The sequence below is a fragment of the Leucopleurus acutus genome (genome assembly GCF_964270905.1).
Source record: "Leucopleurus acutus genome assembly, chromosome: 3".
NCBI lineage: Eukaryota > Metazoa > Chordata > Mammalia > Artiodactyla > Delphinidae > Leucopleurus > Leucopleurus acutus.
Window position 1 is genome coordinate 12499286 of NC_139145.1, and position 263722 is coordinate 12763007.

General features: G+C 54.1%; 16 protein-coding genes and 1 pseudogene across 22 annotated transcripts; 9 read left to right on the plus strand and 8 right to left on the minus strand.

Moving 5' to 3' along the window:
* The first annotated feature begins 4732 nt into the window (after window positions 1–4732).
* Window positions 4733–6934, plus strand: BST2 (bone marrow stromal cell antigen 2). The gene is made up of 5 exons (XM_082835384.1): window positions 4733–5002; window positions 5801–5855; window positions 6135–6195; window positions 6463–6581; window positions 6832–6934. The coding sequence occupies exons 1-4, from the start codon at window positions 4736–4738 to the stop codon at window positions 6560–6562; spliced, it is 483 nt and encodes a 160-aa protein (XP_082691510.1). The 5' UTR covers window positions 4733–4735; the 3' UTR covers window positions 6563–6581; window positions 6832–6934.
* Window positions 6935–10695: 3761 nt separating this feature from the next.
* On the plus strand, window positions 10696–14055 carry CCDC194 (coiled-coil domain containing 194; the record flags this gene model as incomplete). Its single annotated transcript, XM_082835795.1, has 4 exons — window positions 10696–11019; window positions 12791–12887; window positions 13276–13408; window positions 13905–14055. 4 exons carry the CDS (start codon window positions 10696–10698, stop codon window positions 14053–14055), a joined length of 705 nt encoding a protein of 234 aa, XP_082691921.1.
* A 7320-nt stretch (window positions 14056–21375) lies between these two features.
* Window positions 21376–35095, plus strand: PLVAP (plasmalemma vesicle associated protein; the record flags this gene model as incomplete). Of its 2 annotated transcripts, XM_082836246.1 has the most annotated exons (6): window positions 21376–21744; window positions 27289–27385; window positions 27504–28216; window positions 30180–30237; window positions 30373–30454; window positions 34678–35095. In XM_082836246.1, 6 exons carry the CDS (start codon window positions 21376–21378, stop codon window positions 34682–34684), a joined length of 1326 nt encoding a protein of 441 aa, XP_082692372.1. In that variant the 3' UTR covers window positions 34685–35095. The 2 variants fall into 2 exon arrangements, with proteins under 2 accessions (XP_082692372.1, XP_082692371.1); XM_082836245.1 differs by lacking the exons at window positions 30180–30237; window positions 30373–30454; window positions 34678–35095 and having other exon boundaries at window positions 27504–28626.
* A 5071-nt stretch (window positions 35096–40166) lies between these two features.
* GTPBP3 (GTP binding protein 3, mitochondrial) lies at window positions 40167–43673 on the minus strand (the record flags this gene model as incomplete). Of its 4 annotated transcripts, none has more annotated exons than XM_082837480.1 (9): window positions 40167–40571; window positions 40745–41023; window positions 41256–41421; window positions 41815–41958; window positions 42054–42126; window positions 42298–42500; window positions 42591–42677; window positions 42787–43040; window positions 43462–43673. In XM_082837480.1, the coding sequence occupies 9 exons, from the start codon at window positions 43671–43673 to the stop codon at window positions 40346–40348; spliced, it is 1644 nt and encodes a 547-aa protein (XP_082693606.1). In that variant the 3' UTR covers window positions 40167–40345. The 4 variants fall into 4 exon arrangements, with proteins under 4 accessions (XP_082693606.1, XP_082693607.1, XP_082693609.1 ...); XM_082837481.1 differs by lacking the exon at window positions 43462–43673 and adding an exon at window positions 43379–43432; XM_082837483.1 differs by lacking the exon at window positions 43462–43673 and adding an exon at window positions 43379–43431 and having other exon boundaries at window positions 40745–40960; window positions 42787–43034.
* A 1408-nt stretch (window positions 43674–45081) lies between these two features.
* ANO8 (anoctamin 8) lies at window positions 45082–54840 on the plus strand (the record flags this gene model as incomplete). Its single annotated transcript, XM_082834862.1, has 18 exons — window positions 45082–45335; window positions 46104–46214; window positions 46341–46473; window positions 46656–46794; window positions 46875–46971; window positions 47965–48081; window positions 48165–48292; window positions 48390–48551; window positions 48878–49030; window positions 49145–49271; window positions 49397–49452; window positions 49556–49630; window positions 50362–51174; window positions 51422–51613; window positions 51715–51846; window positions 51928–52038; window positions 52927–53602; window positions 54437–54840. The coding sequence occupies exons 1-18, from the start codon at window positions 45230–45232 to the stop codon at window positions 54838–54840; spliced, it is 3732 nt and encodes a 1243-aa protein (XP_082690988.1). The 5' UTR covers window positions 45082–45229.
* Window positions 54841–57106: 2266 nt separating this feature from the next.
* On the minus strand, window positions 57107–64761 carry DDA1 (DET1 and DDB1 associated 1). Its single transcript, XM_082835330.1, has 5 exons — window positions 64630–64761; window positions 59978–60058; window positions 59701–59752; window positions 58768–58829; window positions 57107–57799 (listed from the first exon to the last, which is right to left on the minus strand). The coding sequence occupies exons 1-5, from the start codon at window positions 64630–64632 to the stop codon at window positions 57689–57691; spliced, it is 309 nt and encodes a 102-aa protein (XP_082691456.1). The 5' UTR covers window positions 64633–64761; the 3' UTR covers window positions 57107–57688.
* A 1055-nt stretch (window positions 64762–65816) lies between these two features.
* On the minus strand, window positions 65817–66903 carry MRPL34 (mitochondrial ribosomal protein L34). Its single transcript, XM_082835578.1, has 2 exons — window positions 66789–66903; window positions 65817–66578 (listed from the first exon to the last, which is right to left on the minus strand). The coding sequence occupies exons 1-2, from the start codon at window positions 66860–66862 to the stop codon at window positions 66365–66367; spliced, it is 288 nt and encodes a 95-aa protein (XP_082691704.1). The 5' UTR covers window positions 66863–66903; the 3' UTR covers window positions 65817–66364.
* Window positions 66904–68814: 1911 nt separating this feature from the next.
* On the plus strand, window positions 68815–75268 carry ABHD8 (abhydrolase domain containing 8). Its single transcript, XM_082835952.1, has 5 exons — window positions 68815–68909; window positions 70122–70869; window positions 72654–72824; window positions 72959–73175; window positions 74651–75268. Exons 2-5 carry the CDS (start codon window positions 70130–70132, stop codon window positions 74819–74821), a joined length of 1299 nt encoding a protein of 432 aa, XP_082692078.1. The 5' UTR covers window positions 68815–68909; window positions 70122–70129; the 3' UTR covers window positions 74822–75268.
* Window positions 75269–77977: 2709 nt separating this feature from the next.
* Window positions 77978–81536, minus strand: ANKLE1 (ankyrin repeat and LEM domain containing 1; the record flags this gene model as incomplete). The annotated part of the gene is made up of 9 exons (XM_082835949.1): window positions 81433–81536; window positions 81203–81355; window positions 80653–80758; window positions 80395–80539; window positions 79408–80145; window positions 79099–79276; window positions 78652–78811; window positions 78414–78543; window positions 77978–78150 (listed from the first exon to the last, which is right to left on the minus strand). Exons 1-9 carry the CDS (start codon window positions 81492–81494, stop codon window positions 77978–77980), a joined length of 1845 nt encoding a protein of 614 aa, XP_082692075.1. The 5' UTR covers window positions 81495–81536.
* A 1171-nt stretch (window positions 81537–82707) lies between these two features.
* BABAM1 (BRISC and BRCA1 A complex member 1) lies at window positions 82708–90788 on the minus strand. Of its 2 annotated transcripts, XM_082835501.1 has the most exons (10): window positions 90717–90761; window positions 90326–90406; window positions 89485–89823; window positions 88185–88243; window positions 87470–87590; window positions 87310–87388; window positions 86554–86578; window positions 84455–84584; window positions 84173–84259; window positions 82708–83198 (listed from the first exon to the last, which is right to left on the minus strand). In XM_082835501.1, the coding sequence occupies exons 3-10, from the start codon at window positions 89770–89772 to the stop codon at window positions 82995–82997; spliced, it is 993 nt and encodes a 330-aa protein (XP_082691627.1). In that variant the 5' UTR covers window positions 89773–89823; window positions 90326–90406; window positions 90717–90761; the 3' UTR covers window positions 82708–82994. The 2 variants fall into 2 exon arrangements, with proteins under 2 accessions (XP_082691627.1, XP_082691626.1); XM_082835500.1 differs by lacking the exon at window positions 90326–90406 and having other exon boundaries at window positions 90717–90788.
* Window positions 90789–93978: 3190 nt separating this feature from the next.
* USHBP1 (USH1 protein network component harmonin binding protein 1) lies at window positions 93979–101570 on the plus strand (the record flags this gene model as incomplete). Its single annotated transcript, XM_082836941.1, has 12 exons — window positions 93979–94035; window positions 94130–94278; window positions 94509–94947; window positions 97156–97281; window positions 97457–97593; window positions 97765–97905; window positions 98184–98357; window positions 98979–99228; window positions 99779–100000; window positions 100685–100791; window positions 101004–101126; window positions 101381–101570. 12 exons carry the CDS (start codon window positions 93979–93981, stop codon window positions 101568–101570), a joined length of 2115 nt encoding a protein of 704 aa, XP_082693067.1.
* Window positions 101571–105245: 3675 nt separating this feature from the next.
* On the plus strand, window positions 105246–115802 carry NR2F6 (nuclear receptor subfamily 2 group F member 6). The gene is made up of 4 exons (XM_082835728.1): window positions 105246–106214; window positions 110074–110168; window positions 113165–113749; window positions 115085–115802. Exons 1-4 carry the CDS (start codon window positions 105928–105930, stop codon window positions 115357–115359), a joined length of 1242 nt encoding a protein of 413 aa, XP_082691854.1. The 5' UTR covers window positions 105246–105927; the 3' UTR covers window positions 115360–115802.
* Window positions 115803–117894: 2092 nt separating this feature from the next.
* Window positions 117895–121230, minus strand: OCEL1 (occludin/ELL domain containing 1; the record flags this gene model as incomplete). The annotated part of the gene is made up of 7 exons (XM_082836532.1): window positions 117895–118292; window positions 118501–118554; window positions 118800–118965; window positions 119179–119378; window positions 119501–119677; window positions 120038–120118; window positions 121222–121230. The coding sequence occupies 7 exons, from the start codon at window positions 121228–121230 to the stop codon at window positions 118170–118172; spliced, it is 810 nt and encodes a 269-aa protein (XP_082692658.1). The 3' UTR covers window positions 117895–118169.
* Window positions 121231–122356: 1126 nt separating this feature from the next.
* USE1 (unconventional SNARE in the ER 1) lies at window positions 122357–125579 on the minus strand (the record flags this gene model as incomplete). Its single annotated transcript, XM_082835279.1, has 8 exons — window positions 122357–122547; window positions 122791–122965; window positions 123397–123424; window positions 123863–123875; window positions 124615–124767; window positions 124856–124934; window positions 125078–125127; window positions 125439–125579. The coding sequence occupies 8 exons, from the start codon at window positions 125577–125579 to the stop codon at window positions 122365–122367; spliced, it is 822 nt and encodes a 273-aa protein (XP_082691405.1). The 3' UTR covers window positions 122357–122364.
* A 2244-nt stretch (window positions 125580–127823) lies between these two features.
* On the minus strand, window positions 127824–216469 carry MYO9B (myosin IXB). Its single transcript, XM_082836105.1, has 42 exons — window positions 216427–216469; window positions 198331–199238; window positions 172956–173050; window positions 167538–167600; window positions 166960–167059; window positions 166594–166694; window positions 164533–164662; window positions 161315–161404; window positions 159856–159972; window positions 159364–159498; window positions 157173–157294; window positions 155014–155155; window positions 154120–154324; window positions 153027–153105; window positions 151868–151957; window positions 150466–150579; window positions 148960–148999; window positions 147756–147878; window positions 146812–146892; window positions 144902–145012; window positions 143350–143472; window positions 142194–142343; window positions 141944–142110; window positions 140383–141264; window positions 139663–139735; window positions 139392–139513; window positions 137525–137658; window positions 137053–137243; window positions 135700–135798; window positions 135417–135590; window positions 135266–135307; window positions 134946–135057; window positions 134107–134180; window positions 133409–133601; window positions 133170–133298; window positions 132865–132970; window positions 132452–132583; window positions 130541–130664; window positions 129983–130030; window positions 129488–129634; window positions 128657–128780; window positions 127824–128536 (listed from the first exon to the last, which is right to left on the minus strand). The coding sequence occupies exons 2-42, from the start codon at window positions 199180–199182 to the stop codon at window positions 128121–128123; spliced, it is 6552 nt and encodes a 2183-aa protein (XP_082692231.1). The 5' UTR covers window positions 199183–199238; window positions 216427–216469; the 3' UTR covers window positions 127824–128120.
* Window positions 216470–216844: 375 nt separating this feature from the next.
* HAUS8 (HAUS augmin like complex subunit 8) lies at window positions 216845–238009 on the plus strand (the record flags this gene model as incomplete). Its single annotated transcript, XM_082836533.1, has 11 exons — window positions 216845–216873; window positions 219848–219912; window positions 223571–223626; window positions 228110–228191; window positions 230316–230408; window positions 231102–231196; window positions 231792–231857; window positions 231964–232122; window positions 233446–233587; window positions 236423–236564; window positions 237711–238009. The coding sequence occupies 11 exons, from the start codon at window positions 216845–216847 to the stop codon at window positions 237901–237903; spliced, it is 1122 nt and encodes a 373-aa protein (XP_082692659.1). The 3' UTR covers window positions 237904–238009.
* Window positions 238010–260325: 22316 nt separating this feature from the next.
* LOC309959764 (SHC SH2 domain-binding protein 1-like) lies at window positions 260326–262306 on the plus strand (annotated as a pseudogene). The gene has a single exon. The product of its transcript is annotated as an SHC SH2 domain-binding protein 1-like (transcript).
* Window positions 262307–263722: the final 1416 nt, after the last annotated feature.

The following is a 263722-nucleotide window of genomic DNA, read 5'->3' on the forward strand; positions in this document are numbered from 1 at the left end:
AGGGAAATGTCCAATGTGGGTGGAGGACACTCTGGAGCTTCTGTGTCTTACAGGAGAGGGAGGAGCTGCTGGAACAGGGACCATGGGAGGAGCTGGAAGGAATACAAGAATGACTGTGACATATCGAGAGACAAGAATCCACTCAGGGGCAGGCAATAGATTAAATTCTGGATTCCTCTTTAGGGAAAGCAAGAGCCAGGGAGACGTGCCTCCCCTTGGACCCAGTAACCCCATTTCTGGGAACTCAATCTAAGGAAAGAATTCAATTGAATCCAAAACTTATCAAATGGTGACAGGGATGAACTCTCACAGGGGTGTGAGAAGGCACCAGGTATTGAGCTAAACACTTTTGATATATTGATTTATTTCATCATCATAACAACTTGGGAAGGAGCTGATATCACACCCATTCGATAAGAAAGCACAATCTGGGACTTCTCTGGTGGTGCAGTGGTTAAGAGTCTGCCTGCCAGTGCAGGGGACACAGGTTCGATCCCTGGTCCCGGAAGATCCCACATGCCATGGAGCAACTAAGCCCGTGTGCCACAACTACTGAAGCCCATGCGCCTAGAGCCCGTGCTCGGCAACAGAAGCCACGGCGATGAGAAGCCCTCCCCCAGTAAGGAAGAGTAGCCCCTACTGGACGCAACTAGAGAAAGCCTGTGCGCAGCAATGAAGACCCAACGCATCCAAATAAATAAATAATTTTTTTAAAAAAGATGAGCTAATTCTATATAACCATATATTTTTTTAAAAAGAACAGAAAAGAAAAAAGAAAGCACAATCTCAGCAAGGTGAAGTAGCTGGTCCAGAGCCAAGATGGAATTTGAGGTCGAGTCTGATTCCTAAGCTGCACCTAAGACCCTCCAGGGCAATGCTTCTCACCCTCGGCACTGTTGAGACCCAGCATCCTCTGTAGTGGTGGGGTCACCGTCCTATGTATTATATAGGATGTTGAGCGCCAGCCCTGGTTCCCACTCACTAGATGCCAGCGCATTTCCTCCCCCAGTTGTGACAACCGAAACTGTCTCCAGCCATTGCCAAACGTCCCCTGGGGGCGGAATCGTCGCTGGGTCAGCGCCTTCTTATAAGCATGGCGATGTCCTCTGTCGCCCACACATGGCCATATATAACTGAAAACACCTCAATGTCCCAAAGTAAGGTGTTCTGTCAATGCAATGAAATACGTGCGTAGTTTCATGAACAGAAATAAAGCAGTTAAGTGAAGGAAGGATTGTGGATGAGCTTTTGGTCCTTTACGAAATGTGTTTCTTTAACGTCTTACATTATTCTCTTATAATTAACCACAAAAAGAAAAATCTCCTATGGGAATTCCCTGGCAGTCCAGTGGTTAGGACTCTGCACTTTCACTGCTGAGGGCCTGGGTTCCATCCCTGGTCTGGGAACTAAGATCCCACAAGCCATGAGGCATAGCCAAAAAAAGAAAAAGAAAAGGAAAGAAAAATCTCCCTTGTGTGCGCCCCCTGCTCCTAAAATAGTGTCTCTGCCCTGCCCGCCCCAGAGAATGATGGTGGCCTCCTCGTAACTGAACCCCTTATGAGCCTGTGGTTTCTACTTGCCTACAAGGAATGTTCCAGTATGTTTGGTGGAACTAAGTTTGTTAAAAGTAACAAAGAGCCAAAGTTGGAACAATTTGAGTGACAAAATAATGTCGAGTGTAAAATTAATATCCACGAGTCCACACAGATATAAGTAAATGATTGAATAAATAAATAAATGAGGGAGAAGAGACAAATCTCCCAGGCAGAAGAATCCCAAACAATGTACACAAATGTTCTGCCCTCAAGGAGGTAGAGCACGACTCCCCATCCCTTAGGTGTGGGCTGTAAATAGTGACTTCCTTCCAAAGGGCACACCACCTCCGCCAGGTGATCAAGGTCGACATCACGGGGATAAGTCACACTGACGGCGCGTGCCCTGGACACATGTGTAATGAGAAGGGCACTTCCCCTCTGTGGTTCTTCTCTCCAAAGCCCAGTCCGACCACGAGAAAAACACCAGACAAATCCCAACTGAGGGCCCTCCTACGGAACACCTGACTCCAAACTGTCAAGTTCATCAAAACCAAGAAAGTCTGAAACACTGTCTCAGCCCAGAGACATAAATGTCCTGTGAGGATCCTGGGGCAGAAAAGGGACATTAGCGACACACTGAGGAGATCTGAATAATGCATGGACTTCAGCTAATAATAATGTTATCCATCAGAATTTGTTCATTAATTGTAACAAAGGCACCATACAGCTGTAAGAGGGTCAAAGTAGGGAAAATGGGGTGTGGGGTCTATGGAATGTTTTTGTACTCTCTTCGCTATATTTCTGCAAACCAAAATAAAATGATTCTTTAAAAAATAGCAAAGCTAAGATCAGCAGAACGGTGGCATAACTATTTCCATTGGGAATTGTAGAGGGAAAACCCACAGACTTTCTGTTTGCAGCACTGGGACTAGAGTGAGGTGAATAAGGCACTTGCTTTGGTTGCAGAATGTAAGGGGGGCGCCCAAAAGTTCTATTATGATCACCCCCATTTTACAGCTATGGAAACTGGGGCTATGAGGAAATCTCTTGCTTAGGGTCCCATAGGGAGGCAGGGCTGCTCACACACTCTCTTGGCCTCTACCTGAAATCATGGTCCCAAGCTGAACCTAAAGTCTGAAGGCCAGCACAGCGGAGCTCCAATAAGTCAGCTTTCCCAAGGGTCGTGTCTTTGCACTTGGAGTCCTGGCCTGGAACGGAGGACCCTACTCATGGGACACACAAGCTCCCCCTGGGCCTCCTCAGCAAGATCATCACTGATCCCTTGTCAATTTGGCTGCTGAGTGGTTTTAATGGGGGTCTTCTAGGCAGAGAGATGTCCAACTGGGGACCTGGGCCCCTGGCCTCGGCCCCATGCACCATCTGACCCAGCTGACTGCAAACACGGCAGATGGCTGACGCAACAGAATCTGGGCTGTGGTCAGGTTGCGGCTGAAGAAGCCACAGGAAATGCACACAGCTGCCTTCCAGAGGTCACAGCCGGCAACTGGAAGCCTGTCATCAAGCCGATTTCCAACAGGAAGCTCTGGCTCCCCAGGCCACATGGAGGGGAGATCAGTGTGGCCTGAGTTTCCTTGAAGCTCACTCCAGGGTCCAACCCCCTTTGGAAGCCTCTCGCCAGACGACCCCCGGGCCCTCTGGGTTCAGCGTGTTCCAGATGGACATGATCATCTTTCCTCAAAATGTGCTCCTCACTCCATGGCCGTGTTTCTGCATTACCCACCTCTCCTTCTGCCCTGAGCCACACAGCCGTCCACACATCCATTGAGTGCCTCCTGGATGCCAAAGCGTTTTACTCAAAACTCTTCACCGGCCCCTCCTGCTGAGGCTGCTCCTGTTATGGCCGCACTTTACAGATGAGGAAACTGAGGTTCTGTTAGCACAAGTCCGTGTGCCCTACGCACAGTGAGGTCAAACAAACCGAAACGTCAGAGTTTGGAGCAGAGAAAGGTTTATCGCAGGGCCATGCGAGGAGGCGGGAGGCTCGTGAACGCGGGGCTCAGAAAAACCTTGAACTCCCCGAAGGGTTTCAGCAAAACATTTTTAAAGGCCGGGTATGTGCGGCGGTGGGGGGAGGTGTTGGTCACAGGGTCTGTGATCAGCTCGTGCACAATTCTCTGATTGGCTGATGGTGAGGTAACAGGGTGGTGTCACAGGGGTTAGTTAAACATGATCAATCCTTAGGCACCACTAGGCCTGGGGGCTACATGCTCACGGTCATCAAGTAGTTAACATCTTCCGTTTGGCGAGGGAGGCGTTTCACATCTGTAAAAACAACTCAGGAATGAAGGCCCCACAGGGTCCTGCTCGCTGACAGTTCAGAGGGTTTACGTGGAGTCCTGGGGTGGTAGGGGCAGATTGTGGAAGTAGGAGCCGGTTCCTGGGTGGAGCTGGAACAGGGACCTGGTTTGTTGGCTGGGGCAGCCTCTGGTGGCCAAATAGGGGGACTGCAGCCTTAGTCTCGTGGGTCCATCCAGATCGTCTCTCCGCTCCCACAGGCTACGGTCCCTCCTCTGACACCCTCCATGGCACCCTACGGTCCCCTTGGCGGGGGGGAGGGGCAGGGATGCTAAGTGAACCCCTGCTAGGTCACCAGGGACACCCCTGAATTCAAAATCCAGCCTCTTCTGTCAGACCCAGACCCTGTCCCCAGTCCACTAGTCACCTCTCAGCCTCAGTTTCCCCAGCTGGGGACTTGGGAACCAAAAATGCCCTCGGCCTCTTCAGGTCGTGGTACAGATGAACACAAAGGTGGCATGCACTAAACACTCAGTAACTGCAGCTGTCACCCTCAGAAACATAAAGGAGAAGGGCAGGGACTTGAGATGGGGTGTCGCAGGCAGCCCCAGCTCCCCTCCCACAGGATCTCACTGGCCAGCAACCAACCCAGAAAGTCCCGAGGCCATAATTAGGCAGAAACAACCCACCTCTTTTTCTGAGAAAGGGAAAAAGGAAACCGAAACAGAAAGCCTGGGCTCTGTTCTGCCTTTAGATGCCCTCATTCCAGTATCTCCAAGTCAGAGGATCCTCCTGGAACTTGTCATTGGTCAGCACAGCTCCTATGCTAATAAGGGGGTAGCCCCAGCCCAGAAGAGGTTCCAGCGCCCTCCCCTAACTCCCGTCCAGACTCCCTACGGACAGAGCTGGAGGGCACTACTTTGTATCACTACAGCCCTGTGCCCATGGTTGACCACCTGAATGAGTCGGTGCTGCGCTGCTGCAAGCTGCCGCGGTGCCTGTGCTTCCTGCTGCTCCTGGTGATTCTGATGGCTCTACTTGTACCCTTGGTCATCTTCGCTGTCAGGGCCAACAGCAAGCACTGCACGGATGGCCTCCAAGCAGAGCAGGAGTGTCAGAACCGCACTCGGTACGTGCAGCACCAGCTAACCCAGGCCCAGGAAGTCTTACACGAGATGGAGGTCCAGGCCGCCACCTGCAACCAGACGGTGGTAAGCCACTGCACCCCCTAGAGAGGGCCCTGTCCTTGCGGGGGGGGGGTTCTTACAGGGTCTACGTGGAGATCAAGATAGACCTTAAAACTCCCCCCTGGATGTCCCCACCAGGGTTTGGAGACCTGTAAACTCTCTCCAGGGTGCTAGTGTGGGGTGGGGCCTTAAAACTCCCTAGAGCACCCAAATCAGGGGCCTCAGTATCCCTGCTAGGATATGGGGGAACCTCCAGACTCCAGGGCACTGGGGTGTGGGAGCTAGAAACTCCCCTCGGGCCCCAGTCTTGGGGGAGCAGAAGCGCCCCCTAGGGGTTGGGATCGGGACCTCACCAGGTCCCAGAGAAAGGGGCTCTTGATACTTCCACCGCATCCTGGGAGACTCTGGAATTTTCATCTGTGTCCCGATATGGGGGAACCTTGAAAATCCCACTGGTCCTCTACTTGGACTCCGAAATCCCCCCTGTGTTCTGGTTTTGGGAGGACCTCTCCATCTTCTTGGGCAATAGCCCCGGGGGATCTGGAAACTGCTCCTAGAGTTTGGGCATGGGGAGCTTCCAAATTCTCTTGGGGAGGGCCTCAAAACTCCCATTTCGAGGATCACACCCTTATCGGTGGCCCTGGGAGGGTGGGAGTTATGGCCACTCTTCAAGGTGGGAGACTGAGGTGCAGGGGACGGTCGGAGTGGAAACTGAAGGGGGTTTGGACGCAAGCTCCTCTGATCCCAGGGCTTAAGGAGGGGTCCAGGGCCCAAGGACAGAAGTCCAGTTTCCCACACCCCACCCCCACCCCCGCGTCGCAGGTGACCCTGAGGGATTCTCTGAAGATGGAGCAGGCACAGGTGGCAGAGCTTCAGGGTGAGAAAAGCACAAGGCCAGCGTTCCACGGACGGGGCTCGGAGGGGTGGGCCAGTTATTGAAAACGACTAAGGAGGGAGGGTCCCAGGGTTGGGGTCGGGAGGGAGGGATGGGACCAGATTCCATTTGGAGTAGGGGAGGGGGGAGCACGCCAGGTTTCCCAGCGTGGGTTGAATGAGGGCGGGGCGAGAGGCGGGGACATGTCCCGGGTTGGAGCCAGGTGAGTGGGCGTGGTCAGTGTGTTGACGCGCCCCTTGATTCTGTACCCGACCCCACCAGGAGAGGTCAAGATTTTGAAGCAGAAGCTGGAGGACACTTTGGCGGAGGTGCAGCGACTAAGGTCCGAGACGACCCCCCCCCACTGGCCACTCCCCTTTCACCCCACCCCGAAGACTCGCGACCCCCTTGGCTTCGAAAAACCCCGTTGCTCAGGGGGCAAAGACTAAGTCCCAGCCTTGTCCCTTGTGTCACACAGCCATGGGGTGGCCGCTGCCAGCTCTCTTCCCCAGTGACTTGGTGGGGGAGGAGTGGAGATTCTTAGGGGCGCAGCCTCCAGCTGCTGCAGCCGGCTTGGCAGTTGTCTGAATTGTCCCGATCTCTACTCCAGAAGAGGGAGTGAGGCCTCAGCTGAGAACAACTCTTCTAGCTGCTCGAGCGTCCTGTTCGCTGTGGTCGTGGTCGTGGTCCTCGAGGCTCTGCTGATCTGAGGTCCCAGAAAGCCGGCCGGTAAGGAGGGGGCAGCTCCGGGGAAAAGAAAACTGGGAAAGGATGGGAGTCGGGGATGGGTCACGGTCTGGGGAGGTGGCCTACCTGCGGGGCAGAGGGCTGGGCACCGAGGGGAAGAATCTTGGAGAGGGAGGGAGAGCCCAGTGAGCAGGGAGGGGGTGGGGGGTGGCGGTCCTGGAGCTGGGCAGGGCTTGAGGGCGCGGAGCCCGTGTTGTATCTGCCTCTGAGTCCCTGTTTTGATGTCTTTTAGGCCACAACCTGGACTGGTCCGGTTCCCTCTCTGCTTCCCCCTTTGAGGCTTCCCGACCTGGCCCGTTCTGAGGAGACCACATGGCAACACGGCTGTGGGGAGGAGAGGGGGGATGGGGTAGCCTAAGGGGTCCATGGGGCAGCTCTGGAGGGATACCTTGGGCATGGAGAAGTAGCGGAGTTGGCCCAAGGCTGCCCTAGAGCTGAGGAGGGCATGGGGGTGGAAGGTGGGGCGCCTGCTTCTTGCTGACACGGTTCTAGAAAGTCACTTTCTTCTGGGGTCTTTGGGCTCCGAAAAAGTAAACACCCCTCTGGGGGGGGGAAACTTTACTCTCAAGTTTTTGGAGTGTTACTGTGTCACCCCCAAGCATCTGGGGGCTGCCCTGCGGGCCAGGGTGGACACCCATTGACATCCACATCCAGCTTTCCCTGCTCTAGAATGTTCTCAGGAATCCCTGTGGTTCTGGCAGTCACCACCCCACTGCCTCCCCAGCCCTCTTGTCCATTTGGATCATCTTAAAGAACTCTACACCCTCATCAGCTCGCCTGCAGTGTTCTGCTCTCATCTCCTCGCCGGGATCTTCTGATGGCAGCGGTCCCATGAGGAAACCGAGGCTGTGGTGAGGGACACTTTGTCCTGGTTCCCAATCCCTTCCCACAGAAAGTGCAGGGCTGGGATCAAACCTGGATCTGCAGACACACACAGGCCTGTGTCACAATGCCCCCTCCTCCAGAGAGCCTCTCTGCTTCTCAAAATTGAAGGCCACTGGGAGTCCCCTGGTGGCCTAGTGGTTAGGATTTTGAGCTTTCACTGCCGTGGCCCGGGTTCAATCCTTGGTTGGGGAACTGAGATCCCGCAAGATGCGTGGCACGGCCAAAAAAAAAAAAAAAAAATTGGAAGGTGTTCAAAATTGAAGCCTACCATCTGATAAACCCTTCAACCCACTTTCTTGGATCCTCCCGTGGCTCATAATTCCTTCCTCCTCTGTTATCTTCCTTCCTCCAAGTTCCCCTGGAATCCTGACTATTGTCCGGGCAACTTCTTGGGCATGGCTGGGGGTGGGGGCAGGTCCCTTGCATCTGCCCAGAATTCCCAGAATTCTGCACTGCCCTCACCATGGTCCCGAGCCCAGATGGTCGGGCCCCCCCTCCATGGCTCCCGCTGCCCTCCCAGGGACCCCCAAACCCCATCCCTGCCACAGGCCCCCCTGACGCCCCCCGACCCCACCCCCAGCCCCTAACTTCCTCTTGCTCCACCCACTGTCACCATTTCTCTGCATTTTTTTTTTTTTTTTTTTTTACGGTACAGGGGCCTCTCACTGTTGTGGCCTCTCCCGTTGCAGAGCACAGGCTCCGGATGCACAGGCTCAGCGGCCATGGCTCACGGGCCCAGCCGCTCCGCGGCATGTGGGATCTTCCCGGACCGCGGCACGAACCCGTGTCCCCTGCCTCGGCAGGCGGACTCTCAACCACTGCGCCACCAGGGAAGCCCTTCTCTGCATTTTGATTTGTCAAGTTCCTTCCTGCCTCATGGCCTCAGCTAGTCTCTACCTCCTGCTCGGAGCACCAGCTTCCCGCTCTGAAGTTCTAGAACAGGGCTTCTCGGCCTCCAAACTCTTGACATTTGGACTGGACCATTCTCTGCTGTGGGGCCTGCCCTGGGCACTGTAGCACGTTGAGCAGCATCCCTGGCTTCCACCCACTAGAGGCCCATAGCACCTTACCCCGAGGTTGTGACAACAAAAAAATGCCCCTAGACATTACCAAGTTTCCCCCAGGGGGCAGAATCAATTCCGGTGAGAACCTCGGCCCTAGAAGGTGAGGCTTGGGTGCCCGTCAGTTCTGTGAGTGTCCCCAGCTCACAGGGGGACTCAGCAGGCGCTCCCATGGAGTCCCTTTACAATGACTGAGTCATTTCACCACCACCCCCATCGGCAGCCCCATCTAACAGATGAGGAAACTGAGGTCCAGAGGAGTGACTGGACTCGCTCAGGGTTTCTCAGCTGCTCAGGCAATGGAACCCTCTGCTTCCAGCAGGTTCTCTTGATTGCCGGGAAGCAGACCTTTCTCACGTGACCTCAGTCCTTTCCCATCCCCACTCAACATCCTTCCCCCCAGCTCCCAGCTTGGGCTACTGGAAAGTCCCAAAACAGCTCCGCCCCCCACCCCCACCATACCTGGGCTGCGTTTCGCTGATGGAGGGGGCAGGTTTGCCCCAATATTATGGGTTTGACCTGCTCAATTTCTTCCCCTAAATTCCCACCCAATGGCTAGGGTATAAATGTCTCTCTTTCCTAAAAAGGCCCCTCTTCCCTGGCTGGCTGTGGGGGGGATTCCAGCTTCAGCAGGAATCTGGCAGTGACCTGTGGCTGCTGTGTGTCCCTGGCCTGAGACGTAGCCTCTCTCGGCTCTGGTTTCTTAATGTGGAATTGGGGGGGGCGGGGGGCTGGGCAGGTCAGGGAGGGACACAGATTCTAGTTCATAGTGTTCACTCAGCTCACACTTCTGCCAACTACTGTGTGCCAGGCCCACGCGGTGGCCTGTGAACAGGGCAGGTGCAGGCTTTGCTTTTCAGGGGCTCACCCAGTCTGATGGGGGAGGCAGCCAGGAATCACACACAGGTAAAATGACAGCAGAGCTGAGAGAGCTGATCAGAAGGGGCCTGAGGGCTTCCCTGGTGGCGCAGTGGTTGAGAGTCCGCCTGCCAATGCAGGGGACATGGGTTCGTGCCCCGGTCCGGGAAGATCCCACATGCCGCGGAGCGGCTGGGCCCGTGAGCCATGGCCGCTGAGCCTGCGCGTCCGGAGCCTGTGCTCCGCAACGGGAGAGGCCACAACAGTGAGAGGCCCGCGTACCGCAAAAAAAAAAAAAAAAAGGGGGGGCCTGAGTTAGTGGGGTAGGGGGAGGGTTCTGGAGGAGGAGACACACTGGTGGACAGGGGAGAGCTGGTAGGAACTGTTAACTGGGCAAAGAGGGAGGAGAGGGCTCTCAGGCAGCCCTGGGGTAGGAATGCGCTGGCCTGAAGAGCGCTGAGGAGGGCAGGAGGCAGCTAAGAGCAGGAAGTGACATCAAAGACCTGCTAGGGGTCTTGCTGGGGAGGAAGAGGATGGGGAGGGATTAGAAAGGGGGGAGGGGTAAAACGGGGAGATTGAGGGGGAAGAGAAAAAGAGAGGGAGTAGGGTGGAGGAAGAGGAGGAAAGGGAGGTGGAAATGGAGGCGGGCCAAGAGGAAATAAGGGGAAAGAGGGCGGAGCGGGAGGAAGAGGATTTGACTCAGAGGGAAGTCTGGGGAACGGTGTGAACGCGCCTGGATCTGATTCACGTTGTAAGGTCTCCCCCTGGTGGCCTAGTGGAGAACGTGCAGGGACATGGGACGGATCCACCCTTGCGTCTACCCTCTGGTCCTTACAGCCAGCCACAAAAAGTGTGGCAGCCTGAGCCAGGCCAACCTCAATTGCTCGAGTAGCCTCCCGTCTTCTAGGCTTGGTCATTCCATGAACAGAATGGGGACAATATACCCCCAGACCCTCGCCAAGCACCCCCTGTGCAAATGGGTGCTTTGCGCAGATGTGCTCGAGTGATTCCCACAAAGCCCTACGGGGCAGGAGCTACTGTCATCTCTGCTTCACAGAGGGGGAAACTGAGGCTCAGAGGGTCACGTGGGATGCAGATGTCAGACTGGAATCCAGGACCCCCCAGTCCTGTCCTGGGCTCCACTAATCTGGGCTGGCCCTTGGCGTGGGTCCAGCCCCTCCCAACAAACTCGAAGCCACCGCCAGGCAGGGCGGAACCGTGGGTGTCCCTGGAGCCCCAAGGTGCCAATTAAATGCTCGTGGCCGTCTGGGGCCAGAGCTGTGGACGGCGGTATGGCCGAGCCGGGGCCGGAGCCAGGGCGCGCCTGGCGAGTGTTCGCTCTGTGCGGGGCCGCTGTGTTCCTGGCAGCGGTGGCGGCTGGAGCAGCCCTGCTGGCCTGGAATCTGGCCGCCTCGGCCTCCCGGAGGCCTCGCTGCCCAGAGTCAGGGGCCAACACCACGGCGCCGCCTGGAGACCTGGAGCCCGAGGTCGAGGAACTTCGGCGCCGGCTGGCAGAGGCTGCCCAGCGCGAGGAGGCCCTGACCAGGCAGTTGAACCAGGCCGAGGGTGTCCGACAGGAGCTGGAGGAGGCCCTAAGGGCCTGTGAGGGCCGCCAGGTAGGTGGGCAGGGTGGGGGGCTGGGGAATCCAGAATATGGGGGGGAGAGGGTGCACACACATCCCTGGGGCTCCCCCCCCCCCCGCCCTGTGCCTTGGTTTCCGCCATTCTTCAATTGAGGGAGGCAAATAAGAATATACACGTAATTCCTTCCAACTCCTACAATGCCAGTTCAGCCCTGAGTCTACCTTCTGACCAAGAAGGTGTCACTGTCCTCTGCTATTTGCCAAATCACTGGTGGAGGCTAGGGAAGCCTCAGACCCCTAAGCCCACCTGGGGAGGCCCTGTGCTAACCCTCCCCCTAGGTACCCATTCAACATCCCACCTCCCAGCCAGTGTACAGCAGCCCTATTTTGAGAGAGGGACATTCATGTCACCTGTAATTAGGAGGCTAAAGTTGGCCTCTTGGGGGAGGTACCAGCCAGGTCCTCCCTTTTCCTCCTGCCACCCTCTTCAAACTCTTCCTTAACCCTTCCCAGCCCTGGACCTCGCAGAAGAATCATCCTCAGAGTCCCAACCGTTCACATTTATTGAGTAACTACTGTGTACCCCTGTGTCCCAGGCGCAGCAGAGGTTGGGCAGTGTATGAATTTTTGAAAATTCATGCCTTTTGAAAATTCATCCCTACACCTTTCCTGACTGCCTAAGGGAAAGGCCTGGGGTAGCCGAGGTTAAGAGCAGCCTGCACTGGGTTCAAATTCTGTCTCTGCCTCTCCATGGAGGCTTCTCCAAGGAAGCCAGGCCAGTGGTTTTGCAGAATGTCTTGTTGCCAAAATCTCGGCCTCTGTACCCTGGTACCAAATAGAAATACGGAGACAGAGTTTTGGAGGAAATAGAGAGTAGCTTTATTTCTTTGCCAGGCAAAGAGGGAACACAGCAGGCTAGCACCTCAAAAAAAACTGTGCCCCCCTCTCTGGGGGAATAGGGAGAAGTCTTATAGTCAGGGCTTGTAGTCTGGGGTAGGTGATAAGGATCAAGGAAGTGATGGACTTGCATTCTTCTTTCTTCTGGGAAATTTCAAAACGGCCACAGCAGACATCAGGCAGCTCTGTAACTGGGTCTGGTCATCTCCAAGATTATCGCTGGTGACCTCCTCTCTGAAATGAAGAAAGCTACAAGGGAGTGTTACAAGGGAGTGTGGGAGAAAAGAATGCCAGGTGCAGGATATAATTCACATAGAGTCAGAGAGTGATTAAGGAATTAGCTTTGTGTAGGACAATTCTAGTTGCATGAACTACAGATTAGTAACAGTTAAAGTGAAACTAGGATTGCTTAACTTTTATAGACCTGCTTTTGCTGTTTCTATAGGCATTCACTCATTCCTTTGTTTTCCCGGCTTGTTAGTAGGAAAGAAAAACCCCATTTTCCACTTCTACTGTAACAGTCTCACAGAGGTGACTGAGTATACCCTTGAAACCCAATTGTCAACCACCAAATTGGCTTGTGCTGGTCTGAAACCCCAGTCCGCGAGTCTAGACATAGCTAGGATTGGAACCAGATCCTGTCGGCAGAGCTAAACCTTTTCTACATCTAGTTGGCCTGGAGTAGGGGCCGGATGACCTGGACAGAGAACTTCTTCCAGGCAGGCACCTGTCACCACTCGGTACCCCAGACTTCAGAGGCCACTTCTGTGTTTTACAACTACAGGACCCCCAAAGGTCCAAATAAAGCTCAAGGAACACCAATGTAGTCTCAGTCTCCCCTAGAAAGGGCGGGGTCAATTCACTCCTTCTCCCCTCCCCCCCCCCTCACTTCCCCTCCACTCCGCAGAGTCGGCTTCAGACCCAACTGATGACACTGAAGACTGAGATGGACGAGGCCAAGGCTCAGGGGACCCAGATGGGGGCAGAGAACGGGGCGCTGACAGGTGTGTTGGGGTGCAAAGTGGTGGGCAGGGCTAGAGGTGGGAGGAGCCTAGAAGGTTCCCAGCTACGCAAATGACACGTACAGGTGCAAACGTAAAGCAGACGAACGCGAAAACTTGTGAAAGAAATGCGCATAATATGCAAAGGTCATGCGAATGCAGAGAACAATGCAAATACAACAAAATGTGCACACGCTGTGTAGAGACTCCCCAAAGTAATGTAAACCTATGAAAAGCTATGCAAATGACACGTAAAGGTCAGGCAAACAGCACACAAACTTAACTCAAATAAAACAAACCACGCAAATAGTAGGCAGACTATGAATTCGTAGCTGGTGTGCGAGGGGTAGGAGCCTGGTCTCCAGCCTGATCCTGCCCCCTGCGCCCGCAGAAGCCCTGGCGCGCTGGGAGGCGGCGGCCACGGAGTCTGCGCAGCGGCTGGACGCGGTGCAGCGGCGCGCGAGCGCGGCGGAGGCCGAGAGTGAAGCCTGCGCAGCCCGGGAGGCGACGCTGCGCGAGCACGTGTGAGTAAGGAGTGGGCGGGAAGGGTCCGGGGGAGGGCGAGCCCATGCCCCTGCCCACGTGGGCGGGGCCTTGTGGAGAGTCAAGGCCCTCCTGAAGGTCAGGCGTTAGAACCTGGGGGGCGAACCTGGGGGGCGGGGGAGGCGCTCTTTAGGGACGGGAATCCCCCACGTTAGCGCTGGCACTCTGGAGGCATGGGTCCCTGGGGTCGGGCGCATATTGGGGGCTCAGGGGAGGGCGGGGAGTGCAAGTGGAGGATGCAAGAAAAATCGAGTACCGAGTGAGGGGCCGGGGGCCTGGAGGCGGAGCTTCTGGGGAAAAGGCTGGGAGTCCGTGGGGAGGGGTCCTGGAAATGGCCAGGGGTGGAGAAGGGATGAGGGATCCTGGAGCATGGGATCTCTGGGGAGGGGGCGTTCCCAGGAAAGGCGGAAGAATGCTGGAGGGTCTCTGGGGAAGGGGGGTCCAGGTGCTGACGGGACCCTCCCTCCTTCCCGGCAGTTACGCCCTGGAAGCCCAGACGGGCCCCCAGCGCAGAGTGCCACACCCCCGGACCCGCTCCGGGTCCCGACCTCGGCCCAACCCCCGCTCGCGCTCTCGCCCGGGAACCTCCGGGGGTTGCAGGCGACCAGCGCGGCGCGCAAGGGGGTGAGTCAGACCCCAGCTGGATCAGGGCTCGAGGCCAGGAGGACAGACACTGGGGGCCCTGCTGGGACACTTACAGAGGTACCCAGGCTAGATGAGATGCTCAGTCGACACCCATCAACGCTCAGCTTTCGACCGACAGCCGTCCTGAACGGAAACTGTGCAGAAAGAAGACCCGACCCTCTCTCTTTGACCATCTAGTGCTTATTTTGCAGATGGGGAAATTAAGGTCCATTTGGTCACAAGGTGAGATAGTGCAGAGCTGGGACTTAAGTCCCCTCTAAGGACAAGGACAGTGTTGCCCTCATCGCACAGACGTGAGGACTTAGGGTCCAGCCCTGACCTGGGAGTGACCTGAAGGGGTTACTTCTCCTCTCTGGTCCTCAGTTTACCTTGCCTGTAAGATGAGTAATTGGAATGGTGAGAGCCAGCATATCCTTGACATCAAAAGCTGACAAAAATGGCACAATAGGAAAACTACAGACCCCTCTCCCTATGAAGAGGGTACAAAACTCCCAAATGGAATTTTAGCAGAGAACCAAGTAACACGTTTTTAAGATACACCATAACAAAGTGACTTATGCCTGAGGTGCAGAGATGGTTCAATATATGGAAGTCTGGTCATAAAATTCGCCATACTAAATGGATCAAATGAGAAAAATTCTGAAAAGGTCATCAAAATAGCAACAATTGCATGTAAGTGAGATTATACGGTATTTGTCTTTCTCAGCCTGACTTATTTCAGTTAACATAATACCCTCTAGATCCATCCATGTCGTTGAAATGGCAAGATTTCTTTTTTATGAGACTATTATGAGTAATATTCCAGTGTGTGTGTGTGTGTGTGTGTGTGTGTGTGTGTGTGTGTGTGTGTGTGTGTATAAAACATCTTCTTTATCCATTCATCTATCGATGGACACTTAGATTCTAATTTCCAGACCGTAATCAGATTTTTCCAAATGTTCTGATTATGTCCCTTGTAACAAAAGAGTATCCTGGCTTACACATTGTATTAATCTGGAACATTCCTCAATCTGTCTTTGCCTTTCATGACACTGGCTTTTTTTTTTTTTTTTTTTTTGACACTGGCATTTTTTGAAAAGCCCAAGCGAGTCATTTTGTGGTGTCTGAGTTTGGGTTTTTGTGATGTTTCCTAATGATTAATTGGCATTTTTGGCAGGAATGCCTCAGAAACAGTCAACCCAATAATATTATCTGCTGTTGGTATGACTATATATAGAAAACCCAAGAGAATCAATGGAAACTTTCCTATATCTAAACAACTAGGTAGAAAATCCTTTCGAAGAAAAGAAAAATCCCTTTCAGATAATTTTTTATATCCAGGAATAAACTACGTTCCTTATTATGTAAGGATCTATTCTACATTAATTTTTCAAAAAATAACTCAGTAGAAAATGGGCAAAGCACATGGGCAACCTGGTCATCGAAATATACGAAAAAGGGGCCCAATCTCACTGCTAGAGAAGAAATGCAAACTGAAAAAAATGTGATATCGTTTTCTACCCTTTAGTTTGTCAAAGACAAAAATAAAAACAAATTAAAAGTTGGTGAATACGTTGTGTTGGCACTGCTGTTGGGACTGCTCATTCGTACAACCACTTGGGAGGGCAGTTTTCCAGAATCTCTCAAAATTAAAAGTGCACATGTTGTTTGACCCATCAACTCCTCTTGAGGCAATTTTTCTGCAACCATATTATTATTATTTTCTTTTTTTTGCGGTACGCGAGCCTCTCACTGTTGTGGCCTCTCCCGTCGCGGAGCACAGGCTCTGGACGCGCAGGCTCAGCGGCCGTGGCTCACGGGCCCAGCCGCTCCACGGCGTGTGGGATCCTCCCGGACCGGGGCACGAACCCGTGTCCCCTGCATCGGCAGGTGGACTCTCAACCACTGAGCCACCAGGGAAGCCCAACCATGTTATTTTAATTAAAAAAAATTTTAAATCTACAACCATATTTAAATGTATACAAAATGATGGACTGAATGCAGTGGAGAATCCTGTGTTGGATCCTGGAACAGAAAAACACTTAGGAAATCAAATAAAGTCTAGAGTTTAGTTAATAGTAATATACGAAGATTAATTTCTTAGTTTTGACCGAGAAATTGGAAGAAGCTGCATGAGGGCTATTCAGAGACTCTGTATTATCTCTGCAAAGTTTCTGTAAATCTAAACGTATTCCAAAATTAAAAGTTTACTTTTAAAAAGATGAGGGTGGGGGAGAGGAGAAATGAAGACATTATTACCACATTCTTGGTAATTGCAAAAAATTGGAAACAACCTCAGTGTCCATCAGTTGGGGACTGTTTAAATGAGTGTCCGTCCATCCACACCATGGACTGCTATACAACTGGTTTGTGTGGGTTTTTTTATTTTTTGTTTTTGGCCAAGCTGCCCGGCTTGCAGATCTTAGTTGCCTGACCAGGGATTGTACCTGCGCCCTCAGCAGTGAAAGTACAGAGTCCTAACCACTGGACAACCAAGGAATTCCCACTATAAAACTGTTAAAAAGGCCAAAGCTGATCTTCTCTGAGACGCATTAATGTAAAAAGCAGGAGAGTAGGGCTTCCCTGATGGCGCAGTGGTTGGGGGTCCGCCTGCCGATGAGGGGGACGCGGGTTCGTGCCCCGGTCTGGTAAGATCCCACATGCCACGGAGCGGCTGCGCCCGTGAGCCATGGCCGCCGGGCCTGCGCGTCTGGAGCCTGTGCTCCGCGATGGGAGGGACCACAACAGTGAGAGGGCCGCGTGCCGCAAAAAAAAAAAAAAAAAAAAAGCAGGAGAGCAATAATTTGTGTACGTCTTTTAAAATTCGGGGCCGGGGGAAACTTTTATACAAATATCTCTGAAGGAAACACTGGTCACAGCTGTGGCCTCTGGAAAAGGAATCAGGGATCTGGGGATCGGCGGGGGAAGCAGTCTCATGCTCCTCTGTATACCTTTTTGTAAAGTTTGCATTTTAAAAATCATGTGCATGTATTACCCTTAAAATAATTAAAATTTGTTTTGAAAAATTTCTGAAGAGGCCGCTGTAAGGAGGGGAACAGCACACTTGAAACTCTGATCCCCCCTCAGCCGGTCCTGTTTATTATCCCCCCACCCACCTTGGAGGTGGCTTGGTGGTGCCTGATCAGGGCCTTTACTGGGAGAGGACCAACTTGGGGTGGGGGGAGGAATTGGAGCCCCCCCCCCCCCCCCCGCAAAGGAGGAGGTGAGGCTGAGGGGAGGGATGAGAGTCTAACCGCTTTGTTCCGTTGCTGGCCACCAGGGGTCACCCCAGTCTGCAGACCTGGTTGCTGCTGGCTGAGGGCCCAGAACTTGAGAGGCAAGGAAGATGGGTCTGAGACACCCCCCTCCCCCTGCAACTCTGGCGTAAATCCAGAAGTGAGCAGGAAACAGCTTCTCCTTCTGGAGTCAGCTAGGGCTTGAGACTGGCCCTGCCTTGTCTGGGGCCCCAGGGACTTCAGACCCTCACTGTGGGGTCCAGGGCTGACGCACACAAAGGGCTGGGCTCAGGGCTGTAAATGGGACCTAAAATATTATCATTACTATTCACTTATTCTGCTGGCTTCCCCTTGGCCATACCTGCCAGATCCCTGAAAATCAGCTCCGGGGAAATGTGGAGCCATGGGAGGTGTGTGAGCAGGAGGGGTACTGTCAGAGCTGGTTCCCCCGCCGGAACGGAGAATCCCCCAGCTGCCTTGCCTTCCAGACCCCACCTGCCTCCCTCCCCACAGGGCCAGCCCCCAGCCTGCCCTTGCTCTGTTGTGCCTCCCTGTCTCCACCTGTCCAGTTACCACTCAAAGTCTCCGTCTGTCTCTCTGTCTCCAAGTCTTTACCTCTGTGTCTCCACCTTGTCCCCAGCACACTCTCCCAGGTCCCTGCCCTGGCCTCCCCTATTCATGGTCACCCTGGGGTCCCTCCGTGGCTACAGAAACAGGAGTGTATGGGAGGGGGGGTGGAAAGGGGAAGGCTGGCACAAGCTGGGTGGAGGGCACTGGGGACAGCAGCAGCCTGACCTTGTTGGCGCCCAGTCCCAGGTAAGAAAGTGGGTCACCTTTTTTCAGGAAGGAACACGGATGCCCAGAGAGGACAGGCTCTTCCCCCGCCCCCCCGCCCACAAAGGACTCTCCTTGCCTCCTCTGTCAACTCCAAAAGCCCAAAAACTTAATTTCCTCTGCATTTAACCAAAACCCAAACACGTTGGCATAAAAGTGGAGGGTTTTCTGAACTTTGCTGAAATTTTTCTTCGCCAGAAATATCGCTTCCTCCAGAACCTTCCTGAAGTTCTGTGAGAGTTTTTAAAAACCTCGTGTCTCCTTGAGAACTTCAGTGTCGGTCTTCAGAGTGACACAGAGCTGACTTCCTCAGGACAGTCTTCCCGTCTCTGCCCAAACAATCAAATGAAACCAAATGGATTGTTTTTAATTTAGAAAACAATAATTAAAATCGAAGTCCCTCCAAAGGAATTCAGAGAGATTCACGCACAAAATTTCCTGTGACTATGACAAATGGTTTTCAGGGAAAAACCAAATGCTCACATCATTCGATGCATTTGACCTCATGTGAATTCGAGAACCAGTTGCTAACCTCCTCCCTCTGGAATTTTCTGGCCAGGAATTCAGGCAGAACGTGTTCAGAGAGGCTGTTTTTAGAAATTTTAGACTCTGCTGGCAGGAGTGTCAATGGAAACGACCTCTTTGGAGGACAAATTGATGACAGCTGTCAAAATGTAAAAGGGTATTGCTTTAGGACCCAGCAATTTCACTTGTGGAGATTTGATATCAAGTCTTATTTTGTTCACTGAAACAAAAAAATTAGAAACAGTCTAAGTGCCCATTGGTAATTATTAGGGTAATGTATGTGCTGAAAACCTAAACAGCGGTCAAAAGGAATCAACAATCTCAAAGTCATAATGTTGAGCAAAAAGAGGAAGTTTCATCATTACCTTTTCCATTTAAAAAAAAAATCTAGCTTTAAAACAAATTATTGGAAAAAGAAACATTACAAATCAAAGTTGTGAGATCAAATTGGCAAAAAGAATGTTATTTTTGAGCTTGATACAAAAGACATTAGTGTGTATATTGAAAACTCTCGTTCTTACACTGTGACAGCTGCTCAAAATTGTAGCACATCAGGTCTAGAGTGGCTTTTTGGTTTTCTAGGAGTTTATGGTTGCCTTTCTTTTCCCTTTACAACAGATATCATGTTCATACATACATATATGCAACATCTTCAGTATACAGTGAAAGATAGCCAAGATCTTAAGTTCATACCAAGACTGTCACAGCTCCTGGCATTGGCCTAAGCACTGCCCCCTTGCCTGAGCTCTCAACTGGACCCTTGTCACCCAGGCTCTACCCCTGTCATGCCCCCTTTCCCCTGGTGACCCCACAGGCCCAGGGCAACAACAGCTGGGACAGCGTCCCTCCCCTGCGTCTCAGTTCCCCAGGCTCACATCAGAGGCTGTGCCTGATCCAACCCCACCTTAAAAAACTACCACCTTTTATTAAGGTTAACTGTGTGCCAGGCACTGTGACAAGTGTTTCACAACTGGCTTTGTTGCCTCCACTTTAGACAGGAGAAAACTGAGGCTCAAGGAGGAGAAGTCACTTGTCCCAGGTCTCACAGCGGTAGGTGGCCCAGCCAGAACTTAACTCCAGAGGCCCGCATTGAAACCATGTATTCACTCTGCCTACATGACTCCCCATTAATGCAGATGGGAGATGTCCTCCTCCCACCCTGCTCCAGGGGACTCTGGGTGGGCCTGACCAACCCAGAGAAATAGCTGGTTGGGCACCACTTGCAGCCCCCAACCCTCCTCCCTCCCAGTAGTGGCTGGGAAGGGTCCGGAATCAGGAATCAATGGGTAGCTGCAAAGGCCAAAGGTCAGACAGGGGTTTCCTGCCCATCCCTGGGAACTTCCTCCATCCCGACCCAACTCCCACCTCCTTGATGAACACCACCCTGGAGGACCCCTCCCCGCTCAACTACCCCCCACTCCACTACCCTGGCTAATAGGGGGCTGGGTCCCCATGCCACCGCCTTCAGCCTGCTGTGCCCCCCACAGGCAGTGGACAGAAACTGTGTTATCGTCACCCACCCATGGTCCAGCCTCCTTTCCATCCCCTTGCCCCGTTCCCCTCGGATCCTGTCAGCCTTGACCCCATGGGGCTAGGGGCTGTGTCCCACTCTGTCTCCCCAAGACTGAGGACCCCTCACCACCAAGCCTGGGGCTCTTGGTGAGGCCTCTGGCATCACCCAGCATAGGGGTTTTCCCTGGAGCTCCTGGATCTGGGGGGACATGTAGGAGGGCATACCCAGAATCCTTTGCTCCTTGGTCCCGAAACCCCTTCCTTGCCCACCTGGGGGTGACCCACAGTGAAGCTTGACCCCCTCTATCTGGCGCTTCCCCTTCACCATCTCACAGAGCCCCAAGATGAGGTTTCCAGCAGGAAATGGTAGTAATAATAGCAATGGCAAATCATTTCTCCCAGCCCCCTCCCCGGCCCTGGGACCTGGTACTGTGCCCACCTCATCTCACAGAGGGGAAAACTGAGACAGGAGAAGCCCCTCGCTCAAGCTCACCCTGGCCCCAGGTTCACTGCTGCCTGTGCTTACTAAGCGCCTCCATGAGCCGGGCACTGGGTGGTATGACAGCTAGGGGAACCCGCGCCACCACCACCCACCCATCAGCCCTCTGTGAGGCCTTCCTGTGCCAATTACTGAGCACCTACTGTGTGCCTGGCCCTCAGCTAAGCGCTCCGCACAATTTAGCTCCTGTAGTCATCACTGCCATGTAAGATGGGCACACATCTGTAGCCAGCCCTCCCTGAGGGGAGGTGAGTCCAGCTCTGTGAACGACCAGAGTGAGACACCCAGGTGGTGCTTCCTCCTCCCATCGTCTCGGTATCCTCCTCCCCACGATGGGGATGTTGACATGAGGTCATAGGCAGGTGAGACCAGCTCTGGGCACAAAGCAAGGGCAGGTGGGGAAAATGAGGCTCAGCAAGGCCGAGAACGCCTGGTCCCCTCGCCGGTGCCCCACCCGGCGTTAATCAGAGAGGCCCAGACGTGACATGGTGCCCTCCCCCCTTCCCTTCACAGCCCGGGTGGGAGTGTTGTGATAACCCACAGCCCCCGTTTCCTCCTGGCCAGGAAGGAGCCAGGCAGAGGAAGTATTAAGAGGAGTAATATAAACACTTCCCCCCTCCCCCCTGCCGTGGCAAGGTCTAGAAGGGGCAGAAGCCACCACCCAGAGCAGACCAGCCAGCAGAGCAGTGCCGGTGCACCGGGCAGAAGCTGGGAGGAGATGGGCTCGGCGATGGAGCACGGGGGACCCTATTCACGGGCAGGGGGCAGCCCGAGGGGCTGCTGGTACTATCTGCGCTATTTTTTCCTCTTTGTCTCGCTCATCCAATTCCTCATCATCCTGGGCCTTGTCCTCTTTATGGTCTACGGCAACGCGCACGTGAGTACCGAATCCAACCTGCAGGCCACGGAGCGCCGGGCTGACGGCCTCTACGGCCAGGTGGTGGGGCTCACAGCCTCCCAGGCCAACCTGTCCGAGAAGCTCAACCTCACCTCCCGCGCCAAGGATGCCATCATGCTGATGCTGCTAAACGCCCGCCGCGACCTGGACCGAATCAACGCCAGCTTCCGCCAGTGTCAGGCCGACCGGGTAAGTCCACAGGCCGGACACCCGTCCCGGGGAACCCTAGGCTGGTCACCTCACCTCTCTGAGTTTCACTTTCCTCGTTCATGAGACAGGGACAGTCACGGACCCTACGTTTTGCGTGCCGAGCCCGTGTAGAGAAGCAATGTGTATTTTGTCTGTATATCTCATGCAATACTTGGGACACACTTAGACTAAAATATGATTTGTGGTCTATCTGGAGTTCAAGTTGAACTGGGCATCCGGTCTGTGGTCAGACATAGGCCCATGGCTTAATGTGTATAAAGCGCCCAGAACGTACCAGCGCACACTAGCTGCAAGTAAGAGCGGGCTTAATAAACGCTCAGAGTGTTGGATTCTTAGCAATTAGTATGAATGGTTCAGGTTTGCCTGAGGTTGGATGTCCGCTTAGGAAATATTATCTCTTTGTTGAGTCCCAGGAGGTAGGGAGAAGATTTCAAACCCTTTTGCAGAGGGGAAATGGAGGCCTAAGAAAAGAGGTGGCTTGTTGGGGGATGGGGGGCAGCAGGGAGCAGAAATGGGCAACCCTGGGTCTCGTGGAGACTGTCATCCCCCCCTCGTACCCCCAAATCCTGTCAAACGCACTCAGCAAGATCCCCCATGTTCTCACACATACACGATTCCTCTGAGGAGGTCCCATTCCTGGGAACACTGAGGAGATGTTGCCTCCTCAGGCTTTGGCTGGAATGGGGTGAGAGAAGGGGTGGGCAGGGGAAGGGAAGGGTTGGGGAGAGGGGCAGCCTCTCTTTCTCCCACAGGAGGTGTCTGGGCTGTTTGGGGCAGGGGACCGTGGAAAGAAAAGGCCTTTACTGGGGCTTCAGACCACCCAGCCCCTGCCACTGGGCAGGAAGGATGTGCACAGCTCCCCTCAGCACTGCCCAGGCAAGGGTGAGGTCTCCCCATCTCATTCCCCCAGGACAGGGCCGGTCCCCCTTAGATCCTCAGAAAAAGGTGAGTCCCCCTCAGACCCCCAAATGAGGCAAGTCCCCCCTCAGACCACAGGGCTGGACCATGTACCCCCTCAAATGCTCCCCACTCCTGACAAGGGCAGCTCCCTCAGACGTCTCAGTTCCCGGGAACTGGCCCTTTTGAATCTTCCAGGACACGCATGGTCTTCCGGTCCAGGAGCCATTAGCAATCCCAGGATCGTAAAGTTTTATTCTTTTGTTTTCTGGATTTTGTTTCTCGTTTTTGGCCAGGCTGCGCCAGGATCTTAGTTCCCCCACCAGGGATGGAACCCATGCCCCATGCAGTGGAAGCGCAGGGTCTTAACCATTGGACCTCCAGGGAAATCCCTTTTTTGTTGTTGTTTTTGGTTTGGGTTTTTTTTTGTTTTTATCATAAAGTTTTAGACATTCACACGCATCTCCGAATCCCGGACGGCCCCATCGTAGAGTATTAGAAATCTAAGAATCTGCCTCTTTACAACTTTAAATTTTGAAAATCGTAGCTTTCCCCCCACACACAAGTTGACAAATTCCTCTGTCCTGGAACCCCTCAGGGTTTTCTCCAAGGACCCCCAGGAAGTGGGCACTGATGCTGGGGAGTAGCCCCACCCCTGCCACGGCAGCCCCACATGTCTGATGGTACCAAGTATGAATTTTGATCTTTCCCCGATCCTGGTGGTGCTATGAGACGGATTTTTTTCTTAAATTCTCTGCAAATGCAGTTGCATTTCTGGCTCTGAGACCCTGGGAGAGAAAGGGGAAATTAACTCAGTGTGGTTTTTTTAGGGTATGCCCCACTCTGCCTGGGTCAAGGAAGCACCTCCACCCAGGACGCATGCGGGAGAGATTTTTTTTGTCATGGATTTTTCTTCATTCAGCATTCGTAATAATCTTTTTGATGGTCAAATTATCCTGAAATAGGCCGCAGGAACACCCTCAATCTGGCTCCTGTGTCTTTTGGTGGAACACCATGAGTCTTTGAGAGCTTCCTTGCTTTATGTCCTAACAAATATTCCAGAAAACCCTTCAGACTGTTTATACTTGTTCACTAATCAATTAGTTCTCTCCCTCTGAGTCCAGGGCAACCATGGCTACAGGAAAGTGAGGGAGAGACTCCTGAATTACTTCATAAAGATGTACCTGAACACTCCTTAACAAGAGAAGATACTTTTTTTTGTATTGTCGGATTGCACTCAATCTAAGTAAATAGTCTTCTCATCATCTTGACATCTGAGAACCTGTGCAGAAAAATACTTCTGTATTTTGGGGAGCTATTTCCTCCAACTGGAAGAAAACCTCTTTCGCACTTCATCTTTGGAGCCAACTTGTACCCTGAGATCTTCCCTTTCTGTAGTTAAGGCTTTTGAAAACAGACGTCACTGGAGCTTCCAGAGCTATTTCTGTCCTCCCCCATGCCCAGGTCATTAGGACAGGGCCAGCTTCCAAAGGAGTAAGGACAAAAAGTGACAGAAAGGCACACCCTTTTCACCCTTCATACCTTTCCTTGTTATATTTCTGCAGAGCGTTCTGTTCCAAAGTTTTAAAGACATAAAAAACGTTATAAAGTTCAAATGTAATTCACATGCCATACAATTGGCCCATTTCAAGTGTACATAACGGGGACTTACCTGGCGCTCCAGCGGTTGTGACTCACCCTTCCACCGCAGGGGACACTGCAGGGGACGCGGGTTCGATCCCTGGTCTGGGAACTAAGATCCTGCATGCCGTGCGGTGCAGCCAAAAAGAATAGTAATAATTAAGTGTATATAATTTTTAAAAAAAGTGTAGATGAAAGAAAAATGTGTACATAACAATGATTTTTAATACATTCACAGAGTTGGGCAACCGTCAGCACAATTCAGTTTAGAACATTTTCATCACCCCCAAGAGAAACGCCACCAGCAGTCACTTCCCATTCCCCCTCACCCAGCCTCTGACAAACACAAATCTGCTGTATGTTTCTATGGATTTACTTACTCTAGAGATTTCCTTTAAATGGAATCATGCACTCTATGACCTTTTGTGTCTGGGTTCTCACCCTCAGCATGATGTTTTCAAGGTTCATCCCCATTGTAGCGTGTGTCAATGCTTCGTTCCTTTTGATAGTCGAATAATATTCCACTGTACGGATGGATCACGTTTTATCCATTCATCTGTGGATGAAACGCTTGGGTTGTTTCTACCTTTTCGCTACTGCTGTGAATATCTGTGTGCAGGTTTTAGTGTGAACATATGCTTCCATTGCTCTTGGGTGTATATACCTAGGAGTGGAATTGCTGGGTCATAGCCTAATTCTATGTTTAACTTTTAGAAAAACTTGCCAGGCTGCTTTCCACTGTGGCGCCACCATTTTTACATTCCCATCAGTTCTGCCTGCGAATTCTGTCTCTCCACATCCTTACCAACACTTGCCCATTCTTGTTTCTTGTTTTATTTATAGCCACCCTAATGGTTGTGAGGTGATATCTCATCATGGCTTTCATTTGCATTTCCTGATGACTGAAGACGATGAACATCTTTTGATGTGCTGGTTGACCTTTTATATATCTTCTCTGGAGAAACGTCTATTCAGATGCTTTGCCTAGTTTTCAGTTGGGTTGTTTTTTATTATTAATTTCTAAGAGTTTACTTTTATATATTCTGGTTACTATTGTCATCATCAGATACACGATTTGCAAATATTTTCCCATCTACGGGTTGTTTTTTTCCCTTTCTTAATGTTGTCCTTTCATGCACAAAAGTTTTTAAGTCCAATTTATCTGCTTTTTCTTCTGTTGCTTGTGCTTTTGGTATCATATCTAAGAAACCGTTGCCAAATCCAAAGTCATGCAGAGTTAACACCTGTTTTCTTCTAAGGAGTTTTATAGCTTAAGCCCTTACATTTAGGTCTTGGACCCATCTTGAGCTAATTTTTGTATATGGTGTGAGGTAGGGGTCCAAATTCATTCCTTAGTATGTGGCTGTCCAGTTGTGCCAGCACCATTTGTTGAAGAGAATCTTCTTTCCCATGAAAAGATCTTGGCATCTGTATTAGTTTGCTAGGCCTGTCTTACAGTACCACAAATCAGGTGGCTTAAATAACAGAAACTTATTTTCGCACAAGCACACGTTCAGGATGTTGGCGGAATTCTTTCCTTCCCAGGCCCATCAGGATCTGTTCCATGTCTCTCTCCTTGGCCTGTTGATGGCTGTCTTCTCCCTGTGTCTTCACATCATGTTCCCTCTGTGCATGTCTGGGTGTCCAGATTTCCTCTTACAAGGACCCACCCTAATGACTTCATCTTAACTTAACTGCCTCTTTAAAGACCCTGTCTCCAAATACATTTACGTTCTGAGGTCCTGAGAATCAGGGCTTCAACATGGGAATTTGGGGTGGGGGACACAATCCAGCCCATTCTTGTCAAAAAAAAAAAAATCTGTTTTTTGGGGAATTCCCTGGCGGTCCAGTGGTTGGGACTCAGCGCTTTCACTGCTGAGGGCACAGGTTCAATCCCTGGTTGGAGAATTAAGATTCCCCCAAGCCACACAGCACAGCCAAAATCCGTTATTAATTGGCCGTAAATGTTTTCAAGGTTCATTCAAGTTGTAGAATATATCAGTGCTTTGTTCCTTTTTATTGCCAAATAGTATTAATCATAAGTTTTTTTTTTATCTTGGTTGACTAAAATGCCTAGGGAAAGAGGTGGGTTTTTTTAAAAATTTATTTATTTTGGCTGCGTTGGATCTTCATTGCTGCGCGCGGGCTTTTCTCTAGTTGCGGCCAGCGGGGGCTACTCTTCGTTGCAGTGTGCAGACTTCTTATTGCGGTGGCTTCTCTTGTTGTGGAGCACGGGCTCTAGGCGCACGGGCTTCAGTAGTTGTGGCACATGGGCTCAGTAGTTGTGGCGCACAGGCTTAGTTGCTCCACGGTATGTGGGATCTTCCCAGACCAGGAATCAAACCCATGTCCCCTGCATTGGCAGGCAGATTCTTAACCATTGCACCACCAGGGAAGTCCAGGTGGGGTTTCTTTTAACTTTGTTTTTAATTGAATGAATGGAAGATCCTTTAAATTCTATAGTGCTTTACAGTTTTCAAAAGTTTCACACCCATGATTTCATACAATCCCATAATACCCTTTCTTAAATTTCCTACCCCTATATTCCCCCTCCCCTCTTCCCTCTCCCCACTGGTAACCACTAGTTTGTTCTTTATCTGTGAGTCTGCTTCTGTTTTGTTATATTCACTAGTTTGTTGTATTTTTTAGATTCCACATATAAGTGATATCATACAATATTTGTCTTTCTCTGTCTAACTTATTTCACTTAGCATAATGCCCTCCAGGTCCATCCATGTGGCTGCAAGTGGCAAAATGTCATTCTTTTTTATGGCTGAGTAGTATTCCATTGTCTATAATCATAACAACTTTTGAAGATCAGACCAGCATCCCCTGTAGAGAAGCCATGTCCTTGTGAACTATGCCAACACAGACCACCTGGGTGCTGGATCTGAGGCCCCAGCCCTGAGAATCTGGGCAGCGCCAGGGGCAGGGGGTCCCACAGGAGCCGGACACTGAGCTCTGTCCTGTGTCACATCCGGACAGGTGATCTACATGAACAACCAGCGATACATGGCTGCCATCATCTTGAGTGAGAAACAATGCCAAGAACAACTCAAAGAAAGTAACAAGAGCTGCGATGGTGAGTGGGTTAGGGTTAGGGTTACAATTATGGACAGTGGAGAGCAGGGTAGCTGACTCCCCACCCAGTCTCTTGGCAGCCCCCAACCTTCCTGACTCTTATGGTCCTATACCCTTAGCTTTGGCCCTCACACTGAACCAGAAAGCCAAGACACTGGAGGTGGAGCTGGCAAAGGAGAAGCTGGTATGTACCAAAGACAAGGACAGTCTGGTGTTGGGCAAGCGAGCGATGGAGGAACAGCTGGTCGAGTGCAGCAAAGCCCAGGAGCAGCAGCGGCAGGAGCGACAGCTGGCCGAGGACCGTCTGCAGAAGGTGCAGGCCCTCTGCCTCCCGCTGGACAAGGACAAGTTTGAGATCGAGCTGCGCAACCTCTGGAGGGACTCCATCATCCCGCGCTCCCTTGAAAGCCTGGGCTACAGTATGTTCCATCCCCTTGGCTCGGAACTGCCCTCCATCCGGAGAACCTGCGACCACATGCCCACCCTCATGAGCTCCAAGGTGGAGGAGCTGGCCCGGAGCTTGCGGGCTGGCATCGAGCGTGTGACCCGTGAGAACTCGGACCTCCAGCGCCAGAAGCTGGAGGCCGAACAGGGTCTGCGCGCCAGTCAGGAGGCCAAGGAGAAGGTGGAGAAGGAGGCCCAGACCCGGGAGGCCAAGCTCCAGGCTGAATGTGCCCGGCAGACCCAGCTGGCCCTGGAGGAGAAAGCAGTGCTGCGGAAGGAGCGTGACAACCTGGCCAAGGAGTTGGAGGAGAAGAAGCGGGAGGCTGAGCAGCTCAAGATACAACTGGCTGTCAGCAACTCGGCCCTGGACACCTGCATCAAGGCGAAGGTGGGCCAGAGGTCCCTGGCTTCAGGTTGCATTCGGGGTGGGTCTGGAGGCCAAGCTGATGGTGATGTTGAAGTTGGGTTTGAACTTTTTTTTTTTTTTTTTTTTTCCTGGGTGTGGAGGTTGGCTTCCCAGTCTAGGTTGGGTTACTTAGACTCACTTGAGAATTTCACTGGTTTCACTGATGTCAGGATTGAGGCAGAGCTCGGAATGGGGATCAGCATTGAGAAAAGGTGTCGGGTTAAGACTGGAGTTGGAGGTCGGGTGGCTGTCAGGTCCAGGGTTGAGTGAGGGGCAAATCTAGAATTGTGGTTGCTTTGGGGTTGGGGTGAGCTGAGACACTGAGGGTGGATTTAGGCTTGAGGCTGAGATCAGACATGGGTGACTGTGCGTCTAATGCTTTAGGACTGTGGTTATGTATTAACGTAAGGATTTTATTGGCATTAGGTTTGGGGTGGAGTTTGGATTGGGAATGACATTAAGAAAGGGTTAAGGACTGGGGTTGAGTTTAGGAAGGCAGGTGGGCCTCAAAATTGGCTTAAGTTTAGGATTAGGGACTCATCCAGTGTCGGTGTCAGGGTTGGGATGGGTTTGAGTTGAGTTGAAGGATCAGGGGGCACCAGGTTAAGGACTGGAAGTGATACTGGGCTTAGGGTGAGGGTTAAGGCAGGTCTAGAGAAAGGCTTCACGTGGACTCTAAATTTGTGCTTAGAGTTGGGTCAAGGTGGGTTCTTGGTGACTCCTGTGTCTAGAGTTGATTTGGGTTAAGGTTAGGGTTCCACGTAAGATTTCATTAGTCTTAGAATTAGGTTGAGTTTGGAGTTTGGATTGTGAGGAAAGGATAAAAGTTGGGTCAGGGGTCACATGCAGGGTGGCTCTTGGATCAAGGATTTGGTGAAGAGCGAATCTAGGGTTTCAGTGGGTTTGGGATTGCATTAAGTTGAGGCTGGAGTGGAAGCTCAGGCGGGTGTAGGTGGTTGGTGGGCCTAGAGACGATTAGAAGTTTGGGGCCAAGGGCGGATTCAGAACTTCATGGGCATTAAGATTGGAATTGGCATTGACCGTGGGCTAGGAGTTGAGATTGGGCTGCATTTAGGGTGGCTGGTGTTAGGATATATTTGACGTGAAGGATATATTTGACGTGAAGCCTGGGCTTCGAGTGCAGGTCAAGACTGGGTCTAGAGTAGAAGCCGGGTGGACGTTGATCTTGGGCTGAGGCTGGGCTGGGGTTCTAACTCAGGTGGAGGCTGAGGTCTGAGGTTGAGCTGGGGTTGAGCGTGGTATTGGGAAGGTATTTATGGGTGGCTGTAGTGGAGTGCCGGGCTGGCGCTGAGGGAATGGGGGTGGGGGGGTAGATTTTTCATAGCGGCTGGGTCTAGGGGATGGGTTACGGTCAGAGTTAGATGTAAAGTTATGATCAGATCAGGTTTGTCATTGGGACTGGGTTAAGGTCAGGCTTTGATTCTAAGGGAGGGTCTGTTTTCAGGTTGGGATCTGATTTTAGGTGACTGAGTTCAGAACTGGTTTTGGATTTCAGGTTTGGAAGGATCCTCTCGGGGTCCTTCAAGGGATGGCATTGAGGATTGAGGGCCAGTTGGTTTACAGAGTGGGTCAGCTTCAGTCTGGAGCGGGGCTGGGTTGGGTGGATGGACTCCAATGGGGTCTTGGATTGGAGTCAGGCTGGCACCAAGGCTGTAATGGAGACCGTGGCAGGACCCCTGCAGAGTGGGGTCTCCGGGGGCTGCCAAGGGAAGCCGGTCCCTGCAGTCCCCAATCATTTGAAGGCAGGTGTCTACAGGTGATTATATATCCATCATCACGTGTCCTTCTCCATGGGTATCTGTCTGTTTTCTCTGCCCTGGAAGGCACTCAGGTCTCCAAGGGTGTGGAGAGGCAGGAAACTCCCTGGGACTCGTGTTTGGGATCCCTGGCCTCCACCAACCTCCTTTCACCCTTCTTCCCACAGTCGCAGTCAATACCAGTGCCAAGACCTGCAGGCCCTGCCCCCAATCCCCCGCCCATTGGTGAGTGACAGAGGGCAGAGCCGGGAAAGGGGGGCGGATTCCACCTTGGATCCTGGGTTGCCAGCCCATTCCCTGACCCTGGGGGGATGGTTACTAAGGCATTAGGTCGGGGCTAACCCCTCCCTCTCTTGGCAGACCCAGCTGGGCTGGAGGAATTCAAGAGGAGGATCCTGGAGTCCCAGCGACCCCCTGCCAGCAGTGTTTTAGCATCAGCTAGGTGAGGCTCTGGATAGGCTGAGACAGTCCAGTCTCAGGCTTTGGATGAGGCTGGGTACAGGACTAGGGGTGGAGGGAGGCTCGTATCACACTTGTTGCTTCCTTAATCGAGCACTTGCTGTATACCAGGCCCTATGCTGGACCCAGGGGATACAGCAGTGACCAAGACACACACAGTTCCATTCATGAAACTCCCGAGTAGTGGGCCAAAGAGACAATGAAGGAGGCAGGGTAAGAAGAGTGACCAAGAACCTACCACGATTGGATGCTTACTGTGATCTTGGCACAGTCCTAAGCTCTCTGCCCAATTAACTCATTTAATCCTCAGAATCCTAATCCGTGGGTTAGCTACTGTTATCCCCACTTTCTGGATGAAGCAAATGAGGCACAGAGAGGGTGTGCATCGTGCCCCAGGTAACACAGCCAGAGCTGGGACATGAACCTAGGCGATCAGACTCCAGACAGGAAACGGAGGGCCTGGATGAGGAAGGGACCTTTGAGCTGGAGGCTAGACAAGAGCTGGCCTGGGGGAAGGCAAGGGGAACAGTGCTCCAGGTGGCGGCAAGAACAGCCAGGGCAAAGGCCCTGTGGACGGACTAGGGTGACAGAAGTGAACAGAGCTGAGGAAGGGGAAGAGGGAGAGCAGTGTCCGAGAGTGACCCTGGGCCTCTCACTCCACCCTTCTGAGCCGCACTTTCTACTTCTATAAAAATGAGGGTCTCTGGGCTTCCCTGGTGGCGCAGTGGTTGAGAGCCTGCCTGATGATGCAGGGGACGCGGGTTCGTGCCCCAGTCCGGGAAGATCCCACATGCCGCGGAGCGGCTGGGCCCGTGAGCCATGGCCGCTGAGCCTGCGCGTCCGGAGCCTGTGCTCCGCAACGGGAGAGGCCACAACAGTGAGAGGGCCACATACCGCAAAAAAAAAAAAAAAGGGGGTCTCTGAAATCAAAGGCATGCAAATGCTTTGCCAGCCGTCAAGTGCTGTCCACACATGGCTGGAGGAGCAAGGAACCCAGGGCTCAGTGGGGAGCATCAAGGGTGCCTGGCACATGTTCAGGTGATGGCTCCATGCCTTTGACCCCCTCACTGCCTCCCAGGGCCTGGTCATCTCTTGGACGACACCCTGTGCGTCACGGGGAAGGTGACTCAGACCACAGCTCCAAGAACACCCTGTGCTCCCTCCAGGGTCACTCTTACACCCCCCCCAACCCCCCACCCCCTACCCTGTTCAGGACCACACTGCTGACCTAGGATGGGCATCCCATTTGCAGTTTAGGACCTGAGGTTCGAGGAGGTATGTGGGATTTTTGTCAGACCCCTCTGATCCCAAAGCCTGTGGCATCAACAGTTTTGCCACCAGGCTATTGTGAAGCAAGGTCTATTTCAGCCCCAGGGTGCTAAACAAAGCCCTTGGGGCCAAAAAGATTTCCAAACGTCTGTCATTAACTCCCCACGGTCCTCCGGTCCTCCGCACCCAGCTCCATCTTCACTATGCCTCTTCTTACATACTCCCTCTGACGGGGGGCTCACCCCCTTACGGAACTGGGTCCCCTCACTCTGGATAGCTCTGCCTGGGAGAAATCCCTCAGCCTCAGGCAGCCTGCAGAGAGGGAAGCAAGGGGGTAGGGAGAAGACCCTGCTCTGAGCAAACAGTTTTCCTCTCTCCATCTTGGCCTGAAGCCATCATGGCAAGGAAGGAGGTTCTATTATTATCCCCATTTCTCAGAGGAGGGAACTGAGGCCCCAGGGAAGTGATCAGCCCGGGGTCATGCGTCAGCAAGTCAGGGCTGGAGCCAGGCTCCCAGTCCAAGCCTGTCCTGGTCGCAGCTGAGGATGGGGAAGCTCTTGACATTGTTTACCCCAAATGACGTACCCCACCCCCCGCCCACCGCCACGGAGGAAACAATGTGTACTTAAGCCTGTGCCCCTCCTGCTTCTCTCTGCAGTATCACAGGAAGGGCTTCTGGTCCATGCGCTCCCGCCTTGATTTGCCTTCCTCTGAGAGAGGGGCCGGGCATGAGCAGGCTGGGGTCTTCGGCTCCGGTTTGGAGCCCCAGCTCGGCCAGGCACTCAGTGGACAGCCAGTGAGTGACTGAATCGTAACGTCCACATTTTATATGCACCCAACAGGGGACCAGATCCGAGGCCCCGCATCAACTCACCCACCCCATGATGGGGACTGTTGATTCCTTTTCCACTCATTCCTTCCGGGCCTCGAGAAAGTCTGCACTGCTGCTAACTCACCCTAATGCCTCCCAGACCCTTGCAGTTCTCCCATATTCACAGAGGGAGGGCAGACCCAGGCTCCGGCGTCAGCTGCACTTGAGAACATGGTCTTGCTTTTTCACTGAACATTTTTAAGTGGTTTTCTATTAATGGCAAATGCACCAGCTTTCCTTTACTTGGTAAGACTGAGTATCCTTTGGAGATCACTTTATTTAAATTAAAAAAACACAACACAATGGAGGTGAAGACAAATATTAAGTGAATATTGGTGTAGCGGCTACGTGGCTGGAGACGGCACAAGTCACAATGTGGAAGGTTGACGATGGGAGCCCAGCCCTGGCTCTGAGCCGAGCACACAGTGAGTGTCGATTCAGGTTCACTGCCATCACTATGACCGTTTGTTTCTTCTTTCAACCCATATTTCTTGAGCAGCTGCTGGGTGCTGAGGACACAGGGAGGAATAAGGCACAGAAATCCAAATCCCCACCCTCGTGCGGCTGACAGTCTAGTGGGGGAGGTGGATGACAAACCAGATGAGGGAGCCATGATAGGGACCCTTGGTGATGAGTGAAACAGAAAAGGGATGAGGGAGCTTGAGGAGGTTGGAATTTTCCACGGGGGTGGGGTGGGGGCGAGGCCAGGGCAGGCTTCACTGAGGAGGTGACATTTGAGCAGAGAACTAAAGAAGATGAGGGAGGAGCCATGAGGGGATTCTCAGAAGGGTGCACCAGGCAGTGAGCACAGCCCGTGCAAAGGCCCTGAGGCAGGACCATCCATGTCCGGTGAGTTTGAGTGAGGCAGCTGGTGTGGCTGGAGCTGAGTGATCGAGGGGAGAGTGGGAGGAGGTGAGGTCCGGATAAATCAGGCAGGGCCTTGGGGCTGCAGTGAGGACTTTGGGAGCCCTGGGAAGGCTGTGAACAGCAGAGGATGTGACCGACTCAGGTGTTCACAGGCTCATTCTGGTCGCTGTTGTGGAGGGTGAAGGTGGGAACCTGAGACAGGGGTGAAGGCGACTGTGCTGGTCCAGATGAGCGATGGGGTTTAGGAGCCCCAGTCTCTGAAAATGGCCAGGGATGACCCTCCCTTGCAGGCTGGTGAGCAGGAGTAGTTAAAGGATGTCTGTCGGGGCTGCCTTGGAGCCTGTGAATCCTGGTAGAGGACAGAGCCTGGAGCTGGGAAGGGGGGCACCAGAGCCAGCCAAGGAACGTGAGGCTGCGGGGGCCCCAGGGAAGAGCCAGGGAAGGAAGGGAGGGGGCCAGCGGAAGCAGGACTTGGCAGAGGCCCCCACCTCCCCCATCAGGAAACAGCCTCTGAGCCAACCTCTGACCCCTCGTGAGAACCTTTGGCAGGCCCGGGAGGGGGAGGGGCATCCCAGACAGCGGGATGGCTCCTGCAAAGGCAAGGGGGAGGGGCGGAAGTGAAGTGATGGCTCTGAGAATCTGGGGGGTACTTTGTCAGGTTTTGATTCCCCAGTGGGGAGGCCTGGTGGGGGCAGAGTGGGTGGAGCCTTGAATGCCAGATACAGAAGATCTGGCTTTGTCCCAAGGGCGCTGGGGAGCCATGGGAGCATGTGAGTAGGGGCAGGCTCGTTAGAAAAACCCTCCTGGGAATGAGTGAGGGGCCAGGTCTAGGTCAGTTCTGTGCAGACCAAAAGGGAAACTGAGGCCCGGCCGGGGGGCCGGGGACTTTGGGCAAACACCCAGGATCCCCAGGGCCTTAGGGAGCAAAGGGGAGAGAGTCAGACAGACTGCAACAGAGGCCTGGAGCGCAGGAGGCGGCCCCTCTGAACCTCAGTCTATATAATGGATAGGCACACATCTCAGTCCCACCTGTCCCACAGAGGTTCAACAAGGCGAAATCTAAGGGCAGGTTGAAACCGGCAGGAGCCCTAGGGTTCTTGGGAACAAGAAGGGGCCCAGGGGAAGAGGCAGGCCCAGGTGAGGTTTGTCCTGCCGTCTGTCTGTCTGACTATTGTATTCCCATCTCCTTCCTGCCCCAGTGGCTGAGGAGGCTCTAGGCCCCGAGGACCGAGGGGTGGCCCCGACTCACCGGTCTGGAGACTAGGTGCAGCGAGACGCCCACGGCGAGGGACACAGCCAGGGTGGAGTCAGATAACGCACGCACGACACAGTGGGCGCCCTTGGCCTGCGTCCTCTGCTCATCCTCCGCCACACCGCACCCACACCCCCTAACACTCTCTCCGCACCACACAATCCCTCACCCCCTAGATGCCGGGATGACGTCACAGATCCAGTGACATCAATCACACAGACATGGTGGTGACGTCACACAGAGACAAGGCAATGACATCACAGAGATACACGGCGACATCACACACGCACTTTCTGCCCAGCCCTTGCCCAAAATCACATCCCTTTGTGCACACGGGTCAAGGCACCCACAGCATCCCACACTCAGCTGGAGCATCTTACCGCTCCAGGTCTGGGGGAGTGAGAACAGGAAGACATTCACCTTCGTCCTCCCCTGAGAGTTTCCAGGCCCCCGAGAGAGGGAGCATCTGGTCCAGGGGACCCCTCAGAGCCCACGAGGATGCTGCCCCTTCACTCTCTCTCCCCTCCATATCCAGCCCTGCCTGTGACCCATATAAATGTTAGTGGCACTAAATAAATGTTATCAAATCCCTTCAAAGACTCCAGAGTCATGATTTCTGCTTTGAAAAGGTACCATCAGGTTCTGAGTGAGAAAAAAAAAACTAGGAATAAGATGAAAGCTGAAGAATCCCATCGCCAGCGTCCCCAGGTCAGAAGACCCTTCAACCCGGAGCAAACGTGAGTAGACACCAGCTTCCCCCAAGCGGTAGGCATCTCCATATGTGAAGAGAAATGGCAAAATCATAGTCAATAAGGGTTTCATGAAATGCCTACAAAACCCCACATTGTGACAGCATTGTTGTCAATTTAGTGTTTGTTTAAAATAGCAGCTTTTTTTCCTATTTTTTTTAAAAAGCATGTATTTAAAAAGCAGTTTCTTAAATAAATACAAATAAAAAGCGGTTTCTGAAAAAGCAGATTATCTATTTGTAGCTTTTGTTTTTGCTAGGTTTGCAGAGATTCCCCCAGGTACAGACAACAATTACTGAGTTACCACAGCCTGTTTTGCAGGAACTCCTCCTCACCAAAATGATTCCAGAACAATATCACAAAAGTCCCAGGCATTTGTTTTGTTTGAGGTGTTTTGGTGGGAAGATGGGATGTTAGAAAGGGCACCAGTGTCCAATTAGGGAGCACTTCAACTCACTGATCACTAAATTAGTAGGAAGCCGGGGAAATTTTGCACATTAGAGGAACACAGGGAAATCACAACATACCCAACAGACTGGGGAAAAAAGTGTTAAAAAGCTATAATACCGACTGCTGGTGAAGATGTAGAGAAAAGGGCATTTTCCTACAGGACTGGTAGAAATGCACATCTCATTCTGGCCCTTCTGGAAATTAGTTTGATGATATTTAATAAAAATGAAGACAAGGAATTCCCTGGTAGTCCAGTGGGTAGGACTCTGCCCTTTCACTGACCAGAGCCCGGGTTCAATCCCTGGTCGGGCAACTAAGATCCCGCAAGCTGTGTGGCGTGGCCAAAAAAAGAAAAGACATACAAATCCTTTGGCTCAGCAACCCCATTCCTGGCACTTTATCCCCGAGAAGTGAAAACTCCAGGAAACAAAGCAAATGGCCATTGGTGGTAAATGGCCTAAAAATTGTGGTCAAGGGCTTCCCTGGTGGCGCAGTGGTTGAGAGTCCGCCTGCCGATGCAGGGGACACGGGTTCGTGCCCCGGTCCGGGAAGATCCCACATGCCGCGGAGCGGCTGGGCCCGTGAGCCATGGCCGCTGGGCCTGCACGTCTGGAGCCTGTGCTCCGCAACGGGAGAGGCCACAACAGTGAGAGGCCCGTGTACCGCAAAAAAAAAAAAAAAAATTGTGGTCTAGAATCTCAGCTTGTCTGTCTCTCCACTTTGATTCCCTCCCAGCCCATCCCCTGGGACCTTGGACAGGGAGGGGATGAATCACGAGGAGCCGAGGCTGGCAACGCCACGCTTAGGGCAGGCTAGTCAGGAGGGACAAAGGAGCGATATTTCCTGGATACAGGAACCCGGGCGAGAGACAGGCCGCTGCAGGAAACACTCGGCTGGGGCCCCGCCAAGCAAGGGCAGGAGGGTCAGCCAGGCCTGGCCGCCCAGACGGGCCAGTCTGGAGGCCCCAAGGAAGCAGGGACGTCCCTGACCCTGAGCCTACTGCCTGAGCAGCCTGGAGTCCTGGGGAGGATGCCGACAGCAGCCAACCCCAAGCAACCGTGGGACACCTGAGTTTGGCTTCCAGACTCTGACATTCCTGCATTCAAATCTTGGCTCAGTCAATCTCAGCCTCCATTTACTCACCTAGAAATAAGTGTAATAATAACCATCCTAGGGACCTCCCTGGCCGTCCAGTGGTTAAGATTATGTGCTTCCACTGCAGCGGGCAAGGGTGCGATCTCTCATCGGGGAACTAAGATCCCACAAGCAGTGCGGTGCGTCCAGAATCATCATCATCGTCATCCTTAACTCTCTGGACCCATGGGCGCAGGTCTCTGATTCTTGGTTGGTCTCTCCCATTCAGAGCATCCCAATATCATCCTTCTAATCAACCCCCACACCCGATCTATTCGTCATGGGATCTAACCATGTGCCTCTCCCGCTCACATACCCTCCATGGCTCCTCATTACCCTGGGAACAAAGCCCAGTTCCTCAGCTCTCTTGTGCCCTCCCTCCTCACACACAATGCCGCCTTTGCCTCCAGCTGTCCTGGACCTTTGACTCTTTGACTACTCAGTGACTTTTGTGTTGTGCCCTCAGACTAGAATGCCTTTTTCTTGCCTGCAAATTCTTCTTCCCCCAAGGCCCAGCCCTAGAGATCTCTCCTCCAGGCAGCCCCCCTAGATGCGCCAGGCATAGTTCTTGCTCCCTCTGGGTACCTCTTGGGCCCCATCCTTCCCTCTTCCCAGCCCTGACCCTGTAGCTCTGACTTCTCCAGGCTGGTGTCCTCCCCATCTCCACGCCCCCCCCACCCCCCGCGGGGAGCCAGGTAGGAGTTGAGTACCAGTCAGGGAGTAATTGGCAGACCCTGTGGTCCAGCCGCTGGGTGAGGTTCTGACTCTTTGGGGATTTCCTGTGACCTCTATAAATAACCCCCATGGCTGCTTCCCACAAACCGCCTCTCCCTTCTTGGAAAAAAGGGACCGTAGCCAAGGACCTCAGTCCAGCTGTGTGCCAGGGCCCAGGCATCCTTCCCCAAAAGCATCTCCCCCACCCAGACCCCACTCACCCCTCCTGGGAGCCCTCCAGGCCCTGCCCACACAGAGGACATCTGGGCACCCACCTCTTCTAGACCCAGATTGTTGCTTCTTCTTGTCTTTCTGCAAAATGGACATAATAGTAATATCCATGCACTAAACTCATGGAGTGACCCTTTCCCTCCAGAAGCCTATCATGGTGGGGGTTGGGGGGCAGCAGCTGTCGAACAAGCAGACAAATCAACAGACTGTGACATATTGCAATGAAGTCATGAAGAAACGGGGTCGGAGGTCCCTTTAGTTGGGTGGTGGGCCCTGGACACCTCCCAGCCTCTGCTCACGTGTCCCCTGAAACCGAGTTTGTATCTTCAGCTACTGGAGGTGATTTTTTTCTGATTCTGGAAAAGATCCTGACCCTATTTGAGACTCCATGTCCACCTCTGGCAAAAGGGGAGTTAACCATTCATATGCCACCAGGTGGGTGTGGAAGCCTGGATCTCCGGGACCTTAGGGGCCCGGAGCTTCCCTGGAGGACTGCCAGGCACCTTCTTTGTTAGAGCAAAGCGCCCTCTGCTGGTTCATCACCACCACGTCAGGTCACCCATAAGTCTTGGAATCAAAGGCCTCGCTATCAGGATCTTCCCCTCCTCCTGGACCTCTTCTCCCTCCTCTCTAGCCCTCATCACTCTACTTCCAGCCACACTGGCCACCTTGCTGTCCTTCGAACACACCGTGATGTGTTCAGGGCCTTTCCACGTGCCGTGCCCTCCGCCTGGGATGCTCTTGCTAGCCTCTCCCATCTGGTTTCCTTCTTCTCACCTTTAGGATGTCGGTGCAGATGCCACCTCTGCAGGGCAGCCTGCCCTTATGTCCACCCCTGACCAGGTCAGGTTTCCTCATTGTAAGTTTGCCCAGCAGCCATCAGGCCTCACCAAAAGGAACTGTGTCTCTTCTTTAACAGGGGCAGGATTTATGTCTGCTTATTCCCCTCAATGATCCCAGCCCCCCTACACACGGCCTGTTGCCCAGAAGGCCTGCAGTGAACTCAAATTGAACCTGAACAGACCTATGTGCAAATCCCAAAGCTGGGGACCTCCAGCAACTAACTACTTCTCTGAACCTATTTCCTCACCTATAAAACTGTAACAAAATACCCACTGCATTGTGCTGTTATGAAGATCCCATCAAATGATGTGTACGGTTCTAACACACAGTAGGTGTTGGATAAATATTCACTGAATGAGTGAATGAATCACTGAATGAATGACTAAGCATGAAAAGGAAGTAGATAAAACAAGATAAAAGAAGCAAAGTTTCGGGACTTCCCAGGCAGTCCGGTGGTTAAGACTCCGTGCTTCCAATGCAGGGGGCGCGGGTTCGATCCCTGGTCGGGGAACTAAGACCCCACATGCCATGTGGCACAGCCAAAAAGAAAATAAATAAATACATAAATAAATAAATAAAAATTAAGGGCTTCCCTGGTGGCGCAGGGGTTAAGAATCCACCTGCCAATGCAGGGGACACGGGTTCAAGCCCTACTCTGGGAAAAGCCCACATGCCGCGGAGCAACTAAGCCCATGCGCCACAGCTACTGAGCCTGCGCTCTAGAGCCTGCGCGCCACAACTATTGAAGCCCGCACGCCTAGAGCCCGTGCTCCGCAACAAGAGAAGCCACCACGATGAGAAGCCCGTGCACCGCAACGAAGAGCAGCCCCTGCTCGCCGCAACTAGAGAAAGCCTGCGTGCAGCAACGAAGACCCAATGCAGCCAGAAATATAAATAAATAAATAAACTTATAAAAGAATAAAATAAAATTGAAAAATTAAAAAAAAAGAAGCAAAGTTGCAAGATTAATACTACAAAAAGGAATGACAGCTTGCAGAGCAATAAACGCCAATTTGTGTACAAAATACAGGATACAACACACTTTGTAGGTGCAGCTCCAAGTATGCAAACATGCAGAGAAAGCTCCGGAATTATACAAGTTAAGCTGTGACCCCAGGGACGGGGTGTTTAAATGTTTCCGGATCACCTGAGTTTTTTATATTCCTTTGGCATTTGCAAAATAAGTTAAAAACTATGAAACAAAGACCCCTGAGACCCTCTGACCTCCATCCCAACCCTCCACTCCTAGTCCCCCAGCATCAAGTGCCAAAAGAGACCTCCATTCAGCCCCACTCCTGGGCCTGAACCCCCAGCAAGTCCCTGCTAGGGAATCTGGACAGCTGTGGCTTGGTCACAACCAGCAACAGAGGCTTCACCGTTTGGGGTCAAGTTCTTCCCCTAGGGGCTGAGACTCCCACTTGGCCTAAGCTGTTCCCAGATGCCTCAAGGCTTCTGGGTGTCCACCCAGCCTGGGTCTGAGCTTTGGCCGCCCCCTCACTTGCCCACGCAGAAGTCTTGGAAGATGATATCCAGGATCTCCTCGGTGCCCCCTCCGCCGGTGATGCGGGTCAGGTGCCCTCGGGCGACCCGAAGTGCTTCAGCCGCCAGGGCTAAGTCTTTCGCCTGCTTGTAGTGGCCAAGGGCATCCAGGCAGCCCTGGAGGTGATGCTGGTGCCTCGCCCGTGTCAGAAGTGGTGGGCCTGTGGACGGGTCCCCACACCTGCAAGGGACAAAGGATGGGGTCTCTCTCAACATTCAAAGGGGTGAGGGATAATCATACCCATTTTTTAGATACAAAAACTGAGCTGGCAGGGTAGGTTCGTGCCCAAAGCCAGGGGCTCAGCCCCTGAACTTGGACAGAGGGAGGTTGCCCAGCGGGCAAGGGGGACTCACAATGCAGCCAGCTCCTTCCTCAGCGCTTCCAGGAGGCCATCCAGCCCCTCGCCAGTCAGGCAGGACAGCAACAGGTAAGGGGGCAGGTCAGCACTGGGATCTGGGCCCCCAGCTGGCAGCAGGTCCGACTTATTCAGCACCAGCAGGAGGCGCTGGCTGCGCCCATTTGGGCTCCCGGCTCCCGCAGGGATGACAACGGAGTCCAGGAAGTTGCAGCTGGACGGAGAGGCCAGGTCAGAAGCATCCAGCACGGCCAGGATGAGGTCAGCCTGCTCCAGCCTGGGGAAGCGGGAAAACGGAGCGTGGACCTCAGAGTTGAGCAATTAGGAGCACTGGGCAGGGGCAGGGGCAGAGGCCGAACTTAAAAAGCTGCCCTCCCCAGATAGCTGGGTCCCCACTTAATGGGGCTTAGTAGCCTTTCCTCATTAAGGAAGAATGAAAAATAAATGCAACCGGTTGAAACAGCAGAGGAAGGGCCCCGTTTCCCCCTCCCACCGCCCTGCCTGCCCACCTTTTTTGGGCGCGCCGCACGCCCTCCTGCTCCACAGGCCCCACGCCCTCCCGCAACCCCGCCGTGTCGCTCAGCAGCGCCGGGAACCCGGCCAGGTCCACGGGGGTCTCCAGCACATCTCGGGTGGTCCCCGGCTCCGGGGATACGATGGACACAGGCTTCCGGCCTGGGGGTGGGGTCAGAGGAAGGGGGAGGAATGGAGATGAGGGAGCCCCTCCCCCAAGACTCCACCCACCCCCACCCCCACCCCCGGGCTGGACCTTTTTCACTGCCTTGGCCTCTCCCGTTGCAGAGCACAGGTTCCGGACGCGCAGGCTCAGCGGCCATGGCTCACGGGCCCAGCCGCTCCGCGGCATGTGGCATCCTCCCGGACCGGGGCACGAACCCGCGTCCCCTTCATCGGCCACTCTCAACTACTGCGCCACCAGGGAAGCCCCGGGCTGGACCTTTTCTTCGACCTCCCTGGCCCCTTCCCCATCCCTGAAAGCTCGGTAGCCACCCACCCCCACCCCGCCCGCTCCTAGCCCCCTGCCCTGGGCCCCGCCCCCTGACCACGCACTGAGCAGGTTCACTAGGCTGCTCTTGCCGGCGTTGGGAGGTCCTGCAACCACTACATGAGCCCCTGAGCGGAGCCTCTGTCCGCGCCTGGCATCTCGAAGATGTGCGCCCAGTGCCACCTCCAGCTCCCGCACTTCACTGTCAGCTGTGGATGGAGGAAAGGAGAGGGAGTAAGGAGGCCTTGGGGGGCTGAGATGCCAAATGTCCCCACCTCCCACCCCCCCAGGCAGGCAGACCCACCTCGATCCAGGACTCCCTCTTCCAGGTTGTCATCCTCACCAAAATCGATATAGGCCTCCACGTGGGCCAGAGCCTGAGGGAGGGAGGGGTGGATAGTGCGATCACACAGAAACCTACCCCTCAATATGCCCAGGTCCAGCCCGACATAAGGGGTCAGACTGGAGGCTTATAGACAGGAAGCGCTAATATAGGAGATGGTTAGGTAGGGTTTCTGAGGCAAGGTATGAGCGAATGGTGTACTTGCCTTAGTGAGAGTCTCGGCCCAGCCGCGGCAGAGATGGCTCAGCTCCCCATCTAGCTGCCTCAGGGCCTGCCGCCGCTGTGCCTCTGTTTCTGCATGGATCAGATCCGCCAGCCCCTCCACCTCGGTCAGGCTGAGCTTCCCGTGAGCGAACGCCCTCCTGGTGAACTCGCCTGCCTCCGCAGGCCGCAGCCCTGGCACACTGCCTACGGGAAGGTCCAGGGTCCTGAGCCCCCCTGGCCCCTACCTAGGCCCACCGACATAGCCATATCTCAAACCCAAGGCTGCAGACTCACCCAGGGCCTGCAAGACACCACTCACCACAGCCGGGCCTCCATGCACGTGGAACTCCGCGCAGTCCTCACCCGTGAAACTCTGGGGACCTAGTATGTTGAGGAGATAGGTGTCAGGAGGATACAGCCTGGGCAACGCCTGGAAGGAGGAAGCTGGGTCATCGGAGCTACATGCAGTTCTGGATCTGGAGCCCCTCACCCGGGAACCAAAGCACCAGCGCGCGGTCCAAAGGCTCCCCAGAGCGGGGGTCGCTGAGCAGGCGCAGGCAGGCTTTGCGGGCCGGGGGTAAGTCCCGGGGGGCCGTGAGGTTCCGGAGGGCCTGGCCGCTGGCGGGGCCGCTGGTTCGGATCACCGCGATGCCACAGCGGCCTTGGCCGGAGCTCAGCGCGAAGACAGTGGCTCCGGAACCGGGGGCCGGGGCGCCACTGCCCTGGCGCGTGCACGGTCTGGGACTGGAGAGGAGGAGAGTCAGTGCATCTGAGAAGTTCTGCCGTCAGAGTGGCAGGTGGATAGTGGGCTCGATGGTCGGAAGCTGACCCAAGTGGAAGTTCTGCGGCTGGGGGATGGACAGACTGGAGGGTCTGAGGCCGGAAGATGACTGGATTGAGATCTCTGAGAGCAGAAGTTGACCCAGATGTGGGCTCTGCGGCAGGGGGATGGACAGATTGGGGCTTGGAAGAAGGGGAAAGGTGGTTCTGCCGCAGGGAACTGCGCCCCCAGATCCCAGGGAGAGGGTTTGGGGCCCAAGTAGCGCCCTACGCTGTCACACCCCTTCCCCAGGTCGACCCACCTGCGAGGCCCACGTGCCGCCCGGGCTACCAGGGTCCACAGCCCCCGCCACATGGATTCGCAACCAGCGACACGTCTGCTCACCCAGCCCGGGAGTCTGCAAGTCCAGGCAGGAAGCCCCGCCCACTCCGCGGCACGACTGGTAAAGCGCTCAACGATTCTCGATTACCATTGGGCCCCTTAGAAGACGTACCGCCCACCCACTGAAGATCTTCGCTTCTACTGGCTAATGCCAGGGAAAGAGGCAAGGGGCTCGCACGCCGGGGTGCAGTGAAAGGGTGTTCCACCGGCAACATTAGACAGAATTTTTAGGATCCTAGAGCGGCCGGGATCCTAGACACCGGAAGTGAGAGGTGGAAGTAAGGACAGGGCTTGGCATAGAGCAGTGGGAATTATAGAGGCGAGTGTTTGAGTCGAAGCAAGAGCGTCTCAGTGGCGGGAGTGATGAGGTCCGGGGGACCTACGCATTGGCTCTGGGAAAATCTTGTCAAAATTTCTGGGAAGACTTCTACTTGTTTTCTCGTAACTCTACAGTTTCTCGCCCCTCCCCATCTTTCCCTCCCGCCGTACCCTGGGCCTCGGATACCCTTCATCATTTGACAAACTCTGCCTCAGTGCCGAGCTCCAAGGTCCCCCTCCGCCAGGAAACCTCCCAAGGACCCCCAGCACAGTCTTCTTTCCCTTCTGGGCTACTCTGGCCCAGGTCTGCTCCTGCGGAGTTGAGTGTCCGGTCTGTCTCTGGCTCCCCGGAAGCCAGAAAGGGGAGTCTCAAAGATTACTTTCAGGTTAACCCAGGACAGCGCCGGCTCGCGAAATAAAGCGCAGATGGTGGAATTCCAGGCACCAGATGGGCGGGGTCTCCGGGGGTGTTTTCTCGCGGCTAATTTTCTGGTTCTTGGACGGAGAGAGCGGGCAGCCCGCCTGTACTTCGGGAAGACGGGAACAGGACACAGTTCTAATGACCTCACGCCTCGCCCTGCTCAGTTTTTTCATTTGTAAAACACGGGCGAATGATGACATTCGCAGTCTCCGAGTTGTTCCATCTGTCAAAAGTATACATCAAACGCCTACCGTGTGACCACTAAGAATCAGTCTGGGTCCCTGCCCTCGCTGGCCTGTCAGTCTAACGGAGGAGGCTACACAGGATGGTCAGGGGGTCCGGGTGACAGGCAAAATACAGGGCACCCAGTTAAATGTAGATTTCAGATAAACAAGGAGTAACGTTTTAGTATAACTATGTCCCAGGCAATATTTGGGATATACTAAAAATTTATTCATTTATCTGAAATTCACATTTAACTAGGAGGACTGTATTTTTATTTGCTAAACTTGATAACTCTATCGGGTCCTCCCTGAGGACGTTACATCTTGAAGGGTGCAGGGGTTAACTGGACAACGAGGGCGTGAAGAGTGACCTAGGTAGCTAAACAGCATGTGCTAAGGTCATAAGGCAGGACCTGCATCTCAGATTCCAAACCGAAGGCGAAACTAAGGCTCCGAAGCGGAGAATCCAGGCCCGGGGCGGGCGGGGACCGGGAAGAGAACGCACGTTCGGTGCGGGCGGGAACGAGCACCAGAGAGCGAGGTGGGCGGGCAAGAACGAAACCCAGAAAACAACACGGGCGGAGTCGAGAACCAGAGAAAGACGTGTCCGGGGCCGGGAAGGAGAATCGAGGTTCGGCGCGGGCGGGGACGAGAAGCAGCGCTCGGGCACGCGGGGACGGCGGCCGGCGCGGGCGGGCGCGGCCTTTGTCTCCTCCTCTGGCGCGCTCCGTGGCTGCACCCGCCCCATGAGCCCGCGGTCCCCCAGCGCCTGAGCCGCCCGCAGCCCCTGACCTGCCCTGCCCTCGCAATGGCCGAAACTGCCTCCGGCACCGGGGGCACGTCCCTGGAGGGTGAGCGTGGCAAGAGGCCCCCGCCGGACGGCGAGCCTGCAGCCCCGGCGTCCGGAGTTCTGGGTATGTGTGCAGCGCCTGGATCTGACAGGGTGGCAGGTGCCTGGGGTGTTCGCGGCGGCTGTACGGGGAGGGGATTGGAGTCAGCGGTCCCGGTCTGGAGTCCAGTCGAGGGGCCCGCTCCTCCGGCACAGCGGCTGCGGCCGGGCGGGCGCGGCTGGGACGGTGCAGCGGGTGGGGGCTCCCAGCGCAGGGACACCGACACGCCCCTCCTAGAACCCCAGCCCGGGGCTGAGCCCAGTCACCCCTTGGGCTACCGGATCGCTGCCGAGCAGTGATGCGCTTGAGAGAGCCTCTCCACAGAGGCTACAGAATCGTACAGTCCTGGGTTCGAATCCCTGCTCTACTGTGTGACCTTGGGCGCGTGACTTAAATGCTCTGGGCCTCAGTTTCCTCGCCTGTGAAATGGGGGTAAGAACCGCGCCCAGCTATGAGGACGCACTGACATAATGTGGTGAGGCGCTCAGATTTGCTAGTGAGCGCCCCATCGATTGTGGTTTTGGAGGCGGAGCTGGGCCTCGAGAATGAGTAAGATTTGTAACGGAGGACCTGGGGGAAGGGCATTCCTGGAGAAGGGCCTGGCTGGTGCAAGGACGTGGAGGGAAGGAAACAACCCAAGGCCAGAGCTCGCAGGGCCTTGAATGCCAAGCTGAGAGCCGAGGAGCCCTGGCAAGTGTGTGATCGGGGGCAAGGGCTGGAGGGACCAAGACTGGAGGCCAGGGTTCTGATCCGGGAATGGCCTGACCCCAGCCTGCCCTGCCTGCTCCCCAGATAAGCTTTTTGGGAAGCGGCTCCTGCAGGTGGGTCGGTACCTGGTGTCCCACAAGGCATGGATGAAGACGGTGCCCACAGAGAACTGCGACGTGTTGATGACCTTCCCAGGTACCTGTGTCCATCCCCCCAGGGTCCAGAGTGAGCTCCCTTGAGCTGGGCTCCCCTGAGTAGGAGTCTGCAGGAGGCCTTAGACCACCCGTGGCAAGAGCTATCGGTCCCTGTGCCCCTTGGCAGACACGACCGATGACCACACGCTGCTATGGCTGCTGAACCACATCCGCGTGGGCATCCCCGAGCTCATCGTGCAAGTCCGCCACCATCGCCACACGCGTGCCTACGCCTTCTTCGTCACCGCCACGTATGAGAGGCGAGTCCCTGTCCCTGGCCTCTCGCTGACCCTGCTACTCAGCTCCCCGCCCTTCCAAGCACCAACTGCGAGGTCCAGCCACCCCGCATTTGTCCCTGACGGCCACCAGGTACACCATCCCTAGTTCCAGGATGGTGAGCCAGGGTCTCCCCTTGATCCCACCTCCCCTGCCCTTCCTGCAGCCTACTCAGAGGGGCCGACGAGCTGGGTCTGCGCAAAGCAGTGAAGACTGAGTTTGGCGGGGGCACCCGCGGCTTCTCCTGCGAGGAGGACTTCATCTACGAGAATGTGGAGAGTGAGCTGCGCTTCTTCACCTCCCAGGTGCGGCCGGCTCTGGCCCCCAGCGCACATTCCTAGCCCGTGGGCGGCTGCTCCCTGTGCTCACGCCCTGTCCCCTGCAGGAGCGCCAGAGCATCATCCGCTTCTGGCTGCAGAACCTCCGTGCCAAGCAGGGAGAGGCACTGCACAATGTGCGCTTTCTGGAGGACCAGCCAATCAGTGAGTGAGGCGGTCCCAACCTTCCAATCATATGTGGGGAGTTGGCTGGGGCTCTTAGAGGACAGCTATCAAAGTAGGAGGGTTAGGAAGGTGAGGCCTAGATGCAACCAATCAGGGGCTACTGAAGAGTTGGGCGGGGCCTGGAGATCAATCAATGAGCTGAAGGGGTGTGGCCTCAGCAAAGGGGTGGGGCTTGTCCCCTCGGAGGCAGGTCCGGGAGAAATCCTCCTCTGGGTCTGGGATAAGGTAGGGGCAGGACCATGGACAGCACACCGCGTACTGTGTGGTGCAGCCCTGGGCCTCAGTTTCCCCTCCAGGAAACGAGCCGCTGCAAGTTCACCTTCTAATGCCAGCTTTGCACCATTCCTCAGACATCTGGAGCAATGAGCTGAGGCCAAATAGCTCTATTTAAAAAAGTGGTTCAGGGCTTCCCTGGTGGCGCAGTGGTTGAGAGTCCGCCTGCCGATGCAGGGGACGTGGGTTCGTGCCCCGGTCCGGGAAGATCCCACATGCCGCGGAGCGGCTAGGCCCGTGAGCCATGGCCTCTGAGCCTGCGCGTCCGGAGCCTGTGCTCCACAACGGGAGAGGCCACGACAGTGAGAGGCCCGCGTACCGCAAAAAAAAAAAAAAAGTGGTTCAGGGAAATTCCCTGGTGGTCCAGTGGTTAGGACTCCACACTTCCACTGCAGGGAGCCCGGGTTCGAGCCCTGGTCGGGGAACTAAGATCCCGCAAGCCGTGCGGTGTGGCCAAAAAAAAAAAAAAAAGTGATTCCCCACTGGGATCCCACCTTCTCAGGTTTCCTGCACCCTTCCCCTCCTGCCCCTGCACCTCCCAAATTTTGAGGAAGAACCGGATATTCCTTCCACCAAGAACTCCTCTCCTGGGAAGAGCCTCTGCGAGTTTAAGAGCAGGCAAAAAGCTATGACTTGGGTTTCAGCCGAGGGGGGCTGGCCAGGCCCAGCACAGGCAGAAGGGTTCTTGTCCCCCAACAGTCCCTGAACTGGCGGCCCGCGGGATCATCCAGCAGGTGTTCCCAGTCCACGAGCAGCGCATCCTGAACCGCCTCATGAAGTCATGGGTGCAGGCTGTGTGTGAAAACCAGCCTCTAGGTGTGGTCCGGCCAGGGGGTGGGGGTGGGGGTGGGGTCCCAGGAGACAGTCAGGGCTGACTGGGACACCCCTGTCCCTGGCAGATGAGATCTGCGACTACTTTGGCGTGAAGATTGCCATGTACTTCGCCTGGCTGGGTTTCTACACATCGGCGATGGTGTACCCGGCGGTCTTCGGCTCTGTCCTGTACACATTCACAGAGGCTGATCAGGTGCCGGGTGTGGACCGCACAGGGGCTGGGACACCCAAGACACCTTCCTCCCTGGACTGGGCCAGCCAACATTTCAGCCCTCCTCTGCCACCCCCAGACAAGCCGGGATGTATCCTGCGTGGTCTTTGCCCTCTTCAACGTGGTCTGGTCAACGCTCTTCTTGGAGGAGTGGAAACGGAGGGGAGCAGAGCTGGCCTACAAGTGGGGGACGCTGGACTCACCCGGGGAAGCTGTGGAGGAGCCACGGCCCCAGTTCAGGGTCAGTCGGGGGGATCTGAGTTCAGGGACTTTGAGAATGGGGTTAAAAAAAAGAGCAAACACACTGGGCGAGGAGCACTGCGAGAACAAAGGGAGGGGTGAAGTAGGGCTGCAGCGCCCGAGATGGCGCGCCAAGTGGGGGCTCCCCATGCCCGAAGGGAGAGGGGTGGGAAATTGGCTTTGAGGGGCTGGGAAGGGTGCATTAGGCGGGGGCACCGCAGTAGCAGAGCATGACAAAGAGACATTGAGGTCGAAGGGTCGGGAAGGGTGCAGGGCAGAGGCAGCCCCTCTGATCTCTCGTTGGGCCGGGCCCCCACCCTCTGCCAGGGCGTGCGGCGCATCAGCCCCGTGACTCGGGCCGAGGAGTTCTACTACCCGCCCTGGAAGCGGCTGCTTTTCCAGCTGCTTGTGAGTCTCCCCTTGTGCCTCACCTGCCTGGCCTGTGTGTTCCTGCTCATGCTCGGCTGCTTCCAGCTGCAGGTGACCTCCAGCCCTTAGCCCTGGCCTTGGCCCCGACCTGGCGGCCACCTGTCCGGGTGTGCCGTGAGCGGAGCCCAGCTGCCGGGGTGACCTGTGAATGCCCTGCCCCCGCAGGAGCTGGTGCTGAGCGTGAAGGGGCTGCCCCGTCTCGCCCGCTTCCTGCCCAAAGTCATGCTGGCCCTGCTGGTCAGTGCAAGCGCCGAGGGCTACAAGAAGCTGGCCGTCTGGCTCAACGACATGGGTATGCCCTGCGAGGGGAGGTCCCACTGCCCAGCCCCCAGGAGGAAGGGCCCCGCCGCCCTGCGGGGTGTGCCTGCCGCCCATGATGGTCTGGGCCACCCCCTCACTCGCCTCCTTGGCCCCCAGAGAACTACCGGCTGGAGAGCGCCTACGAGAAGCACCTCATCATCAAGGTTGTCCTGGTGAGTGGTGGCCAGCAGGCAGGCAGGGGTTCTGCAGGGGATACACGGGAGCTCCTGGGGACAGAGGTGGCAGGGTGACCACCCACCTGCCTGCTTCCCACAGTTCCAATTCGTCAACTCATACCTGAGCCTCTTCTACATTGGCTTCTACCTCAAGGACATGGAGCGCCTGAAAGAGGTAAGACCCCGGCCTGAAGCAGTGCCCCCCATGGCAGCCAGTGGGGGGGCCAGACCTGGCCCGACGGGTCCATGGGCTCTCCAGCCCCTCCCCCCCTCCTCCATCCTTCTCTCCTCTCTGTCTGTCTGTGTGTCCTCTCTCTACCTGTCGCCCCTCCATCTGTATGTCCACCTGTCCGTCGGTCCCTCCACAGCTCCTGATCGTCCTGTCCCTGTCCCAGAGCCTCGAGCGGCAGCTTTGGGCGGTGCTGGTCCCGCTCGTGGCCCTGCGGTTCTGCCTTCTCCTCCTCTCCCTCCGGGGCCTCCTGCTCATGGCCCGGGCCAAAGTACTGGCAGGTGGCGAGCCCTCGGGGCCTCGCCGGGGTGGGCAATGTGGCTATGCTGGGGGCCTCACACCAAGCCGAGGGTGCATGCTCTGAGGGGATGGGCTTCCGCTGACGGGGTGCAGGTGGCAGGAGCCCCCGGAGGCCCTGGCCACCAGCTGAGTGAGCTCCTGGGCGGTGCTGCAAGCAGGAAAGCCATGGCCTGCCCAGGAGATTGGCTAGGAGTGCTGTGACCTGCCCAGCTGCGGTTTGGGGTTGCCTCCGTGTCCAGGGACATCCAAATTGGGTTCAGGGTGTGTCTGGAAGCGTGTTTTGGGAGGGCGGGTGCCCAGTCCCCGCAGCCTGTCCCGGTGCCCAGAGCCCCGCCCGCCCCCCACGTGGCCTCTCTCCACCCCCTTCCTGCCCCCAGATGCTGGCCACGCTGCTGATCACCCGCCAGTTCCTCCAGAATGTTCGAGAGGTCTTGCAGCCGCACCTGTACCGGCGGCTGGGCCGTGGCGAGATTGGCCTGCGGGCTGCCTGGGAGCTGGCCCGTGCCCTGCTTGGCCTACTGAGCCTCCGGCGCCCTGCACGCCACCTCGAAGCCCAGGCTGAAGAGGGTGTCGGTGGCAGCAGCGGTGGGGGGGGCCGCAGGTGTCTCAGTGGGGCCTGCGGGGCGCCTGAGGAGGAGGAGGAGGCCACCATGGAGCGTCGGCCAGCAGGGGAAGGTGGGGAGGTGGGGGACGGGCCTCGGGGGGGCAGGGAGGAGGAGGAGGACGAGGAGGAGGAGGAGGACGAAGAGGAGGAGGACGAGGAGGAGGAAGGCGAGGAGGGCGGCCTCCTGGACTGCGGGCTTCGGCTGAAGAAGGTCAGCTTTGCTGAGCGGGGGGCTGGGCGGCGGCGGCTGGGCCCAAGGCCGGAGGCCCTCCTGGAGGAGGGGAGCCCCACCATGGTGGAGAAGGGGCTGGAAGCTGGCGTGTTCACGCTGGCCGAGGAGGACGATGAGGCCGAGGGGGCTCCCAGCAGCCCTGAACGGGAGCCCCCGGCTGTCCTGCTCCGCCGGGCCAGAGGTGAGGGCCGCGACCAGGGCCCCGATGGGGGCCCAGACCCAGAGCCGGGCTTGGGTGACTCAGCCCGGAAGCAGCGGCGGCAGAACCGGTCATCTTGGATCGACCCACCCGAGGAGGAACACTCGGCCCAGCTCACCCAGGCTGAGCTCGAGAGCTGTATGAAGAAATACGAGGTGAGGAGGGCGCCTGAGGGCAGGGGCCGGGCCCTCCGAGGGGCGCAGCGCAGTGAGGTGGAGGGCCTGGGGGTGATGGGAGGGAATAACGGGACCCTTCATGTGGTCAGGAACCTGCCCGAGGGGGAGCTCTGGGTCCATGCAGAATAATCTGGGGGGTGGGCTTGAGGAGAGGAAGGCGGTCCAAGGGAGGAGGTGTCCTGGGCGGAGGGAGAGCCCTAGGCCCCACCCAGGTGCCCGCCCACAGGACACGTTCCAGGACTACCAGGAGATGTTTGTGCAGTTTGGCTACGTCGTGCTCTTCTCGTCTGCCTTCCCCCTGGCTGCCCTCTGCGCCCTCATCAACAACCTCATCGAGATCCGCAGTGACGCCCTCAAGCTGTGCACGGGGCTGCAGCGGCCCTTTGGGCAGCGGGTGGAGAGCATTGGCCAGTGGCAGGTGGGGGGAGGGCTGAGGGCCCCAAGCCGGGGTGCACCAAGGAGGAGCGGGTGCTGGGGAGGGTGGCTGGGCACCCCCTGAGCCCGCCTGTCCCCCTGCAGAAGGTGATGGAGGCCATGGGCGTCCTGGCAATCGTAGTCAACTGCTATCTAATTGGCCAGTGTGGGCAGCTGCAGCGCCTCTTCCCCTGGCTCAGCCCCGAGGCGGCCATCGTGTCCGTGGTGGTGCTTGAGGTGGGGCTGGCGGCCGGGTTGGGGGAGCCAGGCGGCGGGTGGGTGTCCCCGTGCCTGCAGCCTCCTCCTCTGTCACCTCAGCACTTCGCTCTGCTTCTCAAGTACCTCATCCACGTGGCCATCCCCGACATCCCGGGCTGGGTGGCTGAGGAGATGGCCAAGCTGGAGTACCAGCGCCGGGAGGCCTTCAAGGTATGTGGGCTGGGGTGAGTGCGCTTTATGTCTCTGCTCCGTGGGGCTTCTCCACCTAGCCTGGCTGGCCGTCCAGTCCTTAGCAGGAGGGTGGGTGTTCAGAGCCTGGTGTAATAATTAGCGTTCCAAAAGGGCCTGGTCCCCTCTGGGATCCTGGTGGCATCCAGCACCAGGTTGGCACTCACGAACTGTCATCCACCAGCTTGCCCAGCATTGCCCTGTTGGGGGCCAGAGACACAGCTGACGCTTCCTAGAAGCCCAAGCCGCTGCCACATTCCTCAGAAAGCTGCAGAGAAGGCCAGGGAGCTCACTGGTGCCAACCGATGGAGCTCTCCACGATGATGGAAATGTTCTATATCCGTGCTGCCGATGTAGCCCCTCACTACAGATGACCAACGAGCACTTGAAACGGGGCTGGTGCCACTGAGAAACAGACTTTTTCTTTGCAGTTATTTAAATTGACAAAGCCGTGTGTGGCTACCGGCCACTGCATGGGGCAGTCACAGCTCTGTCTCTCACCAGTTCTCCAGAAAGCGGGGAACCACTGAGGCCCAATATTTGTTTACACTCTCCCAATTCCTAAGACGGTGTCTGGCAGGGGATCAGGGACAGAGGCGGTGGCCAGTAAATGTTCGTTCTCTTCTCAGGCCTCAGAAAGCACCGGCATGGGTCCAGGGATGCAGTTGGTGCCCCATAAGTGTTTAGATCTCTCCCCACTTCTGCAGAGAGCCCCAGGGTGGGTCCAGGGATGCAGCTGGTACCCAAGAAGCGTTCGGATCTCTCCCAACTTCCGCAGGAGAGCGCCGGCATGGGCCCGGGCCTGGTTTGGTGCCTGCTTGCCCGCCTGCTCTTCCCAGTGTCCCCATAATGGCCCCGTTCTGCCCGCAGAGACATGAGCGCCAGGCCCAGCACCGCTACCAGCAGCAGCAGCGGCGGAGGCGAGAGGAGGAGGAACGCCAGCGCCACGCAGAACATCATGCCCGCAGGGAGCGCGACGCCAGTGGCCGGGAGGAAGCTCGGGCTGAGGGCTCCGGGTTGGACCCTGCTGCCCCAGAGAAGGCCTCGGCCAAGGCCAAGGGCAGTGGGGCGGCAGGAGGCCATGGGCCGGAGCGGCCCAAGCGCCCGGGGTCCCTGCTGGCACCTAACAACGTCATGAAGCTGAAGCAGATCATCCCACTGCAGGGCAAGTTCCTGTCGTCCGGGGCTGCATCCTCGCTGGCCGGCGCGGGGGCCAACCTCACTGCCCGGCCGCCCCCTGCCCCGTCTCCCACAGGCAGTGACACCCGCCTGCCGGCCTTCCTCAGCTTCAAATTCCTCAAGTCACCCGAGACCCGGCGGGACCCAGAGCGTAGCCACTCGCCGCCCAAGGCCTTCCACGCCAGCAAGCTCTTCCCCTTCGGCGGGGCCCGGGCTGAGGCCGGGTCCAACGGGGCGGGCGGGCAGGCCCGGCAGGACGGGACCCCCAGCGGTGGCAGTGGTGGTAGCCGAGCCCAGCGGAGTGGGCCGGCAGACGAGGCCGCAGCTGAGGAGCCGGACACACCCCGGCCCGAAGAGGAAGGCTCAGGTCACAAGCTTTAACTCGGGGGTGGGGACTCTGGGCTGGGCTTTGGGGATAGGGGTGGGGTGTCCAGGCCTGGGGAGAGGGGCTGAAGGGGACAGAGGAGGCCCAGTCTCCCGGTACCGGTTGGGGACCTGGGTATGTGGTACATGGAGCCTCTTGGTCAAAGCCTACCCAGTCTTTCCGGGACTCCGGAGAGCCTGGAGCCCTGTGCCTGACCCTCCTCACCCCTGGGGAGGGATGCCAAAGCCCCTCGTCCCAGCGCCCCTCGCACGGCCTGCCATGCTCCAGTGCCAGGAGAGATGAGGGAGGCCCCTTCACCACCTGGCCCTGCCTCTCCTGCCCCCATGAGACCCTACACCCAGCTCACTCTGGGGGCCCTGGACCCCCAGGCCTCTATGCAAGTCCCCATCCTGCAGCCCAGCTGTTAGAGGTGGCCTTTCTGGGAGGTGGAGCTCAGGCTGCCCACCCAGGGAGTTCAGGGCTGCAGCCACACGTGTGCCGAGCAGAGCCACAGGCCTCACTGCCGCCCCTCCCACCCCGTCCCAGCCCGGAGTCCAGCAGCCCATCCCAGGGAGCCCAAGAGGTGGCAGCTGTAGCACCAGGGATATAGGTCAGAAGTCAGAGGGACTTCCTCAGACCGTCCTCTCTCCGTGACGGGGAGGGGCCCAGTGCCCAGAGGCGGGGGATGCACCCGAAGAAGCCCACCCCTTGTCACTGATCAGAAGCAATAAGGCCCTCCATGTGCCTGAAAGCCCGGAGGGAGCGCGGGCAGGGTCCCCAGCGGGGTCCAGCGGCGAGGCCGGCATCTCCCCGGAACGGCCCCTCTCGCCTCCGCAGGGACAGCGCCGGCCCCGGTGGGCGCCCCGGCCCTCCGCACCCGCCGCAGCCGGAGCCCTGCGCCGCCGCCGCCGCCGCCGCCAACACCGCTGCCCCGGCCCCCGACGCCACCCGCCGGCTGCTGGCAGTGGGACGGGCCGTGGGGCTGCGGGGGCGAGGGCGCCGCCCCCCGCCAGGCCCCCGCCGCCGCCGCCGCCGCCGAGTGTCCGCCCTGCGCCCTCGCCGGGCCCCTGCCCGCCCCGGCAGCTGGCGTCCTGCCGGGGGACGCCAGCTTCTACAGCCTCCCGCCGCCGCCGCTGCCTCCCACCTCCGAGCCCCCGGAGCCCCCGGCACCGTCGCCCAGCCCCAGCTCCAGTCCCAGTCCCAGTCCCCAGGCCGTGTGCTGGCCCAGCGGCTGGCATTAGCTCCGCCCGCCCTGCCTTCCTGTTTTCATATGCAATATCAATCACGGACGGGGCGGCAGCCGCCACCCAGAAAACGCTGCTGTCGGTGTATCCCAGTATTGGCTGCCCCCTCCTGGGTCAGGGCCGGGGGCCTGGGGCCCCTCTATCTGCCGTTTTCCTTTCGACCAGGATGGGGGGAAAGGAAAGGAAACCCCCCCAAAACAACAGAAAACACACACAGAATAGGCGATTATTTATTTGTTTTTAATTTATTTTGTCATATTTTTGTAAAACGGCAGAAATGCAATAAAAAGTATATTTCAACAGTGCCGAAGGGCGGAGCTGTGGAAAAGGGACGTAAGGGGCCCAATGACGAGGTTGGGGCCAGCTCTTTGGGGGCCTGGCAGGCCTAGGGTGGGTCCCCCCCCTGTCTATGACCCTTAGGGAACTCCTCCAAAGAACTGGGTCTCCAGGCCATGGCTGGAAAACTCCAAAAATCCAGGCCCAGGGGCCCCTGGGAGGAGCTGCAGAGCCTCAGGCCCCATCTTCGGCCTCCTAGACTAAGGAAGAAATCTCAAAGTGCTGATAGGACTCAGCAGTTTGGGCCCTGGGCCTGCGTCCTGAGTCGGCCTCAGTCGTGCAGGGCTACCCTTTCTGGCACACACGTCTCCCAGGCTGCCATCTGAGGAGTCAAGGGCTGCGGGGAGAACTTGGGTGTGGAAGTCGGAAGGCACCTGGTGCCTGAGTCTCGATGTTGAGGGGATGGCATGTTGGGGCGTGGCTTCCGGGAAGGGCCGGGATGCCCCACTGTGGGACAGCTTTCAGACCCTATTCGCTGGGACCCTTCACTGTGATCAGGGATGGACATGGCCTCTCCCACCCTCAGGTGTGCCCACATACAAAGGCTCAGGGCCCAACGGGCCCCACCCCAGGCAGGGCTGGGGGAGCCAGTGTGAGGAAGGGGCACTTGCGGGGGGGCCATGAAAGAGAAGTCAGGGTTCACTGGAGGCAGGAGAGCAGCCTGTGCAAAGGCACAGAGGTGTGGGAAGGCAGGGTTTGGTGTTTGGGGGAACAGAGTGAGTAAGAGTAAAGGCAAGAAGGGTGGGTAGAGGCTGGCTGACGGGCCTGTGCTGGGGAGACCACAGGGAGGCCACGGGACCCCTGCCCACACCGTGGACAGCACTGGCAGGAGACAGAACCCAGCCCCTCAAAGGGGAACCTGGGGCCAGGGAGGCATGGGCAAGCCTCGGGGAAGGACAGGCTGAAGCCTGCGCCTGCCCTGCCCCACGGCCTTTGAAGCTAAAGTCCTGCCATCTACTCTGCCACCAACAAACGGCGACACCACGCGCCTGCCCAGGGTCAGGCCAACCCCTGGGACTGGGGATTCCAAGCTGGTCTGAGAACCCCCAGGGACTTAGCCCTCCCCAGCACGACCACAGTCAAGCTTGCATTTCCTAAGCACCTGCCTTATGACCACAGGAACTGAACACCGCGGCACATGCGCCCAGAGCTGGGCCCCACAGCTGGGCAGCTAATCCAGGAGCCTTCCACCCAGCAGACACGGGGCAGCTCAGGCCGGAGCAGTCTGCCTCAGGCTGGGCCCTCCACGGTGACAACCTGGGGCAGGTGCCCCCCGCAGCCCGTATCCCTCACGCACACCGCAGCCCAACCCTTCACCGCCCCCAACACCCCAGCCATCAGCTCCAGCACTCTGGCTCCCACTCAAGGCTGGCGGGGGAAGCAGCGGCATTCCCCTGGCCCTGTGCCCAGTGGTCAGGAACTCAAACCTTCTGCCTGGAGCCCAAATGCCCCCCTACGTCCCCGGGCTCAGCCCCAAGCCCAGTCCAGCTGGCTCCCGGGAGTAGCCGTGGAACCTGCCGACTGAGGGCACTGGGGCTGGGCGTCCCGCGGCGCTCCACGTGCCTCCTCTCTGAGGGCTTGAGGCCGGGCCACCTGGGCTGTCTCCACAGAGGCTGGTGGGCGTGCCACCCTGCTCGCCAGTGTCATGGGCGTGGGGCCCACCACAGCTCCATCCTTGGCAGCACGGACCGTCTCTCTGGGGTGTCCCAGTCCTCGAGGACACCTTGACGCCTGGGGTAGAGGGGCGGGTCCGGGCAGGTCTTGGCTCTGATCGAGATGGCCGCAGCAGGCCCACGAGAGAATCCAGCTGGTCCTGGGGCCCCAGCGTCTGGGGGCCCCTTCCGGCTCCTCTTGGTGATGATGGGACGACTCTCAGTGGCTCCATCCTCTGGGGCTGAGGCACGCCGAGCAAAGACGCGAGGTCGGGTAGGAAAGATCCTTTTATTGGGGTGGACATGGAGCACGCACTAGTCCATGATAAAATGACTTAAGAGAAAGATCCGGAAGGGCTGACTTCTCCCCCTTACGCATGCTCAGAGCAAGGTCTGGGCACAGAATAGGTCCCGGTGGAACTCGAGACAAGGCAAGTCTTTAAGGCCCGAACCAGCCGGTGGGAGCCGGGAGAAGGGCCCCCACCCCTGCCGGCCGGCTGCAGCAGGGGCCTGGCTCTAGACCCTCTCAGACACGCTCCAGTTTTCCAGAGGAGAACTGGGGGGCGAGAGGAGGGGGAACTGGAGGGGGGGAGGTGAGTAACAATTGTTGTTTTTTAAAAGCATCTACCAACATCACACTACTGGGTCTGACGTCCCCTTTAACCATCGCTTGGTACATTTTACAGCATAAATAAAAACTCAAGGAAAATAAATACATCGGCTCCTATGAGGTTGGAAGTGGTGTGGACGGTGGGGCGTGGGTGGGCCGGCGGAGGGGTTGGGGGGCGGGGCGCTTACACAAGGCGGGCGGGCGAGGAGCAGACAAGACAGGAGGCGCCTGTGGGGGAGTGTGAGTCTTAAGTGTCCTCGTGCATGTCCGGGCTGTCGGTCCGTGCGACCTTGCGGGGGGGTGCCGAGCTCTCACCCTCGAGGTCCACTTGCTCCTGGTCTCTCTTCTTGGCGGCATTCTGGGGGGCAGGGGAAGCGGAGGGGTTGTGAGTCTTCATGCTGGGGGAGCTCCTGAAATCTGACGCTGGCCCTGGGGCCCCAGCACATCACAGAGCCGGGCAGTCGACCTAGGGCCCGTGGCTAGCCCCTTCTGCCCCCTGGACCTGCGCCACCAAGCCATGGTCCCCTGGGGACACCAGCCTGTGACAAGCACTTCAAGGAGTCACCACAACTCTCAATGACCCCCACACAGCATTTCTCAGACACTCAGAGAAGCCATCCACCCTGCCGGAGGGCAAAGGGCACTCGTGAGCCACCCGGGGAAGCCCGCAAATAGCCACAGAGAGGAAAGCATGCCGATTTGGGAGAACCTCCTTTCCTCACTGGTGGGAATCAAGGCTTGTGGGGCGGGGGTGGCCAGGTGCTGGGGTTTTCTGAGCAGTCACTTCATCATGGGGTCTCCCTCCAACCTGGCCCAGAGCAGGTCACTGTCCAATGTTCACCATTATGGGGAAAAAACAATCTGACCACACGGCAAAACTACACGTGCAGATTTTCAAGAAAGAAAAAAAAAAATATCCTGTCAGAAAGGTGGCCTCTTATGGGAAGGACGGGGGCGACGACTTTTCACAGCAGCTACGCATCCTAGTAGGGCCTGGATTTTTAATCGTGTGTACTTTTCATCATTGAACAAAGACTCCAAGTAACAACACTGAAGTCTATCTGCCACCAGGGCCGTGCTCCCCACAAATTGTGGGGAGATGGGCTTCAGTACAGCTTACCTGCCTGTCCCTGAGCACTAGAACCCTGTGGCCTCTGCACAGCCATTCCTCTAGAACATTCTTCCTTCTCCTGAATCACCTAGCAAACGCCTATTCAGCCCTCAAGGCCCCACTCGAACACCCAGTCTCCCAGCCACCGGTGTCCTTCCGCTTCTCAGAGCCTCCTGCTGGGCACTGTGTTCCTTCCCCGAGCCCACGTGCCTTACCTTTTTGTCCCATTGCTGATGTAAGTAGCGCAAAAGAATGTTTGTTTTTTCTGTCACAATAACTGAGAAGAAAAGACAGATAAAGTTGCAGGAAGAAGCTGTGGGGAGCCGGCTGCAGGCGGCCCAGCCCCCATCCCAGCCTGCACTGCCCTCCCAGGACGAGCTTACCCCTTCCTGGCCTCTGGGCTGTCCCTGCCCTGGGTGGCCTTTGTGTGACTCAAGTCACCACCCCCAACCCTGGAGGAGATTTCAGGAAGCCAAGCATTCTCCCTCCTGAGCACAGGCCACTACCATGAGCCCAAGCTGGCTGCCCTGACAGGGTCCCTGCTTCCCAGAGAGAGGCCGAGTCCTAAGCTGAGCTCGGATTCCACCCTCGGGCGGGGGAATGAGCCCCGGCATGCCAGGTCACGTGGGTGTCTTCCCAGACAGACCAGGAGCACAGATCCACATGCTGTGCCCCAGTGACCACAGAACGCACCCAGCAGAGTCCAGGATTTTTTCACGGTTGAAAGAAAACACCATGACTACAATAAATAACCTTGAGATCCCCCTGCTCTGCAGGCTCCAGGCCTTTCCCTGCAGGTCCCTCTGCCTAGCCGCCCCCTCCCCAAGCTGCCCACCCCAGCCTGGGCTGGGTCCCCCACCCTATGGTATGAGTCTCGAGACCTGTGACAGGGAGCCAGCAGGGGAGGCCTGACTTGATGCAGGGGTGGGGGTGAGGGCCAGGGAGCGGCAGACGAGGGCCAGCTTGGGACCCTGCAGGGCTGGACGTGCATGCCGGCGTGGACATCAGGAGGGTCCCAGGGAAAGCCAGGCTTCCCGCTGCTCCCAAGGGCTGGGAGCTGCCCAGCTTCCCACAGGTCACCTCCTGCACTACCCTCTGGCCCTTCCCCTCGGCAGCCGGGATGAGACAGAACAACAAAGGCCACTTACTCTGTTCGGACGGGTACTCCCGAGTGGGCAGGTAGACTGAGGGACGTCGGTTCTGTGGGAGGGTTGGGAAGGCGTGGGTTAGGAGAGTAGACAGGTCTGGGGTCCCCTCACCCCTCAACTCAGCACCCGCCCTCCAATGCAGATCAAAAGACGTGTGAGGATTTCAAGTGGGGCTGGGTTTGAAGCTCGGCCCCTCTTTCTGGCAAGACCCCGACCGGGGGGCTGCACACCACCCCCGGCCCTTTCCCCGAGGGCAGCTCACGGCCCACGTACTCACCGAGGCTTTGCACACAGAGTCGGCATGAAATCGACTAAAATTGCTTTTGTTGTAGACAGGCAGTCCTTTCAAAAAATCTGCCTAGAAGACAGGGAAGATGGTAAGTGAGAAATCAGGCAGCAGGCTGGGCCACCCCCGGAGCACCTGTGACCGGGTGGGCTACCTACCGGGTGACTTCCGGTTTCCTTCTTTCTGTTCTGTCATTCAAGTTTTCTAGAACTCACCCTTGAGCTGGCCACCTGATGTGTCCACTCTTATGACCAGAACAAAGTAACCAACCCCAGAGTAAGGGTATGATCTCCCACAGGGTCCTCACAATAAACCTGTCACCAGGCCAAGGAGCGGGGAAACTGAGGCTCAAACAGGCCAGGACACTTGCATCAAGTCAGGAGCAAGCAGTGGGGTGGGGAGCCGGACCCGGGCCCATCCGACTGCAGACCTGTCCTCTGTGCTAGCTGAATACTGAACTCGTAGTCTCACCTCCATTTATGCGCCTTTGATAGAGCCTGGGATGGAGACTTGTCCACCCTAAGAAACTCTGAGGGTCCATGTGACAATACATGGGGGTGGGGGAGCAGGAGGCTGGGTGAAGGGGAAACGGCAGCTGGGACACAGGGGCTGCTGGGACACAGGACCCGAAGCCTGGGGTCAACCGAGCTTCCGAATCCTGAGAAAACTCAGAAACCCAAGTTTCAGCGTCAGTGCCAGCTTTTTTCTTTTTTGTTTTTGGCTGCGTCATGTGGCATGTAGGATCTTAGCTCCCCAACCACGGATCGAACCCGTGTCCCCTGCATTGGAAGTGCAGGGTCTTAACCACTGGCCCGCCAGGGAAGTTCCAGTGCCAGCCTTTTAAAACTGGCTGAGCTTTGCAGCAAACACTGTGTGGACCAGGGCTGGCTCGAGGGCTGCTCCTGGGGTCCCCACATCCAAAGGCTGCCCTGTAAGGGGAGAACGCCTCCCACTGCGGGGAGGGCCAGAAGCCTAAAGGAAGCAGGCTGGCTCCTCCCTGCCCCCGGTGCCTGGGGCAGGGGTTCAGGCACCAGAGGTTTCAGGCCCGCAAGGTGCCAGGGAGCCAGCGACAGATTCATTCACAGCTCTGACTCTTGGAAAGTCCTTTTTCTCTGACGCTCTGGCACCAACTGGGCAAGGAAGGGAGAAAGCTCTGGAAGGGGAAGACCCTGACTCTGGGTGGAGGGCAGGTCTCTGCCACAAGATGGGGGTGAATAAAGGCCAAGGGGAGCTGTGTCCGCCTCAGGAAACTGAGGCACAAGAGCCCCGGAGAGGGATGAAGGCTGAGAACTTGGGGCAGGGAGTGACTTCCCAGCAGAGCAGGAGGGCAACGCTGTCGTCAGGCCTGGAGAGGGAGAGCTGGGGAGGACCAGGGGTTTCCCAAGCTGGAATCACCCCATCATACAGACGAGGAAACTGAGGCAAAAAGGTCATGTAACACTCATCTGAGGTCCCCCAGCCCCAACGAGAAAACAAGGAAGCTGACTGAACCCAGGTTTGCCTAACCTCAGAGGCCAAGCTCCTGTTCTGTGATGCCAGTGCCTCTGCTTCCTGCCTGAGAGCCGAGGGCTCAGAGCCTACAGGCTACGTGAACCCTCCCTCGGGTGCTCAATCGTCATGCCTGACCCAGGCGCTGCGCTCTCGGGGAAACTGCTGTTCAGGGGATCCCCCATCACCCTCTGGTGCCCGCAGAAACAGGCGTCCTCTCCCCTGTGGGGCCCAACCCCTCCTCTGCTGGGCCCCAGCAAGAGCCTAGCGGGATGGGTGAGCCAGGGGAGCTGGAACGTGGATGGGCCTCCTGCTCCCACCCAGGAGGTGGCCCTCACATCTGGGTGACCTACGGCCCCAGAGCCAGCTCAGAGTGCCTCAAACCTGCCTTCCCTGTCCCAGGACCCCTGCCTCAGCTCAGCCCCAGACTATGGGGCCAGCTTCATCCATCCGGCAAGGTGTTCTCAGGACCCAGGGCACTGCGGAGAGCCACAGCAGACCTACTTCTGGCCCAAAGGAACAGCCAGTGCATGGGGACACGGGTGTGGATCAAAGCCATGCAGTGAATGCAGAGTGGCCATGAGGACAGGGCACCACGAGGTGCCATGTGAGGCCCATGAGAGCAGGGGGAGGGGGTAGGGAAGGCTGGCTGGTCTGGGGGATGGGGAGGATTGCCCAGATGCAGTGATGCAGGCCTGAGACCTACAGGAGAGGAGGGCTCCCTGCCCCAACTCAAAGCCCTCCGCAGCCCTGGCTCGGCTTGGCCCACGCCAGCCTCCTGCCACACACCTCCTCAGCCCGTGCCACCCTCCAGGAATGCCCCTCTGCTCTCCACGTGGGAAACACCCGCCAAACTCTCCAGTCAGCTCGAAACACCCCCTCCCCCTTCCCTCTCCCCACACCCCGGAAGCCTCTACCAGGGATCCTCTGCCAGAGGCACGCTCATACCCCAACGAGGTCATCTGTTTACACATCCAGTTCCCTCACTGGACTGCCACTTCCCTGAGGCAGAGGGCAGGGCAGGGCTGGCTCAACCCTGGGTCCCTGACAGGGCTAACATAGGGCCGGGCAGCAGAGTGGTGAGAGGCTCCGAAGCCCCAGGCCTGCACTGATCCTGGATGGGCCCCTCCCTGGCTGTGTGACCTGGGGCAGGTGACCTCCCAGTCTGGCCGCCCCAGTTGTGAGCGCGGTTTACAAGAGGGACCCCTCCCAGGGTTATTCTGGGTTTCAGTAAGACAACACAGGGAGAGAGCTTTGCCCAGAGCACCCCTGAGGGCAGCTGTTAGTATCAATGCATGTGTGCTGAATAAATGAATGCAGACAGGGCATGGCCAGTACTTCCTGTCAGCTAAGCAGGAAAACCAAGCCTCAGACACAGGGAGAAATCCTCACCTCAGCCAGACAAATCCTAGCTACAGCTGGGCCCAGAAGCTGTCCATTGCCTCAGCAAACACTCGCTGAATATCTGTGTGCCAGTCCCTGTGTGGGCAGCCTGCCAGTGACCCAACCAAAGCAAGATGAGGAAAAGAAATGGTGTGCAGAGAGAGGAGGCATGGGGGCCTCCTGCAATCAGGAAGGGACCCTCTGAGCAGATGTTATTCACAGGAGGAAGAGCAATCCAGGCAGGAGTAACAGGTGCAAAGACCCTGGGGTGGCAGGGACTGAATGTGAAGATGTGAAAACAAGGCCACTGTGGCTGGAGCTCACAGCGGGGAGGGGTGAAGGGGGTGGAGATGAGGTCACAGAGCTGGGCAGGGACCTTGGAAGCTGAGGAGGGGAGGTGGGTTTCATTGGGGTTACAACAGGAAGCCCCCCCCCCCCACTGTTTTGTAAGCTAGATAGTGGTATTATCTGATTGACATCTTTAAAAGCTCCCTCTGGTTCTGGGTGAATTACAGACTGCCAGTGGGGCAGGATGGAGGCAAGACCAGGGAGGAGGCTGGAGCAGGTGTTCAGGCAGGAGGTGGCAGTGCCGGGACCAGGTGGGGAGCTGTGGACAGATTCAGAATTCGTTCTGGAGGCAGAGTCAACAGAACCCTCTTAGGAACTGGGAGTGGGCAATGAGGTCGCAGCGAGGAGTCAAGGACAACACCCAGGCTTGGGGACCCACGTGCTAGGAACCCACTTACCACTTTCCCATATCCTTCCTGACAAGAAGTCTTTTATCTATTCCCCACCACATCCCAAGGACTATGGCTTGTGGGCTGGGACCCTGAGTCCAGGAACAATGGGGTTTGACTTGCCCTGACAAAAGCTCCATCACCTCTGTCAGCCCTGGGGATGCCAAAGAGTGGAGGGAATGAAGGGGGCTTCAGCCCAACTGTGAGGCTGTGTCCCACTTCACAGGTGGAGAGCCCAAACCCCAAAGAACCACCAGACCCAAATCCCAGGATGAGTGAGCGGCCCAAGGGGGACTTTAACCTCCCCAAAAGTTGTCATTATCCCCACTTCAAGATGAGGAGACAGCTAGGAGGGAATGTCACCATCCCCGAGTCACCCAGCTCATCTGTTGAGCGTTCACTGTCCCAAGCCCTTTAAGACGTCAGTTCCCCAAATTATCACAACCCTATGAAGTCTGGACTATTGCTACCCTCATTTAACAGGGACAGGGCCTGATAACTGGAGAGATGAAGTCGCTCCCTCTTAGAGCTGATCGGGACCGGAATGTTGGAGGTGGGGTCAGGGCTCTGGGGGACCAAGGCAGTTCGCGATGTCGCACTTCCTTTGGCGATAAAGCCCCGCATGTCACGATGTCAAGCCCCCTCCCCGCCCCGACGCTCAAGCCGGCCTCCCAAACCTTCCCGAACAGGAAAGGTCCAGGCCTGGCGCCCGGAGGACGAGGCCTCAGTTGGGGGTCTCGGGGGACCCCATCCCCACACCCCCAGGCGATTTCCGGGGGAGCCGCGACCCGGAAATGAATGAGTTGTCAGGGCCTGGAAACCTAGATAGGGTCAGGGGTCGGAGATGGAGCCAGGACGGGGTCAGCAAGAAGCTCACAGCAGGGTCCCGGGGGGTCGAAGGTGACAAGTCAGAGAGAGGGGCGGGGCCGGGCCCCCCAGGGCGGTGAGGGGCCTCGGGGGTTACTGGAGGTGGGTGGGCCCGCGGCGCCATTTTGTCGAGCGGAGGGGGAGTACGGCCCTGGCGGCCACCCTCACCATCTTCTGTTTCCTCCGTCGCCGCCTCAGCCACCGCCTCAGCCGCCGCCACCGCCACCACAGCCGCCTCCTTAGCAGCCGCCGCACAGTAACTTCTAGCCACGGCACAGCCCACACTGCTGGTGCGGCCGCCCTTCAGTCGTTGGTCCGCCCTCTGGCCCTGCCTCCAAGTTATGCGGTCTTTGCGCACTCCCATTGGCTAGATCCGGCAAAGTCACGCGGCCATTGGTCGCCACGCCGCCTCCCTTCGTTGTCAAGTTCAGTTGAGAGAGCAAAACCCCGCCCGGGACTTGCAAGCGAAGAGCAGCGAAATCCGGAAGTGGGCGGAGGCCGCGCCCCCAAAGCCCCTTGGGATTTGTAGTCTGCAACACCCGGAGGTCCCACCGGTCTCTCTAGCATTTGCTACGCTTTTTCATATGGTGGTTCATGAGGTTCTTACAGCAGCCCCCGGAAGGATAGGGACCCACCGTTACACTCCCAGCCTCCTCCCTGGGGTCCCAACCTTAGGTTTCGGCATATCTAAACTGCTCCCACACTAGCCGCTTGATATCTTTAAGCTGACAGCATCTTTGAAACACTTCCCTTGGCTCCCCAGTATCCCAAGGATCCAGTCCCGCCTCCTCGGTCCCAAATTCTGGGCCCCTCCGGTCTCCTTCGTCCACCTTTTATCCTGACCCGTCCAATCCCTCCTCCCTTTGGACTCTCCCAGACCCTGCCACCTTCTCTAAGAAGCCTTCCTCGACTGCGTTCTTCCCAAGGCAAAGTCCAGTGCCTCCTCTGGGCTCCACAGTCCTCACAATCATCCTCCCAGCCCTGACTCCACTGTGTCCAAACTGCCTGGGTACGAATCAAGCCACCGCCCCCCCACCACGACCACCATCAGCCTGACAGCCTGGAGAGAACAAGAACTTATTAAGGAAGTACTCAATAAGTTACTAAATGGAAGCTACTAAGTATTATTACACCAACATCACAGCAGAGGAGAAATAAGCATCTCATTTTAAGCATGGATCCTCTTTATTTTTTTGGCCGCGCAGCATGCAGGATCCCAATTCCCCAACCAGGGATGGAACCCGCGCCCCCTGCAGTGGAAACCTGGAGTCATAACCACTGTACTGCCAGGGAAGTCCCATTTTATTGGAACCAAATGAACCTCAGAGGGCTAAGATCTTGCTCAAGGTCACAGAGCCCATCCCCAAGGGGCAGGTGGAGGATTCAAACCCCTCCCACCTCTCCACAAGCCTTCCTAGAACTGTGAGAATTGACATTTTATAAGACAAGTGAAAATTTGAACATTTATTAGATTTTTAATGACATGAAGGAATTGTTGACCTTTTTTTTTAGCTTTGAAAAGCTTTGTGAATATGTATTAAAGGGCCATTATCTTAGAGAAGTGAGTTCTGAAATATTTACAGAAGAAATAACCTGCTGCCCGAGATTTGCACCTCAGGAGAGGGCAGGATAGGTTGTGGGTAGAGCTGTGTACCGGGTTACAAGGGCGTTCACTGTACCATTCTGTGGACTGATGCACATGTTCGAAATTCTTCCTAATTCAAAAGCGTAAAAAGGCATTTGGCAAGGTCTGACTTCCCACTCCCTCTTCCAGTCCAATCCCACAATTCTTTCCCTGGGCCAACCCCGAAATCTGAGAATTCATGTCCGTCCGAATCCCAGTCGTCAGCGAGGAAAAATGCTTTAATGGTGGGGGGAGGTCCAGCGGGCAGCGTCGCGCTGCTCAGTGGCTCAACGATTTTCGACCCTTGTGCATGCGGCGAAGAATGACCTGGACGCCGCTTGGCTTGCTCAAGCGCCGGATCCAACCATGCTTGTTCTTGCGCTTGATGTTGCTCGGCTGATACTCGTTCCCGCGCGCCTTGCCCCGGGTCTGCTGCACGGCGGGGAGTCCCCAGGCGTCGGGGAGCCCCAGCCAGGCCCGGGGCTGGAGCCACCTGCCGGGGAAGGTTAGAGGGAGCGCTGTGTGACTTCTGACCTCTCCGAGCTTGGGTTTCCCGATCAATGCCAGAGGGAGCCTGGCAGCATAAAGGTGCTCGAGGAGTTCTCAAGGCATTGGAAGGTCATGTGGTTGGTAAACAGCTGGGGCCAGTCCCCGACGCCGCCCTTACTCCCAGATTTGGGAAGGGGTCCCCCTGAGGACTCACCTGCCACCCAAAAGCGCCGCTGACCTACTGACTGGCCCCAACAGGCGCCCCACCGATCTGGTCGAGAAAGCCATGTCCGCCGCCGGCACGCCGTCCGGTGGCAGCTATTTCAAAGCCCATAGGTTCCGCAGCTGCGGGACGAGGGCTTCTGGGAAATGTAGTTTCTTCTAGGCGGAGCCCTCATTGCCGCGGGAGTTGTAGTTCTACGTAGGCGCACCGCATCTTAGGCGTGAGCGTCAGGGCCCACAGGAGAGTGTAGTTCTTCTTGTGGACCAGCAGGTGACAGGCGAACGGCGCCTCCTCCGCATGCGCGTGCGTACAAGACATTATGTCCCTGGGTCTGCTGGGAGTTGTAGTTCCTTCTCCTGTAGCTCTACAGAGGGTACCCTGGGGTGACGGTGGCGCAGCTGGTGGCAGCCTCAGGAAACGGCTGGTTGAATTTCCCACCCCCAGCGGGAGCCAGGCAGACGGCACACGGCTGGCAGCTTTCCCTTAGCCCCAGCCAAGTCTCCGCCCCTTGGCGGGGAGCCCAGAAGTCTGAGTTGGTGTTGGCTGGATGTCCTTGGGGTGGTCATTCAGTTTCTCAATCTGCAGAACTCAACGGTTGCAGGCTTGCCCTTGGCGGTGCCCCCGTTCAGGCCCTATTTTTCTAATACTCATATCTGAGCTCTTTCCCTTCTTACACACCCTCTACGGCTCCCCATTGCCCCAGGGAAAATATCTGGCAGGCATTCGAAGCCCGCTCTCGCCATACACACACACCCTAAATTTCAGCTACAACCTCCTCTGCCTGGTGCTCCCCTAGTCATCTTTTTAAAATCCTCCTGAGATTTTTTTCTTCCTTTCCCCCAATCCTATCCCTCCCTCTGGCCCAACACTGCCCCCACACAGCTCTCCCCAGACTCTCCCTGAAGCCCAGGGCGCCCTCAAGGGCCAGGCTTGCAGCTAAGTCCCTGCAGGCACCCCAGTATCTCCCAGCCTGGGGAGGGGGAGGGGAGTTTTTTCTGCAAGTTTTTTCTGCAACTGTAGTCTCCCAGGAGCACCTGAGTAGGCAAGAGTGGGTGGCTGGACCTAACCCAGCTCTGGCAGCAAATTCCAGGGGATAGGAGTGGGGAAGGGATGATTATCCCCTTGTCCTCTGAAGCCCATCCTACCTGCACCATCATTTAGCAAACCACTACAATACTACAGCAGTACAATAATAATGCCAATAATGTATGGAGCACTTTCCCTGCTGAGCAAACTCATGAGGGAATTAATTCCATAGAGAAATAAATGGAGTCTCAGGGAAAGGACTTGCCCAAGGTCACATATCAGCAAAGGGTAGAGGCTGGATTTGAACTGTGGGCTTTCTGGCTCCGGCTGGGACCAGGGTCACCAGTTAAATTGGCCTATTTGTGAAACTCCAATTCCTTAATTACCCATAGCTCCAAGATATCTGTTTAATGGTTTAACGAATAACAATTTGCAGAACTTGGAATCACACAGCCGTGGTTCCAAGTCCCATCTCTGCCCCCCAGCTTGCCTTGTGACCTTGTGCCACTTATGAGCCTCAGTTTCCCCACCTGAAATTGCAAAGATCTGGGAGACTGTAGAACGGAAAGGTCAGCACAGAGAGAGGGGCATGGGGGCTCCGTTTGGAGGGGACAGGGCAGTTCGGAGGCAGAGGCTAGCCGAGGAGATCCTCTTTGCGGCGAGGAGGGGCCCGGAAGACCTCAGGATGCGACCCCTCCTTGGCGGTTAACCAGGCCCAATCCCTCCCTCCACCTCCGTAAACCTTGAGGGAGGCGGGGTCGTTGCCCCAAGAGCCCGCCCTCATCCCGGAGTTGCCGCCTCTGATTGGCAGTCTAACTAGGCCAGGTCATTATGCAGCTGCTATTGGCCAAGGCTCCAGTCAGTCGGTGCACGGTCCCGCCCCCCCCCCGGGGGAGACACTTAAAGGGCCGTCTCGCTAGGCGGTAGCGGGATGTCCCCGCACTGACCGCCCTGGGCCCGCGCCCGCCCGCGTAAACGCGCCCGGCCCGACCCCGCGCCACCATGTAAACGGCGCCCGCAGGCGGACGCCGGCTTCTCCGCCCGGGACCCCTTTGCCCTGCCCCGGGCCCCAGGGCCCTCGATGAGGTGAGCAGGGACCGGGCCGTGGGAAGGGGACACTGAGGCCCCTGGGTCTTTCACTTTGGATGGGGGGTGTCCACAAAGCCCTTAGGAAGCCGCGGAACCCCAGTGGCCTCGACCCCCGCCGCAGGGTTGACGGGCACCCAGGAGGCGGGGGCCTGGCTCTGTGGAGGGGGTCTGGCGTGGCGCATCTGCGCCCCCTTTGGCAATCCCGGGTTGGAACCCCGCCGGAGGTGGGGGGGGCGCGGCCTGCTTCCCCTTCCTCAGCAAATACGGGCCACTGCAGGACGGGTGTTCGACGTTCATTATCCCCGCGGAGCCCAGGATGGGGACGGGGAGGGGTTGGTCCCATCACCAGGGCCTGAACAATGGGGGTGCGCTGCGCGGGTATCCCCCTCGAGTTATGTAACTGCCTGCAGTTGCCATGGACACGGAGTGAGGGCCGTGGAGCCCTCATGGAGCGGGATGGAGGCCTGGAGGCCCCCAGCCAGGGCTTTACCTTCTCCATCCTCATCTCCACCACTGGGGGCTGTGTGCCAGATTCCCCAGAACCCAAGGTACTGAGCAGTGGGGACAGAGCATCTTCTTCCCAGAGTGTCTGAGCCTCAGCTTGTAGGTCTGTGAAACAGACCCATTGCACTCGTGGTCTTGGGGAGTTGGACAAGGGCTTCTGGAGCTCAGTCCTGAAACCCCTCTCCCAGGGTCTCACCTTTCAGAAGCCAGGTTTAGAGGCCTGGGATGGGGGCTCTTTGGGATCTGCACATTTTTAGATGCCTTTGGAGCCCTCAGGGTATGCTGGTTTAGTGAAAGTGAATTAAGGAAACAGTGCATGAATGAATGAATGGACGAATGAATGAGTGGGTTTAGGAAGGCATTACTGCTATAAACCTGAGCTGGAGGGTCCTCAAGTATGGGCTACATTTGCCACAACGTCCCCTCCTCTGGGAAGCCACCCCCAGTGAATGCCTCTTGGTGTCAGCCACAACCTTCTCTCTAGGATAGACTAGGCTGGCCCAGAAGGGTGGCCGAACGCCACACAGGCACTGACCAGACAAAACATCTCAGTGCGTGGCTGGTTCTGGCCACCCCCAAACTGGAGCCTAGATGGGGCCTCGCAGTGCAACTCACCTGACCCAGGTGTGGGGAGTGGGTGCTATGGGAGTGGAAGGCTCCCTGTTTAGATGGCCTCTGACCTGGCTGTCACAACCCCACTCACAGGACACACCATGCTGACCGGGGTGACCGATGGGATCTTTTGCTGCCTGCTGGGCGCGCCACCCAATGCTGTGGGGCCTCTGGAGAGTGTGGAGTCCAGTGATGGCTACACCTTTGTGGAGGTCAAGCCTGGCCGCGTGCTGCGGGTGAAGCATGCTGGACCCGCTCCGCTCCCCACCCCACCTCCACCACTGTCAGACGCCGCCCAGGGGGACCAATCTGGCTTGGTCCACTGCCAGCGCAGAATCACCGTGTACCGCAATGGGCGGTTACTGGTGGAGAACCTGGGCCGGGCACCACGAGCTGACCTCCTGCACGGGCAGAACGGCTCTGGGGAGCCACCAGCCGCCCTCGAGGTAGAGCTGGCTGACCCAGCGGGCAGCGATACCCGCTCGGGCCCAGGCAGTGCTGGGAGTGGCAGTGGTGGACGACGGCGGCGAGCCCGACGCCCCAAGCGGACCATCCACATTGACTGTGAGAAGCGCATCACCAGCTGCAAGGGCGCCCAGGCCGATGTGGTGCTCTTTTTCATCCACGGTGTCGGCGGTTCCCTGGCCATCTGGAAGGAACAGCTGGACTTCTTTGTGCGCCTGGGCTACGAGGTGGTGGCGCCCGACCTGGCCGGCCACGGGGCCAGCTCAGCGCCCCAGGTGGCCGCCGCCTACACCTTCTATGCACTGGCAGAGGACATGCGTGCCATCTTCAAGCGCTATGCCAAGAAGCGAAACGTGCTCATTGGGCATTCTTACGGGTGAGCCAACACTGGGGTGGGGATGAGGGTGAAGGGTGGAGACTGGCAGGAACTGGACTCCCACTCACAAAATACTTCTTGAAAGATTTCCCTTCTTGAAAAATCCCGCTAACATCTGCAACAAAACAGGGATTCCTGCCACCAATGCTATTGTTTCACAATTTTTTAAAGCAGTATCTCAATCCCTGAACTATTGACATTTTGGGTCAGGTAATTCTTTTCTGTGAGGGGCTTTCTTGTGCACTGTAGGATGTTTAGCAGCGTCCCTGACCTCTGCCGATTAGATGCCGCTAGCACAATGGTCTAGTGATGATCATGACAATCAAAAATGCCTTCAGATAGTACCAAGGGTCCTCTGGTAGGCAGAATCACCCCTAGCTGAGAACCATTGTCTTCAACTAAGTTCAAAAATTGGTTGCTCTGGAGACCCCAAGGGCTCCAAGGAAAGACTAATTGGAATCCCATAATTTTTGTTTACAAGGGCACAGGTTGCAATAATTCATTCTTCCTTAAAGGGGTGACAGATAATACCACCTAGCATTTAGATGAGAGCCCACGCCATGGAAGGCTCTGGGCCTGGGTGCCCGATCACTGCCAAGTGGTACCATTCTGTCCTTTACCCAGGAGGAAAGGCAGGATCTGATCAGCCAGCCAGGTTGAGAACCACTGTTTTAGCAGTTGTAGCCCATGCAACTAGACAAGAAAAGGAAATGTTACATAAGTTTCCAAAAGAAAGGAAGCCAGACTGGGAAATAGCATAGCTCCTATTTGCTTATATGAAAACATACCTCAAAGTGGATGCTTATGCTAAATGATTCCTCCAATTAAATGAGCACCCACCTGTGGAAATTCCTGTGACCCCATAACAATGCTGTGAGGTCCGCACAGTTACTATGTCACAAATGTGGAGATGGTAGCTCCGAGAGGTTAAGCAATTTGCCCAAGGGCACACAGTGAGTCACTGGGACAGTCAAGTCCACCTGACTCCTGCTTGTATCCTGTCCCTCTTTTCAGCAAGGGTTGGCAAACTTTTTCTTAAAGAGCCAAATAGTAAATATTTTAAGTTTGCAGGCCATAATGGTTGATCTCTGTTGAAACTTCACATGTCTACTGTTGTAGAAAGAAAGCAGACATAATTGTAAACAAATGGGCATGGTTTTATTCTAATAAATCTTTATTTATAAAATATTTTACACATTTACAAGATTGTAAACTTAAGTTTACAAAAACAAGCAGCTAGCCCACAGGCCACAGTTTGCAAAACAAACTCTGCTTTAGGGGGAATGAGGAGAGGTACCTGCACCCTTCCACCTTGCATAAGGCAGGCAGATGTGTCACACCCAGGGGCCAATGAGAGAAGATCCTTAAAGGGAAGGGATACGCTGGAAACAGGGACGTTCTCTGAGAAGCCAAAGGGTTGGTTTAATCAAATAGCTTTCCTAACACTTGGCAATAAGTAATTCTTACTCCTTTGGGGGTTATGATGACTTTGAGGATCTGATAAAAGTTGTGTATTTGGATCCTTTCTCCAAAAGAAAAAAAATCCACCCTCAACACACACACACACACACACACACACACACACACACACAGTCTCTCAATTTCAGGGCATTCGAGATGCCCTACCCATCCCTCACCCCCATTTGGTGCCCATGAACCCCAGGGGAAGAATCTTGGCCTTCAAGTATATGCCTCTGGGTGAGGGGAGGGCATTAACCCCTTCACTGCTTGTATCCTGCTGACCACTGCCCTTCAACCCTCCCCACCATCCATCCATGGGGCAGTGTCTCCTTCTGCACGTTCCTGGCTCATGAGTACCCAGATCTGGTGCACAAGATGATCATGATCAACGGCGGGGGCCCTACGGCACTGGAGCCCAGCTTCTGCTCCATCTTCAACATGCCCACGTGCGTCCTGCACTGCCTGTCACCCTGTCTGGCTTGGAGCTTCCTCAAGTGAGTGACCTGGCCCTGCCCTGGCATCTCCCCAGGGTGGATGGGAGGGGAAGCTATATGGCTGGGGCTGGCATGGGGGCACCCCTGGTGGCTGAGCTGTCATGAGGGCTCCAACAGTGCCTCCCCACCCCCAGGGCTGGCTTCGCCCGCCAAGGGGCCAAAGAGAAGCAGCTGCTGAAGGAGGGCAATGCGTTCAATGTGTCTTCCTTTGTGCTTCGGGCCATGATGAGTGGCCAGTACTGGCCCGAGGGCGATGAGGTCTACCATGCCGAGCTCACCGTGCCCGTCCTGCTCGTCCATGGCATGCACGACAAGTTTGTGCCGGTGGAGGAAGACCAGCGCATGGCTGAGGTATGGCCACCACACACTTCAGATCCCCCTTGCACAGTCCAGGGGACTCTGCCTTGTGCTCCAGCCCCAGGGACGTCAGAGCTTAGATGGAGAGTCAAAGGTGGAATCCAGAAAGTGGGGCTGCCTTGAACAGGTGGTATGTTTATGTGCTGTCCCCCCTGCACATTAAAAGTCAGTCTTCATGGGACTTCCCTGGTGGTCCAGTGGTTAGGACTCCATGCTTCCACTGCAGGGGGCACAGGTTTGATCTATGGTGAGCGAACTAGGATCCTACATGCCAGGCAGCATGGCAAAAAAAAAAAAAAAAAAAGGCACTCTTCACAGTTGGGATTTGTGATGGGCTACATAATTCTTCAAGGGTGAGCTGGGGATCTTTAGATCAGATTCCCCAGAAAGGGTCTTGAGATCCTTAGGGCTAAGAATAGCTCTGGGCCAGTGGTTCTTAACCAGGGATGATTCTGCCCCACAGGGGACACTTGGAAATGTCTGCAGACTTTTCTGGTTGTCATAACTGTAGGGGAGGGAGGTGCTCTGGCATCTGGTGGGTGGAGGCCAAGGATGTTGCTCAGTAACCTACAATGAGCAGGACATCCCCACCACAGAAAATGATCCAGCGCCAAGTGTCTGTCATGTGGAGGTTGAGAAACCCTACCTTAGCATGAGAGACTCTCCATCTGTCAGTGATTTCTCACCGAGGTGACTTTGCCCCCAAGAGACATTTGGCAATGTCTGGAGAGATTTTTTTTTGATTTATTTATATTTTTTATTTTTGGCTGCGTTGGGTCTTCGTTGCAGTGCGCAGGCTTCTCATTGGGGTGGCTTCTTGTTGCGGAGCATAGGCTCTAGGCAGGTGGGCTTCAGTAGTTGTGGCTCCAGGGCTCTACACCGCAAGCTCAGTAGTTGCGGCTCGCGGGCTCTAGAGCACAGGCTCAGTAGTTGGGGCGCACTGGCTTCGTTGCTCTACGGCATGTGGGATCTTCCCGGATCAGGGCTCGAGCCTGTATCCCCTGCATTGGCACGCAGATTCTTAACCACTGCGTCACCAGGGAAGTCCCTGGAGAGATTTTAAATTGTCACACTGTGGCGGGTGAGTGGGATGCTATCACTGGCATCTAGTGGATCGAAGCCAGGGATGCTGCTCAACATCCTACAGTGCACGGAACAGTCCCCATCCCAGAGAATGATCCCACCCCAAATGGCATTAGTGCCCGGGTTGAGAAATCCTGCTCTGGACATATTGTAGGCACTTAATAAACGGGGAATGAATGAATATCCAGTTGGGCTCCAGCAGGGTGACAGGCCATCTTCCAGATCCCCCTTGGGTGGAAGTGGAGGAATATAGGGTAGATTGCAAGAAGGACTTCCTGATGTTGGAGGCCATGCATAGATGGGGGGGGCGGGGGGAGTCCCAGGGCAGCCTGGCCCCGAGCTCCGTCGGCCTGTCTCTGCCTGCCCTGAGCCCGCGTCCTCCACAGATCCTGCTCCTGGCCTTCCTGAAGCTCATCGATGAAGGCAGCCACATGGTGATGCTGGAGTGTCCGGAAACGGTCAACACGCTGCTCCACGAATTCCTGCTCTGGGAGCCCGAGCCCTCGCCCAAGGCCCTGCCCGAGCCCCTGCCCACGCCCCCAGAGGAAAAGAAGTAGCCACTGAGCTGGCAGGGTAGCGCTTAGTGAGCCGAGGAGCCTGAGGAGGGGCCCGGAGCCGGAGTTGGGTCTGCCGCCCGCGCGGACCACCTGGGCGGGCCGTTCGCTCCAGTGGGCGGGGTCAGGTCAGAGAGACGCCCCCCAGGCCGGCTGGGCAGGACGTGGCGTTCGTGGGAGCCAGGTGGACACACCGCTCTCTGCTAGTCCTGCGGGACCCATCGGTTTTTCGGGGCCATAGCCGGGACCCCCGCGGAGGATGACCTTGTACAGAAGCCCCCTACCCCAAAACGCCAGGGCCGAGGCAGGCCACCACCCCGCTCTCTGTCTTCCGTGTTCGCCGTGCTTGATCCTGGGACCCACGAGCCCCGCAGGGACCTTCGAGACCCCGACCCAATGCCCGAGACCCCTTACCACCCCCCATTCCTCGGCGCTGGGAGCTATTGTGGCCCAAGGAGGGAGGGTTTGGGAGGGGCTGGCACCACCGAACCCGCACATCTCAACTTGTAACTCAATAAAAAGTGACAATCTGAGCCTCCAGGCCTGTGTTGGGTGACCGAAGCGCGGGGCCGCCCTGAGCCTCAGTTTCCCCAAGTGCAGACTGAACTGAGTCGAGTGCCTCCCCTCCAGGGCTGGCCCACAGAGACTTGAGGATGTCGGCCGTTCAGGCTTGTTTCCCGAGCTCCCCTCCCTCCTCAAAATGCAGGGGCTACTTGGGCAGTATTTCCGGAGCAGAAGGCGGATAGGGGGTGAGCTGCCCGTCCCTGGAGGGGAGAATGAGAACCAACTGAGGTCGATGCTGAAGTTGAGGTGAGGATCCGAGGACGGTTGCATCTGATTCCAGTAGCCATAATTGTGTCAGCGTATGCAAAGCCCTGTGCTGAGTGCCTGACACCCATAGGTTCATTGAATCCCCTTCACTCCACACCACACAGCAAGTTAGTACCTCTTACTGTCCCATTTTATCTTATAACTTGGTTTTGAGTGACTTTTGTCATGATGATTTTTATTTCGAATCTTTTTTTTTGAATCCAGATTTCTCTGAATTTCCCTGCTCCATGGCTGTGCTCTTGGTCCTCTATATTTTATTCTAATGTATGTATATCTAGGTTTACCCGTGGTTTGTGTGGCCAGTGGGAGCTTTGTCCCTCAGTTGCTGCACCTTTGGTCCTTTCCCCACTGGTTTGTGAACCCACCTTTAATTTAAAGGGGTTCTTACAGGGGCACTGCTGTTGGTTGACAAATTCTGGAGATACGTTTGATTATCACAACTGGAGGGGGAGGTGCACCTGGAATCTTGTGGGTGGAGTACAGGAATGCTGCCCGACACCCTACAGTACACAGGATGGCCCCCGGCCCCCACTGCAAGGAGTAACTTGGTCTCAAAAGTCAGTAGGGCTAAGGTTGGGATACCCTGTGTTTTAGACAAATCCCACCTCTTCTGGGCCTCTTTTTTTGGCGGGGGGAGGGATGTCTCTGGATTCTTTCTGTTTGTGTATTCTTGGGAGATGGCATGCTGTTTGGTTTTTTTTTTTTAAATAAATTTATTTATTTATTTTTGGCTGCGTTGGGTCTTCGTTGCTGCACACGAGCTTTCTCTAGTTGCGGCAAGCGGGGGCTGCTCTTCGTTGCGGTGTGCAGGTTCCTCATTGCGGTGGCTTCTCTTGTGGAGCACGGGCTCTTAGGCATGCGGGCTTCAGTAGTTGTGGCTCACGGACTCTAGAGCGCAGGCTCAGTAGTTGTGGCTCGCGGGCTCTAGAGCGCAGGCTCAGTAGCTGTGGCGCACGGGCTTAGTTGCTCTGCGGCGTGTGGGATCTTCCCATCCCGGGCCAGGGCTTGACCCCATGGCCCCTGCATTGGCAGGCGGATTCTTAACCACCGCGCCACCAGGGAAGTCCCAGCATGCTGTTTTAATTGCTACCACTTTATCAAGCACCTATTTGGTGTCTGGGAGAATTACTTGTCTTACACATGAGGAAAGGGAAGCTCGGAGTGAGGTTTCTTCAGCTCAGTTAAAATGGTAGAGCCCAGGCCCACTCCAGAGGCAGGAACCCTAATTACCATAGCAGCCAGAGTAGCCAGGGGCTCAGTAGTGGAGGCCAGGAGGCAGGTGGAACCTTAGCCCGCCCCCTGCAGGACCTGGTTCTCTGAGACACGATGACAGGCAGGTGACGAACCCAATGAGGCAGCGGATCTCACCAAGTCCCTAAACCCACTGGACTGCTTTGAAGAAGCAAGTTCTGGAAAATTTAAGTGATCCTGCCACCACCTCACCAGGATAGTGGCTTGGCACTTACTGAAGCTTTTTGCATAAAGAGCAAAGAGGTTAGTGATGGGGTTAGTGATCCCATTTTATAGTGGAAGAAACAGGTTCAGAGAAGCAACACCAGGAGGCTCCAGTCACACAGTGATGCCAAGGAGAGCTGGTGTCTCACACCCACACCGCGATGACCTCCCCAGCTCTGCCCACCCCTCAGTACACAAGTCGGTACCTCGAGAACATCCCCAGTACCTCGAGAACATCCCGACACCCCCCGCCTTCCCCCAGAGACTTTCCGCCTGCAGGGCTGCCTCTGGCTCAGTAGGGCTCCGAGCCAAACACTTTACCCCATGATGGTTTAATCTGATTTCCTCAGTGACCCCCTGAGGTAGAACCTCGCACTTTCCCCATTGTGTACAACTGAGGACAGTGAGGCTCAGACAGAGAACTTGCTGGTCCAAGGTCCCACAGCTGGGAAGCAGCGAAACCTAACTCTTGAGCTGGGTAGATTCCCTTCATGTGGCTGAGGAAGCCCCCAGCCCAGCCTACATTGTGGGTCCCCTGTGTCAGGGAGATAAAAATGGACTCTGTTTGCCCAAACAGGACCAAACTGCCAAAGCATTGGCATATTTCAAAGCACCAGAGTGTTCCAAAGAACCTTCTGGTCTACTTGTTCTCCTCCCACATCCCCTTATTCTCCACCCATGACAGGGAGCTCACTACCTCTCCAGCAGTTCCATCTGTAATAAAGTCCTCCCTCAGCCCGAGGGAGAGATTGTCCTGCTGCTCCCCCACCAGCCTTCTGGAGCTGGAGATGGGGGGCTGCTCTCAGCGCGGGGCAGCTGGAACATTCAAACACCCTGATCTCGACCTAGGCTGGATGGCCAATTCCCCAGTGCTCAGCCACGGGCCTGGATGTCCTGGGGCCATAGCTCTCGCTCACCCTCAGCCAGGAAGACAAGGAGGGCACGGTGCAGCAGATGCACCCCCAAGCGGCGGCGCCGGGTGGGTGGCCAGCTGGCCACCACTCCATAGCAGTGTCCTTGCTTCTGGTTGGTCAGCGTCTGGATCCCTGGGGAGATTAGGAGTAAGGTCACAAAAGCAGCCTCCAGGAACCCTAGGCAGAAGTATGTGCCAGTAAACCCACTGGGTATTGCCCTCGAGCAGGGATAAACCAATGGAGCAAAATCTGTGCATGTGCAGGTACATCATTGGTGCTCAATAATTGCTCATTGAATGAATGAACAGCCCTGAGGGGCAAGGGGTGAGGGAATCGGTAGATCAAGTGCCCTTCATGTGACACCCCCCCCCCGACCCCACAAGCCAGGCACCTACCTAGAGCATCCACAAGACATGCTTCTCGAGTGTAAGCCTCCACAGCAACCACATGCTGGAAGCAATGCAGGGAGACAACACCGTGACCACTGGCCCAGATGTCTAAGATCTGGCGCACCTTGGGGCAGGCCTGGGGGGAGCCAGGGCAGGGTCAGAGATCTGCCCCCCAACTCCCTCCTTCCTCTACCTGCCCGCAACTGTGCCACCCCTGCCATGAACCTGGTCCTTATCCTCACACCTGTTTTCCTGGCCACCCTCGGTGGCTAAGGGCCTTCAAGAGGTGGACATTCGGCCGGGTCCGTGTTCCCTTGCCCACGTAGAAGATGGCATGGACAAAAATCCGAAGGCATTCAGCCAGGGTCAGTGAGAAGGCTCGGGCTGGAAGGTTCTGAGTCTTCCTAGATGAAGTAGGTGGCTCAGAGAAGGAAAAGTGACGAGAGTCGCCCCAGAGGCAGTCTTTAAAGACAGAGCAACCCACGTCCAGTGACCCCTATTTTATAAAAGGCAGGGTGGGTGGCTGTTCGCCAAGGACACTCAGCAGCTTGAATTGGATCCAACTGCCTTTTGCAGATAAAGAAGCTGATGACCAGAGAGGGCCAGTTCCCTTCCTAAGGACACACAGCAGATAAGAACCAATCTCAGAATTTTCCAGTTCCCACTTCTGGGTCATTCCTGTTCCAAGTACCTGGGGTCCAGCAGCAGATATGTGAAGCTGGACTTCATGACCCCCTCCCGCCACCGTCTGCTGGGTTCTGGCCGCTCAAACTGCTTGGCAAGTGCATCCTCATCTGCCTGGGCATCTGGGATACGGCCGGTCCGCAGGGCTTTGGCCAGCTCTGGGCTGTGCCCTGAGAATTCTAGGCCTGGGAGGGGAAACTGAGTCAAGAGAGACAAAGGAAAGGATGGTTCCCAGAGATGAAGGGAGAAGTAGGTTGCACTGAGAGCCACGGGTCTCCGAGGACTCCTGGAGGCTCCTTGGACTCTGGATACTAACCACGAGCAGCCTGGGCTTCTTCTAGTGGTTGGAGGTAGTATGGCCGGGTGAAGGACGTGATGCGACCGCGGCTCTTGCCAAGTGCCCGGAGCCCTTGCAGCAGCTCCAGGTCAGACGTGGTGGAGTCCGGTGGGCACTGGCAAGAGGTGATGGGGTCCCTGCCACCTGTGGCGCTCGCCTCATCCTCTGTCAGCCAGAGGGCAGCCACATCACTGTCGAGGGACAACCGGTCATCTTTGGGGATGTGGAAGTCAGAGGGTCCAGGCAGTGGTTCCCAAGGGGCACTATGGGCTGGGCTCCTCTCTGGGAAGAACTTGGGGGAGGGGGAGGCATCTGGCACGGTCAGAGTCAGGGCCTGCAGACGGGCATTTAGTTCTGCCTCCCTGTCCTCCACGAGGGCTCGATGTTCCTGCTGTGGGGTACCCGAAGATCTTGGCACCCTCTGGGACGGTCGGACACCAGCCCAGGGGGACATGTGGGCAGTTGGGTCCTCAGCTCCAGAGGCCTCAACCGCGGTGACAAAGGAGGCAACTGAGCTGCAGTCCCAGCATCCTAGGGGGGACTCCAAGCTGCCATCTGTGCCAGCAATCTCAGGGTGGGCAAGGAGGCTGGGGGGTCCAGGGCCAGCCTCCAGGCTCATGTCCTTGTCATCACCTCTGCCCAGTGTTGTGGAGTCCAGTGTCACACTGGGAGGTCCAGAGGGGCTGATATTCAGCCCCTTTCCCCAAGGGCCTGGGCCTGGAGCAGGGGATAAGAGTGGGAGTCAGAGAGGAGGGGAGGAGGAAGTGAGAGACAAAGATGGAAGTCAGATCAGACAGAAAGAGGCGGCTGCAATCGCAAAGAGGAAGGACAGAGTCGGAGGCAGAGAGACGGACCAGAGACCTTAGTCGTGAAACAGAAACAGTGGGAGAGCGTGGATGTCACACACAGAGACCTGCAAAGCTAGATCAGAGGCTAAGCACCCCCAGCCGCACAGGCACCACTCACTGTCAGGCTTGGGCTCGAGCTCTGGCTCCTGGGGGTCTGCCCGGGTCCGTGTTGGGGTCCTGGTCCGAGCCTCCAGCTCCCGAAGGACACGCACACAGTTCTGGTGCCCCTGCTGCTCGGCCAGGTCCACAGGCCGGAGTCCGTCCTACATGGGCGCGGTCAGCAGGGGGCGCCCTCTTACCTCCCTCTCTTCCTCCCTTCCTTCCTCTTTCCCTCCCTCCGGGTTTGCCCTGCTACAAACAGCGCTGGGACCCCCACCTGGTCGCGCAGCGCGGGGTCCGCTCCCTGGCTCAGCAGCAGCTCCAGGCCGCGGCGACAGCCCCAGGCAGCGGCCACGTGCAGCGGCGTCAGCGCCTCGGCCGATCTGGGGCAGGAGAGGAGGAGGGGTCAGTGGAGGAGGGAACTCGATCTCCGCCCCCATCCTCCCACCCCCCGCCCGGTGCCTTGGCTCTCAGCACCCCCATTTCCGCCCTTCAGCCTGAGACACCACACTTGGAACCTAGATCCTGCTCCCGCGGGCCAGGACCCAAACCTCTGCTCTCTGACTCTAGAGCGCCTACCACCAGATTCGAACCTTTGATCCCCATTTGGTCTCAGCGCAACCTCATACCCCACCCTCGGTCTGGTACCCTGCCTCTGCCCTTGGACCCTCAAGATCCTTCCCCAGATTCCCCAAGCTCCGCCCCCGGGCATTGAGTCCGCATCCTTGAACCGTGGGACGCCCTCTCCAGGACTCCCAGGTCTTTCCCTCGGACTCGGGAGACCCCTCTCCGCGGAAAAGCTGCCCGGAGCCCAGACCCTGCCTCACCGAGTGTTGGGGTCCCCGCCTCGGCGCAGCAGGGCCTCGAGGCAACACAGACTCCGCGGGCGCTGGGCTCTGGCCGCCAGGTGCATGGCCGCCGCGCCATCCTCAAGCACCAGGTTGGGGTCAGCACCACGGCGCAGCAGCTCCTCCACTGCCCTAAGGACAGAGGGTCAGAGTGGACGGCGACACTCGCCCCCTACCCCTGGCCCACCCACCCCGTGCCCGGCCCTCACCGCAACTCCTCCTTCCGCAGCGCCGCCTGCAGCCGCCGCGCCAGGACTGCCGCCGAGCCCATGCCCCGGCGGTCCCCCAGACCAGCTGCCCGACCTGCCGATTTCCAACTTCCCGCGGCGCCCTTGTGCGCACGCGCCACTCCGCCCCTCGGCCAGGGTCCCCGCCCCTCGGCGCAGCGCAGGGTCCCCAGCCAGGCTGACCCGCGACGCATTGTCGTCCACATCTAGGTTCAGGAGCTCTAATGCTGGCCCGAGCCTGCTACACCAAGTATTGCCCAGGCAGGGCTAGGGGCAGCCGATAAGGTCCCGGTAGGGTGGAGGTCGTCGTGTGTGCCGTTATCTCTCAAAACCGCGTAAACACTAATAGCCTGCTGGAGGGGGTGGAGCTACGCTCCCGGGACCCGATGGTGCCAAGGCATTAGGTCTTACAGAACCATCTGCCGAGGCGGCCTCCATTAGCGCACGCGGCCCTGATAGTATGTTAGGCTTCAATTAATATCTCCCTCCTGCAGTGGCTCTGTGTTGCCCATTTTCAGTTCTGCGGAGTCGGGAGTCCATTACTTTGGAGCCCTGGGTCTCTTAGGGCTCTAGTTTCCCCACATGCAAAATGGGAGAATAATCCTTTCCAGGCTGGTGTGAAGTTGAACGAGGGGCCTGGCACACAGGTGCCTAATAAATCCTCATGGGAAGGAAAAGCTGTTTCTCGATAAAGCTATTTTTGTTTGATAAGGAACTGAGAAAACCTAGCTGGTAAGCTTTTCTTTCCACAATTGCTCATCATCCAGTAAGATAGTTGAGTGATGCACCTGTTCTATCTGTCTCCCTTCCTCTGGGGAGCACCCACACTATTACCTGATGGAACTATAAAGCTTCCTTCCCAGAGAAGCTTGATGGAGTCCTGGCCAATCAGAGCGTACCACAGCTCTGGCCCATGACTGGCCCAATGCAAGGTTACATGACCTAGGCAAGGCCAGTCGTAAGGGGTGCTGGGAGAGCCCTCACTTCACCTGGGTTGGGATCTGGGGAGCAGTCACAGCCATCTCACCCCTTTCCACGGGTTGGGAGGAAAGCAGGGCACACTGAACACCAACCATGCAGGGTATTTCAGCCCTCCCCAATGGCAATGTCAGAGCACCTGGATACAGCAAAGCCTGAAGCTACACCATGGCTTCTTATCCACAAGAACCAAGCCATTCTCCTTTCTGCTCAGTGGGTGGGTTTTCTGTCACTTGCAACGAAAAAGATTCCAATTAACACAAGTTGATCGTTGTGGACCTGGGTTAGGGATTCTCAGATTTTTATTTTGATGACAAAAATCACACAGGGCACAACAAGAATCACAACTGAAAAACTGGGAGTGGGATATGGGCTGGGAAACATAGGGAATGGGTGTCCAGAGTCCCTGGGATGCTTCCTGGAATCCTAGGTTTCCTTCAGCGCTCCCCACATGCCTTGGATACCTCCTAGACCTCCCTCTGGGGGTCCCACAGAGCCCAGTGTGAGAACCAGCATTCTCGGCCAAATGTTTCCTCGTATTAGAAGGTTGGATGTACGGGGATGGTTCAGACAGTGGCCTCAACCTCGGCGGCTTCATCGTCCTCCTCCAGCAGGCTGTAGGAGGCATGGCTTTGGCAGGGCCGCTGCAGTGGGTGAGCCAGAAGCTTGGCCATACAGTTGTGCAGCTCAAGGGCTGGCCCAGCCAGCGCCACCTCGTACTTATAGCTGGTACCCTTGGTATCCAGGCTTCCCATGAAGGCAAACATGTCCTATGGGGCCAAGGAAGGGCTGTTCAGGCAGAGGTTCCCCTGACAGGCCCTCCCTGTCCTGGAGGGCCTCCCAGGAGGGGGCCTCAGGAATGGGTTCCGAAGGGTAAAGAGGAGTTTTCGAGAAAACATTCCCACATTCAGCAAACATTTCCTGCCACCCACTCAGTGCTAGGGACCCCAAGAGGTCTCAGTGCTGGAGCCCCTAGTCTGGAGAGGCACAGTCGGATACAATGACCTCAGCCCCCATGCTGATCTACCTTGAGGAGCAGGGAAGTTTTCTCCAAGTAGGGACTTCCCGTTTGGGTACTGAAGTATAAGTAGGAGCTGGGCTCAACCCCCTCTGCTCACAGTTGGGTAAAGTGAGGCTCAGAGAGATAAGTGGCCGACTCGAGATGCCACAACTAGTTCAGGGCTGCGATGTAAAGGACCAGCAGAGCCTGGCAAGGCAGGGAGGGAAGCGTGCTCCAGACAGAGGACACAGAGAAAGCGAAGGCAGGAAGAGAGAGAAGCAGGGGATGCTGGGGATGAAGTGGACAGGACCCTACATACTCATGGGCCACTGTCCCAACAGCCCCATTAGTTCACTGAAGACATGTGGGAAATGGAAGTTGAATGACCATGATCCAGCAGGACCAGGAACGCTAAAGAGAAGACTAATGGCAGGGCCGTGCATGGGTGGGCAGGGATGGGTGACTTCCCTCCTCCTGATGCCAGGAGAGCACAGGTGCCTCTGAGCCTGTTGCCAGGAGCCACTCTGTCAGAGACACACTGTGTGACCCTGGCCTAGTTGCTGGCCCTCTCTGAGCCTGTTTTCCCTCAGCACAGCTCATGAACTAGGGGGCTGGCATTAGATGCCCTGAAGTCCCTTAGTGATTCAAAGCCCCCCTTTCCCTCAAGGCCGGGGCAGGTAGGTTCGGAGCCATCCCATCTGCACCTACATCCGCCTGCCACCCACACCCACAGCAGCCTCTCACCTTCCAACTCATCTCCTCCTCCTTCTCGTCGGCGCCGTTGTGGATGTAAACAACATCAAAGAAGAAATACGGGCACTGGAACATTTTCTGCAGGGGAAGAAAGCCAGCCTTTGGGACTTTGGTCACCCCATGGCCCCATGATCACAATTTCCCAGCTACTGCCCAAGACTCTGGGAACCTGACTCTAGGCACCCCAGCTCCTGTGGTCAGGAAGTCCCTCCTAGTGTCTAACCACCATCCTGCTGGCTGTAGGCATCCCTCCCTCTCCCAGGCCTCCCTCACCTTCATGGGCTCCGTCAGGGAGAATTGGGGCTGGCAGGGTGGACGACTATAGACCAGGATGGTTCGGACCACGTACGGCGGTGGAATCGTCTGCACATTCTCTGTGACTGGCAGCTCGGTCTTCTGTTGGCTGCGCCGCAGGGATGGGGGACAGGTCAGAGCACACCCTGGTAGCACACCCCTACTGTCACCCTCAGAGAGCCCAGCTCCTCACCGTGTATGTGAGGCCCCACCTGACCCCTCCCAAGTTCACTGTTGCCTCTGAGCCTTCCCACATGCTGTTCCCTCTGCCCCAGCACCTCCCCAGCTTCGCCTTTCTGCCTGACCTCTCCTGCTCCATCAGAGGTTTTGCTGACCCCAAAGCTAGGGCCTGCTCAGGCCACCCTCAGCATCCTGAGCGTCCCCCATCACTGTGTTGAGCTGGACCTGCCCTACCAGGCCAGGAGACTCTGAAGCAGGGACCAGATCTTATATGCAAAGTCACTGCCCAGTTCCCCACTCAGCCACAGATGGTTCTCACACTGAGTACAGGGCACTAGGCAGGTAGAGGGCTAATGTCCTTGATATGTAAAAAACAAATCTGATCATCAACAAGAAAAAAGCCGACATCCCCCTAGAAAAACAGGTAAAGGGAACAAATAGACAAATTCACTGAAAGAATACTGAATAGCTTAAAAATGAAAGAAAAAAAAAGCACAGCAAAATAAGATGTGGCCTCTTCCCACCTATCAGATGGGCAGGACTTTCAGGCGTGTGAGCAACCCCGCTGCTGGGGGAGGTAAACGGGGTTAATTTCCTGGGAAAGTGCTTTGGCAAAGTCTAGCAAAATTAAAAACACACACCACCTTGTTCCAGCCTGTTCTCCATTAGGAATTTACCCCATAGATTCACTTCCAAAATCTGCTGAGATGGGCAAAACAACCTCCTTGGCTACCATCAAGGGGCTGGCAAAAACAGGGCTTAGAATACTTGGGCCCACAAGCTAAGAACCTTTTTCATTTTTAAACGGTTGGGAAGAAAGAAAACCAAAAGGAGAATATTTTGTGACAATCAGAAATGTGAAATTCAAATCTGTGCCTGCAAATAAAGTTTTATTGGCACACGGCCACGCCCACTTGCGTACCTATGGTCTGTGGCTGCTTTCTAATTAAAATGGGCAGAGTCTGGTTGCCAAGACAGAAACGTTGTGGCCAACAAAGTCAAAAATATTTACTATCTGGTCCTTTAAAGAAAAAGTTGGCTGCCTCCAGGTTAAAAGAAAGTAGTGGGTCTTCCCTGGTGGCGCGGTGGTTGGGAGTCCGCCTGCTGATGCGGGGGACGCGGGTTCGTGCCCCGGTCCGGGAGGATCCCACGTGCCGCGGAGCGGCTGCGCCCGTGAGCCATGGCCGCTGAGCCTGCGCGTCTGGAGCCTGTGCTCCGCAGCGTGAGAGGCCATGGCGGTGAGAGGCCCGCGTACCACAAAAAAAAAAAAAAAAAAGAAAGAAAGTAGTGGAGGGACTTCCCTGGTGGTCCCGTGGTTAAGAATCCGCCTACCAATGCAGGGGACACGGGTTTGATCCCTGGTCTGGGAAGATCCCACATGCCTTGGAGCAACTAAGCCCGTGCACCACAACTACTGAGCCTGCGCACTACAACTACTGAGCCCATGCATTGCAACTACTGAAGCCCATGTGCTCTAGGGCCCGCATGCTGCAACTACTGAAGCCCATGTGCCTACAGCTCATGCTCCGCAGCAAGAGAGGCCACCGCAATGAGAAGCCTGTGCACTGCAACAAAGAGTAGCCCCCGCTCGCCGCAACTAGAGAAAGCCTGCGTGCAGCTACAAAGACCCAGCGCAGCAATCAATCAAACAATCAATAAGAAAGTAGTGGAGAACCACTGGGCTGTCAGAGAATAACACAGAGGGCGAGATTTGAGGAGGAACCTCTTTTGCAAAAATGCTTCCAGACAGGTAAGTGAGCAATTGTTCCAGTGAGAAAGGGTGAGAAAGGAAGGCTTTAGGCCTCCCTAAAGGACTATTTCTGGGCTGTTTGGAGCTTTTACCCAGAAGGGGTTCTTCTCTTCAAAGGTGAACAATAATTTCCCCATGGGGGACTTACATGAGGCTGAAGAGACCTTCCAAATCTGGTGGGAATGCTAAGGAGAGCAGAGCAGCGCATGGGTGGGCAGGGTTGGGTGGCTTCCCTCCTGATGCCGGGAGAGCGCAGGTGCCTCTGAGCCGGTTGCCAGGACACACGCTGTGTGACCCTGTCCCAGTCGCTTGCCCTCTCTGAGCCTGTTTTCCCTCAGCACAGATCATAAACTAGGGGGCTGGCATCAGATGCCCTGAAGGCCCTTAGTGATTCAAAGCCCCCTTTCCCTCAGGGCTAGGGCCATTCTCCTCATGGAGAGAGCCATGGGTGTCCCTGTCCCCCTCCCCTCATTACTGTTTTCTTTGTAACTCACAGGGATCATATTATATTTAAGTTTTGGGCTGCAGTGAGCCTTTAATGTTCAAGTTAACATAAAATGTGCTATGCCCAGGTTGGAGGGGCTGTAGCAATGATTGTGACTTTTCAGTCACATACGGACACTTGCTGAGCACCGACTGTGTACTTAGCCCTTCATGAAGTGTTCCCCAGGTGGATGCATTTTTGACATCCAGAGTCCAAATCAGCTGTTTTTGCTTCTGTATTCTGACTTTATCTTCACAGCGACCCTGTGGGGCAGGAGGTTTTGTGGCTCTCATTTTACAGATGAAGAAACTGAGGCTCAGAGACGTGGCTGGCCCAAGCCTGATGTGGCAGAGCTGGGATCTAGACCTGAGCCAGGCCGAGCCAGGCCGCTCCCCGGGGCTCCCTGTGTGGAAAGGATACTGAAGGTGGAGCAGGAGGCCGTCTCCAGGTCGTAGAGGCAGCTGCAGAGTTCTCGGGGATCAGAGGTCAGGCCGGACAGCTGCAGGGAAGCATGGGACTCAGCGAGGTGCTCCCTCAGCCCCAGGGGACCCCAGGGCACCCAGCCCTGCCCCAGCCTCACCCAGGCAGTGTCATCGTTCACCACCACCAGCGCGAACTCGTGGCTCTTGTCAATCTTGTGTTTTGTCCGCACGAACATCTCGATCATTTTCTGGGAGACGTTGAGGGCATTGGTTTTGGAGCTGGGGAGGGCCAGAGGGTGACCGGGTAGTTAAGGCCCAGGTCATGCGGCAGTGGGGGCAGCAGAGCCCAGCCGCGAACCCAGCCTAGCTGACCCCCCCTCCAGCTCTTGCCCTCTCCGATGGGTCCCTCTGGCCAGCCTGGGTCTCACATCTGATCTGTGGGAGGCACCCCACCTTTGCTCAGCCGCGGGTCATCACGAGTGCCAGGGAGGGCAAGGCGGGCTCGTCCTCAGGCCCCATCCAGGCCCTGCTGCCTGACCCCAATGAGACTTAGCTGCTCAGGGGCAAGGGTTTTGGAGTCCGCCAGGCCTTGGTCTGAATCTGGCTCTGCCCATTTGCTGGGAGGCCTCGGGCAAGTCATTTTGCTCCTTGGAGTTTCCGAGTCATGGCTGTGACCTGGGTGGCGTGTGATCGCTCTCAAGTGCTTAGAACACAGCCCCGATGGGCCGCAGCTGTATCATTACCAGTTATCATTGCTACTCTCCAATACTGCCAGGCCCCAGGGGTGAGTCTGAGAGAGACAGCCCTGTGTTTTTTGGGCTGGGCCCTTCCTAGCCATAGCTGCAAGCTCAAGCCCTGGAATATTCCTCTCACCTATTTAATGACTCTAGCTTTGGCAGCGACATTTCCTCCGACAGGTCCAGGCAGATGATCTGCAATGAAGTGGAAGGGTGGTGAGAGCTGTGACTAGCAGCACCGGGCGACTGAACATTAATGCAGGCCCCCACGCCACTCTGCTGGCCCTCTCCAAGCAGCCCCATTGGAAAAGGCCATATGATGACTCCCAATTCCCAGCTAAGCCATCCACTTTAGAAGGAGGCAGCTGAGGGAAAAGAGCACTGGACTAGGAGTCCAGGTTGATGAGTGAACAAACAAACCAGAGAACATTCAACACAGAAACAAGAAAACAAGGGAATAGTGGGATGAATTGTGGCTCTCTAAAAGATAGATCCACCTGGGACTTCCCTGGTGGCGCGGTGGTTTAGGAATCCGCCTGCTAATGCAGGGGACACGGGTTCGAGCCCTGGTCCGGGAGGATCCCACATGCCGCGGAGCAACTAAGCCCGTGCGCCACAACTACTGGGCCCGCGTGCCACAACTACTGAAGCCCGCACGCCTAGAGCCTGTGCTCCAGAACAAGAGAAGCCTCCGCAATGAGGAGTCTGCGCGCCGCGACGAAGAGAAGCCCCCGCTCGCTGCAACTACAGAAAGTTCGCACGCAGCTATAGACCCAATGCAGCCAAAGATAAATAAATAAATTTAAAAGATATATCCACCTGGAACCTCAGAATGTGAATTTATTTGGAATTAGGGTCTTTGCTGATGAAATTAAGGTAAAGATCTTGAGATAGGATCATTCTGATCTAAGAACAAGTGTCCTTATAAAAGAAAAGACTGGGGACTTCCCTGGCGGTCCAGTGGTTAAGACTCTGTGCTTCCACTGCAGGGGGCACGGGTTCAATCCCTGGTCAGGGAACTAAGATCCCGCATGCCGCTGGGCCAAAAAACAACAAACAAAAAAAGAAAGAATAAAAGAAAAGAGAAGACTGGGAGACACAAAGGGGAAGGCTATGTGAAGACAGAGACAGAGATTGCAGTGATGCAGCCACAAGCCAAGGAACGACTGGAGCCACCAGAGGCTGGAAGAGTCAAGGAAGCCTCCTCCCCTAGAGCCTGCAGAGGGAACGTGACACGTTCATTTCAGACTTCTGGCATCTGGAACTGTGAGAAAATGAATTTCTGTTGTTTTAAGCCACCGAGTTTGTGGTAACTTGTTGTGGCAGCCCTAGGAGACTAGAACAAAGGGACTGTTTTCCAGAGTGGATCCTAAAAGACGATGTGTAACCCAAGGTTCCCTAACACCTCGAAGCCACTGGTCAAGCCCCTCACTTACCACTTTCTCTGGACAGTTGACCCTTGGCGTCCGCACCTGGACCTCTGGGGCTGGTGGAGGCACCTGCCACGGCTTGGGACCGGCTCCGGGAGGGTTGGCGGTCCCGTCGTCAGCACTGGCCGCCTCACCCTCGCCCTCGCTGCGGCTGCCCACACTGGCCTGGGCCCCCAGTGCCCGGTCCTCCGCCCCCTCAGGGTTGGAGCGAGTGCGGGGTCTGGGCTCAGCTGACTGCTCCTCTTCCTCCTCCTCCTCCTCTTCAGCGGGACTGCTGGGCTCCGCCACCTCCATGGCTCCTGAGTGGCTGGATGGAGCAGGTATGGGGGAAGCCAGGATCCTTCCCTTAGGGTTTTTAAAAGCATTTGGTTATTGGGCAGGAGAACAGGGCATGAATCGCTTACTAAAAGTAACTCCTCTCAGGGCCTCAGTTTCCTCATCTGTAGGATGGGTGCCTTTAACACTTATCAGCCCAGCATCCACTCTGACTCGAGATAACATTCTCCCATTTTTTTTCTGTAGGGCTAACCCCTCCCCTCCCCCTTTTGGCTAGTGAGTCACTGGGAATGGCTCAGAGGTAGGGACAGGACCCAACACACGCCAGTGAGGGGCAGCTCTGAGACTTCCAATAGTGCTGTTAGAGAAAAGGAACTCGTCAGAGTTGCAAAGCTGGGAAGTTACAAGTCGAGAGCTGCTAGGAGCCTCTTTTGCCTCCAAGAAGGAAAACAGAGCTTGCCTGTAATGATGCCCATCCAAAAAACGACAGATACACTTCTGAGCACCTGAATCCAGCTATGCCTAAATTCCCTTTCTTGCTTAAACCAGATTGAGTTGGGTTTTTTGTTACCTGAAACTGAAGAGGTCTTGGTGAATAATAACTTCTAGGGTTCCCTTCTCCGCAGCGGAGCGCTGGCTGCCTAGGGGGTGTCTGCACACGGAAGGGGAGCAGATCTGGTATTACAATTCCTCTGAGGAAAAACAGGACGCTAGTGGAACAGTTTGCCCATCTGGACAATGGGTGCGGGCTGCCGGGGATGGTCTCTGAGCCTCGCAGTCCCCACAACCTCTAAGGAAAACACAGCTTAGCTGCAGCAAGAGGGATGGAGGCTAGACTGCAGGAGAAACCAGAGCTGAAGGCGGAAACCTCAGGGCAAGTGAGGGGCTGAATTTGTGGGGCTAGGGAAGTGGGGCCTCTAGGGACGGATCCCGCACGCTTTCACCACCCAACTCCTGCTCACCGTAGCGTGAGCCTGCCTCCGACTCAGCAGCAACTCGCTAGGAAACCGCCATCTTTACCAGCCGGAAATGGTACGGCGCGGCCGCCACGCCTCCTGGGAAATGTAGTTCAGCAGGCAGCAGGCCTAGAGGAGAGATGTATGGGACGAGGCTGGAGAGCCTTGGAAGCTGATAGGCTGATACTGTTCTAGGAGGTGGGGTTTGGATTGTGATAGACTGGAGAGGAGCTGAGGGGGGCGGGATCTGGAATGTGATTGGCTAAAGTCAGATAAGGCGGAGCTTTTATGTTTCTGGCAGATTCGGAATGTGCGGGTCAGCGTTTCTACCATAACAAGGCAGAGTAGAGTTGGGCTTTCAATGGGATAGTCTCAGAAAGATGCAGAAGTCCTAGTTTGCAGTGTGATTAAACGTAGCGGGACTGAGTTGGGTGGGATTTAGAAGAGGTGGGGCTGATTGGTGATTAATAGAGTTGACTGAACCTCAGTGAGGGGTTTTTGCGGCAGAGGTGGGTGAGGTCCAGAGCCCAAGGGCCCTCCCAATTATTTAATTCTGCTCCTTATTTCACAGATATTTGCAAAAAATAAAAAATGCCAAGCCAGAACTATTTCAAACCACCCTTCCTTCTTCATGCACAGTTCTCCCTTCAGCTCCATAACCATTTAAAAACTGAGCCTCAGTTTCTTTATTTGTTAAAGTCTGCTAAGCCTGTCCACATCAGCCAGGCTCTGGTTCAGTGACAACCCAGAGGGGCTGTGGAAAATGAGCCTTGAAGGATGGAGCATTTGCTAGAAAAACAAGAGAAGGAAGGTCATTCCACGCAGAAGAAACCACCTGGGCAAAAGTCTGGAGGCTTTGAAGAGCCTTGGAGTGGTGGAACCTCTCACAGGTTAATATGGCCAGAGCAGAAGCTAAGAGTGAGAATTTCAATGCCGCGGGTACCCCCAAGTCAGAGAATTGCAACTTCTCTCGCTACTACCTTTGGGGACACAGAAACAGGACGATTCAGCCTCATAGCTTCTGTCAGTGGGACCAGGAAGATTCAGGCTATCCCAGGCTCTGCACAGTTTACACAGAAGTGCAGAAGCAAGGAAGGTGTGTTTCAGGCAGAGGTTAAGGCATGGCCAAAGGCACCAGGGTGTGAGAAAACTGAGAAACTTCAGCTGTTCACAGAGAAGGTTATAGCGGCTAGAGTGTGGAGTACACATTGGTGCCAGCCTCAGGCATAATTTTTTTAAAGACCTTGAATGCCAGGCTGAAGAGCTTGAAATGTTTCCCAAGGGCAATGGGGAGCTATGGAGGGTGTATGAGCCAGGTAGGTGAACAGTGAGATCTCTGCGGCCTTGGTGGGGAAGGGAGTGGAGGGATGGCTGGGGAGCCCAGGGAGGGAGCTGGGCTGGTATCCAGGTTGGGGAGGAGAGGCTTGGGCTGTGACTGTGGATGGAGATGAGGAGGAGGCCCTTTAGAGGTGGATGCAGGAAAAATGAGCAGGATGTAGGGACCTTCTGGGCTCTGAGGAATCCAGCATTTATGGAGAAGAAACAGTAGCTGGCAGAGGAAGCAGAGATGGGATGGTCAGAGGTAGTAGGGAACAAGGAGTGTGCCTTATGATTCAGTTCCCGATGGTGCCTGGCCATGTGCAAATAGCTTGTTAAAATTTCTATAACACTGGAATATATGTATACACACACACACACACACACACACACACACACACACACACACACACTATGGAATATTACTGAGCCATAAAAAAGAATGAAATAATGCCATTTGCAGCAACATAGATGGACCTAGAGATTATCATACTAAGTGAAGTGAGTAGACAAAGACAAATACCATATGATATCACCTATATGTAGAATCTAAAAAAAATGATACAAATGAACTTATTTACAAAATAGAAATAGACTCACAGACATAAAAATCAAAATTATGGTTACTGGGAATTCCCTGGTGGTCCAGTGGTTAGGGCTCTGCACCCTCACCGCTGAAGGCCCAGGTGAGGGCCTGGGTTCAATCCCTGGTCGGGGAACTAAGATCCCACAAGCTGTGTGGCACGGCCAAAAAACAAAGGAGGGGGGACAAAAAAAGAAAAGAAAAAAACTTATGGATACCAAAGGGGAAGGGAGGAGGGAGGGATAAATTAGGAGTTTGGGATTAATAGGTACATACTACTATATATAAAATAGATTTAAAAAAAAACAAGGACCTATGTATGGCACAGGGAACTATATTCAATATCCTGCAATAACCTATAATGGAAAGAACCTAAAAAAGAATAAAAAAGAATGAAAAGAATAAAATCACTTTGCTTTACACCTTAAACTAATACAACATTGCAAATCAACTATACTTCAATAAAAAGTTGTTTGTTTTAAAAAAAACAAACTCCCATGACACTGTAGGAAGATATAGAAATTGAGGCTCAGAGGGGATCATCACTTGCTCAGGGGTACCAATCCCAGGTCTGTCTGTGACTTGAAGTGGAATGAGAACTCTGACCCTGACACTGAAGGTATAGGCAGAGGAAAGAAGTTCACAGGGGAGCCAGATGGAGAGCCTCAGCCCAGGGGAGCATTCTAGCTTCCGAGAAATAAAATCCAAGGGTCAGAGATGGAGGAGCCATGGGCTTGGAAGCAGAGGCGAGGAGGGACTGACATAGTGGGAGCTGGACATATGTCCTCCTGCTGGGGCTGGAGGAAGCCGCTGTCCTTGAAGAGGAAACTGCACAATAACAAGTCACATGGCCGGGGAGTGGGCTTCCTGTTTCCTGGCTCCTCCCAGGCTGGCCTTGGCCAGGCCAAGCCTGAGTAGGCAGTGGCCAGAGTGACCCCAAGAGTGTCCAGGGACTTGGTTTTCTGACCAAGGTGCCCCCAGAAGAACAGGGAATTAGAGCGGGCTGAGGGGACCAAACCCCAGGATTGGAATCTCTGGTTCAGGAGAGCCCTGGGGAGGAGAGAGGACTGTTGAAGTCCTCGTCCCAAGCCCATGTAGGGGAGGGAGGGGAGCAAAGAGGTAGTGAAAAATAAAGGAGGCAGAAAAGAAAGAAGAGGTGAGGGCAAATTTGAGAGGTTGTGAGCTGACCGTCAAGGGAGGCATTCAAATCAACATTGATAACTCAAGATCCTTTCGGAGAAGTGAAATCAATGCCTATATCACAGAACAGGAAATTGAGGCTATCATTTGCTTTGAGCTGAGATCAGGTGGTGGTTTTAGGGGGTGAGGAAGGAGGAGGATTCAGGGGACCCCGATTTCTGGATAACAATGAATGCCAGGGCCACACGGCCCCGAAGCCGGCGAGGGAGGCACGCCGCTCTGCCCGTAAGTGTCCCCCCTCTCTGCCACACCCAACTCTGCGAGACCCCAGGACCCAGACCTGTCTGGCGTAGAGCTCAGCTCTGGGGATCATTTGCAGGGTGAGCTGGACCCTGTGGCAGAGAGTTCAGAAGAGGCTGAGGCAGCCAGTGGGAGCTCCGAGCCGGGCCCTGTGCCATCTCAGGATAGCTGCAAGCCAGAGCCGCTGGGCCCTGAGGCGGAGGCCAAAGGGCAGGGCCTGGAGAGCAGGTAAGGCCCACTTGGTCTGTGTCCCCCACTACAGGCCCGGCACATCTTTCCCACCCAAAGATCTGTTTATGTCCCTCCCCTACTCACACACACGCCATGGCTCCCATTGCCCTCAGTCTGACTTTCAAGGCCCTGCATGATGCAGTCCCAGCCTTGTTACAAAGCCTCTTTGTGTTAGCTACCCCAGATGACCCCATTTCCAGATCTTTCCATCTCTCACCTCTTCACAGGACTGACAAAGAAGTTGATGGGGACTCTAGCAGGGGACCTGCTCCAGCCCCCGAGGGGCCCTATGAGCCTGCCCAGGAAGCCCACCAGGCCCCAGAGGCAGCCCCACGGGACAGGGAGAATGTCGCCTCTGGACCCAGAGCCCCTGACGTGTTTCAGACTCTCCAGCAAGCTCTGAGCTCTCTGGAAGCGGCTGTTGCTGCCTGGCGCCACCAGCCCCCAAGATGTCCTGGGCCGTTGGAGGCAAAGGACAGAAGCGAGGGGGGACCAAAGCCCTGCTTGGAGCAGGAGCAGGCTGGGAGCTGCCAGCGGGATGCAGCCCGATTGACTGAAAGGAATGCCTGGTTGCGTTTGGCCCTGGGCAGCCGTGAGGACGAGCTGATCCGCACACAGAACTCCCTGAAGGCCTTCCAGGCTGAGAAGGAGATGCTGCAGAGAGAGGTGAGTGGGGCAGGCCTGCCTCCCAGGGCTCCCTGGTGGGAGGGAGGCAGCAGGCCTGTTGTAGGACACATTCAATCATTTGTTCATTTGTAAAGCTTTTGTGGAGGCTTGGCTGCTGAACCCCAAAGAGACAAAGGTCCCTTGCAACCTTAGTTAAGGTGATCAGAGAGGCCCAGTGAGGAGGCGGCGACACTTGAATGAAGACCACAGGGGGGCAAGGGAGGAACCATGCAAGGAGCTGGGGAAGAGCATTCTAGGCAAAGGGAACAGCATATGCAAAGGCCCTGAGGTTGGAGTGTGATTACTGTGTTCAACGAACAGTGAGGAGGCCAGTGTGGGGCTGAGCAGGAGGAGACAAGGGTACGGAGGTGGTGGGAGCAGATCCCGGAGTGCCTTGCGGGCTGCAGGGAGGATTTGAGCTTTTGCTGTGAGTGAGGTGGGAGCCACAGAGGGTTCCGAGCAAGCAAGGGTGGAGACCAGATGCAGGCATTCACAGGCGCCTTCTCACCACCGTGGGAGGAACAGCTAGTGGAGGGAGAGGCTGGAATCTTGGAGATCCAGGAGGAGGCACTGGTCCAGACATGTAAGGGATGGAAGCTGTGGAGGTGGTGAGAAGTGGACAGATTCTGTGTGATGCTGAAAGTGGAGCTGGCAGGTGGGGTGTGAAAGCTGGAGAGGGGTTGAGGACGAGCCCTGGGTTGGGAGCCTAGGAGACTGGAAGTGAGCCATAGGGAGCCTGCGGGAGGGGCAGGTTTGGTGGGAGGGAGACCAGAGCTGTTTGGGCCTTGATCAGCTCAAAATGCCATGATCCACCCACACGGGGCATTAAAGGGACAGTTCTGTGTCCAAGTCCAGAGCCCAGGGGATGTCAGGGTAGGAGGGACACAGGAGGTGAGACTTGGGGCTGCGGCAGCCCAGCATGAGGAGTGGGGCTCATTTCCCTACAGAGTGGAGCACATTTACCAGCTGGGAAAGAGGAGTCTTTTTAAAACAAATTTACCCACACTCTTTTTTTTTTTTTGCGGTATGCGGGCCTCTCACTGTTGTGGCCTCTCCCGTCGCGGAGCACAGGCTCCGGACGCGCAGGCTCAGCGGCCATGGCTCACGGGCCCAGCCGCTCCGCGGCACGTGGGATCTTCCCGGACCGGGGCACAAACCCGTGTCCCCTGCATCGGCAGGCGGACTCTTAACCACTGCGCCGCCAGGGAAGCCCTTTACCCGCTCTTTAACCCCCGCCTCTGGCAACCACCAACCTGTTCTCTGTATCTGTGAGTTCAATTTTTAAAAGTTTTGATTGATGGATGGATCAATTGATTGATTGATGCCGGGCCGCACGTCTTGCGGGATCTCAGTTCCCCGATCAGAGATTGAACCCCAGGTGACCGCAGTAAAAGCACTGAGTCCTAACCCCTGGACAGCCAGGGAATTCCCTTGTTTTACTTTAGACTCCACATATAAGTGAGGTCATACAGTATTTGTCTGTATCTGGCTGATTTATTTCACTTAGCATAGTGCCTTCAAGGTCCTTCTATGTTGTCACACATGGCAAGGTTTCTTTTTTTACGGATGAATAATGTTTCATTGTATAAATGTGTATACCACATCTTCTTATCCATCTCAACCATCAGCGGACACCTAGGTTGCTTCCATGTCTTGGCTCTTGAAAATAATGCTGCAATGAACATGAGGGTACAGATGTTTCTCGAGTTAGTGTTTTGGTTTCTTTTGGATAAATACCCAGAAGTGGAATTGCTGGATCATGTGGTCCTTCTATTTTTACTCTTTTGAGGAAATGCCATGCTTTTTTTCCATAGCGGCTGCACCTATTTACATTCTCACCAATGGTGCATGAGGGTTCCCTTTTCTCCACATCCTCGCCAGCACTTGTTATCTCTTGTCTTTTTGATGCTTGCCATTCTAACTGACGTAAGGTGGTATCTCATTGTGGTTTTGATTTGCATTTCCCCAAGGATCAGTGATGTTGAGCGTCTTTTCATGTACCTGTCGGCCATCTGTATGTCTAAGGAAAGAGAAGTCTTGAGTGGCTGAGTGACTTGTGCAAGGTTATACAGGGAGGGTTTGGCAGGATGAGTGTCTGGGGGTCCTACCTTCCACCTGGGGCTCTTGCCACTGCTCCAGGAACAGGTCTTAGGGAAGGATGGTGGGTGGTTTGAGCACCCAGGCCTGACACCCCCCATTCCCCCACAGGTCCAGGAGCTGCAGGATTCCCTGCTGAGGCTGAAGCCCTTCCCACCTCCCTCCTGTGACCAAGCAGGCGGCTCGGGTAGTGGTTCCAGCAGCTCTGGGGCTGATGGGGAGACCTGGGGCACTCAGGTGAGTGTGGGAAGCTGAAAATCATGCATGATCTTAAGATCCTTAGGATTCAGGGCCATGAGACCCAAATCCTGGTCATGTGATCCAATAACTTCTGGGGTTGGAAAAGACCTAAACCCGTGATGCTGGGCTCTCAGTGACAATCTGGGTGAATCAAGTCACCTCCTTCTGGCAGGATCCCTTCTCCCTGGCTCACCCCCTGCTCCGGCGCCTCCAGAGTGATTCCAGCACCCAGATGCTTGGGTCTCTCCCCACCCAGCTCCTTGCCCCCGAGATGCACATCATGGAAGCCCAGATGGAGCATCTCCAGGGGTAAGAGCCACAAATGCTGAGCTCATAAGGGCACTGGTGCCTCCCAGCTGGGTTATAAAGCCAGGAGTCTGGAGCTGGATTTGGGGTGGGGTGGGGAAAGGTGGAAATCAACTGGGTTCTAACTGCCCTTCAAGGCCTCTCACTTTGCCTCTTCCCCACCTCTGGAGGCAGGAACATTGAGAAGCTCAAATGCTTCAACCGTCTGCTGTCAGCTGTGCTCCAGGAGTACAAGGGCCGGTGTGAGGGCCTCAGCATGCGGCTGGGCCAGCGGGAGGCTGAGGCCACTGCATTGCGTCTAGCCTTGCAGTATAGGTCAGTGCACCCTGCCCATGATATCACTGACTGGGAGGGAAATGGGTGTCCTCAGAGGATAGCCCCAATCCCCAGAGAGAGACAGAGTCCTCGCAGGAAAGTACTTTCCCTCACCACGGAAGTTAACTTAAGGCAGTTTTAGTCCAAGAGTGCTGAAGGAGTTTACAAACTCCCAGGGGTGGGGGTAGGAGGAGTAGTGAGGGGTCCAGGAGCAAGTGAGGATGTCACCTACACAGCAAGATGGGTGTCCTGGAGCGCTCAGAACTGGTGTCCCACAGTGAACACTGTGAGGAGGCATATGGGGCCTTGCTCACTCTTCGGAAGGCAGACTCAGGAGCAGGAGAAGAAGCCTTCATGGATGACTTGGAGGCGGCTGAGAAGGAAGCTCAGAGGCTTCTGGTGCAAGAGGAGGCTGCCATGGATGGAGGGATACTGCAGGATCCACGTCCAAGGTACCCCTGGGAACCCTGGGGACTGGGTGGGCCAATGAATGGGGCTCTGATTGGAGAAAATGGGGCTCCCAGAACTGGCCACATGTTGGGGGTTGGTATGGCTCCTATGGTTGGCGTGAGGCCTGCTGGAGTTGGCTGGTTGCTACACAACAACGTTGGCACAGTGATGACAGCCATTGGGGTTGGTATAGGACCCACCAGAGTTGGCATGAAGATGGATGATGGTGCCCACTGATTAGAAAGGGCATGATGGAGCTTAATGGGGTTGGCTTGATGTTGGTACCCACTGGCGTTGGCACGATGCTGCCTGACAGGGTTGGCAAGTTGAGTGATGGTCCCCATGGGGTTGGTGTGATGGCATCCACCATGATAACATGAGTGACTGTGCCCATCGGCATGATGGTGTTCATCCATCATTCATCGCTGATGGCTGATGTTGCCCATTGGGGTTTACATTATGGTACCCACCATGTTGGTTTGACCACGCCCAGCATAGATGGCATAGGAAGGACCCATGATGGTCAGTAAGATGGAAGCTGATGAAGCCCACCAGGGTTGGCACGAAGTTAGCACAACCATGTCCAGCAGTGTTGACCTAGGCCCCTCTTCTGTTTCCTGTAGCCCCGAGGGCAGCAGTGTGGATAGGCCCACACCACAGGAGGTGGCTATACAGCTCCAGGGCTACGTCCAGCGTCTTCAGGAACGCCGTGCTCTGGTGAAGATTCCCCCAGAGCCTGGTCCCACCTTGGCACCCATGTCCGCTGTGCCCTGTGCAGAAGCCATGGTGCAGGCCATTCTGGGGACACAGCCTGGCCCAGCCCTGCCCCGGCTGGAGAAGATGCAGATCCAGGAGGACCTGGTGGCCACACGGGTACACATGGGCTGTGGCCACTGTGTCAGTCTTTCCTGGTGGGACCAAACCCTTTGCTGAGTCTGAGAGAGATGTGATTCAGGGACCAAGTAGCAAGGGAGAGTTTTGCTGGGCTGGGGACAAGCTTCCTGGAGGGAGGAGAGTTGGAGCTGGGGTTTTGAGGGATGATTAGGAATTCGTCCTCTGGAATTCAGTTTCTCACAAGACTTCCAATCTGGCTTTCCAAAATGCCCCTCCTATGGAAAAGAGATAGGGGCAGGGGACATAACCTGGGGGTTATAACCTGGCATGAAAGCTGAGGTTCTGAATTTGGAGAGACTCAGACACTTCCACTGAACTGCTACTTGACCTTGTCTAATCTACTTGCTCTCTCTGAACTGCCATTTCTACAGCTGTAGTTTTCATGGATGATATTTCCCATCTTGCAAGATCATGGCGAGTGTTGGGGTTCTTGCCTGACCTGCTCTCAGTGGGCGCCTCCTAGAGCCTCATTTTCCCCAACAATTGACCCTAGAGGTGCAAACCCTCTACCCTCTCCTTGGTCTCTTAGGAGACCCTAGCAGACCTGATGCTTCGGCTACAGCTGGTGCGGCGGGAGAAGCGGGCTCTGGAGCTGCGGGAGGCTGCCCTCCGAGCCCAGGGCCCAGCCCACGTGCTCCTGCTGGAGCAGCTGCGCTGGGAGCGCGCAAAGCTCTGGACTGGTGGGGCCAACAGCAGTGGTGGAGACAGCAGTGGAGGAGGGAGCAGTGGAGATGAAGAGGAGTGGTCCCAGGTGAGTGGCCCTGCCTGGACCTGATAGGGATAGCAATATATTACTGGCTACGTGGTCCTGGTTAATCATAGCCCCCTTTGAGCCTGTTTCCATTTCTACACACAAAAAAAGGAGTTGAATGTTTAAGCTGCATGTTTCTTTCTTTGAGGGTATTTAGCCCAATAAGCCCCAAGGGATTTAGTGTCTTCCAGTCACACCTGTGCCTCCTCCTTCCCACCCCCAGGCTGATTCATTTTCCCCCTCCAGCTTCCTTCCTGAGGCTTTCCTTTTTGCCCCTTACTGTCTAATCATGTCTGTCCTCTGCTTAAAGCCTTAGCAGCTTCTGGAACCCTCCTTTGAATCATCTATCCTACCTCCAAGGCTTTGTAAGTGCTGTGCCCCTGCCAGGAACACCAGTCACTTTCTAATTAAGTCCTCAACCTCCTACAGGTCTGAGCTCAAACATCACCTCCTCCAGGAAGTTCTCGTGGACTGCCTGAAAATGAGATATTATTTATTCCCCTGTACCTTATTGGGGTACCGTTATTGGGTACTGTACCCTTATTGGGGTATCTCACCAGAGTGGGGGCTCTGTGAGAGCAGGGGCTGTAGCCACCACAATCTGGGCAACTTCGACGTCCAACTTGGGCTGAGCACACACTCAGCCTAGGCCTGTGTCACTACCCTCCCTGCTGCGTCCCACAGGGCCCTCCGGCTGTCCCTGGTGGCAGCAGGGCTGTTGATGGAGGCCAAGTGAGCAAAGTGCAGAACCCAGAAGAGCTAGCCCAGGAACTGTCAGCATCACTCACCCGGTGTGTGCCTGGGTCCTGTGCTGGGGGATATGTGGCCTGGGTAGGGGAAATATGTGAGAGCCCGTGGGGGTGTTGCATACCGTGCAGGGCTGGGTATACACCTGCATACAGTTGTGTTCACATGGAAACATCTTGGGCAGGTGGGTGGGAGGAGGGAAGGAAGACAAGATTGGCTATGGCTGTGAGCCCCTCTCTCTCCACCCCTGTACCAGGGCTCTGGGCCTGCGGGAGCAGCTGCAGTCCTTGCGGGAAGAGCTGGAAGAGGTGGCTCAGAAGGGGCGAGCCAGACGTGCTCAGAGTACTGAGCTGAACAGTGATTTATGCAAAGCTCACAGGTAGGTCCCTCTATGTGACCTCAGAAGCATCCCTGGCTCTCCCTGGGCCTCAGCTTCCCCCCTGTAAGGTGGGTGGCAGCTTCAATCCATTCCACACCTCCTCTGGTGCCTGATGTGTGTCAGCCCCTGCTGAGTGATTCTGGGACCCCAGGAAGACCCAATCTCAAAGAGCTCCCGTCTGGGGCTGGGAGTACATAGCCCATCTTGGGTGGAATGGGGGGCTGTTTCCTGGCTCATCCTCCTACTCCCTCCAGTGCCCTGGTCATGGCCTTCCGTGGTGCCCACCGGAAGCAGGAAGAGCAACGGCGGAAGCTGGAGCAGCAGGTGGCACTAATGGAAGCCCGACAGGCAGAGGAGCTGGCAGTGCTGGAAGCCACCGCAAGGGCCCTGGGGAGGCCCAGACCGCCCTGCCTGCCTCCCCGGTCAGGAGGGACCTTTCTATAAGCCCTGCTCTGGTTGTGTCTGGACGTGCCAGATAGTTATGGCAGGTCATGTCATAAACTGTTCTAGGTGATGTTATGTCATGTAGCATGACTTTGCATGTTGAGGCGTGTTTGGTGTGATGGGGGCTGATACCTGGGTGTCTGGGGCTTGATAGTGGCCAGGCATTTGAGATAAACTTGGTATCTTTGGCCTGACACCATGTGGCATGTGAAGAGACATGTCAGCAGGGTCATGCCAGAAGCAGCTTGGGCTGTGGGGACAGGATCCCCAGGGCTGGCTGGGGGGATTCAGGGTTCAGTGAGGTTACATAGCCAGAGCTGAAATTCCAACCCTTATCTGTCTCCAGAAGCCCAGGGAGGAGTCCACTGGGGCAGGGCACACCTTCCCCTGCGCACCTCCTTCCCAGGGAAATGCTGGGTTTGGCCTGGCAGATGTTCCCAAGAGGAAGATACCCATAACCCAGAAGGAAGACTGAAGCCTGAACAGTTCAGGGTGTGGAACATTAGCTGGAAGAGCATTGCTCCCTGAGTGAAAGTAGAGGGAGGAGGAATCAGAGGTGGCTTTGGAATTTGCATTCAAAGAATGTGGAGCTAAGGTAAAGGGCCTCTGGGTGGTGAGCAAAGCAAAGGGAAGAAAAGCTACAAGCAGTCATTCAGGGGGTTTGTACAGCTGTTGATGAGGAACTCAGAGAGGTGCTAATGGTGGGCAAAGAGGCACACTGCCCTCCAGGGCCTGGATGGCCCTTGGCCAGGCTGAGAAGTTGAGTCTTTCACCTGCCAGAGATAGGAGCTGTGGGAGGTGTTAGCGTCAGATTAATAGCAGGCAACTGATTAGCATGTTATTTGCGTAGGCCACACCCCTTGCCCTTCCACCCGGGTCTGGCAGGGTTGGGAAAGGGGGGCTGGGCTCGACCCTGCCGCTGCGGATTAGTGGCCAGCTGTCCCGTCTTGGGCGGTAGCTGAAACTCAAGACGGGGATTAGAAAGATTTTCATTCTCAGCCCGGTGGTGGTGGGGGCGGGGCGCGGGGTTCCAGGCAGCACCTGTGCAGGTGTGTGCGCGGCGTTACCGGCTCTCCCTGGGAGGGCAAGGCTGGCCTGAGGTCGGCGCTAGTAAGCCGCCAGGACTCAACCTGGTCCTCCGGATCCACAGACTCCTCGGGCAAGCGCTGGGGCTGGTGACCTTCGAACCCCTCGTACTCTCTCTGGACCGAGGCGGGCTTTGCAGAAAGCAGGCAAACTCAGGCAGGCAAGGTCGCCAGTGGCCGAACAGAGGAGCCGACTTACCCCCCTCTTGTCCGTCTCCCTCCCTAAGAGTCTAAGTGATCTTAGCCCCGAGTCCCACCAGGTTGCCCGTGGAGGGGGGGCCCGAGAGGAGACAAGGTCACCTGTAGGAGGGTGGGGAAGGAGTTCGCGCTGGAGGTGGAGGCAGGAGCTGAGGTCGCCATTGGGGGGCGGGGGCAGGTTCCCAGGCCGCCCGGAGCTGGGTCTTGCGGTTCCCACGGGTGCCCCCGCGGCAGATGGGCCCAGGCCTCTTTGTCCCCGGTCCGCGGCCGCTGCAAGGTCAAATGTCACCGCGGGGCCGCGGGCAGGGGTCAGGGGGGCGGGGCAGGACTTCGACCCTCCCCCGGAGGGCCCAGGGTGTCAGGGCGGTGGAGCTACTGGGAGGGGGCGGGGCGGCGGCCGAAGGGTTGGACCAATCCGAGGTTCTGGGATCTGCTGCAGACCTCGCAGTCTCCAACCGGTCCCCAGACCGCCACTTAGGAGCCCCCTTCCTCCAGACTTGTGGCCCTCAAACCCCAGTTCCTTGCTTCCTCCCTTCTCCAGCCCCCCTCTGACTCCTTTCCTTGAGGCTTCTCTCCCTTACAAGTCTCCCTCTCTCATCTCTTCTCTGAGACACCCACCTCCATGTCTCCCCCCACCCCATCAAGGATCCTAGAAAGTCCAGATCAGGGACCTAGGACTCCCGTCCTCACCTCAAAACCCATCCAGCACCCCCATGTTCCCCGGCACCCCCAGAACCAAAGGGTCCTCTCTAACCATCCAGGCCCACCTCCCCTAGAGTGGCTTACAGGGCAGAGAACTCCACTCTAGTCAGACCCATGGAAAGTCCTTGCTCGTGTCTAACCCTAGTCCTTCTTGCTTTCTGTACTTGTTAAAACCTCCCCCACCTCACACCCAGCCAGACCCTCCCCAGAAGGCCCAGAGGCCCAGGGCTGGGCATCTATTGCCTGGCTTCTCCAGAACCTTGGTATCGTCTTAAATACTGCATAATCTCCAAGCATCTCCTGCCCTAGTCACGGAGGGTGCCCCGTCAGATGTCATCTGGAGAGGGTAATGGCTTTTCCCAAGGACGCTTCCTGAGAGACGAGGGTGTAGGAGCTGGTGGGGGCATAGGGCACTGCTCTCCTGCGTACAGCCTCAGAGGCCCTGCCACGTGCCCTGGTGTCCAGCTCAGCCCAGGACAGGGCAGGAGATAAGGCCGGGTGCCCGGACCTGCAGGACTCCAAGGTGAAAAGTCACTGCAGGAAGGGCTTTTCCAGCCGGTTAAATGTTAACAGGCCCAGAAACAGAGGCCCAGGTTTCTTTGCCCAGGGCGGCTGGGGTGGCATACAAAGAGTGCTTAATATATGCAATATATGCTGGCTGCCCCAGCCCGGGGTCTTGGTGTGTGTGTGTGTGTGTGTGTGTGTGTGTGTGTGTGTGTGTGTGTGTGTGTGTGTGTGTGTGTGTGTGTGTGTGAGTGTGTGACGTGGAGGCAGAACGGCAACTGGGAGGCTCTGGGGAGCCTGGAAGAGACATCTGTAGTCCAGCCGGCCCCCGGCCAAGCCCTTTCTGTGAAGCACAGAAAGAAAAGGAAATTAAAGGGGAAAGGGGCAGGCCCCGCAGGGGTGGTGGGAATTCCTGTCGCCTCCAGCCTCGCTGGGCGGGTGGGCGCACTGCCCACAGAGGCCTGAAATTCTGGCGAAGGCCACCCCCCACCCCAACCCCGCCCCCGACCTCGCGCCCCCGCCGGCCGCAGACCACAACATCCCTTCCCCCCCGGAGATTCCGAGCACCAGGTGTTAGCCCAAGCAGAGAAAGGGTGGGGTGGGGTGGGGGTCGGACGCGGAGACTTTCTGGAAGAGGAAGCAAACACAATCCATCATGCAACTGTGCAAAGAAATGCCCCAGGGTGTGGGTGTGTGTGTGTGTATTGCGCAGGGGCGTGCCCCCCGGGTGCAACCGGCCCCCCATTATTGCTTCTGCCGGGAATGCAGGGGGGTGGTGCCGAGGGGCGCCTCGAGGGCGGCAGAGCTACACAACGTCCAAGGCCGGAGGTGGAGGGGAGGGCCTTAGAGAGACATCTTGGCGAGGCTGCGGAAGGGCAGAGGGCAGCACTGGCCCAGGCTCCCGCCGCGGCCCGGCGGGGGTTAAGGCTGGAGCTGGGCGAGGGCGGGGGTGGGAGTGGAGTGGGAGAGGGAGGGAGAGGGAGGAGGGTCTGGCCGTGCGGCCCCGCGCTCCGCCCTCGCCCCTCCCGCCGGCCTGGGCGCCGGGCGCCGCGCACGGCCACCCATGTCCTTATAAGGGCGGCCGTCGCCGGGGCAACGAGCGCCCGCCCCCAGCCCGCGGCGCGCGCCCCTGCCCCCGCCCCCACCCCCCGCCCGCCCTGCGAATGGAACGTTGTGTGTCAAACCGGCCGCAGCGCGAGGCCGGCGCGCGGGGTCGGCGGCGGCGAGAGCGAGGCTCGGGCCCAGGCACAGGCCCAGGCCGGGCGGGCGCGGCCGCAGCGGGGGCGGCAGCTCGGGAAGCGCCTGCCCGCGGCCCTGCAGGCCCCGAACGGCCACCGGGGGACCTGGGGGACTCAGGGGGCGCGGTGACCAGCCCCGGCGCGCGCCCGCCGCCCCTCCCCCCCGCCGCGGGCGGCCGAGCAACTTGCGGCCAAACTTTCCCCCCGGCCTCCCGCACTCGGATGGCAGCCCGCTAAGTTGGCCGCAGCCCTCGGCCGAGCGGCGGCCAGGCCAGAGGGCTCCCCCTGCGCAGCCTGGGCCGGGCCATGGCCCGAGCTCCCCCGCCGGGGCCCCAGGGCGGCGGGGCGCGAGTCCCCGGGGCCCCCGGCCAGCACCTCTAGCGCGCCCCCCCGGCCCCGGGCCTGGCCCCGCGCTCGCGTGGGAAAGTTGGCCTGGAACCGGCCCGACCAGTTCCTCCCGGGCGCGCGGACCGGCCGCAGGAAGTTGCTGCAAAACTTTTTTGGGGGGTGCAGCCGGGTGCCCCCGGCGCGCCGGGGCCGGATGCGCGCCGGGTAGGGTCCCCCGGGTCGAGAGGGGTGCCCCGAGGGAAGAGCGCGGAGGGGGCGCCCCGGCCCTGCTGCCCTGGGGCTATGGCCATGGTGACCGGCGGCTGGGGCGGCCCCGGTGGCGGCGGCGGCGACACGAACGGCGTGGATAAGGCGGGCGGCTACCCGCGCGCGGCGGAGGAAGACTCGGCCTCACCCCCCGGCGCCGCCAGCGACGCTGAGCAAGGCGACGAGGAGCGGCCGGGGCTGCAGGTGGACTGCGTGGTGTGCGGGGACAAGTCGAGCGGCAAGCACTACGGCGTCTTCACCTGCGAGGGCTGCAAGAGCTTCTTCAAGCGGAGCATCCGCCGCAACCTAAGCTACACCTGCCGGTGAGCCCCCTATCAGCGCACCGCCGCCGGGCACCCGGCCCCGCTGTGGGCCGGGCCTCTGACCTGCTCGGTCACCTTGGGCCTGGCGCTGACCTTCCCTGGGTGTCCACTTCCCGTCTGAGATAGGGGCACAGATCCTTTCCCCCCTCTCCATTACATTCTTGGGATTGTGTATACTGACGGCGCTGTATCGATGCAGGTCCCCCCTTCAGGTGGTCCCTTGCGGCATCCGCCCTAGTTACTTGCTCCCCCTTCCTCCCTTCCTTTTCTCCGGACAGGGGTCAGCTCCGCGCGGGGAGGGGTTGTGGTGCTGTCAGGGGTGGGTCCCTGACCCCAGGGCATCTCTTCTCTTGGGAATCTCGGCGCGTGGGGTACCCCGCGGGAATCAAACGTGGAACTTGGACTGTGGGGCTCACAGTGTCCAGGGGCCATTGTCTGCGGCCGCGCGGATCGATACGGCGCGCCCTTGGGGTCAAATATCACTTCCAAAGTCGCTCTGACCACCGAGGCTGCGGCGGGAGCGAAACTGGGGTGGCACAGGGCAGCCTTCTTCGCGTGGGGGCCCCTGCTGTGGGGTTGGGCCTGCTCACGGGGGGAACCCCCGCCCCCCCTCACCCCAGCCCTGGCTCACCCTGGGCTTTGGGTCACCGGAAGCTCCTGCTCGAGGTCCGGGTGGGTGGCGGGATTTGACCGCATCTTGGCTGCTCGCCCCCCCACCCCCACCCCCACCCAGGAGTTGGTGCAGAGCTGGGCTCCTGGAAAATCCCTGAAACTTTGGTCCGCTCTGAGACAGGGTGGGCATGAATGTTTCCAAGAAGCAGCCCTGGACTGTCCTAGGTTGGAGTCCCCGCTGACAGGGTGTGGCCGTGCTAGCTTCTCTCCTTAGTTCCGGGGCATTAGGTGTGGGGGGAGAAGCCGCTGGCATTGCGTGTCCAGGCCAGGGCTCCCTTTCCCACCACTCTTTGGTGAGCCTCCTTTTGCTCCATCGACAAGCCCCTACTCTGCATCCTCCAGGAACATGATTGGGCTCTGTAGAGCCAGTTTGGAGAGTCCCATTTTCCAGATGGGCAGAACCGAGGCCCAGAACGCTCTTGGTGCCTGCCCTGGGTCACCCGGGGAGAGACCCTGCTCCACTTGGGGCTTAGCAAGGGGAACTGTGGGGTTGGGAAGAGAGGGGCAGCTCAGTCTGGGTCAGGGTGTCCCCAGCGAGAGCTGCTGGTGGAGGGCTTGTTGGCAAGGCCGCTGGGCGGAGCCCCAGGCACCTGAAGCAGGAGTTTGGCCCCAGGTCCAGCCTGTCTGGGGTGGCTGTGTGTGTGGGGGAGCTGGCTTAACTCTCTTCTCCAGTGCTAACTGGGCCACCAGACTTTGGCCTCATTTTTGCTGCTGGAATAGCTGCCTGCTCTCTGGCCAGGTCTTTAGGGAGGGCAGAGGAGGGGCTCAGGTAGTTTTGGGGTCCCAGAGGCTCCCTGAGAGTGGGAGCAGGGAGCACCAAGGTCGGGGAGAGGGGCCGTGGTTTGGGGCTGGCAGGTTCTTCAGAAGGTCTCTGCTGTGTGACCTGGTGAAGTCACTGCTTCTCTCTGAGCCTCAGATTGATTCAGCAAAGTCCCCTCAGGGCCTGGCCTGGGTGATTTGATGCCGGCCCCCTAGAAAAGACCCTAGCTCCAAGCCCAGCCCTCTCCCAGTTTGGGGGAGACACAGGTGTCCCCAGCTTGTGCAGTGTGGGTTGGGCCAGAGGGAGGGATGGTCTGCGGTCCCAGGAGGAAACAAGGGGCTCTGCCTAAGGGTCAGAGAGGAAGGCACCGGAGGTGGGCCTTGAAACATGAGGGGTTTAGCAGATAGAAGCAAAGGGCACTCCTGCAGAGAGTGTAGCTACAGCAAACACTCAGTGGCAGGTTTGGGGGAGCAGTGATGTAAGATGAGACCACCCAGGCATAGGAGAAGTTAGAGGTGAGTGGGTCTGAAATGCTGGACTGAGGTCAGTGGGGAGCCATGAAGGGTGTGTGAGCAAGGCAGGGCTATGATCCAATTGGACTGGAAGCCAGAGCCCAGGGAGGAGGCTGAATTGGACTGTGGGGTTCGGCGAAGCATGTGCTCTTTAGGTGGGATAACAGGTAGAACTTACTGTTTCCTCATCTGGAGGGACAGAAGCTCTGTCCTGACTCTACAGCTGGGGAAGTTGAGGCAGAAGGCTCAGGGCCTCCCCTGAGGTCTGAGGGCCCTGGGCCAGGCTCCTGCCTGCCTGCCCGCCCCAGGCCTGGCTGTTTCCACGCGGCTGCCCAGGACCCTCCCACTGCATGCCTGCTGGGCTTTGTTCTGGTTCTGCCTGAGCTCCCTTTGCCCTAGTAAGGCCTCTTCCTGGGGGCTCAGGCTGGTGGGACACAGAGGCCTGGGCTCAGAGGCTGGCGCTGCAGGACACAGAGGCCTTGCAGAGCCTCAGGTCTCCTAAATCTGCCATTGGGACTCGCAGCTGGGGCTTGGGTCTTGACGCCCTCCCCCCACGCCCCCAGTTTCTCCAGAATGAGTGCATCCCATGTAGAATTGGCCTCTGGCCTCCCATTTTCAGATGAGGAAACCAAGGCTCAGTGGAGAAGTCACAGCCCAAAGATCAGGGCTGGGTGTCTGCAGTTGAGATGTGTTTGATTTTTAACTTCATTAAGTGTTTGTTTTACTTTGTGACTGTCTCTAGGTACCCTCTTGGTGCCCAGCTGGGACTCCAGGGTGTCTGCCCCAAGCCTGGGCCTCAAAAGGCCCTGAGCCCAGGGTGGAGAGAGATTGGGAGGGAGCACAGGGGCAGGGGCCAGGGGGAAAAGGTGCTGGGGACATTTGAAGAACAAAGGCCTGAACCTTCCTGCTAGGGACTGACCCTGGATGGGAACTCATTGCCTCACAGGGCGGGGCCACCTGTCCCATCCCTGAAAGAGGCAACAACAATCCCTGAGGGCCACCCAGAGGAAGCTTCTTGGACTCAGTTAGGAATTGGACGTTCTTGCCAGAGAAGGGGTTTGGGATCTTAAAGGGGTACAGGAGTTCATTTGTTCATTCACTCATTCGTTCGTTCATCGTTTGTTCGTGGTGGCCTTGTGTAGGGCAGTAATGCTGGGGCTCCACAGTCCTGTGACCCCCTAGAGGACTGGCCTGGCTCCTAGTCTCTTAGTCAACTCACAAAGCCTTGCTCCCTGACCATGTTCCTTCTCTGCTCTCACATTGCCCTTGGGACAAAGAACCTGACCCTTGGCCTGACAGTGACCAAGTAAAGTGAAACTGTTTAGGCCTTCATATTTTGGCATTTCCAACCTTTTGCCCTTTTTGCCCACTCTGCCTGGAACTGCCTCTGTTTCCCTGGGGAATTTCTGATCATCCTTCAAAACCCAGTTCCAGGGCTTCCCTGGTGGCGCAGTGGTTGGGGGTCCGCCTGCCGATGCAGGGGACGCGGGTTCGTGCCCCAGTCCGGGAAGATCCCACATGCCGCGGAGCGGCTCGGCCTGTGAGCCATGGCCGCTGAGCCTGCGCGTCCGGAGCCTGTGCTCCGCAACGGGAGAGGCCACAACAGTGAGAGGCCCGCGTATTGCAAAAAACAAAAAAAAACAACAAAAAAACAAAAACCCAGTTCCAACATATCCACTCTGGTGTGCTCATCTGCTTTGCCACAGACTGCTCTTCATCTGTGGCACTCACCCGAATTGTCCTTTCCTCTTTGCAGGCCTAGCCTCGGTGCCACTTTGGGGCCACTTGCCCAGCCGAGGTTGGTGGGGGGCTGGTGGTTCTCAGGGGCAGCCTTCAAAGGTGTCTCACAAGGTGGCTCCAGGGGCAGGATGTGGGTGTCACGGTAACCCCCATGGTGACCTCTGCATGCCCACAGGTCCAACCGTGACTGCCAGATTGACCAGCATCACCGGAACCAGTGCCAGTACTGCCGCCTCAAGAAGTGTTTCCGGGTGGGCATGAGGAAGGAGGGTGAGTACCTGCTGGGGTGGTGCAGGCAGGGGATGAACAAACGGCCTGCCCTTTGCTCCTTCTTTTGGGGTCTGGGAGCTATGGAGGGCGGGGTCTGGTGCCTGCTAACCTCGTTACCACCAATGATCCTGAGATCCCGTGGGCCTGGGTTTGGCCCTGGGCTGGAGGAATCCAATTATCCATGGCTGTCTGGTGGCTGCTGCAGAACTGGGATGCAAGGGACTCCCTGACTCGGGCCCATTTTAGAATTGTTCTTCCCCCGCCCTCCCCAGTTCCTCCCCAGGCCCCACCCCGGCCTCAGAGGCAGGTTCCCTGGCCCTGATACCCTGGTGACCCCCCTGCCCTCTAGCCAGGCTACCGCTTTCTGAACAAGGATGTATTTTTTTATTTGATTTGCTTTCCCTCCACCCTCCACCCTCCACCCCCTGCCTTGTGTTTGCCCAAGGCAGGAACTCACCTGATTAAGGCAAAGGGCAGCTTACCTTTCCGCCTGACCGGGGCACTGGGAGCCAGAGGGAGGCCCAGCCTCTTGTCCTTGCCCTGGGGACTTGGGTGGATACACGCGGGGCAGCTGGGTCTAGAACTCCACCAAGCACTCTTAGAATTCAAGTGGAACTCAGAGACTTGTACATGGGTGTCTGGGCTTGGGAGCAGAATCTGGCCCATTTCAGTGATGGCCCCTGTGCTGGGCTTCATGTCTCTGCCTGGACTCTCATGAGCCAGGCCAGCAGTTCTTCCCTGCATCTAACCTGAGTCTCTCCTGCTCTAAAGATGGGTTCTCCTCTGCTGGGCCTCTGTGGGAGAAGCTGGGACAGCTGCTCAGACTCTTTCTCTTAAGACCGTCTCGTCACTCCCTGTGGTCACTTGAAGTGTGGGGGTGACTGCCTCTCCCCCCCCCCAACCTGGATTTTACCTCCACTTGTTGATCTGACCTAAACTCCTGATATACATCTTATCAGGGCTTCAGATCTGCAAAGTCTCGGGGTGGAAATAATAATCTCAGGTCATGGCCCAAGCACAGCCCTATCTCAGGGCCTTTGCACAGGTTGTTCCCTCTGCCTGGAACGCTTGCCCAGTCACCTGCATGGCTTCCTCCCTTGCCTCCTTTAAGATTTGCTCAAACAACACCTCCTCAGAGAAGCCCTCCTGATTACCCTTCGCCACCCCCTCTTTATTTCAGGCCATCTATCTTGCTTTATAATTTACTTGCTCCTCTATCAGGATGTTCTCCTCAAGGTCAGAGACTTTTGTCCGTCTTGGTTTTTGACATCCCCAGTGCCTAGACCAGCCCCGAAACCCATAAGGTGCTTAATAAATGTTTCTTGGCTTGAGTTACTATCCATTTAGCTCTTACTAAGTGCCAAATGCTACTCTAAGCAAGTTAGATACATTCTCATGTAAATTCAGTGATTGGTCTCATCATCATCACCATTTTTATTATCAACTGCATTTTTTATAAATGGGAAGACACAGCACAGAGAGCAATAGAACTGTGGTTGGGATTTGAACCCACAGTCCTGGCTGAATGAGGAGGAAGAGCTGGGGAAAGGGGTTCTCAGGAAGCGGGAACAGCAGGTGCAAAAGGCCCTAAGGTGGAAACGTGGCTGGATGGTGGAAGAATGGTGGGGGTGGGGTTTAGAACCAAGTGGGCCCGGGATTGACTGGGATTCACTCTCTCTCGGGCCTCATCTGGCTACACCCATTTGACAGATGATTCTGAGACTTCGAAATCACATGGAGCAAGGCTTGAATCCAAGCCCCTGTTTCCCTGATCAGCTCTGCTAGCCCCTGGCTCCCACTTGCATCCCCCTCCCCATCTGCTTCGTGGTGGGTTGACCAGAAGTTCATGGAGGTGGTGAGACAGGGCATTCCACCTCATTAAAACTCATTAATTAGTCTCTGCCTGGCACCCAGCCCAGTCAGCCCCTCCGCCTCTCCCTCTGTGGCACAGGCCAGGCTGGCATGCAGCCACCTCTCCCCTTTGCACCTCAGCTTCCCTCTTCTCACCAACCTGATCACTGGGGGCACTGGCCAAGGCCAGCAATTGGTCCTCCCCGCTCATAGGCAAGGTTACTGATGGAATCACATGTTTACTGAGCACTTGCTACTGGCCAGGACTCCACTCTTAGCACTGAGGTCACTGCAGAGACCCAGAGAGATGAGACCTGCTCTAGGGGGCCATGACCTGGAGGGTGGGGCTGGGAGGTCTCTCCATAGGAGAGATCAGTGCTCAGCCCATACTGATCACTTGTTTTAGGGGTAGGCTGGCCATGTGCCCCAAGTCCTAGGAAGGAAGGTGATCGCTCCCTGGACCCATTCTCAGGTCTTGGACCCCTATGATTGACAGATGAGGACATGATTGACAGGTTTAGTCTCCCTGGCTGCGGAGGAGAGCTCACACAGTCCAGTAGGAGGGGGCCAGGTGCGAATTAAATTAGCCCTCACCCAGTGGTCCCATTCCCACCTGGGAAGGTTCCCCCTGTCCCAGGGTCATGGCCCTTCTCTGAAGGAAGTAGGAGTTGGATGGTGGCTGGACATGGACTCAGGCTGAGGGCACAGGGCAGAGCAGGGTGGGGCATGCAAGACCTTGGCCTCTGTCATCCCAACAAGCTTTGAGCCCATGAGGTGGGGATTGGGGGTCCAGGGAAGGGCTGAGCTGGGGGGCTTGGAGGGGAGGGGGCTGAGTGACCCTTTGATAACTTTATCTCCTCCCCTTATTCCTCCCTACTTGGCCCCCCGCCCACTCTCTACGGGTACCCACCTTCCCCCTCCTTCCTTCCCTCCCCACTCCCTTTTCCTCACACCCCACTCACCCCTCTCTGGTTTCCCGTGTTCCTCAATCCCCTTCCTATCCCATTTTCGTCACTCCCTCTCTCCCATCTCCTGATTCCACCCCTCCCTTCTCCCCTCCTCCCCCTCCTGTCCCTCCCTCATTTCCTGTGGGGCTGGCTATCTCCCCTCCTCCCCGCCCCCCCATCTCCATCTCCCCCTCGCAGCGGTGCAGCGCGGCCGCATTCCGCACTCGCTGCCTGGCGCCGTGGCAGCCTCCTCGGGCAGCCCCCCGGGCTCTGCGCTGGCGGCGGCCGGCGGAGACCTCTTCCCGGGGCAGCCGGTGTCGGAGCTGATCGCGCAGCTGCTGCGCGCCGAGCCCTACCCTGCGGCGGCTGGGCGCTTCGGCGCGGGCGCAGCGGGCGCGTTCGGCGCAGGGGGCGGCGCAGCGGGCGCGGTGCTGGGCATCGACAACGTGTGCGAGCTGGCTGCGCGGCTGCTCTTCAGCACCGTGGAGTGGGCGCGCCACGCGCCCTTCTTCCCCGAGCTGCCGGTGGCTGACCAGGTGGCGCTGCTGCGCCTCAGCTGGAGCGAGCTCTTCGTGCTGAACGCGGCGCAGGCGGCGCTGCCCCTGCACACGGCGCCGCTGCTGGCCGCCGCCGGCCTGCACGCTGCACCCATGGCCGCCGAGCGCGCCGTGGCCTTCATGGACCAGGTGCGCGCCTTCCAGGAGCAGGTGGACAAGCTGGGCCGCCTGCAGGTCGACTCGGCGGAGTACGGCTGCCTCAAGGCCATCGCGCTCTTCACGCCTGGTGAGATGACCTGAAATGGGGGGCTCTGAGGCCGTGGGAGGGGTGGGAGGGAGGGATGCGACCTAGATCCTGACCCTGGCCCCGGCCGCCTTAGCCCTCCACTCCCTGATCCACAGCTAGCCAGACTTGTGTCTCTGAAAGCGCCTTGAGCGTTGATGGGGGACAGTGGAGGAGGTGATGCGGGCGGTGTGACACCCTGATGGCCCCACCCCCGATCCCAGGTCTCCCTAAGAACTTCGATCCCTGTTCGGACCCGTGACTCACGGCCCCACAGCCTCTCTCCCTGATTCCCAGGCTCCCTGAGACCCCCCCCCCCATCCTTCACCCCCTCATCAAGGTACTCATCGTGCTCAGTGGGCACTGACAGCAGAATGACAAGTGGGAGGACGCGGGAGGAGAGGTCCTCCCACCTGGTTCTGGCCCTCATTCCCTGATCTCTGTTGTCCTCCCCAAATCCTCTGACCCTCATCTGCTAAATCAGGGTTCTCTTCTTGTTACTGACCACTTATGGAGAGCTGCCAGGCAGGGGTGCCTTGACACCTGGTTCTGGCTTCCCCTGGGCTCTCCACTCCCAGATTCCTGGGGCCCCTAGACCTCTGACCCAGGGCTCCCAACCTGCCCCCTGCCCCGCCTCCAGGGGCCACCCCTCGCTGAGCTGGAGAGGGTAGGCGGTGTGGCCTGGAGCCCCTCCCACCGAGGGGCGGGACTCCGAGCGGAGCCGTGTGCTTCCTTACGTGTCTTTGGTAACCGTCCAGCAGCCAAAGCCCTGCTTTATTCCAGGGAGTGGCGCAGCTGGCTCTGCACTCTGGAAGGAGGCCCCACTAGGTGTCTCCTTGGGGCCAGGGATGCGGGAACCAGACACAGGCTACTCTGGGAGGTGGCTTTCATCCCATAAATATGGCTTTGCCCCTCATTTCCCCAGGAGACTTTCTCTGCCCCCATTCATGGGGCTGTCATCTTCACTCACATCGCAGGCCCCTCTGGGGTGTCTGAATACCCCCTCTAGGCTTTGCTTTCCTCCCCAAGTCCCCTCCCCAGCCTCTTCTTCCCCTTGAGCTTGATTAGAACTTGTCTCCCTGCTAAATGCTTTAGTCAGGGCCCCTCCACCCTTGAGACATCACTGCCTGCACCCCTGTGCCATCGTCCTTGGATGAAGCCACCTTAATATTTCTTGAGGACCAACACTGCCATTTGTGCCCTAGGCCCCCATCTCCCACCTCCTGAGTGCCCTCGTTCTGTATCAACAGCCCTGAGTGGTGCCCTCGCTCCCCCGTCAGCCCTGGGGTCCTGTGTCCTCCCGCCACCTCCTCTTCTGACCTTTCCCTTGTCTCCCAGATGCCTGTGGCCTCTCAGACCCAGCGCACGTGGAGAGCCTGCAGGAGAAGGCCCAGGTGGCCCTCACCGAGTATGTGCGGGCCCAGTACCCATCGCAGCCCCAGCGCTTTGGGCGCCTGCTGCTGCGGCTCCCTGCCCTGCGTGCCGTCCCCGCCTCCCTCATCTCCCAGCTGTTCTTCATGCGCCTGGTGGGCAAGACACCCATCGAGACGCTGATCCGAGACATGCTGCTGTCGGGAAGTACCTTCAACTGGCCCTACGGCTCGGGCCAGTGACTGGACAGGGCCGGGTCTGCAGACCTCCAGGGACACATATGCTCAAGCCTCCAGTGGGGGCCCCCAGGCAGAGGACCCCGGCTTCCCTCCTCAGACTCCTGTTTTTTAAAGACTGTGAAATGTTTGTGTTTTTTGTTTTCTAAGTGATCATGAAACCAAAAAAGACTGTCTAGGCTCCAGCCAAGTCTTCCCCAGAAGCCCTGGTCAAGATGAGGGGCGAGACTGAGGGTCCAATCCCAGGACAGCCGTGTCCCTTGGTGCCCCAAGCATGAACTCATGGTGCAGTGGCTTCTCTGGTGTGATGGACAAAGTCCTGGCATCTGGACTGGAGGGGCAGCTGCACCCGGGCAGGGGTAGCGTGTACCAGGCGGATCCTCTGGACACGTAATCCACGTTGGACACTACATGATGGATGAATTAAGGCCAATAATAAGGAAGTTTCCTACCTGCACAGCCTCTGTCATCTTTGTGAGGGGAGGGTGGCACGGAGGGCGCCCTCCCATGGCTACCCACTCCCAGCCATCTGGAACACCCACAACCTAACAACAGCCCTACTTGCTGTTTCTGTTGGGCAGTTTTGTGGGGGATCTGCAGCTGGGGGCAGGAAGGGGGGCCCGAGGTCAGCCAGTGAGTCTGTAAGAGTTGAGCTTAGCAGATGGCTCAGGTTTGAATTCAGATTCTGGCTTAGGAGGGTGAGCCTCATAGATTAACATGAGCCTTAGACCAAACACTTGTTTCTTTTCTTGGCCGTGCCACACGGCTTGCGGGACCTTAGCTCCCTGACCAGGTATTGAACCCCGGACCCACGGCAGTGAAAGTGCCGAGTTCTAGCCACTGGACTGCCAGGGAATTCCCTTTATTGTTTTCTTTGGTCGGCCCTTAATCATCTGGGCCCCAGTATCCTCGGGAGAAACATCTGGGGCTAGTTTTGTCACATGATCTCAGCCCAGACAGAACCCTCCATTTCCCTGGCCACAGTGACTGCTTTAGGGAGGGCACGTGGCCCAGAGCTGGCCAACGAGATTCAATGGCAGGGTTGGGAATTCGGAGGATACCATTAAAGCAAAGCAGAGCCAAAAGAGAAAGACCAATTTCCCTGCGTCAAGCCATACCTGAAACCCTCGGGTGTTTAAGTTCCATGAGCCCAGACTTCCCCTTTTGTGCCTGAGCCAGTTTGAATTTGGTTTCTTCTCACATGTAACTAAAAAGAACTCCTGTCTTGAAAATTGGCACTTGGAAGGTGAGGCCCTCTAAGGACAGACTTTGAAATGAGGACTTGAGTTGATGTGCAGTGATGCAGCACCAGGGAGCTTGCCACCCTGTCCTCGGAAGTCTGTGGCTCAGCTCTGTGGTGGGAAAGGCACCTGTGGAATGTATTGCCAGGACTGTGGCTCTAGGGGATGGCTAGAAAGGGCCCAGATCGTGGTGGTGGGTGGCATCTGTTGATCCTGACAGGTCTTGTCAGGCAAAGACAAGCCCTTTATCAGAGATGCCCCTTTGAAAACAGTGAGCAAAGAACTCAGGTCTCGCCCTGCAGGCTAGGCCAGTGCGCAGCCCTAAGGCAGTCCCAGTCCCCCAAATGCTCTCCACTGGCACCCCAGGCTCCCCCATGTCTGTCTCGGGGGAGGGCTGGGAAGGCGGGGAGGAGGGTCTTTTGGGTATGCCCTGTTCCTGGAAGGGGACTGAGGTGGGAATGGGATGCAGAGGCTACTGGGCTCTCCCATTGGTGGCTGGGCTGGTTTCTAATCGGTAGGTGTTTTCTGAGCTGTACTGTGCATAAGTGAATGTCTGTCCATTCCAGTTGGCCTGGACAGCAATGCCCCATTTCTCAGATTCACAGAACATCTGTGGACTGACCAAGACCATGGTATCTGTCCTGCTTCCAGTCGGCCAGAGACTTGGATGCCTGTCCAGGCCTGTCTGCTGAACTCCTACTTCTCCTACAAAACCCTACCCATATGGCCTCTTCGGCAGGAAGACATCTTGAGCCTCCCTGGTTGTTAGGACTCTGCTGTCCGGGTCCAGCCCTCTGTCATTGCTCTGTCACACTGGGCTCTCTTCCCTGAGGACATGGGTTTCTTGAGGATCAGTCCTGGGACTGAGGCCTCTCTGTGACCCAGTGGCTGGCACTGCCTTCCCTGCCCACAGTCTTCCTGACTGTCCCTTTTCCCTGTGACTCCCCTGGGAGGCCAAGACTCAAAGTAGCTGCTGGGCCACCATCACAGGGCCCCACACAGAGCCCGGTGCTACCTGTGTCCCATCCACTCTACCCAGGGCCTGGCATGCAGTGGACATCAGGGGACCCTCCTGGCCAAGGAGGTGATGCTAGATGTCAGCCCCTCTGCTTCCCACTTGAAGGCTCTGAGAGGAGAGGGAGCGCCCCCAGACAGACTAGGGTTCACAGCTCACCCAGAGACCCTGGACAAGTCCCTTTCTCATAACCTTAACTTTTTTCCTCTGGAAAATGGAAAAACAATTTTTTGGTGACAACGAGTGAAATCAGGAGTTTCAAGCAGCTGTACACAGTCGGTATTTAATAAGTGTTTATTCCACTGGGATGAAGAGCAGGACCTCTTCCAGGGGATGGGCTGAGATCTGGGATCTCCATGGGGGTCCTGGAGGAGGTCCTGAGAAGCCTTCCTGGAGGAGGGACCATCAGATCTCAGCCTCAAGGGCGAAGGCATCTGAAATCAGGGACGGCTACCCCAGGCAGGGCAATAGCAAGAGCTAAGGCCAGGAGGTAGGAAGAGAAGCGAGGGCAGGGTGGCACCCCGACTCCAATGTTTCCCTCTGCCTGTTTGCCAGGACACTCAGAAGTACACAGAGCCCTCGCTGTCTCCCTGGTCATCGAATTTCTGGATCTGAGTCTTGAGGTGCCTTAGTTTGCCCTTCAGGTAGTGGCAGCGAGCCTGCTTGTCCAGGAAGCTGGGGTCCTGAGCAGGGCAAGATCCAGGTAAGTCCTTGTGGCAGTCTGGCCTATGGCTCTCAAGCTGCTTGACCTTTTGCACTTTCCTCTCTGAGCCTCAGTTTTCTTTCCTTGAAACTGGGCAGGCACAAGTGTCCCAGCCTCCTGGGAGTGTGTGTGTGTGTGTGTAGGGGGGTGCAAAGGACAGGCTGTAGGATTCAAGAGGCATGACTCACCAACTGCTTCTTCTCAAATTCCCTCCAGACACGGGCAGCAACATGGGCCTCCTTCTGCCAAAGGAGAAGGAAGGGGGTGCTCAGGGAGCACAGGACCCAAGGAGGAATGGGGAAACTGAGGCTCAGACAGACAAAGTGGACAAGGGCTGATCTTGACAAGGGCTGATCTTGGCCTATGTGCTGTGGTGCCTGCCCAGCCTGGAGGAGGAAGAGGCCCAGAGATCTGAGCCCAGTGGGTTTCCGGAGGCCTGGGCTACCTGGAAGGGTTGTAGGATGGGGGTTTCCACCTGGGTGCTAACCTGGCTTCGGGGTGGGGGCAGTGAGTTCAGCAGGGCCTCCAGCTGCTGGAGCTTTGCCTGTGCAGAGCCCACCTCCTGCTGAAGCTCCAAGAACTCTGGGTACTGGTCCTGGAACACTGCAGCATAGCGGCTCCGATCCTTCTCGTTGCTCACTGGTGGATACTTACTACCAGGTTGACAGGGGATCAGAGTATGAGTGTAAAGAATTCCTCTCTTTTCCCCAATCAGTGTAATTTTTCTTTGTCCATGTTGGGTTCCTAGCCCCAAGTGCCCTTTTTCTCTGTTTACTATTTGGTAAACTCTTATTCACTTGTCAAAGCCCCAGCCTCAGTGCTCCTTCCATGTTCCCAGAAGTCAGGAACCACAGGGGGGCACTCACAGCTCATAGTCAGGCACGGGGTGGGGCCTAGGCCCATGTCCCCCGGGAACGGCTCTAACAGACTTCTTGGAGCCCAGGAGGGTCCGGGAGGGCAGCTCATCCTCAAATATAATCTTCTTGGGCCTTGTCCCGTGTGCTCCGGGCTGAGGCTGGCACAGAGGGCGGGGCGCGCTGGGTTCGAGGCCTCCAGGCACCAGTCGCTGCAGATGCCGCAGGAATCATGGTTTGGAGTTAACGAGGGTCAGCCGGGATCCATTATACAGGGGGGAATGTATCCTTTGCCTAGGCTCAGCCTGGGGACATTCCTCCCATTCAGACTCACCGGGGGACCAGGGCCAGGAGGGCGGGTTTGCAAGTTCCCCCGGGAGCCGCGGGTCTGCGGGGCCTCCCGGGTGGGCATTGGCTTCGGGGTGGTGCCGCTCGGGCGTCCCCGCACCGGTGGGCGGGCCCTGCGGGAGGAGTCGTGGCCCGCGCGTGGCGGGGGTGGTCGGCGGGCGGACTGTGGACACAGGAGGAGGATGCGATTGGAGGAGGGTAAGGTGGGAGGACTCACGGGGAAGCTGCTCACGGAACGGCCAATTCTCCATCAGCGGCGCGTTCTCCAGCTCCGCCCTCATTTGCATAGACGCACGCCATTGGCCTTCAGAGATCCCCAGACCCTGCCGCCCAGTGCGTAACCCGAAAGAGCGCTATGAACCGTTACGTCACCACGCAGCCCAGGATTGGCTCGCGTTAACCCCTGCGCGGTCGCAACCTCTGCCGCAGGGGTATGTGGAGCCCGTGGACACCGCCCCCGAGAAGACCCCCGGGATCTCCGGCCCGGCAGCGGGCCGCAAGAACCACTCCCTCCCGGGGTCACCTGTCCCAGCGTATGGGGCTCCGAGTCTGGGTCCGCTCCCGAAGAGAGGCGCTCGAGTCCGTGTAGTGCATTAACTACAGGCTGGACTCAACTGGCTGGGTCGCTCCGCAGGTCGGGGGCGGGGCTGGCGGCAAGGGGGCGGGGTTTGGCGAACCTGAAAGTGGAACCGCACCCTTGCCCAGAGTCCAACAGAGACCTCTACCTGTTGTGTGTTTGGGGCTGGTGACCCACCCTTTCCGACCCTCAGTTTATGTCTGAAAAACTGGTGGTTTTGGAGAACTTGTATTTATCTATTTACTCAGCGGTTATATGTATTTTTTCCAGCGGTTATATTTTTAAAATATTTCTTTAAATAATTATTGGAGGCATGTTTAGAAAATTCAGATAGCAAAGAGGCGCAGGGCAAAGTGAATTTCTCACCCACCCTTGTCTCCAGAGGCAGCAGTTAATTGTGTCTCCTTACAGAGAGATTCTAATTCAATGACACATTTTCCTCACTACAGACAATACTGTAGAAAAAAGATTCAAGTGCACATTTCTTTGGCCGATTGTGGAGGATTATGTGTAACTCCTAGAAGTGGAATTGCCCAGAATTGCCCGGGCAAAAGGGACCTGTGTATTTTAATTTGGAAAAATACTGTCAAGTTTTTCCTCAGTGAGGTTGTGCCATTGATGCTCTAATCAGCTGGTTTTCCCACAACCTTTGCAACCTCAATGGTATCAGTTTCCTGTAAGTGTATTTTCAAAGTTTTAAATCTTGCCTAATCTAATATGGTGTGTGAAAAAATTCAGAAACCATTTGTATTTCTTTTCCTATTTCCTGCAAGTCTTTTTTTTTTCTTTCTTTTTGATTTTTAGGAGCTTTCTGTATATCAAGGATGTTAATTTAACCAGATAGTGTATCTTTTACTATTATAAATGGGATCTTCCAATATATTTTGCAGCTATTTTTTTTGCATATAGTAAACTAATTTAAATATTCATTAAGTCCCTTGCTGGTTTACTAAATTCTTTTATTGAAATAGCTTTTTGTTAGTTTGCTTGGATATTTTATATAGACAGTTGCATTATCTACAAATAATTTTACCTCTTTTCTCATTTTAAAATTTCATTTCTTTTTCTTGTCTAGTTTCATTGACTAGCATCTCCAGACAATATTAAATCAAGTGAGGGGGTGGGTGGACCGTGGGCATCCCCCCATCCCCACCTCACTTTCTTCACTGATGGCAAAACTTCGAGTATTTGCCCGTTAAACTCAACACTGCCTTTGGCTTGAGGTTTTTCAGTTCAATGAGGAAAACATCCATCTATTCCTTATTTTTAATTAAGAGACTTTGAGTAATGGATGCTGTGAACAGTACAAAGTACCATTTCACCCTTTGATTTTTGTTTCCTGGTGCATTAATGTGGCCACTAATGCTTCCTAATAATGAACCATCCCTGAGTCACAAGCACGAGCCTCCTTCTTATGATCTAGTTTTTAAAAGTTGCCACTAGAGCTTTCAGAAAAGCTTTAAAAACTGCCACTAGAGTTTTTAAAAGCTCTTCCTGGTGGTTTTGGGGGTGGGGTCCACATGGGCAACTCCATGCATGTCATGCTCCCATGGTTTGGGACAGACACCTCCTGTCCACTCTTCCTTCCCAAGCTCCCTCAGTCACCCCCCTGACAGACTTTGCCAATGACATCTGGAGTGGGGGTAAGCAGAGCCCAGGACCCACAATTCCCCTGGACTCGTGCTCAATAATCCCTTCCAGGGTCCCAACTCCAATGCCCACCCAGTTCTTGTCTGAAGTGATCAGACTATGACCTGGGCAGGGCAGGGTCTCCACTGATTCTCATGTGTTTGCTGAATGACTATGTGAAGCATCTGCAATGTCCTAAGATCTTAGGCTGTGGCAGTGGGTGGGCTAAGCCTTGTCTCTGAATTATCACCTTCAATCCCAAGGAAGGCCCAGCACTGACACCCCTCCTCCAAGCTGGCCTCCACGCATGGCCCCACTCCTCCCCCACCCTCCAGACCTTACTCTGACCCCACAGGTGTGTGTTTGACTCTGGCTCTATCAGATTGGGAGCTCGTGGGGCCTCTAGGGGCCCTGCCTTGTCCAGTGTGAGGCAGGTACCAGGGGGGAACGGGAGGTAGGTTTGCTGAGGCACTATCCTCCTCCCCCGCCCCCCCCAGCCTGACATCCTTCCTCCCCTGTTCATGTGCTCTCTGTGGCTCTCAGGGGCACCAAGGGCCTTCCCATCAAGTTGCCCACCCCAAAGGTTCCCCTGGACAGGGGTGGAGGGCAGAGAGAGGACAGGTGAGGCGGGCCAGGCCAGGTCTTTATTTGAGTTTGGGCATGATACGGATGAAGAGGATCATGCCGATGAAGATGAAGCAGACGATGATAAGCATGGCCCAGAGCAGCCAGTTGACTGACTTCTGTGTGTGCTGCTCCAGCCGCTCAGATTCTGTCTTCAGCTTCTCCAGGTTCTGGTCGGCCATCTTGAGTGAGTGCGACAGGGTCTGAGGGTGAGGTGGGGAGAATGTCAACAGGACTGGGTCCAAGTGTGGCCTCTTCCTACTGCACTGGAGCAAATCTACACCTCTTGGCCCTTGCCAGTGCTGTTTCCTCTGCTGGGAATGCCATTTTTGCCTTCTGCCAAACTCCTATTCATCCATTGAAGCCCCAGCCATAGAGACCTTCTGCTGGGAAGCCTTCTCTGACGCCCCAGGGCAGAAGCTTTAGAGTTCCCAGAGTCCTCATACCTGGTTGTCCTTCTTGATGACACTCTGGGCAGCCAGTGTGTGGGTCTTGAGGCTCCGTGCCAGGCCTAGCATCTCCTCCGCCAGCTTCTCCTGGAGGTTCTGGTGTCGCTGCAGGACGAGGTCTAGCTCGGCTGCTGACTGCTTCTCATCCCCTGGCCTGGGCCCTGCGACCCCACTGACCCCACAGATGGAGAGACAGGTGGGTAGGAGGGGTGGTGGGGGGAGGAGGGAAGAAACGAACATGTTCTCAAGGAACCCAGAGGTTGTGGTTCCAGCCACTGCCCTGCTTGGGGCTGTTTCCCCTTTTTTGCCTTGGTTTCTGGGAAGAGCATCCTCAGAAGTGGCCTTTGATTGGTGGTTTATTTTTTTAATTTTAATTTAATTTTAATTTAAATTTTTGGCCACGCTGCACATCTTGTGGGATCTTAGTTCCCTGACCAGGGATTGAACCCGGGCCCTTGGCAGTGAGAGCATGGAGTCCTAACCGCTGGACTGCTGGGGAATTCCCTGATTGGTGGTTTAGATGCTTCGTGGTGACGCTTTAGTGGCCCAAGGTCTGTCCAACTCCCCTGCCCCCAATGCTGCCCAAGGGCTGAAGATACTCACATTCTCTTCCTCACATCCAGTTCAGGCTCTGGAAGCAAAACAGGCCAAGCAGGAAGAAGGAGAGAATTGGTTTGTTGTTTTCCAGCTTCCTGACCACTGCCTGGGATGTGTCTGCTACTCATAATGCCGTTTCTCATCTTGTCTGCTCCCCAGTGGGCGGGCTCCTGATCAGGCTTCAGAGTATTCCCTTCTAGGAAGTTTTCCTCATTTGGGCTCCCCCAGGTCCCAAGTCCTTTCCCTCTAGCCAGCCTTGGCCCCTTGGGCTGGGAGTGTCCAACTTTGTTTCCTCTGGGGGCCGCTCCTCTGTCCTAGCACCGCTTCCAAGCATAACCCGGTAATGCCCCTGGACACACTCTCCCTGGGCTGTGGAAGACCCTGTGGGAGCCAGGTTAGGCGTGAGGTGTGGGGCAGCAAGGACACATGTCTGTCCCAGGCCTTGAGTCCTGTTCTGCTCAGGATGACTCACCTTCACTAGAGTCCTGTGGGAAAAAAGGAGAGGCACGAAGTCACCCACCTTGCCATGCCCCCAGACCTGTTCTGTTCTCTCTGCTCCCAGAAACTCCCCACCCTCAGTCAGGACCCTGGACAAGTCCTGTGCCCTCTGAGCCTCAGTTTTCTCATCTTTTTTTTTTGGCGGTACGCGGGCCTCTCACTGTTGTGGCCTCTCCTGTTGAGGAGCACAGGCTCCGGATGTGCAGGCTCAGCGGCCATGGCTCATGGGCCCAGCCGCTCCGTGGCATGGGGGATCTTCCCGGACCGGGGCACGAACCCGTGTCCCCTGCATCGGCAGGCGGACTCTCAACCGCTGCGCCACCAGGGAAGCCCAGTTTTCTCATCTTTAAACTGAAAACAATAGCTCATATTTTGCAGGGTTTAGCTGATCCACATAAAGTGCTCATAGAGGCATTTGTCATCCTATTTTACAGATGAAAAAACTCATCTGTGTGTGGTGAGGCAGGGGCCAAACCTTACTCTGGCCAACTCTGGGGCTTAAGCAGAGATGTGCCATTTTTGCCTTGAACCAAAACTCTTATTCATCTAGCAAAGCCCTGGCTGCAGTGCCTCTCTGTTGGGAAGCTTTCTCTGATGGTCCAGGGCAGAGTCTGTTGGGCCCCCTAGGATCCCTGCACCTGACAGTATTTGTTGTTCTGGCCACCCCCAGGCACTGAACTCCTGTCCCCAACCAAAGCTTCCCAGGGACCAGGGAGGGAGCCCTACCGTTCCTAGCAGCTCACTCCGCATCTCACTGGTGTACCGTGCCCGTGACTGTAGGTGTACTGTCTTCGTGGCAGGTACCCGTTCCCTGGCTGTAGTTGGTACTCGGCCAGGGGCCAGGAACTGGTTGGCTAGTGCCTTCTCTGAGGAGGAGGTCTGCAGAAGAGGGCAGAGGGGTCACCAGAGGGGCAGGTCCCAGATGAGCATGATGAAGGCTGAGGAGACAGAGGTGCCCCTTACTCACTAGCTTCTCTGCCTGCAGCATCCCCTTCAGAAAATCTACCTTGCGAGAATATTCATTGATCACCTCGGAGGCCGGTTTGCTGGAAGGGGAAAAGAGGAAACAGAAAACCTGCCCACTGTCCCCAGTTCAGGGAAGGGTCTTAGCAGGGAGAGACTGGAGACCAGGGATTCCGGACTCTACTCCCTGCCCCGGATTTGAACACTTGTGGCCGCCTGCACTCACCTCGCCTGTGCCTTCAGGGCCTGCAGCATGTCCTCGAGGGCTCCCACATACTGGGGACGAAAAGTGGGGTGTCAGCCCAGTGCCCCCCACCACCGTCGGGCTCAAAGGGATTAAAGCCACCAAGGGGCGGGGCCAGGTCGGGGGCGGGGCTGGAACGGGAGGAGCCAAGTATCAAGGAGGCGGGACCAGCTGGGCCCCAGGGAGGAGGCGGGGGAGCAGCGCAAACGGACGTGGCGGAGCCAACCGGAAGCGGCGTGGCCTCATTGGCTGGCGGGGTGGGGGAGTCGGGCCCGGTGGCCTCCGGCTGCGGGGACCACCCTCCGGGATTCGGGCTGTACGCGGACACACGGGCTTCCCTCACCTTTTCTAGACGCCACTCGTCCGGGTCCCGCTTCTCCGCTGCCATCGCCTCACAGCGGCACAACAGCCGCACCAGGTTCAGCTCCAGCCTCGACGCTGCCATCACCACCCCGCGGTTACCCGCCTCTTCCGCCGGCGCCATCTTAAGAGATGGCGGAAGTGTCTTTCGTTGGCCTCCTTCCGGGCGGAAGTTCCCGGTTTGCTCTCTCATTCTTATTTGGGGCTCTCTCGTTCTTGTTTGGGCGTTTGCTCTTTCAGTCTTGTCTTGTTTCGATTAGAAGCGCCATCCAGTCCGTATTTACTCAGGACTCAATCGCTTGCTTATCCTCGCGAGCATCTTAACCCTTCCGGAAGGGCTGAAAGGGTCGAGTCCTTCGTTTCAGGCCCACGTGCAACGCGTGACATGCTCATTACTTACCCCCTGCTCAAAATTCCTCCCCCGCTCCCCACTCCTTCCCGGGTTCTTCCCACACTGAGCTCTTCCGCATCCAGGTAGCCTGGGGGAGATTCTCCTGGGGGAGAGGCTCTGACCTGGGATTTAGGAATCCGAGACTTACGGGCTATGATTTCCAAACTTTTGCAGCTGTGATATCCCGTCCCAGCCCTGACTCTGACTCCACCTCCCACCGTGGCCTTCTACGAATTTCTTAAGTTTTTCTGGACCTGTCTCCTCCCTTGGGAAACTGGCAGTGTGGCAGTGACATGGGCTAAACCTGGGAGTGAGAGGTCACCCCCAATGCCCAGACCCCCATGGACGGAACCCCCCCACTGTGTCCCCAGGAAGCCAAGGCCCCTTGTTCGAGTCCTCCCTCCTGGAGTGGACAGGGTGAGGATGGGGGCTTCACAAGGACTGAAGCCTGGCATGCAGCCCTTAACCATCTCCCCATCTTTCAGGTCACCTGTGTCCAGGTCACACCGGTGGGACTGATGCCCTGTAACGTACCATGGATGAGACCAAACTCGGTGTTGATAAAGGGGGGCTCTACAGGCAGACAGGGCAGGGTCTGAATCCCAGCCCCGCCCCACCCCAGCTGTGTGGCCTTGGACTAGCCCACCAACTCTTCCTTGCATGTGCCATTGAAACTCCGGTTTGTCATGGTCTCCATCTCCCCCGCCCCAAAGGACCCACCTGCCAGCCAGTTCCCACAACTGCCCATCTGGTTGTAACCTGGGAGCTCTTCTGTGGTGGTTGGGGGTGGTGGTGGTGGTAGTGTTGCTTCTGGTTGTAGTGGGTCCACCAGGACTGACTCCCCACGCCCCACCCACGGCGGATGGCCCCATCAGTTGACATTTAAGCCCCAGCTGGGGAGAGGCTAGGTGTGACAGGAGGCAGCTCCCAGGACAGCAGGCTCTGCTCACTGAATGTGGCTCTGCCAGGAGCTGCCTGCTTTCCCAGCTTTCTGGATCAATAAAAAGAACTTCCAGCAAAGCCCACATCCCTTGTGTGAAAAGTATGTGTGAAATTCCAGCAAACAAACAGCAAAGTCGGTTGGAGGAACAAGGCAGCTCCTTCCAGGCAAGGGGCCCAATCTCCGCCCTGCACCCCTCTTGGCTGAGGCCGCAGGGCTGACCCCCACCTGCCAACCCCTGCTTTTTCAGCCTGGAGCTGGCCTGAATAGGAACTGCATGCAGACACTTCTCAGGCACTTTTTTTTTTTAATTTCACATGGCCTGTGGGTGTGGGTGCCTCTTGTTCCAGGTCTGGGGCCATGTGTCCAGGTGTCTGGAGAGTGGGCTGAGCCCAGGAGGGGAGCCCCGCTCCGGAGATGCCAGATGTCCAGGCTGTCACTGTAGACTTGTAGGGACATACAACTCCAGGCCTTGCCCTCCCCACCCATGAGTGGTCCTGAGTTGCGGGCTCCTGTTCTGCCACATGGGGCGGGCAGTGCCAAGGGTGGCCTCCTCCAGCCTCCTGTGTCCAGGGCACAGTGGACCAAGGAGGAGTGATGGCCACCTTCGAGTCTCCCTGGGATGTGAGGTCTGTGGTGCCTGGAGTGGAGGCTGCCTACCACCTCGTGTCCTGGCTCCAGCCAACAGTCTTGATCACTACGGAAGGCTCGCTGTTCCCTCGAATGCACGTCGGCCAGGTGGCCACTGCCGGGCCAGAATACGAGTCCAAGACAGACTTGGGGCAGTCAGGGGCCACAAGTGCCCAAACCCCTCGTGCAGGGTCCTAGCCCTCAGACTGTCCCCCGAGCTGTCCCTCAGTGTGGGTCTGAGCCTCCAAAGCTTCGCGGCTGTGTGGCCTTTACTCTGAAGACTCATGTCCAGGTTATAAGGGAGATGCAGGGCGTTAATATAAAAGTTTGTACATACACATATAAAAAAACAATTTGGTCTTCTGTTAAGGCTGTTACAGTTTAAAGTTATGTAAACCACGCCCAAAGAAACAGTGACCAGAAAAACGTACAAAAGGGGAGCTGGGAGATGCCAGGCTGCCCGCCATGATTCAGTGCTCTGGGCGGGCAACTCTGTGCGATGCAGGGGCTCAGCAAGGGCAGCCGGGCCTCAGCCGGCCTCTCCCTGCCTGCACTCACTTAGAGTCGGTGCCCACCTCACATCGCTCTTGGAGTTTTTCATTCCGGATCCTTCTCAGACCACTGAATGCTGGCTCTGGAGCTCTGGCACCCAGCTCTGGCACCGGGCCGTCCTTGGATATGCGGACTCTGACAGCTGTGGGCCCTCAGCCATTGGCCTGGCCCGAGGCAGGGGGCAGGCAGTAGGTTGGGGGGTCCGAGTACCTCCGCTTGGTCCCAGGTGGCCGGTCGTCCTTGTCCAGGGGCTCCTGAGGGCCCTGAGTGGGCAGGTGAGTGCCGGGTGTGATATACACAGAGTGTACCTGGTCTGGGCGGCGAGCAGGTGGCTCTCGGCGCCTCACCGGGGTGGCAGCTTCCTGGGCACCTGGTGCCCGGCCAGGGAGATAGGAGGGCAGGCCGGGCGGGAGCTTGATGTTGGCCGTGGGCATGATGGGGGTCCGCCGGGGGGTCTTCACTCTAACCGTCATGAAGGACGACGGCCTTCGTCGAGGAGGGGCGGCCGCCTCGGGGAGGGGGCTCGGGGTGGGTGCGCTGGGGCAGGGGAGAGCAGGCGCGAGGGGCCCTTTTGAGAGACAGATGGCAGGGTTACTGCAGCTTCAGGGCCGGCAGACGGACCCTCGCCCGGGGGCCTGCTGGGTGTGGACGTGGGAAGGAAAAAAGCAGACGCTACCTTAATACTGACCTTCCGAGGCCCCCCGCCCAGCCCGCTCTTCCAACAGGCTCTCGGTGCTAGCTGATGTCTCTGAGTCCAGGTTCTCTTCATCGGAGCCCCGAGGGTCCAGCTCTGGCAGCCGGTACGTGATGTCCTCCCTGAGGATGAGAGGGTCACAGTGTCCAAGGCTGTTCCATGGTGGAAGACTGCCCCCACGGAAAAGTGCCACGCCAGTAGGGGACAGAGTAGGTCATCCTGGTCCTGGAGGGGACTCCCTGCTCCCAGCACCCGAAACCCAACCCCAAAAGCACACCTGGCCCAAAATGCCCCTGACTCAGTGAAGGTCATGTGAGGAAGGTGTCAGGCTGCTGAGGGTAGCCAGGCATCTGGCCTAGTACTCAGCTAGTGAGGGGCTCCTGCCTCAGGACCTTTGCACACGTTGTTCCCTCTGCCTGGAGTGCCCTACCCTATTCCTAAGACTAGGATGCCCAGGGGGCCTGGATTACACCTGTTCTCCTGGCATAATTTTTAAACAGCATCTCCGTTCATACTTCCATCTTGACCGGACAACAAACTGGTGGATCGCCCTAGCTAAGGCCAACTTTAAGACAAAGTTCAGGCATCACCCGTCTGTTTCCCTTCTCTCCCTATGGGCCACTGTGATTCCCTGTGGTCAAGCCAGGGGTTTAACGAGCTGAGGCTGTGTTTTAGGACAGCAGCACCCCGTGAGGTGGGCACTGGACCGCGGGACTGAGCCTAGCCCATTAGCTTCCTAACAGCCAGATTCCCTATAGTGGGGGTGGGGCCAGTGGATGGGGGCTGGACAGGGCGGCCGAGTGTGGCAAGGGTTCGGTGAGACACTTGCTTCTCCTCCTTGATGGACTGGATCCGCTCAATTAGGATCTCTTTCTCACGATCCTCTTCACCGCCGGCCACTTCCTCCTCTGGCAGCACCCCCAGCTCCTCCAGGCCACCGCTGCTGCTCATCCGGGTCTTGGGGTTCTTGATCTGCAAAGAGAAGCGGCAGGTCTGGCCAGCCCCTCCGGGTGGGTGGGGTCAGTGCTCGTGGCTGGAGAGAGGGTGGTGCAGGCAGCCCAGGGGAGGTTAGTTCTGACATGGATGGCTAGGCTTAGAGAGGCTTCTCCGGGGATCATGCAGGGACCGGGCGGCCGGCACGTGGCTCATTAGTCATCTTCAGCACAGGCAATCAACAGGCAATGGGTTTCCCCCAGCATGCACTTCCAGAAGGTTAGGACACGCTCGGTCTATCCTACGAGGACCCTAGGGGTGGAGAGGAACCCCAGCATGCACCGCACTGGGAGACATGCGAGGAGGACCCACCGTACGTGTACATACCAGGACCCCCTCATAAGGAGACGAAAACCCCAGTTTGAGAGGCCAGGGCTGGGGGAGAGATGAAGAGTGGGTGACCACACAGGGCCATGACCAGGGCACAGGCGCTAGTCATGAGCATAAGGCCACGTCTGACTGTCGGGACAAGGACAGGATCCTCCCACAGGAGCCCGGGACGGGCCCCTTATCCCTCTAGCCCCCACTGTGAGGCCACTTCTGCTGTGGCAACGTTCCCCTGTGGGCGGGGCCCAGGTCAGCCCGGGACATGGCTGGAGGATGACCAGGACCACCACCAAGTAGGTGACAGGACCCCCACTGCTGAGAGCGGCAGCTGGCCTTGAGGCTGAGCTAGGATGGTGGTCTTTCGGCCGAGGTGAGGAATCAGCCCCTAAACATGCTGCCACGAGGCCCCAGGTCAGGCTGCCGGTGGCCCAGGGTGTGCTGGGAGAGTGTGCTGGACGGATAAGTGAGACCCCGCCCAATGTCCAAACCCCGCCCACGGGTCCCCACTTCCACTTCGGTGGCCCCGCCCCCACCGAAGTCCCACCCTGCGTTGCTCACAGCGTTTTGTCGCAGAAGAGAGAGCCTCCGGAAGGCGATGCTCTCAGCAGCCTCCAGCTGGGTGATCTCCTCCATCTTCACTTTGTACTTCCTCATCTGTTCTTTGATCAGCATCTCCACGCACCTGTGGAGAAGGCGACTCAGCTACCGCCTTGGGGGGTACGGTCAGCATGGGGGCCTGCATCTACGGAGATGCTGGCCCGAGACTGGGGCATGGTGGCTGAGACAGAGACCCAGAGACCAGGCAGGGCCACGGACATGGCTGTGGCTCCCATCGTGGCCCCAGTTCACTCACTGTGTGACCTCGTGTAGCTCACCCCACCTCTCTGAGCCTGAATCCTTGTCTTAATAAGCCTCCTCGTCTGAAGGAGGAAGTACAGTACCATGGAGGTCGGGTGATTTGTCCCAGGGGCTGCAGGCAGCTGGCCCCAAGGGCTCTAAAACTGCACTGTGACCCGCGGCACATGTGCTCAGTGGTCAGGGCCAGCCTCAGTGGTCAGTACCGAGGCAGGGAGGGTGTGGTGGGACCGGATGGACTCAGACTGGATGAAGAGGCAGTCATGACTCAGGTTTCCCATTGTCATGACCACATAAGAAAAAAAAGAACCCAAGGAACATGCTGGAAGCAAATCCGTCAACAGCATACCGCTGCCCAGGTAATGTCAGGGCCACACTGGACTCTCCTCCACTCTGCCTACCAGCAGCTGTTCACTGATCTCTTGAGTGTGGCCCGGGGTGTGGGGTGTGCACTGTCAGGCGTAGCCCTCAGGCCTTCCTGTGCTTTGCCTCCTGAAACCGCCTTGGGTGACAGGTTCTTATTTTTACAACTCGAAGTCTAAACACTGTCCTTTTAGTGATGGATGTCTGCTGACCTTCTGAGTTTTTTTTTTTTCTCTTAATTAATTTTTATATTTTGGGTGTGCTGCGAGGCATGCGGGATCTTAATTTCCCAATCAGGGATCGAACCCGTGCCCCCTGCAGTGGACGCACGGAGTCCTAACCACTGGACCACCAGGGAAGTCCCTTTCTGAGTTCTTTTGAGGCACTTCCTGTTTTTCGTGTTTTCTAAAAAAAATTTATTTATTTGGCTGCATCGGGTCTCAGTTGCGGCACGTGGGATCTTAGTTGTGGCATGCGTGTGGGATCTAGTTCCCTGACCAGGGATCGAACCTGGGCCCCCTGCATTGGGAGCACGGAGTCCTAACTGCTGGACCACCAGGGAATTCCCTTGAGGCACTTTCTGAGAACTGTTTTTTTTTTTTTGAAGCACTTTCTGAGAACTTTCAAAGATCGTTTGTGGGGAAGAAGGAACCTTGAGACAACCGCTTCTGTTTGCTGCAGGCTCTCACTGCTCCCAGAGGCTGGGAATGTGGGGCTTCACCATCTGCCCCTCACCCTGGACAGAAGATGAGGGATTTCTCCCCTTTTTTGGTTTTTCACCCTCAAGAGAACTCAGAAGTGATGCTCTTGCTGCTTGAGGAGATGCTGCCAGGTCTCCACCTGGGTCTGGGCATGTGTGAGCCCTACGATGCCCCCATGAGGCCAGGCTGCTTCTTGTCCCTCGTCTGTCAGAAGAGCCCTGCTCGCCGCTCACGGCAGCCAGCGCACGTGCAGACTTCATTAGAAGTTCGGTTTTAGTACAAAAGTCACGTGTGTTCATTAGAAAAGAAAGAAGGGTGGGGAGACCAAACGAAGTTTACCCAGGACCCCAGTGCTCAGGACACCTCCCGGGGCCGTTGTGATCGGGCTGTGTTCTTCTAGACTTTCCTCTGCAGGCACATTTACACACTGCCGAGGCCAGGCCAGTCCCAGGATTCTGGAGAGGGCTCTCCTCTTTCGTTTGTGGGATCCCTGGCCCGGCTGCCCCGAGTGCATGTTGCGGGGCGGCGGCCAGCCGGTCCTGGTACTCACGTGGTGATTTTGAGGACATCCTTCATGCTGGTCAGCGGGTCCGAGTTGTCGGGGCAGCGCAGGAGGCAGGGCGCAAAGATGATGGCCAGTGCGCTGGGTGACATTCGGTTCACGTCCTCAAGCAGGGCCACCCTGTGGAGCGAGCGGCAGTTAGGGGGTGGCCACAGGGAGCCCCAAGACCAGAGTCCAGATCCCGGGAAAGTGCTGCTGCAGCCGGGAGGTGAGAAACGCTCGCTCCTGCAGGGTGGAGAGGCGCCACGAAGAAGCCGGGGGCCCCCTTCTGGACCCCCCAGCATGGGCGCACGTCCTGGTGTGGAGCCACCAGAGAACGCCAGCCCGGGGAACGCCGTGGGGGGGCTCTTGCTGGGACCCCACCCCCCAGAGAACGGGGCAAGAGGACGGCAGGCACTTGCTTGACCAGGTGGAAGATGAGCCTCTCCAAGGAGTTGTGGTTGGCTTCTGGAAGGTGCTCCAGGACGGCGTAGATGGCGGCCAGCTGCTCCTGCTTCTCTGGCAGCTCTAGGAGGGTCCTGGGGGTCAGCTCCCTGCGGCCCTCACCCGACAGGCCCCAGGGCACCGTGAAGCCTCCCACTGTCTGGGGCCCGGTTTCTCAGCTGGGGGCACGGGGGTCCGTCCTCCCTGACCGGCCACAGCACGTGCTCGAGGCTCTGAGCCCCGACCTCGACCACCTGCCGGCTCTCGCCACAGTGGGACTCACCGACGGCGCGGAGGAAGTCGCCGTACTGGGCGAAGGTCATGAGGGGCTCGGGCAGCTCCCGCAGCCACTGCTTGAGCACCCCGGTGATGGCGTGGATGGGAAAGTTCTCCAGTTTGACTGCCGTGGGGTCTGCGGGGAGGGCGCGGCGGCCGGTGAGCTCGGGGAAGGCAGGAGGGCCGAGCCTGGAGCCCCACGCGGTGCCCTCCTGCCCTTGACACCTACCTGTCCGCAGCACCCACCTGTCTGCAGCGCCTGCCGGAGCTCCCGCGTGCGGTTGGCGGCACCCGACTTGCGGTAGAGGCCCTCGGTGTACAAGCCGTGCATCTCCACGTGTTCCAGAAGCTTCTCCAGCACGATGGGCACTGAGACCTTGTCGCTGGTCAGGCTGTCCACGCACACGCCAAAGTGGCCCGGCTCAGTGCCTGGCTCGATCTGCGACGACGGGGATGGGGGTGAGGGTCAGGCCTGGGCTGGTTGTCCTCCCTGTCACCCGCCCCCCTCAGCCCGGCTTCCTCTGTGGCCGCCGCCCCCCCTGCTCCTCGTCCTCTCTTGCACGGCTGCCAGAAGTGCCGGGCTGTGGAGGTCCCCGGATGGCCGCTGGCAGGGGGTCCCTGTGTGAAGTACCACAGTCCCCTCCGCCCAGCTGATCCTGGCTTGTGCCAGCCCGTAGGACCCCGCCTCCCTCGTGCAGGGTAGGGGTTTCCTTCCACCTGGAGGGGGGAAGAGCAGGGCCAAGGCCTGGGGTGCACACACAAGCCTGGCCCCAGCTTTGGGGGGCCCTCTGGGGGCTCTGACAGGACCGGGGTGCGCTCTGCTTCGGGACCAGCCCCTCCCACCAGCTCCGTGCTCCCACCTGACACCCAGCCTTGGCCTTGCACCTAGCACACCTTTCTCCTCCCCAGGTGTTCTGGAAAGTTCCCGGCCCCAGCGGGCTCACCTTCTTCCCACTTGTGTAAGAGCAGTAGGTCTGAATCTTGTGCACACACTTCTTGTGGCAGGTCATCTTGCACACTAGGAGGTCATGGTGGGGGAGGGGGAGAGGGCGGTCACTGACGGCGCATCGGGGACCCATGGGTCCCGTGGCCGCCTGTCCCCGTGTCTCAGGACAGCGACAACTGCCTGGGTATTTACGATGGACACGGAGTGGCGGGCTGCTCCTCACACAGGGGCCAAGGGGAGGGGTTACCCTGGCCCGAAAAGAAAGCCAACCCTGACTGGTCCTGGCGGGAAAACTGCAGTGCTAGAGGACTCCTGACCCAGCCTGGGCCCCTGGGGGCTGACTGGCTGCCCACCCGGCCTTGGCCACCTCCTGGCTGCCTGACTGGGGGCCGGCTGGCTCACCCTGGGCTGCACCTGGCTCTCAGGGTCCCTGTGGGGACTGACTGGCCTCGCCTGGCACATGGGGGAGGGGCCAGCACTTCAGGCAGCGAGAGCAGCATGAACAAAGACCCGGAGATACGGCCCAGGGTGACTTGCCCAGGTAGGCGTGCAGAGGGGAGGCTGCGGAGTTGGGGGGGGGCCTGGGGGTCAGTTGAGGACCGGCCCCTGCCCCAGCGTGACAGCGGGGCGTTTGAGTGGGTGAGGTGCGGCCTTACTGCCCCTGTGGTGAGGGGCAGTGCTCTGGGAGGATCAGCCCTGTAGCTGGGGTGAAGGCCCAGGTGCACCGTGAGGGGTTGGGGACATGGTGGGGGGTCAAGGGGTGTGCGGTGGGAGTTGGGGGGCCTGGGGGGGGCGGTCAGGGGCGCGGTGGGCGATCGGTGGGCGAGGGGCACTCACCGCTGCAGAGCAGGGCCTTGTCCATGAGCCAGATGTAGGAGAGGCACTGCTCGCAGGACTGGGGGATGCTCACTTGGTAGCTGGCGAACACGTGCCCGTTGTGCTGCTGGACCTGCAGCAGTGGGGGAGGGGGGCCGAGTGGGAAGGTGGACCCCCAACGAGGTGGCCACGGGGCCGCACAGTGGGGACGCTGCCTGCGGCATCTCAGGACCGGGGGCCCTTAAGGCCGGGTAGGAAAACACACACCCGCCCGCGTGCACAGGCGCACACACAGACATGCGCACACCCGTGCGCGTGCACGCGAGAACACACATACTCACAGCACGTTCCTGCTTCCGCTTCTTCTTCTGAGCTTTGCTCTGCTGTGAGGGAGCACAAAGGCCAGCTCTGTGTGGGGTCCCCTGGGGACACCCCCACCCCAGCGACGTCCTGGCGCCGGGACCCTCCCCCGCCTGGAGCGGTAGCACCCACCTTGGGAGGCTCGAAGTCGTTCTTGGTGTGCCCGCGGGTGAACTCGTCCAGCAGCGACTGGAAGAGGTTGAGGACCAGGTTGGTGTCCTTCTCGCCGCGCTCGGCCGCCAGGTTGCTCACGACGATCTGGTAGTTCTCCATCAGGTCCTTGTAGCCGACGTGGATCTTCCCGTTCTGTGGCAATGCAGGGTGTGAGCCTCCGTGAGACAGACAGACGGGGGTGCCCGGGGGAGGGCATGGGGCTTGCCGCGGGGGCCCTCCCTGGGGCTGGGGCTCCACGTACAGGGACGGAATACATGGTCTTGAGGTTGCTTCGGAACTTCTCGGTGGCTTCGATGAATAAGCTCTCGATGGGAGTCTTCTGGGAACGCAGGTCATTTATCTGGAGAGGAAGGGAGAGGTGTGCTGACCCCACGTGACCTCAGGCCGGGCATCTGGGCGGCCATAGCTCTGCCCCATCCCAAGTCCTTCCCTGGCTCCCCTGGGCTTGCAGGGAAACATCCCGGCCCTCTTGCCAACCCTGATGTGTCGGGGATCACTCACTGTGGGTGTTGAGCAGCACCCCTGGCCTCCCCCACCAGATGCTGGTAGCTTGTGAGGACCAAAAACATCTACTGATGTTGCCATGTGTCCCCTGGGGGCAGACTCACCCCTGGTTGAGAAACACTGGTTTAACTGGGGCCCTTCCTGCCGCCCCACCCCGGCGCTCGGTGCCCGGCTGTGCTCCAGGACGGGGGCTGCCTCAAATGGCCTGGTCATTTCACCATGCCTCCACCCCTTAACTGTCCCTGCCAGCCCTCTGTCTCCTTCTGAAGCTCTCAAACACCACACTGCTTGCTGTGGGATTGCCTGCGGCTGGGGCCATGAATACCCTGAGTGCAGGCTGTGATTTCTTCACCTCTGTCTTGCACGCTAAGTGCTCATTGCCTGGAACTGAACGCATTTTGTAAAAGTGTGTGCTAAGTAAAATAATTTGCCCGCGGTCAGCTGCAGCTGAGCGGCAGGACAAGGAAAGGTTGCAGGACCTACAGGAGCAGCCTGGCAGGACTAGGGTGTGTCAGGTGCCTTGCCTGGAAGATTATTCTGGAGGCTAATGCTTCCTTTTTCTCATACGTGTGAGAAAGTGGGCCACCGCCCCCAAGGGGCGCTCTGAGACAGCAAACCACGTGTCTTTCAACAGTGGATCTCAAACTTCCTGGGCAGGAACTGCAGGGCAGAATGCCTCTGCTGGGCGCCCAACCCATGTGTGCACATGCACGTGTGCCCTAGATGATTCCGGCAGGGCCCGGGGTCCCAGAATCAGGTGATGCAGGTGTGACTCGCTTCCACACATTCTGTGCGGCCCCCATAATAAGACACACATTTTGTAGCAAAACGTAAGCATCCCCACCGAGCAGGATGAATGTAGGCTACAAGCGACCTCTCGGGAACCCCTGCCAGGTTTTACAGAAAAGCAGCTGATGCCAAACTTAGGAACAAGCGTGTGGTTTCCAGAACTTTCTGTGTGTTGGAACCGTGAACCTGGACTTTCCATTCCCGCCTGATAAAGGCTTTGGTGTGACGGTTTGCAAAACTGCCAGGTGGTTTGCAAAACTGCCAGGCTCTCTGGGGAGGCCCGGGGCCCCGGCTGGCCCACCTTGTTGAGCAGGAACTCATCCAGGTACTTGAGCTCGTTGGCGTTGGTGATCTTGCGGAACACCGACTCTCGCCACTTCTCTGACACCGTGATTTTGCCAATCTTGAGGTTCCGGTTCTTCTTCCCTTTGCCTCCTGGCTCCTTGGCGTGCTTCTCGCCGGTGGCGTGGCGGTGCTGGTGGCTGGAGGGGGCTGGGGAGGGGGGTGGGAGGCAGGAGAGGCTGGTCAGGGCAGTGGGTTCCTGGGGAGGACTCAGGTTGGCCTCTGGGGCATGGTCACAAGTGCAGAGAACCAGGGACCTGTGCTGTCACACACTGAGGTCCGCGGCCAGAGAGCACCTCCGGGGATGGGGATCAGTCCCAAAGCCCTGCAGCCAGGGCTTGGCCCACAGCTGACTCAAGGCCCCATCTGGGGACTGTCCTCAGGGGCCCCAGTGGCTCTGCTGTCCGTCCCTGAGGCTGCGGGAGACCAACCTTCTAGATTCTTCTTCATGGCGGCGGCTTCCAGTACGACTTGCCCGGGTACTGTGTTCTCTGTGTCCTCTGTGCCCTCCAGGCTGTATTTCTTATCCTTGTTCTTATGCAGGAAAAGTCTCTTAAACGTGGATCTGTAGGACAAAGGAAGGGGTTCCGCTTAAGTCTCAGGAAATGAAGGCAGATGTGAGGCCAAGGCAAGGGTCCACTTACTGTCGTGAGAAATAGCCCTTGTCTTGGTCACCATCGGAAGGGGATGTCACTCAAAATACGGTTGGTCTGTGTGAACTGACAGGGGAGCCGGGCAAAAGAGCGACATGCTGAGCAGATGCCACAGCGTGGCCCCATTTGCACATTGAAAAAAAATTACCCCCCCGTCCCCTCCCCCAAGATGTTTTTATAGGCACAAGGTTAGGGGAAAAAACCTCAAAGAATAAATAGCAAATCATGTACTATGGACACTGGGCATGTGATGGGGTGAATGGTGGCTCCCCCCAAAAGGTATGTCCATGTGCTAACACTCAGGGCCTATAAGCATGATCTTATCTGGGAAAATGGTCTTTGCAGATGTGACTAAATGCTATGGACTGAATATGGGTCCCCCCATATCTCTATGTTGAAGCCTAACTCTCAGTGTGATGGTGTCGGGAGGTGGGGCCTTTGGGAGCTGATTAGGTCACGAGGGTGGAGCCATCATGAATGGGATTCATGCCCTCATGAGAGACCCCAGAGAGCTCCCTCACCACTTCCGCCATGTGAGGACCCAGCAATCAGATATCAAATCTGCCGGCACCTTGATCTTGGACTGCCAGCCTCCAGGTCAGTCTGTGGTGTTTTGTAGCCCGAATGGACTAGGACACTAAATGAAGGGTCTCAAGATTCTGAGTCATCCTGGATTACCCAGATGCGCTCTAAAGCCGATGCCAAGTGTCTTTGTAAGAGACAGAAAAAGAGAAGACACAGGGGAGAGACGAATGTCATGTGAAGACACAGGCTGAGATTGGAGGGCGGGTGATGCAGCCACAAGCCAAGGAATGCCTGGAGCCCCCAGAAGCTGGAAGAGGCAAGGAAGGACCCTCCCCGAGATCCTTTGGAGGGAGACACGGCCCTGCCCACACCTTGATTTCACACTTCCGGCCTCCAGAACCACAAGAGAGTAAACTCCTATTGTTTGAAGACACCCTGTTTGTGGTACTTTGTTGTGGTGGTGGGGTCTCCTGAAAGTAGGGGGCTCTCTCCTCCCACTGCAGCCCGTTCCTCACCGTCCTCAGGCTCCCGTCCTGAGTTTGGGTCAAAGCTCCCCCGTCCCAGGGCCCAACCTCTCTGCTCTGTGAACAGAGCACTGTGGCAGAGGCTTTCTGGGGACAGAGCCTTGGCCCAGTTTTTGCTATCTAAGGACCAAGGAGGGGTTCCCGGATGTGGGGATGGAGAAGCTGGGAGCTGGTTCTCATTCCATAAACAGCCAAATGGACACTGTCTGTCTGTGGCCTCAGAGGAGGTGACCCACACTGGCTCTAGGTTTCAGTGGGAATCATTTCACCCCAATGTGGCCACAACCCGAGCTCCGCATGGGTTTCTCCTCACGGAACTGCTAAGCGAACGTCTCCCCAAAAGAGCTTCATATAAGTGCAATCGGCTTATGGGAATTTCCTGGTGGTTCAGTGGTTAGGACTCTGTGCTTTCACTGCCAGGGCCCAGGTTCAGTCCTGGTCAGGGAACTAAGATCCTTCAAGCCGTGTGGCCGAAAAAAAAAAGGTGAGAAACGTGTGATCAGCTTAGGAGATCAGACTGCTCCGGGACTGGAGGACCTGGACACCCTGGGTGTCCTCTGGTGGCCTGAGCCCACACCCCAAAACCCCACACTTACTTAGAATCGACGGAGCCTGGGGACAGCCCAGCATCTGTCCCCAAGGATGCGTCACCCGACTTCTTCTTCTGGATGGCCAGCTTCTTCGTGCTGGGCTCCCCGTCCATGGTTTCTGCAGAAGGCTGTAGGGGAGGGGGGGCTGGGTAAGCAAAGGCAGGCGCCCTCTCCGGAGGGAAGGTGTGGGTCCCGGTGCCACCATGCATTCTATCCACCGTTCCCTTCTGGTGGTGCTTGGACCCTCAGGGGTGAGAGCTGCCGCCTAAAGCTTTACCTGAGTCTTGGTCTGGGACGGGGACGAGAGGAGCCTGGAGACGTCGCTCGTGGATAAGGAAATGCGCCTCTCCCTGCGAGATCACGGAAATGTGGATTTTACTGACAAGGGTGAGTAGGAGACATTTGGGGTTGCCAGGACTGAGAGGGAGAGGGTAGTGCTACTGGCATCTGGTGGGCGGAAACCAGGGATGCTGTTCTGCCCCCCACCGTGCCCAGGACGGCCCCCACCACAGAGATCGAGACGGCCCCAGGGGTCCACTGTGCCAAGGCCGAGAAAGCCTGCCCTAGCAAAAGGCCTGCATCTTCCTCCATCTCTTTATTCCTTTGGACAGGCAGCCCTCTGGGACAAGGGGCTGGTGATTCGGAGTCACCGATATTTAGCCAGCTGGGGTCCGAGTGTGTCGAGAGCTGCTCTTTCAGCCTCTGCGTGCGTGTAATCAGTCCCACTGTCGATGAGGAAACTGAGGTCCAGGCAGGCTGGGGAGGGGGGGGACCTCAACCCAAGGGACCACTTTCCACAAGGCTGGAGGCTTTCTGTGTGAACTGGGCCCTTCTTCCTTGGGGCTCCCACCCACCTGGCGTCAGCTCTCAGGCACAGAGCCTCACGCGTTTCTGGGATGCGTGGCGCTGCCCCGGTCCTGCTCCAGGCTTTGGCTATGTAACCCCCGACCCTGCCCGCCCACCCCAGCCCTTGGAGAAACGAGGGTACAGGGCTTACTTTGTGGGCGTGAGGGCGACCGCCTCGGCCCGGTGCCGCTCGCTGAGGTCCAGGGACTGGCTCAGCACGGTGCTGGGGCCAGCGGTCATCAGCTTCTTGCCCCGCCACAGCTCCACGGCGCTGGCCAGACGCTCGGCGTCTGGGTCCCTGTACCGCTGAATCTGGGTGGAGCCTCCTGGGCTCTCGGGCCTGTCCTGGGCCCTCGGGCCAACCTCCAGCTTGCTCTTGTCCTTGGGAGTCTCTGGGGTGGCACCGGGGGCCGGCACGCCGACCCTGCTGTCCAGGGCCAGGCTGGTGGGTCGTTCCACGTGGCCGGGCCTGGGGCTCCCGCCCTGGGCTTCAGCTGAGACCAGGCTGCCTGGCGTGGGCTGCGGGGGCTCCTCGGGCTGCTTTTCAGGAGGAGCCATCCCTGTGTCCGTCCTCGCGTCCCGAGGGCTTTCATCTTCTCTGTCCTCCTTTCTGTCTTCTGCGAGGCTCTCTTGTGGCTCTGGGACGGCCCTTCCAGAAGGTTCTCTGAGGGCGTGCTCTTCCTTACAGGACTGGATGTGCTTGTTCTGGAGCTTCACGTGCTCCAGCCCCCTCTGCCGGCGTGACTCGCGCTTCTCCCGGCTGCTGGGCACTTTCTCGTGACTTTCGGCTGCATTTTTCTGGGCTGGGGGCGCCTTCTCCGGTTGGGAGCTCTCCACAGGGGACCCGTCACTGGGCCACGCCTCAGGCTCCAGCTCCAAATGCTCGCCATCCTTGGATGGTTCTGGGCCCTGCGAGGGCTCCTGCCCAGCTGCCCAGGCCGGCCCGGTCTCTGCTGTTTCCTGTTTGGCGGCTCGCTGGGCTTCCCTCTCCTTCTCTGCAGCCTTCTGCTTCTCTGCCACCATCTGGCTGAAGCTGGTGGGGGGAAAGTGAAGGGGGTGCTTTCAGGAACAAATCCACCCAGGGCGTTGGGGACCCCTTTTCTACCTGCAGGTGCAGGGGTGGGGGGCCAGGTGGCATGTGGCGAGACCCTGGCCCTCAGAGATGCTTCTGGAAAGGCAGAACCTCCTCAGTCAGGGAAGGGGGAGACACGGAATGGCCTCTTGTTGTCGTGGCCACCTCTGCCTGGCTGGTTCAGGGGAACCTTTATCAGGTCTGTTGTGGGAGGGGTCTGTTCAGAACCCTCTGAATTCCTTTGGGGTCCCTGTCCTGGTGGATTCCCAGGCTTCGTGTGTGAGCGGGGGTGAGGGGAGCCCCCGATGGCTGGTCCTGGTGGCCTGAACCCTCCAGCTCTGAATCCAGGTGCTCTGTCAACCTGCCTGGGGTGGGCAGGTGCAGTGGTGGTGCGGGGGTCCCTGGCAGAGACTGAGCCCCGCCAGTGGTGACCTGGGGTTTTGCCAGTAGGTGCCACCTACCAGCCCTGGAGCGTCCCTCTAGGGTCCTGTGTGCCCAGATGGCTAGATGCCTGCCAGCCCCTCCTCAGCCTCCCCGTGTCCAGACAGCTCCACTGGCCAGACGGTGTCTCAGGCAGCCCTTCGGTGAGTGGAGTGTTCTGGGGGGCGGGGGGCGGGGGGCTTGGTCCCATTCTGCTCACCTCCTGCGCTGCAGGTGCCCCCGGCAGAGGCTCTGCAGGCGGATGATGGTCTGTCTCTGGAGTTGGTAGGCTGCCCGCTGCCGGTAGCCCCTCCACGCGGCCTGGAGGTACACTGCTGCCTGTGTCCTCTCCAGTGCCCGGCGGACGCGGTAGGACCGCCAGCAGGCCTGAGAGTGGAGGGGGCATTCAGGGGCTGGGAGGGCGAGACCCCGGCCGCCCCCGCCCCCGGCCCCATGGGCCCCCTCGGGACCTGGATGGTGACGGCCGCCCGCCTCATCTGTAGGAAGTGCCTGCGCTCCAGCACCATCCGGAACCAGCTCTGCAGGAGCAGGATCTTCCGCACGACCTCCCGGTGCAGTGTCTCCTGCAGGGCCTGCCGCTCCGTCTCCTTCAGGAAAACCTAGCAGGGAGTGGGCACAGGAGGGGTCAACATGGCCTCCAGAACCCCTGTACTCGACAGGTCTGCTCAGCCCACCCCGGGATTACGTGAGACCAAGCTGGTGTGCTGACTGACCTGACCTGACCAAGGGGAGTTTTTTTTTTTTTTTTTAATATTGAGATAGAATTCCCAGAACATAAAATTATCCATTTAAAGTGAACAATTCAGTGGCATTTAGTACATTCACAATACTGTGCAGCCATCACCTGGATCTAGCTCTGAAACATGTCCATCACCCCAAAGGGAAACTCCGTGCCCATCAGCAGTCATTTCCTAAACCCCCTCCCCCAGCCCCTGGCAACCACTAATCTGCCTTCTGTCTCTATGGATTTACATGCTCTGGACATTTCATATTAATGAGATCACACAATCTGTGGCCTTTTGTGTCTGACTTCTTTCGCTCAGCATGATGTTTTCAAGGTTCATCCACGTAAGCGTGTATCAGGGCTGAATAATACTCCACTAAGTGAATGGCCCACGTTTTGTTTATCTATCATCTGTTGATGGATACATGAATTATTTCTACCTTTTGGCAAGTGACTAGTGCCACTATGAACATACATGTACAAGGATTTGTTTGCACATCTATTTTCAGTTCTTTTGGGTTGACACCTAGGAGCGGAATTGCCGGGCCACATGGTAACTCTATGTGATTAACTCGTTGGGGCACTGTGAGGAGACTTGTCACATCTGGTAGAGCCCTGTTGGGGAGCTGCCAGACATTACAAAGGTTACTGACTGGCTCCTGAACATCCTGTGCTATGGTGTGATGGTCTGATGCCTGAGCCCCACACCTTAGGTCTGCCCCTCTGCCTTCCAGGAAGAAATAACATGCTGGGCCCCAAGAAACGCACTTCCTCAGCAGAGCCCCTTATTTTTCGTGAGTGGCTTGGGCCATGGGAGGACCCTGTGTGTAGCAGAAGGTGGGGTACGGTTTGCAGCCACCCTGAGGGGTGCAAACACTGACCTTGGTCTTGCCGATTTGGTAGCTCCTCTTGTCTATGTCCATCTTCTCCAGCAGGGCAGAGATAACCTCCCTGCAGGGCTGGGCATTCTTGGGCAACAGTACCTGGAACTGCTCCGTGAAATCCTGGGTGATTTTGGCCGAGAAAGGAAAATCTGCGTTAGTGTTTCTGCCACCCGACAAGAAGACGGGGCTCCAGCAATTCTCCGGTCAAGCCGAGTTTCTGAAGGCAAAACTCGGTTTGATGTGAACAGTACTGACAAAGCTAAAATCTTGGACTTTCTGAAACAGTCTAAAGCTTAAGAAAGACTGTCGCAGACATAGAGCACCGATCTTTCAGTCAGTCAGTGAGTGACCACTGAGGACCTGCTGGGTGCTGGCGTTGTTGGGGGGCAGCCAGGAGATGGAGCTGCTCTTGGGGGGCCCACAGTCTGGCTCATTAGAAGGCTGAACCATAGCTGGAGGCATGTCCCCACACTGCCCTCGCTTTTCTGGCCTCATTGCACGGCATGCGGGATCTTAGTTCCCCAACCAGGGATAGAACCTGTGCCTCCTGCAGTGGAAGCGCAGCATCCTAACCACTGCACCACCAGGGAAGTCCCAAGGTATGCCCTTTTTAAGTAAACAATTACGCCAAATTTTTAAGAGCGAAGCCATTAATGAGACACACCAGCATTTCCTCCCTTTTTGGTAATTTGCCTTTCCTATCTATGTAGGATCAGAAAGATGATATTCCCATTCTGTGGATGAAAAAAGGGAGGCATGCCACAATGAAGCCATGTCCCTGAGGCCATACGGGTAAAGCCTGAACGGGGACCAGGTGCTGCCACCTCTGGTTTCAGGCCCAGTGCTCACTCGAGCACCACACAGCTGCTGCCAGCTCCCAGCATGAGCCAGGGGTTCTCAACCTGGGCCATGTGGACCCCTGGGGACATTCAGTGATACATGGAGACATCTTGGGTTGTCAGAACTCATGGGAATAGTGTTCCTGGCATCTTGCGGGTGGAGGCCAGGGATGCTGCTCAACACCCAATGGTGCACAGGGCGGCCCTCACCACAGAGAATGACCCAGCCCCAAGTGTCAACGGTGATGTGGTTGAGAAACTGCTGTAATTTGGTCTTCACCAATGTGAGGTTACTGGTGATCTTCTGTGTTTCTAGAAAGCCCAGGGAGTCATCTCTGAAGTCATCACCTCCTTGGGCCTCAGTTTCCATATTGGGAAAACAGGAAGCAGGGCCCCCTTGCTGCTGGTTGACAGAATAAAAGAGCTGGGTATAAAAGTGTGTATTACAGAAGATGCTCAATAAAGGGCCGAGCTGCACAGGGATCTGCTTGTACAGTTCCCTCTTCCCCACTTGGTTTAACACACGTCTTGCGAGGAACTATGTCCCCGACCATGAGAAAAGAATGATCTGGTACAAATGCCAACAGTGCCAGCCAGCGTGAAGAAACCCTAATGGAAAGTAACCTGCCAGGCTCATGCTCCATAGACGCGCTCTTTCTGGAGGTGGCTAGTATCCCAGGCAGCCACGCGTGTGCACGAGAGCATCCTACCTGGAACGTGTACTTGGCGCTGTAGCCCGACCTCCGGATCCGCACGGTCTCCAGCATGCCTGTGTAGCGCAGCTGCTGCAGCACCAGCTCATCATCGAAACACAGCTCTTTCTGAAACAGGATTGAGCAATCAGGGCGGATGCCTGTAGGTGGCTGGGGACAGGATCCCTGGGAAGAGGTGTCTATTCCCACGTGACTGCCATCCCTCGGGACTCCAGATACGGATGCAGTCAGGGCACACCCGTGGGCTGGGGCTGATCTGGGAATGTCCCCAACCTGGCAGGAGCGGGCACCTGCAGGATCTGTTTTTTTTTTTTTTTCCTTGCTCCAGACGTTTTTTTGGGAATAAAGACATGGGGCCACTCAGCAGTGACGCCTAAGGCATTCATCTCTTCTAGAAAACTTGGCCATCTGATCTGCTCTATTCCCTGTTGTCCGGGAGACAGATGCCTCTTCTCACTGCCTTACTCAAGAGAATTTGCTGCAAAGAGTTATTTCCTAAAGGCCCCTTTCCAAACCTGTTAAACTCATACCCTGTGCCACGTATCAGGGTGAGTAGTGGGGATTCGGCAGACAGAACACACTGCTGGGCCCCCTGTGGGAGGTGTCACAGGAGAGGGGACCCTGGGCTGAGTCCTGAGGGCTGAGTAGAGGACAGGCAAGGGGGGCGGGCAGGGAGCAGCTGGGTGAAGGCCCGAAGGAAGAAGGGGAAGCCAAGGGGTGGACAGGGATGCAGAGAGACGCTTGCTGATGGAGGGGTGTGGGTGAGGGGGAGGAGGGGCTGAAATAAGGCTGGATCAGTGAGCTTCCGGCCCAGAGCTCAGGGGCCTGGACTCCATGCTGGTGGGGGTTATTTTAAGTGGATGGAGGGGAGGGAATGGCATGAGGGGAGGGATGTCATGATTGGGTTGGGGGGGTGTTTTCTGGTATGTGGTGGGCTCTTGGAGACAAGAGATTCTACTCAATACACTAAAATGCATAGCATAGCACCCCCTACAGCAAAGAATGATCTGCAGCCATGGCCCATGTCCAAAGCAGGTGCTGATGGAGCGTTTCCCGAGTTGCCCAAAGCTGAGGCGAAATCGAATGGGTGGAGAAGACAGGCCTCATTCTGCTGCTGGTGGAAGGTGGGGAAGGGGGACAGAAATCTCTGAGATGCCACTGGGGGACCAGGAATGGGAAGGGAGGGGAGACAGAGTGAGTCCAGGTCCTCGCCTGGGGACGGAAAGCCGTGGCACCTGGCAGGGCCAAGCTGGGCTCTGGACGTTAGCAGAGCGTCCCAGGAGCAGGGGAGAGGCAGGGAAACAGGAAGAGTGGAGACAGAGAGCGTGGGTGAACAGAGTTGCCAAGAGGCACTTGCTCAGAGATCGGTTTGTGCCTGGGAGGGAGCCCAGGTCCCAAATGGCCTCCAGCAAAGTCCCTGAGGGGATGGAGTGGCTGGTGGACCCCCGGGGAGAAGGAAGCCTGGCTGCAAGGGCTGAGCCCGCCACTGTTGGCCCCCACTGGTGCTCTGTCTTTCCAGAAAGTTCAGGATGAGCGGCAGGCTCTGTTGCCTGACTTCAACCTCTCCCTTCCAGCACATTCTCTGCACTGATTGCCTTTGGGATATATCTGAAGAGCACCCCCGACCTGTCCCTCTTCGGACAGACTTTCTCTGGGGCCCCGCCATGTTCCAGAGGATGTCTCTATTCTTGCCTGGTCACCAGGTTGCCCTTGCTGCCTCCTGCTGACCCCCTGTACCCCCGGCTACAGCACACGTCTACAGTTCCCAAAACCTGTGTGGACACTTGCTTCCTTGAGGACTCTCCTGACCAACCCTCCCCGCTCCCAGCACCGCGCCCCCCACAACAGGAACACCCCTTGCCGAGCCACCAGACCTCCACCGCCCCCGAGACGTGGGAGCCCCTCACCTTCTCGGCGTTGGAGCGGATGCAGCGGATGAAGAAGGGCTCTGCCTTCCCCAGAGCCTCCAGGAGCTTATTAAGGGATGTCTGGGGAGAGAGGGGGAAGGTGCTGAGCTGGGACCCCCAAGGACACACTCCTCGGTGGGAGGGGAGCCAGGTCACCTGCCTGTATCAGCAGCGGGGCATCCGTGCTAATGTAGGACGTGGGAGGTTGCAGCGCGACATTCTGACCAGAGGCTGTGCTACCCCGGGGAGCCCCCAAGGGAGCTGAGGAGTCCCCATGGCTGAGAGCCACCATCTTCCCAGGGCCCTCCTGCTTCTGTCTCAGTGCGGGGAAGGTGGTGGAATCAGATAGACTCTTTCTGGGATTTAAAATACGGGTCAGCCTCAGAAGGGACCATGGATGCAGTGGCTTTAGTCTCTGGCCTGCTGCTTCCAAAAAGGATTTGTGGTAGTTCCTACATGGGGTAATTGAAAAAAAAAAAAAAAAAAAAGGGCCAGCGGCCATTGGACCCCACTGAAAAAAAGAAAGAAAGTGTCCCTGAGCTTCCTGGCAACCAGGTAAAAAAGGGAAACATGACCTAAGGACACAGTTTGGTGGTCACATCAACTCACATGCTGATTCATGACTCTTTTAACTTGGTGGTTCTCAACCAAGGGTGATTCTGTTACCCCAGGGGAATTTGGCAAGATCTGGAGACTTTTTGGTTGTCGTGACTGGACAGCGCTGCTGGTATCTGGTGGGTGGAGGCTAGCGATTCTGCTGAGCATCCCACAACTCATAGGACGGCCCCCACCACGGAGGATGACCCAACCCCAAATGCCAAGCTGTGACGAGGTCAGGAACCCCCGGGATAACAGTAGGCTGCCTGTGTTGGGTTTGTTTTGACCCAGCCACGTGAGCGTCAGGCTGAGTTCAGCACCGCCTCCTGCCCCCTTGGGCCACCTACCTGGAACTGGGCGCTGATGCTGGGCGGCTTCTTCTTCTTGTGCAGGTGCAGCAGGGACTTGGTGGTGCGGTCGTGCAGGGTCATACTGATGATGAGTTTCAGGGATTTGGAGTCCAGCAGGTTCTAGGATAGAAACACAGGGTCCGGCCTGCCCTCCCAAAGCCCCAGCGGGCACTGGGAGACCTCTCGGACGTCCCCGGAGTCACAACAATGCCCCTCCCAGGTGGCAGCTCTGAGGCTCAGTCTTGGGGTTGTGCTGTCAGAGACAGGGTGGGGGCAGGTGGGCCTGGTGGCGGTGACAGGGGGACTGAACCTGGGCTGTGTCCTGTGGATGGCGCTGCCTCCGGGTGGGCTGGTTACAGCCTCTTGTGGCCCCGAGTGCCCAGAAGCCAAGAGCTACAGAGTGCTGGCTTCCTTCCTCGCAGCTCAAGGAATGCCAAGCACCCCGTGTTTCCATGTGCGCTCATCCGGCCAGCCCTCCCTCATGGGCCAACCCTTACTGTCGCTGACGAGGGGGACTAACGCTGTCCCACCTGTTGGCCAGACTGAGGGGTTGCTATATACTCTCCCTCTGCACGCTGTACGTAGAGACTAGACAGAGTGTCTGGGTGCACTTGACCCAAGGCCGGCTGCTGGGGTCTTGGCTGCCAGCGGTGCACAGCTGCCCCCTTCCTGACAGGACCACCCTGGCTGAAGGGCCTCCTCTCCCTGGACGCCCACGAGGTGCTGCAGCCATCCCACCCTCTGGAGGTGGCTCGCAGCTAAAGACCCCTGACGTGGGGATATGACAGAAGGGTCCCATTGCCTCTCGGCGAGATAAGTTCTGTGGTAAACACTCCTGGGCTCCCCGGGGGATCAGGCTGAGCCCACCTCCTGGCTCAGTCCTGACCCTGCCCAGACTGCTTCCCCCTCCCTCCCCCCCTTCGGGTTTCTCCTGGGAGCTCCCCCTTAAACACCACTTGTGCAGAGATCCCCATCACAGGCCCTGCCTCTAGGAAACCCAAACAAAGACACCTCTGTATCATTTCAACAGGAGACACTGTTTTCTAGAGGGGAAGGGGGAGATGATAGGAAAGGGAAGGAATCAAAGAAGCTTGAGAAGTTAAAAGTCACCTCCCGCCCCCCCCCCCCCGGCCCCAGTTTTCCAGAAAAACTTGAACCAGGCGCTTGCAAGGCAGTGTCAGACGGTGTCGCACGTGTTTACCTTTGGAATGATCTGCTTTTGTTTGATACCTTTACTTTTCCTGTCAAAATATTAAAAATGGTTTTGTGAACAGAAGGAACACGATGTCTGGATCTGGGTTAGTTCAGCAAGCCACACCTTGCGGGTTAGATGGAGTGAGAACAGAGAGAGGAAGAGAGTCCAGAGGCACAAGTGCAACGAGGCCGCCGCCTCGCCGGGGACCTGGTGGGCTCCCCTGCACATGTGTGGGGGACTGTCGCTCCTGTGACTGTGCACACCGGCCTCACTGGGCCAGCGGCTGCCCCTGGGGTGGCAGGAGCACCTGGTCTGGGGGCCACTTGGTCTGGGAGCAGAAGGGGCGGCTGGTCATCTACAGGGCAGAGCACAGGGCTGGCTATGGGGGAGCTGGGATCTCACAGGACGATGGTGGGATGCCCCACATGGGGCTTCGGGGGATCCCGCGAGGCTCTGACGCCTACCAGGTGTCCCAGCTCTATTTGCTACACGTTGGCGAACATCAAACCGGTCCGCAGAGACCCTTCCGCCCCCGCCCCGGCAGCAGGGCAGGGGTCTGTCTCGCAAAGAACTGAGATGGGGCCTGGGTAGGGGAGCCTTTGGACTCGAACTGGCAGAAGGTTAAAAATGAAAGCTGATCTTTTGGCCGAGGGAGGGGGGATGACCCCTACACTCTTAGACACTTTATGGAATCTTGCAGAGGAGAGAAAGATTTAAAAAAAAATTGCAGCTTCGCCTGTTTTTAAGACCCACTGAGGAAATGGTTCCCCACAGATTTGCAAGATGCTTGGCTGTGAGGTTCTCTGTGCGTCAGGTTTCATGTTAATCCCGGTGGGGTGGAATAAGGCATAATAAAAATGACTTTGCAAACAGGCTGCACGGCAGGCACAAGCTTTGCTCTCTGCTGGCCTGAGCCCCGAGGGGTTGCTTGTGCCCATTGGTTGAGGCTGCTGCCCACCTGGTATGTGGGTACGAAAATCATCACCCCTGCTTTGCAGACACAGGCCAAATGCTCAGAGCGCTCAGGTCATGCAGTGAGTTAGTGGAAGGTCCAAACCTAGTCTGTGTGGTTTCTGGCCCTTTGTATCACGTCACGCCCCCAAAGCAGGGTCACGGGATGCGCGGAGGTCCGCAAAATTGCACACCCTGCTTCTGACGGCTTCTTTATAAGCTCACGGTGGCAAAGGCGGGGGTGGGGCGAGGGGAAGCAAGCCTTGCTCTGCACATTTGGGGGCAGAAAATCAGATGCTTCGTGGGGGAGCATTCCTGTGAAGCTGTGCTGGGCACTGGGGAGCTGGCAAGGATTTGGGTCACAGTGCAGACACCAGGGAGGGAGTATTACGAGGACCACTTAGCGACGGCTGGTGTGAGAACAGAACCACAAGACAGCGCAGCGTTTAGAGTGGCTGATTCAGTGTTACAGGAAGCCCACGTGGGCCGGGTCCAGGCGGGGAGGCGGTCGTTGCACTTGTGGGGGAGCGGGGGGTGCCCACAGCCTCAGGGGGGACTCACAGGATGAAGGTGCGGGGTTTCTGGAGCCGACTGAGGGACTGGAGAAGCCTACGGGGGTCGTCACCCTGCCAGGGCAATCCTTTGATGGTCTTGATGATTTGGTCATGCAAATCGCTGGGTGCGGGGGAGGGGTGCAGTGATAGAGAGAAGACCAAGTTAGAGCAGCGGGCCCGCCACCTCAGGGTCCCTGGCACGGTCGGGACCGTCCTCAGGCCAGTGGAGCCAAAACATGCAGCTGGGGGAAGCCTGAACGCTGCCGCCACTCCCTCCTGCACCAAGAAGGGGGCTTCAGCCGGGAGCAGCAGCCCACCCCAAGGAGGCTCCGCCCTCCCGGGAGGCAGGGGGCTGCGGCCACTTCCGGCTGAACAGAGTTTGCAACATGGCATCTCCGATCGCTGGAAAAGGCCTCACGTTTAAGAGCCTTTTGGAGTCTGTAAAAAGTATCAAGGGGCTACTGAAAACAGAAGACCGGGGAGGTCTCTGTGGGAAGCAGCAGATTGGTTTCTCCTGAGGGTTCTGTGGGCTGCCTCCTTGTGGGCTTCAAGAAATGCCTTGGGAAGAACAAATTGGAATTCACACACGGATTATCAACCTGGGGTGATGCCGCCCCCTGCCCCCCATCCCCCATGCTTGGCTGTCCTGACTGGGGGAGGGGGCGCTACCGGCATCTGGAGGGTGGAGGCCAGGGATGCCTCTCAATTCCTTGCAGTGCACAGGACGGCCCTACCACAGGGTGACCCAGCAGAGTGCCAAGGGTGAGAAACCCTAGCTGAAGATCCTTACCCCCCAAAATTCAACCTTATTAGCTTTCTTTTGTTCAGTTGCCGTGGGTTCAGGGCTGAGCATACATTTTAGGTGTGAGAACGAGAATGGCTTAGAGACAAAAACCGAATGCTCGCGAAAAACGTCTAGATGACAAATGTTTCGGATAGAACTTCTAGAAATGAGGTGGCGATGGCTGCAGGATGAGCTGGGACCTTCTCTCTTTTGTAAAAATTCCTCGTTCCAGTTATTTTAAATACATGTTTAAGCTCTGAGCAGTTGGCCTGGGAAGACCCCGATCGGCAGCCCCCTGTCTGTGTTCCATGCACCATGCCCAGGGCCGGAATGGCCACACTTACCTCTGCTCCCTCACCCTCCAGGGAGGCACAGAGCAAAGACAACAGAGGGGTCACGTTTCACCTCCACACCCTGAGCGGTCAGTGCAGCGGCCAGAGCTCCTGATGACAACGAGGCCCTTGGCTCCAGCCCACACCCCCCTGACGCGGCCAAAGCTGGCGAGAGCGCCCCTCGGCTCGCCGATCCCCCTCTTGCTCTGGATACTGCGCTGAGCACCTCGGGTGACGGCTCCTCTGGGCGTGCCTCCCTGGTCTTGGGTTCGAAGGCCCTTGCTTCTACTTACTTCTTGCTTTCATAGAAAGCAATGATGTCCTCAAAAGCGTTAATATCGAACTCCTCAGAGCCGTCAAATGAGAAATCTAGCATTGAGCAGCTGAAAGGGAGAATCTGTATAAACTAAATGCGCTCTTGGGGCAGGATTCGCAGCCCGGGGGCTAGGCCCTGGGGAGACCAAGTGGGTCAGGGGCCACTTTCAAATACTGGGACGTGGTTTATTATTTTTTTCTCTTGCCTCCTTTTGGGTGAAAAAGCTGATTTAAAAATGCACCTTTTTAAAAGCAGGAAAATGACACGCTGCTTTCAGACAAACGACATGGGGTCACTTACCTAGGTGCTAGCTCTACCTCCACACATACGCGTTTGTGAATCTCCTGAGGGAGTTTTTATTATAAAGTGTTCAAAAATAAAATGACTTTTTCATGTTTTGAAATTTAGTGACTCGCTCCTGGGGAATTTGTTGAGTCTTGAGAAAGAGGCTGGGGACTCAGCTGCCCCAGGGCCTTTGCACAAGCTGCCTCCACGGCTAGCGCACCCTGCCTGCCTTGTCTGGCCCAAGTGGTCCCTTCTCAATGTAGCCTGCCTCTCTCAGGCTGCCAGAAGGGTCCCTCCCCTGGCTTTGTCATGGCCTCAGATGTCTGTCCAGGGTAGCCTTTTTTAATCCTGGAAGCACAAGCCTGCTCACTTTTACACTCAGGAGCAACTGGGGTACGTGGAGGACCCTTGGCCATTGCTAGGTGGCCACAAGACACCCTTATAGGCAACGGTGCATCTGTGTTTCTGACTGAGAGTGAAGGAACTTAGCTGATCGGCTTTCAGGACACCCCAGGCAGGCTAAGGGCGGGAGTGCTCTTAAATCAAGCTTGTTGCTCTGTGAGACCAGCAGCCCTTGGGCCCCACCCGCCAACGGTCATGACCGGCCATGAAAAGCTCCTTTGTAAACTGAGCCGCCCACATCCCCCTAAGGCAGATGATGCACGAGGCCTGCCTCACAGAAATGCGGCCACCAGATGCCGTTACTTCTGGGTCTTTCTTGTTCAAGCGGCTGCTGTGTTCCTTATTCTGGTCAACCCCGACCTGGGTTCAGAGTGTCGGGTTTCTGGCGCCATTTTAAACAATGCCGCTGACTACTGGCTTCACTTGGGATAAATCAAGGTCTCGCTCACCGGTACAGTTTTTCCGATGGGGTGCTGGCTCCTCTCTGCAGCTCTCCCAGGTGACCTCGGGCACCAGAGCTGCCCAGACCTGCTGGGGACACAGAGCAGATGAAGTTTGGGGGGTGGGGGTCGCTTGTAGCTGAAGGGCTTTGTAACTTTTCCATGGAGGCTGTGATACTGACTTGAGCCCGTTTAAAAAAAAAAAAAAAAAAAAAGGGCCTGACACTCAAATTTGGGCAGAACGGGGAACTGTGAAATGTTCCATTCGCCACAAAACAGCATCATCTATTTCCTACTGCTCATAAAAGCTTTAACCTTCTGGTCCTCCTTTAATCGACACCCTTCCTAAAATGCCGTGGTTGGTATCTCGAGCTGAGTGACCCTGGGGGAGCCACTCAGCTCTTCTGGGCCTCAGGTTATCCTCACAGAAAAGTGGTGACACACCTTCCTGCCTTGTGCGGATGAGGTTAAATTATACACCCCGCTACAGACTTTCCGTTTGGGACGATAAAAGACCTTGGGAGCTAATTTACAACAGCCAAGGCATGAAAGCAACCTAAATGTCCATCAACAGATGAATGGATAAAGAAGATGTGGTATATTTACACAATGGAATATTACTCAGCCATAAAAAAGAATGAAACAATGCCATTTGCAGAACATGGATGGACCTAGAAATTATCATACTAAATGAAGTGAGTCAGACAGAGAAAGACAAATTTTATATGCTACCACTTATATGTCGCATCTGAAAAATAGTACAAATGAACTTATTTACTAAACAGACTCATAGACATAGAAAACAAACCTATGGTTACCAAAGGAAAAGGGTGGCAGGAGGGATAAATTAGGAGTTTGGGATTAGCAGATACAAACTATTATATATAAAATAAACAACAAAGTCCTACTGTATAGCACTGGGAACTATATTCAATATCTTGCAATAAACTATAATGGAAAAGAAAAAAAAAAAAGAGTTTGGGGAGCCAGATAGAAGTGCTGGTTGTACAACCTTGGGAATGTGCTGAATGAAATGAAAATGTACGCTTTGCAATGGACTATGAGTGTCCTCTTCTCAACAGTGACCTGGGGACCCTCCTACCTGCAGCCTTTTCAGCCCTCTCGGCCCGCAGGCGCCCGGCCTCCCGGAGCACGGCCATGGCCTGGATGGCAGCCCGGAGCACCGCCCAGCGGAACACGGCCACGGGGTCCATGCCGATGAGCTCCCGAACGTAGGAGCTGTCGCTGCCCCGCAGGAGGGCCACTATGTCCGGCCGCATGTAGTCCATATTCTTCTCCCGGAAGTCCTGGTGGGGGGTGGCAGGAGGGATGATGGAGGCGGGTGGTCCCTTGCCAGTGCCGGCCGAGGCCCTGGGGGCCAGCATGGGAAGGACTAGTGGGCAGTGCATCTCAACAACAGAGACGTGGCTCCTGCCGTGGAGCCCTCGACAGTAGAGCCAGGGGTTTGACACTGGGTCCGAGAGCCCTGGAACTTCGCCCAGCAAAAGCAATAAAGAGGAGGGACAGGGCTTCCCTGGTGGCGCAGGGGTTAAGAATCCGCCTGCCAATGCAGGGGACACGGGTTCGAGCCCTGGTCCAGGAAACTCCACATGCCGCGGAGCAACTAAGCCCGTGCGCCACAACTACTGAGCCTGCGCTCTAGAGCCCACGAGCCGCAACTACTGAAACCTGTGCGCCTAGAGCCCATGCTCCGCAACAAGAGAAGCCACCGCAATGAGAAGCCCGCACACTGCAACGAACAGTAGCCCTCACTCGCCTCAACTAGAGAGAGCCTGTGTGCAGCAACGAAGACCCAATGCAGCCAAAAATAAAATAAATAAATAAATGTATAAAAAAAAGTTTAAAAAGAAAAAAAAAAGAGGAGGGACAGAGCAAGTGCCAGAGGGAAGGGGCCTCCAGGGTACCCACGCGGTCCCCTTCCCGCCTCCCAGGCAGAGCGTGACTTGACTGATGATGGCAGCGGATGGCTGCGTACCTTGATCTGATATTTCACTTTCCCTGCGAAGTGCTGAATGATGAACGCCGGCTCCATGACGGGGGTGCCGAGGAAGTACCTGTTGTCCTCATGCTGCTGTTTGAACTTGGCCAGCAGGGTCTGGCTCGTGGCGTGGGGAAAGCTGGGAAGAGGATGTAAGACCTTTTAACTGCAGGAACTGCGGCCGGTCACCCACTCTGCGTTGCCCGTCGCAGGCCCTCCGTGGATGAGGTGCGCGGGTGCTTGGGCTCCTGCAGGCTGAGCACGGGGCCGAGGGCCGGGAACCTGCCACCTGGCTTGAAGAGGCTGTGAGCAAAGTGATGCACTTGGGGCTGCAGAGCAAACTTGGACCAGGCAGAGCAGCCCAGCGCTCACGCGAACGTGCGGTCCAGGCAAGACTGGGACCTGGGCCTGCCATGGGCAGCTCCTGGAATAATCCCAGGACGGGGTGACTTCTGGTCTCAGGTCCATCTGCCCCTGGGTGCTGTGTCTTGGAGTGGGTCTTGCCCGTGTTCCTCTGCTAGAGGGAGGGGCCGGCAGAACGGGATGAAGCAGGGAGGGGGGCTGGGGGCAGAATAAGGGAGCCGTTGTACCTGGCTATTTTGGCCTCCCAGGAAGGAAATGCCACAGCCAGCTTTGGCATCCCCAGCCTCTGCCCAGCCTCACTGCAAAACATGGGCAGAAAGACGTGCCTCCAAATCCCCGATGCCTGGCTCCGTGGCTTAACAGGGGGCAGAGGAGGAGATTCTCTGTAGCTACAAGGCACATCATTGCCAGGGCCAGGGTGTGGAGCGTGAGAGATCCATTCACTCAGTTGTGGAAATAAATAACATTTTAACACACTATTTTAGAAAATTCAATTCAAGCCTTCTCCGCCCCTGCCCCCATTCCCCCAACTCCATGATGAACTAAAATAGCAAGACTTTTTCTTTTTTTTTTTTTTTAAATAGCAAGATTTTCAACAAAAACAAATCCGACCCTGCTCCGCCCCGCCCTGTCTTGCACACTTCCCCTAGATTCGGCTCTGGGAGTTTCCTGGGAGTGATGATTTAGCCCTTCCTAGCACCCTGCCTCTTCCCTTGTCTGAACGTTCTCTCCGCAGATCCCGGCCTAGGATGGATGTGTCCTATCCTGGACGGGACTTGGTCTGAGACAGGAGGTACGGCTGATTCACACCAGCCCTGAGGGGACTTCAGCAGCAAACAAGGGGCCTGATAAAGTGGTTGATAAAAAGACTGTCCACATCTGGACCCCCAGAACCTGTGAATGTGACCTTAGATGTAATCAAGTTAAGATGAGGTCATCAGGGGGAAATTCCCTGGCAGTCCAGTGGTTAGGTCTCGGAGCTGTCACTACCGAGGGCCCGGGGTTCAACCCCTGGTCGGGGAACTAAGATCCCACAAGCTGCGTGGTGGTATGGCCAAAAAAAAAAAGGGAGGTCATTAGGGTTGGCACTAATCTACTAGGACTGGAGTCCTTATAAGAGGGGATGAGACAGAAAGAGAGAAGATGATGTGACTACAGAGGCAGAGATTGATTGGAGTGATACAGCCACAAGCCAAGAACACCTGGACCCCCAGAAGCTGGAAGATGCAAAGAAGCATCCTCCCCTAGAGCCTTTGGAGGGAGGGTGGCCCTTCCCACACTTTGATTTCAGCCCACCAATACTGATTTTGGACTTCTAGTCTCCAGAACTGTGAGAGAATACATTTCTGTCGGTTTAGTCTGTCTGCGATTTCAGGAGCTCTGGCTGGGTGACCAAGCATGAAGCACCTTAAAAATACCTTCTCCAGCCTTCATGGTGTCCTGTGGACGAGGGGCGGCAGGGTTGGTAGAGAGTCTCGCATCTGGGCCCGATTCCATGCCCTGCCCTTTGCAAGGACGCACCAAGCCCATGCCCAGTTTCTAGATTCAGGTCCCCCAATACTTTCCCGAGGACTCCCAGGAGGGTGTGTTTCCAAGTTCACAGCTATCTCGAGTGTTAATATTTCTGTGGTGGATGGTACTGTATTTTGCAAACGTGAGGTCAGGATTTGTGGCCGCATGAGTCTGAGCAACTTGGAAGTTCTTGGGATGGTATGGATTTGGGGTGAGGCTCTGGGGCTGCAGAGCCGGAATGGTGCCCGGGTCTGCGGACGCACTGGGCCGTGGACACTCACTTGCTCTCTTCATCCAGGAGATAGAAGAGGCCGGTGGGCTTCTTGCTGATCAGATGTATGCAGCCAACGTTGTCTGTGTAGTCGATGTTGTGCCACGAGATCCCTTCGCTCTGGTACTCCTCCTGCAGGGTTCGAGGGGTATCCGGTAAGTTCATCATTTCATGGACATGTTAATATTTATGTAGCACACGTCATATAAAAAACATATTTTATTTACGCATGCTTGTACATATTTAAATATAAATGTGCAAATAACATAGAATGCACATTACTGTACCAATAGGAATATAACAATAAAACTATAAAATTATTCAATAAATGAACAGTTAGCCACAGGAATGCACATTGTCAAACATCTACAGTAGGTCCCCTACGTACGAACCTTCAAGTTGCGAACTTGCAAAGGTGCAAACGTGCATTTGCACGTCCAATCACTTAAGTTAGTTCACGTGTCTGGCGTACATTGTCACATGCGTGCATCCTCTACAAGTGGTTGTGCAGCTTGCCCTCCGTCTCCTATTGCTGACGATCCTTCAGCTCTACCATCTCCCACCTCCTCTCCCTCCTCCAGTCAGTAACCCTTCTTTCCTGTTCACTCGATGCCAGCCTCTGTATGCCAGCTGTGGTACTGTACTACTGTACTTTTCAAGGGACTGTACTGTAAGATTAAAAATGTTTTCTTTATTTTTTGTGTTTGTTTTTTTTAAAATTAATTTATTTATTTTTGGCTGCATTGGGTCTTTGTTGCTGTGCACGGGCTTTCTCTAGTTGCAATGAGCGGGGGCTACTCTTCGGTGCGGTGCGCAGGCTTCTCATTGTGGTGGCTTCTCTTGTTGCGGAGCACGGGCTCTAGGCGCGCGGGCTTCAGTAGTTGTGGCACGTGGGCTCAGTAGTTGTGGCTCGTGGGCTCCAGAGCACAGGCTCGGTAGTCGTGGCGCACAGGCTTAGTTGCTCCGTGGCATGTGGGATCTTCCCAGACCAGGGCTTGAACCCGTGTCCCCTGCATTGGCACGTGGATTCTTAACCACTGCGCCACCAGGGAAGGCCCTGTTTGTTTGTTTTTTATGTATTATTTGTGTGAAAAGTATTATAAACCTATTACAGTACAGTACTATATAGCCAATGGTGTTAGTTGCATACCTAGGCTAACTTTGTTGGACTTAACGAACAAATTGTACTTAAAAACGCGCCCTCGGAATGGAACTCATTCATAATGTAGGGGAGTTACAGTATCACAGCAAAGTGCTGAAAATCACACGTAACCCCCGCCAGGGGTCAGCAAGCTTTCTTTGTAAAGGGCCAGATGGTAAATATGTTAGGCTTTACAAGTTAGACGGTGTCCACACGATGACTCAGCTTTGCTGTCGTAGCGTGAAAGCAGCCACAGATGCTATGTCAACAAATGAGCGTGGCCACGTGCCAATAACTTTGGGCGGCCCCTGCTCTGGAACTGCAATGTCTGATAGTCATATAATGTGAGAGACCCATGTCATTTCGAACTCCTAACAGCCATGTTTAAAAATGTGAAAAGAAACAGGTGAAGTTAACTTTAACAATATACTTAATTTAACCCAACATACCCAAGGTGTATGATGTATGTCAACACATAATTGACATAAAAAATTACCAACAAGGCATGTTACATTCCCTTTTTGCCCCCAAGCTATGTCTTTGCAATCCGCTACGTATTTCGCATTTCCTGCACAACTCAATTCGGACCAGCCATATTTCAAGTGAGAAACGTGACTTTCCGCCAAAAGACGTAATAGTAAAATTAGCTAAGCATCTCTATAAACCCATCAGTTTTCTTTCCCCATCAGAATCAATCATGGGAAGGATGATACTTGGGTAAAGACGGCTGGTTATTTCTCAGTGTGAAGACGCGTTAAGACGGGATATCTTTACTGTTGACTGAAGCAAATCCTTACAAGGCAACTCAGTTTCTCTCCCACCAAAAGGACTTTCATGTCTGAGCAGAGAGAAGGTACAAAATTGAGCTGTGGCTCCAAATATCCCTGCCGTTTGCCTCATCCTGGGCTGGGTGGGAATGTTCCCAGACTCTCCCTTTTTTTTTGCAGAGAAAAATTCTGGGGCGGGTTTGATAACAGACCAGGTCCCAAGGGAGATCCCGGTTCTGGCTCATTCTTTTCCTCCTTGGGTGGGATGGGCGAATAAGATGATATGTCCTTACCTGCTCCAGTTTGAAAATGTGCTGGTTGAAGTAATACTGGAGCTGCTCGTTGGCGTAGTTGATGCAGAACTGTTCAAAACTGTTCCTCTCAAAGTCTTCAAACCCGAAGATGTCGAGGACCCCAATGGACAAGCACTTGGGGAGACAGAGAGAATGGTTATTACTGGTGGGCCCTCCCTCAGGAGCAACCTGTCTGCCGGTGAGGGCCTTAGAACCCGTAATATTAAACAAGGAGCCCTGTGGTTTTTTGATTTTTGGTTTTTGTTTTGTTTTGGGCCACGCTGCATGGCATGCAAGATATTAGTTCCTCGATCAGGGATTGAACTGGTACCCCCTGCAGGGGAAGCCCGGAGTCCTGTGTTTTCGTTCTGTGCTGGGCCCTGAGAATCGCATCCCGTCGGTTCCCTGGCCCTGCCCTGGGAAGAACTGGCCTGTGCCCGACCAACTGCAGCTGAGGTCATGGGTTGCCTGCCGAGGGGGTGTGGTCCTCACCGAGACGGACTCTTCCATGTCCTTCTTGTTGAGGAGGGCGTGGTTGATCCGCAGCACGATCCAATCGAACAGGGCGCTGTACAGTGACTTTGCCATGGAGTCGCGGGCGGTGATGGCCTGTGGGTACAGAGCGGGTGGCACACCTTGGCGGGTCAGGCCCTGAGGTCTGTATGCACAGGCGGGGAGACTGAAGTGGTGACTTGAAACACCCAACTCATCTGACAAGCCCCCTTCTCACTTTGCACGCTGTCCCGTCAGCTTGGATGCCCTGGCCCACCCAAGCGTGAAGCGTGAAGCCCTGACCTGGCAGCCTGCGGTTGGGCCAAGTCTTTCTCATGGGCTGGCTGGCCTCAGAGCACCCTGGGGACTGCTGGGGTGGGAACGCAGGCTCAGGGAGGGCACCATGGGAGAACGAACCAGGAGGCTGGGCTGGGTTCAAAACCAGGTCCCTTGCGGTTCTGGGAGCACCATGGGCCCCATCACTGGGTGCCTAAAAGCAGCGATGGTCTTTACCACTTTTTAAAAAGGCTTGTTGGGGTCTAATTTACATACAAGGAATTCCTTCTTTGTATGTTCTCAGATCTAAGTTGTGACAAGACTCACTTGGCCTGCTATCAAGATCTAGAACGAGTCCCTCTGGTTTTGTGGAAATGGAGCCGTGTAGGACGCAGCCCTGTACGTGGTCTTTTTCTGCTCAGCTTGGCGCCTCTGGGGAGCAGCCGTGCTGCAGGCTCAGGTGACCTGCGGCACCTTTCACGTACCACGGCTGGGTGCCTTTGCCCACAGGGGCTCCAGCTGTCTGCAGTACCCACTTCAGATGCCTAAGCAGCTTCCACCACCAGCTAAAAATCCACCCCCCACCGCGACTAGGTACTTTCCTGCTGCTCCCCAAGCTATAAGTCTAGAGGCGTAAAAACACAAGAAAAACATGTCACAGAGAAAACATCGAGGCTGGCGCAAAGGCCAGGGAGAGGTGCCTTATCAGGATTTAGGGTCACGCTCAAGCCCTGGGGTCGGCAAGTTTTTCGGGCAAGGGCCTGTGAGTTGATAGGACCAGCTTTGCAGGCCAGCTCTGCTGCTGCAGCAGGAGAGCAGCATGTGAATGAACGGGCGTGGCTGTGTGAAAAGAAAGCTTTATTGACAGAAGCAGGCAGTGGGCTGAGTTTGGCCTATGGGCCGCAGGTGGCTATCCTCTGCTGGTGAGAACCAGCGTGCCCGCTGAGCAGCTGGACATAGACACCACACACGTGGCCCCGGCTCTGGCCTTATGAGCTGTGTAGGCTGCTTTGTGCCACCCCTGAGCTCACATGAAAACCAGAGTGTCGCCAGGGTTCTCTGCTGTCACTTTAGGGGCAGGAAAAACACTACCCATGCCAGCTGTCCCTGAAGACTCCCCTTCTGCCCTGTGTATTCATATTTTCGGGCCTGGCACCTCACAGAAGCCCAGGGCAGCACTCACCTCGCTGAGACTATAGGGAAGGATGAGTTTGTCGTTGGAGGTCACTGTTTTTCTTTTGGTCAGAACTTCCACTAAGATTTCTCGCTTCACCTGTTTCAGGGTCAAGGGGTGGGGGGAAGGGATAAATTAGAAGCTTGGGATTAACAGATACACACTACTATTTTTATATAAAATAGATAAACAACAAGGTCCTACTGTATAGCACAGTGAACTATATTCAATATCTTGTAATAACCTATAATGGAAAAGAATCTAAATATATATTCATACGCACACACAAACACATATATATATATATATGAATCACTTTGCTATACACCAGAAACTAACACAGCATTGTAAACCAACTATGCTTCAATAATTAATTAATTAATTAAAAAAAAAAAAGAGAGAGAGAGAGAGAGAAGGGGAGGAAAGTTGGAGAGCTCAGGGACTGGATCCTTGTGTCACTGAGGCAAGGCGTGGGGAGGGAGGGAGAAGGACACCCAGCAGCTGGGCCGGGAAGTGGGCCCAAAGCCCACCCTCAGGGCTGCCAATCCACAGTGTGTGCTACGCCTGGTGTGTCTCAAAATTATCACCACCCACAGGCTTGCTCGATGGCCCCGACAGTGTGGTCACACAGGCCTGGGTGTCACTGCGGGCCTCGGGCCCAGGTGCTGCCTGGTGACCTGTGTTAAAGCTGTCGCTGTTGGAGCGGGTTCCTGGCCTGGGTGCACGGGCTGGGCAAGGGACCTGGCTCTCCCCGACTGCCGAGTCCCATCCATGAGAGGTCAAGTGTTGGGGTAGCAGAGCAGCCCCGGTCTCCCAGCAGACGTGCTCACTCATCCTCATGAGCACAACAGGAGCTGGGGTTCCCTGACGCAGGTGCACTTTAAGAGCCGCAGATGGAATGCATGCTTAGAAAACAGCCTCAGCACCACAGGCATTTGGGGCTGGGTCATTCTTTGCTGTAGGGGGACTGTCTTGTGCATTCCATTACGTCAAACAGCATCCCTGGCCTCCATCCACCAGAAGACAGTAGTACGCCCCAAACGACACCAGACACTGCCCAGCGCTCCTGGGGTTGAGGACAAGCGGACGAGGGGATGGTCCAATCACAAGATGACCTCGCTGATCAAAAGATGATATTTAAAAAAAATTATAGTTGATTTACAATATTATGTTAGTTTCAGGTGTACAGCAAAGTGATTCAGTTTTATATACATATATAAGCGGTAATTTTGAAGAGCCTGCCAAGTGAGGGGTTGAGGTGGGAGAGCCCCAGAGGGAGTCCTTCTGAAATGAGGAAGGGTCAAAAAGATACCTGTACGCCAATGTTCACAGCAGCACTATTTACAATAGTCGAGACATGGAAGCAATCCAAGTGTCCGTCAACGGATGAATGGATAAAGAAGATGTGGCACATATACACAATTGAATATTACTCAGCCATAAAAAAGAATGAAATAATGCCATTTGCGGCAACATGGATGGACTTAGAGACTATCATTCTAAGTGAAGTAAGTCAGACAGAGAAAGATAAATATCATATGATACCGCTTATATGTGGAATCTAAAAGAAAAGGATACAGGCACTTCCCTGGTGGTCCAGTGGTAAAGAATCTGCCTTCCAATGCAGGAGACGCGGGTTCGATCCCTGGTCAGGGAGCTAAGATCCCACATGCCATGGGGCAACTAAGCCTGTGAGCCACAACTACTGAGCCCGCACGCCACAACTAGAGAGAGAAAACCCACATGCCACACTAGAGAGAAGCCCATGTGCCACAAGGGAGAACCTGCATGCAGCAATGAAGATCCCACGTGCCACAACTAAAAACCGATGCAACCAAAAATAAAAAAAGTTTTAAAATAATTTAAAAAATGATACAAACTTATTTACAAGAGAGAAACAGAATCACAGACATAGAAAACAAACTTATGGTTACCAAAGGGGAAAGGGTGGGGCAAGGGATAAATCAGGTGTTTGGGATTAAAGTATACACACTATGGGGCTTCCCTGGTGGTGCAGTGGTTAAGAATTCGCCTGCCAATGCAGGGGACACAGGTTCGAGGCCTGGTCTGGGAAAAGCCCACATGCTGCAGAGCAACTAAGCCCGTGCACCACAACTACTGAGCCTGCGCTCTAGAGCCCACAAGCCACAACTAAAGCCCACGCGCCTAGAGCCCGTGTTCCGCAACAAGAGAAGCCACCGCAATGAGAAGCCCGTGCACCGCAACGAAGAGTAGCCCCCGCTTGCCGCGACCAGAGAAAAGCCCGTGTGCAGCAACGAAGACCCAACGCAGCCAAAAAAAATAATAATAATAAAAAATAAATTTATATAAAAAAATAAAGTATACACACTACTATATATAAAATAGACAACCAACTGTATAGCATATAGCAAGGGGAACTATACTCGATACTCGATATCTTTTAATAACCTATAATGGCAAAAAATCTCTCACTTATATATGGAATTTTAAAAAACGAAAAGCAACCCCCAACTCCCCCCCAAGCTCACAGATACAGAGAACAGAATGGTGGCTGCCAGAGATGGAGGATGGGCAAAATGTGTGAAGGTGGTCAAAAGGCACAAACTTCCGGTTATAAAGTAAGTCATGGGGATGTACTGTACAGCATGGCGACTGTGACTAACATTACCGTATTGCATAATTGAAAGTTGCTAAGAGAGTAGACCTTAGAAGTTCTCATCACAAGAGAAAAGAAAACCCTGTAGCCACCTAGGGTGACAAATGTAACTAGACTTACTGCGGTGGTCATTTTGCAACATATACAGATACTGAATCATTATGTTGTATACCTGAAACTAAAATAATGTCGTATGTTTTTTTTAGTTTTTTTTTTTGCGGTACGCGGGCCTCTCACTGTTGTGGCCTCTCCCGTTGCGGAGCACAGGCTCCAGACGCGCAGGCTCAGCGGCCACGGCTCACGGGCCCAGCCTCTCCGTGGCATGTGGGATCTTCCCGGACTGGGGCATGAACCCGTGTCCCCTGCATTGGCAGGCGGACTCTCAACCACTGCGCCACCAGGGAAGCCTAATGTCGTATGTTAATTATACCTCAATTAAAAAAAAAAAAAGAAACAGAAATGAGGAAGGGACACAGAAGAGATGGTGGGGGGAGGAAGCAGGCAGACAGGCCCCAGTTTACAAAAGCGCAGTCAGTGAAGGAAGTTCTGCGCCTTGGTGGCCGCTGTGGCTAAGGACAGGGGCCAGTACCTTCAGGAGCTGTGACAGTGTGTCCAGCGCCGCAGGGGGCCCAACCTCCAAGCCTTCGTCTCGGCCCGTGGCTTTCTTCTTGTAAGTGACGTTGCCCAGGTACAGGATGGCCGAGAGGATGGAAAAGATCCTGGGGGAGAAAAGGAACCTAGGTCGGGGAACCTTCCCCAGTCGTGAGACAGCAATAGTTTCCAGTGAACTGGGCCCAAGTTTCCAGTGAACGAGGCTGAATTCGTAAAACCAGCAATTCCAGTCAGAACACACGAATTCGAAAGATGTCCAATTCTCCACTGGGGACTCTCTTTGTGGAATAGGACTTGGGAGGCACATATCTCTATTTTTTTTTTGGTGGTAGTGGTGTTGGGCAGGAGCTTAAAATTTTTCTTTTTATGGAGGCATAACATGCATACAAAAAAAAAAAAGAAAAAGAAAACACACAATTCCCCAAGTATAGAGTTTTGATGAAGTGTCACAAAATGTACAGATACCTGTAACTGGCACTCAGACCAAGGAATAGAACATTTCAGGCCCTGGAACCAGCCCCACAGAGGAACCACTGTCCTGACATCTAATACCATCTGTGAACCTGACTTCGGTGAAATCACGTGTACTTGCATCTGGCCTCTTACTGAAAAGGTGTGAGATGGGGGAGCCAGGCGTGTTACCGTGTATAGCACATCCCTTCTTAATGCTGCCGACCAGCACTTCTCAGCCTCTGCAGTGCCGGCACCTGGCTTCTACCTACCCGGCCCCCCTCCCACCCCTGCAGTGTGACACTCCAAAATGTCTCCAGGCAAGACCAAGTGTCCCCTGAGGGTGGAATTGGGGCCCCAGTGAGAACCACTGCTGTGTGTGGGGTTGTCCAGGTAGTCAACAAACTGGGGTCTCATTTTTGTACAGCCCCTTAGCTAAGAACGGTTCTTAAGGGAATTCCTGGTGGTCTGCACTTTCACTGCTGAGGGCGCGGGTTCGATCCCCGGTCAGGGAACTAAGATCCCGCTGGGTGGGGTGGTGGGGAGGAACGGTTCTTCAATGTTTAAGGGGTCGTTAAGAAAGAAAACAGAATGCAAAGAAGAACATGCCACAGAGACCACGTGGCCCACGAAGCTGAGAATATTTACTATCTGTCCCTCTCCAGAAAGTTTGCTGGCCCCTGCAGGGATATATCACGATGTGTTTATTTAGTTAACCTCTGGTTGGTGGGCATTTGGGAGGGTTTCCGGGTTTGGGGGCTGTTATAAACAAGGCTGCTGTGTGCCTTCATGTGCGTGTCTCTGGGTGAGCAGATGTATGCATCTGGTTGTGTACACACATCCGTAGTAGGAACTGCCGAATGGTTGTCCACAGCAGTTGGCCCCATTCGTGCCCCCCTAGCACCATGCTCGGCAGAGATGTTCCCTCTGGGTATCCTGGTCGCCCGGGCAGGTGTGGAGGACACCCTGTGTGGTTTTGAAGAATTAAAACAATTTTTAATTGTGGTCAAACACACATCATATAAAATTTGCTTTCTTGACTGTTTTCGAGGGTATGGCTCCGTACTGTGAAGTATACCCACACTGTTGGGCAACAGCCCTGTGGTTTTTTGTTTTTTGGGTAAATATACCTGAGTAAATTTTATTTTATTAGATTTCTTTCTTCATCTACTGAGATAGTGTAGTTTTCTGCTGATTAACAGAATCTGTTAATTAGTCTGCTAATGTGGGGCTTAAAATTTTTAAATGATGGAGGAATTCCCTGGTGGTCCAGTGGTTAGGACTCCGTGCTTTCACTGCTGAGGGCCCGGATTTGATCCCTGGTCGGGGAGCTAAGATCCCACAAGCCACGTGATGCAGCCAAAAAAAAAAAAAAAAAAAAAAAAGATTTTAAAATGATGAATGACCTTTGAAAAGCCCTGTGGTTTTAATTGGCATCTCCCAATGGCTAATGACGAGCATTCCCTGTCACTGCGCTACTCTCCTTAGTGAGGCTCCTACGAGGGGGTGGGTCACATCTCAGAGTGACTGGTAAGCCCCAGGGGGGCCTGTGTGGGAGATGGCAGGGCAGCTGGGCCCGCCCACTTACTGCTTCTTGGTGGCAGGGAGGAAGCCCACCATCTCCATGGCCTGCTTGAGTCTTTCAAAATCATGCTTGAGATCCTCCCCATCTTCAATCTTCAAGTTATGCTGAAAAACAAAGTCGGCAGTGCTCTGGGTACTTCTGGGCTGGTGAGGGTGGCGTGCGAGGATGATTTTGGCTGGAACTGATGGGGTATGGCCCAGGACGTGGGGAATGAATGGGGTCCTTTATGCCAACCCCCTCTGGGCCTCCTTGGAGTCGGTTTGGGGGCTAGAGAGGGCCAAGGCAGACGGCCTCTGACCTCCCAGCAGTGCGTAAAGAGCCCGTGGGGAACAGAGGCTGCATTTGTGGTTGGGTCTCGGGGCTGTTTACCTGGTTGAGGTAGAAATAATCTTCAGGTTGCTTGAGCTGAAATTCCTGACGCTCTTCCTCGCTGACGCCAAGTAACAAATAATAAAACACATGGTAGTTCCTGTAGGTCAAAATTAGGAGAAAAAAGTTGTTTTTGGAGGCCGAGTGACAGCTACTCTTCAAACCACTACTAATACTGCTTTGGAGACCAGGCCAGGGAGGAAACAGCAGCTCGACTATGTACAAATTTGAGACAATAAGTCGATTCTTATAATGTCTTAAGAAAAAAAAAAACTAAAAAAAAAACAAACCCAAAAATCAAACCAGGAGCTTCTCCAGCGAGTAGATTCCTCAGGTGGTGGGCATATGTCTTGCTCACTGGTGGATCAGAGATGCTTCTAATCTAACCACATTCTGGCAGACTTCTGAGCACCTACTCCACTAAAAGCCCCGGGGAGGCACAAGAAGGTGGCAGGGCTCACGCTCCCAGGAGATCCGCCATGGCCTCCTGTAGATTTCCCCCATCTCAGGACATCTGCTTCTCTCCTTCATAGGGAAGAAGGCAGATGTGATGGATCACCAAGGAAATATCCCCCTACCTCTCATCCTTCTCTTGAGAGACCAGGCGAGACTTTTCAAGCAGGTACTTTTCGACAACAGCTCTGTCATCAAGAGGAAAAAGAAGGACAAGTGTTACACGTTAATACTGTTTCCTTGAAGAACAAGAGTGATTTGTTACCATGGAAAAGCCAGCTGCAGATTAACATCCCTGGACCCACGGTAAACACAGGGACCTAAAGGTAATCACCTTGAGGAAGTGTGGTAAACAAGCAACTTCAATGTTGAAAATCTTACTCTAAAGGTAAATACAATCATCATAAATGTGCCTCGCCCTACGACTACCATCTGCAAAAATAAGGAACCTGGGCTGGCTACTTCTGCCCTCCAGACCAGATTTGGGATGACAGCTGTATGGAAGCCCAACCTGGCATCAGGCAGGACGCCCCACAGGTGGCAGGAATTGAAACGATTGGACCCATGTGCCCACTAATAACACTGGAAGGTTGAACCCTGCTCCCACCATCTCCCCAGCCATGAAATGTTTCTCTAATTGAAAATCGAAATACAAGATAATGGATTCACTTTTCCATTCTTTTTGAAACAACTTTATTGATGATTGATACACGATAAACTGTACCTACTCAAAGCACGCAACGGGATGAGTTTTGACTGGGTCCTTTCACGTAATTTTCAAAAATAGCTTTATTAGGCATAATTGATGCACAACAGACTTACAGTGTGTGACTGGATGAGTTGTGACACATGCAAATCCCTGTGAGTCCACCACCATGACCAAGATAGTGAACACATCCATCACCCTGAGAAGTCTCTGTGGGACCTTTGTCATTTCTCCTGCCACCCACCCCCAAGCAGCCACTGACCATCCCCTAAAGATTAGTTTGGATTTTCTAGAATTTAAAAAAAAATAGGGGATTTCCCTGGTGGTCCAGTGGTTAGGACTCCGTGCTCCTAATGCAGGGGGCCCAGGTTCGATACCTGGTCAGGGAACTAAGATCCCACATACCGCAACTAAGCCCTCGCACCACAACTACTGAGCCCGTGCACTGCAACTAGAGAAGCCCGCGTGCGCAACAAAGAACCAGCACAGCCAAAACAAATAAATAAATAAATAAAATAGACTCATTTAGTATGTACAGTACAGCTGACCCTTGAATAACACAGGTTTGAACTGTGGGTCCGCTTTATACATGGATTTTTTCAATAGTAAATGCTACAGTCCCATGTGATCTGAGGTTGGTTCAATCCATGGATGTGGAATCAGATACATAGGAACCATGGATTTGGAGGAACCTCAGATACAGAGGACCAACTCTAAGGAATCTTTGGATTTTCGACTAACCCCTGCATTGTTCAAGGGTTAACCGAATATTGTATCTGCTTACTTTCACTCAACCCAATGATTCTGAGATTCAGTCACATGGCAGCGTGTATCAGAACTTCATTCTTTTTTATGGCTGAAGAATAGTCTGCACGTACAGACACACCACATTTTGCTTATCTGTTTATCAGTTGATGGACATCTGAAGGACCTGGGTCCATGAGGCTATGTGGGCTCTGGGGCAGGAATAAGGCATGTCTGCGGCCACATCCTCAATGCTAACAGAGACATCAAACATTCCTTGGAGATCTACTACGAGGGATTTTGCAGGGATTCAATGACCTGGATTTAAATGTCCCCAGGTATGGGCACTGTGGCTCCCACCGATGGACTGGATGAGGTGCTAAAAATTGGGAGAGGCCCCACGTTGCTTGGGACCCCACAGGAGGGAGGTGGCCTGACAGGGACCTGAGCCTGGCAGTGGCCCTGCCTCTCATGGGATCCACTATCACCACGTGTGTGAGCTGTACAGGTCTGCAGGTCATCCTCATCTGAACCCATCTTGTTACACTGAAGAGGAAGCGGGTGCCCGAGGGGTGGCAGGGTGGGGCCCCTGGTCCAGGGCCTGCCGGATGCTGCCAGCCTCTCTCACAGGATGGCAGTCTTCTGTCTGCAGCCTTGCACAGACACATGCACACATACAAGCTGCATGGGTGGGTTTCCAAGGGCTCAGACTGTGCTGTCTCTTCTTTCAAACCCGTATTTTCTTCCATTCCTTCCACTGGCCAGTAACCTGTAGTTCTCAGCAGTTTGTTTTCCTGCGGGAGGAGGCTGCGTCTGCTCCTACACTCACATTTTCATCTCAGTCTGTAGCCGATTCCCTGTACTGTGTCGGCATATGGGGGAGGACAGCGACCTCTCAGGGGCACCGAGCTGTCATTTGACTGGCCATCACCTCTTCCCTTTGCTGATCATTCTGGGAGCCTAGGCCCCTACGGGGTTCTTGAGGGAGCCAGGGATCCCGCTGGCACTGAACCCTTGAGCCCACAGGAAGACGAGGCCTTGCAAATTGGGGAACTGGGGGAAGACTTGGACTGCCCCTGACCCTTGGCCTCAGCGGGAAGTGGCATCGAGAAGTGTCACCTGCCCAAAAGCAGAACCGGGTCTGGGCCTGCTCCTCGTGAGGGGGCGGCAGCTGCTCCCTGGACAGGAAGTGTACCTCCCTCCTCAGAGTGTGGGCAGGCCACAGTCAAGGGCTGAGGCAGGACTTCCTTTCCTGAATCTGAGGCCATAGATAGGACTCTGAAGCTGGCCTATGAGGTCCAGCCACCCAGGGCCACAGGAGCTGAGCCTGACAGGAGCTGCAGTGGGACAGGCTGGCCACTTAGCTGAGGGCCAGCCCTGCTGGTGTGCTGGATCGAATGGTGGCCCCCAGAAGACATGTCTACCTGGAACATGTGACTGTGACTGTGAAAAAAGGTCTTTGCAGGTGTAATTCAGTGAAGGATCTGGAGATCAGATCTTCCCCCATGGTCCAGATGGGCCCTAAATCCAAGGACAAGTGTCCCAAAAGACAGAAGAGGAGATCACAGAGAGACTCAGGGGAGACGACCACGTGAAGACAGAGGCAGAGATTGGGGTGACGCGGCCACATGCCAAGGATGCCTGGAGCCCCCAGAAGCTGGAAGAGGCCAGGAGGGATCCACCCCTAGAGCCTCTGGAGGGAGCGTGGCCCTGCCCACACCTTGATCTTGGACTTCTGACCTCCAGAACTGTAAGAGAATAAACTATTGTTTTGAGCCAATTGGTTTGTGGTACTTTGTTTCAGCAGCCACAGGACATGAAATGGAGAATGCAGGAAGGAGAGATCTGGGCGGAGAAGGTGGGGGGCGGTGCCCACTGGCAGCAAAGGCTCTGGCTTCTGGCCTGCAGAGCCAGCCTGGGACCCAGGAGAACATGTGCAGCCTTTTGGTGTCTCTGCTCCCAAGAAGCCACTGGAACTAAAGAAACTGTTTCTGTGTCCTCTACCCAGTAAGATACGCTGGGCTTTTCCTGCTGGTCAGAGGCTCTGCAATGTGGCAGATACAACTGTGCAAAATATGGACCCATGGGAGAAAAGCAGATTTAAAATAAGGAGTGAGGGGGAACTCCCTGGCGGTCCAGTGGTCAAGACGTGGTGCTTTCACTGCGGGGGCCCGGGTTCAATCCCTGGTCGGGGAACTAAGATCCTGCAAGCCACGCAGCACAGCATAGAGGAGATTAGAGTAGACTAGAATAGAATAAAATAAAGTAAAATTAGTGAGGGTCTTTGTGGAGAAAGGGCTGAAACTTGCGGGGCAGGTGGGGACAGGTGGGTGGCTCCGCCCATGCAGATGCCAAGCTGGGCCCAGCAGTAGTCGGGAAGGGACCACTGGACAGCCCATGGGGGGGCTGAGGCCCACTTCCAAGTGTCCCCGAGGGCTAAGGGGCCAGAGCAGATGCTGCGTTTATTGAGGGTCTCTCTCCTGCACTACTGCCCATCAGGGCCTGGGCAGTGGGAAAAAGGAAAGAAGCCAGAGGCTGAAGGATTTGGGAAAATAACATTTCTGTCCTCATCTTGAACAGGCACCATCAACTGAAACGGTCGTCAGTTAGGTTTAGATGGACAGAAGAACCTGGATATTTTGAAGTCCTGGAGGACCTCTCCCTTCCTGAAACACCGGCGCCTTCTCACGGCCTCCGGGGGCCTGTTGCTCGGGTCTCCCCACGTCTAACATTTAAGGCTTCTAATCCTGATGCTCAGAACATCGCCTGGAGCCTTCGCAAATCCCACTGCCACTGCAGACCCTCACATCAGAATGTGGAGGGGGTGGGTTCCTTCGAGCCACCAGGCAATGGATTGTGCCGAAAAGCCTTTTTTTTCCCCACTGTGAAATAGTTTTATTGGCTCATAAGACCTTTGCCTGTTAGAAAAATACCTAGAACCCTATGCAGTATTAAATCACAATTACATTTTTTTAACTACTTGAAACTACCCAGAATATAATTTTTTTAAAGAAAAAAAATCCTATAGTATTAAATTCTGAAATGACATTATGACAAAATAGATAATTCCTTGTAACATTAACTCATTGCATAAAGCTGCCAGATATTTTCATTAGTATAACCATTGCACAGAGTGCAAATGGACACAATTTCTTTCTTTTTTTTGGGGAACACAATTTCAACATGACACATTTAGCTGAATTTAACTGTGCCCTCACCTAAGGAACTCACATTTCTGGCACAAAATGTAGACCTGTTTTAACTTCCACCAGGCAGTCAACATCACAATCCAGTTACCACTTATGGACTCATCCACCTACTCATCCATCTGTCCATCCAAATCCATCAATCTACCCACCAGCCTCTCATGAATCTACCCATCCACCAATGAGTCCATCCATCCATCCATGAATCTATTCATCCGTCCACCCATCCATGAATCTACCCATCCATCCATCCATCCATCCATGAATCTACCCACCCATCCATCCATCAATCTATCCATTTTTCCACCCATCCATCCATCCACCCACCCACCCATGAATCCATCCATCAATCTATATACCCTCCCTCTCACCCACCCATCTCCTTTGAGTACTTCCCTGGACAACTGCCTCACTTTGCTACCCAGCATCCCGTCTCCTTCTAGCTAAAGGGGCATGTTTGGCAAATGCCAGAGTCCACATCAACTCTCCCTGTGGCGTCCTTAGACCCACTGAATTAGAAACATCAAGACCAGGGCACCTGTGGCGTGCCCTTGCCTGTTCTTGGCAAACTCTATCATGCTAGGACCTCTAGCTCATTATACTTACTCCGTGGGTGCCTGGGCCCACGGGGCTGCCCTGGGGAAGGTAGGGTTGGTTACGAGGGTGCCGCCCCTCCCCCACCCACACTCCCACCTCGACCCACTGCTCAGACTTTCACATCAACGACTGAACATCACACTTGCTTCCCTGTACGATTCACAAATGCCTGCCAGCCCACGATTTCAGCACCCAGCTCTCTGCTGGCTCAGTCCTGGCACCCCGCTGCAGGGAAGCTCAGGACCTCAGACCGAGGGCTGAGTGCACAGCCTGGGCGGCTACAGACTCACCCTCTCACGATGCCGCTCTCCAGGTAGTTGACCTGGATAAATTTCCCAAATCGGCTGGAATTGTTGTTGTGAGCCGTTTTAGCATTCCCGAAAGCCTGGGAGGAAAACAAAAGGAGGTTTTCAGGTTGTGAGGATGAAGTTTCTACAGGCCTCGGCCTGGAGCCTGGGGGCTCCCTGGAAGTCACGCAGAGACTCCAGGAGAGACCTGGAGAACAGAAAGGTAGGTAGCCCCAGCGCATCCCACGGGCTTACTCTTTATCTCTGTGTTTGGGGGTGTGGGAGGCGTTCAAGTTTTAAGTCCTGGACATTAGAAATGCCAATCGTCAGACTTCTTTTTCAGTAATAACTGTTCACGTAGCAAACTCCGGCCTGTGGGCCAAATCCAGTCCACTGCATGTTTTTGTATTGCCTGTGAGCCAAGAGTGCTTTTTACATTTGTAAATGGTTTCAAAAAAAACACCCCCAAAACCCAAAAAAACAAAAAAACCCAAGATGAGTAATATTCCCTGCCATGTAAAAATCCTATTCCCACGTCAGTATCCATAAATGAAGTGTGTTGGCACACAGTCAGGACCGTTCATTTACTGGTTGTCCACAACTGCTTTTCTGCCGCGATGGCAGGGTAGCTGTGACAGAGACCATCTGGCCCACAAAGCCAAAAATATTTGTTACCCAGAATATTTACTTCCAGAAGGAGTTTGCTAGGCCCTGGGTTGATACGGGCTCCAGGCTGGACACCTGCAGTGTGAGGGAGCAGACGTGGGGACAGGTCCCAGGCTGGAGGGGTCCTGCAATTCCATGGGATGACAAGCTGGTTCACTGCAAATTTTTTTTTTTAAAATTGGGGTAAAACTAGCATAACATAAAACTAAGTTTTTAAAAGTGAACACTTCAGTGACAGTACATTCACAATGTTGTGCAACCATCACCTCTATCTAGTTCCGGAACATTTCCGTCACCCCAAAAGGAGACCCGTCCCCATGAGCCGTCACTCCCCAACTCCCTCCCCCAGCCCCTGGTAACCACGAATCTGCTTTCTGTCTCTGGATTTGCCCGTTCTGGACATTTCACATAAGTGAGGGCATACACTAGGTGGCCTTTTGCATCCGGCTTCTTTCCCTCAGCCTGATGTTTTCGGGGTTCAACCACACTGTGGTAAGAATCAGGGCTTCATCCCCAGTATATAGAGGAAAGGCTGCATAGTGCTCAGAGCCTGTGGCTTGGTCAAGTCCCCGTGGGGTCTCCCACGTGACCACCGTCCAGATTACAACAGGGAACACCCTCTGTCCCCCACGAAGGTTCCTGGGGTACCCCCTTTCCACATGGTACCCAGACAGGGAGAACAGCCAGGGAGAGGGTGTGGTGGAGCCTTGGGGCGCACTCAGGGCAGGAAAGGTATCTGGGGAGTGGGGTTCCCTGTTTTGGGGGAGTGAGAGGCCAGTAAAAGAGGTGGTGGTGAGGCCGGGCAGAGGAAGGGAAGAGGCAGAGATGGCATGGCATGGGGTGACACCCCGAAGTTACACGCGCAAAGGGAAGCTTGGCAGAAACGAAAAAGGTGCCAGGCTCACACTGTTCCCGTTTGAGGAGGCTGAGCCGGGCAGAGGAGGTTGGAGGGAGGAAGGCGGCAGCTGGAAGGAGGTGGGAAGGCCACTGCCAAGGTCTGGATATGTGTGTGGGGGGTGGGGGACAAGGGCAGGGTGCAGAGAGGCGGCCAGGCTCTCAGGGGAGCCAGGAACAGGGAGACACTGAGAGGAGCCGGGATTTTCTTGAAATCCTCATTCTGCAGGGGGGATGGATGCAGGTCCCTCATTGATCAGAGCTTCTGGTGTGCGACCGCCTGAAGGCAGAAGCCCCATAAAAAAGCATCTGCTGGAAGGCCTGGGGTTCTTCCTCGGAAAATGGTTCCATTCAGCAGAGCTTGCGATCAGGGCTGAGGCCCCCCGGTTGGGCCCACGTGCCTGTCACGCTCTTGGCTGCTCAGGTCACAGGATGAGTGACTTCCTGCCCGGCTGCCCCTGGGGCTCCAGACCCCAGAGACGGGCCTCGCTGTAGAATCTGAACCAACTTCCAAGTTGCCAAGCAGGGGAGCGACAGAGGAGGCGGCGGCCCCAGAGACGCAACCCGGCCCTGACTGCAAAGGGGGTACCTTCAGGGTGGGGTTGGGGGAGCCCTTTGAGGGGGGTCTCCACCTGCCCTGGTGGAGCAGAACCGAGCTTGAGAAGGTGCTTTCTGGAGTCAGACAGCAGCCAGAGACCACACCCCCTCCTCTTCTTCACAGCATCCTGATGTGTGTGACCGAGCTATAGGCCAGCTGCTGGGGGCCAGGCCACGGTCTGCCCTGCGCTCCTGACCTCAGCACTGCTGACACTTGGGGTGGGATCCTTCTCTGGGGTGGGGCCGTTGTTCTGTGCACTGTAGGGTCTCCACCCACCATATGCCGGTAGCATCTGGGACAACGCAGAACATCCCCAGAGACAGCTGAATTGCCCGAGTTGAGAAGCACTGCTGTGTACAGATGGAGGTAAAAGGGGTTTGCAGGGTCGGGTCGTCTGGGGCTCCCTCCTGTCACGAGGGTCCCCAGGCGCACTGCAGGCATTGATGGGCTCCCTGGCGAAGAAAACTGTCTTTCCAGGTTTAACCTCCTGTTCCCTCTAAGTTCAGCTTTTAAAGGGGTAAAGCCCATGGGGTAAAGCCACAGCTCTGAGAAAAGCAGACAGCAGATCTGTCTCCTTTCCTTCCAGACCCTGCAGGGTGGTGTCTGAGCTGAGGACAGACCTGCTTTGTGGTAAAATGAGCTCCCACGAGTGAGCATGCCAAGTCCTGCATGTCCTAACTTGAAACAGATGGCAGAGGGGTGCCTGACACCGAGTGGGCTCCCTCCAGGGGCAAGTCCTAAGTCCCTGCAGTGCCTGTGTTCAGGGCCTCTGCAGAGACAGCCCAGAAATGCACATTTGCATCCGGAAGAGCCATAGTGGTCCCTTCTGAAGTCGGGACAAGTCTCTGTGGCGATTTCTAAGGAAACAACCAGGCCTGGCGTCCTGGGGATAAGAGGGAATGTCTTCGGGATGTGAGGGCCCACCATCTCTCTGGTTCTGCGATTACCAGCGCGGGGCCTAGTGACCTCATGCGTCTGGTATGCGGTCTCAACACACTGCGACTTTTCAAAGCTCATCTAAAAATATCCGGTTGGTGCTATTATACGTCCCTTAGAGGAGGAGGAAATGCTGGCCTGGCACCCGAAGCCAGGGGAGCTATTGTGTAGCTGTTCCCGGGGCCGTGCGCTGCCTCCAAGCACAAGGGTGGCTGGTGTGCCCGGTGGATCATGTGGGGTTGGGGATGGATGGAAGGGGTGAAGCGGGACCTGGGTGCCAGCAGTGGTGCGATATGATCTGGCACTGGCGCAGGCGTGGCCACATGCTCATGCTGTCTTCCCATCACGTCAGACGATCCACGGCTCTGGCAAAACGCTATTCGAGAAAGGCCTCTACTTTCTCTGAAATGATTTTTTTCCCTTTTATAATATAAAAGACATGTTTCTAACATAAGCTGTACACTTGGAAAAAAAGATAGAACCATGCTAAAAGTTTACCTAACGAAAGGAAAAAACCATAAAGAGATGACCCATTAATTCAACCCCACCCCCAAGCACGGTTTCTAGGTAAAATGAACGAAGCAGCCGTACCCCGACTTCCTCAGATCATGTGCCCCCTCCAGGTGGCCCCCCCCTACCCTGACAAGGATGCCAAGAGCCAGGGGATGTCTGGCTGTCTTCTAACTGCCTCTGCCTTTGAGGTTCTCCTTTGGGGAGACTAAAAAAGCTTTTTTAAATCAAAGACGTCCAGGGTTGGGGACTTCCCTGGTGGTCCAGTGGTTAAGAATCCGTCTTCCAATGCAGGCGACACCGGTTCAATCCCTGGTCGGGGAACTAAGATCCCACGTGCCGCGGGGCAACTAAGCCCGCGCGCCAGAACTAGAGAGAAGCCCGCGCACCTCAATGAAGCGAAGATCCTGTCTGTGCACCACAATGAAAGATTCTGCGCGCTGCAACTAAGACCCAACAGACCCCCCCGCCAAAAAAAAGACATCCAGGGTTGAGCAGCCTACATAGCCAGAAATTTCCAGACGGTACATTTTCTATCTAAACAGGATGGCTCTTCTCTCTGTTGGAATGCACAGTAAGTATTTTAGGAAGAACAGCGATATAACATCAAAGAATGACCTGTGGTGTACACCAGCCCCACGCCAGGAGTGCTGTGGGCGTGTGACTCTTCCCTTTGCTCGAATTCCTCTAAGGGACAGACCTGCCTTCCTCATTTCCGATGAGGAAACTGAGGCACAGAGAGGTCAACTGACCTCCCCGAAGTCTGCCCCGACCCCCAACCCACACCATGCCCGTAGCCGCTCAGTCCCTGGTCCAGGCTGGTTCTCAGAGCTGGGAGCCAGGTGAGCAGGCCTGAGACTTTTCGGGGCGTCTGTCTGCCCCGGCAGCCCGGCAGGTGGATTCCCGAGCCTTGAGTTCACACCTGGTCTCTTGTGCATCCCATATGAAAACTGGACAAGCCTTGAGACGGACTGCATTAGGCAAACAGTGTTTTGCTTTCCAATTTCAAAACTGAAAAGCCCCATTGAATGAGCTCACCAAGGCAAACGTGCTTGCTATCTCCTGTGTTGACAGTTGACCCCAGAGAAGGGGTTTCCCTGGAGAGAAGTCCCTCAGCCTCACCTTGCACGGTGGTGGTCCTTCCAGCCAGGCGGAGGTGGCCTGAACTGGGATAACTCCTTTGCCCTCAGATACACCTGCAGCCGTCCTCACTTGCTGCGGTGGTTTCGTCTTGGTTGTGGGGTTGGACTTCTGTTTTCCTGATCTAGCCGCAGGGAGCTCCCTTCCCAAGGGTGTGGTGCTTTTGTACGTGTGGTTTCATTCGTTCACTTGACAACAACGTATTGGTTGGCTGTCGTTGTGTCTGGCACCGTTCTGGCCTCAGAGAGCCCCCTCCCTGGTGGTGCTCTGACAGGGACACCCCCTCCACGTACACCTTGGCCATGGCTCAGATGTCACTACCTCCCGACACCCTGGAGGCTGCCCACTGCCTCTCATGACCTTGACACTGTCCCTCCCCCTGCGATGCCACATCTGGGCGGAGCCTCTGTTCCCCACCCCGGGACCACAAGCCATGCCATACAGGACTTCCGAATCTCTTGTGTCCAGTCAAGGCCAGAGAGGAGTGACCACTGTTGCCAGGAAAGGCTGCGAATGGTAAGAGAACACTAGCAAATATTAGGCCACTGTGAAGCCTAAAAATGGGGCTGAAAGGGAGACTGTCTCCCGCTCACCGGCCTGCAGGAGCCCTCTTGTTCCAGCCCTGGGTGTGGGTGCAGAAAGGCAACACCCGAGGGTGATTGGGAACCAGCCCTGGCACGGCAGCCCCACCGCTGGAACTCGGGCTATTTTATTTTCCCAAGTGCTCTCCAAGTTCCAGGCGTACCTTTCTATGTGAAACGGCGCTCAGCCCATGCCCAGATCGTGTCCATCTGGGGACACAGGCGACTGCCGGACCCGCAGGAGGAGAGCTGGGAGGCGTCCCATGGCCCGAGGCACCCTGGAGATCTGCTCTGTTGTGTCTGCTGAGCAAACATCCCCAGGGGCATCCAGTCAGGCTGGGGCTCTCCTGTGTGGAAATGCCAGGAAAATAAACCCCAGGTGTGTGTGGGGTGGAGGGCTACTTCCTGGTGAGAAGCCCAGGAGAACAGCTCTGCATCGGCAGGGGATTCGGACAAATTAGTTCACTGCTCTTGAGTTTCAAGTTCCTCTCCTGTAAAACGAAGGCGTAAACCCCTGTCTTCTCAGGTTGTTTGAGGATGAAACGGGACCATCTGTGTGAACCAGGGGCGGGCCAACTTGTTCCATGAAGGGCCAGCTAATAAATATTTGGGGCTCTGCTGCAACAACTCAACTCTGCTGTGGGAGCGTGAAGCAGCCACAGACGACCCGTACGTGAATGGACGTGGCCATGGGGAGGACACCTACGTGATGCCCAGGATGGGGGGAATGCGGGGTGGGTGGCGGGCTTAGACGCTGACCTCTACCGGGGTCAGCAAATCACGGCCAGCCACCTGTTTCTGTGTGGTCTGTGAGCTAAGAATGGTTGTCACATTTTTAAACGCTTGAAAAAAAAATCAAAAGAATATGTCACAACACATGAAAGTGATATGAAATTCAACGTGCAGCCACCATGAATAAAGTTCTGTTGGCGCACAGCCACGTCTGTTTACGGACGGTCTGTGTCTGCTTTTGGACTATGGCAGGGTTGAGTCGTGGTGGTGAAGACTGGTCCAGCAGAGCTGACAATACTGACCCTCGGGCCCTTTACAGGGTAGGTGTGCCAGCCACTGTTCTAGAGGCTCTCAGTTAAACGTCCCCTTCTCCCAAAGGGGGCCAGGGCAGTGCTGGGGCCGGGAGAAGACTCCAACACTCAGACATGCAAGGTGAGCATGACAGGGTGTGAGCGTTGCCTGGGCTGACTGGTCTCCCCCCAAAGCACTGTAGGGACACAGAGAAGCAGGACCAGGAAGCATGGAGGACAAAATGGGCCAGTGGAGTCACAGGCTCAGAGGGGCTGTGTGGAGAGACAGAAAAGCTCCCTGGGGGCTGGGAGCGGAGGGGGTGGGAGGTGGGGAAGGGAGAAGCTCGGCCGATGTGATTTCCACAGAGCTGCTATGCAGAGAACAGATGGAGGGAGGTGGATCCAGGGAGGGTGAGGACAAGTATGACGGTGGGAAGGGGGTGGCGATGATGGTGGTGAGAGGCAGTGGCTGTGGGGAGGAAGATGGGACCCCCGATCCCCTGCCAACCCACGTAGGTGATAGCTGCAGGCTCCGTGGGCCTGTGGATGCCGGGCAGGAAGTGGAGGAATCACCCCCAACCTCATGGCTCCCCAAATCACAGATGAGGAAGTGGAAACTTTCCAGGGCCTGGCTGACATCCAGCCTTAGCCTGGGTTCTGTTCTCTTCCTGTTGCCCACGGGGCTTGGGACACCTGGCAGGCTGGATGGACAGACAGACGGGCGGATGGAGGCACGTAGAGAGAGCCGAGTGCTGACAGGACATAAGACTCACCCCATCTCCGTGCCCCCAGTTTGTAACAGGCTCTGTTACTCTTATCCGGAAGGGCACTGACTGTCAGCCACAGATGGACAGAAACGCTGAAAACAAGGGCTCCTGGGGTCAGAACAAGGCCCTTTGAAATGGACAGATTCCTACCAGGGGCTGAAGTTTCACGGTAAACTGTGCCATGGAGTGAGTGGCAGGGAGGTGGGGTGATCGAATCTTAGAAAAAAAAAGAAAAAAGAAATCCAGTATGAAACAAGTTATTGTATCTCATACTTCACTGAATTTTGGTTTAGGTTATAAATGAAACCACGTGTAGATCACAGAAAGAATAAAGAACAAATTAAGCTTTGATGGGGGAGGGTCTTGCTTGGTTCTTACTGTACCAAAAATATTTGAGGGATTCATCAAGATCCCTGAGGGCTCATCTTACCCATTTGATACCCAAGTCATTCTCTTTGGGGTTTACTTGGTTCTTTTTCTCAGGTTTTAGAGTTGGGAAATTAATTCGCTTACTTTCATTTGCTCATATTTATGGATATAATGTGTTTACGGCTACGAATTATCCTCTCATTACTGCTTTAAACACATCTCATGGATTCTGATAGTACACAGTTTTGGTCACTGATTTCCAGAAAATCCACAATTTTGGTTTTTAAGTTCCCCTTCATCCAAGACTTAACAGAAGGCTAGTTTTTCTTTAAAAAATTTTTTTTCCATATGGAAGAGCTTTAAAAAATTAATTTCTAGTTTTATTGCATTGTTAAGAGCACTGACTAATAGTTCCCATTTTGGAAATTCTAGATGCTTTCTCTGTGACCTGATATAGGGATGAGTTTTGTGAATATTCCATGAATACTTAAGACTTATTCTCATATTGGAGTGAAGTGTTTGCAACATGGCCACAAGATCTGCCTAAATGTGTGGTTTGGGCATCTTACATCCCTGCTTATTTGCTGTCCACTCAATGAGCCTTATGTTATGTGTTTGTAACTATTTCTCCCAGTATCTTTTATAATTTCTGCTTTGTAAAAGCAGCTGCTGTGTTGTATGATGCATAGATGTTGACAACTATTATACCTTGAGAGTAAATTGAGGATTTTAGCATTATGATGAATCTTCTTCATCATGCGACATTCAGAGGCCTGACCTCTACCTTTTCCACATCACAATTCTATCCTGTTTCTATCTGCCTGATACATCTGTGCCTGTCCCTTTACTTTTAGCTTCCTGAACTACTTTGGTTTAGTTGTGTCTTGTTCATAAAGCATGGAGTTGAACTTTGCTTTGTGAGTCAAGCTGAAAATTCTCTCCGTTTAGGCAGAATGAACCTGTTTAGATTTAGCAACACGATGGACTCATTCCCTTCTGAAATTCAGGCTTCCATCACTAGCTCTCTTCCCCATCTGCTGCTTGTGAGTGTGGCTGAGTAACTATAAGTCAGAGCAATTCTCCAGGTCACTTTTGACGACTTCCTGAAATCACGCACCTTTTGCAAGATTTTTCAACCTCACTTTGCAACTGATTTGGTTTGCATTTGTGTGGTGGGATGCATCTGGGAGAGAGGACCCACTAGGCCTGGCGGACTGGAAGGAGCCATACTTAGGCTGAGCCAAGTGGGGAGTGTGAGTGGAGGGCTTGTTCCGTAAGTGGCGGCTCATTATGGAAGGTTTCATTTTAGAATGATGTTTGTTTCCCTACACAAATCCCAAACTGCATGCATGGCGCTGCTGATGAGAACAGCAAGGACTTCTGATACTTTCCATGCAGCAAAACTAAGCATTGGCATACGTGAGGAAAGTTGAGCTTCCAGGGGTGGGCTGGAGGGACAGTCTGTGGTCTCCAGAGCTCCCTCCACCCTCCCTACAGGTGCTGTAGCCTCTCTCCAAACTCTTGGGGAGAGGGATGCCCCTTGGGGCCCCAGGCTCCCCTTGGGCCCACCCTCCATACCTGGGGTGAGCAAACCTGTCATCCTGGGGCTCTCCTGATTACAACAGTGGGGAAGGAGAGTCAGAATTGTCAAGATTCCCCGCCCCCCACCATGAGTCACCACTACCTTGCTGCTCTGGTAGGTTACGGTGAGAGAGAGAAAAGGTTGAGAATCCAAGTATGAGCTGTGGGGATTTGTTAGAGATACAGACTTGGGGGCTTCCCTGGTGGTGCAGTGGTTGAGAGTCCGCCTGCCGATGCAGGGGACGCGGGTTCGTGTCCCGGTCCGGGAAGATCCCACATGCCGCGGAGCGGCTGGGCCCGTGAGCCATGGCCGCTGAGCCTGCGCATCCGGAGCCTGTGCTCCGCAATGGGAGAGGCCGCAGCAGTGAGAGGCCCGCGTACCAAAACAACAACAACAACAACAACAAAAACATAAAAAAGATACAGACTTGGGCCTCAACCCAGACTTGCAGAATTTCTGGAAAGGCTAAGGAGCCAAAATTCCTAAAGCAGAGCCTGAGGCTCTTCTGATTCCTGGAAGGGTGAGAAATATTGCCCTAGGGTTTATTATGAGAACGAAGTATCTCTAGGGAGAGATAAAGCAAGAGGATGTCTACTTATGCCCCTCCCTCTTTCTTGAACACCTGGAGTAGGGGTCTTGATAGTCTACAGTGGGACAGAGCAAAGAGCTTCATGCTCAGTGTACTTAGTTTAATTAGACAGCTTTCCTCACGCTTAGCCCCAAGAGACAGGAAACTTTCATATTCCAGGGTTTCACCGAGATCAGCCACTCCCCACCAGTACCCCAACCCCAGATGGGTCCAATTCACATCCTGACTGCCACTCGGTAGCCTTGTTCAGCCAGGCACTGTAAGGTGGAGGGGAGAGGGAGAAGAAATCAGGCCCCCGTGATGATGAAGGAACAGGCGCAGGAAGAAAAATCATTGCCCAGAGCCACCTCTCAGCTGTGATTCCTCATAGTCCCGAGAAGCAAGGGATTATCTAGGAAACTGGGCTCAGTGGCTTGGCCCCAGTCCTGACAAGAGGTTGTGCTTTGTTCTGATGTAGGCCCGGCTGGGAAGCCAGTACCGTGGACACCACCCTGGCTGCTGGACACTGTCACCTGTACACACCAGCGGGGCCACCAGCTGGAGCCCGGGCAGTGGCAGGAAATATTTCAGAGGAAGAGACAATAGGATATGGTGATAGCGAGTATGCAGGTGATAGAGGAAAGCACCAAAGACCAGTGGTGATGGCTCAGCCGACCGAAATGGAGAAGTAGGAGAGGGCAGAGGTGCGTGGGGTCAAAGTTCAGTTTGCCAGGACCTTACCTGAGATTTGCATCTCATGGATGTGGTGGGATTTTGTCTAAGTGTGTGTGTGTGTGTGTCTGTGTTGGCGGGGGGTCCACAGACTATGCCCCACAGGCCAAATCTGGCTTGATACCTTTCTTTTCTTTAATAACTTTTAAATTTTAGTACAGTTTTAGATTTACAAGAAACTTCTAAGAATATTACAGAGAACTCCCAAGCACCCCACACTCAGTTTCCCCTACTGTTAATATTATGGTGGCGCGTTTGTCACAACGAACAAATGAACCAATATTGACTGATATATTATTATTAAACTAAGTTAGCATTTCATTCGGATGTCCTCATTTCCCCGCCTAATGTCCCTTTTTCTGTCCCAGGATCCCACGTTACATTCGGTCCTCACATCTCCTTGACGGCTCCACGCCAGGTTTCTCGGACTCGTTTTTTGAGATCTTGACAGTTTTAAGGAAGACAGGTTGAGTATATTGTAAGATGTCCTTCAATCTGGGTATCTTTGATGCTTCTCTCCCACTGCCTGTTTTTTGCAAATAAAGTTTTACTGGCAAACGACCCCACCCGTTTGTTTACGTATTGCTTTTGCTCTGCGATGCAGAGTGAGTAGCTGTGAGCTAAGTAGTGACAGAGACTGCGTGGCACTAAAATCTGGAAATGCTAACTAATGTGGCCTTTTACAGAAACAGTTTGCAGATCCCTGGTATAAACTACCACGTCAGGGCTTAAGCTTAAACTGCCTGATCCAGGATACACTCCACGGGAACAGCCACTGCAAACCCGCTCTGGCCAATTTTATTGTCACTCAACCTTGGGGGACGGTTTTGCCAATTAGCATAATGAATGTTCCACTTCGAATATTCATGGGTGGAACCGGTGATGTTCAAGACAAGTGGCTGGAGGAAACATTCTTCCCACACTTGCTTGAGAAATTCCACCTAAGAGGGCCTGTTCCGTAGGGACGGGGCTCAGGTCTGACTTCAAGCCAGTCCCACATCCTGCTGCTGGATCAGGGGCTGGGGTGAGGCACTGGGAGATGGAGCTCAGGTACGCCTGGGGCCACCCTAGAGGCCAGAGCTGATAGGACCGGCTCTAGAATGGCTGGGCTCCTGTCTGCCCACTGCAAGATAGATGGGAAGGAATCCGAGGGGTGGATGTCGTGGGACCTGACAGGGAGCGTTCCAGATATGTACAGCCCGCTCTGCATTTCTGTTTGAATTGTGCTAAAATTCATATAACATAAAATTCACCATTTTAACGTATGATTCAGTGGCATTTGACATGTTCGCTATGTTGTGCAACTGTCACCTCTATCAATTTCCAGAACATTTCATCACCCCAAAAGGAAACGCTGTCCCCGAGAGCAGCCACTCCCCATCCCCCCTCCTCCAGCCCCTGGCAACCACTAATCTGCTTTCTGTCTCCTTGGATTTCCCTGTTCCGGACACTTCGTGTAGATGGGATCATAACTATGTGGCCTTTTGTGTCTGGCTTCTTTCACTCAGTGTAACATTTTCGAGGTTCATCCACGTTGTAGCATGTGTCAGTGTTTCATTCTTCTTCATGGCTGAGTGATCTCCATTGTATCCACTCTTTGGAAAGGGACAGTAGGAGCAATGGCCAGGCCTGCCTTGGTGGGTCACTCCATCTTCCTTGCCACGGCTGGTGCTGACCTGAGTCCAGGAGGATCATTGGGTCCAAAGGCCTTTTGAGGTCCCCAGTGCTCTGGCGTAAAGGGCTTCCAGTCACCTCTTTTTCAGGTGGATGCGATCCTCCCTCCGACCTTCCGTCACAGGCCTGCCCCAGCCTTCGTTTCTCTTGTGGGGGGGCCTCTCCTTGGCACCTCCCATCTTCTTTAGGGGGCAGCTCTGGAACGGGTGCAGAAGGCTGCCCATGCTCAGGAGGGCTGGATCCCCATGAGGTGTCCCTCCAGCCTCAGCATTGCCAGGGCCTCATCCCAGGGCGCACTCACTCCCTGCTCTGTTATAGCTGAAATCTGGGGCTGCTAAGCTAGACTAGCTCCTGCAGGAAACAAATGGGCCCCGAACACCAAAGGGCCCCTCAGAGCCTCAGGGCGTGGGGCAGGGAGCCACACTGTGCTGGTTCTGTGCTAGGACTCTGCTGGCCTCGTGACCTTCTGGAGCTCTCCTCTGCCTCTCCCAGGAGGCTTCGGGGTGGCCTTTAGATGATGATGCAGGCGGGTGCAGCATGTGTAAAGGCCCTGGGGCAGGAGAGATCAGCAGGCAGGGCAGAGAGGTCAACTTGCTGTAGGTCACACAGCACATGCACTGCTGAGTCGGGCTTCCTGGCAGAGGTGGCTCTTGGCCCAGAGGACCTGGAGGTGGTAAATTCCAAGGGGAGGGACACAGTCACATGCTGAGGGGAAAGAACTGGTCCAGGCACTTTGGCAGAACTGGAGAAGTTCCCTCTGGGGCTTCAGGTCCTTGTAATCTTCTCTCTCCCCCTCCCCACAGTCTCACCAATATTCACACCTCCAATAAGCAGCTCTGTCCCTGCAGTGGCTCCTGGATCCACACAGCTCCCTGCAGACTCTGTCCAGAGCCCCAGGCCTGACTTTCAACTGTACATCCTAAAGGCCCCTCAACTAGAGTGGGTTTCTCGGCCTCAGCACTACTGGCACTTGGGGACGTACCATCCTTTGCAGAGGGGCTGTTCTGTTCACCGTAGGATGTTGAACAGCATCCTTGGTCAACCAAAAAAACATCTCCAGACGTTTCCAAATGTCCCCTGATGGCAGAATCACCCCTGGCTAAGAACCGAGCGTAATTAAAAAAGATACATGCACCCCTACGTCCACAGCAGCACTATTCACAATAGCCAAAACCTGGAAACAACCTAAATGTCCACTGACAGATGAATGGATAAAGAAGATGTGGTACATATATACAATGGAATACTACTCAGCCATGAAAAAGAAAAAATAATGCCATTTGCAGCAACATGGATGCAACTAGAGATTATCATACTAAGTGAAGTAAGTCAGAAAGAGAAAGAGAAATACCATATGATATCACTTATATGTGGAATCTAAAATATAGCACAAATGAACCTGTCTACAAAACAGAAACAGACTCACAGACATAAAGAACAGACTTGTGGTTGCCAAGGGGGAGGGGGGTGGGGGAGGGAGAGGCTGGGAGTTTGGGATCAGCAGATGTAAACTATTATATACAAGATGAATAAACAACAAGGTCCTACTGTAGAGCACAGGGAACTATATTCAATATCCTGTAATAAACCATAATGGAAAAGAATATGAAAAAAAAGAACATCTGTATGTGTATAACTGAGTCACCCTGCTGCACAGCAGAGATTGGCACAGCATTATAAATCAACTACACTTCAATTAAAAAAATTTTTTTTAAAAAATTGGCTGCCCTGGAGATCCCTGGCCCCTCAGGAAGGGCTAAGTGGAAGTGTGTAAATACTCACGGGTTGCTGTGACTTACTCTCTATCAAAGGGGTGAGGATACCATCTAGCGTATCCTGATAGCTCACATCATGGAAGGTTTTGGGTCCGGGCGCCTGACCACTGCCAGCGGGTGGCCATTTCCCCCTCCACCCAGGAGGAGCCGGTCTACAGCCATGAGCTGGGGTTGCAGGGCTGGTCAGTGGCTGGGCGGGTGACCGAGAGCCTTGGGCTTGACCCCTCGGCCTTTCCAAAAGACGGATCACTTCTGGGCCTCAGGTAACTGAGGTCTTGCTGGGCCTGGCCTTGGGAACTGGCTGCGGCCAGCAGCGGCTGAATGACACAGAAGGAAACTTCCAGAGGGAAACTCCCCAGTGATGCTGGGGACAGGGCCCTGAAGCCACTCCATCCTGGATAATCGCTAGGAAACAAATAGGCTGCCAGGCCCTGTGGTCACTCGATGCCCGGCTGCATCCCTGCCCCAAACAGCGAGGCAGATGTACCTGATAGATGATGGCCGGACATCCCCACCCACCACCCAGCCCTGGTGCAGCAAAGTGCCCAGAATATTCTGAAAGGGCTGTGGCCATGGCAGGGATGTCCTGGGCCCGGAGCTATGCTTTGCCTTGTAATCAGCTCTTTTTGCAAATTCCAAGGAAGACTTTCTGGTTGCTTAAAATACACCCATAATTTCACTTTTCTCTTAGATGCAATGTTCCCAAAAATATAACTTCCACTTTGGTCTAAAATAGGCTTAGATTACTGCAATGCGTCAGGCTCTGCCCTTTTAGGCAGCAGGCCAGAAAGGCAGCCTCGCGGGTCTGCAGGGCATGGGAGGGGCAGAGAATGCCGGTGGGCCACGGCTTCCAGGTAGCCGTCCCCTCCCTAACGCTTCCAGGGTCCCCTTGATCAAAGGCCTAGGCACTCACGGCTGTAGGGCACCCCAATCCTCTCCACACCCCCAAAGACAACCTCTTACCCTTCTGTACCCCCATCCTGCTCTGGTGTGGCCCTACTTCTCAGCTGCGCAGTCTCTGGGCTATCTGTCACTCTGCCCCCGTTCCCTCCTTCCGATCCACGTGGCGCCTTGTAGCAGCTCCCACCATTTTCCACGTCTTGTAACATCCTTGTGGTGAGCTGGGAACACCCATGCCTGCTAATACGTACTAAGCACCAGGGCTGGCAACACAGCCACCCCAACCCCAGGCTACGAGAAGCCTGCCCTAACGTTCATCTCTCTGGCTGAATTATCCCTCTGCCGTGAGCTCCAGCACATCCTCCTGGGCACACATCTGGCACCCCAGACGGTAGCTTCCTCCAGGGGTGCTGTGGCCCTGAGTGTGCATCTCTGGCCTGGCCCCATCAGCCCCAGCGAGTTCACGCTGCCTCTCCTGGCAGCTTGTGGAGGGAGGGTCCAGGGGTTGGGGTGGGGAGGGTGGGTCCGGGAGGCACTGGGGTCTTGCTTGGTGTCCTCGTCCTACTGTGCCCCGGCAGACCGTGTTGCCCTGCAGGCAGGATGCAGGTGCTCTTAGGGCCCAGGGTGCGGCTGGAAACCCTTCGAGGGCCCCTCCTGGATATGCGAGATTGGGAGGGGCCCACACACAGGTCCCACTACCCCCAGCCAGAGCTCACACACCCTGGCTGCACAAGCGCTCCCAGCTGCCTGTGGAACACAGAGCGCTCGAGCAGGAGAGGGAGAGCTGAAAGGTGAACTTATGAGATGAACTTCTGGGACATCTACATCCAAGTCCCTCTTTTCTGATCCCTCAAGACCGCTTTCAGACTCCCCTGTAGATAGATGTATATTTATGAATATATGAACACACATGTGGCACAGAACAACACAGAAAATTTGAGCTGGTGACAGGAGCCATCTGGAACGAGGGTGGGAACCTGGTTTCCTTATGTTTGGGAAGGGAGAGCAGAGCAGAAGACAGAAGTGGGCACAGAGAAAGTAACTGGAATGTTCTAGCATGTTCCATGTGCACAAAGTACAAGGGGTTGGCAAACCTTTCCTGTAATGGGCCAGGGGTTCAATATTTTTGGCTCTGGGGGCCATACAGTGTCTCTGTCACAACTGCCCCACTCTGCCTTGAGAGCCACCACAGACAATATGTAAATGAGCAGGTGTGGCTGAGTATTAATAAAACTTTATGCGTAGAACCAAGCAGATGTAACCTGTGGGTTGTAGTGGGCCAATCGCTGGTACACGCAAAAAGAAATTATACTTCAAATCGGGGAAAAGATACTAAAAAAACGAACCGTTATCTGAACAAAGCAAAGCAAAGCACCGAGGTGCAACCAAAAGCTTTAACAAAATAATGTCACGATTTTACGAAAGTGGGTGGATCACCACGCATGTTCCCCGGCAGCAAAAACCACCATGGCAGCCCCGGTTTGTTTCCTGTTGGGGAGACACTTAAAGAAGAGCTGAACCACAGTCAGCACCTGGCGTGAGGTTCAGAAAGTCACCCCGCAGGAGGACGGGGTGGAGGGGATGACAAAATTCCCGCGCATGGGGACCAGCACGAACTGCACCCAAAATCCACTAAAGCTGTTTCATGACGTTCGCCTGCGAGAGAACCCGCAGGGAGTGCGTGACTTCTCAGCTCTGGGTGTTACCACGTGAGTGACTGCTTTTTTTTTTTTTTGTATTGATGAGCAGCTTTTCGAATGACACTTGAAGACTTCGCCCCAAGTGTGCTTGGAAGACCAGACTTGGATGGAAAACCTGACCCTTGCATCCGAGCATACTTTGTTGTCGGTGAGAAAGACGTGAGGTTTCTGGTGGTGGGTGGGCAGTGGCCGTTCTCCTGGCCGTGGCTGGCCACAGGGCAGGAAAAAGCGCCAGCCACCCGTTCCCGGAAATGAAGCAGATCGCCAGCCAGAAACTGTGTCCCCACCCGCCACCCACCCCTTGTCAAGCTGGTGAGACAGAACTGAGCACAGATGGGTTGACGTGGAAGTACAACAGCACGATGTTAACCCCCCAATTTGAACCTATTTGGGTACAGGACATCTGTAACACTGAAATCATTCTTTGCCTGCAGTCGGCCTAAAAATTCTTCTCGACTGGGGTGATTCTGCCCCTCAGGGGACACTTGGTGATGCCTGTGGACATTTATAATTGTTCTGACTGAGAGAGGGGGTGCTCCTGGCATCTGGTGGGTGGAGGCCAGGGATGCTGCTTAACACCCCACAGTGCACGGGATGGTCCCCACCCCAGAGAAGGATCTGGCCCCAGGTGTCAGCAGCGTGGAAGCACAGCCTTGGCCCCTCTGTGTTTCTGTCTGCAAGGCCTGAAGCTGACCCCACACGAGGCCTCATTCACCCTGTCATCCTCTGTGGGATCGGCCCTCCTGCTGTCCCCCTCCTACCCTGGATTCCAGCCTCAGCTCTTGCCCGCCCTCGGGCTGCTCTGCCAAACCAGGGCCCCCCAACGACTTCCCCAAACATCCTGGGGAAGCCACTTGGGGCACAGAAGCAGCCGGAAATTCGATTCCTCCCTCCCTGCAGCTGCCCTGGTGGGACAGCCCTCCAAGGCTCTCAGTGATCAGCCTTCAGGCCCCACGGCATCCCCTCCTCCATCCTCGCCTGTCTCCCTCTAACGCTCATTCTCCCGGGAGCCCACCCTGGCCTGGCTCTCACTCCCCTCCTACCCCTGCATAGATTGTTGACTCTGATCTTCACAGTGCCGACCTTCCAGCCACCCGGCCTCGAGAACAGCCCAGGTCCAGCCGAGCCTTGACCACTGGCTGGGGCTTGGGGGATGTCTGGCTGGCACGTCTCTCCCTGGAGCACCCCAGGCTGCTGCCTCAGACTCTCCCGAGCCTAATCCCGCTGCCTCCCCACCCAGCTGCCTGCTGACGCCCGACTTTCCCATCAACAGACCAGAGAAACACCCCAAAACGCAAAGCAGACACAATCTGGGCCTCTGGGGCCCTAGGACCCTGGAGACGGACAGACAAGCCCCAGATAAAGGCTCCCAGCCCAGATACCCCTCTTGCTGTAAATGCCCCGGCCCCCTTTGCGGGTTCGGCGTGGGGGTAGGGGTGCGACATCAGTAACTTGCCTCCTTCTGACCTGATCCAGAGCCTCCTCCCTGCCGGGGCCCATGCCCCCAGAATGGTCCCCAGAGGCCTGTCCGTGGCCCCATGCCCTTTTCTCAACATTCACTCCTCCCGGCAAACTTACCTCCTCCCGCAGCTAATGATCAAGGCTGGGAGGTGCCCCAGCTCGCCGCTTGCTCCTGCGTGACTGGACAACCTCTAAGGCCTGACAAGGCTGGGGTCAAGGGGGTCTTTGTGCTGCCGGCGCATCCCTTGGATGAAGCACCCCAGACCGCAGTCCTCGCAAGCGTCTGGGGAGCAGATCCCGACAGCGCTGTGCAGCCAGCTCTGAGCCCGCCTCCTTCTCCCCCCTGGACTCTGTCTGCTCTGATCTGATACCTCGGCTCGGGGAGCCCGCTCTGCTTTCCGAGGCTTCGGGTGGCTTGTGCCACACATTCACTTCTCACTGCTCCCGAATGCCAGCCCCCTCCTGGCCACCAGCCTCTTCGCAGGTGTGACAGCCCCATGTAGACGGATGACACAGACGGACGGACCTAGGTGTGTCTGCCCGCCCCCGGCCAGCCCTCGGCACGCCCGGGGGGCCCCCCCCGCACACCCGGAGCAGGCTGCTGGCCAGGCTCCGCTCTCCCCCCCGGCTCAGCTCAAGAGTCTCCAGTGGGATCACCTCCACTTCCGCCCCACACCCTCCACCCTCCCGTTGTTGACGGAGGGGGACACTAATGGGGGGGACGCTGGCCTGGCTGGGGCAGGGAGGGGGTCAGGACTGAGGAGAAAACTCAGCTGCAGAGTCAGCGATACAAAGGATTGAAATCCTGAGAAAACTGGTGAGAGGTAAAAAAAAATATGGTCTTATCCATACAGTGGACTATTAGCCAGAAGAAGGAATGAAGCATTGACACACGCTACAGTGTGCATACACCTGGAGAAAAACCAAGCTGAGTGCCAGGAGCCAGACACAAAAGGCCACACCTTGTGTGATCCCATGAAATGTCCAGAACAGGCAAACCCACAGAGGCGGAAAGAAGACCAGTGGTTGTCAGGGGCAGGGGGAGGGGCGACGGGGAACGACTGCTAATGGGGTCTCCTTTTGAGGGTGATGAAAACGTTCGGGAACTAGATAGAGGTGAAGGTTGCACAACATTGTGAATCTGCTAAAAAATACTGAATTGTTCATTCGAAATGGGTGAATTATACCTCAACAAAGCTCTTAAACAGAAAACCTAACTGCAGAGGCACACCCCTGGTTCTGGAACCTTGTGTCACACCGGTTGAGTGGCTTTGCCCGTGTGTCCCCAGTGATGGGCAGAGACTGGCCCATCCTCATCCTGTGGGAGGGAAAGACATGTTCTGGGCAGATGTCCCTGCGGGTAACGGTCAAGGTGAATGATGGCATGTTGGTTCAGGGTGACCTGCTCGGATAGGCCGGCCAGTGCTGACAGAGGGTAGTGGGAACAGACCCAGTGGCCTGAGGGGTGGGCGGAGACTGGGCGAGCCTGGGGTCATGTGACACTGGGTCTGTGGGGCCCTCAGTGGGGACTGGTGCTCAGGACCAAGGCCGGTACACATCCCAGTCCCAGGACAGGCTCCTTCAGGGCCCCCGAGGTGGGTCAGGGGCAGCAGAGAGCTCCAGGACACCCTCGATCCCACGCCTTGCTGTCCTGGTCGCCAGCCTCCTGTGGGTATGCCAGGCAGCTTGGGGGGGCCACTATCTCCCAGCCTTCTCTCTCTGCGTGGGCCAGGCCACAGCAGCTACATGGAGGTCCCGAAACCTCGGCCTCTGGCTGCTTGGGAAAATGGCCCGGCCAGCAAGGATCCTCGTTTCATTTCTGCTTTCGAAATTAAAACCCTGTGCGCATTGGCAAATGTCAGCGGCGTGTGTTACAGTTCAGGAAGGACAAAGAGAACACTGGCCTGAGCATCCTCCACCCTCAGCCCTGAGGCTGAGGCAGAGGGGCACGTCCTGGGTGGGCTTTGTGGCCAGCCCGGTGGCTGATGCCGGGGCAGCTGCATCACAATGTCGCCCGGTTCTCAGAGGGCGCCCGGCATGGGTAATGGACCCCAGGCTGCACTGCCCTGGTGAGCCTGCCTTCTGCACCTTCAGTATTTCTGACCTAAGGCAACACTCCTGCACAAACGTCGCGTTTCTGGGGGCGGTTCAGGGGGCAGGCTGCAGGGTGGCCGAGTGACACCGTGTGATACAGTGACAGTAACAGTTAACTGCAGTGGGCGGGCAGATCAGCTGATTGGAACCGGCTTTCCACAGTGCCGCCTTCCTGTTTTCTGGTCAGAATTGCACAGCAAGTTTGCAACCCCTGCCTGGGGGGGCGCCCGGCGACACCCAAACCTCAAAACAACTCAACTTCTCCTTTCAGGGAGCTGAGAAAAAGTCCCGATAGGCTTCCTGCGGCCCCAGCCGAGCTGAGAGAGGAAATCTTTTACGAAGGTGCAGAGGGGTACTGTGAACTTAGGCTCAGGCTGGGTTCTAACGGTGGTCTGGCTGTGGCTGCCTGCAGTGTCACCTGGGGTACCCACACTGTACTGGGTCGACTTGTGTCCCTCAAAAAGATATGTCCAAGTCCTGATCTCTGGAACCTGTGAGTGGGACCTTCTTTGGAAATAGGGTCTTTGCAGATGGAATTAAAGTAAGGATCTTGAGGTGAGATCATCTTGGATTTGGGGTAGGCCCTAAATCCAGTGACGGTGTTCTTGTAAGAGAAAGGAGATTCGAGATACAGAGGCAGACGGGGAGAAGGCCATATGGACACAGAGACAGAGCCTGGAGTGATGAGGCCACAAGCCAAGGAATGCCAAAGGGTTGCTGGCAGCCACCAGAAACCAGGAGAGGGACACGGGATGGATTCTCCGTCGGAGCCTCCAGAAGGAGCCAGCCCTGCCTACACCTTGATTTCAGACTTCCGGCCCCCAGAACTGTGAGGGAATAAACTCCTGCTGTTTTAAGCCCTCCACCTCCACCCTCTCCCATTGATAGTACTCTGTGATGGCAGCCCCAGGACGTTTGCACACCAGCACACCTCTCTGGGGCTCTGTTTTCTCGTCTTTAAAATGAGCAGAGCTGTTGTGAGTCCTCAGAGAGATGATGGATGAAGACTGTGGCACCCAAAGCCTGACACACAGTGGGCCCAAAGGCACGGTAGCTAATTATTCCTGTTGTTAGACAGTAACTCTCAAGTGAGCTCAGAATGCTTGGGACTTACTTACGGACAATTTCTAAACCATCAACACTTGAAAGAAACAGTGACTGGGTCTTGTGGGATTACAAGCTGTGACTAAGGCAGCTGTTCTCACCCAGGGGAGATTCTACTCCCAGGGGACACTTGGTGATGTCTGGGGACATTTTTCGGTTGTTGCCACAGGGGGGAGGGGATGCTACTGGCATCGGGTGGGTGGAGGCCAGGGGTGCTGCTCAACACCCCACAGCGTACATGATGGCCCCCAGCCCAGAGACTGACCCGGCCCCAGACGTCAGTGGTGCTCTGGCTGCAAAGCCTGGCTCTAAACTAAAACAACCCTCTCCCTTTTCCAAATGGTCGCCTCAGGAAGCACATTTATGGCTGTGACGTGGATCTGGCTCAAGCCTGTTTTGGAAGCTGGCATGGGCACCGCCCTCCAGCAGCTCCTAACCCCTGGGGAAATTTGGCCTTGCCGGCTCACACTGCTGAGGCTCGAGGGAGGCAGCCAGGCAAGGTCAGAGGCATCTGACTCACGAGGTGCAGACACCCGCCATGGAGGTGACTAACGGCCCTCGTAGAATGTGCCAGAATCCTTCGGGGCAACGGCAGGGGAGGAGCATGGAGACCAGCAGGAGGACAGATGGGCCCCCAGGATCACCAGTGGCGGCCCTTGGGGAAGAAGACACAAGACACGTCCAGCTGTCACTCGGCGGGGGACTGCTGCGGGCTGACTTGTGTCCCCCCCGCAAAAGGCTCGTCTATATTGACCTGACGCTGGACCTGTGAACGTGGCCTGATGTGGAAATGGGTCTTTGCTGACGTAATTAGTTAGGATGAGGTCATCCTGGATTGGGGCGGCCGCTAAAACCAATGATGACTGGTGTCTTTACAGGAAGAGAAGGCAATATGATGACAGAGGCTGGGATTGGAGCGACACAAGCCAAGGAGCGCCCGCCTGGAGCCCTCAGAAGTGGGAAGAGGCAAGAAAGCATCTGCCCCTAGAGCCTTCGGAGGGAGTGTGGCCCGGCCCACACCTAGACTTCAGACTTCAGGCCTCCAGAACTGTGAGAGAGAGTAAATTCCTCTCTTTGACGCCACCCAGTCTGTGGTACTTTGTTAGGGCAGCGCCAGGAACCTCATCCCGGTGCCCTGGATGGTGCTCAGCTAGAAAAGGAAGCTGCACCGCGGGGCCAAACCTGCCTCCTCGCTGTGTTGCACTGAAACCTTGGGGCTCGGCATCTTCATCAAACCTTGTCACACCCACCCGCGTGCCCGGTTCTGTGAGGGGTGAAGGGCCCACTTGGCAAAATGCCCCACTCGGTAAATGCTGGGTCCGTCCTCTTGCTCCTGTCTCCGATTTCTAAAGTCACTCAGTGCCTGCATTGTTTTATCCCGTCATAGAGCACCTGTTATGGGCCCCAGCCATTGCTGGGAGGACAGTGGGGCCATTGGTGGTTTCACGGCAGCTGAGTTCCAGAGCTGGGATGGAGCCAGATTGAACCTGGGACACCCTCCGTAGCTCCCATATCACACAGTGCCCACCCCATGATCCTGCAAGGCCCTGAATGATCTGCTGTCACCTCCATGTCCCCATCGCCTCCTGCTCTGCCCCTTGCTCACCCCACTCAGGCTCCTTCCCGTGCCCCCCAGGGCCCCTGACTTTCTTCAACATGCCAGGCACAGTCCAGCCTCCCAGCTTTGTGCACTGGCCGTGTCCCCCTCCCAGATGCCGCATTGCTCACCCCACCCGCTTCCGGGCCCAGCTCGGCATCACCTTCTCGCCTCCTGCCCCCTTACCCCTTCTTCCGCGAGCCCGCCCACTGTTCTTATCAGCTCTTAGCTCACAAGCGAGGCCGCTGTTTCTCTTGCTGCCTGCCTCCTTGTCACCAGGCGGCAGCTCCCTGTGGGCAGGCCTCTGTGTCGATTTTGGCCACTGCATAGCCCAGTGCCAAGAACGGTGCCTGCAGGCGGAATATTTACAGAATGAATGGATGATCAGAGGAGGGAACGCGTGCAGGGTACACAGCACTGAAGAGAAAAGCGTCCGTTCTGCGGCCGGATCACTAGGTAGTGTTTGAAATGCTTGCGCAAAAAATGACAATGAATCTTTACATTACATGTATAGGAGAAGACAGATATAGGCCATGCGTGCTGGCACGGGGCCAGGCTGTACAGCCCCAGCTCATTTCTTGCTCATGATCTCAGAGATCGTCAGAGAGGAAGAGGAACTGAAGTGTATTCAGCCGGCACAGCCCAGATGGGATTTCAGTGAATTTCAGTAAGAAGCTGGAGGTCAATGCTTCAGGGAGGGTGGGACCCCTGAACCTACCCCTGCTCCCACCCCACCCCGAGCCTACTCCTCGGACAGAGGGTCTGGGGTCCTGCGGATGGACAGACTGCAGCGCATCCAGCAGGTGTTACTCAGCAACATGAAGATATGAGGTCTTGAGCCAAGAAAAGACGCAGAGGAACCTTAGTACTAGTATTTAGTACTAAGTGAAAGAAGCCGGTCTGAAAAGACTACAGACGGTATGATTCCAGCCATCCAGCATCCTGGAAAAGGCAAAACTATGGGAACAGTAAAAGGATCAGTGGTTTCCAGGAGCTGGAGGGAGGGAAGGGGATGAACAGGCAGAACACAGGGGATTTTCAGGGCAGTGGAACCATTCTGTGTGATACTCAGGGTGGATACGTGACATTGTGCATTTGTCCAAACCCGTAGCAGGTGCAACACTGAGTGAATCCTAATGTACACTGTGGACTTTAGTTAATAATGATGTGTCAATACTGGCTCCCCAATTGTTTTTGCTTTTTTTTTTTTAAAACCTGTTTCTTTTCAAGAAATAACATGCCCTTTTTTTTTTTATTGCGGTATGCGGGCCTCTCACTGTTGTGGCCTCTCCCGTCACGGAGCACAGGCTCCGGACGCGCAGGCTCAGTGGCCATGGCTCACGGGCCCAGCCGCTCCACGGCACGTGGGATCTTCCCGGACCGGGGCACGAACACGTGTCCCCTGCATTGGCAGGCGGACTCTCAACCACTGCGCCACCAGGGGAGCCCTCACCGATTGTTAACAAATACAACATGTTAATGACAGGGGGAAGAGCAGAAGTGGCAGGAGAATACAGGAACTCTCTGTACTGTCTGTTCAGTATTTCTATAAACCTAAAACTGCTCAAAGAAGTAGAGTGATTTATGTCATTATATTTAATAAAATTTAACTATTTAAGTTACATACTTAAAATCATTTAATCACTGCAAAATCTTATTAAAAGCAGAAAGAAAGGAAGCAGAGTCTTAGACCCCAAACCCAGAGGCGCACACCCCAGGCCCATACGTGGCCCTGGCCCTCACCAGATGACGACCGTTAAGTTAGTTCTGAGACGTGGACGCATCTTGTCCTAAGACCCTGAGAGTGAGTGATCACTGGGATCACTTCCACTGCCCCCATGTCCAGAAGGCTCACCCACAGTGACACACGCGTGACTCCTGTGGGGTCTGGCCAATGGGAACACTGGAGAGGGCGCAGGAAGCTGGGGCATTTCCTCCCCCGCTGACTCTTAGGCACTGCCAAGCAGCCCCTCCTCTAGCCCGTCCCCAGCCCCCAGGTCTGAACTCACCTTGCTGGCTTCCTTCTACCCCACGGTCCCACTCCCTGCCAGAAACACCCCACCATGAACTATTCAGTTTGGACACGCCGTCCTTTTCTTTCTGGGACCCGGAGGGCAGACTGCCGCCCCTCCAGACGTTGGGAGTACGTTAAGAGGACATCAAGGCATTGATCAGGCCTTGTTGTTTTCTCTATTCTGATGTTTTGACACCTGGGGCCTGGCTGACCCTGGAGGGACTGCCCCCGCCAGGGCTGGCCGAGTCCTAGAGAAAGCAAAGGACTCTCCTACCAACACGCCTTCCGAATACAAACCAACCATTTCAGAGCCTACGCCGCCCCCCACCATTATCACGTTCTCACACTCAGGGCTACTCTCTCCCTGCCCTGATTACCCCAGGGCCAAGTACCAGACAACCAGGGCAGCCTTTATGCTCCCAAACTCTGAAATTATTCAAACTAGGCACCCTAAGCCTGCTTACCCTGCCTCACCGGACCCTTCCCGTGAAAACCACGACAGACTCCTGCCTACACCCTCCCCTGGCTCCTGCTGCCTCCTGCTGAGCCCTGGTGCCTCCCTGTGTGGCCCTGCATGGAATGCCAAGCCTCCTGTTTCTGGAAAACGTGAGTATAACTGTTTCCTCCATGGCCGTCATCTGAACGATAACCAAACCCAGGCGTGAAGGCCCCTCCGCCGAGCAGTCCCGCTCACCTCCAGCACCGGACCAGCACCGAGGATGGTCCTCTCGACGCCGCTGGCGTAGCCCTTCTGGCTCAGGGCGGTGAGGCAGTGGATCAGGAAGTTGGTGCTCTGCGTCTTGCCGGAGCCGCTCTCGCCTGAGATGACGATGCACTGGTTGACGTGCTTCCGGAGCATGGCGTAGTAGGCGACATCGGCCAGCGCGAACACGTGTGGCTCCAGCTTGCCCAGCTGCTGGTTCTCGTACATCTTCACGTACTTGGGGTTGTAGATGGGGAGGAACTTGAAGGGGTTGACGGCCACGAGGATGCTCCCGGCATACGTGTAGATCTTCTGCTGCAGGAAGCGGTGTTTGAGGTTCTTCAGGAGGTTCTCCTCGGTCAGTTCAGGGAGGTTGCACAGGTCATCAAAGTCCGCCTGCGGCCGAGGCAGGAGGCCACGCTCCACCAGGCGCCGGGTGGCCGTGGCCTGGGACACGAGCTGCATGTGCACGTACTTGATGGTCCCGTCTGCGTTGCGCTCCTGCAGCAGGAAGTAGTAGCCGTCCTCCTGGGGGTGCTCGTCCTGCGCCCGCCGTGGCCACAGCAGCACACGGTGCACAGGCGAGTCGTTGGCATCCAGCACCCACTCCTCCCCGCCCGTCTCCTTGACCTCCACCAGCACGTAGCGCTTGCTGCCGTCCAGCTGCAGGCTGGTGATGGCGTCCTGGATGACGTCGGATGTGGTGCTGTCCTTGGTGGCTGTCACGCGGCACGAGGCCTGGCACGGGGTCTGGCTCTCGCTGGTGGCCAGCTGCGGGTAGATGTGCAGGTGGTAGGCCGCCTGCCCCCGGTGGCCGGAGCTGCCCGCCTCTTTCACACTCATCCTGCCGGCGGCCTGGCCTCAGCATGCCTCCCGGGCTCGGGGCGCGCGTCCTGGAGCTGGAAGGGAAGTGGGGGGCAAAATCAGAAGGGCGAAGGTGGGGGTGGGGGGCACTGACATTCACCTCTGGACAGACAGCCTCAGACCCGTGGCCTGAATCCGCGGGCTCTCTTGAAAAGCCAGAAGGGCCGAAGAGCCTTCTCTGTCCTTAAACGTGACACTCACCTAAGGTCTGTGGCTCCTGCAGAGAGACATCGCCAGGCCCCTCCTGCCAAGATCAAACCCTTCCCCTGGAGTCTGCTCCGTCCCAGGCCCCGCCCCTCCCCACCAGCCTCTCAACCCTCAAGTCCAATGGCCACAACCATCTCAGAGCTCAGCCCTTCCTGGACTCGCCTCTCTTGACAAAACCTCCCCTGGCAGATCCCTAAGTGGATGAAGACGCGGCCCCATGGGCCTTGGTTATGTCCCCAAAACACATGAGGAAGGTTGCGAGAGGAAGGTTGGCATGAGCAAGACTGAACCTGCCCCAAAACTCAGGGACCTTGAAACCCCCGGGTACCTGAAACCCCACTGAGGAGGATGAACTCAGGGAGGGCCCCCAAAAACTCGCTCGAGAGAACTGCTCAGAGTGCATTTGCTTCCAGAACCCACAACCCCATTCCAATCATGACAAGAACATCAGCCCCAAATTGGGGGCATCCTGTGGGATGCCCGGCAGTCCTCCCCAAGACTGTGAAGGTCATGAGCAACAAGGAAAGACCAAGGAGTCATCCCAGGCAGAGGAAACTGGGGAGACATGATGACTCAATGCAACAGGGTTCCCTGGACAAAATGCATTTGCTCCTAAAGACATTTCGAGAAAGAGAGAAAAGGCAGCCAGTCCTGGCAACAGCTCATTTTGTGTCTTGGAGCAAAAGGCAGAAAGGCAATGTGGGTCACGTGGGGGCCCACTGTGTGCCACCCAAGCGTGACTGAAGATAAAAAGATGAACGAGACCTTGGCTCAAAGCCCAGCGGAAGCTAATATGCAAACAAATGTGAGAGAATATCAACCATGAGCGTGAGAAGTTACTGTTCCCAAGAGCAAGAGAAGGCTTTAGGGGAACGGTAACATCTAAAAGAGGTTCTGAGGGATGAAGAGGAGTTCACAACGAAGCTCTGCCCATTCATGTACATACTGTCCACAGCTGTCTTCGTTATATCAGCATAAGTGAATAGTCACAACACAGATTAGTAACCTTAAGACCTGGAAAGTTGAACGTACTTATTTTCCAGTCTTTTATAGAAACAGTATGCAGACCTCTGCCCTGGACAGAAGCACGACTCAGAGGCTGAGATGATCTGGGTTCTGGGAAACTGAGTCCCACAGCAGTGTTAGGAGGGTGGGGGATGGGTGAGGCTGAACAAAACCAGACATTATGAAGCTGCTACAAACAGGTAGGTAGGTAGTGGCAACAGGTAGGAAGGTTAGGGGAGATGGGAGTATTTAATTTTCTAAACTTTCCTCCAAATTATTAAGTAACTTTGGTATATTTCCTTCCAGTTTAATAGATGTTACATGTTTTAATAAAACTTGAATTGCTCTTAATGTGGTATGTTGGTACAGATGCACATTTCTCCGTGCCATGAAATACGCTTTGAAACATGATTTCTGAGTCCTTGGACGCACATCTTCGTGTCCAAGTCTGAGCATTTCCTTGGGATCAGTTCACTCATGTAGAATTAGCAGATAAATGGATGTGAACGTTGATAAGTGTCTTTTTTCAAAAAGCCACAGTATCCTGCAGAAAAATTCTATGAAACGGTGGGGCTCATCTGCTCTGGAAACACTCCGGCAGTTTCTTTAAAAGTTAATTATATGCCTAGCATGTGACCCACTCCTAGGACTTAAGAGAAATGAAGCAGATGTTCATACAGAGATTGTACATGAATGTTCTTTTTTTCTATAATTAATTAATTTATGGCTGTGTTGGGTCTTTGTTGCTGCACGCGGGCTTTCTCTAGTTGCGGTGAGAGGGGGCTACTCTTTGTTGCAGTGCGCGGGCTTCTCATTGTGGAGGCTTCTCTTGTTGTGGAGCACGGGCTCTAGGCGCGCGGGCTTCAGTAGTTGTGGCTCACGGGCTCTAGAGCGCAGGCTCAGTAGTTACGGTGCACAGGCTCAATTGGTCTGCGGCACCTGGGATCTTCCTGGACCAGGGATCGAACCTGTGTCCCCTGCATTGGCAGGCGGATTCTTAACCACTGCACCACCAGGGAAGTCCCTACATGAATGTTCTTAATGGCATTGTTTCTAAAAGTCCCAGACTAGAAACAACCTGAACGTACACAAACCGGTGAATGGACGAATAAGCCGCCATACAATGGAACATGACTCAGCTGTGAGAAGGGACACAACACAAACGTCACAACAGCATGGAACAACATGGAACAATCTCAGAATCTGTGCGCTGAGTGAAAGACAGAAGACGAAAAAGAGTACCTATAGACCCAGCAATTCCACTCCTAGGTATGGACCCAAAAGACTTAAAGACAGGGATTCAAACAGATACTTGGACACACACGTTCACAGCAACCCTATTCACAATAGCCAAACAGTGGAAACAACCCAAATTTCCATCAGCTGATGAATGGATGAACAGAATGTGGTCCATCTACACAATGGAATGTTACTGATTCATGCTACAATGTGGATGAACTCTGAAAACATTATGCTGAATGAAAGAAGACAGAGACCAAAGGCCACATGTTGTATGAGCCCATTTATATGAAACGTCCAGGACAGGCAAATCCATAGAAATAGAAAGTAGACCAGTGGTTCCCAGGGTCTGGGAAGTGAAGAGGCAGGGGAATGGGGAGAGACTCCAGATGGACACAGGGTTTCCTTTTGGGGTGATGGAAAAGTTCTGGAGCTAGATAGAGGTGATGCTTGCAAAACATTACAAATATGCTAAATACCATTGAATTGTTCACTTTAAGTGGGTAATTTAATGTTATACAAATTTCATCTCAATAAAATTTTCAAGAGTACATATTATATGATTCCACATACAGGTGACCCTTGAACAACATGGGTTTGAATTCCGTGGGTTCACTTATATGCAGATTTTTTTCACTAAATACCTACTTTAGTACTACATAATCTGTGGTTGGTTGAACCCCAGGATGGAGAGCCACAGATATGGAGAGCCAACTGCAAAGTTATACACGGATTTTTTTTTTAATATTTATTTATTTGGCTGCGACTGGTCTTAGCTGCTGCACACAGGATGTTCTTTTTTTTTTTTTTCCAATTGCGGCTTGTGGGATCTTTTTTAGTTGCAGCATGCGGGCTCTTAGTTGGCACGCAGGATCTAGTTCCCTGACCAGGGATCGATCCCGGGCCCCCTGCAATGGGAGCATGAAGTCTTAACCGCTGGACCACCAGGGAAGTCCTTATACATGGATTTTTGAATATTTTGATTGTGTATATGAAGGTCAGCGTCCTCAACCCCTGTGTTGTTCAAGGGTCAACTGTATGTAAATTTCTAAAAAGTGTAAATTAATTAGAGACAGAAAACTGATTGTTGGCCGCTTGGAGGAGAGGGACAGGGCGGGAGGACAAAGGGGTCAGGGAGATTTTTTGGGTGATGGATGTGCTCACTATCTTGATCGTGGTCGTGGGCTCCTGGGTGCTTGCATGTGTCACAACTCATCCAGTCACACACTTCAAATAAGCGCCATTTATAGTGTACTGATTACACCCAATAAAGCTGTTTAAAACAAAAGCAATGTGGATTATGAAAGGACCGAATTCCCCAGGAGTGCAACTTTTTTTTTTTTTTTGCTGTACGCAGGCCTCTCACTGTTGTGGCCTCTCCCGTTGCGGAGCACAGGCTCCGGACGCGCAGGCTCAGCGGCCATGGCTCACGGGCCCAGCCGCTCCGCGGCATGTGGGATCTTCCCGGACCGAGGCGTCCCCTGCATCGGCAGGCGGACTCTCAACCACTGCACCTCCAGGGAAGCCCATTTTCTAACATTTTAAGAACAAACACACGCCGCGGAGTGCAACTTTTAAAACAAACACATGCCGCGGAGTGCAACTTTTAAAAACCTCTTGCTTTCTTTTCAAAATGCCCAATCCTCGAGACCAGCCACCGATTTCCTCGGATGCCACTGCAAGGAAACGGCTGGGAATCTATGAACTTGTCTGTGTTCAGAGGTGCCAGGTGGTGCTGCCCACCTGACCGTCCCCCGGAAACTATGAGAGCTAACTGCAGGATGTTCCTGGGCAGCCCCACAAGGCTGTGGAGGGTGGGTAGTTTATGCGCTTCCAAGCCTGGTGAGAGAGGCAGGAGCCCAAACTGTAGATCTGCACCTTAATCAGGGCCACATGAACGCACGTGTGAGCGTGTGAACATACATGTACCAATATGAGCACACGTGCAGACACAGACATGTGTGATTGAATGCACACTCTCACACGACTGTGCTCACACATGCACGCACACAAACATGGACACACATGCACGAACAGAATTTCATTTGAACACACCCACACTCACATGCGTGCACACACACACACGTGCGCGCAGACCCAGGGCTTCAGGCAGAGCCTGAACCTCTGTGACACGCATTCATGGAGACACGGCTCACGAGCACCACAACTTCTGGGGGCACGTTCCAGCTCAAGGACCAGGGGCTTTGGATGTTCTCACGCCCAAGCTGCCTGGATGCAGGCAGCAGAAAGGTCACAGGGATGCGCCTGCTTTCTCCTCCCAGCGGACTCGGACTCCGAGCTGGGCTGAGTGAGAAGCCATCAGGGCCCAACCACGTGGCCTTGCTCGCAGGAGTCTCTGTCACCTGCCCTGACAAGGGTCTGGTTGACGCTGGGACAGGCTGAAGGCTGTATGGCCCACTGAGCTCTGTGCTGCCCCACATCCTCCAGGGCTCGCTGATCATGAGGCAGCCTCGGAGCCCACGGGGGACTTTTACAGCTCCGGGCCCCTTGGTGGGAGGAGCAGGGGACTCCATACTCTTGAGACTGGGAGCCATGGGGGCAGTCACAGGTCCAGCCAGTGCACACCCCACCCCCAGGCCAGGAGGAAGTACTAATAGATAAGCCTTGCTCAAGGGGTCTGCTGACGGGCCGGCCAAAGAGAAGGGGTGGGGCAGGGTGGACACCAGCTGGGGGCCCTCACAGGAGTCCCCGCAGGGCCCACCTGACCCACCCTGCAGCCGCTGCCCCTCCAGCCATCATAGCCCACGTAGGCCCACCACATCTGCATCCTGGGAACCTCCACCCCTGCACCTGCCCGTGGGGCCCTCCCCACGCCCAGCCAGCCCCACCTGGTCCTGCTCCCCAGGGAGCCTGCACTCTCCTCTCAGAGCGGCTCCCTTTTCCCCCTTCCCGGGGGGGCGGGGACCCTCCCACTGAAATAGCTCATGGGCCTGAACACCGGAGACACTAGTAAATCCTTCTCCAGCCCAGGGTCGAGTTCCCTCCTGGCTTCCACGCAGCCTGGAGCCGGTCCTTCCTGCTCGCAGCCGTCCCTCGGTCCACTATGCCCCCATGCAGTAGAAACCACTGCTCCCCTCTCCAGAGATGCCACCCAGCTCCTGCCAGTCATGCCTTTCCTGGTCCTGCTCACTTGCTCTGCAGCCGTGGGGATCAGGTGTCACCTGGACCTGCCCCTGGAGCCCATCCACTCTGTTGCACTCCCCCATCAGGGGCTAAGCTCGTGCCCAGGGACGCCCACCTCACCTCCAGCCCCAAACACCCAGGGGGTTTGCTCCCTGCTCCTCCCACTGACCACATCCTGTCTGCTGTCCCTAGAACAGCCTTCTCTTCTCACCAGGAGGTCAGGAGGGCCCCTGAGGGACCCCTGTCTCCATCCTCTGGGCCATTGCAGGGCAGCGCCTGGAAGCATTGGTCTAGGTGTGAGTGTCCCAACACAGGGCCCCTCGGGGACGCCCTCTGGCCAGCGCTCAGCCCCTGGCCATCAACGCCCATATAGCACAGCCCCCCGCGGGTAGACTGGCTGCTGCAGGGAGCAGTTCTTGGACGTACTCTGGCTGTTCCCCACCCAGCCAGGCCCAGGCTTGCAGGCCCCCTCCAGCCACGGAGAAGCTGCCCAAAGCCCCCAGCCCACAGGGGGAAGTCTGCTTCCCCCAGCCCGGGCTGCATCCCCATGAGACACTGCTGCCTCCTTCCAGTGCCATCCGTGTCCCCGTCCTCGTCCTCAGGTTGGAATGCCCCTCGGACCCCTCCGTCAGATCCCAGGCAGCTCTGTTCCCAATGCGGATGTGCCCTCTTAGACCCAGAGACGCCTCATTCCACACATGGTACCACTTGAACCTGAACACTGGGCTGATCTGATCCGCTCTACATCCTCGCTACGAAGGTCCCTGACCCCCTCTGCCAAAGTGACTTCCGGAGAGGCCCACCCAAGTGAGAGGTCTGCCCGGAGCAGCCTGAGAAGTGCTGCCTCAAAGCATCCTCACTGGCACCGAGGATCAATATTTTTCTCAACCCATGGCCATCAGTGGGCACAAAAGAGCATTTTGTCACTTATAATCCTCTGTCAGGCTGGGTTTTTTGACAATTCACTGTATTCAGTAACGATTTTTCTGTTTCTGGAAGCTGTTCATATCAGTTGCCCTTTTTCTCCCACTGAACCATGCCTACCTAGCTCATTGATTTGGAGGCGCTCTTTGTATAGGAACGGTATTAACTCTTTGCGACGTCTGATGAATCTAATTCATACAGATTTACTTTTGCGTATGGTGTTTTTTGATACAAATACTACATTTTCCAGGCAGTCAGAGCTGTGGGTCATTTCTTTCATGATGTCTATCGCACATTCCTCTCCCAGAGCTGGGGAGCATGGAACCACACTCTGTATTCCTCTCCCTCCCTGGACTTACTCTTTACATTTCAGTCTTTATCCATCTGGAAATTATACTGGAGGGTGTAAGAGTTTCCTAGGGCTGCTGTGACAGAGTACTATAAACCAGGTGGCTTAAAGCAAGAGAAATGTACCGTCTTGCATTTCTGGATGAGTCCAAAATCAAGGTGTGAGCAGGGCTGGCTCCTTCCGGAGGCTCTGAGGATGAAACCATCCCATGACTCTCCTGGCTTCCGGTGACCCTTGGTTTGTAGGTGCATTACTCCGATTTGCTGGCCCAACATCACATGGAGGCCTTCTCTGTCTCTGTGTCCTCCTCTCGTCTTATAAGGACACCAGTTATTGGATTCAGGATGAAGCCACCTTGAGATCTTAACATCCGCAGATGCCTTATTTCTAATCAAGGTCACATTCTGAGGTTACGGGTGGAATGAATTTTGGGGGACACCAGTCAACCCGGTACAGTGTGGGAAGTGCAAGGAGAATCCAGATGGTCTCCAAAGAGTGAAGCAATTGTTTTAATGCTTTTTCTTAAAGAATCTGTCTCTCCCCAGACCAGGGAGTCTCCTTCGTTAAAGATCACACGTTAAGTTATGTTACAGACGCGGGTCTGCCTCTGGGCTGTTGATACGTGCGTGGAGCCGTACTGTGATTACCACAGCTTCAGGGGATGCCCTTAAACAGTGACATCTCTCTCGGAGGAGCTCAGATGTTTTCTTTGGCTTCTAAGCACGTCTTCCTCACGGAGTCTTAACAGAGCCTAAGACCTGGAAGCTAGTCACGTTGTGGCTTAAGGTACTTTCTACAAGTGGATGTGAAACCTGCACCCCAAGAATCCCCAGACTGTGTCTGGAATGAAAGGAAGCAGGTCTGGGACTGAGGAACTGGGGGCCCTGGGTCCCCAGGGGGCATAGCTCGGCGAAGTGGCAATTGCACGCTGCGGCCGTGTGTTGGGGGCAGCAGGTCCTGAAAAGCCGTGTGTCTGTCTTTGAGCCAAACCGCCTCTTCAAATGCCCCGAAGTTAAAATGCCTGTTCTGCCTTCTGACTAATGCTCATGGAAGCACACGCGATGTGAACAGGAAGCAAAACCCATCCCTAAACTGATAGGATCCGTCTACCTGGAACTCATCGGAGAACTATGCCCTCATCACAAAATGGAAACCCATCTGTCAGACTATAAAATTCCTGTATGAAAGAGCCAAAAAGGTGGAAGGGAAATGCCCATCAAAGGACGAGTGGATATGGGACTTCCCTGCTGGTCCAGTGGCTAAGACCCCGAGCTCCCAATGCAGGGGGCCCGGGTTCGATCCCTGGTCAGGGAGCTAGATCCCACATGCATGCTGCAACTAAGAGTTTGCATGGTGCAACCAAGAGATCCCACATGCCGCCAAGAAGATCCTGCACGTGGCAACAAAGATCCCGAGTGCCGCCACTAAGACCCGGAACAGCCAGGAAAAAAAAGGATGAGTGGATAAACAAAATAGGGTCCACCCACCCAGGGGAATATTACTCATCCATAAAAAGGAATGAAGTGCTGACACACCCTACAACGTGGATGAACCTCCAAAACATCATGCTGAGTGAGAGAAGCCAGATACCAAGTATGATCCCATGGACGTGAAACGTCCAGAATAAGCAAATCCACAGAGACGGAAGGCAGATGAGTGGTTGCCAGGGGCTGGGGGAGGGGAATGGGAGAGACTGCTGATGGGGACAGGGTTTCCTTTTGGGGTGATGGAAATGTTCTGGAACTAGACAGAGGTGGTGGCTGCACATCACTGTGAATCTCAACGTTACTAATGGCCAGTCTTCTGCGCACGATAAAATGAATTCCCGCTGAGAAACCTGAACGTTGAAAAACTAAAAAGGCTTTTGCAAATGCCATACTGGTGTCCTTTCAGCGCTTGGAGGGGATGTGAGCCTCAGTTCAGGGCCTTTCTCTCATGCTCTCAGAGAAAGGAGGCACAGGGAAGAGGGGGAGGCCACCAAAAATTCGGCCCTCGGGATGAGTGGACAAATGTGAATGAGCCGCTCTCAAGGCCCGGCCAAGGTCTGATGCGTGAAAAAGTGAGGTTCTGCCGATCAGCTTGGCGAATGAGTTGGAATTGGCTGGAAAATAAGGAGGACGGGGGCCTCCAAAAAGTGTAGCATAGCCGCTTCGTTTATATAAGGCCATAATTTGAAGCCACATGTTTATTGGATGAAATCATCCTCAAGTTAAAAGGAGAGGGCCGGCGTTACAGCAGAGTCAGTTAGGAAACACCGTTTAGAAGTCAGCGCGTTTCCACTTTTCCACACGTGTTTCCTTGAGCCTGTTGGGGTTTTTTTAGGAAATGATCACGTGAAGTTATTGGAAAGATGGACATGCTGAGAAATAGCTACAAAAGAAGTATGTTTCTCAGTCTTGGCAGCTCAGAGCTGGAGAACAGTTTAGGGTTTAGGTTGGGTGAGGGGGGATGCGGCCATAGGCCACGGAACGTCCAGAGCCCCCAGAAGCTGGAAAGGGCAAGGAAGGGTCTCCCCCCGGAGTCTCTGGAGAGTCACGGCCCTGCTGATGCCTTGGTTTGGGACTTCTGGCCTCCAGAGCTGCAAGGGAATCCATTTCTATTGTTTAAGCCACTGAGTTTGTGGTGCCAATTTACGGCAGCCCCAAGACATGAATCCAGGGGTCTGCTGCAGAAGATACTGGATGCTCTGATGGAGGCCATGGTCAGGAACGGCCACCACCTCTCTTTTGCCTTACTTAAATATCCCTGGAGAAGCCCATCCCAAACACCCTCTCATGACTGTCCCTTACTTCCCTAATTCGTCCCCCTAGGCCTTCCAGTCTGGCCCAACCGGTCTGAGTCCTAGAGAAGGCTCTTCCTCCAGGCAAGTGCTGGGGCAGCCTGGTCCATTCACCTGTCCCTGAGGCTGATCCCTCTCCTTGGGGTCTGCGGCTATGTCCCCAACGAGGCTGTCTTCTTTCAAAGTCTGTCCAGTCAACAAATGTTTCTCCACTGCCCACACCCCACCCCGGGCCAGGCCAGGCTGGCAGCAAAATAGAGTAAGAATGTGGCAGTGTCTGGCCTTCAGGGAACTGGACAAATCAACCCACCAGAGAAGAGGCATTTCCAACAGCAATAGTGCTTTGGACAGGAAAAATGCAGTGTGTTCGTGCAGCAGCTTTCAACGGGGTGGGAATTGCGGCAGGCAATTCTGCCCTACCCCATGGGACAGTTAGCAATGGCTGGAGACATATTTGGTTGTCACCACTGGGGGGGGAGGGGAGGTACTTCTGGCATCTGGTGGGTGGAGGCCAGGGATGCCGCTCAACACCCTACAATGTGCAGGACAGGCCCCCACAGCAGAGAATGATCTGGCCCTGGACGTCAGCAGCGCCGTCATGGGGACAGAAACTGACCAGAGCAGGGTGGTCACTTGGGATTAACCAGGAGGCAAGGAGGCGCTCAGAGGAGATAGTTGCCGAGGCCTGCGCAGTGAGACAGGATGGATGGGCTGAGCTTGGCGATGGCGGCCCAGGCGAGGGCGGTGAGCGCCATGGGCAGGGGCAGCTGGGGCTGGCCTCAGAACAAGGGGACCAGTGTGGCCGGCAGGAGGGGGAAGGGCCGAGGTCAGGAAGGTCAGATCCCACAGGGCCTTGTGAACATGGGAAGGAGTCCGGATTTTCATGCAAGTCTGATGGGGAACCCTGGCTAGTTGGAGACAGGGAGGACCGAGACATGAGTGACATCAGGAAGGGATTAGCCAAGCCTAGTGTGGCAGGCAGACCGGGGTGGGGGCAGGTATCCGGCGGCTCCTGCAGGTGTGGGTTGGGGGGACTGATGGTGATTTGGGTCAGGCCTGTGGGACACAGGTAGGTTCCGGTTACAAGGGGAAGGCAGAGCCGCAAGGCCCTGTGGGGGGCTGGGCTCCGGGTCCTTCCCTGTTGACTGGTAGGCTCATAAAAACATGGAAAGTAGCCTGGGAAGTGGGTCTGGGTGGGCAGAGGAGAACCCTTTGGGACCCTCCTCTCCAACGACACGGTCCACCTGTCATCATGCCCTGGTGGAAAGCCACCTTGAGAACCTTATACGGGCACAGCTGCGGTGACAACACACAAAAGCCCTGCCTGAGACCTGATTGAGCAGCTCCCAGAGAACAAGGGAACGCCGCTTGGCTTTTAAAGGCAGTTCAGATCCCCAGGTAGGGCTCTGGAGGCTGCTGTGCCAGCCCGGTCACCGGGGGCTGGGTGTGACTCTTCTCCTAGGGGACACCTGGCAACGTATGGAGACAGTTTTGGTTGTGACAACTTGGGAGGCGGTGCTACTGGCATCTGGTGGGTGGAGGCCAGGGACGCTACTCAACACCCTACAATGCACAGGACGGTCTCCACCACAAAGCATGATCCAGCCCCAGACGTCACCAATGCCAAGGCTGAGAAAGCACGCTTTCAATAAATAAGAAAAATGTTTGCACACTTCAGGGTCTCCCCAGGGCCTCACAGGCACACAAGATGTTAGCATGAGTCCAAGCCCACATTCACCTGACTACACAATATTTAGAAGGAGGGACCAAGAGAGGGAGCTGGCCTTGTGGGGTGACTGCCCCAGCTGTTGGGGCCTAGGGCCACCTGCCCCCGTTCCGGTCACTTTCTCCACTCCAGATACCCTGTTCCTTAGCTTCCCCACCTTCATCCTCTCCTCTCCCTGCTAAACCAGGGGGCAGACTCCCTCGAGACCACCAGGAGGAAAGGGACCAGCCCCCTGAGGGTCTAAGGGCCAGCCTACGCTCCTACACTTTCTTTGTGTCACGCGTTCTGATAAACAGCATCTCCGCGTGACAGCCAAGGACTCTTGGTGATCTTCCCAAGCAGTGGCCTTGGACCCTGGCACGCTTGCCAGGAAATGAAAGCCCCAGGTGCGTGCCCAGGATCTGAGAAGCAAAATCTCAAAGTCTCCTCTGGGCTCACCAGGTTCTGTCCACCCTCGAATGGGACGGAGAGGCTCTGAGAGATGAGTAGGAAGATCGTGGTAAAGCCCCGGGCGGTCCTGATGCCGACCCTGTCCTGTTTGCAAGGAAGCAGCAGCAGTAGCAGCGGCCTTGCAGGCAGATGACCACGCCGGGGCTCTTGGGCCTTCCTCTCCCTCCATCAGCCAGCTCAAGCCAGGCCCAGGCTCCTGTTCCAAGCTCGCTGGTGCCAGGTACTTCACGGCCCTCACCGGGCTGATAAACTGACTTCCGTGGACATGACTGCTGGCCGGACATCTGTGCTCTGAGCAGAGAGATGAGGGCTATTCCCGCTCCCTCAGTATCCCCGAGAGCCAAATCTGCACCTGGCTTGTTAACGCTTTTTTGCGGAATGACTTTCAAAATTTTCCAGAAACTTCTTTTGTCTCATCACCTGTGGCAGCAGCCAGTCCCAAAGTCACTTTGTTCCATGAATGGGTTGTTTTTGGAATCCCCTCTTGACCCTGGCAATACTGAGGACACGGACCCCCGTACACCCCAATTATAAATCTTGGCCGGCCCCTGGGTGGGCACACACTGTCTCCCAGGCCTGGCTCTAAACACACCCCTTGTAAAGTCCCATGAGGTCTGCTCCTCCCGAGTCCTGTTCTTGCCTCTCTATTGTCACCCCAAGAATAAGGACCTGTGCAAGATCTGGAAAATTCCCTAACAGGGCACTTCCAAAGTTGACATGGCCAACCTGCCTATCTACCCTAAAATGTTTATTTAAACGAATGAGACAAAACTAAACGAACTTATTCTCTCTAAGTACCATTATTTATTGATAATTCCCTCACTAAATAAAAATGAAATCTGTCTCTTATGCAGTGTTACAGCCTGAATCGTGTGCCCGCCCCCTACCCCGCCAATTCATTATGTTGAAGTCCTACTTCCCAGGACCTGAGAATGTGACTGTATTTGGAGACAGGGCCTTTAAAGAGGTGATTCATTCAAAAGGAGGTCATTAGGGTGGGCCCTGATCCAAAGGGACAATCGGACACGGACTCACACAGAAGTAAGGTGAAGACTCACACAGAGGTGAAGACTCAGGGAGAAGACAGCCATTGACAACCCAAGGAGGGAGGCCTGAATGCATCCTTCCCCCGTGGCCTTTGGAAGGCACCAACCCTGCCCACACCCTGATTTGGACTTCTGGCCCCCAGATCCATGAGACAGTACATTTGTGTTGCTTAAGCCACCTAGCCTGTGATGCTTTGCTACGGCAGTCCCAGGAAACTTGCACACGCGGCAGTGACAGTCATGAAATGCTTGGAGCTGGCTTCCCTCTCGCGCACACAACCCTAAGAAACGGGGCAGAACTGGGATGTAAACCAATGAGTCAGACCAGGACGGCTTATTCATTGCTCCGACTAAGCCACAGGCTGAGCCCTTGAATCACTACTTTATTTATCATCGGGGCCCGGGCTCAGAGTCTCAACGAGGAAATGAGTAGAACCCAAACTCATCGGCTGAGTTTTTGAGACATGCCTCATCTCCAAGGCCCTTTCTGGGCCAACATGAAAAAAAGCAAAGAGGTGAAGTGATGGGCTCTGCACCTCGGCCGGCAGTGCGCTGGCTTGTCGGGGCCCCGGCGGTGCTCAGACAGAGCTCTTTGTTCTGTCTCTCCGTCTCCGGGACGAGGGCAGAGAGAAGGGCCTGTCTTGCTCGGCGGGGAGGCCGAGCAGGGGCTGCCTGGCACAGTTGGTTGGGGATGCTGGGTGCACAAAGGGCTGGTGGATGGGGGCTGGGGGGAGGGCAGCATCCAGAAGGGGTCAGAGGGCCCCAGAATGTGCGGTTTCCTCCCCTGGAGTTAAAGCAGCAATGTCATGGTCGGGGAACAAGCAGAGGAGGACACGTGAACAGCAAAACTTAGTCTGTGCTTGAGGACGGACTGGCGTCTGGAGCCAAGAGGGCAAATGCGAGAAGATAACGTGGCTTCAAGAGCCACAGTGATCTGGGGCTACCTCCAAAGTAGCTCTTTGAGAGGAGAACCTGATACCTCTAATCTCGGAAGAAAAGCAACAATTTGTTCCGAGACAAGGACCGTTCCCGCAGAAATCCAGGTCAGTGGGAAGACAAAGAAGAGACAGACAATGGCATCTGCTGTGCCAGCGCGTGACGACGGCCCCAGCTCACCTCCTCTTCCTCCTCTGCTGCACATTCTCGGGGCACGTTCTCTAACTCCCCCTCGGTCCATTCCCAGTGGTGGCTCCTTTTTATCAGGACTCCAGATTAAGAACCGAGCAGATGGCAGAATTCAATCGCTGGCCTCTTTCCCCCACGCCTGCCCTTGGTAGCAATTTGCTGGGAGCCCAACGAACACCAAGGACCCACCGAGGCAATGGTGGGCCTGGAGCGGGAACCAGATTTTACTACAGAGCAGTGCTCCTGTCCCCCAGGGGACACAAAGCCACGTCTGGGGACATTTTTGGTTGTCACAACTTGGGGTGGGTGTGTACTATTGGCATCTCGTGTATGAAGGCCAGGGATGCTGCTCGACATCCTATAATGCACGGGGTGGCCCCACAGCAAAGAATGACCCGGCCCCAGATGTCAATGGTGCTGCAGTTGAGAAACTGCTCTAGCAATTTGGTCTTCGCCAAAGTGAGGTTACTAATGATCCTCCGTACTTCTAGAAAGCACAGGGAGCCATTTCTGAAGTCGTCACCTGCCTGAGCCTAGTTTCTATATCGAGAAAATAGGAACTGCAATCCCCTTGCTGCTGGTTGGCAGAATAAAAGAGTTGGGTATAAAAGCAACTATCACAGAAGATGCTCAATAAAGAGCTGCACATGGACGTGCTTATGTGGTTCCCTCTTCCCCACTTGGTTTAACACCTTTGTATCCTTCAAGGCTTGGCTTAGGGCCAGCCACCTCTCCTGAGGAAACTTGCTGGAATCCCCCATGCCCTGGAGCTTGTGCTGGTCGTTCCTGATTCTGTCCCCACAACTTCTTGTGCCACTTCTGTTGCTGCACTGATCAACTACTCTGAACTCCATTATTCCTGCTGGGGAGGGCGGCCCACTAGAATGTCCCTCCCCCAGGGCACAAGGGCTCATCTCTGCCCCTGGGACCCAGCCCACAGCACCTTGCATGATCAGCCCTTGCTTCACTGAATTCTGGGTCCACCCAAAACACACAACTTCAGGGAGACAAGGAAAGGGAAGCTTTAAGTTAACAAGCCTCTGTTGGGGATAGAAGATGGATCCTACAGTGAAACAGAATGGGGAGATTCCCAAGTCCCCACCTGCTTCACCAAGTCACAGGCCTGGACCTGAGGGAGGGTCTCACCCAGGGATTTCCAGCCAGAAGGATGCAGCTGAAACCCTGGGAACAGGTATGATGTGCAAAAGCACATTTGGCACTCCAATTTCCCACGTGGAAGATAAGGAAGCAGTAAGATAATCATATTCAGATATAAACTGTAGGACGGAAAGCCCAACAAAAGTGGGATCACCACGGTGGGGATTCACCTGTTGGGGCTGCATAAAACTAGACAGGGCTGTCTAGCTTGGTGTGCTGGAGACACCAAGGCTGGGTTTCAAAGTTGCAGAACACTGATTAGGCCAATCCATTCATTTTGCAAGTAAAGAAACAGACAAAGAGACTTGACGGAGGTTAGGACCCCCAACACAAGACCCTCCAAGAGAGCCTGCCTGGCCACGCTCCTGGAGGAAGGAGACAACAGCAGGGCTGTGGAACCAGAAGATTCTGATCCAGTTCATGGTGGGGGGGGGGGGGGGAGAGGAGGAGGGGGAGTGTCCCAGCCAGGGCAGGCCCATACGCAGAACCTGCATGAGGCATGACTGTGGGCTCTAATCATGTGTTCTGGGGCAAGCGCAGCTGAGAGTCTCGCTTACAGAAGCTTCCATAAGGGCCAGAACATTCTGGAAGTGAACGGGGTGGTCATCTTTCTGTGGCCCTCTTTACATTCAAGCTATCCAGGCTCGTGTCCTGAACGCACTATAAACCCAGGCTCCTTGGCCCTTCTAGCAGGTCCCAGACAAGGATCCCCAGGGTCGGGAAAGAAGACAAATTAATGCTGATCAAAACGGTTTAGAGCAAGGCCCTCCCCAGAGCCAGGCCCATCAGACAACTTTCCAGCTGCCCATGTCACCTCCCACTGCTCCCGGATGCCTTAAGCGTTTGGAGACTCCAAGACAAGAACATACCTCAGGAAGGTAGCAGCTGGGACCCTCCAACTGTAAGGCACAATGTCCCCACCAGCTCCCACCTCAGACAAAGAGGTGTGGCAGAGGCTTTCCCTTAAAGACTCCTGGCCTACAAGGCGCCTCTCCCAGGCTGAGCTCACAGCCACCGGGGGACAGATTTCCTGTATGTCTTTTTACCCATTTAAGTCCAAGGATGCAACTCGGAGGAGGTGGTGACAGCCTAGCACATGCGGCTGTGTGCGCACCCACCCCCGCCCCCTCTGAAACCCAGTTCCGGCCCCATAGCTGGGGTGGGGGTGGGGGGCCCAAGAGCTCCTTCCTTGCTCCCTAGAACCCCCAGGCTCTAGCCAGTCCGCTCTTAGGAGGACAGTGTTGGGTTTTCAAGTCCTGAAAACCGCCCAGAAGGCGCTGAAACTAGCCGGGGCCCCCAGCAGTTGGGGGTGAAGTCAGGGATAAGATGAATCAAGAGGGTAAGACGGGCCCCAAATCTCTATGGTCTGCACCCCAATGTCTGAACGTGGCCATTCTAGTCCTTTCCTTTCCTCCCCTCCTCCCCAGGCTCTCCCTGGACCAGACCTCACTTCTTGCCATGGCTTCCATCCCCCTTCTGCCTTCCCTCCCATCCCCCATTTCCCCTCTTACCAATTCGGCCGGCCACCGCACCAGTGGGTTCAGAACCCCTCACATTTACTGAGCACCCACTGAGTCCCAGGCGCTGCCCTCCCTCAGGCACCATTCCTCTACCTCTTCACCGTAGGCAGACGCCCCCAGGCCGTTCTGCACCGTTCCCCCCAATCGCACCCTGGCTGTTCCCCCACCGGCCTTGCTCCTCTCAACCCCCAGCCTGGGCCTCTCAACCCCGCCTCCTTGCTTCTCCCCCTCCCAGCCCCGTTTCCTGCGACCCCCCAACTACCACTTAAGCCACGTCCTCTTCAGAGAAGCTGCTCAAAGCCACAAGATCTGCCTCCACACCCGCCCAAAAACTCCCTCACCAGGCTCATCACATCAACTTTCTCCTTCATCGTCCCGTTCCCACTCCGTCTCCTGCAAACTCTCCACGACCCCCAAGCTCGTTCCCGCCTCCTCGACCCCTGCTTTCGCGCCCCCCCCGCAACTAACCCTTAGCCCCGTCCTTCTACGAGGCAGCCCGCCGATGCGAGCTTCGAGATCAAACACTCGAGCCGCGGCCGCCCGGCACTCACCTGGGCCTTGGCCGCCGCGCGCCGCCGGTCCCGGCCCGGGTCCCCGCCCGGCAGCCAGCCCGCTGCTCTTCGGGCGCTCCGCCCCACCGCGCCCGCCGCTCCCCCGCGCGCTCCCGCTTCCGGGTTCCGGAGGGGCGGGTCCGGGGGCGTGACGCCAGGCCGCCAAGGGGGCGGAGAAACACGAAGCCCCGCCCATCACTTCCGACCCGGCCCCGTCACTGCCCCCTGCCGCTGCTGGGCGAAACCAAGTGTGAGGGGAGGACAGAGAGACGCGCGAGCAGGAGGCGCCCTCTCTGCCCACAGCCACGCTCTACACGGCCCAAGGCCACCCCTCTTGTAGCTTCGCAATATGGCCTGGTCGGGGCGGGGGCGGGGGGGTTCGACTTGAAGAGCCGGCCTTTGAGTTGAAGGCGGGAAAATGGCGGATACCTCGGGGCGTGGCGCTGGGTGAGTCGAGGCACCGTGGGTCTGGATATATGGGTGCCAGCTGGAGGGCCCTGGTCGAGGGCTGGGGACAGAGGGGCAGCAGAGTTGGGGAGGGAGGGTCCTTGGGGTGAGTCCGAATCTAACTCCTCCAAGAACCACCGAGGATGCGCAAGTTCTGAGAGGTGGGATGCGGCCTTGCGCATGCTCGGGAGCTTGGGCTCAGGCCCTTAGGGCGAGTTCGGGTCCCTGGTCAGCCGTTTCGATCCGGGGCGATGTCAGGCGAGTGGCTTAACCTATCTGTGCCTCGCTTTCCTCCGTCGCGAAACCGGACTGTTGACGCCGCCGTTCAGTTTTGTAGGCCTAGTGTGAGGCTTAAGAGCGTTTAGAATAGTGTCTGGCCCCTAAGTGTGATCCGTCGCTATTACGATTACCGCTTTGTAGTGGATAACTGCTGGACCACTGAAGTATCTCCTTTCATTCTCCCACACGCTTTTTTCTATTCTCCCCATTTACAAAGGAGATGATGGAGGCTTAGGGAGGGAAGGTCATTTGCCCAAGGGAGACGTCGAACAATGACCTGGTGCCGGGCGTGATTCCTGGGCTTTGTTCATTCTGCCGATGTTTATTGTGCCTGTGCGAATTAAAATTTAGTGAGCCATCTGAAATCACTTGTTTACTCCACAGCCCCTTGACGTAACTGTGAGATTAACGTTAGCCTCTCCGAGGTTCAGGGGAAGTACTTGAGGCTGGAATATATGTAGTGACACCCCTCCCCCACCCCGTGTCCCTGCAGGTTTGGCCTTAGTCCATTTGGTTTGGCTCCAGAGCCCTGGCTCAGACCCCAGAGGGAATCCTTGCTCTGTCTGTTTCCAGCTCTGAGACTCCCCAGGGGTGATCTGTATAAACCTTGGGTCCTTGTCTGGAAAACAAAGATAAAAGCAGGCTAACAGTCAGGTATTTGTAGGGTGGGGAGGATTCCATGAGGGAGTAGAGCAGCTGGCACCCAGCCAGCATTTGTTAGGTTGCCTCTCCCCACTGTGGCTTGGAGGTGCCCCCCAGCATGGCCTGGGTCTCACGTTGGAGTCCCCAGAGCCCACTACACAGAAGATGGCTGCAGTGAGCTGAGCAAGGGGACCACCACTGCTGTCTCCAGTGGAGCCCATCTTGTGACGACAGCAGGATTTACAGCACCCAGGCCCCTGCCTGGCATCCCGCTCGCCCAGACTGGACACCTGGGAGGCATCCCCGACTCTCCCACACCCACCGGCTGACTAGTCAGTGATTCCTACTTCATGGGACCCTCTCCTCTATCATGGCAGGCTTCATTCTTTTTTTAAATTGAGGCAAAATGCACATCACTGTCAAATGAACCGTTGTAAAGCGAGCAATTCGATGGCACTAAGACATTCACCACGTTGTGCAATCACCACCTCTACCTAGTTCTAGAACATTTTCATCAGCCCAGAAGGAAACCCTGTGTCCATTTGCAGTCCCCCCCCATCCTTCATGCTCCTCAGTCTGCTCCTGGTAACCACCAGTCTGCTTTCTGTCTCTGGATTTGCCTGTCCTGGACATTTCATATCCATGGAATCATACACCACGTGGCCTTAGTGCCTGGCTTGTTTGACTCAGGATAACATATTTGAGATTAATTCGTTTCAGCATTGATAACATTTTTGAGATTAATTCGTTTCAGCATTATCAGTACTTCATTCCTTTTTAGGACTTAATAATATTCAGGGTCATTATTTCTTTTTTATTTATTTTTGGCTGCATTGGGTCTTCGTGGCTGTGCGCGGGCTTTCTCTAGTTGAGGCGAGCAGGGGCTACTCTTCGTTGCGGTGCGTGGGCTTCTCACTACAGTGGCTTCTCTTGTTGCGGAGCACGGACTGTAGGTGCGCGGGCTTCAGTAGTTGTGGCTCACGGGCTCTAGAGCACAGGCTTAGTTAGTTGTGGCGCACGGGCTTCATTGCTCTGCGACATGTGGGATCTTCCCGGACCAGGGCCCGAACCCGTCCATGTCCCTTGCATTGGCAGGCAGATTCCCAACCACTGCACTACCAGGGAAGCCCCAGGGTTCGTTATTTCTTGACAGGAGTTTTGCAGCAGACTTCCGTCCCACGCTCCCGATCACTCTTTCACCATGCCAGGGGTCCCCCAACATTGACAGTGTTGACATCTGGGGTGCGATCGTCTCTGTGATGGGGGCTGTGCTATGCCTTGTAGGGTGTTGAGCAGCATCCCTGGTCTCTACCCACTGAGCCGATAGCAGCCCCCTCTGTTGTGACAATCCCAGGTGTGTTCACACATCGCCAAATGTCTCCTAGGGGCCAGAATTGCCCTCAAGTGAGCACCCCTGAGTTATTTGTCTGACAAATATTTATCAAGTGCCTCCTGTCTGCCAGGCTGTTAGGGACTGAATGTTTCTATCATCCCTCACCCCCTCCTCAAATTCAGTCTTCTCCAGCTAAGCCATAGGGCTGATGAGTTCCAATTTCCGCATCATCCTCCTCTGCGCCTGTGTCCTTGGTCTTGGTGATCCCTGTCTGGGAATATCCTTCCTCATGTGCCTGAGCAAATGGTTCTTTGTCACTCACCCCCAATCCCCACCCCTTTACCTGTCTGGAGTGCTCGCTCTTCACGCTTTGCCTGATGGGAAAATGCTGGTCATCCCTCTCAGAGAAGGAGCTTTGTCTGCTGTTCACCTTGTATCCTCAGTGGTATACAGCTGACACACAAACGCCCAACGAATTAATGAGATCGAGACCTTTGAAGTTCGGCAAAAATGCTCGATCTTCTCACGTAGGTGTTGTCCCCAGGTGGCGGGGCTGGGGCTCCATTTTCCTCCTGCCATGGAGGTGGCCCCACCTCGCAGAGATGGGCATGGGTGGTGGGTGCAGGGACTGGGCTGTCCTGAGGAAGCCCAGGTTCCTGGCTGGCTTCCCTGAGCTTTCTATCCAACTGCATTAACAAGACCCCCGTTTTCCTCTTTTAGGAAGCCTTCTGCAGGGGGTCCCAGTACTCCTAGCGGTGCTAAGACGAGAGGAAGAAGAATACAAGGTGAGTAAAATTGGAATCTACCTTTTGAAATGGAATCCACTGGAATAAAAAGTGATTTTTTCTTTCCCCGCCAGTAAGTGCTTTTGGAGAAGAGAAAAACAGACCAGAGCAGGGTTGCTGGGGCTTTACCCGCTTCTAGTCACACCTTTGGGGACCCCAAGTCTGGTTACCCAGCCCTGCAGCCAGGGGTGTGGCAGGACCTGGTGGGGGTCATCTAGGGCAGTGGGCCCTTCCGGCCGTGGGGGTCACGGGTTGTATCCAGGGCTCCTCACTTGGAAGTGTGGGTGAGGAGAGTGTGAGCTGAATTCGTTAGGAAACATCAAAGTCTGTTTCTTCTCAGTAAGCGCGTCAGACCCTGGGGGGTGCCCACACATCCGATGTCTACCTGTGCGTCCGGGGTCTCTGTCCACAGCCCCCCGACTCGTGGCAGTGCCCAGTTTGGGGCTGCAGGCGCAAGGATCTCCGCGTTGGCTCTCAAGCCTCTGTTATGATGAAGTATTTGTTTATGCCTGTGCACTAGTGCAGGCCTCAGAGAACTTGGAGCAGAATTCCGGTCCAGATGACTGGAGGCGTATGTGTTACAGCATCACAGCATCGCTGGGTGATCTGGTCTGTAACATCTGTTGTATTTACACAGGGTCTAGTTCTTGGACGCAAATTATATCCTTCATTGTAACATTGCTTCTGTGGAAAATCCACCACTGTTGAAAACAAACAGGTGCCTTCTAGTTTTCCAGAAACTTGAAACTGCGTTTCAACCGTGCAAGAAACCCAGAGCCTCCTTGCTACCCTTTGCTGATGGTATTAAAAAGACCCAATGCAGGATGGTCTCCCCCCTCTTGGAACTGGGGGTGTCCTTCGCCCCAATCCTTCACTGGACATCCAGTGGCAGACCCTAGGTGGGGCTCGATTCTCTCCCCTGGACCCCGCCTGGTCCTGGCCTCAACCCTTAGGTGCCTCCTGCCTGAACGTCTGAGCCACTTGCCCTGCAGGCACGGCTCATCCCTGCCTGGGGCACGCCCGGGGCAACCAACACCTCCGTGTCCAGCTCCAGGCAGCCTGTTAACTGTTGGTTGTACCTCTTTTCCACTCAAGCTTGCGGCTGTAACCCCCATCTAAAGAAAGATGCAAATCCGGGCATGAAGGTAATATGGTTGAAATCCCAGTCTTGGGACTGAACTGTCAATGCAGGTGACACTGACCACATCACTCTCTCTAGTAAAAAGGGAGACCCCTGAGCTCTGGGGGCACCTAGGAAAAGTGCAGACTCATGCATCTGACACATTGCTGAGCACCTCCTCCCTGCGAGGTGGTGGAACGTGGCAGCAAGCAAAACAGACAAGAATCCCTACCCTCAGGGGGCTTGCCACCCCGGACACAGGCGGTGAATCAGGAGACATAAGGAGACACAGGGTGTATTGGACAGTGACAGTTGCTGTGGATAAAACAGCAGGATGGGGGTAGCTTCTGGCCTAAGGGAGGGGCTGGGCCGAGCAGAGTCATGAAAGCGGCAGGGGTGGCATGTGCCCGCTGGTTGGAGGAACAGGTGACACGGGACCTGCAAGGTGTCTGGAGGCACTCACCCTTCACCAGCTAATGGACCCGGAAGACAGCCTGCTGCAGCTGCCAGAGGGCCAGTCAGCCTGGAGGACAGAGTGTCTCAAGAGGGAGGGTGCAGGGCTTCCCTGGTGGCAGTGGTTGAGAATCCACCTGCCAATGCAGTCGACACGGATTCAATCCCTGGTCCGGGAAGAGCCCACATGCCACAGAGCAACTAAGCCCGTGCGCCACAACTACTGAGCCTGCGCTCTAGAGCCCACGACCCACAACTACTGAGCCCGTGTGCCTAGAGCCTGTGCTCCACAACAGGAGAAGCCACTGCAATGAGAAGACCACGCACCGCAGTGAGGAGTGGCCCCCGCGCGCTGCAACTAGAGAAAGCCTGCATGCAGCAACGAAGACCCAGTGCAGCCAAAAATAAATAAATAAAATAAATTAAACAACAAAAAAAAGGAGGGTGCAAGTGAACACTGTGTGCAACGCTGCCGCTGGCTCAGAATGAGGACTGAGAAGGGGCGGGTGGGCATCAGAGCAGGGAGATCTCCGTGGTCTGGATGAAAGGTGTTTCTTTGGTGCCGTGGTGACTGTGAGAGCCAGGCTGGGGTGCGGGGGGATTCAAGGGAAGGAGAGAGGAGAAGAAGAGGATCCGCCATGGCAAAGGGGAGCAGAGAAGTGGGGGAGGGTGGGGGGGGATGAACAGTGTGACCATTGGAGAGAGGAAGTGGGGTGATACAGGGTGGGGCAGGGGGAGAGGGGTTGCCAGGGCAGTTTCCTAACGGAGTGAGGGCTGGGCTCTAGCACCCAGAGTTGGGGGGTTGGTTTTACCCCAAAGCACAGAGGTCGCTCCACATGGGGGGCCCAGGATATGGCCCTGAGGTTGGGAGGCAGCTAGATGCCCAGGTGGGAGGATCTCCTGGGGCTGCTTTTGTCTTCCCAATGAAGGAGGAAACAGGTTACCAGCTGACCAGAGGGATGGCCCGGTGTAGGAAGTGGGCAGGAGGGTCTGGGAGAGGGGGTAGGGGATCAGAACAGAGGACTGTGGATGATCACAGGGGCTGCAGCGAGAGCCCCTGGAGGTTGGGGGGACACGTGTCTCCTTCACACACCTTCAGCGCCCCAGGATCAGGATGGAAGGGCCCCTGGGGCTGGGCTGTCACCAAGGGATGCAGCCATGTCCGAGAAGAGCGTCAGTGCCTAGTGTGTCTCAGGAGAGTGGTCCTGAGCTAGGTGAGGGGGGTGGGGGATGTGAAAGTCAGTACCATGAGTGGGTCATAGATGGGCTTGTGGGGGAAGGGCAGTTGGGGTCATGACCACAGGGAGTGAGTTGGGGAGGGAAGAGGAGGAGAGCAGGTGGCCATCTTTGGAAGATCTTTCTTCCTTTCCCTGCCCTGCCCCTGAGTCCACTTTCTGTTTTGAACTTTGGCACATATTTCTGATCTTCCTTGATCATAGCTCCTGTGGGTCTCTGTGTCTCCGCTTCTAGCCCTGGTGCTTGTATACAGCAGGTATCCTATAAATGTTCTTGCATACAGTAGGTGTTCCATATATGTTCTTTTTAAAAAGCTTTTAAAAGAGAATTTATTATTTACTTATTTTAATTTATTTTTGGCTGTGCTGGGTCTTTGTTGCTGTGCGCGGGCTTTCTCTAGTTGTGGCGAGCAGGGGCTACTCTTCGTTGCAGTGTGTGGGCTTCTCATTGCGGTGGCTTCTCTTGTTGTGGAGCATGGGCTCTAGGTGTGCGGGCTTCAGTAGTTGTGGCACGAGGGCTCAGTAGTTGTTGCTCGTGGGCTCTAGAGCACAGGCTCAGTAGTTGTGGTGCATGGGCTTAGTTGCTCTGCGGCATGTGGGATCTTCCCGGACGAGGGATCGAACCTGTGTCCCCTGCATTGGAAGGCGGATTCTTAACCGCTGCACCACCAAGGAACTCCCTCCATATATGTTCTTGCATACAGTAGGTGTCCCATACATGCTTGAGGCTGAGCGGGAAGGGCTGACAGCACCCGGCTCTCGGGGTGGGGGGCGGGCATCCTAGGTGCATGGTGGGTCCTCACAGTCCATGTCATAGGTTTATTATAAACCAACAGTGTGTCCCCCACAGGTGGAAGAGTGGTTGAGTCCCGGTACTTGCAGTATGAGAAGAAAACCACCAAAAAGGTAACATACAATGTACGTTTGAAACAGTTCTGAACAGAGTTCTGACGAACTTGGAATTCTGAGACAAGTCACACCAGCCAGGCACAGCCTGGTCCTGAAAGAAGCATTTTGGGGGCTTGGTCCAGTTGCCTTTGGGGCTGTCATGCCCTTCATGCCAAGGCAGGAATCTCTGTCATGGGTGGCTGGTCACTTTGAGAATCTCTTTTGCAGAGCCATGATCTCTGGTGAATCGTAAAATTATTCCTGTCTCTCAACCCGGTAATTCCTTTCTGGATTCTGTCCTGAAACAGTTCTGTCTAATGCTTGGCACGTGGTTACCCAGCCTTGGCTGGTATTGTAAAAAAATACCCGTAGGGTTTTAGAGAAAGGGTTTTAGGGGAAAAAAGACATGGCTGAATCACCCAGTGTTACAGGAAGAGTTCAGTGAACTAGCCACACCACAAAAACCATGAAACCATTGAAAATGATGGCATGAAACACTTAACAACTTGGGAACCTGCTTTGTGTGATGTTTAATGAAAATAATCATTAGATTACCCAATGATATATTTTGTTTCAGTGTGTATGGACGGATAGTGTGGTGAAGGTTGTGTTATTCCATTTTCCAAATCTTTGTTTATGATAAAGTTTAGTTAAATATTAATTTCTGCTGCTTTTCTTTTACTCTGGTAGGGTGAATGGCAGGTTCATGTGGCTTAAGATTTGGCTTGAAGAAAAAGGATACCTTTATGCAAACTGATATGCTTCTTGGAGTGATTTTTTTTTTAATGGACTTAATTTTTTTAGAGCAGTTTTAGGTTCAAAGCAAAATTGAGTGGAAAGTACAGAGATTTCTCATACACACCCCTGCCCGCCCCCTCACATGCGTAGCTTCCCTGTTGTCAACATCCCGCCGCAGAGTGGGGCATATTTACAATCGATGAACCTACATTGACACATCCTTACCCAGAGTCCGTGGTTTACAGTATTGAAATGATTTTCAACAGAGAATACTAGTCCACACTTCATAATTTTAACGTTGCCTGGCAAACTTGGTTACAGCACCCCCATGTGTTTGCATGTTCTAGTATTTTAGATCTTTAAGAGCTTCTCCGTTTTCTTTTTTTTTCATCTTTTAAATTAAGGTGTAATTTACATAGAGGAAGTGTCACTCTTCAGCGTACAGTGCTCTGAGTTTTGAAAAACACATCCAGTCACAGACCCACCACAGTCAAGATAGAGAACACTCTATCACCACCGCCCCCCCCCCCACAAAGTCCCCTTGTGCTCCCATGGAACCAGCCCCTCCCCACCCCAGGCAACCATGATGTGTTTTCTGTCCCTGTAGCTTTGCCTTTGCAGTAGGCTCACTTAAAAGGTGCCACCCAGGATGCAGACTCTTGCAGTCTGGTTGCTTTCATATAAAGGTCCCTCCCTCCCTGTCGTTGCCTTTTATAGTTAGTGCTAGTTCCTTCTGATGGCTGAAGAATATTCCACTGTACGGATGGACCACAGTGTGCACAGCCACTCCCTGGCAAAGGACATTTGGTTTGTTTCCCGATTTTGGCAATTATGAATAAAGCCACCTTAAACATTCCTGTGCAGAATTCTGTGTGGGTGTGTTTTCATTTCTCCCAGGAGGGGAATTGTAGGGTAAATGTCTGTTTGACTTTGTTAGTAACTGCCCAGCTGGTATCCAAAGTGGCTGCCCCTTTTTACATTCCTATGAGCCACAGAGGAGAGTCAGTACTTTAGGACTGAAACCATTCTAGTGGGTATGAAGTGGTATCTCATTGTGGTTTTAAACTGCATTTCCATATCAACTAATGATATTGAGCGTCTTTTCATGTGCTTATTGGCCAGTCCTATATCTTTGGTGATATGTCCTTTCAAATCTTTTGCACATTAAAAAAAAATGAGGTTGTTTGTTTTCTCATTATTGAGTTTTGAGGGCTCTTTCAATATCTTAGATACCAACTCTTTATGGTGATTTGCAAATATTTTCTCCCAGTGTGTGGCTTGGCTTTCCATTCTCTTAAGTGTCTGGTGAGGAGCAGAAGTTCTCGATTTTGATGAGGTCCAATTTATCGATTTCTGCTTTTATGAAATGTGCTTTTGGTTTCTCCTCTAAGAAATCTTTGCCTTACCCAAGACCATAAAGATTTTCTCCCATGTTCTCTTCTATATGAGTTTAGGTCTGTGGTCCATTTTGAATTAATTTTTGTATCTGGTGTGATGATGGAATTATAGTTCGTTTTTAAGTGTATGGATGTCCTCTTGTTCCAACACCATTTGTTGAAATGACTTTCCTTTCCCTGTTGTATTGTCTCATCACCTCTGTTGGAAAGCAATTGACTATATATATATGCATCATTTCTGGACTCTATTCTTTTCCATTGTTCTACATGTCTATCTTTAGTCCATTTCCATACTGCCCAGGTTACTTTAGCTTTGTATTATAGTAAGTCTTAAAATTGGGTTGTGTGAATTTTCCCACTCTGTTCTTTTCCAAAACTGACTCTTCTAGTTCCTTTGCCTTTCCATATGAATTTTAGCCTTAGCTTGCCATTTCCTACCAAAACTTAGGGGATTTTAATTGTATTGAATCTATGCATTAGCTCAGGGAGAATAACATCCTAAAAACACCCAAGTCTTTCAATCCATGAACATGGTATACCTCTCCCTTTATTTGGTCTTAGATTTTTTTCATCAGTGTTTTTGTAATTTCTAGCATACAGACCTTCCCCATGTTTGCTTAGGTTTACACCTAAGTATTTGGTGTTTTTTTAGTGCTATTATGCAAGGTACTATCTTGTCTTTTCTTTCTTTCTTTCTTGAAGAAATTTTATTTGTTTAGAAATAATTCACATATAACATTATATTAGTTTCAATTTTATTTATTTATTTTTAATTTTTGGCTGCATTGGGTCTTCGTTGCTGCGTGCAGGCTTTCTCTAGTTGTGGGGAGTGTGGGCTACACTCCGACGTGGTGCTTGAGCTTCTCATTGCGGTGGCTTCTCTTGTTACCGAGCACTGGCTCTAGGCACTCGGGCTTCAGTAGTTGTGGCTCACAGGCTCTAGAGCACAGGCTCAGTAGTTGTGGCACATGGGCTTAGTTGCTCTGCAGCATGCGGGATCTTCCCAGACCAGGGATCAAACCCATGTCCCCTGCATTGGCAGGTGGATTCTTAACCACTATACCACCAGGGAAGTCCCAATACTAGTTTTAGAGGTACAACATAATGATTCAATCTTTGCAAATATTGCAAAATGATCATCACAGTAAGTCTAGTTAACATCCATCACCGCACAGAGTTACAAAATTTTTTTCTTTGCTCAGAACTTTTACATGGTACTGTCTTTTTTTTTTTTTAATATTTATTTATTTAGGCTGCTCCAGGTCCTAGTTGCGGCATGCAGGATCTTCGTGTGGCACGTGAGATCTTTAGTTGTGGCATGCGGACTTTTAGTTGTGGCGTGCAGATTTCTTACTTGTGGCATGCAGACTTCTTAGGTGTGGCATGCGAACTCATAGTTGCGGCATGTGAACTCTTAGTTGCGGCATGTGTGTGGCATCTAGTTCCCCAACCAGGGATCGAACCTGGGTCCCCTGCATTGGGAGCTCAGAGTCTTATCCACTGGACCACCAGGGAAGTCCCATGGTGCTGTCTTTTAATTTCAATTTCCAAAGTTGTTCATTGCTAGAAATATCTTTTTATGTTGACCCTGTATCCTGCAACCTTGCTAAACATGTTAGTTTTAGTAGTGTTTTTTAGTATGTTTTGAGATTTTCTATGTGAAGAGTCATGTCTGCAAGAAGAGAGTTTTATTTCTTCTTTTGTAACCTGTTTGCCTTTTATTTCTTATTCCTAGACTTCCAATGGGAGGTTGAATAGGAGTGGTGTCTGTACATCAAAATATTCTCATTCTTTATAAGGTCTTTTTTTTTGCTTTTTTTAATTTTATTTTTTGGCCGCGCCACGTGGCTTGTGGTGGGATCACAGTTCGCTGACCGGGGATTGAACCTGGGCCTTGGCAGTGAAAGTGCTGAGTCCTAACTACTGGACCACCAGGGAATTCCCTCTTTTTGTTTTTATATTGTTATAATGGCTTGCTAGCTCCATGCACTGCTTGCTTTTTTAATAAGTTTTGAAGATTAATACCTGTCCAAAAGCTTTGTTTTTTCTGACAACCGGAGTAATATGTTCTCTTTCCTAAACTGGCCAGTACTAAAAATTATGCAGAAGATCAGTCATCTGTAATCTGCCATGTCAGAGATCATCACCAGCAAACATTTTGGTGGTTTCCTATGTTCTACGCATGTGAGGGTATCCTTCTGACAAAATTAGTTCATCCTGTATGTATGCAATTAAATGTCAGAACTCCTTGAATCTATCCCTTGCCTCAAGGTAAGAGCAGATGCAGGCCTTGCAAACTGCAGAGGGGCCCCTTCTCGTGGAAGGAAAGTGTCTTGTCCCCTGAATGTCATATATTCCCCTAACAGCCTCCTGCAGCAGATGCATTAAAGGCCAGTGGGAAGATGCCTGAAGGTGGAAGAAAACCCAACCCACTCCAGAAGAGCAAAGGTACGTAAAGATGGAAGGAGGGTGAAACAGCACTGAGGCTTAGGAAGTGATGAGCGTGGTGGTGAAGTTTGTTTTTAAGTATGCAAGTTTAAGACGCCCTTTCCTTTCTGGAAAGTATGAGGAAAAGGAGCTTGGCAGAGAGTTTCAGCATAAAGACAGATTTGGGGCATATGAAGATCTGAAGGGGGTTGGCAGGGGAATGTGGGGGGAGTCATTTCCTTTCTATATGACCCCAGAGAAGAGCCACATTGCCATCATGGTGCTCCCTTGGGGCACCAGTTCCTTGATCATGTGACTGTTTCCCCACCAGAGCTCTGAGAGCAGGACTTTCAGAGAGGGTATGAGACCTCATTTTCCTGCCTCTCACTACCTTGGGTTGGGTCTTCCTCATAATGGTCTCCCCATACCCCTTCTACTAGAAGCTTTCACCCAAGTGATATGAAAAACTTTCAGTTTTTCTGGTTGTAGACATGATATGCGTTTGTTATTAAACAAAATTGGAGAATGTAGCCCAGAAGGGCGGAAACTCACTTATGATCTACCACTCAGACCGTCGCTGTTGGTATATTTGCTCTTCCGTCCTAGTCAGTGTGCTCATTCTAGAAGTCTGGGAAGGCTCCTCTCCAGAGTAGTACTTCACCCACCTCCTCCGGTGCCTGCTTCACCAGCAGTGGTGGGCAGCTCTTCTTCTGCATAAGAGCGAGTCACAGAAAGCAAAGTTGTTTCTCGGCCTGCAAACCCTCATCAGAATGGTGACAGCTTTGCGTCCCATAGTGGAATACTAAGTATGTTCTTTTACAGGTTAGATTTCCTGCTTTATTGTTCAGATCAAGGGTCAGCAAAACTTTTCTGAGCCAGTGGTTAATATTTTAGGCTTCGCAGGCCAGGGGGTCTCTGTCATAGAAACTTAACTCTGCCTTATCGCAGCGTGAAAGCAGCCACAGACAGTGTGTACACAAATGGGCGTGTCTGTGTCTCAGTTATTTACAAACACAGGAAGTGGGCCGGATCTGGCCTGCATGCTAGAGCTCGCTGATCTTGGCTTGGATGTTTGTCAGAAATTGTGCTGTTCCTTGACCCAGGCACGATTGAGAAGCAAGCACATGGAGCTGGAGCCGGCCTTCTAGTCTTTTCTCATGCAGTTGGGTTGAAGGCCATGTGTGAAGCTGGGAAAGCTGGCATGGCCAGAGGGGTCAAAAACTGGGCCTGCCACATTTAAAAGTCAGGGTTCTCAGGACTTCCCTGGTGGCGCAGTGATTGAGAATCCGCCTGCCGACGCAGGGGACGCGGGTTCGTGCCCTGGTCCGGGAGGATCCCACATGCCGCGGAGCGGCTGGGCCCGTGAGCCATGGCCGCTGGGCCTGCGTGTCCGGAGCCCACAGGCGGGAGAGGCCACAGCAGTGAGAGGCCCGCGTACTGCAAAAAAAAAAAAAAAAAAGAGCAGAGGGCAGAACAAGTATATCATGTGTTATTAGATTCTTATACCCTGAACACAGCATCTTTTATTTTTTATTTGAAGTATAGTTGATTTACAGTGTTGTGTTAGTTTCAGGTATACAACAGAGTGGTTCAGTTATACATACATATATATATATATTTTATACACACACACACACACACACACACACACACATATATATTTTTCAGATTCTTTTCCCTTATGGGTTATTACAAAACATTGAGTAGAGTTCCCTATGCTATACAGTAGGTCCTTGTTTATCTGTTTTATACATAGTGGTGTGTATATGTTAATCCCAAACTCCTAATTTTCCCCCCCTTCCCCTTTGGTAACCATAAATTTGTTTTCTATGTCTCTGGGTCTTTTTCTTTTTTGTAAATAAGTTCATTTGTACACACCATCTTGTACTTAAACTAAGCAGAAAGCCTTATTTGTATCTTTCAGTTATAAAGACTGCATCTCTTTTCTAGTTCTACTTTAAAATATATTCAAGTTGATGGGTGGGAATTTCCAAAGGTTTTTCAGCCTTCTCTACTGCTCCCTCATAAGAAACTGAGTTTTTGGAAGCAGGTGATATTGTACAGAAAAGTTAGCTGCTCCCGGCCTTAAGTATAGAGTATCTTGCTGACTGTGCTGACTTCTGGGGATTGTCATTGGGCCCACAGACAGCAGTGGAATTGGCAAAGGTGACCTGCAGTCTACCTTGCTGGAAGGGCATGGCACTGCCCCACCTGACCTGGATCTCTCGGCCATTAATGGTAAGTCATTGGCTGTACCTGTCCTTTCCCCAGCTGGGGGTTGCAATGCATGTCTGAGGGCTCCCAAAATATGCTCTTCTCACCTTAAAAACACTTTTTTTTTAAATTGAAGCATAGTTGATTTACAATGTTGTATTAGTTTCAGGTGTACAGCAAATTGATTCAGTTATACATATATATATCTATTCTTTTTCAGATTCTTTTCCCTTATAGGTTATTACAAAATATTGAGTATAGTTCCCTGTGCTATACAGTAGGTCCTTGTTGGTTATCTATTTTATATACAGTAGTGTGTATGTGTTAACCCCAGCCTCCTAATTTATCCCCCCCCTCCCCTTTGGTAACCGTGTTTGTTTTCAATGTCTGTAGGTCTGTTTCTGTTTTGTATAAGTTCATTTGTATCATTTTTTTTTAAGATTCCACATATAAGTGATATCATATGATATTTGTTTTTCTCTGTCTCGCTTATTTCACTTAGTATGATAATCTCTAGGTCCATCCATGTTGCTGCAAATGGCATTATTTCATTCTTTTATATGGCTGTGTATATATACCACATCATCTTTATCCGTTCATCTGTTGATGGACATTTAGGTTGCTTGCATGTCTTGGGTATTGTAAATAATGCTGCTGTGAACACTGGGGTGCATGTATCTTTTCAAATTATGGATAAAACGCTTTTCTTGATCTTAGACAAAAGCGTGGTCCGAAAGACTCCACAGTTAGAAAAAACAATGTCAAAGAAAGCTGAGTCATCATCATTTTCTGCCTTGAGGAAAAAGAGCCCAGTAAGTCTCTGAAATGAGAGGGAAGCCACTATAGCAGGTTGGCTAAATCTGCCCTGTGCCACGTGCCCCTCGAAACCCAGGGACTCCAAGAATAAACAAGCCAGCTGTGCCTTTTAGAACAAAAACCTTACCCATCCTTAGAGGATTTGCAGTTTCAGTTTCCCCAGCTACATGTACAGGAGGGGATACAAATGCAGGATCATGTGAAAAATGAGATTGAGGCCTTGTTTGCCAGTGCCACGCTAGGGAAGGCACTAGGCCAGGCCCTGTTCACGGCAGGGAGGGCGGCCAGGCTGTGGTCTCACCCAGGTGGGAACCCCAAGTCCTGGTTCTGGCAAGGCAACAAGTTGGTGGGTGCCCTTCAGCTCACGCTTGACAGCCCAGCTTGCAGGAAGGGACCAAACCACCTTCCTTTTCACAGAGGACTCGAAAGACTAAATGAGCAAATAGAAACGAGTCGATACACAGTCTAGAATTGTTGAATTACTGATTGAAAAAACGTACAGACAGGTTAGGATTCTGCCCCTCCCCGGAAAGAGAGCTGGCTTTATACCAGTTCACAGGGAACCAGCAGTGCCTTTTTCTTCTCCTGAAGGATCTCTCCGAAGCTATGGAAATGATGGAATCCCAAACACTACTCCTGACTCTGCTGACCTTGAAGGTGAGGACGGAGCCTCCTGCACGCGTGTCGTGGGTGGAAGGGCGGCCACCGTCAGCCGCGGAGGTGAGGTCGCCTCTGGCCTGAGCTTTTGTTTTGCATTTCCCAGATGGAAAGTGGTCTTGCTGCATTCGAAGAAAAGGCAGAAAAGAATTTATTAATAATGTGCAAAGAGAAGGAGAAGCTCCAGAAAAAAGCTCACGAGCTGAAGCGCCAATTTCTCCTCTGTCAGAGGAAGCGGGAGCTGGCAGACGTCCTGGACGCGCAGGTCAGGGGTGACCGCAGCCTCCAAGAGGCGCATCCTGGCAGCATTGTCCCACGGGGGCGGTGGGGGGGTGGTTGGAGGGAGCCTTTATTGTGAGCGTCGCTCCTCGCCTGGCTCTGACTCTGTGCCCGGCTTTTGACACCACTGGGTGTTGCTACGTGATGGTTTATCAGAGGACAAGGCGGTAATGTCAGAACCAACCAGCAAGAGGGCTCTGTCCCTTCAACACACATGGGCATGTATTCTGGTGACTTGTATCCTGAGACTTGTGCCCAGTGACACAGATGTACTCCAGACCTGCCCATTTGGGCCAGGGTGCTGGTGGGAGACTTGGGCTTGGTGCTGTGTGGTCAGTGCTGGGACGGGAGTGTCCACGCCAGGGAAGGTCACAGCGAATCGTGGGAACCTAGAAAGGGCCGATCAGGGAATGGGGCTCCTCACCCAGTAAGGATGTATCCTGGGGCCGCCATAACAAAGGACCACACAGAGTGCGTGGTGGCTTAGACAATTGACATGTATTCTCTCTCAGTTCTGGAGGCTGTAAGTCTGAGATCAAGGTGTCTGCAGGGTTGGTTCCTTCCGAGGGCCACGAGAGAAGGATGTGTCCCAGCTTCTCTCCTTGGCTTGTCGATGGCATCTTCTCCCTGTGTCTCGTCACCTGGCTCTCTCCCTCTGAGTGTCTGTCTCCACATTTCCCCCTTTTGTAAGGACACCTGTCATTACTGATCAAGGCCCAGCTTAATGACCCCACCTTAACTGAATTACCTCTGTAAAGTCTCCAAATCAGGTCACATTCTGAGGTGCTGGGGGTTGGGATGTCAACAGAGGAATTTGTGGGGACACAATTCAGCCCGTAACACCCAGCATGTACACATGAGTGTGCCCAGTGGCCCGGCCCTGAGCTGAGAACAGAGTCCCTATCCTCGTGGAACTCACAATAGAAGGGAAGGGAAAGACAGTCAAACAAATGAATCCTTACAACCCCCAGACGGCGTGTACAAGGGAAAAGGGGTTGCCGGGCATGGCCTTGGTGGGGGGCAGGCATGTCAGCTCAGTGCTCTGAAGCAGGAGGGCCCAGCCCTGGAACAAGCTGGAAGGCGGACACATGTTCCTGGTGAGGAGACCCAGGCCACCTTACTACTGGCCGGGCTATCTTCGGGGCACCTGGGAGTGAGGGGAGAGCCCACTGCACCGTTGGAAGTTTCTCTGGGAGACCTGGCAGAACAGTGCTGTGTCTTAACCTCACAGGTGCCTGCCATCTGGTAAACTTCTGGCGAGGTGAGTGCAGGGCCTCGTCCCACAGGCTCCTTCCCCTTCTGCCTGCAGATCGAGATGCTGAGCCCCTGTGAGGCCATAGCCAGCTGCTTTAAGGAACGATACAAGACATTTGCGACGGCCTTGGACACCACGAGGCATGAACTGCCCGTGAGATCGGTCCACCTGGACGGAGACGGGCAGTGCTTCTTAGGTAGGAAATGGGGCAACTGCCCGGCAAGGGGTAGGATGAACCTCCCAGTGCATGCTGGCATCTCCTGTGTCCTGGGCACCTTTATCCGTTCGTGTCAGATCATGGGCCTCCTCTCAGGTAGACGGCACGTACCCCATCAAATGGCAGAAGACGCAGGGGGCCAGCAAGGCTGCGGTTTGTGTGGGGTCATGCCCTGAGTAAGGACTGTGTTGGGATTTGAACCTAGGTCTTAGGACCCCCACAGTGATTTCCCGTCCTGCTGAAAGGCGTCCTGGGAGCCTGCTGTCTCTACAAAGGTGCTTTGGTGGCTGGGGAACAACAGGGCCACCGACCCCAGCCCTGTCCTGCCTTCTAAGCAGAGCTGAGAGGGTCCCTTTCCTGTATAGCGTTCCTACCTAATACTTCACTTGAAGAAGGCGGCAAGTGTGAAGAGTGCCATCCTCTATCCTAAAATTCTCTTTAGAACAAGTATCTTCCCCAAATAAGTTTTCAGCTGCCCTACGGTTTGGTCCTCCCTCCCTCCCTCCCTCTCCCTCCCTCCCTCCTTCTCCCCGCCTCCCTCCCTCCCTGTCTCCCGTACCCCACCCTCCCTTCCTCCCTTTCTTTCTCTGAAGTATAGTTGATTTATCAATACAATGTTGTGGTAGTTTCTGCTGTATTGCAAAGTGACTTAGTTATACACATATAGACATTCTCTTTTTTTTTGTATTCTTTTCCATTATGGTTTATCACAAGATATTGAATATAGTTCCCTGTGCTATATAGTGGGTCCTTGTTGTTTATCCATCCTATAGATACTAGTTTGCATCTGCTAACCCCAGCCTCCCACTCCATCCCCCCCGCTGCCCCTTGGCAACCACAGGTCTGTTCTCTGCGTCTGTGAGTCTGTTTCTGTTTCGTAGATAAGTTCATTTATGTCATATTTTAGATTCCACATATAAGTGATGTCATATGATACTTGTCTTTGTCCGGCTTACCGCACTTACTATGATAATCTCTAGGTCCATCTCTGTAGCTGCAAATAGCATTATTTCATTCTTTCTTATGGCTGAGTAGTATTCCATTGTATATAGGTACCACACCTTCTTTATCCATTCATCTGTCCATGGACATTTAGGTTGCTTCCGTGTCTTGGCTATTGTGAATAGTGCTGCTATGAAGATAGGGGTGCATATATCTTTTTGAATTGTAGTTTTGTCCAGATATATGCCCAGGATTGGGATTGCTGGATCATATGACGTAGAGTTTGGTTATTTCTAAGCAAAGTTCTCATGAGCCACCTGGACGTGTTTAGCTTGATTTTACTGATGTAAAATCAAGCCTTTTCCAACGTGAAATAGTATATGTATGAGACGGGACCTTGAAAAATGAGCCGTGTTGAACCATCATCTGTGTCTGGGTTTCTAATTTTATAATTATGGCAACCAACTGCACGTCTATATCTCTTGGTCTCCATCTCTGATAAATGCCCTAGATAGTTGCCAGGAGTTGGGATTGGGGACTGTTTGAGTTTCCTAGAGCTTCTGTAACAAAATACCACAAATCAGGTGGCCTAAAACAACAGAAATTTATTCCCTCCCAGTTTAGGGGACTAGAAGTCCGAAATCAAGGTGTCATTGGGGTTGGCTTCTTCTGGAGGCTCTAGGGGAGAATGCATCCCCTGACTTTTAGTGTTCTGGCAATCTTGGCTCATGGAGCATTCCTTCAGACTCTGACTCTGTTTTTTTTTTTTTTTAATTAAGATTTTTAAAAATATTTATTTATTTATTTTTGGCTGCATCGGCTCTTAGTTGTGGCACATGAGATCTTTTCGTAGCAGCGCATGGGCTCTTCATTGCGGCGTGCAGGCTCCAGAGTGTGGGGGCTCTGTAGTTGTAGCTCTCTAGTCGTGGCTTGTGTGCTCCGTAGCTGTGGCGTGCGGGCTTAGTTGCCCCGCGGCACGTGGGATCCGGGGATCGAATCTGCGTCCCCTTCATTGGAAGGAGCATTCTTAACCACTGGACCACCAGGGAAGTCACCAAGCTTTATTTTATTTTGGTATTTTTTAAAAAATTTTTATTGCAGTATAGTTGATTTACAGTGTTGTGCTGCTGCCTCTGTCTTCACATGAGCGCCTCTGTGTCTAAACTGCCCTTTTCTTAGAAGGACACCAGTTATTGGATTAGGCCCCTCCCTAATGACCTCATTCTAACTCCGTTACATCTACAAAAACCTCATTTCCAGTTAGGTCACCTTCACAGGTACTTGAGATTAGGACCTGAACACGTCTTTTTGGGAGGACACAGTTCAGTCCCCTGGCAAAGAAGATATGTGTTTGTAAGAACGCTTATAAGGGTCCCCAAGTGTTACAATTTACAGCTGGGACATGTGCTGGACTCGGAGAGATGCTGGCTTTGTTAGAGCAGGGGGGACCCAGCGCTGTTGCAGGCGGCTCTCTGCTTGGGGGGCGTTGGGGGCAGAAGTGCTGGGAACCGGAGTGGGAACCATGGGTTTGTTCTTAAGTTACTCCTAGACCAGATCTTCTCTGTCTTTTGGATTTGCTTCTGTTGAGGACACCAGTGCACCATTCCAGGTATGTTCCGATGACTGCCTAGATGGCAGACACACATGGCCGCCATCTCAGAGCCCCGTGATCTCAGGCAAAGGGGCACGGAGGCAGTACCAGTGCACGAATATCTTCCTTCACGACCCTTTCTGCCTTCGAGCTCATCACGATTCCTGCATAACAAGAGAGCATTCCAGCAAGAGGAGAAAAATACAGTCAGCCAGCCAGCTCGTGCATCCATTGCTTGGGGCACCTTGAAACCATGACTGACAACGCCTTTTCCCCTCCAGACAAGTTGCAGGGGGAATTGACGACCACATGCCATCTGCTGGGAGAGCTTGGCATCAGCAGCTCAGAAGAAAACGCAAAGGCCTTGGACCTGCTGAGGGAACTCAAGGAAATGACCCAAAAGAAGGATCTGGAGCTCCAAAGGTATTACAGAAAATATTTTTTAAAAAAGATAGTGCCCCTCTCCTCGCATCTTCTCGTCGGGCAGAGATGGGCTGTTGGCGGCTGCCCTGTGGAAGGTGTGCTGTGTTCCGGAGGGTGGGCAGCTCTGGTGTTTGCAGGGGCCGAGGGTACGAGGGTCCAGCGAGGCAGGGAGAGGGGAATGGGCAAGATGCCTTCAACCCAACCAAAACTCCTGTGCTCGTTCTTGAGCAGCCAAAATAGAAAGGGGCACTCACTTCCTTGGGGTAACACAGCAGTTCAGGGGCCCTCAGATAGTTTTTTGACGCTCTGTGTGGCTCGTGAGGTCTTAGTTCCCCAGCCAGGGATCAAACCCAGGCCACGGCAGTGAAAGCAGAGAGTTCTAACCACTGGACCGCCAGGGAATTCCCAGGAACTTCTTATTGATGTATAAGTACATATAGAAAAGCCACAGATCGTAACGGTACAGCTCAGTGGCTTTCACTACCGGGCACCCTTGTGTAACCAGTGCCCAGGTCCACTCAGCCCATGTCCAGCCCCCGAAAGCCACTCGGTCCCCTTCTGTCTCTCCTCCAGGACATTTCTAACCACGAGGCTTTCTTCCACCTCTTCCAAAAAAGAATCTAGTTTTCTTCTCCCTTACGCTGCCAAATGTACTTCCCGAGGTGCCTGAGAGGTTTGAAGGTACTCATGATAAACGCCACCTGCTGTGGCATCTTCCTCATCACTCTGTGCCCCGGGACGGAATCAGACACGCCAAAGTGTTCTAGATGGCCGGGGTCACGGGAGTGAGCGGGGAAGCACGCTCGTTCTGTGCTGATCTCCCCACTGCCGTTTATCTTGTGTGGTTGCTGGGGGAGCTCCCCGTTCATGGCTCTGCCGCCCGCTCTTAGGATGGTTCCTGTCAAGTGTTGATACTCCCTAAATAGTTGTCGAGTAAACAACTCTTTTCTTTCACACCTGCCCGGTCTGCTCTCAGGGCTTCCCTGTTTGAGTTCTGTTCAGACAAAACTTATTCACCGCCGCTTTCCCACGAGCCCGAGGAGGGTCACCCTGAACCTCCCCCCGCGCCCGCCCCCCGACATGGCGGCTGCGAAGGTGCTCGGGCACAGAGGGCGAAAAGCTTTCATCATCGTCTTGTTTCCACAGGAGCTTTACCCAGCTTCTGGAACTCTCCGCCGAGGCGAGTAAAGAGGCAGCCTTAATCAACCAGGAGGCCTGGGAAAAGGCCCAGGGCCCCAAGGCCACCAGCCAGTGGTATTTCAATCCTGAGGAGGCCACTGGTGGGGAAACTCAGGGAGAGCTAAGGAGCCTGCTCCTTTCGGGCCACGACGAGCCGTGAATCCACACGCAGGCTGTGTCCCCAACCAGGGTGGGGACCTTCCTGCACACCATGGGGAAGGAAGCACGTCCTGTGCCCCTTGTTTGGGGTGGGGAGAGGGGGTGGACCTGCAATGACCCACATATGATGTTCTGGAAACTTGAGCACTTTATACACTTAGCCTAGCCATATAGTTATTGTTTTGTAAGATAGTCCCGTTTGATAATTTAACAAATAAAACTGTTTTGCAGTTGAGCCTTGGTTTCTCTGTAAGGGGCAGTGGAAGGTGCGTGTTGTCCCAGCTTATTCCAAAGAGCTGGTCCTGAGCCTCAGAACCTCACAGACATCATGAATCCAGCTGACCCTTGCACACTGTGGGTTTGAATTGCCGGTCCACTTATACATGGATTTTTTTCAGTAGTAAATATTGTAGCACGACACGATCCGTGGTTGGTTGAATCCGCGATGTGTAACTGCGGCTACGGAGGGCAGACTATAAGTTCTACGCAGATTTTCGACTGCACAGCCCCTAACCCCCTGTTGTTCAAGGGTAAACTGTATTTCACTTTCAAGATGATTTCATGTCCTTTAGTCACAGGGCAGTGCTGTTCAATAACCCACAGCAAGTTCAGAGCTGGCCCTCAAATGGAAATTCCCCATCCAGTCCAAAGTCCCAGTGGCCATTCTTGGGGGACGCCTACGCGGTTTTGCTGTAGCTGCGATCTACACTCCACTCGGGACTATGGCACAGAGGATCGGTCCAGCCCACGCTTGGGCTTCTGTCTACACCACGTGGGCCCTGGCAGTCTTCCTGGTTCCCAAGGAGCATTCCTCCATTGACATCTACCCGTTCCCACCTACAAGCAACTTTCTGACACGACACCCCATCCACTATCAGTAGTTTCTTGGTTCGCCCGCCCGCATGTCATGTGGATTACCTTCCCGGTGACCAGAGGCCTAAGAGGCACTCTGTTGTCCCCACATAACTTTTCCCTTCGTGGGCCGGTGGCCAAAGCTCAGATCTATAGAAATCTGACCTTGCTCTGGCAGGAAGGTGTGACCCAACATTCTCTTTACTTTCATTAGAGCTACTGCTCATAACAATAGCCAGAGGTTAGACTGCACCATTTTTCTTGTTTGTTTGCATTTCCCTAAGCACCAGTGGAGTTGGATCCAGCTCTACATTTCAACGGTAAATTTTATCTTTAACTGATGGCAGCTAAGCTGATGTTCACCCAAGAATCCAAGGTTCCTCAACCCCCCCCAACTTTCATCCTTTCTCTTCCCAACCCCCATGTTTCCATGAACCAGGGCCATTCTAACAAATCCCACCTTCTCTGACCTCAGTTGTGTGGTGGTTCCTGAATTAGTGTTTAATGGGGACAGAGTCTCAGTTTTGCAAGATGAAAAGTCTGAAAAAGTCTCAGTTTTGCAAGATGGTGCTGGTGGTTGCACACCCATGTGAGTATTCTTAACACCAGTGACCTGTATGCTTAGAAATGATTACTACGGTAAATCTTCTGTATTTCTTACCACAATAAAAAAATGTAAACAATGGGGGGAGAGTAATGATTTATAATCCAGGAAGACAGGAGAGAAAACAATAGCAGAAGAAACTTCAATCCATGTGTATGGTGAAGAACTAACCTTGCCTAAGAGAAATTGGGCCTTTGCTGTCAGCTCTTAGGAGGTGACTTCTAGGTCCCTGGAATGTTCTGCTGGATAGGAGTATCTGTGTGCATGAGGACTTCGGGCCATGGGGGGCTTCAGTACTGCCTTTGGAAGAGACTGGAGACTGAAAGTCAGCCATGCAGCTGTACGTGACCATGCCCCAACAAAAACTCTGAGTACTGAGGCTTGGGTGAGATTCCCTAGTTAACAATTGGTGTGTGTTGTCACACAGTGTGGCTGGGAGGGGGAATTGCCGTCTGTGAGTCTCCAGGGAGAGAGCAACTGGAAGCCCCATGTTTGGACCCCTCCTGGACCCTGCCCCATGCATCTCTTTCTTGGGTTGGTTTTAGTTGTATCTTAACACTGTAATAAACTGTAACCGTGAGTATAACAGCTTCCAATGAGTTCTGTGAGTCCTTCTAGTGAATTATTGATTAACTATTGATTAACTAACCAATAATTATCAGTTAATTATTAACCGATAGCTAACTATTGGTTAACCAATAATTATTAACTAACCAATAATTAACTATTGGTTAATTATTAATTAACCATCTCAAAACCACCTGAGATGGTTTTGGGAACCCTCCGGTTTGCAATAGGTGTCAGAAGCATGGGCAGTGGTCCTGCCTCTGTGGAAATGTGACGGTTCCTCAAAACGTTAAACGTAGAATTACCATGTGATTCAGCCATTTCACTCCTAGGTATGGACCTTAAAAAAAATTGAACCCAGAGACTCAAATAGATACTTGAGTACCAATGCTTATAGCAGCACTATTCACAATTGCCAAAAGGTGGAAACAACCCAAACGTCCATCAGTGGGTGAATGGAAGAACAGAATGTAGTGCATCTATGCAATGGAATATTACACAGTCATAAGAAAGAGTGAAACTGATTCATGCTACAACATGGATAAACCTGGAAAACATGCTGAACGAAGAAGCCAGACATAAAAGGCCAAGTGTTTTATGATTTCATTTACGTGAAATGTCCAGAATAGGCAAATCCATGGAGACAAAAAGCAGATCAGTGGTTGCCAGCGGCTGGGGGAAGAGAGGAATGGGAGTGACTGCTAATTGGTGTGGGGTTTCCTGTAGGGTGATGAAATATTCTGGAACTAGATAGAGGTATTGGTTGCACAACCCTGAATATATTAAAAACCACTTGTAGTGGGTCAAATTGTGGCCCCCAGAATATACATCCATCTGGAACCTCAGAATGAGATTGAATTTGGAAGAAGGATTTTTGCAGATGTAATTAACACAAGGATCTCAAGGTGAGGTCGTCTTGCATTGGCAGTGGGCCCTAAGTCCAATAACAGGTGACCTTATAAGAAAAGATCAGGGAAAACAGATATAAGACACAGAGAAAAGAAGGCCATGTGATGACAGAGGCAGAGATTGGAGCCATGTAGCTACAAGCCGAGGAAGGCCAAGGATTGCCAGCAGCCACCAGAAGCTAGGAGAGAGGCATGGGAAAGATTCTCCCTTAGAGCCTCCAGAAGGAACCATCCCTGCCCACACCTTGATTTTAGTTTTCTGGCCACCAGAATGATTAGAATAAATTTCCATAGTTTTAAGCCTCCAAGTTTGTGTTAATTTGTTATGACAGACCCAGGAAAAAATACACCACTGAATGGTACACTTTAATATGATAAGCACACGCATGCACACATACACAACCCTCCTGCAGCCTCCCTCATCTCCACCAATGACAGGCCAAACTTCTAGCACTTAGGCCAAACCCTCCTGTTGCCCTATATTCAGGATATAAGTGTCTGATAATCTGCCATATGCTTGTTTTTCCCTCTGCTCTTTTTTCTTCTTTCTCCAGCAGCTTTTAGACTATTCGTCTTCCCTGTAGTTCCCTTCATCTTTTGGCCTCTATTAACAATTGTGAAATTATGCCACCCACCGTCTAAAATGGGCAGTGGTATACCACATGCTTCAATTAAGCAAGGGCTCCAGAGGGCTGCAGAATGGACAGATGGTATGTAAAATACACTCTGTCATGTTAGGAACTAAACTTAAAACTATGTAAGAAAAAACTATTCATTGTGAAGATGAACCACATGGAAAGATTGCCGTGATTTTTTAAATGAAAACTGGTCAAAATAATGTGTAGGGTGTGGAACAATTTGTGTTAAAATTTCTAAAAATCTGGAAAGATAAACAAAAATGTGTTGAGAGAAGCTGTGTCCAGGGTGGGGGTACTGGGGACCCTGAGGTTAGAGGGATGCTTGCATGTGATTCTTATTGCATTTTGTGTTCCTCTGGTCAAGTATTTTCTCATCTGCATGTATCACATTTCCACAAGAAATTCATACATGGAATTCAAGCAAACAGGCTTTCTAAATTGCCATGCTCATGTTCAAGTTATGGTGTCTCAACCTCAGCACTGTTGATATTTGCAGCCAGATCATTTTTTTGCAGCAGAAGCCATCCTGCATATTTTATTTTATTTTATTTTTTTATTTATTTGGTTGCGCCAGGTCTTAGTTGTGGCACATGGGCTCCTTAGTTGCTGCATGCGAACTCTTAGTTGCAGCATACATGTGGGATCTAGTTCCCTAACCAGGGATCGAACCTGGGCCCCCTGCATTGGGAGTGCGGAGTCTTAACCCCTGCCCCACCAGGGAAGTCCCCATCCTGCACATTGAGGGATGTTGAGCATCATCCCTGACCTTCATTCACCAGATGCCAGTAGCATTCCCCCAACCAAAAACGTGTCTGGACATTGCGCAGTGACCCCAAGGGTTGGAATTGCTCTGTGTGGTAACCCCTATGATGGGGCAGGCCCATTCCCTGCGCCTGCCCCCACCCCCACCCCATCAGCCACACCATCTTCATTCATTAACCTCGTTCATTCATTGCAGAAGAAAAGATGAGATTGCAGCTCTGTGTGACTCTTCTCGACCATGACTGGGCTGAGAATTAACACAAAGTCTGGCAAAATCTCGACAAGGGTTGGCAAACTACAGACTTCAAGCCAAATCTGAACTTCCTCCCGTGCCTGCACATAAAGTTTTATTGAAACATAGCCACACCCATTTGTGTACATATGGTCTGTGGCTGCTTTCACTCTATAATGGCAGAGTTGAGTCTTTGTGACAGAGACCATCTGGCCTGCAAAGCCTAAAGTACTTTCCATCTGACCTAGTAAAAGTTTGCTGACCCCGATCGAAACAGTAAAGTAGGAAATCTAAGTTGTAAAAGAACATAGTTAGCTTTTTCCTGTGGGACTCAAAAGTTGTCACCATTTTTGAATGAGGGTTTGTGGGCCAAGAAAGAGTTTTGCTTTTTGTGAATTGCTCCCATGCAAAAGAAGAGCTGTCCACTATTGCCGGAGAGGCAGGCATGCAAGGAGTTGGACAAAGTGCTGCGCTGGCGAGGGACCTTCCAAGACGTCTTATAGAATGAGCACACTGACTAGAATTGAACACCAAATATGCTGACAGTGATGGTCTGAGTGACGGATCATGAGTGAGCTTCTGCCCTCCTGGTTTACGTTTTCCGTTTTTTTGGTAATGATCACATGTCAGGTCTACAATCAGAAAAACTGTGGTTTCATATCAATTTGGTGACTGCTTCTAGAAGGAGGGGTTGGGGAGGCTATCATAGCAGATGGGAGATAAGAAGACACAACTCAAGGCAGTACTCAAATCCTCTCTGAAAATCCTGCTGTCAGAGCACTGCGGGGGAAGCAATCACAAAACAAAGAAATAATGCAAAAACGCAGTGCCACCATGGTGACACAGCTCTTCTCTGGGGGCACACAGGGAAGGAAGTGACCATATCTGTGGGGGAGTTATAAGCTCTCCCCACTTCCCCACATCCTCCCTAACCCCGCAATACCCCCCAAGTCTGCCATCACACCAAAACTCTGCCAGCTCCTTCTTCTGACCCTTCCAATAAGGAGCGAGGGATTTTTAACTTCATATACCTGATACAAAATTTGCCACCATGCTAATCACTACCTGAAAATCAGAGGTGTTTCACACTCTCCTTCTGCCATTAAATACATTTGCAATTCCCCTCCTAGTTATATACCCCAAAGAATTGAAAACAGGTTATCTTAGTCCGTTTGGGCTGCTATAACTGAATACCAGAGACTGGGCAACTTACAAACAACAGAAACTGTATTTCTTGCAGTTCTGGAAATCCAAGCTCAAGGCACCAGCAGATTCATTGTCTGGTGAGGGCTGCTTCCTGGTTCATAGGCAGCGTCTTCTTGCTGTGTCCTCACATGGTGAAAGGGGCAAGAGAGATTTCTGGGGTCTCTTTTATGAGGGCAATAATCCCATTCATGAGGGTTCCACCCTCATGACCTAATCATCTCCCAAAGGCCATGTTAGAAGCTGCCTTTCACACTGAACAAGTCAGCGTATGTTTCAGAACACTAGGGGTTAAAGGAAAGATTTTCAAACTTGCAGAGAAGAAGAAACAGAAAATCATGATGTCTGAATTCTCAATAGCAACATGGGCAGCTGGAAGAGAGCGGAGTTAGGTCTTGTCTGGGTAACACTCAGGTTTTTCAAAACTAAAATATATCATGGGGGCTCCACATACAGGTGGTAGAACCGTCAAAAAACAAGACAATTGCCACACACAAATTTATGGTTACTTTCAAAAAGGAAGTTACAGGACTGAGCCTGTGTGCTGCAACTACTGAAGGCCGCGCGCTGGAGCCCGCGCTCTGCAACAAGAGAAGCCACCGCAATAAGAAACCCATGCACCGCAACGAAGAGTAGCCCCCGCCTGCCACAACTAGAGAAAGCACACACACAGTAACAAAGACCCAATGCAGCCAAAAAAAAAAAAGGAAGTTACGAGCAGGGAGCAGCAACCCTTTAACTTGGGGGTGAGAATATAATAGTGGGTTTATTATTACTTTTTGACCTCTACCGACAAGGTTTTTTTTTTTTTTTTACATACTTATTGATATAATCCACAAACCACATAATTCACTCATTTAAAGTGTATAATTAAAGGATTTTTAGTATATCCACAGACTTGTGCAACCATTACCATAATCCATTTTAAAGTATTTTCAACACCTCAGAAGGAATCACCATACTCTAGCGTTCAGCCCCTTTCCCCACCCTTCCACACACACAACCCCAGGCCTAAACAAGCACTAGTCTACCTTCAGTAGGTGTGGCTTTGCCTATTATGGACATTTCATATGAATGGACTCATATACTCTGTGATCTTTTGTATCTGGCTCTTTCACTCACCATGATGCTTTGAGGTTCATCCACATTGCAGTGTGAATCAAAACTTCATTCCTTTTTATAGCTGTATAATATTCAATTGTATGTATGTACCACATTTTGCTTTTCCATTTGTCTGTTGATGGTATTTGGGTTGTTTCCACTTTTTGACTGTTACAGTAAAGTTGAAGTGACTATTCCAGAATAAATTTTGTGTGGACATATGTTTCCATTTCATTGGGGTATATATACTTAAATGTGGAATTGCTAGGTCCTATGGGAACTCTATGGTGAACTTTTTCAGGAATTGCCAAACCGTTTTCCAAAGTTGCTACACAATTTGCATTTCACCAGCAATTAAGAGATTTCCAATTTTTAATTCATCCTCATCAAAATTTGTTACCTGACTTTTGATTGTAACCTTTCTAGTGCATTCCAGGTGGTATCTCATTTTGGGTTTGATTTATATTTCCTTAATGATTGGTGATGTTGAGCACATTTTCAAGTGCATATTGACCACTTGTATATCTTCTTTGGAGAAATGTTGTCTTAGTTTGTGCTGCTATAACAAATTTACCATGAACTGAGTGGCTTAAACAATGAACTTATTTCTCACAGTTCTGGAGGATGATGGAGTCTGAGATCATGGTTGGGTTCTTGGTGACAGCCCTCTTTCTGATTTATAGATGGCCATCTTCTAGCTGTATCCTCACATGGCAGAAAAGAAAGAGAGAGAGATCATTTCCTCTTTCGTATCTCTTCTTATAAGGGCACTAATCCTATTCGTGGGGACTCCACCCTCATGACATAATCATTCCCAAAGTCCCAACCTCCTAATACCATCACACTGGGGATTTAAATTTCAGACTATGAATTTAGGGGGAACACAAATATTCAGTCCATAGCAAATATCTATTCAGATCCTTCGTCCATTTTTTAAAAGATTCCACCTCTAAATGAGATCATACAGTACTTGTCTTTCTCTATCTGACTTATTTCATTTAGTATTCTGCCCTCAAGTTCCACCCATATTGTCACAGATGGCAACATTTTTTTTTATGACTGAATAATATTCCATTACAAATATACATATCTCACATTTTCTTTATCCATGGGCACTTAAGTTGCTTCCATCTTGGCTATTGTAAATAATACTGCAGTGAACATGGGGGTGCAGATATCTTGTTGAGTTAGTGATTTTGTTTCCTTCGGTTAAGTACCCCGAAGTGGAACTGCTGGACCACATGTTGGAACCTCTAGTCCACACAGAATGGACTGAACTAGACAGAGGAGATGAGACCAGAAGGAAGAGGCCACAGAGATGCAGTCCTGAGGTCACTTGTGCCTCCAATTATCTTTGAGGTGCCCACTCTGGCCAGGCACCCAGGCTGGGAGGTGAGATAGGGCACCCACTCTCTGCAACGTCCTCAGCTGGTGGCAGTTCTGTCGAGGGGACAGAACTCAGGTCAGCTGAGAAGTAAACTGGGGGCCCAAAATGGACAGCGCCCCTGCTCGTGGGTGCGGGTGGGGGAGCAAAGCACCCCTGAGGGGCCACTTCCAAGCCAGGTCTTCAAGGAGGAGATGAGGAAGTGGGGCTTGCAGGAATCAGAACACTGTGCAGAGGGGTCTTACACAGCCTTTCTGCCTGACTTCAATGCCTTTCCATCTTCCCTTCTGGTCCTGGTGCTGAGGTTCTCCAGACGGACTCTAGGGGGCAGCAAGTCCCTGGCTTGCCAGCATCCACCTTTCTCAGCCCTCTGACCAGTTCCGTCCTGCCCAGGCCATCACCCATCATCAATTCAGATGAAATTGCTCATGTCTTTTTCACACTTTAAGAAAATAAAGCCTCGACGTTCACAGATTGTATTCGTGTTTCAGTATTTCTTATATCTTAGAGGAAGTCTTTTGACAGGTTCATTGCAGGAAATTGAGATCATCAAGAGGAGAGTCGCAAATCATCCAGAATTGTCACCAGGGAGAGATAAGCACAACTCACATTCTGAAGCATATAATTCCACTCGAAGTTCAGACAAAAATGAAGTGGAAATGTACACTGGTAACCTGCCATCTGCCATAGCGTGGGCATCTTTTTGTATCAAGTGTCCTTGAATGTCATCACTCTTTATGGCTTTGTTTCACGTTTTGGTGCTGCACCCGCATCGTCAGGGTGGGGTATGAGCCCCAACTCTCTCCTGGAACCTCTCAGCTCTGTACCCTGGATGGTTGCCTGGCCTTGTGTAGCCTGACTATGTCACACGGAGCACTTGAGTGGTGGTGAACTGTGGTGGAGGTTTTTCTTTTTTGGCTACGCCGTGGGGCAGGCTGGATCTTAGTTCCCCAACCGGGGATCAAACCCATGCCCCCTGCAGTGAAAGCACGGAGTCTCAACCACTGGACCACCAGGGGATTCACGTGATGGAGATTTCAATACTGGGCTGTTAGTCTTTAAAGAACATTCTGCATCAGGAGAAGGTTGGGTCTGTTTTGGGCACTACCTGGGTGGGAGATAAAAAGAAGGAGATTTGCCCAAAGATCTGGTGAGGCTCAGGCAGACACCTGGTCTTCACAGAGAATGTGCTTGGGGGCCGTAGTAGGGAGAATGTTGGTCCACCCAGAAGTTACATCTGAATCCTGAACCCTGGAACCTGTGACTGTGAATTTATTAGGAAAAGGATCTTTGTAGATGTAATTAAGTGAAGGATCTTGAGATGAGATCATCTGGTTTATCTGGGTGGGCCCTAAATCTGGTGACAAGTGTCCTTATAAGACAAAAGCAGAGGGAGATTTGAGACAGAGAAAAAAGAAAGCTGTGTGAAGACAGAGATGGAAGTGATGTAGCCATAAGCTAAGGAATGCTGGGAGCTCCCATAAGCTGGAAGAAGCGAGAAGGCTCCTCCCCTGGAGCCCTAGGAGGGTGCATGGCCCTGCTGACACCTTTTTTTCTTTTATTAACTTGAAAAAATTTTTATAGTTAATTTACAATGTTGTGTTAGTTTTTGGTGTACAGGAAAGTGATTCAGTCATATATATATATATATAAGAATATATATATATTCTTTTTCATATTCTTTTCCATGATCGATTATTACAAGATATTGAATATAGTTCCCTATGCTATACATTAGGACCTTGTTGTTTATATTTTGTATATAGTAGTTTGTATCTGCTAGTCCCAAACTCCTAATTTATCCCTCCCCACCCACCTTCCTCTTTGGTAACCATAAATTGCTGACACCTTCATTTCAGACTTCTGGCCTTCAGAGCTGCAAGAGAATAAGTTTCTGTGGTTTTAAGCCACCAAGTCTGTGGCTGTTTGTTGCAATAGCCCTAGGAAACTAATACAGGGTTCAATCAGATACATGAAGGGGCTTCCGTAGGAAAAAGAGGGTGCCTCGGCTTTGGTGCCAGGGACCACCTCTGTCTCCTGGGCTGACCCTCTCACTGCACAGATTGGGGCGTGGTCCTCTGGCCTAAGATTGTTTAGTGAGTCTGGACAAGAAGCAGCTTTCAAACGCCTCCCTAGGCTGCCTCGATTCAAGGCAGAAGCTGTGGCCGCCATGTGTATGCGCTGGAGTGAACGAGGACAGGCGGGGAGGAATCCACCCGGATGAGTGAGAAAGCCTTGAATTAACTGGTGAGAGCTGGTTGGGCCGTTATCAGAAAAAGGCAGAACAATCTGGATCTGGACTATCTCACTGACATCTCACTGAACTCAAGTTCAGACACTCCTTTCCAAGGACCTGCCATAGCCAGGGGCTGGGATGGGCTCACGCAGGCGAATTGCAGACTCCACTTGACCTCGAGGAATGACAGTGAACATGGGTGGGGGTGAGAGGCTGTGGAGCCAGAGGCTGCACTTGAATCCCACCCCACGGTGCGCCAGGTGACCGTGGGATAGACGGAGCTATCTCCCTGGACCGCACATCCGTCCCCTGCCAACAGGGACAGTGAAGGCCACTTCCGAGGAAGCTGGCTTCTATGCACAAGAAGGTTTGTTTATTGTTTTCTTTGCCTTGAATGAATGCAGTGTGATAGACTCTACACGTAACATAATATTTATCATTCTTACCATTTGTAAGTGCACAATTAGGAATAAAATGCATTCACCATGTTGTGTAACCATCACCACTATCTATACCCAGAAGCTTTTCGTCAGCCCCGTCATAAACCCTTTGCCCATTAACACTAAATTCCCCTTCCCCCTCGCACCCCCAAGCCCCCAGGTCCTGGTAGTCTCAATTCTACTTTCCATCTCTGAGGATTTGCCTATTCCAGGGACCTCATACAAGTGGAGTCATGCAATATTTGTCCTTCTCTGTCAAGCTTACTGAAACGTGGCTTTTAAATGATCAGATTAACTATAAAGGGTAGTGTTGCTTGATCCCATGGCCTGGCAGCCCCGCCGAACAGGGAGACCCCACTGACCACGAGACCCGGGTTCCTTCGCTTCCTCCTCTGGATGTGGCCGGAGCCCATGCCTGTTTCCATGAGGCAGCCCCTGGACCAGACTTCCTCTCCTGCTGAGAAGCCCTTTCATCCCGGCTCCATCCACAGCCCACATTCCTGCCTTTTTGGCTAATTGGAACTGATTGGGTTCCAGGGAGTTCCGGAAGCCCCCCTCAGCGGTTGCAGAGACCTCTGATATCCTGAGGATTAGCGCAGTGAACCGCGGACCCTAAGCAATTAGGAGCATTTGCTGACACAGTGAGCACCGCTGCTGTGGACGCAGAACTCAGGCCAGGACGCCCTTGCTGTGGACCCAGGTGGGACCTGGCTTGTGCTTGGCGAATCCTGGCGTCCTGCTAATCCCTATCACAGGGGGCTCAGTCGGGCGTTCATCCTTCCTGTTCTCTTTCCTTCTCCCTGTGCTGAGTCAGAATGTTCTGGTTCATACCGTGGGAGAGATTCATTTTCCTCTCACTTTTTTTTTTTTTTGGCCACACCATGGGACTTGCAGGATCTTAGTTCCTCAACCAGGGATTGAACCCGGGCCACCACAGTGAAAGCTCTGAGTCCTGACCACTGGACCGCCAGAGAATTCCCTCCTCTCACTTTTAACATTTTAGCAAAATAAGACTCTTTGAGAATGCTGTTTTGTCCCTCCAGTAATTGCCCTATAGCCATCACGGATGCCCTTCTGATAAGCATGTGATGGGCATGATACTCCGGGTAACAGTTTATTCACAGTGGAAGCCTGTTCTGTCTCCTGACTCCAGCGGGTTGGCTCACCTGGCCTGAGGCTACTGGGAGGTACAGAAGAGAGGTGAGCTTTTCTCCAGGATCTGCGGCTGCAGGATGAGAGTCCACCTGGCAGGCCTGGCATGCATAGCCCTCAGCTGTCCCAGACAGACAGACAGGCAGACACCTATCATCTCTTGGTGCCCTGTGAAGAGAACACGGCCTCTGTTACCAGTTGAATCATGTCCCCTAAAAAAGACATGTTGGAATCCTAACTCCTAGTACTTCACAATGTGGCCTTATTTGGAAATAGGGTCTTGTAGACTTAAGCAAGTTAAGATGACGTCATTAGGGCGAGCCCTAATCTAACACGACTGGTGTCCTTATAAGAAGGGGAAATTTGGACACAGAGACAAGCATAGAGGGAAGACAGTGTGAAGATATGGAAGGAGGAAGCTGTGTGAAGACGGAGGCAGAGACTGGAGTGATGCGGCCACAAGCCAAGGATACCTAGAGCCCCCAGAAGCTGGAAGAAACAAAAACTTCCTCCCCTAGGGCCTTCAGAGTGAGCATGACTCTGCCAACACCTTGATTTCAGACTTCAGGCCTCCAGAGCTATAAGAGAAGAAATTCCTGTTGTTTAATGCCAACCAGTTTGAGGTACTTTGCTATGGCAGCCTCAGGACATTCATCCAGCTGGTAAAAGTGCATCTGAAGTAGCTGAACTTTCAGGTCTCCCTGTGCAGCCCCCTCCCATCTGGGGTGCAACACTGACTCTCGATGGCACCCCCAGTCCAGGGCCTGCCCCAGGGGACTCCAGATATGTCTGTTCCTCCCACTTCCCTCGCTGAGATCTGCCCATTTGTTTCATCAGGGCATTTTAACACATGGCTTCATCACAACGTGAACTCTAACACCAGAAACGGATTACGAAGAGACCCTGGCTATTTTGTCCATTTTCACTCAGAAATCCTGGGGTTTTTTCCTCACTAAAAGGTATGCCCAAATTAAGTGTTTTCCCTTTATACGTTTTCTGTTGGTTTCAGGCTCTTATAAAGTATGTGAGATAAAAAGAGAGAATCTCTCCCTAGTTTCTCTGCAATAGTTTGGCGTGGACCTTTCCTGATATGTGAATGTATCTTTATGAAACTCATGCATGTATACACACACACACACACACACACACACACATGTGCGTGTGCATGCACCCCAAACTGTCACTCATTCAACCACACTCATTCATTTCATATGTAGAAAATTGATCCAAAGCTCCCTGCTCTGGTGGGGTTTACCTTCTAGTGAGGGGACAAAGCCAAGACACGATAAACACAATAAATAAGTTATATAGTATATCAGAAAGGAATAAGCACAGGCATACCTTGGAGATATTGTGGGTTTGGTTCCAGACCACTGCAATAAAGCAAATATCGCAATAAAGCGAGTCACAGGAACTTTCTGGTCTTCCAGTGCATATAAAATTATGTTTACACTATACTGTAGTCTATTAAGAGTGTAATAGCGTGATGCCTAAAAAACAACGTACATTTAATTTAAAAATATTTTATTGCTAAAAAATGCCCACCATCATCTGAGCCTTCAGTGAGTCATAGTAGTAAAGTCAAAGATCACTGATCACAGATCCTCATAACAAATATAATAACGATGAAAAAGTTTGATGGACTTCCGTGGTGGCGCAGTGGTTAAGAATCCGCCTGCCAACGCAGGGGACGCAGGTTTGATCCCTGGTCCGGGAAGATCCCACGTGCTGTGGAGCAGCTAAGCCCGTGTGCCACAACTACTGAGCCTGCGCTCTAGAGCCCACGAGCCACAACTACTGAGCCCACGTGCTGCAACTACTGAAGCGCGGGCGCCTAGAGCCCACGCTCCACAGCAAGAGAAGCCAGCGCAATGAGAAGCCCACGCACCATAATGAAGAGGAGCCCCTGCTCACCGCAACTAGAGAGAGCCCACGTGCAGCAACAAAGACCCAACACAGCCAAAAAATATTTTAAAAAAGGAAAGAAAAAGTTTGAAATATTTCGAGAATTACCAAAATGTGACAGAGACGCGAAGTGAGCAAATGCTGTTGGAAAAATGGCGCCAATAGACTTGCTTGATGCAGAGTTGCTGCAAACCTTGGATTTGTGAAAAACACAGTATCTTTGAAGCACAATGAAACGAGGTATTCCTGCATAGTTGTCCCTCAGTATCCATGGGGTATTGGTTCCAGGACCCCCCTGCAGATACCAAGAGCTGCAGATGCTCAAGTTCCTTATATAGAATTGTGTAGTATAGTGAACCCTCTGTGTTGGTGGGCTCCACGTCCTCAGATACAGAGAACTAACTATATTATGAAAAAGTGAAAAAACAAAAACAAAAAGCAACAACAACTGAGAAGGCTAGGAGGGTGAGGAGATCAAGGTGTCAGAACAGCAATCGTACCTCTTACTGAGGAGGCGGTGAGGAGTTTTGCCATGGGAGTATCCAGGTGAAGTATATTACAGGCAGAGGGAACAGCCAGTGCAAAGGCCCTGGGGCAAGAGTGCTCTGGCCAGACCAGGAGCCTACGGGGGTTTGGAGCAGAAAAGTGAGGGCTATGCCATTTGTTTGCATTGTTTGGCGTGGTATCACCCAGAGTTGGCAAACTACGGCCCCCAGGCCAAATCCAGCCTGCAGCCTGTTTTTATAAATAAAGTTTTATTGGCACAAGGCCATGCTCATTCATTTACATATCATCTGTGGCTGCTTTCATTCTCCAGTGACAGAGTTGAGTTGTTGTGAATTTCCTGTATTAAACCCCTTTCTGTTAAAAGATCTCAAGTGGCTTCTGTTTCCCACTTTGTTCCCTGACTGATACACTATGTTATGACACATAATAAATTGTGATACGTCAGTAGAACTAGACACAATTTCAGCCACCCTCAAGGATGAACGTGGTAGGCTGAATAATGTCCTCCCCCCCTCCCAAAGATATTTGCGTCCTTATCCTCAAAACCTGTAAATATCATGGTCATGACAAAAAGCACTTTGCAGATGTGATTATGTTAAAGATCTTGAGACGATAGTGAGATTATTCTGCATTTGCAGGCGTGTCCTAAATGTAGTCACAAGCAAGTGTCTTTATGAGAGGGAGGCAGAGCAGAAGGCAGTCTCACACAGAAATAGGAGATGTGGCGACAGAAGCAAGAGGTGGGTGCCATCCCGGAAAGGGTCACTCAACAAGGAACTCAGGCAGCCTAAGATGCCTGGAAAGTCAAGGGCAAAGATTCTCCCCTTGAGGGACCTCCCTGGTGGTCCAGGGGCTGACTCCACGCTCCCAATGCTGGGGGCCAGTGTTTGATCCCCGGTCAGGGAACTAGATCCCACGTGCCTCAACTGAAGACCCCAACTACAAAAAAAAAAAAAAAAAATTCCTGCATGCCGCAATGAAGATCCCACACACAGCAACGAAGATCCCACGTGCCGCAACTAAGACCTGGCGCAGCCAAATAAATATTTTAAAAAAAGATTCTCCCCTTGAGCTTCCAGAAGGAACTAGCCCTGCTGACACCTTAACTTAGCCTGAGGACACTGGTTTCAGACTGCGGGCCTCCAGAACTGTAAGAGAATAAGTGTATGTTGTTTTAAGCCACCAGGCTGGTGGTAATTTGTTACAGCAGCTGTAGGAATACAGACTGTTTTGCAGATTGTTCTTTCGTCGAACAATATGTCATATATCTTTCTGTGTCAGCATACGTAGCTCTCCTTTGCTCTTTTTATCAACTCCCTGATATCTCATTGTGGGAAGGTAACCTTATTTACTTAGCCATTCTCCCTTCTGATGGACATTTAAGCTGTCTCCAAGGTTTTACAAAGTTGCCCATCCGACTTCTGGAAGTTTCATCACAGCATGGTATGCGAGCCTTCATTAACTGCATTTGGTCTCTTTTCTTTGATTGATTAAAAATGACGCATGTGTGTTCCTGATGAAAAGCGCCCTTGAGATTATCTGCCCCGCATCCCACACTCCGCTCCCTCCACGACCCTGGCCTGGGACCAGTTCCCAAACAGCTCACTCAGCAGATGTCTGATGATTTCAGAAAGCGAAAGGGTCGAGGGTCATGTCCGTCAACTCTCTGCAGAGCCCTCTAGGGCCATGCCCGTGACGTTGCCCATCAAAGCCAAGTTCAGAGCCTTGACCACACCGTGACCACAAGGGTTTCCATCTTTATTATCCCTTCCATCACTTCCACAGTGGGCTGGCTCAACTTACAAACCAAACAAAGATTTTCCTGCTGGCAACACACTTGCCCCGTGGAGAGCTAGAAGCTCCTGGCCTTCGGGGCCAGAGCTGACCTGGCCACGGGCCAGCGATTTGTGCAGTCACACGGCGGTGTCTGCATCAGCCTCCCTGAGCTGTCTTGAGGGGCCCGGGAACACGAGGCCGTTGGGATCAACGTGCACAGATTTGGTGTCAGGGACAAACAGGGAGGGGGGCAGATCTGCGGAGTTGCAAGGCGGGCCCAGGCAATGGCTGAGCCAAAGCAATTTGCAATTATTCTGCAATTATGAAGCAGAACAAGACATGTCTTGAAGAATTCTGAAGATATTTTATGCAAAATGACTTGTGAAATTACATGATGACCCTCGAACAGACAAACATTTATGAGCTATACTTTCTAACTGCCTGTGATCTAATCACTACCTGTAATCTAGTCTCACAGGGGAAAAGTGATTTGGGGTGCAACCCGCTCTTCGTGAGCTCTTTCCTTTTTAACCCCCGTCCCATGCAATATCTTTGCATCTCCTGTCTCCCTGCGTCTCCTTTGACAGCTGGAGACCCAAAGACCCTATTTCCAATTAAGAGCACATTCACAAGTTCCAGGGCAAGAAGTAGGACTAAGGATATAATTTTTTTTTTTTTTTTTTTTTTTTTGCCAGGGGATACCTTTCAACTCACTTACAGGGGTCAAGTTCTTTTTCTCCTTCAATTCTAACAGCACTTACTTTTTTACTGACAAAATTTTCCTAACAGCAAATTAATCTCAATACTATGAAACAAATCATTTGTGGATTAACGGTAAATAAGAGATTTTTCTCTTCGAGACTTGTATCTTAATGGAAATAGTGTAGATTTGAGTTGGGAACTCAGTTCTATTGGGTTGGCCAAAAAGTTCGTTCGGGGTTTCCCATAACGTCAAAACCCGAACGGACTTTTTGGCCAGCCCAACACTATTCTGGTATAGTAAATGATCAGCAGAGTTGATCAAACGATGATATGCAATGCAGAGTTTAGTCCATGCACTAATACCAGCAGAGGATTCTAAAATTTTTTTTTAAGATGCTCACGGATTTGTTCAATACATCTGACTGAAAAACAGCTCCTTGTTGATCTTTTTTTTTTTTTTTCAATGAGAACATTTAAGTTGGGGCCAAGTTCTCTGCCTGGTGCCTAGTCTCCAGGCTGCCATCCCAGGGAACCCTTGTAGGTGCAGGAGGCTGCAGGGCTCCACCCCCCAAGGAAGGAATGGGCCACGCAAAGGCTGCTGGGAACAGCCTTCCAGACTGAGTGCCCAGAGCAGGGTGCAGGAGGGGAGCACCTGGCTGGGGAACGTGGGCGAGGGAGAGAGGAGGGCGGTGAGATTCTGGGACAGCCACCGTCTCCCAGATGCAGCCTCCTCACGTGAGGACTGCAGACAACAGTCATCCGTACTCGAGGTGGTTATGAGAAAAAGGCAAAAAGAAAAATGACGTGATTCATACCCAGTACGTGGTGTATGATGAACCACAATCATAAAGGCCAACTATTATTATTATTGATGCTATTATTGTTGTTGATGGTCTCTTTCACATCAGGGACTTTGTGGGGCCCTTTCCAGTCCTCAGCAGAACCATGGTTGGTTTTCTCCACCAACTTTGATAAGCTGTGAAGGGTGCCTCAGGAAGGAACCTGGGAAACATCATGCTGAGTGAGAGAAGCCAGGCCCCAAAGTCCACACGTTGTATGATTCGGTTTACATGAAATCTTCAAAGCAGGCAAATGTATAGAGACGGCAGATTAGTGGTTGCCAGGGGCTGCAGGGGGATTAGAGAGTGACTGCTAATGGGGACGGGGGTCTCCCTTTTGGGGTGATGGAAATGTCCTAGAATAGGTTATGGTGATGGTTGTATAACTCTGTAAAATACTAAAAACTGTTGAATTGTACAGTTTAAATGGGTTAACTTTCTTATTTTTAAAAATTTTTATTTATTTATTTTTATTCAAGTTTAGTTGATTTACAAATTTGTGTTAGTTTCAGGTGTACAGCAAAGTGATTCAGTTATACATACATATATATCTATTTTTTTTCAGATTCTTTTCCCTTAACAGCTTATTACAAAATACTGAGTATAGTTCTCTGTGCTATACAGTAGGTCCTTGTTGGTTATTTTATATACAGTAGTGTGCATATGTTAATCTCAAACTCCTAATTTATCCCTCCCCCCCTTTCCCCTTTGGTACCCATAAGTTTGTTTTCTATGTCTGTGGATCTATTCTGTTTTGTATATGAGTTCATTTGTATCATTTTTTTTTAGATTCCACATATAAGCGATATCATATATTTGTCTTTCTCTGTCTCGCTTATTTCACTTAGTATGATAATCTCTAGATCCATCCATGTTGCTGCAAATGGCATTATCTCATTCTTTTTCATGACTGAGTAATATTCCACTGTATAAATATACCACATCTTCTTTATCCATTCATCTGTCAATGGACATTTAAGTTGCTTCCATGTCTTGGCTATTGTAAATAGTGCTGCAGTGAACATTGGGGTGCATGTATCTTTTCGAATTATGGTTTTCCCCGGATATATGCCAGGAGTGGGATTGCATGATCATACGGTAGCTCTATTTTTGTTTTTTTAAGGAACCACCATACTGTTCTCCATAGTGGCTGCACCAATTTACATTCCCACCAACAGTGTAGGGGGGTTCCTTTTTCTCCACACCCTCTCCAGTATATATTATCTGTAGACTTTTTGATGATGGCCACTCTGACCTATGTGAGGTGATACCTCATTGTAGTTTTGATTTGCATTTCTCTAATAATTAGCACATCTTTTCATGTGCCTACTGGCCATCTGTATGACTTCTTTGGGGAAAATTCTATTTAGATTTTCTGCCCATATTTTAAAAAATTTATTTTCATTTATTTATTTCTTTTATTTTTGGCTGCGTTGAGTCTTCGTTGCTGCACGTGGGCTTTCTTTAGTTGTGGCGAGTGGGGGCTATTCTTCGTTGTGGTGCACGGGCTCCTCATTGCAGTGGATTCTCTTGTTGTGGAGCATGGGCTCTAGGTGCACGGGCTTCAGTAGTTGTGGCACGTGTGCTCAGTAGCTGTGCTTCACGGAGTCTAGAGAGCAGGCTCAGTAGTTGTGGCGCACTGGCTTAGTTGATCCACGGCATGTGGGATCTTCCCGGACCAGGGCTCGAACCCGTGTCCCCTGCATTGGCAGGCGGATTCTTAACCACTGTGCCACCAGGAAAGCCCTTTCTGCTCATTTTTTGATTGGGTTGTTTGTTTTTTTGATATTGAGCTGTATGAGCTGTTTGTATGTTTTGGAGATTAATTTCTTGTTTGGTTGCATCATTTGCAAATATTTTTTCCCATTCTCTAGATTGTCTTTTTGTCTTTTTTTTTGTTTTGGTCTTGTTTATAGTTTCCTTTGCCATGCAAATCTTTTAAGTTTAATTAGGTCCCATTTGCTTATTTTTATTTCCATTACTCTAGGAGAAAGATCCAGAGACATATTGCCGTGATTTATGTCAAAGAGTGTTCTGCCTATGTTTTTCTCTAGGAGTTTTATAGTATCAGGTCTTACATTTAGGTCTTTAATCCACTTTGAGTTTATTTTTGTGTGTGGTGTTAGATAATGTTCTCATTTTATTCTTTACATGTAGCTATCCAGTTGGGTGAACTGTCTAGGAAGTGAATTATATCTCCATATAGAGGTAGGAGAGGGGTGAGGCCTGTCCCCAGAGCTGAAGCCCATAGGAGATGTGGCAGGTGAGGAGGGATGAGCTGGGGGAGGTAGGCATGAGCCCTTCTGGCTCACAGGGCAGCAGGAGGCCGAGTGCGGGGCGGTGGGGGGGGGGGGGGCGGGGGCGGGGCATGGGCTTGGGGAGCCAGGATGATGAGGGAGCCTTGGAAGGTTTGCACGAAGGAGCTGTGAACTGTCTCCTCCTGCAAAGCAGCTGCCTTGGGAGCTGGTCTTTCTTGCTCCCAGGCTTCCTGGTCCCTGTGTCACACCTGGGAGGCCACCCACGTGCGCCGTGGGAAGAGTTGTCCTCTACGGACCATGGGCTTGGGGCTGGCTTTATATCCCGGGTTTCGGTCCCCACTGATGCCCTGGGATGTGAGTCTTGCTGTCAGAGGTTCTGGAACTCACCTGTTAGAATTGATCTTCCTAAATATTGTGAGTTGCTGAGGGCTGGGCCAGCCTGGTCCACCTTTGAGCATGTGGTTCACTGGCCTTGTGGGTGGTTTCCATAGTACTCGATGAGGGAAGGGGAGAAGGGCAAGAAGTAGTCACCTCACCTGGGAGCTATCTACACCTGCCCACCACACCTGGGGGATTATCTACCCCTGCCCACCTCACCTGGGGGGCTGTCTACACTTGCCCACGTCACCTGGGATCTGTCTACACCTACCTACCTCATCCGGGGGGTGGGTCTGTCCCTGGCCCCCTGCAAGTGGGTCAGCGGTACTGTTGGCCCAGTGGCCATCTCAGGCCCTGCCCGCTATTGACCCAGTCTCCTGCAGAGTCAGGTGAGTCCATCCACAGAGCAGAGGGTGCTTGGAGCTGCTGGTGGCCTAGTGACTCTTTAGTTCTCTCCTGGCCCAGGGCGTGTCCAGAACATTCCTGGCACTGAGCTGGCATCTTCCCCAGGACAGAAACAGCCTGACTGGCAGAGCCAGAGCGCTCACTGTGGCACTTTTATTTCCAGTCTGTTTGCCCAGAAGGCAGAACCAGCCAGGATGCCCATGTGGGCCTGAACTGTCTGGCCCTTGGTTTTCTCCTCCATCAGATCTCAGAACTGGCGTGCCATCTGAGGCAGGTTCCTGCTCTCTCACCTGTCGGGAGACTCCAAGAATGAATGATCGAGGCCAGGTTGAAGCCCAAGGGACAGACAAAGGTGCCGACCCCCCCCACACGGGTGCCTGGAGGTGTCTGACTCTGAGAAGGGCCTCAGTTGGCACTCTCAACTCCTCCCAGGACAGATGCAATGCCCCGCATGGCACTCTGCCTGAAGGTTTATGGCCCTGGGTGATGTAGATGGGTGTAGACAGCCCTCAGGTCAGGTGGGTGGGTGCAGACAGCCCCCAGGTCAGGTGGGCGGGTGCAGACGGCACATGTTATGGGGACTCGCTCTGAGGCACAGCCACCCAGCTGAGGGAGCACCCCAGGAGGGGCTTCACAATGATGAAGCACCGGACAGGACCTGAAAGCTGAGAAGGAGCCGCAGGGGTACAGAGGGTGCATCTCTGAGTGGTCCCCCAAGGGTGGCCTGCAGGGGATGCCTGGGGTCTGTCCCAGCGACAACGTGGCTGTTTGGGGGTCCCAAGGGAGACAAGCTGACCAGCGGTCTGGGGTCTGATGATCACGGAGGGTGTGTCTTTTGCCCTGAAGGAGAAAACCCAGCAAACTGGGGTTTCAGGGAAGTGATTCTGGGGACATCCTATCAGACGTTTCTGCCGTCAAGTGTGGAATAGCAAGGCTGGTGCATGCGCTTAGAAGTGCAGGCAAGGCACCTGCAGGCCTTCAGGGCCATGCTGACACTGCCCCGGGGCCCGTATCTGACCTGAGAACTGACGGGCTGGACGTGGCTGGCCCAGGGACCGCCTGCCCATCACTGCCCTCACTGGGCTTGTGTGCACTCCCAGCCCCGAGGAGATGGGATGGGCCCCGTGGGGCCAAGAGAGGAGCCTGGCTTGATCTCTGGGTACCCCCATTCCAAGATGGCCCAGAGCAGCCAGACTCACCCCTCCCCACTTCCCTGTGCTCCTCGGAACAGCCACGAGCTCCATCCTGTCGACAGGGCGCTATGTGACGTCGCTGTGTTCAGAGGGGCACCTGGGGACTGCTGGCTTCTCCCAGACCCAGGCAGGGCAGAGTCCAAGAGTACGTTTCAGACCCATTTGTCCCACTCGGCAGAGTTCTCAGATGTCTCCCCCTCCTTGAAAGCCTTGGTCCTGTGTCCCATTCTCCTGCATCTCCACTTTTTAAAAAAAATATATAGGGGAATTTGGCCAGCATTTTGTAGTAAGTGTAAACAGAGTGTGACCTTTAAAAATTTATTAGAGAAGCAGCTGCGTCATCACATTACTGGGCTGGGCGGCCGCCCGCGGAAACTTGAAATGGATGATGGGTTGCTGGCAGGTGGTGGGGCTGGGGTTGGAGGCTACGGCGCCGGACCCCAAGCGTACCGGCTGGGCTGTGGAAGAGGAGCCGGGGCCCCTCGAGAAAGGTTTGTTCGAAGATGAAGATTCATGCAGTGATTGTAGCAATCATGATAAACCAGGCACTAGTTGACCAAGTTTTGCGCCAGAAAGTCAACTTCTGTTCTATGAGTGATTCAGCGCTTATCAAGATTACAATTTAGCTGACTGCAAGGCCTCTGAGGTAAAAGAATTCACAGCTGAGTTCTTCGAGAAGGTCCTTGAATCATCCGGATGGCGGGCAGTCTGGCACGCTAATGTGTTCGAGGTGCTGGCTGCAGTCACAGATGTGGACTTTGCAGCCTTGAAGGCAGTGGGGAGGCTTGTTGTCCTGGACCTGTACCTCTGTGAATCTCAAGTGAGCACTTTTACTTTGGAGTGTATGTAAGAGCTCCTTGATCTGAAGGAACACTGGTTGCAGGAGCTGTGGATGGTGTTTGATGGTTCTGGAGTATTTGACCAGACAGCACTTGCAACTGAGCATATCAGGTTTTTCTATCAGAACATTTGGAGGAGTTTGGCTGGAGAAGAGGATGAGTATGATTATTTTATTAGATGTGCTGAACCTCGACTGGGATTGCATTATGACATTCTTGAAGACTAAGTTCCTTCAGGACTTATTGTTGACTATCAAAATCTGTTGACTCAGTGTGAGGAGAGTGACAGGAAATTTTTAAATCTGAGAAGCTGTTTGTCACATTGTAACTCTGATTCTGAGCAGGAAAACATCTCCATGCTGGAAGGGTTAAAATTCTATTCAGAGATCGAACAGTGGAAACGAAAGCTAAAACTCGTAGAGAATCCTTTGTTGAGATATGTGTTTGGTTATCAGAAGAATTCTAATATACAAGCAAAGGGCATCTGTCCAAATGGCCAGAAGGTCACCCATGTGGTCTCCTCCACCATGACGACTGGTCTGCTGTAGTCCCTGCTCAGGGATTAGCTTTGTCCAGAGCCTTGTACGGAAGAAATAGAAATTCAGTTCCATAGTGATCCATTGTCTGCTATAAATGCCTGCTATGAGGGCGACACTGTTATTGTTGTCCTGGCCATTACGTGGTACATGGTGCATTCTCCATTACCGACTCCATTGAGTTGGAAGGGTATGGTCTACCAGATGATATTGTGATAGAAAAGGGAGGCAAAGGTGACAATTTTTTGTGGATTGTACGGGTGCGGATATTAAAATCTCAAGCATAAAAGTTGTTCAGCATGATGCCGTGGAAGGAATCTTAATTATTCACTGTGGCAAGACTACATTGGAAAACTGTGTACTGCAGTGTGAAACTACAGGGGTCACAGTATGAACGTCAGCAGAATTTTTAATGAAGAACTCAGATTTATAGGGTGCCAAGGGTGCAGGTATAGAAATATATCCCGGGAGTAAGTGCACCCTGAGTGACAATCAGATCCATCACTGCAAAGAAGGGATCCTCATCAAGGACTTCTTAGATGCACATTATGACATTCCCAAAACATCCATGGTGAATAATGTCATACAGAATAACGAAGGTTATGGTGTTGTCTTGGTGAAACCTACAATTTTCTCTGACCTGCAAGAAAATGCCCAAGATGAAACGGAAGAAAACAAAGTTCAGACAAGTGGAGAGACAGATGTAGCTGAAAGAGTGGATCTAGAAGAGCTGATTCAATGTGCAACTGGTAAAATGGAGCTTTATGTGAGAGTGACCTTTCTGAGCAAGTGGAAAGCAATCGCGAAATTGTAAATGAGCTAGTTGCTGCCTCCACACAAAAAGGCCAGATGAAGAAGAACAGGTTGAGTGAACTGGGGATCACGCAAGCTGGTGACAACTCAATGTCACAGGAGATGTTTGTTTCAATTGTGGGGAACCAGTTCAAGTGGAATGGGGAAGGGAGTTTCGGCACAATTTTGTTCTGACCACTGTGACGTAAATAGATAGCAACAGATTGGATTCTGCACGTGCTGCCCCCAAGAATCACTGCTGCTCTCATACTCTGCTTCATGTCTGTATTTTGTATCTGATATATTCGATTGGGTTTGAGGGAAACGTAGATTTATTTCTGTCTGCAGGTGTTGCACATGAAACACTCTTTATAAAGAAGGTCATAAAAACATAAAATAGAAAATATTTGGAGATTTCTTATCTAGAAAGTCTTGCTTTTTCAAACACACAGTTCTCATATTAAGTCTACTAGTAACTTTCTAGTATAAATACACTTTAGCACTTCAAAGAGGAGGAAGAAAGGCAGGGAGTGCAAGATGAGTGCACAAAAACACAATAGGCCTCAATGTGCAGTATTCTATATATTTTTTTTTTTTTTTTTGCGGTACGCGGGCGTCTCACTGCTGTGGCCCCTCCCACCACAGAGCTCAGGCTCCGGACGCGCAGGCCCAGCGGCCATGGCTCACGGGCCCAGCTGCTCCGCGGCACGTGGGATCTTCCCGGACCGGGGCACGAACCCGTGTCTCCTGCATTGGCAGGCGGACCCCCAACCACTGCGCCACCAGGGAAGCCCTATAGTTGTCTTTTTAATCCCAATTATAGTGAGTCCGATATCCATGCTTTATTTGCATAATACTTGTCTTAAAAGCTTTTATGATTGGGAGGTTATCTGCCTTATCAGGCTTATTACTGAGAATCTGAGTGGGAATGCCTTTTTATGTTGAACTAGGTAATCATCAAAACAGTAATAGCATAGCAAGTTTGAAACAAAAATGAAACGTGTTATTCAGAACCAGTGCATACACAGAACATTTTCACTATTGCTGAATATGAATGATTATAAGAAAGTGCTTTTCTTTCACCATAACAGTATTCTGATCAGATTTCTTACACAGTCAAAATGATTACCTATACAACTTGTATCAGCTCTGTGTTCCTGATATCATATTGTAAAATACAGCTTTTAAAAGTCTTTATATTTTTAAAAAGTATATGTGACATTAAAATTCCTACTGATTAAAATTGTAATGATGAAATCAAAAACATTTATTAAAAAATTAAACAAAAACCCAAACAAAAAATGGAACAGCAACAAATAAAATTATGTGCACTCTAAGCATCGGAAAAGTGTGTTTTTTATAAACAGATTGATTGAGATATAGCTGACATACAATAAATTGCACATATGTATTCAACTGGCTAAGTTTTGACACATGTACCCACCTGTGAAACCACCACTGCAATTGAGAGAGTAGACACAACCGTCACCCCCCCAAAAGTCCCTCAGGACCTAAAAGAAAACTGTTTGCTGTCTTCTACCCGCAGAACTTCTGACACCAAACGTGTGGGTTTTCCACACCAAGGAATTCTGACACTAGCCCCCCTGGAGT

Excerpts from the sequence above, each read along its gene's own strand:
- BST2 (XM_082835384.1), top strand. The coding sequence starts at position 4,736 with ATGGTTGACCACCTGAATGAGTCGGTGCTGCGCTGCTGCAAGCTGCCG. Across the intron at positions 5,003-5,800 it reads CCACCTGCAACCAGACGGTG|GTGACCCTGAGGGATTCTCT; the intron begins GTAAGCCACTGC and ends CCCGCGTCGCAG. Across the intron at positions 6,196-6,462 it reads GCGGAGGTGCAGCGACTAAG|AAGAGGGAGTGAGGCCTCAG; the intron begins GTCCGAGACGAC and ends TCTCTACTCCAG.
- DDA1 (XM_082835330.1), bottom strand. Across the intron at positions 59,753-59,977 it reads ACTCTGTGTGCAAAGCCTCG|AACCGACGTCCCTCAGTCTA; the intron begins GTGAGTACGTGG and ends ACCCTCCCACAG. Across the intron at positions 57,800-58,767 it reads ATCAGCAATGGGACAAAAAG|AATGCCGCCAAGAAGAGAGA; the intron begins GTAAGGCACGTG and ends CCTGCCCCCCAG.
- MRPL34 (XM_082835578.1), bottom strand. The coding sequence starts at position 66,862 with ATGGCTTTCTCGACCAGATCGGTGGGGCGCCTGTTGGGGCCAGTCAGT. Across the intron at positions 66,579-66,788 it reads GCGGCGCTTTTGGGTGGCAG|GTGGCTCCAGCCCCGGGCCT; the intron begins GTGAGTCCTCAG and ends CTTCCCCGGCAG.
- ABHD8 (XM_082835952.1), top strand. The coding sequence starts at position 70,130 with ATGCTGACCGGGGTGACCGATGGGATCTTTTGCTGCCTGCTGGGCGCG. Across the intron at positions 70,870-72,653 it reads CTCATTGGGCATTCTTACGG|TGTCTCCTTCTGCACGTTCC; the intron begins GTGAGCCAACAC and ends TCCATGGGGCAG. Across the intron at positions 73,176-74,650 it reads AAGACCAGCGCATGGCTGAG|ATCCTGCTCCTGGCCTTCCT; the intron begins GTATGGCCACCA and ends CGTCCTCCACAG.
- BABAM1 (XM_082835500.1), bottom strand. The coding sequence starts at position 89,772 with ATGGAGGTGGCGGAGCCCAGCAGTCCCGCTGAAGAGGAGGAGGAGGAG. Across the intron at positions 87,389-87,469 it reads TGAACGATGACACTGCCTGG|CTGTCCGGCCTGACCTCTGA; the intron begins GTGAGGCTGGGG and ends GCTTCCCTGCAG. Across the intron at positions 84,585-86,553 it reads GAAGGTCTCTTCAGCCTCAT|CCAACAGAAGACCGAGCTGC; the intron begins GTAAGTCCCCCA and ends CCTGCGGCGCAG.
- NR2F6 (XM_082835728.1), top strand. The coding sequence starts at position 105,928 with ATGGCCATGGTGACCGGCGGCTGGGGCGGCCCCGGTGGCGGCGGCGGC. Across the intron at positions 110,169-113,164 it reads GGTGGGCATGAGGAAGGAGG|CGGTGCAGCGCGGCCGCATT; the intron begins GTGAGTACCTGC and ends TCCCCCTCGCAG. Across the intron at positions 113,750-115,084 it reads CATCGCGCTCTTCACGCCTG|ATGCCTGTGGCCTCTCAGAC; the intron begins GTGAGATGACCT and ends CTTGTCTCCCAG.
- MYO9B (XM_082836105.1), bottom strand. The coding sequence starts at position 199,182 with ATGAGTGTGAAAGAGGCGGGCAGCTCCGGCCACCGGGGGCAGGCGGCC. Across the intron at positions 166,695-166,959 it reads ATTATTTCTACCTCAACCAG|CATAACTTGAAGATTGAAGA; the intron begins GTAAACAGCCCC and ends TTTGTTTTTCAG. Across the intron at positions 134,181-134,945 it reads CAAGGCCCTGCTCTGCAGCG|TGTGCAAGATGACCTGCCAC; the intron begins GTGAGTGCCCCT and ends ATGACCTCCTAG.